General features: G+C 39.4%; 1 protein-coding gene and 1 long non-coding RNA gene across 3 annotated transcripts in view; both read right to left on the minus strand.

Annotated features, from left to right (window-relative positions):
- LOC306994601 overlaps window positions 1-18872 on the minus strand; it is a 19305-nt gene extending 433 nt beyond the window's left edge. The window contains exons 1-3 of one of the 2 annotated variants that reach the window (XR_013796706.1): window positions 18716-18872; window positions 15579-15642; window positions 2512-2811 (exon numbers count right to left, since the gene is read on the minus strand). This is a non-coding gene — a long non-coding RNA (uncharacterized lncRNA). Of the gene's footprint in view, window positions 1-2239; window positions 2812-15578; window positions 15643-18715 lie in introns of those variants that run through there. The other variant, XR_013796707.1, reaches the window with a different exon arrangement.
- A 19979-nt stretch (window positions 18873-38851) lies between these two features.
- On the minus strand, window positions 38852-228231 carry adgrl1a (adhesion G protein-coupled receptor L1a). Its single transcript, XM_079605207.1, has 25 exons — window positions 227686-228231; window positions 148642-148807; window positions 119079-119292; window positions 115987-116096; window positions 86126-86333; window positions 85545-85809; window positions 85045-85372; window positions 84168-84470; window positions 78178-78281; window positions 76378-76563; window positions 74226-74264; window positions 72580-72760; window positions 68949-69071; window positions 68076-68281; window positions 65679-65852; window positions 65220-65429; window positions 60895-61115; window positions 59636-59702; window positions 58928-59019; window positions 58673-58841; window positions 56807-56962; window positions 56620-56716; window positions 49383-49505; window positions 47035-47052; window positions 38852-46725 (listed from the first exon to the last, which is right to left on the minus strand). Exons 2-25 carry the CDS (start codon window positions 148709-148711, stop codon window positions 45830-45832), a joined length of 4560 nt encoding a protein of 1519 aa, XP_079461333.1. The 5' UTR covers window positions 148712-148807; window positions 227686-228231; the 3' UTR covers window positions 38852-45829.
- Between the last annotated feature and the right edge of the window lie 13468 nt (window positions 228232-241699).

Here is a 241699-nt window from a genome sequence, read left to right on the forward strand (position 1 = left end):
GCCTCGATTATAAAAACGTGCACAGATTTGATCTAGCGTACGCTAAAATCCACGACAACGTTATAGAAACGGTCTTTGAGAGTCGGAGAACTGCAGGTAGCCTATATGCAATTCGTGTCACTAGCCATTATCAAGTAAATGATTTTGGAAATCTCTTTTTTGAAGAGATGCGTACACAAGCGTTTTGTGTGTATGTTTATTCTCTAAATCACATGTACACACACTTGAGAAATGATCGTAAGATCAAATGTAGGAAGGTTTCTACACAACATTTGGTTACACTTTATTTTAAGGTGACGTACTTACTCCAATAAGTGGTGAGCAATAATTAACTATATACTCACTATACAGTTATTAGTAAGTACATGCAATAAAGTGTAACTACCCAGCAAACACAGAACGTTGGCACAACGTACCCAACCTTCTAACAACGTTTTAACAACATGGCCAAACGGTTGCTATAACTATGTGGTGAAGGTTGTTACAGCGTTGTCACAATGTTGACATTTAACCACAGTTCAGGGACACTGCTTAAGGTTGTGCATAGGGTGTCTGGACAACCACTGGACAACATATGTAGGCCTACTCATCACTGCCCTGAGGCGCGAAAATCAGCCTTTTAAATTTCAACCAACCGCTGGGCCGTCTCATACATCATCAAGCAAGGATACGTGAGAATTGCGTTTAATTTACCTCAGCTAAATAAGATACAGAATTATACAAACACAACCTACAACTTCCTTGTCTAATGTGGCATTTATACAACATCTTCTGGTCAGGTATGACAAATATTTAACTTTATGCCAAAAGTTATAAGCCAAAATTAAATAAAAATGACTTTAATGATGAGTAATTGATTCCAGCACTCCTTGAACAGGCAGCGACTTAAGCATGTACTTGTGCACGTTAATGTTTTTTCCTTCTTTTGGAAACGCACAGAGAATTTTTTTTTTGTAAGTGCTCGCACACCTGTTTATTTTTAAATTGATTTGTCGTCTCATTCGTTTCTTTGCTAGAGGTTCTCATGTTTGCTCATGCTAACGTTAGTCACTCCTGTAGTTTTTTTTTCTCTCACAAATGTATGACTTTTGGAAGTGAAATTTGATTACCATATGGAGTTTTAATAAAGTTGAATTAGCTAACCTTCTATGTCATTTTTACTCTTCAAAGCGTACACTTGCAGGTGTTGATTATAATTAATTTACTGTTAGGCCCGTAAATAATAATAAGGATAAACAATATTTAAATACAATTTAAATTACATATGACTAATTAAAAATGAACCACTAAACACAACATGCTAAATGGGGGATATCTATATCAGCATATTAAAATATGTCAGAATGTTGTCTCTCAGTTGCTGAATGTCGCGTAACAACGTTGCTACAGCCCTGTCGCGCATCTTACAATTCTACTTGTTACAATGTTGCAGGTCCCACTGTAAAAAGTGATCAGGTGACTTAACTCAAAAAAAGAGAGGAAACCCGTTGCCTTAAAATTAAAGCTGAAGTCGGCAAGATTTTTTTTATCATATTCACTGAATCCGACACTATGCTCCGACAGAACTAGATAAATCAGCTGGGTTTTAGAAAAAAACTCTGCGCTTCTACCTCCACCTAGAGCCTGTTATTTGTTTTGCAAAAATCCAACGCTCCTGGTTCTTCTGGTCCAATCAGCGCAGGGCTGTCTGGGATCTGACTGTCCCAGCTGCATTATCGGGATAATTTGGGTTTCGCGTATCTACCCCGAAGTGCTAAAATTCTGTATACAATTTTTTTAAGGCCAGACAAGTAGTTTGTTAAGGCTTGGTTTGTAGGGAATTACAAACCTGCGCACATATATTCAAATGCGGATAACTGTAATTCTTAATGCGCATTTCTCACAGGTTCGCATTTAAAGTCTGTAGAGAGAACGGTGTCGTCTTAGCGGTCTCTAATTTAATAACTAATGATCGTTGCGACGGAAGTGAATCAATCAAAACTAACTTTAGCTGGAAAACATCTTTATTCAAGAACCGCTATAAAGCCAAAACAATCTTTGTTACCTTAAATCATCTGTTTATCACTGTAAGGCAGCTTTGAAACAATCTACATTGTTAAAAGCGCTATATAAATGAAGATGACTTAGTAAAAACAGTAATATTGCAAAATATTATTACAATTTAAAATAACTGTTTTCTATTTGAATATATTATAAAATGTAATTTATTCCTTTGATCAAAGCTGAATCATAACTCCTGTCTTCCATGTCACATGATCCTTCAGAAATCATTATAATATGATGATTTGATGCTCTAAAAACATACAAATTTCACTTTTGCTAGTTTTAAAACTAGAAATATTCAAGCACATTCAAATCCCATGCTGATATTCACAATTTTGCTTAATTTTATATCGCCAGCAATATCATTGTGAATATATATTTAGAAAATTCTATACATCGCCCATGCATCCCTACTTGTTTCTTAGTGCCTTTTAAAATATTTTTTTACACACAATGAAGTAGACTCACATTTTAAAACCTGTGCACCCTGACTCAGAGAAATCGATCAGATTAGGGCTTGCAATTTTGGAAGATCTTGCCATTTTTTTTATCCATCCGTCCATGAGCGTGACAGACAAACGCAGTGGGGCAATACTGCCACCCGACAGTGCGGCCTGTAATTATACAGTTCTGTGGTTCACCAGGAAGGCAGAGGGATCATTTGGAATGCCAGGCTTGTTTTCCACAGGTGTGTGACGGGATCGGGACCAGGCCTGCCCGGACACGGCTGGAGATCTCGCTCCCCGCATGTGCTCACCTGCATACTTCCTGAAAAAAAAAAAAAAAGATTGCCTGAGAATTCCTCCCAGCCACAGCTATGAGAGGGATATGAGAACGGTTAGCTAAACAAAAGCTCTGTTTATACAGTGACGGGCAGTGATCCAGTGCAGATCAGCTGGGGAAAAAGCAAACTCCAGATAAACAAGGGGGCGTTGAAAGGGAGGGAGAGCTGTCAATCCTGGGGAGAAGAGGATGGTGCGATAAATCATTCCACTCGTTCACTGTCTCACTTTCTCTCTCGTTCTTACTGGATAGACTTTCAACATTACTGACATATACTGTCAACAAGTCAAAGTGAATTTTCACACACTGTTTTACAACAATATTGCCAGGATTTTAAAACATTTAACTGTAATTTATTACCAACTGTTCACGAAATATTCAGATTTTTTTGGTTGCACTTCATTTTAAGGTGTCCTTGCTTACAATGCTTCAAGTACTAAGTAATATTAATTAACAACATGTATTTACTATAGGGTTAGAGTTTGGTTTAAAGGGGTGGTTCATGATTTTGGACATTTTGGACCTCATTTTCAAGGTAGCCTGGTTGTTATTCATCAGTGGAGACAGTTTTCAAAAAAATTAATCCAGTCCTTCCAGTTGCATAGTTCGCCGGTGCTAGGCAGTGTTGGGGGAAAGTTACTTTTAAAAGTAATGCATAACAATATTGCGTTACTCCCTTAAAAAGTAACTAATTGCATTACTTAGTTACTTTTTTAGAAAAGTAATGCGTTACGTTACTTTTTTTTCCCACCTGGGCTGAGCTTGTTTTTTTATAACACAAAAGTTGTATTTTTGGACAAATGTAAAGACCCTTTCACACTAAAAGTGAAATAATAATCCTCAGGCTGATGGAAATGTGTACAGTAGAGGAAAGCAAACAAGCAAACCTATCCATCTATAGTCATTTTTGCTTATTTAACCGAATCATCGAAGGTCAGAAGCAAGTACATTGGTCAATAAAGTGAGATTAAATGCATACAAAATAATTTTTTATTTAACATATTTAGTTATTTGGAGGTTTGCATAGTACTCTGATTCTGCATTTCACTGATTTTATTCATTTTGAGGAATATTGAATTTGTTTTTTGTGCAAGTGAGATGAGTAAATGCTCACATTTAGTCTAGAACTACAATAAACATCATGTACACACACGCACTCACACACGCACGCACGCACGCACTCACACACACACACTTTGATTTGTCTCAACATGAGGACAGGAGAGCTGTTAGTCAATAAATGGGAAAACAAAGTAACTTGCGTTTCTTATTTGAAAAAGTAACTCAGATATTTTGTTGTAAATTTTAAAAGTAATGCGTTACTTGAAAAAGTAATCTGATTACGTAACTCAAGTTACTTGTAATGCATTTCCCCCAACACTGGTGCTAGGCTAGCGCGAGTCAACAGTATCTGCTAGCCTGCCATTAAAAACAGTTTTACCCACTCCACAGTACACCAAAATCAAATAAATTATAACGCCAGACTGTCGATGTAAGTGTCTATTGAGAGAATAATGTTAGAAATCAAACTACCCTTTCATCGCATTGCAATAGTTATACTTTGTTCCCTGTATTTATTAGCACAGTCTACAGCAGCGGCGGAGTGATATTAAGTTACCTAGGCAACCGAGAGAGCCGGTCCACATGACAATCACGCAAGTGTATTTACCTGCCGCTGACACTCATCAGAAGCAGAGTATATTTCACGAAGAAATCAACATAGGACTATGGCCACGTTTGAAAGCCATGCCAATGTTTCAGACTTTGGAGACGATGAAGACGAGGAATGTGTTTTATTCAACGAACTATACATGTATGAGCCGGAATACACAGAAGAAGAGCTAATCGAGATGGATGCTAAAAGGGCAGAAAGAGAAAGAATGTGTGTAGAGACAGCAGCCGCTGGAGATGCCGTAGAGAACCGGGACGTCCCGACTGTAGTGCGCTTCTGTTCTGTGTTTACTTTTCGGCGCAGTACTACTAACCGGAGCAAAGTAAAATTCCGCCGCTGCTGAGAAACTAGTTCCTGTAAATGTAATGAGATCATTGAGATGTAAGAGTACCGGTACTTTGATTTCTAACATTATTCTCTCAATAGACACTTACATCGACAGTCTGGCGTTATAATTTATTTGCTTTTGGTGTACTGTGGAGTGGGTAAAACTGTTTTTAATGGCAGGCTTGCAGATACCGTTGACTCGCGCTAGCCTAGCATCGGCGAACTATGCAACTGGAAGGACTGGATACATTTTTTTGAAAACGGTCTCAACTGATGAATAACAACCAGCCTAACTTGAAAATGAGGTCCGATGTCCAAAATCCTGAACCACCCCTTTAAAGTTGTAATTATGCATAATATTTACATATTTGGGTCTTTACAACGCTATCTCACAACTAATTCGTATAAATTCGTAAGAGTGAGTAAAAGGTGGCTTATTCGCACGATTTGTCTAAAACTCAGTGACGGTTAGGTTTAGGGGCGGGGTCAGGGTTAGGTAATTCGTACGAATTCATACGAATTTGGCAACTCGTAAAATATGTACGATTTGGCAAAAATCATAAGAATATGTACAAGTGAGGTCGTATGAATTTGTACAAATTAGACACCTCGTAAATTTCATACGAATTGTCGTGAGATCTGGTTTAGCATACTGGATATATACTATACACGGATGGATCGCTAACTGTCGCGATAATATAAAACTCTCCTGATATTAGAGTAAGAATTACAGAAGAATAAAATAAAGAATATGTTGTTACCTTTTGGAGCTTTGAAGGGTTCAGTTTGAGCAGATGTTTTATACCATCATCACTGTCCTCAGCAGAGCTCATTTCAGTACATTCAGCATCTGGCTCATATTCGCCATCTCAAACATATTCTCAAAACTATCATTTTCAACATCTTCAAAATCAATATTTTGACCACTGACAGCTTCTTCACCAGATCCACCAACAAGTGACACTAATATTTGATTGTGTTCAGTTCTTGCTCTGCTGTAAATCACTGAGCCATTTCAAGTTTTGCTGATGGTACTTCCTATTCTTTTGTTTTCTGCCTGCGGTGACTATGAGTGAAACGTCACTTCATCATTGTGTGTATCAGACATTGACACATTGAAACCTAACCATACCCGTATCCCACCTCAATAGCAGTTGTTTAACAATACAAACATGAACACAATAAGTATTTTGTTTACTGTACTATTACTTTTTTGATGTAAGTACATAGTTAAAGACACATAGTATAAAGTGTGACCAAAATATCAGTTTTGCTTTATCACAGTTTAATGAATATAACTTCACTACTTTTATTTGAGTGGATATTACCATTCCCAAATTCTACCAGGAAAACGGCAGCAATTTATTAAGAAATATATCATTGTTTCTTATGCTTTTCCTTTCTTCAAGCCAAATGTCTTATTAACAAAGTTTATAAACAAACTCGTGAAACAAAACATATATTGGGAAAGATCTAAATGTGGCCCACATGTAAGACAACTGTCAATCCTATTTGAGAATTGCCAACAAACATCTTAAATAATGTGTACGACATTTTGTTATGCATCCAAGATGTAGCACACAGACTACATTTTTGTTATTTTTTATTATTGGCTGTCACAAAAGCTGACAAAGCTCTGTCTCAGAGGAACACCGCAGAAATAAGATACGCTTCCTTTGAGTTCTGGGAGGACTGGATGTACTTCACATCACCATTAAATCACAAACACGCACACGAACACGCACACATGCACACACACACACACACACACACACACACACGCACACACGCACACACACACACACACACACACACACACACACACACACACTTTTTGTGTTCCTTCATGTCCATTAACTCGGGAACGACACGTATAAACAACTTGAGTATGAATCATTTGTGCACAAAAAGAGGGAATGAGCTGTTCAAACTTCCGTGCGAAAACACATCCATGTTTATCTTCTCCTCACAAGCATCTTATCGGTTTATCAACATCTTCAGGGAAGCTGCTAAGTCATTCTCTTGAGTTATTGGAGAATATCAAAGCTATGCTAAAATCACATGTTCCTTCCATCAAAATGGCAATATCCAGCCACGCAGACAGTATCATGTCCGCTCTTTCCTAAAGCTGATAGGCCCTTTGGGACGGAGGCCTAGAAAATATTAGATTTAGAAACATCAGTAAATGAGCAGATGGGGGGAGGAGAGATTGTGTTTAATCTAATTCTCTATTATAGAGTTTCACAGAGATCTCAGGTTGCTGTACGTGAGAGCCAGTGTGGGAGGCCTGACAGTTAAAGAGATACACTTCAAACTAAATCGAGGAACGAACTGATGTGACGTCATATTGAACAAAATCAGGAATCGAAATTGTTTGATTTCGAAAACGGCTTGCCAAAACGATCTTGTATAATAAAAAAGAGGGGCTAAAGGCCCGTTTACAAACCACAGTTTTCATTTTGGCCATTTATTTGCATGCCTTTTCGGGGCTTGAAAACTTTTGAAAATGGGTTTCAAAGTGCATGTTTAAAAAAAAACAACTATATTGTTATCTCCGTGGAAACTGCAAAAACGTGAATTTGCAAAACAGTGACGTCATGTGCATGTGTATTACTGTTTCAAGCACTGATCTATATAATGACTATATAGATCAGTGGCTTCAACAAGTCTAGGCGCGTAGTGTTTCTTTACAAAGTGATGTCACCAACTACTGCCCTGGAATGATACAACATTTTAGTCGTTTTCTCAGATCCACGCGAGCGTTTTGACACCGCTGTTGCATGTATGTGAAAAATGCAAAATTATTTTTTTTAGTACATTGTTGTCACGTACTGTAAGTGTACCCAAAAATCACTAAAGGGTGAATAAATAGTGACATTGTAATTTTTGCCTGAATTATTCCTCTAAAGAAAGTTTTGCAGTTACTTTACCTTGGCAGTCCCCATAATGTGTTTTTTTAAATAAAGCCACAATCATTTCAATGTGTGAAAGGATTCACTGTGTCTAAGTGAACGCTATGGTGTGTGCTTGTGTGTGTTTCTGAGACTGGCGTTCTTGTGTTGTTATTGGACTTTTGTTCTCTCGAGTCTGGTTAGTGCTGAAGTTCGCGTGTGGGTATCGTCTTTCACATGTTCCACCCCGACCCTAGAGACAAGGACGCTCTTCTACCAGAAGCCTTTTCCAACCACAGGCCCGGGAACAGAGAATAAAAGGAATTATGTTTCCCCGTCTTTAAATGCTGGGAGTCCTCTTTGATTCTGCCAAGATATTAGCCATTATACTTTAGTTACACTTTGTACTACTATTCAGTTTGCATCAGATTCTCATAAAAGCAAAGAACAAACTGGTATCCATCAGTCTCCCTGGAGTGGACAGCTGTGTGTGTGAAACGTTACCCTTCTGAAAAGAAGACCAGCATATGTTGGGTGTTGGATGCTGATCCCCACTATGAGATGGTGGTGTTTCCATTTAAATAGCTCAACGTGGAAATCAAAACCTGCTATCATTTACTTCAAATTTGAATGATTTTCCTTCTTCACAAAAGGAGAAATTCTGAAAAAAGTTCACGCTGCCTTTTCTGTAGAATGAAACTGTATAAAGATAGGACACTGACAAGCTCTGAAAAAGACAAACAATACAATTATATACAATGCATGAGCTAAATTCCATTTGTGTGAGGGACAGACTGAAAATTCTAGTTATAAAAAAATCTAGTTTGTGCTTAAAGGAATACTTCAAAATGAAAATTCTGTCATCATTTACTCGCCCTCAATTTGTTTCAAACCTGTATGAATTTCTTTCTTCTGATGAACAAAAAAGAAGATATTTTGAAGAATGTTGGTAACCAGACAGTTGATGGACCCCATTGACTTCCATAGTAGGAAAAAATACCATGGAAGTCAATGGGGTCCATCAACTGTCCGGTTACTGACATTCTTCAAAATATCTTCCTTTGTGTTCAGCAGAAGAAAGAAATTCATACAGGTTTGAAACTAATTGAGGGGGAGTAAATGATGACATAATTTTCATTTTGAAGTGATCTATTCCTTTAAAACAAGAAAAAAGGCCTATAGTGTAAGGAAAATGTACTTCATTCAGTATTCTCTAAAACAAGCCGTATAACGTTACATTATCCATCTTTTCAGGTACATCTATCCTGTTTAAAGAAATAATAAGAAAAGAATGTCAGTATAAATTGCACATGAGGACAAAATGAACTGTCATTGGTTGTTTTACCTGTGGGACATAGTCTCTTCCTGTTTAAAGCGGGCAGTTAGAAAGTACTGCAAAGAGGACCAGACTTTATGCTGACAGTCAGACTTTATTCTGTGCCAGCCTAAACACTGCTAGACGGAGACATCTGCTCTCTATTCTAGCAGTGTCATCCCGCAGTCATCCATCTTACACAGCAGCATTACTTTGTTCTTTGTTCACAACGGTGATTTTTTTGGAGGTATCAAACTATTGCACATTCATTTTTACTCCTGTAAATTATTAATACATTTCACAATTTATGCACTGTACGCTAATGAGTCCCACCGAGCAACAGTAGAAAAGAAGAGCACTGCCCCGTATGGAAGTACATTGAGCGGTATATCTAGTTCAGCCATGAAACTCTAGATGGCACAAGCTGATAAGTCCTTTACATGTAATTTTCAACAATCCCACCATTATCACAGATGCTGATTAGCTATTTCTGCAGCCAATGAGATTGCTTGCTCAACATTTAAATAGCCGGGTTCATTGTTTGCTGTAAGCTAGAGTTCCTCTGAACCCCTCCACCTCCCCCAGCTCCACCTGCCTAGATCTTCTACGGGATATATGTATGTCTATTCATGCAGCAGCATCATATCTTATGTGCTCACAGCAGTGTGTCTGTGTATCTAGCAATAGCAAGTACATACTTAGATTCAGTGTAACATGTCTTCTCTGTCATGCAGCTCTTTTTGTCTTTTCATTATTTTATTTTTTTTATAATTAAAGTGTATTTAACCTTATATTGGCATAGGCCCACCACAGCCATTGCATATTTAAAACAGTAATATCCTATACTAAACCTAAACTAATCTTGACAAACTATATATAATTTGAAAGCTTACAATCTCTAGTTTACATATTTGGAGACTGATTTCCAAAATAAATTACAGAGGAGCCGTAATTTATCAATTTGCAACAATAATATTTTCATACTTCTAAGGCGTGTTCAGACCTTTATTTTGAAATAGTGATGAACATGAAAAATCATGAAAGAATGGTAGAAACCTCAGTTTGTTTTCATGCCAAGAGTTCAAAAGATAGCACCCATTCAATTATTTTAGAAAAAAGCTCTGAAAATGGATTTCACTGGATTTCGCGGCAAATCCGACCCGGAGCCTACACATAGAAAAGGTAATAGCAAAACCCGGCAAGTGGATCATTTTATTGTGCGATTACAACCCCTTCACGCACAGGAAATAAAAAATGGATTCATTTTAGTAGAAAAACTACACATAGCACCTTTAACTCAAGATATATTGTTTCGAGGGTTATAATGTACATCATTTTGCTTCTTTTGTAAGGATGTTTAGATATCTTTACTGGAAATGATAAAAATACTGATGCAGGTGCAGTGGAGGCTGGTTTACACAGACCACAAACACGGGTAGATGTGTTTACTAACCTGTGTTCTGATGAGCATCAGGATGGGGTGTGTGTTTACGTTACAGCCTGCGTCACTGCAGTACTGTTGTGTTTATGGCGTCTCTCTCATAGTGTCTTTTTCCCCCTCTGTCTGGCTCAAGGACAGGAAGTGCATACCAGTGTCCAGTCATTCAATATCTATGGAAAATATATCTTATGGTCACATGATGCAACTCACACTTCCTGTTCACTGCATCTCACTTCCATCTGAATATTCACTCGCTCTCTCATCTCTTATAATACCGGAAGCATTGTTACTCTTTCAACACCTTTAAATTGCTTGCAGACACCTGTATGCTGTGTGACAGATGTTGTAATGCAATGTGCATCCCTCAACATCCGGAGCCTTCAGGGCTTTTTACCATTGGGCTGTTGCTTTCCCATGGGATACAGTCTTTCTCTATGGGGCGCATGAGGACATATTGGTTCCGTTGCTTCACAAATAAAAAAGAACACTGTAACAAAAGCATATTTTGTGTCACCGCAGACTCTCTAGTTTCATTTAAATTCTGCTTGTCAGAATTATCGACTGTATTTACTGTCGAATAAAAAAATACTGTATATACTGTAAAATAAAATAAGACTTCATGCCGGGGTCTTAATCACCCTGTCGGGTTTATTTTGCAGTAAACTGACTGGATGTACATTATCCTATGCTTAAAGGTTGGTAGGCAATTTCGGAGAAGCTAGCAATAGCAAGCTAGCTTTGAAAGCATAAAATCCCACCCTCCCTCCAGAACGTCTCCAAAGCCTCACCTCCTTCAAAACACATGAGCACACACAGTCACGAGAGACGACATTAGATTACCTCATGTCTCAAAGCGCATAACATTACAATAATAATGAACGTAAACAACTTGCAGAGTTCGGACTTGTACCACCTGACTGCTGCGTATTCATTTTGGCGTTGATAGTGTTGACACAGAAACGCGTAAATCCGAGTCTGAGGCCATGAACAGCTCCGGGTTGAACGTCACAGGCTGCCATCTTGTAATTACTGTTGAGATATGGCGGAAACACAGCATAAGCTTGTTGTTTTGGTTCAGGAGGAACTGTAAAAGGCGGCTGCTGTTTGTATACAACGCGCCGTGACTGTGTCTACAACTCCGCATAGCCTTACGGAAATACATTTCACAAGTTCACAGTTGCATATAATTAGAGGGAGTAAAGCTTTATGCATATTCGGCGTGCTGCCCGGGGGGAGGGGTCCGAGCTACGAATTTGGCCCGAACCCGACAAATAGTGCCGTTGCGATCCGGGCGACCCGAGTTCGAGTCCCGGTTCACAGACTCTTTTTAAGTCATTTATATTTGAGGTTTAAGTAATATTGCGGGGGGTGGTTATTGTGGGGGAGTTTTTAATCCCAGTCGGTGTACTGGGAGAATGGCAGCTCCAGGTGCGGAAAGTTTGGAGTTTCTCACGAGGCGTCATGGGGTAAAAAAATCGATGTTACTGTAAGTATAGAGGAGTGTAGTTTAGCGGTGAGTCCAGTAGTTGGTCATGAGAATGTTGTATCGGCGTCGCGAATGGTTGACCCCCATAGCCTAGTGGTCAGTGCACTGATATTAAGAGCTGATGATTGGTGAATCCAATGATGTCAATGTGATGTTGAAGATTTTAGATGATTTTAAAACTATCTCTTTTCGGCAAAGGTTAACTGGAAAAAAAGTGAAGCCATATTAGTTGGAAAATGGCCAAAAGGTGAACCAAGAGTTCCTGATGGCCTAAATTGGACAAGAGATGGTTTAAAATATCTAGGAGTCTTTTTAGGAAATGAAAATGCTGTAGAAATAATTTTGAAGGCATTGTTGAAAAGGTCAAAGGGCGACTGGATAAGTGGAGGTTTTTACTCCCTAAAATGTCCTATAAAGGAAGAATTTGCATCATAAATAATCTGGTTGCCTCTGCACTTTTGCACTGCCTAGCCTGCAGATGTACTGATGAAAATCCAGTCAATGTTAATAGATTTTTTTCTGGGACAGAATGCACTGGGTATCAAAAAGTGTTTAGTATTTATCAAAAGACGAATGAGGACAAGGGTTGATACACTTGCAGAGCAGAACGGCTGCATTTCGTCTGCAATATGTGCAAAGACGGTTAAAGTGCTCTTCAGAGTCGAGTTGGATGGGAGCTGCCTGTGCAATTCTTTGGAATATTGAAGGACTAGGATTGGACAAAACTTTATTCTGCTTTGACTTCTCAAAGATTAAAGCTATCTAATTCTCCATTTTTTTATCGTAACTTATTCAAAGTCTGGTCTCTATTTAAGAAAAATATGGAAAGCAATGTTGCTTCTCTGGACTTATCACCTGAGTTTTCTTTTGCCGTAGCCTACCAGAAAGGACTTTGTGCAATGCCAAGTTGACGGTAATTGATCATCTACATTAAATAGCGGGACCTGCTTTTAAAGAATGTGACCGCGATTGCTGAGGTTATATTTGATATCTTGAAAAAACTTTTTGATTCTTTTGATGTGGTTTTCTCAATGAAAGTGTTTATTTGTGGGTTTAAATATGTGAAAAAACTTTGTCATGTGTCAATTGTTGAATTTCTTGTTAGGTCAGGCAAAAATGGCGATTTATACCACAAGAAAAGAAAAAAAATTGTAAAATGTTTGCAACAGTTTGGCAGCAATTTTTGTAAAATTAGTAAAATCTAGGATTTTGATTGATTATCATTATTATAGATTAATGCATGATCTTTTATCATTTGAGGTAATATGGTGTTTAAATAAGGTCCTTTGTGAAATTGTTGAAGAAGAGTTGTTGTTTTCTTTTTTTAAAGATTATTTATTGGTTTTAAATTTATGGTGTTGTTGGGCAGTCTGTAGTCTCGCGTAGCCAGACCTTCAGACTGACGGCTGAAGGTCTGGAATTCATAGCAGCTTTCTTTGGCCAAGGCCCGCCCATAAGGCCGTTTGACCGACATGTCAAACAACCAATTACAGTTCGTTTCGTTCAGCGTCACGTTTCGGGGTGTGGAAATGTCCCCACAACAACAGACCGGCGTGCAACAAGTCTCCACTAAGTGCCTCAAACAAAACTCCTGGACATCTCTTAAAGAGTCTATGCCGTGAACCTCGCATACTTATGAGAATCCTACGTTTAGCTGATCTTGATAAATGCTCGTTGTCACTCATGTACACACAACAGTTTTTCTTCCGCAATCACACGTCTGCGCTTTGTTTCCCGGCGGACCGAAAATAAACGCGACACTCGCGCCCCCCGGAAATCCGATAAAATTCAACCAATCAGATGACGACTTCGACATTCCTGAAGTGTTTCCAGTTAAGTGTACCATATGCATCAGACGTTTAGCCAACGTTCCGTGGGCGTGACATCTGAGGCTGAGACTAGGCAGTCTGTAATATTGTTCTTTGTTATGTAAATTGTAATAAAATAGGTTTTGAAAATCAAAAAATCTCTCTCTCTCTCTCTCTCTCTCTACTCTATACTATCCTATCATAATAAAATCAAATAAAAAATTACATACTGTGATTTGAGACAAACTAATTCTAATTTTGGATAATATTTTGGACGCATACATGCGAATTGGGACGCAGCGACAGAGAGTGCGTGAGAGAATGAGAGCGAGAGGGCACGGCGTAGCCCAGATAGTGACACAAACTTGTGTCTGTGTTTTCTTGCTGGACCAGAGAAGATGCAGTGAATCTGTAAATGAAGCATGTTGCTCTTGGCACCCCCTGCTCTTTGAGCATGCGCATGTGTGTGTGTGTGTGTGTAGCAGTGAGAGAGAAAGACACAGGCTCCTTTCAGCAGAGGCCTCCGTTCCTGCTACCGAAGATCAGAGGAACTTCATCTGATGGGCTGACAGAGACGCTCACTCCACGCATCAGCTCCTAAAAACAACAATGTGCTATCAGCCCTCATATACACTCCAACATAAACACACCAACACACACACACGGTAGCCATATGTGCCATACACAAACACTCAGCTCAGCTCATTTGATAGAATCCCAGACAAGCAGAAATAGCTCTGTGTGATTTCACAACCCTCCTTATCACTGTCGTTCAGCATGTGGGCACTGTGTCTAGCTATGTGTGCTTTGACGCCAACATTCATCAATTACTCACAGACAATATCCATCCAAACGCTGCGCTGTGACGTTCTGATTGCACAGCGAGATCTGTTAGCACAAGTGCTAATAGATAAGTGAGCAGCTGGCGTGAAGTGTTGGATTGGCGCGTGGCACCGGTCACATCTTTCCCCGAGGCCTCGGCTGCTGTACTGACGTGACTGAGAAGTTTTCTTTCGTACACAACTTACTCTGTGATCACGGTTCATTTAAGGTGCTTTAAGTGATGTTATTAATGTTCCGAATGGCATCCCAGCTAACAGAGAATGTTCTCAGAACTTCTGACAAGGTTATGTCAAAGTTACTTACTAGTAACATTACTAAAATGTTCGTTTAAATTTATCAGGTCCTTCACAATTGTTTAGTACATCATTCACAAAAGGTTTTTAGTTGGACGTTCATCTAACATTTTTTAAACTAAGCAACTTGTTTCAGAATTTTCAGAGAACATTCAAAAGTAACGTTCCCATAATGTTTGCAAAGTGATAAAATGGAATGTTTCCTTAACTTAAGGAATAGTTCACTCACTAATGTAAATTTTGCCATTTACTCTCCCATTCAAAGGTTTGGGCCAGTAAGATTGTTTTCTTACAGTAAGAAAGTGAAAATTTCTATTTCAAATACATTTAATTATTTTGATTAAAGAATCCTGAATGAATATATATATATATATATATATATATAAGCATAATATATTTTTCAACATTGATAATAATCAGAAATGTTTCTTGAGCATCAAATCATCATATTAGAATGATTTCTGAAGGATCATGTGACTGAAGACTGGAGTAATTATGCTGAAAATTCAAGTTTAATCACAGGAATAAATTACATTTTACAATATTCACATAGAAAACAGCTATTTTACATTGTAATAATATTTCACAATATTACTGTATCACTGTATTTTAGATCAAATAAATGCAGCCTTGGTGAGCATAAGAGACTTATTTCATAAACATAAGAAAATCTTACCAGCCGCAAAACTTTCACATGGTTTACTTTCCCTCATGGCATGCCAAACCTGGACGACTTTCTTCTGTGTAACACAACAGGATTTTTTTAAAGGTCCTGGCAGCACTTTTCCATATAATGAAAGTGAAGGGTTACAGTTCCTTAAGGACGAGGCTATATAAAATGAAAAAAATCAGAGTCCTAATATTGTGTTTAGTGAAGTAAATAATGAAGTGGTAAACATTAAAAAAATCATGTGATCATGTGTAAACAAAAATGACTCAGATGATTTGTTAATTTAATCTTTTTACAGAATAACTTAAGTGACCATTATAAAGCAGGGCTTATGTTTGATCAACTTTACATGCCCACGATGTCTATCTATCACCACATTCTTCACAAAAAGCACAAACTGATGTGCAGTTCACTTACTGACTTACTGCGTTTTTTATAGAATGTGTTTATTGCCTATTTCACGGCAGTTTGGTACAGTATGTTAGTCGTCCAATCAGACACATAACTTTGTTTAATAAATGTGTATTATACCACAGAACACATATCCCAGAATGCAATGCACTTGACTTGACCTTACATTTCTGGTTTGAAGGATGAACCATAATATCAACTGCATGAATTTTCTTGAAAAACTTGAAAACGTGATGGCTTGTGGGGCTCGAGTCCCTGCCCTTTTTCAAAATGAATGAACATTGCCCCTCTCAAATAAATATGGTCCGTGTATCATTTCATTTCCTATTTGGAATGGAATAACGAGAAATGAAAAAACAGCTCCTTTATTCGTTTTTCCGTTTAGTTTAATAAGCGGAAAATTAGATTTCGGCTCGATTTCTCATTTTTTGTTTGTGGTTTACAAATCGGTTTATGGCATTGATATTTCGTTCGCACATGTGAGCGGCGCTGAAACGCCCCTTTCATCTGATTGGTCAAACCGCTTCGTCTTCAGTACAGCCAGAATAAGAGTCCGTACGGCACACTGACAAATACCACTTTAATAAGTTCTTGCACCACTCGCTGACATTTGATGCAGAAATATGTTGCTGGGAACACCATTAGTGCTGCTGCGAAGCTTCGCTTCTAATGTAGCCTACGATACTTGAGAGATCGCAAGCCAGGCTACTATGGACGATCTATTCGACGTCCAAACTAGGCGTCCACTATTTGCACGTCCAACCATGACCCAACTTGGGCGTCATTTTGACGTTCAACATTTGACCTTTGAACTGGGTAATTTTTTTGGACGTCATTTGGACATCTTTGACAGGTGCAAGAAATGTACATGATTAATATGTAATATTTTTTTAATTACAAATATCAACATTATTGGTATCAACATGATTTAATTTTCCCAAAACTTGTCTCAGCAGCAGGTGATAACTGGAGACGCAGTTTAATACAGCTGTCCTGTAGCTCAAACAGTAGAGCGTTCGCGCTTGCAACCACAAGATCATGGGTTTGATTCCCAGGGAAAGCAAGAACTGATAGGAATGTAAATGTGTAATGCAAAGTAAGTCACTTTGGATAAAAGTGTCTGCCGAATGCATAAATGTAAATACATGGTACAGAAAACATGTCCTCCACCCTTTTGAAACATGGGACTACAGTTATAGAAGTTGTATAAAAACGACGTCTAAAATTAGTCTAAATTTGATGTTGAAAAGACGTCCACAACCGACCACATTTGGATCATAAATAGCCCTTACACGGAGGTCCCACGGACGTCAACATTAGACGTGCGGTAGTCGTCGAAAAAAGACGTCGCCTGGCGTTACAAAACAACCCCTTCAGTGGACCGAAATTGGACGTCCATAAATGACATAGAAAAGTCGTCACTCCGATGTCAAATTGCACAGTGGCTAGTGTAAACGTATGTATCCCACAGTCTGCTCGGAACTGATGCTCTGGTTCTTTCAGTGAGTAGCCTACCTGGAAGGAAGAAATAAACCAAACAATTGTAAAAAATAATAATAATTCTTTAATAATCAAAGGTAGTGTGTCGATTGAAGTAAAAATCCACATATCACATATCCTATTTTAAAATATTACATCATTCATTTATGCCTGTTTGTCATACATGTGCACCGACCAATCGTCATCTGGACACAACATCAAATTTCATTGCACAATGTGAAGCGGAGCAGTCATTTTTCGGTCATTTTCATAAATCGTTTGAATTTTTTTTTACATGGACAGACAAATTTATGAAGGCAGCAATCTTAATCTGCGTTGTTGAAACAATGGATGTTAATTGACTAAAGCACTGCGCAAAACCAGTACCAAAAGTCGCATTAATGGTAAGTAGCCTTCACTTGTAAATTGTAAATGTATAATAATCCACCATTTACCATTTGATCAAACTATCATAGTTGGCCTGAAGCCCAGGTGCCGTGCACCTACAGGCCTATATTATGTTAATTGTAGGCGCACTTTATTATATTAACATTTTTGATAATTATGCAGCAATAGTAGGCTAGGCTATAGTACAGTATAGGGATCTCCCAGTCACGTGACCCCTAGCCGCGTGTCAGCCATTTTGACGGAATACATCCGTCAGCTACTCAGTGGCAATGGATCTATTATTAGGGGTGCGTAATATATATTATTATTATACGAATCATATAATTATTAGTATAATTATTTTATAATTAGCCTAAATATTGCAATACTTTGCGCTACAGTATTGATATATTTGTGTGCGCAAAATATCTAAATTTTGAACAGAATCTATTTTTTCCCCCCACCATTAGCGCAGCGGCCGTCAGCTAACTCTTCACGTCATGTCATCGCACTTATTAGCATCACAAAAAGATATATACAAGAGGAAGATAAAGGAATTAGGAATCATAGATCCATGAAGCACCACAAGTTCGTTACAGGCATTAAATGTGTAGAAAAACTTCCTGACATTGAGTTCGGAGACATTTACTACCTTACTCACTTCCCATTATGCTACACCGGAGCTTCATTAAAAGCATACAAAAGCATACCATCCGGATGGGTCAGTTTGATTTGGACGTCAGTGGGGAAGGATTTTTCAATCATCATCACCGCAAAGGTTGGTCAATGTATTTTTATCACCAAATTATAGTACCTGTAATAATTTTTAAACTGAGTTTACAGGGAAAAACACAAAACAAAATCACCTGTTTATTGCCGCCAACCACTTGTTTCTCCGTTTTGTTTCTTTTGGGATACGGTATAAAGATGAATTTTTATGATTAGCCTACGTATCTGATCGCATCCAACTGCACAGCATCGCTCGGGCATGATAGGAATATTTCGCGACGAGCTGTAGTATCACCGGCGGTTTAGCATTTTCTATTCCGTCAAGATGGCTGCTCAAATGGTGTGACGTCACGTGGGACGTCCCTATACTGGCAAAAAAAATTGGACACATTACTTTTTTTAAATGTTTTATGCGCATCAAGCCTGCATTTATTTAACCAAAAATACTGAAAAAAATTATTACAATTTAAAAATATATATATATCTTTTTTTAATATACTTGAACAATATTTTTTTTCTGTGATGCAAAACTGCATTTTCATTTTCATTTTCAGTGTCACATAATCCTTCAGAAAATCATTCTAATATGCTGCTTTATTATCAATGTTGGAAACAGTTGTGCCAATGTTTTTTTGGAACCTGTGATACTTTTTTCAGGATTCATTGATGAATAAAAAGTTAAAAAGAACAGCATTCAATTAAAATAGAAATTATTTTATAAGTCTTTACTATCGCTTTTTATCCATTTAGCACATCCTTGCTGAATAAAAGTATTAATTTCTTAAAAAATGAAAGAAAGAATTACTGTTTTTTTCCGGTATTTTAGATCAAATAAATGCAGCCTTGGTGAGCAGAAGAGACTTCTTTCAGAAACATTAAAAATAGTAATGTTTCCAAACTTTTGACCAGTATTACTATATATATATATATATATATATATATATATTAGCCCTTTTTTACTTTTGAGCCCCTGCCTCTGAGGAACTCTCTGCACGCCACTCTTGAAAAAATAAATTTTTAAACAAAACTTAAACTGGACATGACTCAACTATTACACATGGAATAAGGTCATATGACAACAATATGTTGCATAGGCCTAATATTGTTTCACACTTAAACCGATAGGCAGTATACATTAGTGTGCACTAAGCAGTACACTAGTAGGCCTATTCCATTCTGAACTAGTCATCAGCTCCATTTACATTAGAGGTTGTTTTCACCTCCTCCCTTCATACCCTCAATCTCACCTTTGTAGATTTCCAGATGGTCCCCTGTGGCCCTCTAGTGGCCCTCATATCAACTGCACATCCTGTCATAATCATTCACTCACTCGCTCACACACAGCAAGTTCTAAGAACCTGACAGTGCCCTTAGAAGTGGACTTTACAGGGTTTTTGACCACCTTGAGTGACTGTGAGAGTCCATATTGTAGGGAAAGAACATGCTCGGTTTGAAGGACACAGCATAAGAAAACATCAATAGTGTACATAAACATATTACTTCACAGGAGGAAGATAGACATTACCCATTAGTCACTGCACAGCACCCCAGTCAGAAAAACAAAGTATAGCTGAACTAAATGCAACTGAATTCAGATTCATGCAGTTTGTGAAGTTGGCAATGCCAGATGCGGGTGTTAGACAAATGCACACTGTAAATTACAGTTTATATTTGGTACATTGAAGGGCGTTGCAAATGTACTGAGCCCTTAAAGGAACATACTGATGGAAAAAAAATATGAGATGGGAGGAAAAATATATTTTGATGCTCTCGCGTTCTCTCGCAAAAGTTTTGCATTCCTACGATAATCTTTGCGAGCGAACGCAAAGTTTCTCGGGGGAACACAACACATTTGCAAGAGAAAGCACAAGCATTGACATCATTTTTCATACAAGTAATATTGTCAACTTCTACACATAAGCTGCTGTGTTCAAAATTAGTCTATTAATATAGTCCACTTGAAGGAGTGATTGAAAACGAGTGAGTGAATTCACACACTGAGGCCTGGTATTAAGATGCGATTTAGTCGATCGGATCACAAGTGGCTGATGCTAAATACGGGTGTAAACGGGGTCTAAAATGTTTCGAGCTTTTCCAAAGTTTGTCGAAAATGCATTTGACCGGATTGCTTTTGTAGTGCCGATGCTCATGTGTTCGAATGCGTTTGAACAGCCTCAAAGGACCGTCCACTCTTCTTCACCTACTGACCTAATGCGTAAACATTACGAGAAGCGCTCTAGCCAGACGGGATTTAAACTTTGTCGACTGGAGACCCAAGTTTGGTTTGAAGGCAAAAAAATGTACCAAGCACAATGTCCTCGCACCATTCCTGATTTCTAACACACACTCACAGCGTTCGGTGTGGTCTTGCGGTTGTCAAAGCAGAAACGAAAGCTGATGCTCTCCGTATGTTTTTCCGTCATCTCCGGGTGCGTTCATGTTAATTGCTTGAGCTTATTTGGTGCATTAGATCAAAAGATCTGAAAAAAATAAATAAAAAATTACCAACCCATAGACTCTCCCCCCCGATGAAATCAGGACAGAAATGGTTGAAAGTGGCCAAGAGAGACGGATCAAAACACCAAGTGTAAACGGAAATGAGTGTCTCTCGTCTACTTGTGATCTGATTGACCAAAACGCATCTTAAAGGATTAGTTCACTTGCAAAACATTTTTTGCTGATCATTCACTCACCCCGATGTCATCCAAGATGTCCATGTCTTTCTTTCTTCAGTCAAAAAGAAATTAAGGTTTTTGAAGAAAACATGTTTCTACACAGAATGGACTTCAATGGCAACCATCTATCCCAGTGTTCAAAAGAAGTTTCAAATGTCCATCTCAATGCAGCATAAAAGTCTCTACACGATCCCAGTCGAGAAATAAGGGTCTTATCTAGCAAAACAATCGGTCATTTATATACTTTTTAACCACAATTGTTCGTCTTGTGATGTGTGCTGGTCTGCGACGCGCCACGCATTACGTCATCATGTTGGAAAGGTTTTCAATAATTTGTGCTTGCGGTTTAATAATAATTTAAAACTTAGAAAACTAGCAGCTCCAGTAGTAATGCTGACGATGTCCTGAACTCTGTCATGGAAACTAGCATGTATAAAACTCAATTAAGCAATTAAATAATGCAGGAATTCATTCTGCGCGACTGTCAAAGTGCATTATGGGTATTCTCTAGCCGTTGAGCGTACATCGGTTGTACACTCGTTATTGGGGTGCTTTATGGGATTGAATGAGTGCACTCAATAACGTTCACCATGGTTTCGGACACCACTACAAATGGCTGCCCCCTCAAATAGTGCACAGTTTAACCTATAGGGGACGATTTCGGACGCAGCCATAGTGTGTAAGGAGCATTGAACACTATGAAGGGAGTCAGTGGATCAGAACGCTTCAGGCTCTCCACGGTCATTACTCACCGTGTCTCTTTGATTTGTTTGCCACTGAGACTCAAGATTTGTTTCGCCACTCTTGAGTATTATTTGTGTAATATATAGTATTATTCTTGAACTAAATGGCGCACAACACGTCAGGGTGAAAAATGCAGCTACACTCACTCAGAATGAACAGACGTGGTGAAGGTGCGAGCGCAACATTAGCACACGGAGCTTCCCAAGGACAAAGACTCACTCAATATCACACAACATTAGAAGCAACACGCTGGGATTTTAATGTCCCTTGTAGAAAGTCTATGAACAGGACTCGTGTCAATGTGAGCATGCAGAAAACATTAAAGGACACTAACATATTTGCAAAAGAAACTCGTCCTGCATCTAAAAAAGCACTATAAAATTATATAAACATTATATAAAAAAGCTTTCTCCTCCCTCCTAATTGAGTGACTAATATCAGTGAAATAGGTTTATATAACAGGCCCACATATTGTGAAAATGCAGTTAACCTCCTCGCTCCAGCTCTGGCACAGATCAGTTTTACATATTTCTCTATCCCATTAGTCTTTCTCAGTCTACAGCTTGACTCTTGCTGGACTGGTATAACAGATATCAAGAAACGGAGCCATGCATTAATATTTTCTCATTTCGAACATCTTGTATTAGTTTTACATGCACAGCATTTTGGCTTGTGGAAAAAAGTAAAACCTGCCATTCAAATTGAGCATGAGCTTGTACTTACAGTAAAATACCACTTATTTAGGACTTAAAATGTTTTTTTTTTTTTTTAATAACTCCCCCCAAAATATTTGTTTTCTATATCTGAACTGCTTAATTGAAACATGTTCCTTCAACGTGAAAAAAATATATAACTTTGTTTTAATACTAAAAGTCAGTTTGTAGCTACTCACATTTGGTGCTTTATTGAGTTTTCTTTCATGTGTTGACATATTTCCTATTTTAAAAATGGTAAATGGATTGCTGCTTTTATATAGCGCTTTAAGAGACCCATGGCCACAAAAGCGCTTTACATATTGCCTCACATTCACCCATTCATACACCGACGGCGGTGTCAGCCTAGCCTGGTAATACCAGACTCTGCTACTTTACTTTGCTTCGTAGACAGAGTCTGGAATGGCATAATAGAGAAGTGTTTTCTCTCTCGCTAGGGGACGCTTGTCTGAAGTTTAAAATCATTGGTTACCCGTAAGCAGTGGTGTAGTCTAGTTTTTTGTAGTGAGTATACTGTGACCCCCCCCCCCCCCCCCCGCCTAACCCGTCTCATACTAACCCGTCTCATCACCCCGTAAGCACCACCACACTCACTAATGCATACAGTATGCAACGACATGTAATTGAGAGCATTATGAGACAAAGTGTTATCAACATGTCAATTTATTATAAGCAACACAAGACTTTAACAGCCAATGACATTTACAGCTGAGGAGACTGGACTGATTTTCTACTGTTTAGTGTTACCATTTAACTCAGCCAGTTAAGAGCTACATTTAGCCTTAGATGTTATATGAATATGGTCCCTGAAGCACAGGTTTTATCAGCTGACAATAAAAAAATTAAAATAAAACATTATAGGCACAAATACAAATTTACTTTTAGAAATGGTGCTTTTGAAAGAAAATTGTGTTATTGTTTTTGGCAAGTTTACTGTTTAAATTAAAACATGTATGAAAACTTGTGTGATATTCCTTTTTAAAATAAGTTTTAATAGATTTCATCATTATTATTATTTTACAGTACATTTTACTGTGCAATTTCTTTCAAAATTTCTTTGAGTTTATACCGAACTTTTATTTTGACAGGTTGTCGTAAAAACATTACAGCTTCTGTGTGTGTATGATACGAATGAATGACGATAGTTTTATCAAATGAAATGGTGAAATTCTCATGAAGTGACTCTCATAGCAGCTCTGTGATGAAGTTCATGTGTCATGTGTAGCCTACATCATGTCCTCATAGCTACAGTGAAGCGCTGACACAAGCACGCGCTTGCTTCAGTGTGTGTGTGTGTGTGTGTAGTAGAGCACACATTGAGCGCTCATTCCCAGAGACGCGTTGAACAACTGCAGTCTCTTTGAGTTTTTAATATTCACGCGATTTGATCTGTGTCCATTGCAAACACAGACGCGGTGAATTTATGAATGAAAGTGTGAAAGTTCTGTCACAAAACGAAGTTGTTACGTATCCTCACGCTTTTTTTAGTGGGTATACGGAAATACTTGGCATTTCCTAGTGGGTATACGGCGTATACCTGCGTATCACGTAGACTACACCACTGCCCGTAAGCCAATCAGATAAGTTTAGTAAGGATGTATGTTATGCGCCTGTACAGCCAGTCTCTGTCTCGCGAGCGCGATCGCTCTAGATTCCGGAGATTTTAACTAATTCGCGGGCATCAGTGAGCCGCTTTGCCGCTATCAATATGCGGGAGACTCCCGGAACGTTATTTTTTGTTGCCCTAAAAGCACAGCGCGTGGTGGGAGCGGCGCCACTGGTTCTCCATGACAGAGCGAATTGCATCCCGTAGGTGTTTCTCAATGTCAAGGATACTTCCTTGGCAGGACGCGTCTTTCCAAGTCATTTCCTTCAGAGGCTAGGCGAGGATCCTCTTTAGGATTCGAGAGAACACGTAAATGGAACATTCTAGCAAGTGCACGTCATTGCGTCCGTTAGTGAAACCCCGCGAACTCTAACGCGAAGCGGAGGGGTCTTGAATAAACCTAAAAGGGTTGTATTCGCTGTAAAAACTGGCTCGCTATACATTATCCCGCTTATTACATGGCTGCCTACCTAACTAAATAAATCAATAATAATAAATCAATAATTTGAGACAAAATATTGATTTCAAAAGGAGTTTATTGATTTAAAAATGATTGTATTGCCTGAGTGAACAGAACTGCGTCCATATAGCAACATTCTAGCTGTTAAAACACATGCAATGGTAAAATATGTGAAATGCCGGTGACGGCAAACAAGCTAACAATTGTTAAAATGACAGGTTAGCCATAACGTAATTTGTATAATTTGTAATATCAATACGGTAGTAATTTGTACTGGCATTTAAACGTTAAACTTTACTTGTATGACGGTTATAACAAATGTATGGTAACGTAAATATAGCCTAACTTACTTGCATTTGAAAGCATATTGCCCCGTTATTGCTCCGACTCCGCTAACATCCGGCATTTTGTATTTTTTTTTAAACAAGATAGCAAAGCTGCGCGCATAGGATTGTGGGCGATTTGATAGCGCGAAGAGCACGAAGTCTACACATATGCACACTTTCCTGTGTATGGGATATTTTCCGAACGAAGGACTCCGCCCTTGGTTGAAATTCTGAGGATCCTCGGCATTGGAACAGTCCTTCGACGGATGTCGATGACGTAGCATCCTCGAAATTCCGGCTTCCGAGGATCCTTCCTTGACATTGAGAAACGGCTCGTGTCTCGTTTCGGTTTTCGATTTCTCTGACCTACAATGTAAAACTCGGCGCTTAGCGTCTACGTCACGGCTCTCAGCCCGCCCTCTGTTCGTTGATTGGTCCGGCCGTCCGAAGGCCGGTGGAAAACTGAAAGATAGGCCGCTATCTCAGACTGACTACAGGAGCGAAATGAAATTAGCGGAAGTAGGAAGTCTGACGTAGTCAGGCTAGTGTCAGCCATGCAAGGCGCCGATTGGTTTGGTTCACTTAGAATGTAGAATAAAAATGTCCTGATCATTTACTCACCCCCACGACATCCAAGATGTTCGTGTCTTTCTTTCTTCAGTCAAAAAGAAATTAAGGTTTTTGAGGAAAACATTCCAGGATTTTTCTCCGTATAGTGGACTTCAATGGGGTCCAATGGGTTGAAGGTCCAGATTGCAGTTTCAATGCAGCTTCAAAGGCACTACACGCAGTGCCGTCGCAGGTGGGGTGCGAGGCCCTGTGCGAACTTGAAATGCGAGGCCCTGCTCTTTGATGTGGAACAGTCACGCATAACTGTTCTAGTTCTATTGCACGCATAATCTCGCTCGACTCGCTGCAATACTTTTTTATCAAGTAGAATAATACAACATAATCATGAACATAGTCTGAGGCGCCGCAATAGGGCAGGCAAGACGGACTATTGCCTGGGGCCCCGCATTTTAAGGGGGCTACCGAGGGCTGATAATTTAAACAATCAGAAATGTTAATATAAAAAACGCAGCAACATCTCTGCATCCCCCTCAGTTGGGCCCCTCTCTCGCTACGCTCGTTATGCTTTTACCTTTTTCAAACTGGTGCAGCGCTTACTCGCTGTTGGTAGAAAATGCATGATTTTATTTGTTAAACATGAAAAGGAATTATCCGTCTAGCATGGCAGCTCGCTCTAACTTTAACCTAGATAGGCCTTAATGTTCGCTAGTATAGGTGCATATCCAAGCGATTGTGCGGAGACGTGGAGCGCGCACTGCGGCAGGCGTCGGCGCGAACACTTTCATTTTCCTATCAAGAGTGGAAACAACTTTAAATAGGCTACTCAATCTTTTCTGGTCATACAGAAAAGAATAATGCATCAGTCGCAAGTACTTTTATTTGTGTAAACTCTCAACAACAAGAAAACGTTGTGCTTTTGTAAAATAAAATAAAACAAACAGGGCCGAGCGCATCTCAAAAATGCGTAAAAACTGGAGCGCGTCTCAAAAATGAACTGAAACACAATGTATAGCCTCAAAAACATGATGAATATTTCTATATAATGCTTGAAATGTCCGCTTTTAAACGAAAAAATTCGAATCGAAAGCACATACCGGCTGATTAGGCTGTAATCCATAAGGTGCATTTCTCTCTAAAGGCATATCCACTTTACAGCGGAGATGTATATAGATATGTTTGCAGCCGACACTGATTTAAAAATATATATTTTTTATTAATAAACAATAAAAATGCCTCGTTATTTTTTCAGACATATTATCATTAGCCTGCTTTGGGGCAAGATTTATGAATGCGCTTGAGCGCGGAATAGGCTATTCCTCCATGCACTCAGTAGCCTATTTAAGCAGAAATTAATATGAACGTGAGATTTGTTGACTAATTGCTTAAATGAATGACTACTAGTCGACTATAAAAATCTTTATTCTATGGAAATTCTAATCAATGCATTTAGGCTAGTTGACATTTATTTAATTAGTATCCAGCTCTTTACGTTAAATTAGTTGAGTTAACAATTAGTTAATGAACTAATAAAATAATAAAACAAAGATTAAATTAAGATGCAAACTATATATTTCTATATAGCATTACATTGCGTGTTCCACCACAAAAGACAAAATTAAAAATAATAATAGTAATAATAAAAAACGCAAGATTGCGAGGCCCCCTAGTGGCGCGAGGCCCTGTGCGGTTGCACAGTTCGCACAGCCTATGCGACGGCTCTGACTACACGATCCCAGCCGAGGAATAAGGGTCTTATCTAGAGATTGGTCATTAAAAAAAAAAAATATATATATATATATATATATATACCTATATTTTTGACCACAAATGATTGTCTTGCACTAGCTGTGATGCGCTACACATTACATAATCATTTTGAACTACTCATTTAAATCGAATTGTTGTTATTTTTTAATCGACAAATGGGATTGTTGTTATTTTTTAATAGACAATACTGTTAACATATTAACAACTATTGTTAATAGACACTATATAGCAGGTCAAGCGGAATTAGGGGGTGGGGCATTCTCAGTCTAGATGGCATTTGATTGGACAAATATTTGTAGGATGAGTCATCATTTTCTTTCCTTTGTTTTTTTTTCAGAAGAGTTGTGTCAGTGTTTAGGAGTACAGTAGCATAAATAGTAGAGATGCATGCACCAATTAATCAGCTGGTAACCGGAATTGGCAGATTTTCATGTGATCGGCCATGACGGGCGACCGGCCGGTCAGTCTGACATATGCCGATTTTATGCCAGTCATATGAACTTGGGCGCCGCATGATTAACATCGCGCAACATCAGCATCACACGTGCACACGGAGCACATGTAGGAAACCTTGTGAATTATGGCCGTGTCACGCGGCGCGTGAGCAGAGCGTATTTTTTCCTGCCTGCATGTTAATCAATAAGTGTATTCAGACAGCGAGCAGGAGCAGCGCGTGAGCAGCATGACGCGGGGGTTTCGGCGCCGAGTCTATTTTTGCTGCGCTGCTGACGCTCAATTAAAGTGAAAGCACACGTTTGATGGACAAAAACAAATATGATTTCACACAAAAAGTACCCAATATGCACAGCATTTGTGTTTTAACAAGAACTGGAGTAGACTAGCCTATGTCAGAAAAGAAAATGAAGACTCAAAAATATTTATAGAAAATGTACCCATAAACTTGTTTTTATTATTCAGTTTGGGTAAAAGTATGGTGTTTTATATAAAAAATAAATAAATAAATAAATAAATATCTGTGTGTGCTGTAAAGTGGTTGGAAAAAATTATCGGAATCGGCTTAGAAAATTGTAATCGGTTCATCTCTAATAAATAGCATTAATGCTAAAACTCACTGACTAAAAGCCACAGAACTCTGTTTTGATTACATAGGGTCTTTGATTTTGAGGTCTGCACTTGTTCTGAGTTGTGGTGTGTTGCAGTGACAGATGTGAACACATGTGGGCAGCGTGGTGCAGACGCAGGGCTCTTGATGCTCCGTCATGTTCAGCACAAAGGCTTGTCCGCACAGCGTTCATTCACTGAAGTCTGCTGGATGAGATTGTCTGCCCGTAACCACTGCGTCAACACTGGTGCTCAGATCAAACGGACAGCAAGCGTGCATGTGTGCTGGGATGAATGAGTAATAATTGTGAGTTTAGTACAAATAATAATAGTTATTCGCTGTAAGTGTAGCCTATGTATTTATGTTTGTGCTGACAGACGCGGTAGTGGTCGCGATAGTACTAGTTAATGGATAAAGACCGAAAAAAAACAACAACAAAAAAACATAACTTTTGTTTAGAAATGAAGGCTAATAAGTGTTTGTTTAGTTTTCTTTGTGTGGCAAAAACATGTCTAAAAATATATACAGAATCCCAAATGTGACGTTCCCACAAGGATATCAGATAATGTGTTTGTGTGTTGCAGTAACATGAGAGAAGTGTGGGGTGAACGGCTGGTCAGAGCTGAACACTCATCTCTCAGTGGGAGTGCCATGATCAGGACAGCGAGGAGGAGAAACAAGACTGAACACAGACACATGTTCTGTACAAGTAAAAGCCCTTTAGAGCTATCTGTAACTCGATAGAAAAAAAAAATGACATTGAGGAGACCAGAATTAGTTCCCTCAAAAACTGCAAGGCTCAAAAGTCACATTTCATAGATGTTTCACTCTAAAAAAAAATGCTGTGTTGTTTCAACCCATGTTTGGGTCAAATATGGAGCCATTTTTTTTTATTATAAAAAAAAAAATAGAGTAATTCAAATACAATTTTGATCACACTTTAGATTAGGGTCCCATTCTCACCATTACCTAACTATTAACTACGACTTTTGCCTCAATAAACCCATCATTAATGCTTATTGATAGTTAGTAAGACCGTTGTTAAGTTTAGGTATTAGTTAAAGGAACACACAACCTTTTTTTTTTTTTTAAATAGAGGTTATTCACCGTCTCCCCTACATTTAGATAGGTGGGCAAACTTATTTTTGTCTCAGTGCATGCATTGTCTTAGTCTGGCAGCGCCGCCGCTAGCTTAGCTTAGCGTAATGAATGGAATCCTTTGTTGCCGGATAGCATATTGTGAGTAAAAGTGATAAAAAAATTAAAAAAACAATTACTTCTTGTGGCCTGCATATTCACAACGAGTCAATATCTGCATATAGGAAATCGCCTAGTTTCAATCTGCATTGCTATTTGTACTCGTTGTGAATACGAAGGCCACAAGAAGTAATTAGGTTGTTGTTTTTTTGGGAAAAAAATGTGTTTGCCCTCCTATCTAAATGTAGGGGAGACGGGAAATAATAAAAAACGGTGGCGTGTTCCTTTAAGGGATGTAGAATATGGTCATGCAGAATAAGGCATTAATATGTGCTTTATAAGTACTAATAAACAGCCAATATCCTAGTAATTTGCATGCTAATAAACAACTAGTGAGAATTAGACCCTAAACTAAAGTGTTATCCAATTTTTAAACCCATCGATTGGGTTTATCCATATTTGACCCAAACATGGGTTGAAACAGCCCAGCATTTTTTTGGGGTTGCTTGTATGTATTGTGGCAGTTTGAAAATAAAATTCAGTGATTGGCGCTGAAAGGTTAAAGCTCTATCCTAATAAAGTTTACCCTAAACCTAAATGATAGTGTTAACAAAAGTCATCGTTAGGTAAAAACAAATTTTTCGTTTAGATTCTACAAGTCTTCGAGCTCTTTTATCCGACTCGCGTTTCATGGGACTCATACCTGACAGTGCAATGCTGTACCAGGTGAGTTACTGAGCAAGTTTACCATGTCAGAAAAGCAGGTTTTACCATATTTATCCATGATAAATGATGTGATGTAATTTTACAAGATTTATTATCTATTGGCCAAAACAATGGTTTGATAGCTTTTCCATTTTTGCGTCTTTTTGACTCAAAGCCATTAACCTATATCAGTGTAAAAAAAAGAAAGAAAAAAAGATGATTTCTTAATTTTTAAGTACAATCACCTTGGATGTTTAAGTCATTTCTACTTTAATTACATTAAACTGACTTAAATATGAGTTGCATCTTGTGTAAACTTTATTCTCGAGCTGCTGTAAAGCCAAAACAATCTCTGTTACTTTAATTTCCTATTATCACTGTAACGCTGCTGAAACAATCTATATTGTTTGTAGCGCTATATAAATTAAGGTGACTTGACTTGACTTATTTTGATGAGTTAAAGCAATGTAAAAACAGACGTGGTCAACATATTGATCATATAATTTTTTTACAGTGTGTTTTCGAGCCGTATTTTTGGTCTGGTGTACCCCAGTATAACCAGTATTTTAATTCATATTATCCATTCAGTAAAGAGTTGCTTCCTCCACCCGGTGGTATGTTGGACCATTTCTCTCAGCAAAAACTGCTCAAATCAATTTTGAAGGTTGTCTTGACTGACCTGCTGAGTTTGGGTCATGCCACAACATTTCGGTCAGGTCAAGGGTGAGTGTTCTTGAAATGCTTAGACCAGTTGGCTGTATATTTACCGCAGTGTTTGGGGTGATGTTATTTTGAATGACTCACATTCGGCATATATATATTCTCCTGTGACGCTCTCAGGTGTAATCTCACAAATTTCACTGTTCCCTCAGCGGTTGCGAGGCGTTCTTGTGCAGATGATCTTCCTTTTCAACAGTGAACGGCTGAAAGCGGTGATTTTCTCCTGTGTCCTCTTTTACTTTTCATCTTGCATGCTTTTCTTATAGTGGATTTGTGAGATTCTGTGCCTGCAAACTGTTACAGCGGGTCTGAAAGTAACCTCTTGACACGTTCGCAGGAATAGTCAGGGCTAGAGATAATTGTATGTAAATGTATACCGGTGTTGGGGAAGATACTTTGAGACTGCAGTTTGTCAAGCTATAAGCTACAATCAATCAACTTTCTACAAGATACAATAGTCAATTACTTTGAAGCTATTTAAGGGTGTGATATATAAATAATCAGAGACTTCTGGGATAACTATGTGATGACTCATAACCAGTGAATCTGTTTTTAACCGGTTCATTGAAGTGAATTGCCTGTAGCAACTGGTTTGCTCAAATGAATAATAATGTGAACAGTACAATGTGACACAAAGCAGGGCTGTAGCATTTTGTTAAAGGTAATTTCCTTGGGCGCATTACAGGTGATGTACTGAGACCCTTCTGAAAAATAAGTGGTCTTGTTTGTATTAAATGTTCACTTGTAGTGTACGTCAAATCTTAAAAGTATAGGCTATATTTTAAATACTACTTGCAGATAACATTAAGGAATAAAAGGCCACTTAAAGTCCACTTGTAGTCAATAATTGTATCTCTTAAAACTCATCTTTGATCACCAAAATTTGTATATGTATATGTAATTCTTCACGCCTTAAAATAGATTGAATGTATCTCTACATCCTTGCCTCATTTAGTATATGTCATCTACATTTAGTGTACACGGTTCTATAAATATGCAAATTAGCTCCGCCTCCACTCACTCGCTCCAGCTCAGAGATCCACTGGTTGACGATCACACGTTGACCTGATTGGTTACAAGGTAGTTTGTGACGTCAGAAACGCCAGCGATTTCAAAACGCGTTTTAGAGATTGACTTTGGTTCACTGCAGTTTTGATGAGAAAATACTGCAATGTAATATAAGCAATGGTGTTTACTTGTGAAATTACGCATGGTTTCTCATAAATCATATTAAAAAAAAACTCATAGACATATAAACAACATTAAAAACTTGATTTTCAACACAGGGGGTCTTTAAGTGTAGAAAACTTAAAAAGAAAACATTTTCTCGACAATGTTTCTTAACACACTTAAGTGTACTTTGTAATGTCGAATTTTAAGCACATTTTAAATGATTATTTTTGAATAATCTTTTTTGCATCATTTAATAAAGTGCACTTTAATTGACGTGTTGACTAACATATTAAATCACATGTAAAGTTCTTGATATTCATAGTCTATTCATGTAAAGTACGTGTTATTCATAACTATTTCAATATTTTAGTTTATTTATCATAAATTCTTTTCAGTACATTCAGATAGTGCAGATATAGAATAGATACGTACATATAATTATGCACTTAAAGCCCTGTTTTCAGATTGTTTCTGATGAAATAGAACGGTTAAGTTTGAAATTTGGAATTTTCAGTTTCTGTGGTGGTAGCACCCCCAAACCCCCACCCCCCACATCCACAATGGCTGCATAGGTGCACTGGAATAATCCTTCCTAAAACGCATTAAACTTTGGTTTGCAAAGACGTGAAACTCATCGAGTGGTCAGGGGTGACCATTCACTGATATGCTCACACAAAAATCGCTGCAAAAGATGCTTTCCAACAGGTTTTTTCACAGAAACCGAAAATTCTCAAGCCAGCAGTGTCCAAATTTCAATCTTAACCGTTCTAGTTCATCAGAAACGATCTGAAAACAGGGCTTTAAGTGTAAAACACCGAACTTGTCCTTTAAGTTAATATGCAATTGAGTGTCTTACTCTTTTTAGGCCTATACTCTTTAAAAAAAAATACAATCAACTTAATGTTTAAGTAATTACATTTCAAATTACATTATACCGACTAAAAATGAGTGTTGAATCTTGTATAACATAAAAAAAGGTGCATAACCTATTTTGATGAGTTAAAGCAATGTAAAAACGTATGCTGTCAATTTATTGATCATTTAATTAATTAAATTTTAATTTTTTTACAAGGGGAATAACTGTGATACAAGTGCAAATACATTGAACACAACCTTATTTTAAAAAAGGCATGGTGTGTGGTAAATGTTGTCTATGCTGTCATATGACCGTACCAAGAATTTCAACGATTAATACCTTCTATAATGTATAAAAGCCTGTATTTAAATAATTTTGAAATGTTAAAGCCATTGCACCATGGGCATATACCAAAACTAATTTCCAGCCATCATTGTGGTTCAACACTAATGCACAAACCAAAAAATAATCTCGTATTACATGAATGTGTGTGTCAGTGGCACAGCAGAACTATTATCTGCTCTCCAAAATCTCTATTTTGCAAAAATAGCAGTACGATGCACCACGAGAATCAGATTAATACCTGCCATTCAGTCGCATTAATTTGCACACGCAGTTACCTCTTCTGAAATTACTTTCATGCCTGCAAAATCACTTTGTGGGCACAATTTAATCCATTTGCATTGACACTGCCCCATATCTTGCACGTGTATAGAGGTACGGCCCAAATTACATGTTCATTAGCTCCCAAAAAGCTGCCAATAAGCACTATTTTGCACATCTAATTACATTAAAACCTTTAGTACATCAAGCCTTCGTTTGTAACACAGAATGAAAAAAGCTCTTTCTGCTCAATGAAACGGAGACGACACAATGACCAGACTCAGCAGAGACCGGCCTCAGGGGAGAGCCATGCAAATATAATGACACAACCCCCAAATACTCAAAACACATCCTCAGATAAACTCCGACATACACGCTAAAACACAATGTGGAAAAACTTGAAAATCACTTTCTCCGCTGACAGATTCTTCCGCAGGCCTCTTAAATGGACATCCCTGCGTGCTGCTTTTTATCTGCAAATCGAGCCTCGCAGACAAAAGACGGCAGTGCCAAAGTGAAACCCATTAGTTTCATTAATTTACTGGGCTCCTCTCACCTCATGCCTCTGAGTCTTCATATCGTGCTATATATCAGGATCTGCACTTGCACAGCGAAGAGGAACATCCTCCATTCACTGATTTCAAAAATATCTCTTATTTATTCTCCAACGATCCACTCAACGCGTCAAGGCTTTCATGCACGACACCTTTTAAACCCTCACAAATGTTGGATCCTTCGTCCAGACAAGCCGCTCCACATGAATCTGACCGATTTGGTGCGTTTCCAAGGTGGGTAGGTGTGGTGGCCGCTTATAATGTACCCTGAGTGGGCGCTGGATGCATACAAAAGCACTTTTCTTTCGCTGTTTGCATGATTTTAGGGCAGAGAAGGGCTGTTTTCAGGGAAAGCACAAAAGAATTGCGATGCCTCATCTCCACAGTTCAGAGGAGCATGTACGAGTGAATAGAGGCTGCTTGGCTGGTTCATTCTCGTCTTCTGTAGGTACGCCAAGGAGGTTAAATGTAGCGATTCTGTGAAATAGGATGACCTGCTGGCATCCGTATGAACAAATCAACTACAGGCTTTAGCGCTTCAAGAGTTATATTCATTCCCAGAGTTACAACGAGGATGCAAAGTAAACACCTTCCCGCTGTGTCAGACAATAAAAGTTGTTTGTTAGTTTAAAATGTTGTACATAGAGGAAAAAGTAAAAAAAATGGGTGATAGCAATAACATGAGGTCTTTCTCTGAGGTAGCCTATTTATTCTGATGTAATAAAGTGGAGAGGATGTCCTCTTCAGGTCACAACTCAAATTCCCGTCCACGACTAACCGCTGATGAAAGAGTTCAGGAAAACCTGATATAGCAAACAACTGTTGTTCTGCTGCTGCCGAGCTGTAATGACCTCAAATAAAACTGATCATCAGTTATGCTTACAGGAGAATTTCTGCACCAGTCGCATCAACAAACATGTCCCTTTTAGACCCTGCTGGCAGATCCCATAACTGGTATAGTAAAAACTGTTTTTGTCCATTGACGACCATTTAAAAGTGCATTCTTACAAAATAGAAATACTATTTAATGATTCCCTATGCCTCTGTTTTCAAGGACTCTTATTTTGATATTCTTCTGTCTTGGTTTGCTTGTGTTTTAGTTCCTGCTTCCTCTGTTTCCGTTGCTGTTTTGTTAGTTGCCATAGTTATTCATTGTTTCATTGATTAGTGGCTCACCTGTTACTCATTATTATTACAAGTTTTCTTTAATTTAAAGGTGCTGTATGGAGTTTTTCTACTAAAATGAATCCATTTTGTATTGCCTGTGTGTGAAGGGGTTGTAATCTCACAATAAAATGATCCACTTGGCGGGTTTTTGCTATTACCTCTGAAAGCAAGTATTCCTATTTCTATGTGAAGTCTCCGGGTCGGATTTGTCGCGAAATCCAGTGACGTGAATGAGACCTGTATGCGCGCTCCCGAGCGTCTCGCCTCTCGCCTCGTCTACTGACTTTGCACTCAACAGCGACGACACTGCAACTTTATGACATGGAGTCTGCTAATACTAGGAAACGACCAGCTTAACGCAGACTCCAACACAAACTCCACATAATAATACAAAACAAGCACTCGCCTGTAAACGTATTGGTTGCAATCTGAAACACCTTTAATGTTTAAATATGCAAATTAGGCAATATCTAATTAAATATGCACTAATTTGCATATTTACACAAACGAAAAGTTTGTGTAAAAGTATTGGAAAATAGTGTCGTTTAAACGGCACCTAAATTATAGTGAATACTGGTTCACTTAAGTTAAAAGTTGAAGTATTTTTTTATATTCTGTAATTGTCATTAAATCATATATTTAAAACACTGCCTTTAGGTTGTTTCTACAGTAATTTGAAGATTCAACGTTTAAAATATATGTATGACTACAAATTTAGATGCAAATTAGTTTTGATTGGCAGACCTAAACAATAAACTTAAACAGTATTCACTCAGTACATGTTTCAAAGGATTACAAAAAAACAACACATTGAATTAAACGTGAAATTTTGAAAAAGAAAGACTGAAATAGTCATTTTGGTTACCCTTTTTAAGGTTTTACAGAGTAATTATATACATTTAAGTACGGAGTAATAACAATTATAGCTAGGATTAGGATAATTAACTAGGGTTAGGGTTAGGGTTTGGGGTTAACTGCATGTAATTAAGCACAATGTACTAATTACTCTAGTGACTACATGTAACAAGAACCCTGTAAAATAAAGCATTACTGTAATTTCTTGTAAACGTACTCCAATCTTTGTTTTATTTACAAGTTCGAAAAATCTTCTTTTTTTTAACCCAATGTGAAACGGACTTACATTAAACGGGGTTATTTTCATTTCTGCTATTTTTGACCTCACAGCTCAGGATAATATTCAGTGAAATGTTTACTGTGTGTGTTTTTGTGGAGCCATCATCCAACCAGTTTTGTCGTAATGTAATTATGCGGCTCTTCATGTACTTGACTCAAACAACCTGCATGGCTACTTGCATCATCTTTAACCCGTTTAATCCCACCGGTCACAATTGTGACCGCATATTTTTTCTTATTTCTGGAAGCTCTAAAAGTGTTGTTATTGGCTTTGGGCAAGAAATTCAACTTTTAAAAGAAAAAATAGATTGTTTTGATTAAAATTTATAAATGTCATGTGACTGGTGTGAAAGGTCACATGACTAGATCAGTTTATTTCCTGCTTGCACATCTAGAAGAAGATGTCTTCCTCACACTACTACAAAAAGTAGTATATAAAACACCTTAATTAACAGATAGAAATATCAAATTTTGTACATATATTCTTTAAAGGGTCTACTACTGATATATTTTGAGAATTATACTCCTGCATATATATTTTGCTCGTAAGACATGTAAATTTGTTAACGGTCACAATTGTGACCGGTAGTATAACACAGTGTTTCAGTTGAAAACACAGGTTTTGGCTGTTAATCCTAGTTATCAATTGTTTATTATTACACATTTTAAAACTATCAGATGTGTTGGACCTTCTAGACGTACGTGACCCCCCCAAGTGCTGTGTGCAGCAAACAGAGGCATTTAAAAGTGATTGATAGTGATGGATCAGATAGGGAGTACGGCCTATTTGCCAGGTAGATTATTGAATGGCGATGCAGAGGTGAAACATCTGGAGGATGAGGCAGATGTTCATGAGAACCAATTGGTGTGCGCCACACATCACCACAAACAACCCTTTCTACAACGTACAGCCCATCTTTAGTGCACTGAATGAGTGCACACACATCTCCCTGAAACTGGCCTATAGGCAGGGCCCAAGTGTAGTCTTTGGTCTACTCTAGCCCATAGAGGTCTAGCCGAACAAGCGGAAGTTCATCCAGGGTGTAACTTTGTCCATGACAACCTTTTCATCTCACTAAACCTCCATCATGAAATGACAAAGCGAGGTTATGGATGTCTTGGAATGTGTTGCGTAAATAGGCCTAATTGAAGAATTTGTATGAATTCTGACTATGTTGTTTCCCACCGGTCACTATTGTGACCAAGTATAAAACCTAATATTTCACTAACTTAACCAACATAAAATCAATAAGGGCATAAAGTTTGTGTGTTAGGGAGGTCTAAGGAGTAAAATGCATGTATTCAAATTGCAAGAAAAAATTTGGGATTAAACGGGTTAACCAAGGGCTGGCATTATGGAAAACCCAATTTCCATTTAATTTTACAATGAAAGGATTCAGTATAGTCATCCTCTAAATTTAGACATCTCTTAACGGGTGTATCACAGCTAATGAGCCACAAGCACACAAACATATGACCACATTTTCACACCTATACGCTAGTCATGGTGAAGTAATGAGGAAGTAAGACACTATTATTATACCTAAACACCAGGGGCCATAATTACAGAAACATTCTGACACCATGCTGATTTCAGTTAGAAACCTGTCAGATCTTAACTTGAGATATGAGGCTTCAATAATTTACCACCAGATGAAGAAGATACTACTATTCATATTAAAATCGAGAAATCCAGTGAACGTGAATGTGCTGTTTCCTGGTTATGGGGAAGCCACTTTGTCTCTGCAAAGCTTTCTGAAGGATCTCACTGTAAATACTGTAAAAATGACTGTACTGTACCGTATATGGTGACATTTTTTAAATGGTTGAACATCACCTTATATTACTGTAAAATACTGTCAAATTGATGTTTTGTGCACAAACCGGTGAAACACAGCAAAAAAAGCGGATTCCCAGAAGTCCCTACGTGACCAAGCGTCGACACTGCCTGTGTAATTTTAAAGGTCACAGAAGTTGGAAAAGAGTCACGTAAAATGTAATTACATTTATTTTTTTTGTGCAAGAAAACCTTGCCTGACATTATAAGTAGATCTCAGGGCAAAAAAAAAAAAAAAGATATTAAAAGAAAAGAAAAGAAAAAAAGGTTTTGAATATGGTCCCTTTAATTTGCACAACCATTTAGGTCGGCTGAGAAAGATAACACACCTGAATGTTAATTTGTCCAGTGGTTTTGTGCATTTTTGATTCACCACAGATATGAAATGACCAATGTTCGGTTTTAGTAGTTTTTTATTAATATGTGCTGATACAGGGTCGTACTGACCTGCAATAACGCAAACGCTTACATAAACCATCCCCTTTGGCCCAAACAGCTGTCAAAGCAATGACGGTGAGAAATAAAACACAGATCATTCTTCAGTAAAAACAGTAAATCACATTAACCCTCCTGTTACACGGGACCCAAGCATCATAACTTAATCAAAGAGTTGTTCAAATAAAACAACGAGTTCAGAACAGAAAAAAAAGAAGAAGAATCAAATGACAGGATCATTACCCTGGACTTTGATGACTCGTTCCCTCCCATGCTTAATTGTTTTATACAATGTCTAATACTGCCCGGTCACACAACAATGTACTAATATGATAGTCCAACTCAAGAAGGCCTAATACATTCTAGGGTGATTCTGTCCCCTGCCCTCTTTCTCAAAAACCACCCAACCCTGACAGGAAATGAACACAACGCTGAACAAAAAGACTTGGTGTTTCTCAAAGAAACTTGCTGTATGATAAGGCAGTGATTCTCCCAGAAGACCATTTCACACCCACCCATCTCCTGAGTGCTGGCCCAAACATATGCTATAAAAAGCTTCAGATCACCAAACTTAAATATGTAAAAATGCCCTTGCTTTAAGATTTCTATATCCTCTTAGAATTTCTGTACAGAGCACGAAAAACTACACAGCTCACGAGTTAGTGTTTTGTGAACACTGTTTTGGGAGTCAGTATTACCCAGAGCTCTGTGTTCTGGTGTCACCCTGCTTGACCGAGCCGTTGTTAAAAGACTGACAGACAGCCGGTTAACAGTTAACGGCATGAACCTCCCCAGTGAGCTCTTGTCACAGTCTCAAAACTACAGTACAGGTGCTGTTTCTAGCACAGACACACTTCAAGAGATCAATGACAGAATAATACTACATTATTAGTGTGTAGACGTCGGTTTAAAACTAGTGCTTGCCTGTTCTCTCCATGTTTGTGACAGTCACCCATTTTCCATCGACACAGTGCTGGTGCCAAAGCCCAGTCTTGCCCATAAAAAGGTGGTTCTGGGCTCCGCAACGGCCCCTTGAATTGCAAACCAAAAACCGTTAATGTCATTTTGTGTCGCACCTAACAGCCTATATAATAATTGTAATTTCCCTGTCAATCTGAAGTAAAATGATTTTCAGTAACGGATATTTTCAACTTTTTGTAAAATGCTGATACTCCTGCAACATATATTCTATATTATAGCAGTAGTTTGAATTATTTTAGCAGATGAAATATTTATTCTGATTATTTTAATATTTGTATCGTTAAACTTATTGCTGTCACCATCATTTTCAACAATAAGCACTCAAACCTGTGCGTTACACTGATTTTACCACGGTTAATGGAGTTTTAGGCACTCTGCCTCATGTGATGCACGGTTTCTCGTGGCGTATTGCTCTAATTAAAAATATTGTACATGTAAAGTGATGAATGAATTTTATTTTCTATAAATGTAATATTACTAATCACTGTTTAAAATATTTTAAATATTTAAAAGAACCTCCTTTACATCAAACATTCATTCAAAGTTATATGGTCTTTTATAATGCTCTCAAAAAGTTAACACAAAAACATTTATACATTGATCAAGGAATGTGTTTACCTGAAACGTTTAGTTGGATGTTCGTCTAACCTGTTTCAGAATATGTTCAGAGAATATTCAGAAGTAACGTTCCCATAATATTTGCTGAATGATACAATTAAATTTTCCCTTCAGGTTCGTATAACCAAAAAAAAAAAAAAAAAACATTAGGGAAGATTCCGAAATAACGTTTTTAAAATGGGAACATTAGCGAAACATTCTTAGAACATATTTTCGTTAGCTATGGGGCCGTGTGCAAAAAAGCTAGCGTCAAATCAAGCAGTGGCGAATTTGTATGAAATTTGGGGAAATGTTTCACCCTTGCGATTCCTATTGAAATGACTGGATTTCGCAAAGGTCATTATGACTGCACCTTAAAAGACAGAAAAGCATTGCTTGTTTGTAGATAGGCTACGTAGCAACATATCAGTTGGGTCATCTTTCAGTTCTCAAGTCATTGGAAGTGTGGGCCAGTTGTGAGAAAGGCATTCCTCAAACACAATCACCATTTGGTTCGAAATTAGAATCTGTTAGAATGGTCTCTCCATTGGTTGAAATGCGGCCACGATACAGGAAAGTGTTGATCGCTCAGTAACTGAGGGATCCCAATAAAACATGTCAGATAACTCCAGGGGTTCTCTTTGCCTGTCAGGCGTGGTGGGGCCGAGCAGGTGGGGTGCTTGCCCAGGGCTGATGCTTCATGTTGTTTTGACAGCAGGGAATGACTTGATCATCACTCTCTCTCTTTTTTATGATATCTATCCTACTATCTGGACATCAAGTCAACATGTGTCTCTAAAAGCGAAGGGGATGGCTCGTGATCGGAGATCATGACTCTGGCACTCTGGTGCCAGGCCTCAGCAGAGGATTGGGTTGACAGCGGGGTGAGAGACTGTCAGATCACAGGAGTGCGGGGGCGAGGGACAAGAGACGGGGGTCTGGAAAGAGGACCTTTCTATTTCCTCTCGGTCTCACAGGCCCGCGTGAAATCTGCGCTCAAGGTTTTTCAGCAGAAAATGCAAAGTTGGACACACTTAAATTCATTATTAAAAGACCATTGAGACTTTATGTGCAAGTAGTTTTTCTACTCCTAAACACTGCCCAATTTCACTTTTAGAAGATATACGCTAGTAAAATGTACTTTCTTTACTGGGAAAACAGGCCATAATATATTGATGACTCATCTTGCACTCATAGGCGTGTACATTTATTTTCCAATCAACTGCTCTAGAATCAGACTATCCCTCCCCCTGACTCCACCTGTCAGCAAATCATGGGTCATGAATGATGTAAACTAAAGGCTACTGGTTATATAAAAAAGGGACACACCCTTTGATATGTCCAGCCCAAACTTCCTGTTTCAAAAGGAAATTCATCAAAATAGGAAAGAAAACCATATTTTACAAGCCATTTCAGGAGTTCCTTTCCTATTTGGCAAATTTCATTATGGTTTCAGCCAATAATTGTATCGTTTTTAAACTCATTCCGCATAAAAACGGAGGGAAAAGCAGCAGATTCCGTCTTTGCCTACTCATCCAGCATCTACTCATGCACTCTTTGCCTCTCCGTGTGAATGTGAAGACATGAAAACGAGGCTGATATGGAGAGTGGATCAGGGTGATTCCTTTCATATCTAAAGAACAGCGAACACAAGTGCACTCAAAGAGCGAGAGGGGGGAAAGACAAAGGGAGAAACCCAAAGCGCAGGAACATGGTGGGTTGACTTCGCTAGATTACAGCTCTTAGTATTATTATGATAATCAGGGGTTGTATGGGGATTTTGGAGGTGGTAGCAGTCCCTCGGAGCAGGCTTTAGACTAGCAGTTTACTACAGCGCATAATCACTGTCATTATCACCATATTCAACACTGTACTATATTATCCCCTCAGTCCCATGTAAACAAAGCCTTTGACTAACATAACAAATCTTCCCACATTAATGCTCAGCTAGGAAAGCCATGTAAAAATAATTTGGTGAGCTAAGCGGGAAGGGAGAGAACGGTGTAGGCAGGAGGAATGCGGAAAAAGGGTCGATGGGAAATTAAAGCAAGCAAGGGCAGAAATCAGAGAGGTGCAGAAAACGTGACGCACATCGGATGTCTCCAGGGATGGAGGGGGAGAGGTAAACAGCCTCTCCCACGGGCCGGTGCAGCAGGGTAAGAGGGTAAAACAGCAGCGGTGTGGTGCCAGGTGGGAAGAGGGCCATGAGTCAGGAGCAGATCTCCTTAGAGAGCATCCTAAGCTCTAAGAGAGCCAGTTCACAATGGTGTATGACAATACATTCAAACGGTCAAACCTGCTGACCAGTTGAAGCTGGTCCTACTTATCAACATTGAACATTTTTGCAAGAAAAGCATGAAAAAAAAAAACTGTTCAGGTCATTGCTTTAAATAAAAGCTGATCATACATGCCTTGGGCTAAATATAGGACCGGGTGTACTAACCAATTTCTGGCCAGCACACCGGTGAACATACTGACCCTGTGTCAATCAGTACAAGTTACCATGCAATGGATTGCACACACGTCCCCTTAGAAGACTTACAGTAGTAAGAGATAGAGAAAGAGAGAGTGCAGATGGGACATACATTCAGGATGCACAATGTTCTCCACCTCTGAGTGTAGCAGACCTTCTTTAAACCAGCTGCACACTTATGTAGGTTTGACATCACCTCTTTCATTAAACATGGATACTCACCCCTGCTCTCTCTCTTTCTCCCCATGGCTATGTTTGTAATGGCATACTAGCTTACTACATACTGCATAGTATACACTGTGTTTCAAAACAATAGCAAGTGAAACAAAAGACAAATGTTCCACAATATAAATTTCAAACATGCACACCGTTGTCACATGACCTCACCATGTTGCATGTTGAATTCAGTGAGTGATGTCTAAATAGCATTGGGACAAAAATAAGTGATTTGGCAAATGAAATGTCTTTAGTTTTGGCAGTCCAATCAAATAATTATAAAAATGTGCAGACATTTTCAGCTCATCAATCACATAGGAAATGAAAGGTCAAGTAAATCTGCATATTTTGCACAGGATACACAGTATATACTGCAGCAGTAGTAAGAGTAGTATATTAGTATGCTCTTCAAAATATAGCACACTCTTGTTACCTTCACATATGCTCTGTACACAGAATGAAAACCACACTGAATAAATGAATATGTGCATAAATAACCAAAACAGACAAATAAATATTAATAAATAAAACATCAGACATGAAAGAGTTGAAGATTGAGCAGACTTCAGAGGGGTGGAGCACTCATGAATACCTCTCTTTTGTTCAATAGGCTATGCAGCTCATTTGCATATGGGGATTCTAATCCACAGAGGCCATCTCATTGGTCAGATGTTCCTTTTGCCCAACGAATGCCATTATGTTTTTGTTTTAAATCTCAGTGCACCTGACTGGCAAAATAACATTTAAAATACCTTTAACAAAGTCTTTTAGATGGAAGCTTATACTGAGCTTTTATATAGATATAGATTTACTCTGCTTCCTGTCCTTCTAATGCGGGTCCATGTTACCCAGTAAAAATAGCCTCTGAGACACACGCACGCACTCTGGTTCACAGGCATCCAAATGTTCACGTTCAGACATACACATACAAACTGTAAATCAACTGTCACACCAGGTTCAGAAACAACTGCTGATATTGGTATGTAAAAACAGTCAAATACAATCTAGGGTTTGCGACTGAAACTTTTCCGAATATGCCCCCCAATTTGTTTTTCTTCAGCTAAATATCTTATATTCTATTCAACTAGTCATCTGATATCTATTACATCCTCCCGATAAAATATAACCAGCAATACATTATGGCAGCTGTCAATCAACCCACAATCCACCAGTGCACCCCTGAGGCACAGTGTATTCCCCTTTCATTCATGTCAAGCACTTCCTGTCTGGGAATGTTGAAGGTCAAACATTACCAACAATGTAATGGGTTATATTACACAAAAATTGTGCCAGGATTTATCTCGTTTGTATGTAAAATCCTTCACTTTCTGTCTCTCTGTCTCTCTCTCGCTGTCTCTTGGCAGACAATTAGATTTTCTGGCACCACGGTGCTCCAGGGCAAGACCGAACGAGGGCCGGAGAGAAAGAGAGCGAAAGAAAGAGAGAGGGAGAGATCGGTGTAGTCTCCAGGTCACAAACTTCAAAACATCTTTATTTTCGACTCTTTTCAATTTTCCGTTGCAGTACAATAACTGTTTTTCATAGTATTTGATAATTTTTTGTTGCTTTTGTTCATCTATGTACAGGAGACGAGTAGAATAAGACTTGCTGTCGCTTTCGTGTGATTCATATGTACAGAGGTCGGACTTGAAGAATGGCTGGAGCAGTAGCAAAAAAATTCTTCTAGACACAATAACACAGGTGATACAGCACGTCCACCTACAACATCCATCTGTGATTCGGAGAGCAGCTTCAATCCTTAATCCGCCCCCATCTGTGGATCTGAGACGAAACCCTACAGAGTTTCATTCATGAGAGGTCCCATGTTCGAGAGGCTTCAAACGAACCAGCTGACGTTGGGTTGTGTCCTAAGGCCCCCCCACCCCCAAGTTCCCAGTCTCTGTGGTTGTTCTGTACAGAAGAGTCAGTTCAGAGAAAGAAATAAAGGCAACTCCACTGAGGCAGCTTCCTGCTACCTGTGTCTGAACAATAGTCCTTGTTTTCCTTTTTCATGAGCATATGTTCACACTCTTTATGTTCAGTAACAAGCACTTCTGTGAGTGTGTGTGTGTGTGTGTGTACGTATAGATTCCAGTTTGTGTCCTGGCTCAAAAACAGTTATTTTTGGCAACACCAAAGAGCTTTCAGAGAGATTTTTGTCACTTGCAGTATAATGGCATACCCCCATTTCCTCACGTAACAGCTCTCATCAAATAATGATGGAGAAAGACAGAGAAAGGAAAGGGAAGGTAAGGAGTTAGGCAAAAGTAACATTGTAAAGATGTGACATGAAATAAAAGACAGAAATAGAAGACCGGTGTGATTCTTGACGGTATTCTTGGAACAGAGAGAGCTGAAAGCGGTGACGTCCGTTGAGAGAAGGCAGATAGTAGGACTTGCTGTTTCTGTATGTGTGTGTGAGGAGGGAGGAGAAAATGATGCTGATGAGAGAGCAGAGTGGTTACACAGCACTTCAGAGAGCCTGCTGCCATGGAGACAAACCTCTCTGTCGCTCTCCCTGTTTAGGCTTTCCTTACCTCTTACTTCAAAACAAATAAAAGAGCTAAAAGGCAACCAGACATAAGGAGGGAGTCAGAGACAGGAGAGGAGTCCATCATCGGCATCTGCACTTTGCATCAGACCCTGTGGTGCTTTTACTCCTCCACCTCTTCCTTGTAGTCACAGGCTTGTGACCAGCTGCATCTGTCCATCTCCCTCGCTGTGGGGGGGCTCAGGGGAGGGGTGGGCTTCAGTGCTCGGTCTCCTAGGTGGAGCCTGGTAGAAGGTCTGCATGGGGGCTCCGCGGGAGCCTATGGCAGGCCGACCCGAGCTGTAGTAGAGCTCCTCCGGAGGCTGGGCTGAGCGTGGAACCACTTCTAGTGGCTCTGGGCTGCTGTCAGGGTAGGGTGAATCTCGTAGGTTGGTGATGCTGGTGTAGAGGGAGTCCCGCGCAGGCGAATCGGGAGCTCCATTGTGGCCGTGGTGTGCTGCACTTTGGCCGCTCTGACCGCTGTGGCCCAAACTCTCTGTCAGGTCGGCCGTGTAGCTTTCGGACTCTTCTGGGTCACTCTGGTAGAGCACGGACTGGGCGCGCTGAAGCAGCAAGGGCTCCTCCAGAGCCTTGTACAGCAGTTCCACGTCCTGCGGTGTGCGCTGACGTGCTTCTCTCGAACAAAAGTCTTCGTCTTCGTCTATGCCTATCACCGGGTCGGGCCCGCCTCCACCCCGTCCAATGCCCATGTGCCCATGTCCTCTGACCAGGCTGCCACACGTTCTGTCAACTCCCCCAACCCCTCCACCGCCTCGTAGATTATTATGCACGAGTTCAGATATGATCATCTTCTCGAATGCCGCAGCATCCGAGAGGTTTCTCCGTATGCCGCCGAGAGTTTCTGAACCGCGGGGGTTGAGAAGGGGAGGGGGGCTATCTCCGCCTCCGCCTCCCAGGAAGTCACAGCTTCCCCCGGGAGCACCCGGACCCCCGACGCTCCGCAAAGAATAGCTGTTGTTGAAGTTCCCGTTCAGAGGTAGAGTCTCCATGCCTCCATGATCTCGGTTCTTAGACAGCGTGCTCTCTGTTGAGGGAGCAAATGAGAGGAGGTAAGCAAATGAAAAAGAAGAGGGTAAAGTGAGCACTTCATTACCTATTTTAATCAAGACGGGGATTCAAAGCAACAGAATCCGGGATTAAATCAATAATGGGGAAAGCAACTTCCATCACAAGATTAATAGGCTTATGGACAGAGGCAAGTTATTACCAGGGACGTAAATTGTGTACATAGAAGCACGGGCTTCACTGCACACGTGAAGAGGTTATAATTCTGCAAAATTAGCCTATAAAACACTGAAAATAGCCAAAAGCATGAAAGTGAATAGAGTCTTACTTGGGTCACGAAAAGTTCCTGTGGATCCATGGTGAGGCCATGTGAGGGCAAAGTTAGACAAAAGAAAGACAACAAAAGTGATCAATTATATATTTCTACATTGAGTTTTACATGGAACTGCATTCTTTTTCTTGAAATCCCCACAAAATTAATGTCACACACCAGAACTCTATTGTTGAAATACTGTAACAGCCATGAGGCAACAATGGACATCTATATATATATATGAAAAAAAACACACACACAAAAAAACAGTGTTGGGGAAGCTACTTTGAAACTGCAGATTGCCATGCTACAGGCTAATCATAATTGGAAATATATAAAATAAAATGACTGTTTTCAAAATGTAGTTAGCAACAATATCAGCTACAAAAAATATCTAACTATAATGAAATTATTTAAAGGGGTAGTACACAAAATGACAATTTTGTCATTATATAATGTTTCAAACCTGTTACTTCCTCTGTGTTTTTTAGTGGAACAACAACAAATATTTTTTGAAGAGTGTTTTTTTTTTGTCAATACAGTGAAAGTTATAAGCAAAAAGTCACTTTGATTGTATGAACAAGACCAGAATGATTTAAAATTCGTAGAAAACGATGGCTTATTGTTTGGTTTTGGCATAATGATTATTCAGCGAGACGTTATTCACACTTCAACCTCATAAAGTCAAGACGATGTTTATTTCACGCACCCTTTCACACGCCAGAGATGTTGTGATATTCTTTTAACTCGTCGGCGTGTATTGAACGCAGGAGATGCGTGTGGCGGCACAGACCAAGGCGTGCGGGGGTTTAAATATTAATGCCCGGTATGATTTTAATCAACGCTCCTCTGTGCAGAGAGAGAGTAATTAGACATTCTAATGAGGCCCTCCTCCTACTTCCTCTCCATAAGCATTCTAAAAATGTCCTCTCAGCCAAGCCGAGCTGAGCGCCGCACCGTCAGCCTGACACATTACACAGAGAGGGAACGTTTAAAATATTCAACAGAGACGGCGTCTTAAATTTCATCCCACTGACATGGGAACCGCAGCTATCTTTCTCTCTCGCTGCCTCTCAATCGGCACATGGAGGCGAACGGCATGGCAAGAGAGCGAAGCCCGGGCATATGTGTGTGCGGCACATGGGCAGAGCCATGCCGATACTCTGTGGCGAATCTCCAGGGATCGCATTCCTCTCTCGCTCCGTTGTCAGTCACTCAACTTCAGCCCCAGCTTTAATCGATGCTCTGGTCTGTCTCTCCAGCAGGAGGGAATGAAACGCTGGCCAGATGGTCAGCCCCTGTCCACCCCTCTGAATCACACTGACAGACCGACAGGGTGTAAACTCACACGCAGAGGGAGCCGCACAGACGCATACACACACAGCATATGTGCACATGAATACCATCAGTGACACTCACACACACTGGGGCAGAAACTGCATATACAATAATAATAATAATAATACATCCCAGTGGATTTTTTAAAATTATTGTTCAGAGGACAGTCGTTCTAAGCTAAAGAAACTAAGTTAAGTTTCTTTTGCGTAATCAACTGATGTTTCTCTTGATATTTTCTAACAGAAATTTAAAAAATGAACACAAAATACTCTCTATTAAGTCTCATTGCTGTCTTGGAGGAACAATTGTGATTTTAAAGAGATCTCTTTGTGATTAAGCTTTCTAAAAGAGCTGAACTAAAATATTTCACATTCAATTATATACACAGACCGTTCAAACGTTTAGGGTCAGTAAAGCTTTTTAAAAATAAATAAATAAAATAAGTATACTTTGATTGAGAAAGTATGCATTACATTGATCAAGTGACAACAATACATACATTTATGTTACAAAAGATTCTCTTTTGATATGGGAAAAAATATAATCGATATAATGGATAATGGATTCCACAAAAATATTTAGCAGCACAACTGTTTTCAGCATTGATAAAAATAAGAAATATTTATTAGCATTTAGATTGATTTCTGAAGGATCATGTGACACTGAAGACTGGATACATAGTGCTGAAAATCCAGCTTTGCAAGACAGGAACAAATTCAATTTTAGAATTTATTAAAATAAAATAAAAAACTGTTATTTTAAATTGTAATAATATTTCACTATATATATTTGTTTTTCCTAAGAGGTTTCAGAAGAAACATCCAAGACAAGTCGATTCTCACAGCACTGTATATGGGCAACAAAGGAAACACCATTAAGTCTCTTAAGTTATAAAATAGCATCCTTCATAAATACAATCTGGGTGGCATTTTGGCACAGTTTGAGACAACTCTTCTGAAACAACTTAGATATTAAAGGGATGTTTTCTTTCCAGCAGGCACACACTGAAATCTACACACACTTACCGGTAGAGTTGAAGACTCCAGGCGAGGGCGGGGTAAACGTCTCAGCCAGAAGCGTGTTGTAGGGAGAGCTTCCTGTTCGGGTTTGCAGCACAGGGTTGGTCAGAAGATGGTTCCCCATTGTGCCTTAAAAGAAGAAAAGAAAGAAAAATCTTAACATAAATATATGTATTTTTTTATTCTGCCTGTCAAAATCCCACTTTACAGGTAAAAATCGAAAATGTTGAATATCGTGCAAAAGTTAATTTATTTCAGTAATTCAACTTTAAAGGTGAAACTAATATATTACATAGACTCATTACATACAAAGTGAGATATTTCAAGCCTTTATTTGTTATAATTTTGATGATTATGGCTTACAGCTATGAAAACCCCAAATTCAAAATTAGAATATTATGAAAAGGTTTTCATCGCCGTTTACGATATTCAAATTTTTCGAGTTTCACCTGTAAAGCCATTATATAAAGACACCATGAAATCAAAATGGACAATATTTTTTTTTTTACGTAATATTGCAGTATTTATTATAATTGATTCATCCAATCACCCAATCAATTCCCCATGGACAAAATCCACCTGTAGTAAGTCTTACCCATAGGAACCTACAAGCTTTGGAATTTGAAAATGTCTGTTTTTAAATGTTAAAAGTAATTTTAATCAATACAAATTACACGTTTTAACCACTTGATGGAATTGGGAGACGTTCCTTTAGGCATCATGCGCTGTGCGCATCAAAGCATTCTCAGGTAAATATGCAGCCATAATGCACGTGGCGATTTTAAATGAATATTTCATATCGATATACAATGATTTCATACTGTTAAAACTAATTGTGGTATTGATATCTTTGTAAGACCGCCAACTTTACTGCGCTCCGAGAGCCCTCTAGTGGTCGGGACCATTTCCATTGTGTTGTGGCTTGATTCCGTTGTGATGTGGCTTGATTTCGTTGTGATGTGGCTTGATTTCGTTGTGATGTGGCTTGATTTTGTGGTGCTGTGGCTTGATTCCGTTGGGATGTGGCTTGATTTCGTTGTGATGTGGCTTGATTTCGTTGTGATGTGGCTTGATTTTGTGGTGTTGTGGCTTGATTCCGTTGTGATGTGGCTTGATTTTGTGGTGCTGTGGCTTGATTCCGTTGTGATGTGGCTTGATTCCGTTGTGATGTGGCTTGATTCCGTTGTGATGTGGCTTGATTCCATTGTGATGTGGCTTGATTCCATTGGGATGTGGCTTGATTCCGTTGTGATGTGGCTTGATTTCGTTGTGATGTGGCTTGATTTCGTTGTGTTGTGGCTTGATTCCGTTGTTATGTGGCTTGATTTTGTGGTGCTGTGGCTTGATTCCGTTGGGATGTGGCTTGATTTTGTTGTGATGTGGCTTGATTTTGTGGTGCTGTGGCTTGATTCCGTTGTGATGTGGCTTGATTTCGTTGTAATGTGGCTTGATTTCGTTGTGCTGTGGCTTGATTCCGTTGTGATGTGGCTTGATTTTGTTGTGATGTGGCTTGATTTTGTGGTGCTGTGGCTTGATTTCGTTGTGATGTGGCTTGATTTCGTTGTGCTGTGGCTTGATTCCGTTGTGATGTGGCTTGATTTCGTTGTGATGTGGCTTGATTTCGTTGTGTTGTGGTTTGATTTCGTTGTGATGTGGCTTGATTCCGTTGTGATGTGGCTTGATTTCGTTGTGATGTGGCTTGATTTCGTTGTGATGTGGCTTGATTCCGTTGTGATGTGGCTTGATTTCGTTGTGTTGTGGCTTGATTTCGTTGTGATGTGGCTTGATTTCGTTGTGATGTGGCTTGATTCCGTTGTGATGTGGCTTGATTCCGTTGTGATGTGGCTTGATTCCGTTGGGATGTGGCTTGATTCCGTTGTGATGTGGCTTGATTCCGTTGTGTTGTGGCTTGATTTCGTTGTGATGTGGCTTGATTTCGTTGTGATGTGGCTTGATTTCGTTGTGATGTGGCTTGATTCCATTGGGATGTGGCTTGATTCCATTGTGTTGTGGCTTGATTCCGTTGTGTTGTGGCTTGATTTCGTTGTGATGTGGCTTGATTTCGTTGTGATGTGGCTTGATTTCGTTGTGATGTGGCTTGATTCCATTGTGATGTGGCTTGATTCCATTGGGATGTGGCTTGATTCCGTTGTGTTGTGGCTTGATTCCGTTTTGTTGTGGCTTGATTCCGTTGTGATGTGGCTTGATTCCGTTGTGATGTGGCTTGATTCCGTTGTGATGTGGCTTGATTCCGTTGTGATGTGGCTTGATTCCGTTGTGTTGTGGCTTGATTTCGGAGCATCCAGGAAGCAAGAACTATCAGTTTTAAGAGGGGTAATACGCAATATGAACAATATGGAATAGCTGTTTGCACTTCACATTAAGGTTAAGCAGAAGCCACTCTACAGTATGATTATTGTGTTTGACTGTTCATCATCATCATCAAAAAAAAAAAAAACCTTAATGTCGGTGTGTGATGTTGTAATGGCTGATTTGATGAAGTGTTTATTTGTAGTCAAGTCGAAAATGTATTTGAAGAGTAGTTGTGGAGCGTAATTCTATGCCTCACTGTCAGATGGAGTCATTGGGAGGGAAATGGTAATATTTGCCATTATGTAGTTTCACAGAGCAGTCACTGAAATGTGGGTTCATTTCCCAGTGAAATGTGAACGCTTGCAGTAGACAAATGTGACTCAGAGAAATGGAACATTCAGTATGGCCCATAATGCAGGCACAGAGCTCCAGCCCGGGGCTTTCAGACAGAAATGCCATGAAATTAAAAAGAGGCCAGTATGACATCGAGTGGACTGAGGCAAAGTGCAACCCTGCACTCTCGCGCTATCATCTATCAGAGAGGACCGCCTCAAGAATTAATTTTAGACGTGCGCTCGCTCGCGCTCGCCTTTCTCACACACATACAGTACTACGCGCATTTCTTACCTCTTGCAGGAATGTTCCAAGTTTAATAAAAGTAAAGCGGTGCCACCAGCATTTGTGGCATAACATTGATTATCGCAGAACATATTTTAGACTTATTCCTCAGAATAAAAACAACCACAAAAAACGTACATGCAGTAAACACACTGTTAATCATAGCCACAAGACTTAAACATGAGACTAGTGTGACCTATTCCATCTGTCATGACAATGTAATGCCGCTAAAGCTCACAAACCCATTTAAGCTGTGCAAATGATTCACTAAACGTGATTTGATTTGAAAACGTGTTAACTTCGTATAGTAGGCGATACCAGAAGGAGACTATCTGTCAGGGATTGTTTACATGACACAAACTTCTCTCCACCCGCCAAAATGATGTTGGTAACACATAACCAGATGTTCATCCACCTACAAAGTATAGCCCCACCTGAAAGAGTTTGATTTCCCTGCTGTTAAGACCGTGTTACTGCTGGTACCAACAGGTCCTCTGCCGCCACCAGCAGTCTCACGGATTTAGTCTACGTTATGCCACAAATCCTGTCAGTAAGCTTCACGTGAATTAAACCCGGAACATTCCTTTAATTCCTGTAAACATCTCACAGGAGTGTCTTGTGTAAAACGTGAGGAGGGAATCTAGGCCAGCGGGGGGGAGGTGGAGGTACGGCGGCGGCACAGAATAGACTTCACACAGCGGTGAAGTGGGAAATGAGAGCGATAGGAGATGAATCTGATAAAAACAGCGGCGTACACATGCACGCGCCCTTTCATTACCCTCCATCTCTACTTCTGACTGCCATTCACTCTTGTAACATCTAAAAACTTTTCTCCCGCGGCACAAAACCCTGCCGGTTTCCTCTCCCCAGAATCTATTCTTCTCTTCTTCTTTTTTTTTTGCCGCTATACGGTTTAGATCTGCCTTTCTGTCTCGTAAATTCTCTCTCTCTCTCTCTCTCTCTCTCGGCTTGATTAAAGTCCCCGGAAAGCAACAATCGGCACACTGCAGTGAGGACGCTACTGTCATTCTCCTCAATTAGAGTAATTACCCCCCGTTCATTCGCCGGCTAATCACTTCATTAAAAACAAAATGGATAGAATTAGCATAAAGAGTGGCGGTTGATTTAGCTGCAGCTTCTCTGTCTTCACCCCCCTCTCCTCCCACAAACACTGATCCCTGGGATGATCAGAATGGTGGTGACGCCACAATCCAGATCCGGTCCTGGAAATAAGTCTGCTTTTCACATTCTCTCTCCTTCTCTCTGTTCAGTATCGTTTAAGGCCCGGATATACTCACGGAGAAGCTCTTTTTAGCTCTTTGCTTTGGGGTAAAAAGAAGTTTGAAATGCACGAGTAGCGATATAATGTTAGCGAACATCCTCACTGAGAGTGACGTTCAGATGAATATATAATTATGTGCTGTGCACTTTCCTTTCAATAAAATAAACACACAACACAAATGACAGCGGTGAGAAAACAGCATCTGTTCATCAGGGGCGTCATTTGGGTTGTGGCATGGCTGCCATACGTTGGGTGCCTGGTCAGGTCAATGCAAAGTAATTTATTTTTATTGCAGGATTAGTGGAGTTATTCTTTGTGTAACATTTAATTTGTAATTGTTTAATAAAGGGAAAAAGCAAGTAAATTAAAGCGATCTGGTTGTTTTATTCATGCCACGTAAGTTTAACGGCGCTGCAAATGTGTCTAATTATAAATGTGCTTTTGCAGAGTTGATAATTGTAGCCAATCACAGCCATTTCTGTTGAAAAAAATTGACCAATCAGAGGCGTTTAAGTTACCAGTAGTAAGTATCCATAAAAATCTGTGGCAAAACGTGAGGAAATGCTAGATTTTTTATAGCTGGCAAAGTTAAAGTCTAATAAAATACACTGACACCTTATTTTTGTCCTTTCAAAAGTAGGCAAACTGAATGCCCTGCTACATATATTAGCCTACAGTAATCGTAAAACATATTAATGTACATGTATAATTATAATGTCATTATAAAATATATATTTGTTTATATACACACTATAAATGCATAAGCCTATATATGAAAATAATACATTTTCCGGTTAAAAAAAAAAACTTTGACATGTCTGTCACTGGATAATTAAGAGACAGTGTCTTCTCATAGGATATGAAAACTCAGTTTGATTAATAATTATGAGACACCGATGAGTCATCAAAGCACTACAACACGATGAAGGTATTAAACCCAGAAGACGAAAATAGAGGAAAAAAATACAACCATTTCCCCCCTACTATTAAATCTAACAGATGCTAATATTGTCTTCAATGGTGTTCAACACACATACCTCTGTTAAAATCTCCAAGAAAATTTGGTTCAGGGTTTCATGACCCTTATACGCGCACAAATCCTCTCGTTATAACAAATGGGAGGTTACCGTATTTTCCGGACTATAAATCACACTTTTTTTCATAGTGTGGCTGGTCCTGCGACTTATAGTCAGGTGCGACTTATATATCAAAATGAATTCAAACCTACTGAGATGAACCAAGAGAAAACTTTACCGTCTACAGCCGCGAGAGGGCGCTCTAGTTGGCGGAGTTGTTCAGAAGCGACACCGAGGATGAAGAATTCAATGGAATGAGATCGGGAGCTTGGTGAACTTTCTTACCGGTAACTTGTTGGACTCGCTGGCTAATGTTAATTTAGCCTATTCAGCCTCCCAGGTATATGTTCTTTATGCTATTGTGTAGCTGAATATGTTAATGTGTTATGTTAACATACCGGACACCTATTCAGCCTGTTGTTCAGTGTGCTATTGTGGAGCTGAATAACTTGTCTTTCCAGATTAAATGTCTGTTCTTGGTCTTGGATTTTGTGAAATAAATTTCGAAATAAATGCGACTTATAGTCCAGTGTGACTTATATATGTTTTTTTCCTCTTCGTGACGCATTTTTTGATTGATGCGACTACGGAGCGACTTATAGTCCGGAAAATACAGTAGCTGTAAAGTTTAGTCAGTTTCATTGATTTAAACAGGAGTTTTTTACACTCAGTGAGTTTGCACTGAACGGACTGACAGCTTCAGTGATTATAATGGAAGCACTATTTACTCGCTGTCTTTGTAACTTGACTCGTTTTCACGAGAATTTGTGACCTTGCCTACAACCTTATCATGTAAAGTGATACTAAATAGAAAAAAAATGACAAAAATAGATTATTAATTCTATTAATAGATGCTTTTATTTTTACAGATTGGGACAATCTTTGAAAGATTTGAAAGTTTTTGGTCATCACATTAAAAATAACATTTAAATTGTACAATATTCAAACTTTTGAGCTTTGAAGTGCAGGAAAAGGTTGTGTGAAGTACTTGAAAGTCTTTGAAAAGTATTTCATTCTTAACAAACTTTTTCGGAAAGTTGCTTTGGCAAGCTGTTTCGAACTCCCGAAACGAACTGAAACTAAACTGAAATAAAATAGACTAAAATTATGAAATATGAAAATGCAAGCTAATTCAAATAATTATTAAATACTATAATATTATATAAATAATTCTACAATAACGCTGGTCTATAAGGACATTCAGGTAATGAGAAAATAAAGATACCATTATTAATAAACACCATAACTAATTAATTAAAATATGGGAAAATCATCCAAATATTGGATCCCAACATTAGAAAAGAGCAGCTGAAGTAACTAAACATTCCAGTCTTTAATGTTTTGTGTAGCATGTTCCAGCACAGATTATTGGTAAATATGTCTCAATGTAATTGCAAAGCTGCTAATGGAAAAAAATGGCAGCATCAACGTTAACTGACCACAACAACAAAACCCACAGCCTGTGTTTGAGCATTTCATATGCAAAAATAGCCCATTTCATTCTAAGAGCCAAACAGAGGGATGAAAATGGTCATGAAAAACTAAATTCTGGGAGTTTTGCAGAATTGAAAACTTTACTAATATTATATGTGCATCTAATATACCAAGACGGTTCACTCGTATTACTATAAATGGGAACAAGTCCAACATGCAATATGGCGGAATGAGCCCCGCCTGCTAAATAAAAGAGCCAATCACATTTAAAGGACAGTTCATGTCAAAGTTTGTTGCTGATTTGAAATCTGTTATTTAAATGTGAGTTTGGCCAGCACTTTCTTTATATTTCCGTATTTCCCCATTCAGGTAGACAAGATTTGGTCTTGCATGCCTGAAATAGAGGCATTGCAAATATGACTTTCTGACTTTTCTCAGAAAAAATAGAACCCTTTTAAGCACAGACACATATGCAGAGAGGTGCATGCTGGGACGTTTTGAGGCTGAAAGAGTGTCTCACCACGATTGAGGGTAGGAGTGCTGTTGATGTCTCCGGCCATGAAGGATGACTCTGTCTGCTTTCGCACCGTGTCGTTCCACATACGTCGAATTCGGCTCTGAAACCGGTGAATGAGGTGATGGAATTGTTAAATGGAAGAGAACAGCAGTCTATAAATAGTCATGCTGTCAGTGTGCATGTGTGTCACCTGTCGGTGTATGGCTGCATGACGTGCCTGGCTGCCGGTGTAGTAGCGGTTGTTGGCACGCAGGGCAGAATTCTTCAGCGACCCGTGAGAGCTCGTAGTAGAGGTGCGACTGCAGCAGTACGAATGACGCAGGCACTTGCTGTACTCCTTATGAACCTGGAACACAGAGCATTGGCACTTACACACACTACACATGTTGACTGATGCAGTAATGCATCTAAATTATAGTACAGACATGTATTGTCTATTAAGGTGCGAACTGAAAGTAATGTTTTCAGGCACTTATTTTCATGTTAACATCAATTAAAAACAATTATTATAGTTTAAAATGATAGTAAATGCGATGTTTTTTCACAAGGATTTAACATGTTGTTCTAACACATTTACCATGTGTAAAGTATGTGTTCCACATGTGTTTTCGCGGATGTGAAATTAATTATTTTTTGACCAACTTAATTAAGAAATCTTTACGTCATTTAATAATTACTTCTGTTGTCTTTGAAATATGATTGAAGTGTACTACTGCCCAATACTGACAAACATTTATGGTGAACTAAAATAAACGTTAAGGTCATTTCTATTGAAACCTAGTATGTCATCATGTATTTAACTGTTTGTAATTCCACATTTGTAATGATGAAGTTTCAATTTATTACATTTAAAATATATGAACTATAAAATGCTGTATTAAATAACACACTACAGTTAAAATTACAATCAAATGCTTTTGCGCTTTAATATGTTAGTCAACACAACAAAATAAGTGAACTTTAAATCATGACAAAAGATTATTCAAACATTGTAAACTTTTAATGTGACATTATTGCAAAGAGCACTTTTTAAAAGTGTTAAAATAGTAATGAAAGTCCTCAAGCACACTTAAGCAGTCTTTTTAAAATATTAATATTATATTACCTGCAATTTTTTTTTAAATACAACTTTACGATTTGAAGTACACTACAAGGGCACATTTGCTACAATTAAGTGCACTGCTTTTTGTTGTCATTTTAGTAGTTCAAACATTTTTTTTTTTGTATATTGCGGTAATGCGACAGCATCGTTTTACAGTAACAATGTATTACACATAACAGTATATCTGACAAAAGTCTTGCCCTCCATTTTTTTTTCTCATTCGACAAGCTGTTTACTTGGATATACGTCAAACGGGACGGGAAGAAAACTTGGTTGCAATGTCTGTTTCATGCCGACTTAAAAAGAAGATTCAATGATTCAACTGAAACCTGAATTTACTGTCATCACTGCTAGACATCACTATTTTTGACTCTTTTCATTTGAAATTAAGGCATTTCCAGTATTACTTATTGTATATTATATACATTTATTTGTTTAATGCTGTTAGCCTAAACAATGCCCTAAACAATGCCCTTACTGTGTCATATAAAAATTGCTCTAACTGTAAAAATGTATGATATCATTAGATAGTTATATATTTAATAACATTACCTTTTATACATTTCAAGTGTAGTTCGCTACTTTTTGTTAATAGCTCAGATAGTCAAATGATACACTACTTTAAATGATACAGTAAGTAGCTTGGGAAACAAGAGTTTCGAAAATACTTCTCCCCAGGGCTCAACAAATTTGGCTGAACAATGGCAGATGGAGTGCTTGAAAACCAGTTTGAAAACAATAATCTAGCAAAAATTACCTTTAAATAAAGCTAATTATGATAATTATCTTTATAATAATGATAATTAGCATGATACAGATGAATCCTAGTCCGAAGCTTTCTCCTATTCCTAAAAGAAAACTTTTTTTTTCCATATTTAGCTAACTTCTGAGGAAATTTAGCAGCAAATGTGTCCCCAAAGTACTATCTAGGTATGAGACATTAACAAAACTGACCTTTTTCTGTAGAGCACAGTGGAAGATAAAGATGAACATGCCCTGGAAGGCATTGAAGGTGGTGAAAAGGTACGCCATGATAACAGTGTTCTCATTGATGAAGAGGAGGCCGAAGGCCCAGGTCAGGCCCAAGAGGAAGAGCAGTGCGATAGCCCCCAGAGCCCAGGACCTGAGTGAGAACATGCACACATTCACAAATACATAAACGTACAGCAAAAAAGGCGATTATGTATTTTTGCAGTGGAAGACGCTCACTTGATGTTGTCCAGGCGGCTGGAGTCTGGTTTGAGAGCGGACGAGTTACGGATCATCTTGTGAAGTGTTATCATGAGGAACACCAGGTTTAACTAAAGGCCAAAGATGAGACAAAAGGAAAAGGTGTTAGGAGTGTAACTTAATGATTTCATAAAGTCGAATTAAAACCTATTGGTTATTCAAAAAAGGACAAACCCTTTAGAAAACGTCTAAACAGGAAAGACAGTTTATACCCCTGGTGTCTTCTTAACAATAGAGCTCATTCATAAAACACAAGCAGAAGTTCGGTGTAAACTGCTCGTGAAACCACTCTAGCTTAAATTGCTGCAATTAAATGCACGATTTACATGAGAATGGTGATACGAACATTTACACAGAAATTCGCTCTGTTCGTGTTAGATTAGAGACCCAATGCAAGGTTGTTGTTTTTTACCCACAAACTAATAACAACAAAAACAGCGCTAGCGCATTAGTAAAATATATTGTAATTACGAAAATGTCAGCAAGTTCCCGTATCTAAACCTAATCTAAACTCCACACTCATATAAAGCATATTACAGCCAAAACATAGTCGTCAGCAGCAACAGATCCATAGGTGAACAAAAGTGCTTTGTTTGATATGACTAGCGCAGCACTTTTCAGAGGGAAAAAAGAACAAACTCTGTGAGCAAAGCAGAGAGTGCGCTGAATGTTTGGAGAGAACAATACCATGATAATGAAGGACACAGGGCCGATAAAACTCCAGATGAAGTAGTTATCCACCCTCAACCAGCACCTACACACAAAACACACACAATAACTTTATAGGTAACATTTCACTGTTCAAAGAACGAACACTTCATTACAGGCAAAATCGCATATACACTTTAGAATTGAGCTGATTATTGATCATCGAATGCACTGAAACAATGCTATCTTATATCTTAAAATTGTATTACTATCAACATCATGATAAAAAATTTTGGGCATAAAAACAAGCTAATAAAAGAGCAATAAAAGTCTAGTTGAAGGTTAAGCTCAGTTTTTAATCATTAGCACACTGAGTCAGCGTCTCATTTTCTGCACTGTAGTCAACATTCAAAAGTCTGCAGCTGTGCTATTTTTCCTCACTCGCACACACATAAACACAGACCAACACACACTCCCATGCACACAAACACGCAGAGTGACACACACTCGCACATGCGGTAATCAGTTAAGTTAAAGGGGTGCTGTAAGCCGGTTTCCATGCCGGAGAGGCCGGTTCGAATCCTGCTCTGAACGGGTCAAGTATTATTAGTTACATTTGGTGCCGTGACCCGGGTTGGTTTATGGGGGGTGAGTGTAATGGAGTCAAGCTAGTAAGAGCTGTGCATGTAAACCTCACTCCCCTGGCCTCAAGAGGCACTCTAAAGGGTCTTTAGTATACTTGTAAGCATGCCCACCTCCCCTGACGCACACAAAAAATTAAAGCTAAAAAAAAAAAAGTTTAATGTTTTAATTATTTCAAAAGTTTTCCAGGCCTGTGTATTATTATTTTAAAGCCCCCTAATATTTCCAGGTTTTCTAGACTGTTATCAAATTGGTTAATGTTCAGATTGCAAAAAGAAAAAGTGGGATGCTCCCTTGAAACGTGTTCTTTTAGAGTATTTTATCAGAACAAGATCTGCCAGATTTATGTGTGCTATTTCAAAACAAATAAAAGTGCTTGCAACACCTTTAACTGGCTTCATTTATAATTCACATGATGACCTTGGTTAAGCCAGGATCACATGACAGCAATCAATCTACTGAACTCCAAACTACATAATACCAGTATACGTTTCCTAGTGAAAGATGATTCTGCAATTGGAATTTAAACTCCCAGAGAGACGTTTTGCTGGAATCCATTTAAATGAAACAAATGGTTTAAAGAGGGGTTGTGCCCCCTGCTTAAAAACCCAACGGCCCTTGTATGGCCGAGTGCAAATAGACTGCTTCACACGTACGCTTTTTTAGTCCCGTAGCTGCGATAGTCAATGGCTGCCGAGATGCCCACCACCAGGGCGGGAAAGCAATAGCCGCACAGGTAGTAGTATTTCTTCCGAGAGTACTCGCTCTCGAAGACCTCCACCAGCATCAGATACAGCTGGATTCCCTCCAGACACATCCAGGAGAACGCAGCCAAGAAGAAGAAATGCAGCAGGCCCGCAAAAATGGGGCATGCAATCTGCGTTCGGACAAAGAGAAGGAAGAGAGGGTTAGCTGGAAACATATCTGAAGTACATTTGATCATACTCACTTAGTGACTATGAAAGGGACAGTTCACCCAAAAATGAAAATCATTTTCTCACCCTTCATGTTGTTCCAAACATGTGTGACTTTGTTTCATTTCAGGAATACAAAAGATGATATTTTGAAGAATGAACCAAACAGTTTGCGGTTCCTATTGACTTTCACTGTATGGGGAAAAACACAATGGAAGCGGGAACTGAAACAACAACATTCTTCAAAATCATCCTTTGTGTTTCACAGAAGAAAGAAAGTCAAACAGGTTTTGGAATAACAGTAAGGGTGAGAAAATGATGACAGAATGTTCATTTCTGGGTGAACTATCTTTTGAAATCTGGTGCACATTGGGTTACACTTCATTTTGATGGTCCAACTACATGCCAACTAACTCTCATTCGAGTATTAGTAGACTGTAGTAGACTGTTAGGTTAGGGTTCGGGTTAGTGGAATAAGTTGACATGTAGATGCGAAGTTACTTATAGTCAGTAGAATGTCTGTTGGTGGACCATCAAAATAAAGTGTTAGCAGATATTAAGCAGACAGTCTATTAATAGGCTACTCTAATGACTGCTAGTTGACATGTAGTTGCAAAGTTACCTATTTTAATAAGTAAAATGTCTAAAGTGGACCATCGAAATAAAGTATTACCCCACATTGCACTTTGTTTTGGTCCAGAACCACCTACAAGTACATTTATACGACAACCATGTACTAAAAACAGAAAAAAAATTCCTTTACGTTGTCAAAACGATCCCCGTTCACACGGATAAGTGAAAATGATTAAAAACGCTGTATTATGCTGCCCGGCCAGTAGGTGGCGATGTCACATTGTAAAGAAACACTACGCGCCTTTAGACTGAACACATGATAAACATGCACATGATGTCACCGTTTTCACAAATTTGCGTTTTTGTAGTTTACACTGAGACAATAACTGTAGTTGTAAAAAAATATATTTTAAAACCCATTTTTAAAAGTCTGCCTTTCAGGCCTCCAAGATGCCATTGACGTGTAAATGAACGCACAGCCAATATGCATAAAAGGTTGTGTGTTTTTAGTTGAAAACGGTGTCGTGTAAATGGCCCCTTACACAGGAGGAGACCCTCTGACTGACATGGAAATTACAGTTTACTCTTACATGACATTTTGGATAGAAAACTTCAAAAACATAAATTCCACCCTCTCCTTTTCTGGATGATAATTATATGTGTAAATGTTTCATTGTGCGGGGCTGCAGAGGGAAGGAAAAGAAAATGTAGCCGTCGTCGCATTAAAAGGACTCCAGGCAGAAGCATCTGCCAATCGATTGGCTGAACGAAATGCGCCGACGGTAAACAGTGATCCCACTATTGCAAGCGCACTCACCTGAAAACATCCACCTTCCAGCAAATCACTTAGTGCAAACGTCTCATAACTATATTAATATTCATGACTCAAATTGTGCTTGGCACAGTTTGTGCGCTGAGCCTGACAAGAAGCACATTTCTGAGGAGAGAAGACGTGAACAACAGAAGATAAATAATCTTCGGCCAAAACAATTATAATTATATATACGTATAGTTATCGCAACAATGTTTTAGCCCTGATGTTTAAACTTTTATGACTTGTATGTATTGTAGAGTGACTGATGTGTCTGAAAAGTTTGGTTATTAAACTTTCAAATAATCTTAGTGTATCCATGGAAACTAGGTATTTAAACAACCATACTTGCAAAGAGAGGCTGATGAGATTCATAATGCACCCCACACACTTTATGTATTGTTCGCACGCCCCTGCAAAGCAGAAGATACCGATTTGCTCATGGATTTATCATTTACTTAAGTGTTTCAAACTAGACTCTTATCTTCCATAAAAGAAAAAAAAAAATCAATGCTTTAAAGCCTGCAAACATTATCCAGTTCTTCTTCTGAACAGCTCATTGAAGCAGCCTTGGTATCTTGTCAATGATTTTGATTCCCATCATACTGATGCAACCTGAACTCTTAAAACCACCACTGCTTTCAACAGGAATATTTTGGTGTCAATACACTGATGTCAAGGGCATCACAATTTGTATGATCATGAAACTAATGTCACAATATCCTAATTATTTTGCAGGCTAAAATGTATCCATGCTAATTTTCATTTCTGAAGAGAGCTATATTGATTATGCAATTAATCAGCTTCTCTTGAATCTGAAAACACAGAAGGGCTGATACTTAAGAGCTGATACTTGCAAGCACGTATAATTTTCGATCTGAACTCAGAAACATAATTTTTTTTTCACAGTAGTTAATGTTTTAATCGGTTGTTCTGCTCTGCTGAAGTGTTTTTTCACTAGGATTTAGATTTTTGGTTGGCTGACTAAAACATAAGCCTCATCAACATCAACTATCATCAGATATACTTCCAGTGGTCAATGTTAAACTCTGTTCCATGCTCAAAGAATCACAATGCGTACTGTTTTAATTGGCCAACCAAAAAAAGAAGACATGCCACTTCGATAGAGCAGGAGTACAGAATACGCCAGAAAACAGTAACCTTAAAACCAACCTAATTGGCCCCAAAGAATCAAATACAGGGGCAGCTGGTTAAAGGCACAGAAAATGCATAATCAACATATAATACAGCTTTCTTCCAAAAATCTGGAGCATGTAAGCAGTGGAAGCAGAGTTGCATAATATTGCCTGGAGGCCTTTTTTTTTTTTTTTGCTTTTGAAAGTCAGAGTGAAAGTGTTTTCTCTAGCTCCAAGACTGCTCCATCATGTGCATAACACAAGCTAACACGCTAATATTTGTGCTTCTAAAATCTATTGTTAAATATACACACCAGCTCAAAAGTCTGGGTTGGTACATTTTTTTGTGTCTTTGAAAGGAGTCTCTAGAATGCAGTTCATCAAGGCTGCATTTAATTGATAAAAAAATACAGTAAAAACAAACTATTTTCAATCTTAATTTATTTTAAAGTGGCCCTATTATGCTTTTTTCGGATTTACCTTTCATGAAGTGTGTAATATAGCTGTAAGTGAATGTAAAAGGTCTGCAAAGTTTCAAAGATTGTAGTGTACGATAAAATGAATGATTGTCTCTCAATTCAAAGAATGGATTCTGAACTGTCTGAAACAAATCAGTATGGTCTTCATTGGCCGCCTGCGAACAATGTCTATTTTGACCCGCCATCAAACACTGTAGTTGTAGCTGAGGCCTGGAAGAGTTTGGTTCGAGAAGACGCTGTTTTCTGCTTTGCGAAAGCAAATACATATTGCATTCCCTTACAAAGGATCAATGCCATCGTTACTGTTCATATCACGGTGTACGTAGTGCTGAGGAAGCATCCGGAGCTGAAATTCATATATGGTGATGGGTGTTTCGTATCTGTAACCAATCACAACAGACTGGGTCATCTGACCAATCAGAGGAGAGTAGACCAATCACAACAGACTGGGTCATCTGACCAATCAGAGCAGATACACCAATCACAACAGACTGAGCCGTTTAACCAATCAGGGCAGAGTAGACCAATCACAACAGACTGGGTCATCTGACCAATCAGAGCAGAGTACACCAATCACAACTGACTAAGCCGTCTAACCAATCAGGGCAGAGTAGACCAATCACAACAGACTGGGCTGTCTGACCAATCGGAGCAGAGTAGGCTCTCAGAAGGAGGGTTTAGAGATATTTATTTATCAAAGGATTCCAGGGTTTCAGACACAAAAAGAGGTTATGCTGCAAGTTTTCAACAGTAGTGTATTGGTATATATGGGAGTGAGCAAGAACACCAGTCCCAGTAAAGTACATCAGATTGTGATAGTCTGCTACATCCTTAACAACCGAGCACTCAGAGCAAGCACTCATCTGCAAGATGGGGAATTGTGGCATGCAAATGAATGCAAATTACCTGCACTTAATGCAAGTTCGCATTTAAGGGCTTTAGTTAATCAAATGCTAAAACAATGCAGACAGCACGTACTATCAGTGGGTGCACATAAATGTCACAATCAACGTGTGAAATTCATTCTCAGTGCGCTCTCCCCTTTATATAGATCATTGGACTGCTCACGTGATACTGCGTCTTGTCGATGCCAATGAGGAAGAGGAGCTCAGCGATGAAGAGGTTGATGCAGAGGTTCTTGTGGATGGTGTTGCGGTCGGTCTGCAGGCCTCGCAGGAAGCAGAAGGTGGAGATGCAGATGGCGAGGCACACCAGCGAAATGACGATCCCCACCCACGTGATCACAAAGAGGATCAACTCGTGCATCCTTCCTGGATACTGAGAGAGCGAGAGATGGATAAGGGAAATTGTATAAACGGATAGGCTGCCTGAGGGAGAGTGACTTATGAGAATCCAGTAAATGTCAAGCTGAAACTGCGGTGTGTGTATTTGTGTAATTTGTGTGTGTGTGAGTGTCTTACAGACAGCATGGAAGCGAAAAAGTTGTTTATGTGTATGAGAGCTTTATTCAGATTTGTTTATCAGCCAGTGATAAATGTAAGGGAATATGTGTGTGCGTGCGCTTACGTCAGGTTCGTGGTGTACCATCAGCACAGCGAAGTTGGTTAGGTGACTACAAGAGCAGGTTGTGTGTGTGCTGTTGCTGTCCATCAGCCTGCAGCCCTGAGATGACCACTGGCCCGTCATCGAACGCTCCGAGTAGTTCCAGAACGAACAGTTTGGGGTTAAATGATTCTCCAGCTGCAAAGATGTGGCGACGGGAGAAAACAACAGAGAGACGGGAACATACTCAATATCAGTGGCTTTCACAAAATAATGTTTTCTTGGCATGATATGGGCTTGAGGAATGGGCCCTACATGGGTCTGTCCATGAGGTTCCATGTCAGACCTTTCTGAGTTAGCTAAAGAAGGGCCGACATGGAATGCATGGGCAATCCTATTTACGGCCCATACTGGGGGTAATTCAGATAGAGCCGACATGGAACCTATGGACAAACCTATTTAGGGCCCTTACTGGGGCTAATTCAGTTAGGGCCGACATGGAACGCAGGGACAATCCTATTTAGGGCCCACACTGTGCTACTTCATCATGAAACCCATGGAAAAACCCATTTAAGGCCCTCACTGAGGCTAATTCAAAAGAGCCATTACGACACTCATACTAGGGGTTCATTCAGATAGGTACCAACAGTAGCGGTTTTTGTAACGGGCTAACCGGGCGGTGGCCCGGGGCGGCATTTTTTGATGTCACATGGGGGGCGGCACGAGCTGTTAGAAAAAAATTTAAAACTCTGCGCCGCGAAGCGGTTTTCTATTATCTATCATTTCAATTATTGGCAAATTGGCACCCCTGCTTGCTGAGAAGGTGCCGTGCACATAAGCTATGTCAAGGGGGTTTATAACACGTCGCTCGCGAGCTACCAGTAGTGGGGTAGCTCGCCAATAAAGTTTGCTTTATGTTCACATATCGCGTCTTTTGCACGCTCGAGTTCGTTATTTCAAATGTAGGCGCACGGGAGTGTGCGCTTACAACTGAAGCGACACACTCATTTTTTCCAGGGGCAGCCAGATGAAAAAAATCTAAACTTTTCAGTGTGGGGGTGCATTTCATCTCTAGTTATGATCAACTGCTCTAGTTATGATCAACGCTCGAATGGGGGTCTCGCCCAGGGTGTAATTCAATGTAGAACCGCCACTGGGTACCAACATGAAACCCATGGACAAACCCATTTGGAGCCTATACGGGGGGCTAATTCAGATAGGGCCAAAATGAAATGCATGGACAAACACATATAGGGCCCTTACTGGGGCTAACTAGATAAAACTAACATGAAACCCATGGACAAATCCATTTGGGGCCCATAATGGGGGTTAATTCAGATAGGGCCAACATGGAACATATGTACAAATCAATCTAGGTCCCTAACTGGGGACAATTCAGATAGGGCTGACATCAAACTCATGGACAAACCCATTTAGGGCCCTTACTAGGGTTAATTCAGATAGGGCCGACATGAAATCCATGGACAAAACCATTCAGGGCCCATACTGGGGCTAATTCACATTGGGCTGACATGGAACACATGAAGAATTAGAGGACATGTCCCCATTTAGAGGACATATCGTGGCTACATTGGGGGCCATGCAATGTTGGCTGGGATAGGAGTCATGTGCAAACCCATCATGGTCAGGAACCATATTTCTAGCTCTTACAAACTTATTTTCACTGTATTGTCTGAAATAGCAGTTTCTCCACTGCAAAGGCAGCACAGTTAGACTGAATTATAAACAATAAATCTCTCATCGATTCTCGAGTAGTGAAACACGCTACAGAACTGGAATTATGTTTGTATTCATCTGTTCAACATGTTCAGAAGAATTCATGTTTAAGGGGCACGAACAATTCACTGCTGCGTTCATTTTCTCACAAGTGTGTGTTGTTCTGTCACAGCAAATGTTCATTATAGACACATGTACCAGTCACAATGCATTGAGGCTACAGGATGGTGGCTTCAGCTTACAAGTGTTGACAAAATGCCCGTACATTATTATGCAAATCACACATGTGTTAAATGAAGGAGCTATTTGTTGTGTTGTTAGTTACATACTTAAAATAACAGTTTCTTTACAATTTGAGAAAAGTATTCACATATCATGCTTTTTTTTTTTTAAATAATCCTCTTATGCTCACCAAGGCTGCACATATTTGATAATAAATACTGTACAAAAACTGATGCCAAACTTCTGAATGGTAGTGTACATGTAGTACTATGTTATGGTTTGAGGACAGGTGGCTTTAGGGGTAGTGATAATCAAATAATAATCATTGAGTTGAATGCAAATTTTGTTTACAAATTGATTTACACAGAAACTCGTTCTGCTGAGACCCCATGTGTGAGAGTAGCTAATGCAAGATGGCTTGATAGTGTATTGCTTGTGTGTGTCTATGAGAGTTTAATGTACCTGTAAATGTCTAAGTGTGAACACCACAGGCTCGGTCAGAAACACTCGACTGGACTCCTTATTGATTGACGCTGCGATGACGTGTGAATTGACCGCCAAGCCCCGCCCACCAGGCCCCGCCTCCATCTCCATCTTCACGGTGGCGTTTTCCGTGGACAGGAACGGGCCCAGGTTCTTATACAGCACGAAAACCACTTTTACCTGGCCTGTATGGAGAAACACAGCACAAGAAAGAGAGTGGCAGGAGGATATGAATAACAACTAAGAGGAAAAAGGGAGCGGTGGAGCGAGATGAGTGAAGGTTAAAATGATTTTGACTGGGAGGGGGTGAGTGAGTGATCAGGGGATAAAGGAATTTTAATATGGAGGGCAACGTAACATTCATCTCTTCAGCGCTCACTCACTCCGTTTCTTCCGTATGAATATTTCATGTGCGTTTGTTTCAATCATACTAATCTCGCTCCCCCCGCCCGACCTGCCTTCGAGAAGCAGCGAGCGAAGGCGTACCTTCAAAAAGAGGCAAAACGCAGGAGTGGCGGAAAAAGCGAAGAGTAGGAGAGATGATGGCGGGATAAGATGGTTAAGAGATGGAGGGGACAAGAAGGAGAGAAGCAGGAGAAAAGAGAGCTGAGATTGCTCCGTCAGCCTGAAAATGATAGTAATCTAGTCGCCTCTCGGGCTGTTCGATTAAGAGTGCCGTTAAGAAACCATCAGGGAAGAAATAGTCTCAGCGCTTTTGTTAATCTGATTAGGTTTATTATTATCAACTAATAACGGCGTAAACCAAAGTGGAAGTTTGGCTAAGCTTCAGTGAAACTGCACGGGGAAGAGTGATGGAAGAGGGGCAGAAGGAGAGATGCAGCTGTGACTGACCGTTGCGGCTGTACTGTTTGAAGGTGGAAGCCGAGAGCTGGATGCTGCCATCACTGGGACCGTTCTGAGGGAACGACAAATCCTGAGAATCCGTCTCTGTGTTCAACACACGCACCTCTAAATCTAAAGACACACAAAAACACACATTTTGAGTGTTTGAACTGTAATGAAACAGTAATGAGAAAAAATAAATAAATTAAAGGGGTGGTATAATGCCCTTTTCACAAGATGTAAAATAAGTCTTTGATGTCCCCAGAGTGTTTATATGAAGTTTTAGCTCAAAATACCTCACAGATATTTTTAAATAGCATGTTAAAATCGTCACTTTTTGAGGGTGAGCAAAAACGCACCGTTTTGTGTCTGTCCTTTTAAAGGGGCTATGTGGAGTTTTCAGCGGCATCTAGCGGTGATGTTTCAGATTGCAACCAATACGTTTACAAGCGAGTGCTCGTGCGCGTGCTTTTTTAAAAATGTTTATTATTATGTGGAGTCTGTGTTGTGCTAGTCGTTTCTTAGTATTAGCAGACTCCATGTCATAAAGTTGCAGTGTCGTCGCTGTTGAGTGCAAAGTCAGTAGACGAGGCGAGACGCTCGGGAGCGCGCATGCAGGTCTCAGTCACGTCACTGGATTTTGCGGCAAATCCGACCCGGAGACTTCACATAGAAATAGGAATACTTGCTTTCTGAGGTAATAGCAAAACCCGCCAAGTGGATCATTTTATTGTGAGATTACAACCCTTTCACACACAGGCAATAAAAATGGATTCATTTTAGTAGAAAAACTACACATAGCCCCTTTAAATGCAAATGAGCTGCTGCTCTCGTCATAGAGGGCAGAGCTACAAGAGTTCGTGTCCTTTTACCTCACACAGACATGCACTGAAAATTTCAAAAACTTTTAGCCTTTTATGTTCAAACCGGAGTCAGACAATGATGGAGAGACTCAAAGAAGAAGTGACAACATGTAGAAGCAACAGGACATTCTGAATGGTTAGCTGATGAATTTATGTAGCTTATGTGTAGTTATCTTCTAGTCACTGATTAGCATATTCTGTTTTGATAATCTATAAATCGTGTACCAGGGGCGGGGTTTATGTAAATTTTAGGGTTGGTGATGTCACTAACCCGGGAGGAATGTCAAGTCCCTACCAGCGGTTTGTTGTAGTCCTTAACACTAGAACTACCAAGGCAGTCATTTTGACTGTTTTAAAATTTTGCAATGTAATAACTTTGTTGAAATAAAACCCATGTAACTAATAGGACCCTGACTTTTCCTAAATGAGTCTATATTTTATTCTATCATTGTTATTTTATAAAAATTACAAGACACAAAAGAGTTTTGAGTATTTCTACCTTGAATGGCCATAACAGTCAACTGTAGTCCATACCAGCCGTTTGTTGTAGTCCTTAAAAAGCAATTTCTTTAAAAGCAAATATCTTCCTTTGCTTTGAACTTTGAGCGTTGTACCTTTGCAGATGTTGTTTATGCTCAAACAGCAACATTACACACTAACTAAAGTTAGAAAAGTGAAATCGTACTCAACCACCCCTTTAAAGGTTACAATAAAGCTACTCATTTGGAAAAGTTAAAGCATGTTGAAAGAGTAGCTAACTACACTGAAGCTATTTTTATATCATATACACTACTGTTCAAAAGTCTGGGGTCAGTAAGTTTTTTTTTTTTTTAAAGAAATGAATACTTTTGTTGGTGAAAATATTTCAATAGGATGAAATACGTAAACACAAATAAGTTAGCAAACAGGCCTAAATCTGTAACCAGTCCTTCTCAATCCGCGCCGAGGCGGCCAACAAAGACCCTTACACGTCACCTACATTCTTTAGAGTATTAGTAGACTGTCTGCTTAATATCTGCTAACACTTTATTTTGACGGTCCTCCAACAGATATTCAGACAGTCCTACTGATCGGATAGCTATATGATTTGTTAAAATGGTTCCATTTACACTTGGCTGCATAAATGTGTCAATTCACTATATGCAAATCCAACGGAGTTCACGTCAACGGAAGTAACAGATATGAGCTGCATTTTTTTATCATCAGCTAATTTTAAGATCAAAGACCGCAATAGGAGAGAGAGAGCGGCATCAGCACTGGTATGATCATTTAGTCTCACTACTTTTAATGAAGACGATTGTGTTTTGAGCGTCTGCGATTTACACTCAGTTTCATTGGTGGCAGTTTGCGCATTGGCTGAAGAGATACTCAGCTACTCATCTGTGGCTATGCGTGTTGCAGTAGCAGTCATATCTGGTTATAATAACATGTCATGTAGTCTAACACGCTCTCACACATTTATTTTTTATGATTTTGGGAGGAATAAAATTTACATTTACACGCATTTACACTTGTCCAGTCCTGGAATGCGTCTCAAACCACCTCCTGAAGTGGTTTAAGCGATTTAAATAAAGATGTAAATGCATTTACACCTGGTCTTTTCTCGATCGGATAGATATCTGATCAGAGTTAAATAAATACATGAAGTGACCAAGTGTAAACAGGCCCAAAGAATCATGAAAGAAAGAAACTGATCTCGGTTTCCACAAAAATATTGAGCAACACAGCTGTTTTCAACATTGATAATAATAAGAAATGGGTAACACTTTACAATAAGGTTCATTAGTTAATGTATTAACTAACATGAACTAACCATGAGCAATACATTTGTTACTGTATTTGTTAATCTTTGTTAACGTTAGTTAATAGAAATACAGCTGTTCATTGTTAGTTCATGTTAGTTCACATGCATGAACTAATGTGCACAAGATTGTCATAAAGTATTAGTAAATGTTGAATTTAACATTAACAAAGATTACTAAATGCTGTAGACGTGCAATTCATTATTAGTTCATGTTAACTAATGTAGTTAACTAATGTTAACTAACGAACCTTATTGTAAAGTGTTACCAAGAAATGTTTCTTGAACATCATATTAGAATGATTTCTGAAGGATCACGTGACACTGAAGACTGGAGTAATGCTGCTGAAAATTCAGCTTTGATCACAGGAATACATTACATTTTAAAATGCATTAACATATAATATAATATATTTACTTAACTTATAATAATATTTCAGTTTTAAAAGATTTTTTTTATCAAAAATGTGGCCTTGGTGAGCATAAGAGACTTCTTTCAAAAACTTAAAAAATCGTACCAACCCCAAACTTTTGAATTGTGGTGTATATTTGTATAAAAAAAAATACTAAATACATACTAAATACAAAATCAAAACTAAACGGCAGTGAAAAAGTTCATTAATAGCAGTAAAAAAAAAAAAAAAAAAATGTGTGCAGGGAACTGAGTAATGACTGCTGAATTAATATTTTAAACATATCAATTAAATAAACTATTATAATGAATTAATCCCCTAAAACGAATCCGACTTCTCAATGGCACCTGAGGGTGAGACAACATTCTAGGACCGTGTGTTTGCTTGACTGAACAGCTGCAAACAGAGATGTAACATTAAGTTGCGCTACACTGCTACTAAGTCACTCGGGAACTAATAGCTTGTTACCAGGGAAAAAAAACACAATCTTGAAACACAAAATTGTCATGTTTTTGAAAGAGCCATCAATACTTTAATTTAGTTACACCGCGACAGAAACTCACCGACATTGGCAGCATGGTCTGAGAAGTGATTATTGTACATGTTATTGGCCAACAGGAAGGCGCCTTTCTCCATGACGTCCAGTAGCATGGTGGCGGTGTGCGCCTGCTCCGTACTGTTCATGTCCTGCCATGACTCTAAAGCCTCGGCACGCAGGAGATTATCCACAGTCTGCACAACCGCCTGCGCACACATACACAAACAAACATACAGTTACACTTCATTATGATTACATTTGACATCAAAGATCATAAAATATGACTCTCTGGGAATCTTACGTAACGGCTGGAATTTATTTCTACTAAGGAGCAACATCTTATAGGCCATTATAAATGACATGAGTGCTAAAAGAAAGCCTTGGGCAAGACATACAGTATTATCATTGCTAGAAGTCTCTCTCTCTCTCTCTCTCTCTCTCTCTCTCTCTCTCTCTCTCTCTCTCTCTCTCTCTCTCTCTCTCTCTCTCTCTCTCTCTCTCTCTCACACGAACGCACGCATGCACACACACACACACAGTGTATAACATTAATCTGAGGTAGGCATATGCAATAAAAAATATGGATGGCACTTTCTATGAAGCCTGTATATGTTATGCATTATGAATGCAGTCATAATGCCACATTGTAATGCATTATATCTTTTCATTAAAAGTAACCGCCAATATAATAGATTATAAAAATTCCTGGTACCATGTTAAAAGACCCCATGAAATCAAAGCAAGCATTTTGCTCTAAATATTATATATATATATATATATATATATATATATATATATATATATATATATATATATATATATATATATATATATATATAAAATACACTGCCATTGAAAAGTTGGATTTAAAAAAATATGTTTTTGAAAGTCTCTTATGCTCACCAAATCGTCATTTTAAAAAGTTTTTTTTTTTAAATGTATGTAATATTTAAAATGTATTCCTGTGATCAAAGCTGAATTTTCAGCATCATTACTTCAGTCTTAAGTTTCACACGATCCATCAGAAATCATTGTAATATGATGATTTGATGCTATTATAATACATTTTCTTATTATTATTAATGTTGAAAACAGTTGTGCTGCTCAATATTTTAGTGAAAAGAGTAAAAAACATTTCAGGATTCTCTGATGGATAAAAAGCACAGCATTTATTCGAAATAGAAAGCTTTTTAAACATTATAAATCTTTACTTTCACATTAGATCAATGTAACACATCCTTGCGGAATTAAACGAATTCCTTGAAAAATCGAAACAAATAAAATCTTACTGATCCCAAACTTTTGAAAAGAGATGCATTTAAAATGTACATCTTATTAAAAGGAAACTGAGCCCGAAAATAAATAAATAAATGTTGCATCACATGTGTTACGGTTTCTTTAAAGTATTTTAGTACAGCGTCCCTTCAGGATCACATCTGAACAGCCCAAATGTGCAATGAAAGCCCAGACACGTAAGGATTTTTTGTATGAATGTATATGAATATCTTTGAAAAGCATTTCATATACAAACTTCCTAGAAAGTGTTGTAATAAAACGCTCACAGTCAGGCGCGGGATAGCAGTCGAGCATCAGTATATGTGTGCAGTGTAACGGAGGATAAGACGAGATACGAGAGGTGAAGTGTCTCATACAGATAGCGCTGCACAATACCTGAACATAAGCCCGGCAGGTCCTCTCTCGCTTCTGCCACTGCAAGACACAACAAGACAGCTTCAGTTACACACATGCGTTCATGTAGAAGAGTTATGTTCGTCATCTGTCAATTTATAATGCAACAAACAAACACAATCAATATAATAATAGTTTGCATCTATGATTATTAATTTGTACTTTAAAAAAGATAATTGTAAACAAATACTGTATGGGCCAGGGCCAGTTATATTTTTTAATACAACTCCGATTGTATTCGTCTGAAAGAAGAAAGTCATATACACATGACTTGAGGGTGAGTAAATCATGGGCTAATTTTCATTTGTGGGTGAACTATTTATTCACACCCTTTAACAGTAGTGAATAACACATTCCTACACTGTAAAACCCAATAAGTTAACTCAACTCAAACCGATTGAGGAAACTGATTGCCGCAAACCATTTAAGTTTAAAAATAAATACATATGAGTATTGTGAACTTATATATATAGAGTCATATGCACTCATAATTTAGTGTTGGTTTAGTCAATAATTTTGAGTATATGTGCCAAACACATATGGAAAACCGTGGAGGACACAGACTGAGTGCTCCGGGAAAGGTATATGATCCAAGATGTCCGAGCACTAGAGAATGCTTTATATTTATAAGCGCTTCAAACTAAAGTATACGAGTTTACCGTGTTTTGCTCTGTCGCTCTTGCGTGTGCTGTTTAAAGCCTCCGACACGTGTTTAACACAGCACATAGCTTACATTTTATGGTTATGTCCTTATCTGTAAATGTCAGAAAGTCCTGCGAGTATTTCCATTTAGCATATTCTGACAAAAAGTATTGTTAAACTTCACTGAACGAGCGAAGGTGGGCGCATGCGCGTCAAACAGAGAGCGCAATAATTCTGACTAAAATATACATTTTGCTAGAAATTAAGTGTAGGTTTAAAAATATACATGTAAGACAAGTAATCATATTTATGACAGCAGTAACAGTAAAGGCACTATTGTTGGTATAGCACATTCATGTAATATAATAACTATTTTCAGATGAGTGAAAAAATGTGTGTTTCTCATACCTCGTATAAGTTAACATTCTGTGCTTTTGTTTTTGTTATCATTTTTAATGTAGTCGTTTTGATTTCTGCTTTAAAGGGGTGGTATAATGCCCTTTTAACAAGATGTAAAATAAATCTCTGATGTCCCCAGAGTGTGTATGTGAAGTTCTAGCTCAAAATACCCCACAGATATTTTTATATAGCATATTAAAATTGTCACTTTTTGAGATTGAGCAAAAACGCACCGTTTTGTATCTGTCCCTTTAAATGCAAATGAGTTGCTGCTAGTGGCACAGGGGGCGGAGCTTCAAGAGTGAAACTTCGAAAACTTTCAGCCTTTTATGTTCAAACCGAAGTCAGACAATAATGGAGAGACTCAAAGAAGAAGCTTCTACAACATGTAGAAGCAACAGGACATTCTGAATGGTTAACTGATGAATTTATGTAGCTTATGTGTAGTTATCTTCTAGTCATTGATTAGCATATTCTGCCATAATAATCTATAAATCGTGTTCCCGGGGGCGGGGTTTATGTCAATTATGTAAAAGCAATTTCTTTAAAAGCAAATATCTCCCTTTGCTTTGAACTTTGAGCGTTGTAACTTTGCAGATGTTGTTTATGCTCAAACAGCAACATTACACACTAACTAAAGTTAGAAAAGTGAAATCATAATCAACCACCCCTTTAACATAGTAAGCAATCAGTTGTTTTTAGGTTTAGAATGTAATGTTTTATAGGCTTATATTACAAGTTGTTTGGAGGACAGCATTGGGCAGGATGTTGAATAACATTGATTTAAGATTTTACATCTAATGAATCGATTAATCGCAAAAATAATCGACAGATTAATCGACAATCAAAATAATCGTTAGTTGCAGCCATGATAATAACTTTTTTTAAATGTTTTTTTTTTTTTTTTCAATTGAAAATGTGCTACTAAAGCAATAAAAAGGGGGAAAGAAGTGCGGCAGAAATAGGTGCGCACCGTGTGATTCATGTCAAGGCTATGAGTTGGGAGGGTACACCGATGTGGCAGCAAACAGAACATGAAGGGTTTGTTTAAAGGGCAAATGTGTGTGAGAGCGTGCGTGCGTGTATTTGTCACCTTATTATAGTTCCTGGCTGCCGATTCCTTATTCCCGGGTCTGAGTGCTTGCAGCTGTGCGTCTAATATATCCAATAGCTGCTCGATGAGTCTGACAGAGGAACTGACATCACCGGCGTGAATGCGGCCCTGCGTGTGGTTCACCAGCTCAGCAGCGATGTTTGCAGCATTCTCTCCGCTTTTTATCTACACAGTGAACACACACACACAGTCTGGTCTCTAAAGCTCAAACCCCTGCTGTGCGCTGTGGGGGTGTGAGCTGGGGGTTTCTGGGTTTATTCTGCTGAACGCACAGACAAAAGACAGCAAATCTTTAATGACTCTAAATCAAGCCATTACAAATAAAACAAAAAGGGGGAAAAAACGAAAGCGTGAAACGTGATAAAATTACTCACTTGATTTGAAAGCAGAAACATATGTCTGCAATTGCCCTGAAGCAAATGTGTCACTTAACATTTAGTAAAAGAAAACTAACATACACCATTGTGTTTTTGAAGGTACTTGAAGGTACATCAAAGTGCACTACTGTATTACCATTAAAAAAAACACACGCTGTTAGCATAGTACTGTGCACAGAAAAAAAGAATCACCTTAATTTAATGTGAATGTTTTAATTAATTGTGAATCTTTGAAGAATGCAATTTATTTACTAAAGCCTTTTGCAGTTGACAGTCCTTAATCATATTCTGTAAACAAAGAGTTCAGTAATTTACAATAGTGACAACACCATTATAAAATCTGCATTATGTGTTTGCTAATAAGTGCAGGACAATAATAGATCTGAAATTGCTACTTTAATAACGCAAAAAAACGGGTTAAATTGTCGCCATCCACGCTTATAGTCTGATATGTCAAAATGTTTGTCTCCATGTTTCATCACTGTATTCTGTACACACACAACACTATACTGTACATTTGGGAAAAAAATATGTATTTTAGTGTTTTAGTAATTATCTATATACTATTACATTTTGAATAAGATTTGTATTTAATATATTAATTATATTTTACATTTTTGTTGATTTTTTAAGCACTTTTGTCAATGTTGTTAGTTTCTTTTTATATTCATATTTAAATTGTATTAATTTTTATAATTTCTTTTTTAGTTTATATTTATTTCCAGTTAGTCATTTTAGTGTATAAACTTCCATTTATTTCATTTAGCATGGTATAATGCTATGCTAATTATGTTACACGCACATGTTACATGGCAACATTTCTAACATTTCTAATCTGATCTGAGACTGTGTTGTGAATCTGTCACAGTGTTATTGAGTCTGCTATTGAAGTACAGTAGACCATTAGACCTGAGAACAAAGCTGCAGTAAAGAGCAAACCATCCGTTAAATAGCTGGAGCTAATATCATATGCAGTCTTAAAGTGACAGAAGTCCATTTAATTTTACGGATCAAAGAAAGAGTGACTAATAAACAAAATTACATCCGTTTTTGGTGCAGTAATTTTTTACTAATATGTAGAAGTAGACAATGGGGAAAAAATGGCAAAAAAAAAGAAGTTATATGATGCCTTTAAAATAAAAACGGCAAGTTTTGTAATATGTGAAAAGCAGAACAAACAGTCCTTGATGTGTAAGTGCAGTGTGACTTTCACCTGAGATGCTTTTAAACTCTCTTTTAGAACTAGATAGAATAGAGAGATTTTGTTCCAAATCATGTCAAAAGAATGACCCTGTGTGTGGTAATGTGAGCTGGGGCCGGAATGATAATAGCTGAGGTAGCGGACAGAGCAGAACAGGGAATGGGGGTGTCGGAGCAAGCTTTAACTTTTTTGTGGTCTCACCTTCTGGGCCACCTGGTTGACCCACGGCGAGGTGCAGTTACTTAGATCAGGGCCGCGAGGGTTCCACAGCACAGGAGAGGATAGACACTGGAAAGAGGCAATGCCTGAAAACACAAAACCAGATGTTAGGAGGGAGTCTTTTTATTATAGGTTGTGCTGCGTCTGTTTAGATTAGAGAATTAAAGTGTATGCGCGTTGTTCACACGCTACATAATGGCCAAGCATGCGCCCTTAAAATAGCATATGACTAACGCGTATAGTTGTTTTTGGCGGCCTGTTTTAATTTTAGTTTTAGTCTAGTCTTTGTGTCAAGCTGTCATTTTAGTTGTTATTAGTTTTAGTCACATTCATACTCTTTTTAGTCTAGTCTAGTTTTAGTCGACGAAAAGTCTGAGCATTTTAGTCTAGTTTTAGTCGACGAAAACTAATGACATTTAGTCTAATTTTAGTCAATGAAAATAGTATTTTAGTCTCTTTTTAGTAATGCAATGCAGTTCTATTTTACCCAGTCAATATAGTGTAAGTAGACTAGCCTTCGTAGTAATGTAGACGAAACAAATTTTGTTTTAGCCAAACTCATTTCAAACAATGTTATCTTATTATATTGTTACCTTATAGACTAGACACGGAAAACGCTCTGATTTGAATTTACAACATAGGCCCTATTTATTTTACAAAGAATATAGCCTGTCCCTTGCACTAACTCACCGCCGCGGCATCTTCTAAATGAGGGGTCGGGAACCTTTTTTTGACCAAAGAGCCATTTTTTTTTTTTTTTTTTTTTTTTTTTTGGTTAATGCACTTTCCAAAAGAGCCACAGTAAAAAAGAGAATAATATTATTATTAAAGACGTGCTTTTTCTCATTAAAATTAAACAGTAGGCTAATAATTAGGTCCATAGACAACTAAAAACAAACAAATATTCAGCAAACAATAAATAAGTTGCAAAATAGAATTAATTGGGCATGGCTTTCACTGTGAGGTTGAGTTACCAACTGATGACTTTTGAGCATAATTCCTCTTCGAGAGAGAGAGAGAGAGAGAGAGAGAGAGAGAGAGAGAGAGAGAGAGAGAGAGAGAGAGAGAGAATGCACATGCAGTAGCTACTTACATGATACTCGACTTGGCATTTTTTAAAATATATTTCTGTGTTTATTTGGCCGTTTAGGCGCGCAACCGAAGACAGGCTACTATGCGTGTGTGCGTGTTGCGCTTGAAGCGCGCGCAGCTTCCTATCAGTAGAATTCAGTTCTCTTTCGCGACTTATCGGGCTTTTAATATTTATTTTCAATATAAAAAGCACATCCTGCTATTTTCTTTCTCATTCATTCATGTTTTGTTATTAATAACATTCAACAGTATGTATCGTAAACTGAGCTGCGACACGTTATAGGACATAATTGTCTCTGCGGCAAAAGTGAAAGTAGCTATTACCAGCGGTTGAAATGTTTCGAAGTGTCTCTTTCGCCGCTGTTCTAAAAGTTTTTTTTTTTTTTTGCCATTACCTTAAGCAAGCTGCAGCTGCTCGAATCCCAGTGCAAGGAGACTAACATTTGTCTCGTTTTGGTCAATGAAAATGAGGAGACATTTTAGCATAGTTTTTATTTTGTAAACCACTTTTAGTCTCGTTTTTATTCGTCAACAATATTGCATTATACATTTTTATAGTCATCGTCACATGACCAGCATTTACGTCTCGTCTCGTTTTCGTCACGTGATAAAGGTTTGTTGACGACGATATTTAGTCATAATTTTCGTTGACGAAAGCAACACTACTAACGCGCAACGTCTTTAGACTGGGTTTTTCCTGGTCAGTGGCAGAATTGTTTTTTGAAACTGCAAAATATCACCAGGGAACGTTTGCGCCAGAACACGCCTCCTCTTTTCGCTGAACCGCCCCCGCGAACGCAAGTTCATTCACTAATTTACCGACGTGCGTCTGTGGAGGGAAAAGTCCGCTGTGCGCGGGTGCAAAATAGGAATGATACATGCGTCGGTGTACAAAGTCAATTGCGCTGGGTGCAAGATAGGGCCCTATATGTATACAAATATATAAGGCCCTATTTTAACGATCCAAGCGCATGGTCTAAAGCGCATGGCGCAAGCGCATTTAGGCCGTGTCCGAATCAACTTTTGCTAGTTTAACGACGGGAAAAATGGTCGGCGCATGGTCTAAAAGGGTCATCCCTATTCTCTTAATGAGTAATGGGTGTGTTTTGGGCGTAAAGTGAAATAAACCAATCAGAGACTCACCTCCCAGTCCCTTTAAAAGCCAGTTGCGCTCGCCTCATGGCGGACTCGCTATTTACATGGTGAAATTAGCAGGCGGAAAGACTGAACGCTTCTCTATCGAGGAAACGGATCTGCTCGTGTGTGAGGTAAAAGTGGACCATCTATGGGACAAGCCGGATTCCACCATATCTTTATGTACACAATATTAATCTTTTACATTGTAATCCGTTTATTTTTTATATTTGGCATGTTTGTGTGCTGCTGTGTGTGTAATAAGCAGAGTGTACTGTACGTGTTTTGTGGACTCGCCTATAGGCACATATTACTAACGTGCCCTTTAAATAACAAAGAAAATAATGCCTCAAAAAAGCAACGCGCCAACAATGCGCCTGAACACACCGTGTTTTCGTGGCGCAGGACGTGTAAAAAATAACTGCGCCAGGCTGAAACTAGCAAAAAACACTTGCGTCGCGCCTGGCACCGCATTGCGCCAGGTGTATGATGTGGCCCATACGATATATATAATATAAATCTTTAGTTACCTCGGAAAGTAAGAAAGAGCGAGAGTGCTACTCAGAGCTTCACTGTGAAACCTTGCACGAAAAAAACACTTTTTTTTCCTGTGGAAATGAGCTTGCTGACACATGAACGCCATCGCAAACTCTTGCACACACTTGTGTAAGATCACACACACCAAGCACAGCCATCCCATCAGCACCTCTGAATGCTGAGAAAACACCTTGAGGGAGACACCTTCTACCACTCCTCATTTTCAGTTAAGTTGGGCTGTTTAGTTAGCCGAGTTCACAGAGAGGACAACATGCTGCGATCAAACAAACGGCAGGCCTTTACAGCAACCACAACACAAAAAAAGCTCAAAAGAAGAGAGGGAGGAAGAGAAAAGAGAGAGAGGAAAAGCTATGGAGGAGTGAAGCAGCACTACAGCAGCCACAGCAAGATCAGAGACACCGGGAGTTTTCCTTCCCCCTCTCTCTCTCTCTCTCTCTCTCACTCTCAGCTGCTGTCTGCTTTTCTCTCCTCTCCACTCCTTCATCCACTATAGATTGGCTTTGAAGGATCTGCCAGGATTCACCAATTAAAGCCGCTGCTAATTTAACTTGTCTGTCATTTCAGTGATGGGGAAAAAAAGGTGACAGAAGAAAGACAGCATTCTGTCTGTGGTTAGGAGAGAGAGAGATGCTAACAGAGGAAGGAGACGCTTTTCTCCCATGACAAGAAAGAGGCATTTGATGAAGCGGTTGTATGGAGAAGGAGGAGGAGGGGGGGATAGGGTTGTGTTGTCGTCTGTACTCTGTCTAGCGGCTCATTTTTTAATTCGGCAGTTTCGCAGGGACAACCCTTGCTGAGTTTGAAGATCACTCTTTCATTTGCAAGGGACTGCCTTTTATCTATGACTCCCAAGAGGACCTGCCAGCTGGAGAGAGTATTGAGATGAGGAGGAAAAGGAAGCAGGCTCTCCATACAAAGAAATGGGCGTGTACACATGGATGTGTACATAAACTGTGACATATACAATAGGCCAGTAGACCAAACAAAATAAACACTTCTCTGAAAAGCTGTCTCCACAAACATTGCGTGACCTTTATGTCATAAACATCATGCGCCCTTCCTTCCTGTAAAGCTGTGATTCTTGCTGACATTACATCATGTTGTAATCAAGTGCAACACGCTAAAACATCAAACAGCACTGAGACATTCTGCTGTATTGTTTTTACCCTGGTAGATATCCGTGCAACTATCAGTGGGTGTGACCATTTTTTTATAGAATTTCCAGCAAAAATTACTATATTGTTATATATACGTTTATAATGATGTAAAATAACTCATACCTTGAGGATTTTAGTCGAAACTCATCCCTTGTGTCAAGCAATACATCTTATTTCTTCTATGGCAATATGAGTCTATGTTATTATCAGTTGAAATGAAGTGACAAAGTCACAACTGGCAAGAACAAGGACTCAGATTGCCATTGAAGAGATAAGTGATGTCGCATTGGATTGTCCCACCCACAGCAACAAGTATTTGGTCAAAAAACCTGCTCCACTTAGCTGTTTATCTATAGATGTATATTATATATGTTCTGATGGGCAGTGATTTTGGGTTACACTTGATGGTCAGCTTTAGACATTATACTAACTGTAAGTAACTTGCCAACTACAAGTCAACTCACTCTCATTAGAGTATTAGTAGATTGTAGACTGTTTGGTTGGGGTTAGGTTTCAGGTAAGTAGAATAAGTTAACATGTAGCTGAAAAGTTACTTATAGTTCGTAGAATGTCTATTGAGGATCGTCAAAATAAAGTGTTAGCAGATATTAAAGGAGAACTCCGGTCAATTTTAACATTGAGCTCAATTTTTGGTAAATTTGGAGTGCTGTCAATACAGAGAAAAACGACAAAAATCGGTGTTGCCTACACTGTGTTATCCTCTTTTTAAAATGTACACCCTATTGACTTGAATGGGGCAAGTTTTAAACCTGCTTGTATCCTCTTAACATCCTTGATGGGTCATTACAAGTGCCCAGCCATGTTGAGTGATTCCTTGAACACGGTGAATCTGACTGCATTAGATGTGAAAGATATTAATAAAAATTATGTTAATTCAACAAGCACACATACCTGTATTTACTTCCTGTTTTTGGTCGAAGTCCACAGTAGTCGACTGTCGAGTTCACGCAGTTATCATAGGTAACTAAAATCATTTTTTTTACAAATATCCATCAGGGCTGATATTCTCAAAACACCACACGGCACCGTCTTCGGCTGACAGCTGACAGTCTGAGTCTCCACTGTTGCTTAGTTACCTATGATCACGCGCGTGAACTCGTCAATCGACTACTGTGGACTTCGACCGAAAACAGGAAGTAAATACAGGTATGTGCGCTTGTTGAATTAATCAATTCACTCAACATGGCTGGGCACTTGTAATTACACATCAAGGATGTTAAGAGGATAAAAGCAGGTTTAAAACTTGCCCCATTCAAGTCAATAGGGTGCAAATTTTAAAAAGAGGATAACACGGTGTAGGCATTCACCGATTTTTGTCGTTGTTCTCTGTATTGACAGCACTCCAAATTTACTACAAATTGAGCTCAATGTTAAAATAGACCGAGTTCTCCTTTAAGCAGGCAGTCTACTAATACTCTAATGAGAGTTAGGTGACATGTAGTTGCAAAGAAACTTGTAGATAGTAGAATGTGTAAAGTGGACCATCCAAATAATGTTACCTGATTTTGTGGCTACATCCAGCATTTTCGCAGACAATTTTCAATCATGCAAAACTACAGTAGTCACATGACACCTGGTTAGGACACCCCAACACATTCCACCACGAGACACTTTCACACATGAAGCCTGGTAAACTTCATCATCACATCAGCATTAAAATGCAAATAAACTTGATGTCATTTACCCGGGTAGAACATAATTAGAGAATTGTAATTTTGATGTGCTATTTGTGTCCGGTATTGACAGGATTAACAACCGGAGCATCATAACCTTGTACATGCTCAAATTATTTACTTTATGGCTTTGTTCACGCTCACCATTGAAACAACTCCACCACTTATGTAAATACTTCTCATTCTAAGAAATCCCTAGACTTGTATTTCCCAAAATGTCCTGTTCACATATGCCGTCTAACTGAAAAAGCCATTCATTTTATGGAAAGGGCTGCATTTGTGAAAGCATCGACACTTATAATCTCTCAATAAACAGTCACTATCATCTATTACTCACCCAGTGATCCTTTAGGGCACGGTCTGTCTACGGTCTCCCCCCTCTGGGTGGCGGGCCACTGCACCCCTCGGGATACTCTGGCTTCGCATACTTGGAGCTCAGGGCCCTGGGGTGGGACGCGCAAGGGTCTGCGTGTCACCGGTACAGTGGCGGTAATAGGTCGCAGATCTGGCGCCTTGTTGATGGCCCCTATCGGGTGAGCGGTGGGGGGAAGAGGCCGTATGGTTGAGGGGATGGAGCTGGAAGTTACGGGTCTTGCTGCGGTGGTGGTGCTGCTGCTCATCTGGGTGGTGACGAGAGGACCTGAGAGCAAGAGAGAACGACAGACAGGAATGCAAAGAAAATGTAAACTTAGGCAACAAGAGAGTAAAAGGCAGAGAAGCAGATTGCGAACACCTACAGAGTCAGCGAGAATGTCGGCAGATGTTTGATGAAGATGAAAAAAGAAGACAAAATAGACGAAAAGAAATCCTAAACGTTTGATGTGTCTTGCAAAAGGAATATGAGAAAGGTGGTAAGAATATAACTAAAGCAGCAGGAGCATTTGCTAGTCTTTAATGCATGACTATATGTTCACACAGTCCCCCTGAGAGCTGGATAGCGTGAAATACAGGAGGAGAACGAGTGATAGAGGGAGAGAGATAGAGAAAGAAAGACAGACAGACAGAGAATGTTCATGGCAAGAAGATGAGAATGAATAATTGATTAGAAATCTTTTTCTGATCTGACAAAACGCTAATGACCACAGCTAATTAAACCATAAAGACAATGTATTGAAGACACAGAGGGGAACACTAACAGAACGTTGACACTTAACAGATCAAACTGTCTGTTAGCCTCTGCCTCCCGCTGATCTCGCTCTTTCTCTGTCACTTACCAGCAGTGGGATCCGGTGGCCCGAACTCTAGGGGGTAGCGCACAACATTGTAGTTATTCCAGACGTAAAGTTGATTGTCTCTTGGGTTGTAGTCCACAGAGGACACATACTGGTAGGGGTTGGGGAAGGGAATGTGGACGGACTCTTCCCGGGCTCGATTGGTGTTGTACGCGTACAGCACCAGATCTCCACCCGCTTCACTGTCATCATCCTGATAAACAGAGCGCACGGCATACAAAACACCACACGCCATGAAGGCATTGGATGCCAGTCGCTTATCGAAGCTGGTATCCCAGGTTCCTTCGAAGCGTAGGGTGTAAGGGTTAACCTAAAAGACAGTGAAAAGGAAAGGATTCAGATTTTAATTGTGTTTGTTGGATACAACAAAACAATTTGATTACTCCGCAGTTCTGTAAAATGGAAGATGGCTACAATGTAACTGAAATTTTGATCTCAGCTGAAATCCAATATCTTAAATTGGACTGTTCAGTGACACTGACCTGACTGACCACCAATCGTCCATTGTTGGCCTCGGTAGCGTAGATGACCCATAGACCGTTTTCATCCACTGCTAGGTCAATATCAGACTTGCCCCCCCAGCGGTACGGTGAGGTGTCATGATAGTTGGCATTATTGACTATGGCTTCTCCACTCTTGATACGTGTGCGCAAGTCGTATTTCACAATATTGCGTGTACGTTCCTTATTGTAAAAAACAGCACCATCATACACGACAAAGCCTGTTCCATCCACACGATTTGGCAGCCTGTGGGAGAAGAGTGCGTTATTTGAGACGACTTGCCATACATGAAAAACTCTGTAACTTCTGACATGTTTTATACACATGATCTGAAAGCAGGAGTTTACATTCTTATATACTTGTCAAGGAATATGCTAAACTGAAATGTAATCAATATATAATGTAAAATCAAGAAGAAACTCAAGAACCCTTCTAAAGAACCCAAGAACTCTAAACAACAAAAGCATTTTGCTGAACGTAAGGTTTAAAACAAATCATTATTTTGTAGACTGTACACAGGGATGGTTAATGGTTGTAGACCCAAGCTGTTGTCCTCACTCACTTGTAGGTGGTTGTGGCTCGATTCTGCTTGAAGTCTTCCCATGAAGCATACTCGTACAACATGTCTGTGCGGTACGGAGTCCAGGGCATGACGTAAAGACGGTCACCAGACTGCAGGGGATCCTTACACCATGCCCCCGACTGATGCTCCGCCTCCTGCAGCACACTTGCTGCCTGCACCCTTAATAGAGTCCCAGGACATACAAAGACTGGAGATGTGGAATAGAGAGAGAGAGAGGGCAGAAGTGAGAGAGAAAGGGAGAGAAAGAGAGGGAGAGATGAAATAACAAGGAGGGGACAGCAAGAATTCACAGAATGATGGTGTGATAGGATTAAAAAGAGGAGAAATTTGATGGGAAGACAAATGGAGAAATGGAGGATAAAGGAAGAAGGGGAGTTGGTGTGAGGCCATGAGGGACGATAATATGAGAGAGAATGAGGCAGCAAGAAAGATGAAGAGAGAAATGGGAGAGAGGACATGAGATAAATGACCATTCTTCTAATGAAAGAGTGTTAATGTTCATTAGTCAAGTATCTGCACACTGGACTAAAGGCTGGTGAGGGGAGATGACACAATCCTGGCTGCTTGTGCTCATATATTGCTGGGAATCATTTTTTTAAACCCTGCCCCACTTCATCTTCCCTGTTGGAAAATCACCAGCTTGTGATGGTAACTGATTTTACATTGTTTCAAGATTGACCAATCATTTGTGGTCATTAATCGGTCTAAATTGGAATAGACGGTTTGTTAGCTGGACGTCTGACTGGTGTACCTGGTTTCAAGCCTCTAGACCATCTTTGTCAAACTGGTCAGAGCTGGTAAACCACATAGGAATTGCAGTAAGTCTGTTGGCCTGTTCCACCAGGAGGGAAACCAGGTTCTGATGCTAACTGATTTCAAATCGGTCAATGGTCATTAGCTGGTCCAAGCTGGTCTAGATTGTTTAGCGCAGTGTTTTCCAACCATAATCCTGGATTATCCAGAACAGTACACATTTTGGATGTCACCTTTATCTAACACCATTTCAGTTCTACCAGAAAGACTAGGGATAATTAATACTGTGACAATGAACATTTATTTAAGAGCTCAGCAAACAATCAAGTTCTTTGGCGTAGGCCCCGTCCGTAGCTCGCATTCTGAGGGGGGGGTGGGGGTGGGGGGGGGGTGTTAAGGTCCCGACTTGGTGGTGGTTGGGGAGGACGGAGGTGGTTGAAGCGACAGCATCTGCGAACTCAGACAAGTGTAAGTACCACACTTTTATGCGGGCTATTAGGATATGATTGTATAGATGAGAAGGTAATAAGTGACGTGAACGATTGAGTCTTCCTGGCAGAACTTGCGCTAGGCTTCATGTCTTGGAGTCACTACCAATAACTGAGTTGAATCAGGTGTTTTGGACTAGAGAGTCAACATGTGCAGTGTTTAGGGGTAGCCCATGACCAGACTTGGAAAACAGTGATTCATCAGATGCACCATCACCGAATGGACCTGGTTTAAACTCGGTAGACCATCTTGAACAAGGAAGTTAGACCTAATAGATCACTTAATCCAGCAACAAATCAGTCTGTCCACCTTCAACTGGTATGTCACTAAATTTCCAGCAGGGTTTTCTTACATCAATAGCCCAATTGGTTGCCCAATCGCAGTCTCCCTTTAAATATAATATATATGTGAACACATGGGCTGTTGGGTAATATTGCACTGGGAAGTCCACACCAGTGCAAGGAGGCTCTGCAAAAATAAGCACTGAGGGTACCTAGCAGTCTTAAAGGGACCACGCATTGTGACCCTTTTGAAACCTAAAATGACCAATGGAATACTCTATTATCTATAGAAAACTAATGTAACCCACATTAAGGCTTACATTTGAGACTGAGCCTCTGTATAAAGTTGGTATTTGCTCTGACACAAAGGACTGCTGTAATGTCAAAATATATATTTTTTGTATTTAATGTTGAATAAGGACAAATGTTGGGATGCCAGTCATGTACAAAAACAACTGCAGTGCTCAACTTTTATGTGCTCGGAGTACTTGATCAAGACACACACACGCATACACACACCAATCTGTATCCATGTATCTCTGTACTCTGAACAAGGTTGTTCACCTGGGATTGGTGTGAATTAGCTGGCTGACGCAGTTTCTCACTCTCAGACTGAGAGGGCATTGGACCTGAGAGAATATATCTACTGCTTGGGGGTGTGGGGAAAGGGAGCTGGGGGTGTCTATGGAAAAAGAAAGCAGACATCATCAGTACTGTGATGTCACAAGGGAGAGCTGTGAGCATGTATGGATGGTGAGGACATCTCAAGGGGGAGGAGGGAGGGGGGATAAGCTAGTGGGGTTTTCCTGCCATAGGCTATGTGTGTCCCAGACAGCCAGTACTTACTGTTGCTACACAATCACACACATATACACCAATAATGAGAAACTGAAAGACAAACTGAAAGGATTTTTGTAATTAGTAAATTATATACATGAACACAGAAACAGACATTCATGCACACCACATTACAGATAATTGTTATAATTTGGACAGTAGCTATAGAAATACATCCAGGTTAAGATTTATATTTTTTTAACCTATCAAGTGCAGTCTTCATCCTGAAGGAGCAGTAAAAAATCCCATAACCATAATGTAGAAGAAATAAGCACTAGCTCTTCTTAGCAATGCCCTGCTAAGAAAATGAGTATAGCTTCACCATGTTGGTGCTAATCTCACCAAGCTTCATAACTAACTTGACCAGTATTACTGTCTTGCTCAGTCAGATTAACCAGAAAAATCATGTTGTACGAATAGTTTCACCACCTGGTAAACTGCATGGCTATGGTCCAAGCTAGTCAAGGTAGTTTAGATTGGGTTTCTCAACCCTGTTCCTGAAGTCACATCAACAGTACACATTTTGTCACATTAGCCAAAGGCCCTGTTTACACGAGAACGCTCGCGGGTGAAAACGTAAAAATATTTTATCAGATGTGCCTTTCGTTTCCAGTCTAAAGGGTAAAAACGCAAAAGTCTACTAGGGAGAGAAGTAGAAGGAAGGTTGTACGCAGGCGCGCGGACTTGGTGTTGTTGTGTGGACTGCCACATAGCCGCCTGGAGTGCATACTACATCAAATTTCACACACTTTTGCATCACCATATGCACGCAGATTTCCCCCCCATAAAAAAAAAGTGATAACGCAACGGCACTTTTGCGTTTTCTCTTCAGATCGTTTCCGTGTAAACATAGCCCATGTCTAATCTGACCCATCCATTTCAGGTCTTGGAGTTTATAAGAAGCTGATGAGTTGAATCAGGTGTGGTTAATTAGGAAGAGTTCGAAAACATGTGCTGTTGGTGTGCCTCCAGGAACAGGGTTGGGGAACACTGGTTTAGATAGTCAGAGAACCTGCTTTTGCTCTGGTAGACCATCTTGGTCAAGATGATAAACAGCCTTTAACCTTAAAGTGCTAAAGTTGGATTTTGTAGCATGATAGTTGGTTTCATAGACTGATCACCGTAAGATGGTATGACCTTTTTTTCTAGCAGGGTTTTCCTAAGTTAATGTCTGAAGATGGCATTAACTTGAACAAAAAATTCTGTCAAACTGGGCAAATATTAGAATGCAAGCCGTGTACGAAAGACACTTGCAACTTTCACACGTGCTGGTGATCACAGCAGCCTAGCTTACACAATCTTGGTCAATCAAGTTTACCAGAAAGATCATAATCCATTATCCTGCTTCACCAACAGTTCTTGGTTATCTGTTCAACTTATCCTCACAATATGCCAGACCTAACCAGCATAAAGCAGCTTGTGTTAAGCAGCAAAATTCCACTTTTTCTCTACAGGACCAATACAGTGAAATTTAAACCACCTCTGTCTGAAAATTTCTCGTCAAAATACAAAGACAATCCTATTACATACACCAGTATTTAGACTACTTATACCAAAATGCCAATTTAAAAGAATAACCATGAAGAGGAGCAAACAAATCAGAATCTCTGAACTAAAGCATATTAATAGACTCATCTAAGAGCAGGGAGGCAGTGCCTTCCTGAGAGGAGCGGCAACACACTATATTGACCTGTTCTATATGGGTGACCCATAAAACAAAGAACGAGTACCCTCAGTTTCAACGGAAATTGGGACAAATGCAACATCAGACACACACAAGCACACACTTTCCCCAAACAGTCATTGAACAGAACAGGCTAAGAATGGTCGTTCCTATATAGACAGTGAGTCAGAGTTTATGGAGGAAGTAATATTTGAGCATGGCACATCGGGTTGAAAACTCCACACCGTGTCACAGGGTTAAAGCTTTCTTTATGCAGTATTAATGCCAGGGGCTGTAATCTAGGTTACACAGAGAAAAGCTCCCGGAGGCCTGTCCAAGTGTCTGCTCAACTACATGGAGGGCGATACAAGCAACTCACCCACACACACACACACACACACCCTGCAACGACTACAGCTGCTGTGCTGTCAACGTTCAAGCGATTGCTATCCACAAACAGCTCAGCATGCTCTAATTTAAGATAAAGGCTTTGGCACTCTCTTTCTAGATGCCTTTCTAGACTAGAGCTTCTTTATTTCCTTTATTAGGGATGTAACAAAGGGCTTATTATGGTGAATATGATAATTACAGAGGCTCGAGATAGGAACGAGTGTGTATGTGTGGGACTTTTCAGTCCACAGAAACACACACACTCCCACACACAGTGTGACCTGAGAGAATTCATTAAACCCGACCTGTGCTCTCTGGCAGCTCAGTTCCCTACTGTATACAGAGCTCTGGCTCGCTCTCTCTCTTAAACAAGAATTTTAACACAATCCTATACCAAACTATTGGAAAAATGACCAACATACAGTGTGCAATTATCCTTGTCAATCTACACTAGGCTGAGGTCACTTTACTCCGCTCTCACCTCGATGTCTTGTGGTGTTCACTGCAAAACCAATGTCCTGGTAAGTCACACTTACCTAGGACTGAAACCAATTCCCTACTGTTTAAACCCTGAGTAAGAAGAGAATTAGCACCTCCATCTCTATAAAACACTAAAAGACCCAAGCTGGCTGGGCTTCTGTGTGCTCTCGTTCATAGTGCTAGAGTTTTTTTTAGATTTTTACCTATAGACAGAACTATTATAACAATTATAGTTGTTTTCATAGTCACCTTTACTGTTCCCTTTATCCACCCTTAGGACAGAAAGAAATATCACAATTTTCATCTAAATTTTGTCTCCTAGTCCAGTGGTTCTCAACTGGTTTGACCATGGGACCCTCATTTTCCCATGGTCATTAAAGGATTAGTTCACTTTCAAAAATGTTTTGCTGATAATTTACTCACCCCGATGTCATCCAAGATGTCCATGTCTTTCTTTCTTCAGTCGAAAAGAAATTTAGTTTTTTAAGGAAAACATTCCAGGATTTTTCTACACAGAATGGACTTAAATGAAAAAGCCTGGAATGTTTTCCTCAAAAACCTTAATTTCTTTTCGACTGAAGAAAGAAAGACATGGATATCTTGGATGACATCAGGGTGAGTAAATTATCAGCAAATTTCTTTTTTGAAAGTGAACTAATCCTTTAAGCCAGGGATAGGCAACTCCAGTCCTGGAGGGCCACTGTCCTGCAGAGTTTAGCTCCAACCCTAATGAAACACACCTGAACTAGGCAATCAATGTTTTCAGGATTACTAGAATAGATACAGGCAGGTGAGTTGTTATCAGGGCTGAAGCTAAACTCTGCAGGACAGTGGCCCTCCAGGACCGGAGTTGCCTATCCCTGATTTAAGCCGTGACACAATTTTTTAAATTTATCTAATTCCTACTTCCTAAAGCGTGCCACTTTACTTAACATACACTTAAACAGTAAGAATAAGACTAACACGGATGAATAAACAGTATAAGGTAAGGCTATTAAGTAGGCCAAACAGTCCCAAACTTTGTTAATACCATAAAGTTAGTAAATTGGTATGAGCCACTAAAGTCATTTAAAAACATACAAAATAATACAAAGTGAAAATAAAGTGGTATTTTGGGAAAGCGAATAAAATGAACATCATACCCACATGCAAATCCTTCCTAGCTTACACAAGAAGTACCAGTTACATTGAAGCTACAATAAGTAATTTTTTTCGCCACTAGGGGTCGCTAACCTCTTATAACAACAAAGTTGTAAATTGATGACGTAGTGAATAAGCGGAATTATGGAACTTGTCGTCATGCCGATGGATCTAATAATGTTTATGGTAAATAATGTTTATGGATAAGTGACTACATTCATGTTTTTTAACATGACTGTGGTATGAAGCAGGTCGCGATTGCTAATTAGAGACAGATATCAGCGTCACACGCAAGTCCCGCGGATATAAAGGAATGAGGACATTTCGTTCTACCGAATTACCAGCAAAAGCTGAAATACTACTAATATGTGTCAGGTTATGTAACAAAAATAAAATAAAATTGTGAGGTAACGCAGCGCTGTTTCACTTGGTCTACACCGATACCACTTTTTTTCAGACCAAGTACAAGTACAAGTACTTACATTACTTGCTTAGTAAGTACATTAAGCACATTAAGTACTTACTTGCCGATACCAAGTACCGATATGATTACTTAATAATACCATACAGTTCTTCTTACAATGTTTTATTTTCATCAGATGATTTTTACTTTCTGACTGTAACAAAGTAATTACAACTTGTATAATCAAATTGCTTGTGTTAAAGGAGCTATTTCTCACCCCTCCTCTTGAAACTGTAGTCAGTTTGCTCTACTTTTATCATCATCGCTTATCTTAAAATATTTCCAAATGGCTGACATTACTCCTCCGACTATCTGCTCAACTGACGAGACGTTAGGCTAATGTCTCATTGCCATAAGGGGCCGTTCACATATCGCATTTTTTGCACGTGCAAATTCGCTATTTCAAATGTAGGCGTGCAGCAGCGCGCTCATAATAGAAGCAAAACGGTCGCGCTGAGCATGCGGTGCGGCGCGCTTGTTTTTCCAGGCCTATGTTCATGGTTGCATAGCAACGACAGACGCCACGAGAGCATAAGCCCTTGTGGAAAGAAGGAAAAAGCGCTGCGGCCACGCTTCCCACGCGTTTTAGAAGCGATATGGGAACGGCCCCTTAAAGCGGTATCGGGTGCGGTTGTATAGGGGTAGTATTATGAGTATGTGAGCACAGTATCGGACCGACACCAGAGTAATGTCGGTATCGGTGCATCCCTAAGACTACACTATTACACTAAACTGCATTGAGATTGTTGAAAGTTATAATGTTATTCTATGTGTTAGTTTGTTGGCTGTAAGAGACTAGCAGTAAGCTAGATCAACATTAGAATAACATACTGATCATATTCTAACATTTTATCATGTTGAGCTTTATAACATGGATTCGTTTTATGTCTAAAAAAAGTACATGCAAGAGCTAGAGTACATGAGTACATCTAAGAGAGTACATGCTTGACTCTGTCAAGTCGAAGTTTGTCGCGGACGTGGAGCTCTCGGCATCTCGAAAACGCCACACCGATATTGATCCTCGTTTTATTTCTCCTTTTGTCCCAAAGTCTTTTGCTTGGCATGGTCCATAATGTTTGAACGAAACAACAACAGCGTGCCGCTAGACGTTACGCTGTTGTCCACGTCTGTCTTGCTATGGCAGTACAAGCGTAAACCAGGGATAACGCGGATATTGACAATTGTCATTGACATGAGGCACGTGACGGGCACTATATACAATTTTAAATTGCGAATTTCTTTGAATTTACAAATTCTTGGAAACATTTAAGATAATGTAAGTACACAAGTAACACTGTGCAAATGTTTTTGGGATATTTTGATACAAAATTCATACATTTTGTACCTTTAATAATTGGTACTTTTTGGTAATTTCATGACTTACTAATTGACAACGTAAGTATGTTGTTGCATGCTTGTATTTTCTTTTGCTCTTTATACGTATATGTGGTGAAGTGATATACAGCGAGCGCAATTGAAGAGTGCACTACAAGCACAGTTAAACATCTGACAGGACAGGAAAGTACATTTTTAATGAAATGCGACTTTAGTTTAGTAACAAGTTACGAAAATGACATTAGAATAATGACACTGACAAATAGCCTGAAAACATCTAATCTGACTGCAGATGCTGAATCAGGACAACATGTTTTTTCTCAGGAACTCTTTCCTTAAAATGCATCTGACAGAAAAGTCAACCGAAAAAAAAAAACATTTAAAGGCACAGTTCAGTTACTCCAAAAAAGAAAAAGAAGAGTCAACAGCTGCCACGCATGTCTTTCAAAATAAAAGTCTCAATTCAGAACAAACATTTAGAATTACATTGTATTGCTGTTGTTGTTTCTTTGACTGCACACTTTCCACGATCCACTCAAAACGTCTTGCGACCCACCAGTTTAGAAACACAGTCCTAGAAAGTATATAGATGAAATGGAGACATCTGTTTAGGGATTGGACTTTTTCACTTGGACAAAAGACCTCAGAAATCGCACGTGTCCATAGCTTATACAGTTCAGACATCTCAATAATGTCTCAAACTGTGCTCAGATACCAAAATAAAATATGAATTTAAACATTTCTGATCCAATATCTGAATATTTATCCACATTCATTTAAATTATTTTATACTGATACTGTTAATGAGCAATTGTCTCATTTATGTCTGTTATTCTAAGAAACCTTGGAAATGAAATTGATACATAACTGAAAACTTAATCATAAAGTGAAAATTATATTAGTTCCAGGAGATATTTTGAAAAATACCAAACAGTTTTGGCGACCATTGATTTCCAATTTATGTTACACAGAAGAACGTCGTACAGTTTTGGAATGTCATGAGGGTGCGTTTGGGTGAACTATCCCTAACAAGTCCCTCAGAAACATGACCTCTCATAAGTAAAACTTTCTTATGTCAGCAAAATCTGATATAGCAATCAGATATGAACTCAATATCAACTCATCAAATGTTTCTCAACACCTCCTCTTAGACATGTTAATACAAATCAAAGAACACAATTAAAGTCTCCCGAGGCATGAAAGAGCATCCTTTGAGCAGTACAATTTTCCTCTGGTAAGACAGCAAAGTCTGCGATCAAGACTCAGATATGTGATCTCAATAATTCTTCTAAGACTAAAATATCTGAGCTTTCCACATTAGATCTAAATAGATCTGAACTCTTACTGTGCGTCAATAATTTCCTCAAATGTTCTTTCTTAATTTAAGAGAAACACCTGAGGCAAAGTTGATACTTTATTGACGCATTACTTAAAAGTCACCTCAGCACTCTGATACATTAATTATTTAACTTGCTTAGGCCTATTCATAATATTTATAGACAATATTTGAGTCTAAAAAAAATGAGAGTGAAAATCATCTCCAAGGCACAATCTAAAAAAAAAAAGTACAATACTACATCCACTACTGCGTGTAGTCAGGTGTGTGCGTGTGTGTGAGATTCAGGCCTTCCCGCAGTGGCGTCTAACTGTCTGGCCTCACTGCTGAGAACATGCTGCTTAATTGAATCCTACACCTGTTACTGGCAGGTACAAAAGTGCTGCCAACAGGGGGCAGAGCTCTGTGTGGCACTGGGCATCCCCTTCAAATCTGAATGGGTTGCTGTGCGCTTATTTTCTACGTCAGCAGTGATGCGTTAAGAATGTGGATGAGCATCAGTGTGTGTTTTTAAGAGAGAGAGACAGATGTAGACAGAGAGGTAGGTGTAAAACTGCCGTTTTGTGCATCTGAATGTGAGCGAGAAAGAGAGAAAGACAGTTAAAGGTTGTAAGAAGTGTTGCTGTGTGCTTGGAAGCAGAGAGAGGGATGGAAAAAGGCGAAGGGTCAAAGGTTATTCCTGTGAAATGAGAATTAGGATTGAGTTAATTCGGTAAAGGCTAGAAGGGCTCCCAGATTGTGTCCTGGACAGCAAGAGGTTAGCAGCAAGACAGAAAACATGTGCTACGTTTATTCCACGTACATGTACACGCAAACACAGATAGAGGCCAAAACATACACACACCTCAATAACATCCACATCCTTCAAAAACACGCACGCACACACACACAGGCTTACTGTATAAAGCCCATCTATATGTCAGTTTTAATTAAATTTGAATGCCTGTACAATCGTCAACACAATGCCAGGACACAAATGTCGGTATACTAAGCTAATTATATTTTCTACCGGCTAACCCTCTATAAATCTCTAAACGAACCCTCACAGAAAACTGAAAAATTTACAAATGTTTGTAGAATTACGGGGACAGTTGGGATGTCCTTGTTATGTAGGGTTTGCGTTCTGTCCCCGGAGTCTGTTCTCACAGCAGCGCTGTCAGTCCAGAACAGTCTATCTGTATCTGAATTACATCACATTACACACTCATTGAAATTCGTGACCACCTGCGTACGCTTTGGCTCTTTAGCTTTAACAATGCACATGCACAAGTGCACACAGACGATCTCCTATCTCCCTTACTACCCAGCCGAGTGGCTGCCCAGCTTGTGAGACAATGTGTGTGCGTGGATTATACTTGATATGTTGGCAGGTATTAAAGGGATAGTTCACCCAAAAATCTAAATTCTGAGATCATTTACGTTGAAACCAGTGGTTATCCTAGACTAAAAGTTAAACTCTTAAAACTCATTTTCGGTTACTGAAATAAATAAATTAGTGCCGGGCAACGATTAATCGCAATTAATCGCATCCAAAATAAAAGTTTGTGTTTACATGATATATCTGTGTGTACTGTGTATTTTGTATATATAAATATACACGTGCATGTATATATTTAATACAAATGTGTTATTTACATATAAAATATATATTTGAATAAATAATATAAATTATGTATAAACATATATACAGTATATACATGCAAACCTTTCTTAAATATATACATGCATATGTGTGTATTTATATATACAAAATAATTATCCACAGTACACACACATATATCACGTAAACACAAACTTTTATTTTGGATGCGATGAATCGCAATTAAACGTTGCTCAGCACAAAAATAAATAAATGCAAAACCGGGAACAAAAAAGAAGATGTTTAGCAGAATGTCCAGGCTGCTTTTTCCATACAATTAAAGTGAATGAGGTCCAATGGAAAGCCGTGGTCACCTTTGAGTTTCTTATGGAGAAGAGAAGCTTGGAGATTCTGCAAGATAACTTCTTTTTATTTTTACCTGAACTATCCCTTAAACACTAGCCAAGAGGAGAGAAAAAAGTGTGTGTGTGTGTGTGTGTGTGTGTGTGCGCGCGTGTGTGTGTGTGTGTGTGTGTGTGTGTGTGTGTGTGTGTGTGTGTGTGTGTGTCTCAAACAAAGACAAACCCTGAGCACAACAGCATCGAGGCACTTCCCATGACTCCATAATCAGACAATTAATCGATCCTTAAACCAACGAGTGTTAATAAACAAAGACGGGGCGGGTGGGTGGTCAAGACAATGTTGTTAATGAAAATAATTGTTAACTGTTAATGAAATAGATAGAGGATAGAGAAAATAATTAGCAGCAGAGCGAGAGGACAGATAAAGCGGCGGAAGAAGGGATAGAGGGGGGGCCGGCTGTCCGCTGTGGCATGATTGCAGGTAAGAACAATCTGAAATGTAGGGCAGAACTCTCACAACAACACTCGCCAACAGCACCATGGGGAGGAAACAAAATGGAGGGCCGACATCGAAGATGTGTAAACTGATGTCAGCGTCAGCGGATTGAAAGATTCACACTGAGGTGCAGGTCTCAGAACAAGTTTAGTACTCATTCCCACAAAAACAGAGACAGAACAGGGTGCACAAACACTCACACATGTGTTTATGAATGGTGCAGCCAGGAGAATTCACATGTAAAGGGCCAAAAAAAATATGGGCAGGAAGTAACAGATTTGCTCAGTCCAAACCCTAGGTGAGCTACCTATCTAGACAACATTTGTACGCATACGTTTTGTGACACTTCTATCATTTTGGCTGTGTAAATTGCAGATGTAAATACCAGAATCCATTGCAATGAGCTTTAGGAAAATTCCAAAGAAATGTCAATTGGGTCCTCCTGATAACCCTGTCAGGGTTTATTTTGTGATAACGACTGGCGAACTGTGTGTTATTCAGCGTATTACACTTAACAAATACATCAATAAATGGACTTGAATATTGACTGCAAAGTGCTACGAGAGACAAAACTTGCACAGCTATGTAGGAAATCAGTTGCGTAAGTCAATTATTCAGATTAGCATAATTGCATAAAAATAGTTAACCACAGAATATCACAATGAGTAACCCAGAGAACTGAGTAATAAATACAGTTAAAGAACTGAAAAGTATTTAAAAGACTGTATTTTATGTTCACTGGAGTATTCAGTCATTAGCTTAGCATAAATGCTAACGGTAAACTTTGTAGGTCTGTGAAAGTCTCAAGTGATATTTGCATAAATATGTGTGAGGGAGTGTTAATGTGCAACCACACTGGACTTCATGTTAATTTCCATTCATATCCATGCATATGTGGGTGAGTTGGAATGTAAACTAAAGTTCAAGTTTAGTGAACTCTGATCAGCTAATTCGTATAACAGAAACGCATTTAACCAACAGAGGTTCCAAAGTCATAAATTGACCTCTTGGCTCAAAACACAGAATACAAACTTAAAATTTTTATGGTAATGTGAACGTGGAAAAGATTTTTTACATTTTGAATTTAATATTGTTTGCGATTTATAAATGAATAAAGAATCCCTGGAGCATGGCATTACACCCTGTTGGCCGCATTCATTGAGGAGTCCAAAATAATTTAGCATACTTAAAAAGCTTTTAGCCTATGTTTGTTAGCGGACTCAAATGTTCAAAAGTTTGGGGTGGGTAGGATTTTTTTAAAGGGTTAGCGTATGCGTATGCATATGGTGACGCAAAAGTGTGTGAAATTTGATGTAGTATGCACTCCAGGCGGCTAGGTGGCAATGTGAAGCACTGCCACACAACAACACCAAGTCCGCGCGCCTGCGTACAACCTTCCTTCTACTTCTCTCCCTAGTAGACTTTTGCGTTTTTACCCTTTAGACTGGAACGCGACAGTGGGGCATTTTTAAGATTTCCACTCTGGAGGGTGGTTTCACTTTTTTGCGTTTTTAAGCCCCCAAAACGCCGTCGCCGTGTAAACGAAAGGCACATCTGATAAAATATTTTTACGTTTTCACCCGTGAGCGTTCTCGTGTAAACAGGGCCTAAATTAGGGGATCATTTTTTTATTTTTGGGTGAACTAACCCTTTACAGTACCTATGAGGGCAATGTCTGTCCTGGAGTGCCGATGTCCTGCAGAGACTAGCTCCAACTCACCTGCCTGTAACCTTAGCAGAGATGGTCTTATTATTGTAAGATAGTGGCTTTACCATTGGAGAAAGCGTAACGGCTACCTTGCATCACATGTGCCTTGATAACCAATCACATTACGGCCTCGACGTCATTGAATTTCGTTCGGAGTTGTACGACAGTCAATCACTGTTTGCGGAAACCATAGAAATGAATGAAAAGTGCCGTAAACTGAATCATACCTGTCGCACAATTGTCTTTGACTTCTCTTATAAAACAGACTTTATTTAAGACCAAACATGTTGAAGATTAGCTGACGGGCTGTCGATTCCAAATGATAAGCCATTTTCCCACAAAAGCAATTTATTCAGGCTCTCCTACATTGACATTCATTAAAAAAAAAAAAAGGCTCTTGTCTCATTCCTTCCCGCGACGTTAACAGGGGTTACACTTTTTTTTTTGGCTAAGGTTGCAGGCTTGCCTTCATGTGGCTTTGGCCTTAATAATCCTAGAGACGTTGATTAGCTTGTTTAGGTGTTTTTGATTAGGGTTGGAGCAAAACTCTGCAGGACAGCAGCACTCCAGGACCGACGTTTCCCATCCTAGATATATACCCACCTAATACCACCTGCAATTGACTTACAATAGCAAGCAGCAAATCAAGTTCAAGACTGTGATGTACTACTACAGTTGCTGCCTATGTGGAGACCTTAGCAGTTACAAGACACCTCACTAGGGTTTGGAACAAATCGTTCAAATCGTATAGCCAGCTGTAGATGATATGGGGCTGAATTATGCCTGGTTCAAGCTCGGTTCAAGTCTTGTAAAAGTTTGAAACTGAGTCCTCAGGAGACTGGCAAGAGGATCAAGTACAGCAGCCCTGAATCTCCGTGATTGGCTGGCTGAACTGAATCAGGCTGTGAGGTGATTGGCACCACAGAGAGATGACGCGTGAGTGGAACCAGCTCTGCCTAACAAAGCAGCCATCTTACAGAGACGCCAACTGTCGCCATACCCTCCCCTTTGGACACGTACGGACACACCACGGGGAGGGAGCGACTGCTACAGACGCCACTGAGCAGCGTCCAAGAGCAGACAACAAAACAGAAGGGATTAAAAAGAAGAATGACGCCACTGGCAGACAACAAATTAGAGAGGAGGGAGTGTCTGAGGTAGGCTCAGAAAACCTGTGGCTGCTTGTGATGAACACATGAGAATTTGGAAGGATATCAACCGAGAGGAGAGGAACCAGAATACAGATGAAAAAAGAGAGAGAACGTGACATGGCGAAAAAGAGAAAGCTTGTAAAGAGAGACATTGAAGCACCTGGAAATGGGAGAGAGAATTTGGCAGGGGGTCGGGCAGTTACCAGCTCTACAAATCGTTACTCTAATCCAAAATAGCACAGACAAAACATAGGGGTTATCCTGAAGGAAGGAAGGAAGACATAAAAAAAAACAAAAAAAGGGTCTGGAAGAAAAAAAACAAAAAGGTCTCAAACTGTATGGAGGAGTCGCTTTGGATCTGGAAGGACAGATACAAAATTAATCGCAAACAATAGAGGAATGAATAAATGATGGTGCATGAGAGAGGGTGGAATTGCACAGATGGGTGCGCGTGTCGGCTGAGGATATGGGTTTAGTGGGAGAAATGACTTCCTGTCCAACAGAAAAGTAGAACGGAGAAACGCTCGACGTAAAGTGGCTTGTGCGAGTGCGCGCGAGAGAGAAAGAATAGAGCGCGTGCACGCGTACATGTGCCGCATTTAGGAGAGCGTGTTTCCCTTGGGGTAGAAGTGATCAGATTAAAGGATGGTTATTAATTTCTCAAATAGACTTAATTGGAACTTTTAGCAGGACAGCTGGTGGAGTTCTGCTGCTTTTCCTCAAGTGAGAGTTGCGTGCGTGCGCGTTCGATATGCATGCATGAGGTCTTCTGTGCACAGGGATTAGTGCGTGTATGCAGGACCGTACATATGATGGCGCGTGTCTGTGTTATCTGAAACAAGAACCAAATCTGGAAGGAGGTTCGGTTATAAGCCAGAGAAAAGAAAGAGAGAAAACAATAGAGAGAGAGAAAGAGAGAAGGAGGGATATAAACATCAAACATGAGCACTACACAAGGTGCTGGGTTAGGAGAAGGGGATGAGGGAAGGAAAGGAAACGGAAGAGGAAGGGGAGGAGGAGGAGGAGGAGGGCGGGCGGAGCGAGCTGTGGTTTTTATGTTCATTGTGGTCTTTACCTTTTTGGTCCACTTCTATTCAAGCATCGGAAAAAAGAGAGAGAAGACAGGGAGAGCAAAAGAAAGAGCGAAAGAGAGAGAGAGAGTGAAGATAATGAAAGAAAAACAGGTGCAGGAAAAAAGAGAAAATTGAGATTAAATAAAAGGCTATCCTTTCTCAAATCATGGCATTCTGTCAGTGTGATGTAGTCTCTTTACAGAGAGGATGACTCGAGTGAGTAATGAGAGGGGAGAATGGCCTCAACTGCTTTCACAAAGTTTTGTGAAACCCCTTACATTCTTCCTGTCACATGACACACGTACACTTCCCCCAGTCACACGGACCCCGCCCCCCCTTCGCTTCCCCTCCATTGCCCCCTCTCCCCTCCATCCGTCTGTCTTTCCTCTATCCGCACTTCTGCATCTTTGGGCTGCTGTGAGAGAGAACATGAGGTATGTTCGAAATGGCATAGTACTCATACTAGCTTTGCAGTATGCAGTATGTACACTGTGCGGAGTATGCACATTTACGCTTGAAGTACCTAGATTTTGCCAAAGTGTGTGCAACAGAGCACATTGTGTGCTATAATGTATTCCATAATGCAAAGAACTGGACTTCCATTTTTAGGCCCAAAAAGTGCAATGCACAAGTATGTGAATGCTTGCAACTGCTTCCTGTACGCATATTATATTTAATTTGTCACACATTGCAAAATAATTTATTTATAATGCAACAAAAGTTCTTAACACTGCCACAAGTTTGTGTTATAATGAGCATTTGTAGGTCAAACATGTACAATGAACTAGTATGTGAATGCAAATGCTTCTAGTATGCAAGTTCTATTTCATTTGTCACACATTGCGAAATGTCTCAAGCTATAATTCATAATGCAACGCAAGTTCTTAGCACTGCTACAAGGTTGTGTTATAGCGGAATTTGTTTAAGCCCAAAATGGTGTGATAGCGATTGACAATTGATGTTAGTAGATGCGGTCTTCAGCATCCTTGTTATTGCGCCCACCTTCAACGCTGGAGACCCTGGTTTGAATCCCACTCGGAGCGGGTCGAGTAGGACTGGTTATATTTGGTGCTGTGACCCTGATGGGAGTAAGGTTTAGGTGGGAAGGAGTGTAACAGACATAGGTCATTAAGAGCTGTGCATGTAAACCTCACCCCTTGGCCTCAAGAGGCATGCTAGCGACTGACGCTAAAGGCTGCGTCCTTGTTAGCATGCCCGCCTCCAACGCTGCAGACCCCACTTCGAATCCAGTTCGAATCCCACTCATAGAGTGGGTTGAGTAGGACTGGTTATATTTGGTGCCGTGACCCGGATGGGAGTGAGAGTTTAGATGGTAGTTAAAGGCGCGTTAGCGACTGACGCTAGAGGCTACGCAGTTAGCACTCCCACCACCAACGCTGGGGACTCCGTTTCGAATCCCACTCGGAGCGGGTCAAGTAGGTTCGGTTACACAAACACTTCTAGTGCATAAAATCTATTTCATTTGTAATGCATTGCGAAATGTGTCAGGCTGCAATTCAAAAAGCATAAAGTTGGTGTTAGAGAACATTGGCGTAAACTTGTGTAGTAGCGGTCTTCATTTAAAAAGAAAAACAATCTTCTAATTTTTGATCAGACTGTCATATAATATTTTATTTTATTAATGAATTATTTTCAAACTGAATTCATTGTATGCCACTCATAACATAATCGTGACAATGATTTAGTGTGCTAAGGTTTGAAATGATCATCGTTGCATACTGCAAGCTGTGTGCATACTATATTTGTATATAGGCCTATGTAGTATATACTGTGCAGTAAGATGTATGCTAGTATGCCATTTTGAACATATTTCAAAGTGCACTGGAGTCTTCTGCAGCTGTAAGGAGGAAAAAAAGAGTTTAAAACAGACACAGATTGATGCAGTGATGAAGAAGAGAGAAAGAGAGAGAAGGAAAATGGTGGAAAAGGAATGGGTGATTTCTCTCTGAACCTAAAGGGGCTAGTCCTGGCTCAGCTGGGATCCGGTGAGCGAGCTATTCTTTCTCTCTCATAGAGCTTGACCACTTATCGCTTCTACTCACTAAATCCATCAAGATCTAGCTGCCAATCACTGATTACGGTCCATGGGACCATGCGGCTTGGCAGAGCTACATTTCTGAGAACCAGAAACAGGCTGGGAGGAGGAGAGAGGCCATTATTGTACGGAAGAAGTTGGAGAGAGAAAAAAAATAGAGAAAGACAGAGGGAAGCAGAACAGAGGAACATTTTGTTTCCACTGCGTGCTGGTAAAAAAAGAACAAAACAATAAATACAGGTCAAACAAGTTTGAGGTGGTCAGTCTGGTTTTTGGAAAATGGTAGATGGCTTGTTGCTGGTAAGAGGTCATCTAAGCTAAGGTTGATCTTAGCCAAGTCTCACAAAGCAGGACTTTTGACTATCAGCGTAAATGCTGATTATGACCCACTTAAGGCACAGTCACTGAAAGTTTACAAGCAAAACGTTTACAAGCAAATCTGTGTGACCAACTTGAACCCTCTGCGAAGTCTATGTCACCCTCACGCGAAATACAGATTACATGGATTCCTATTGAAATGACTGGATTTCGCTCACGGCACATAAAGTGATCATTTAACATGCCAAATAGGGCGGGGTTTATCTGAAATAGTCGGCAGTACCGTAGACCGTAGAACGAATTTAGTTCAACAGTATTAATCCTACACTCGTGTATCCAGACTTTTAGCCCTGTTACTGTGCGTTCACACCGCCGGCGGCGAGAGCGTCAAAGTGGCCGGAAGCCATTCATTTTCAATGAGAGCCGGCGGAGAGCTCCGGCGAGGGAGGCGCGGCGCGTCTTGGACGGCGAGAGCGGCGAGAATAGTTGAAATCAAGTCAACTTTATGGTAATAAGCTATGACGCGGTTCGGCGGCAACCAGCGGCAACCGATCGGCATGTAGAAGTCCTCCGCCTGAGAGGATACCAGAGAACACAATCCTGTAAACTTTGGTTCCGACCAGGGCCGTAGCTAGAGGATCCGGGGCCCCCTGAAAAAATATTGATGTGGGCCCCCCACCACCCTCCACCAATATATTTTCTGCATGCATACTCATATATTGTTGGTGTACTGTACAATATGCATGGAGGCCCATGTAACTAGGGTTTTCTTACAAAATAACAAAGCAGATAACAAATAAATGTAAATCAAGATTTTAATGAACATCAGCAAAAGCAAAATAAACAAATATAACATTAAATATAAAAAGAAAATAGGCCTAAATAGATAAATGAAATTTCTTTCAAAAATTAACATTGAAATAACTAATAAAATTATACAAGTATTTAGTATATGTATATCGGTTTGTTTGATCTTTAACCTTTGATGACCTTACACGTCACTTCACTAGGATAAACCAAAATCCCATTGTCTGACCTTTTTGTTGGCAAAGTCACTGATTATGTCCTTATTTATCTTACCCCATTGGCAGATTATTTGACATGTTTTAAGCAAAAACTCACTTAAATTTGATTTATTTCAACAGGAAACAAGACTTAATATTTTATTGCATTTCACTTATCTAGTAAATGCATCTTGATTTAAGAATTTTGAGATATTTGGACTGGAAACAAGACAAAAATACTGAGTAAGAAAGGCATTTTTTTGCAGTTTGAGTATCTTAAAATTCTATAAAATTACAACTAATAAAAATTAACAAAAAGCTTGAAGTGGAGTGAAGTGAGGTGTAAAGTCATCAAAGGTTAGGCCTATAAATCAAAAAAATTTAAATAATAAGAAAACCAATTTTTAAAAAAGGAATGGTAAAATAATGTTTTATGGGTTGTAACACAGTCTCATCTCAAAACGTCACATACTGACGTGGTTTGACCATACGACAACATACGACGAAAAGGGTACCCCTATAACGTCAATATGAGACGGTTCAGGTTATGGTTAGGTTTAGGTATGGGTTAGGGTACCGTTAGGGGGCGCTGCTGGTGCGCTTATGTCTCCGTCTCATATTGACGTTATGGAGTACCCTTTTCGTCGTATGTTGCCGTATGGTCAAACCACGTAAGTAACAGTCTTAAGAATGTAGTCAAAGTTTTAAAAAAGATTTATCTTATTATGTATTTTAATAGAGATAATATGGAACTGGTAAAATAATATTTAAATAAAGCTCATACATTTATTCATTCAAGTGCAGTTGTATTCGTGTTTCTTGATGTAAGTTAATAAACACATCACCAGCCAGCAGGTCATATTATGCATAATGCAATGCGTCGTGTCTCGTGTCAAGTTATTTACAATAGTGAAAAGGACAGGGATTTTAATCGCGTAACGTTAATCATTCAGTCGGTTGTAGTGCCGCTCGCGCCCGTTAATGAAAAGTGAAAGAAGACGGTAGTTTTCTGATTCTCAGCGAAATAACAATACAATACACTAACCTGCGTTAAAGAAGGTTTTAATTGACTGGGATCCAACAACTCTCCTGGCCTCCCTCTCCTTCTTTTCGTGGCGTTTCTGATAACCAGATTTGTATTTTCTTTTCCCCGACATTTTTCCAGTGAGTCAGTTCCACCAGATTAACGTCTTCAGGCAATGCCGCCTCAACTCTGATTGGTTCTCTTCACGAGCTGGGGCGGGGTATTTATTAATAACTAATAAATAGATCGGACTAAACCATTTTTAGGGAGGTAAGAGAAGCAGCTATTTGGAAAAAATATTTAACCAAGTTGCATGTTTTTTTGTGGTTTTCATTTTAAATCTCAGGCATACAACTAATAAATATTATAATTATTCATGCAATAGTGTCCCTATAGTATAACTGCTGGATTTTGTGGGGCCCCCTGGGCAGCGGGGGCCCCTATAATTGTCACCACCTTTCACCCCACCAGCGACGGCCCTGGTTCCGACCACATTAGTTCCTAAGCAAAATGGAGGAAAAGTTAATTATTTCTGTTTCGGATTTCCCGTTATTGTACGACTTGTCCCTGTTTACATACAGGGACATTAATAAAAAGAACGACACATGGAAAAAGGTGTCTGAAATTGTTGGTGTTTTGTTACTTTCACATTTAAAAGATTTCATTAGGTTAACTTATACCGTACGTGTGGCCAGTCTGCACAAAATAGGATACTGATTTATGTTCAGTTCTTGTTTGCTTTGCGGCTCCTTTAAATAAAGTAATAAAAAAAAATCACGCATTCTAAAATCTACGTCAGAGCGTCCCCGAATCTCACGGCGTCGGTGGCAGGGCGGCGAGAGCGAATTTTGGCGCTCTCGCCGGCGGCGGTGTGAACGCACAGTTAGCTTGCATCTAATCAACCATCTACTCCAGTTTAGATCACCTATTGACCATCAATGACCAATTACAAAGTACATTAAACCATCTGATGCTGGTTTTAGCTGAAATATCCAGCAGCACTTGTGTTTGCACAGAATACAGAATTACTACTTTTTCTCTCTTTCTGGGCGGAGTGTGTTTGTATGTGTGAAGCGAACAGCATTGGTATGTATGACAGAGAGACAGCCAGCGTGTGACAGTGAGTGACAGCTTGTCTGTCTCGCTGATCTGGATGTGCTAGCAGTGTTAGCCTGTACCCGTGGCTGACACACATAAGCGCTGAGGCAACCGCTAACGTGTAGCCGGCAACACGCAAGAAACGTGTGAAGCTCAGCTTCTCCCCCCCCCCCCCCCAGAGACCCATTGTGTCTCCTAAAAGACAAACTGGAGTATCTGAAGAGGGGGATCTCAGGGGAGAGAGGGATGGAGCGATCAGTGAAGAAAAGAAATGGGAAGAGACTCTCTTTTCTGAGCCTGTGAGGGTTTAAGGTTCTGAAGTTGAGGTCTTTGAAGTGATCTCACACATACAGACACAGTTACACTGTCTGTATAAAAGGCAGCGGCCAGTCGTCACTGTCTAACTCACTCACACCATTTGAGAAATGAAGAGAAGGGGGACTAAGAATGGGAATCAAAAGGAATTAAAGTTACTTAGAGACTCCATTTAACGATTCCTGTTCCATAATGATTCGATTAGCAGTTATTTTAGTACTTTTGGTACAAAACATCAACCCTGCTGAGAATAAAAAGCTTAAGATGGTTTAAGAGGTGATCTTTTTTTTTCTTTTTTCTTTTTTTCGCTGTCAGACTGGGAGACCAGCTGGCCGTCCTACTAAACACCAGATTGGCCAGGCTAGTAGACCATTTTAAACCAGCTAAGACCATCAAACCAACTACTTTTCAAAAGATTGGGGTCTGTAAGATTTTTTTTTTAAAGAAATTAATTAGTATTTTCTTTTATTCAGAAATGACACATTTAATAGATCAAAAGTGAAAGTAAAGAAATTTATAATGTTACAAAAAAATATACTATGCTATTAAGAATCCTGAAAAAAAATGATCACATTTTCCACCAAAAATATATGAAGCAGCACAATGTTTTCAACATTGAAGATAATAATGTTTCTAAAGCATCACATCAACTTATTATAATTATTTCTGAAGGATCATGTGACACTGCAAATGATGCTGAAAATTCAGCTTTGAGTAAAAAAACAAAAACAAAAAAAACATCCAACCCAAAACTAACGGTAGGAAAATCTGGTTTTAAATGGAAACTTTTATCTACATGTTGTCGTATGGTATGAGCAACCACTCAATAACAACACTACATAGTACACATAATACAAAGTCACTTCTCAGTTCGTTTTGAATGAGTCATTTTGACCGATTCATTACATTTATAGGCCACAAAATCAGAACTGTATCATTTATTATATTGTGACACATCAGTCACGTAAAATATACTGACAGTGTATTGTACAGTAGCATAGTGTTGAGTCTGCTCCAGCAGAACAAAACAGATCAAACCAAGTGTCATGAAATGGCCTCATCATTTGTTGCTAGTATTTTTTATGTAAAACTGAAGCAGAAATTTCCTCACGCTAAAGGTGATATATTATCAAAATGCAAAGCGCTTCATTTTATAAAAAATAGCCGACGGAGACGTCCCTCGGTGTGTGTGATTTCATCCCGTTTAACAGGGTGATGCAATCGGACAAGAACATTATGCACTGGTCTTTGCATGAAGGAACAAGTGCTCTCTCTTCTCTGTACAGAAGCCTCAACAATGCTGATTCATACCAGACTTCATTGAGGGGCTCTGGAATATTTGAGTCATACTAAAAAAAATTCCCCTTGATCCAGAGAGAAAGAGAGTGAGAAAGACAGAAGTACAAAGACAGAACGATAGATAGAACGGTAAATAGAATGATAGAACGGTAGATGGAACAATAGCATGATAGATAGATAGATAGATAGATAGATAGATAGATAGATAGATAGATAGATAGATAGATAGATAGATAGATAGATAGATAGATAGATAGATAGATAGATAGATAGATAGATAGATAGATAGATAGATAAAGATAAAAATAGGAAAATATGGATGGATGGATGGATGGATGGATGGATGGATGGATGGATGGTTAGAAATAGTAAATAGAACAGATGATAGATAGATAGATAGATAGATAGATAGATAGATAGATAGATAGATAGATATATAGATAGATAGGACAAGATAGATAGATAGATAGATAGATAGATAGATAGATAGATAGATAGATAGATAGATAGATAGATAGGACAAGATAGATAGGTAGATAGATAGATAGATAGATAGATAGATAGATAGATAGATAGATAGATAGATAGATAGATAGATAGATTTCCTCATAAGGCTATGATGAAAATGCAGGAAGAAGGATAAAAGGAAAGTGTTACTTGATTAATTCATGTCTCCTCTTCCACCTGTAAAGAAAAAGACACGCACATCCACACGTTCACACAAACATAAACACTCGCGCATTAGAAACATGTCAAGCGCTCATGCATGCGGATTCACTGTGATCGTTTCAGTGGCTTCCTGCTTCTGGCTGTCATTGTGAACAAGTACGGTGGCCCTTGAGCCCCCTCAGCCCAGCGGTCTCCGCAATGATATCAATTACTCATGTGATAATGAGGGGAGCTAATGAACACACACCTGAGGAGCACAGCTAGAAGATGATGCGTGCTTCGCATAGCCACCAGAGCGTGTCTCCGCGCTAATATTTTTTCTTTGGCATCAAGAGGTGGAGTTGGAGACACACCCGGCGGCAAACTGTTTGCGCATGTCACTCCACGAACATTCATGAGATTCACGAATAATGTAGGCATAATACATATTAATAACTCCCAGCTGCAGCGGTTTCAAAGCTCTCCGTCTCTCTCTCTCTCACAAAGACCAAATTACACCAAAACACCTAGCGCTCAAATATACTGTATACTCCCACTCTTTAACACTTTCTGAAGAGTTTGGGCTGGAATACCACTACAATATTTTCTCTCACATTTACATCCTTAAAAAAAAATACAAATAAAACAACAACTCTTCTAAGGATTTATGAGGCCAAAATAAAACAAGCAAATGCAGTCAGGATGTGCACTGAATATAAACAACTGCATTTGCTTTTCTTAGGTTCTGGTGAAGGAATGCAATCATATAGCGGCATGGCATGCTGCTGGCTATGTGTATAACATTATGTGCAGTACAATGTGTGGAAGCATTCACGGTCATAATGTTTGAATGCCATTGTATTACATATAAAACCAAATGGCATGCATTTCCTAGTCTGAAAAATATATATTTCCTTGTGGATATCAAACATTAGTTGATTATGTTTATAGTTGAACCTTTTGAGTAAATGTTAAAAAATTATGGTAATTATGTTGAGTCTCCCTGTGGTGAAAATCAAGTTTTTAATGCTTTTTTTATATGTCTATGTATTGTTTTTAATATACTTTAAGACAAACCATGTACATATTCATAAGTGAACACCATTGCTGAGTATTTTCTCCTTAAAACTGCTGTTTGAAATCGCTGGTGTTTCTGACGTCACAAACTACATCGTAACCAATCAGATCAACATGTGATCGTCAACGAGTGGATCTCTGAGCTGGTGTGGAGTGAGTGGAGGCGGGGATCATTTGCATATTAATAGAAGCTTGTATCCTTAATGAGGCAAGGGTGTGGAGTTACATTCAAGATATTTTAAGGCATAAATAATTTATTTCAAGAACAAAAACTTTTAAATACGCTTAAAATTTTGGTGATCAAATATGAGTTTTAAGGGATAAAATTATTGACTACAGGGTTTAAGTATTTTTGAGTTTCACACACACACACACACACACACACACACACACACACACACACACACACACACACACACACACACACACACACACACACACACACACACACACACACAATCAAATAGAACACTGGAATCATATAAAACTATTAAATTACACACTATAATTGTTCATTATATTTATAAACTTACAGTCATACAAATACATAATGCTATGTTTTTGTAGTTATTTCAACAAAATGCAGGTTAATTATTATAATTCAACTATAATAAAAGTAATAATAACAATGAGTTTGATCTAAAAAAAAAAAAAATCAAAGATATTATAAATGGTTTACTTTCTTAGCATAGAGAGTTGACAAGCCACCCACTCCACTTTTTTTTGGCAAGAAGAGCAACGTCAAAAGAAATGATTAATGTCGGTTTGCAAGGACGTGAACAGCAGAGAGTAATTGTCATCTTGTAATTGCGGTCATTCTGGCATGACGTGACCACGGAGTTACTCTTAAAGTACCGATCGATGAACTGGACAGAGTGATAAGCTGAGCGTGTGCTGCCTATTGTGAAGACTAACTAAAGACGCCGTGCCTTTAAATGCATCTAATTGCCTTTTCTTGACCTGGCTAAGTTTATCAGATAAGCTAGCGCGAGTATCAAGTGCGTGCGGTCTTGTTATATAATGCAAAACGACACCGGACACCGAGGAAAAGGTGCCAACCGGCTCAACTAAAAGATTTCTGCCGCAAGAGCGAATGAGGACGTATTACAGAGGTCGTCGATGCATTAATGCTTCTTGGCCGACGTGGCCTCAGGCTGTGTGGAGTTGGAGCGAGTCTCCGCTGACTGAGTCGGGCGCTGCTGCTTGTCTTTATGGGGCGCTGCCCGTTTGTCATTTCCTCTGAGACATTGAGCTCTGTGGATATGAGGGCTGGAAAGTTTGACTCCTGCTGGCACTCAGCAGCCGACTTTGACATGCTGGCTACAGTCGCGGTCGTGTGTGAGCATTTGTGTGTGTGTGCGTGAGTGTAAGACAGTTTGGCTGAATCTGTCGCCGTTCTGTCTCGGGTGGCTGTTATAATGGGAGCTGCGTCACTCGCACACAAACTGTCTGTCAGAAGCGCGGCAAGCCAAGCTGCGTCCTTAAACGCACTAGCCCTTATTCATTCTTCCTTACATATTAAATAAACAAACAAATGGACATGTGTCAGTGATAAACACGCCAATAACGGCGCGGAACGTGTTCTCCAGCAGCCGTGAAAGATGGGGCATTATCAGAGCAATTAGCCGCAGTAAATTCAATTAATCTCGACAAATCTCCACAGAGGCCCGCGCGATGCCACCATCCCCCGGTAATTAAAAATGGCCGAATTGGTTCGGCGTTCGAGGGGCGTGAAGTCTGGATATAATTGAGGCGAGTTTCTATTTATTCCATCACGCTAGCCAACAACATGTGGAGCCGGAGAGGAGCGGAGGAAAGGAGCGGAGCCCACGTGCCCACGGCCTCTCGGGGGAGACGAGACTGACGGCGGATTCCGATAATTGGCTGTTCTTTGTCACTTCAGACAGCGAGAACTTTTCATCATGGTGGAATCAGGTCCCAATTTCCCTCACCTTTCTATTCCTCAAACACCACAAACAAAGTTTTTTTTAAAAATAGGAGATAAAATGCAAGTCAGCAGCTAGTTAATCACGCATCCTCTCACCTCTGCGCACGGCGCTATTTCAAACCAACATCCTAGAGATGGCAACTAAGGAGGAAGCAACAACAAAAAAAAAAAAGAAAAAAAAAAAAGAGAGGAAAATAACTGTGACAGGCTAAATGGAGCAGTGAGCAGAGTGGTGAGGCGTGCTAGTGTTTCAGCTGTTGACTCAACTGCATGCGGCTCGCCAACATATGTCATGCTAACGCACCGACTAGCCTGCCTTACACACTTACTCCATCAGAAACAATGAAATGCCTATTGGAAAGAATCTAAAGAGAAAACTTTTTGTAATAAAACTATAAAACAGACATTCACCAAAACAATAACATCCCATATTTAGCCTAATATATACGCGTAGCGTCAGTTCTGGCAGGTCACGTTAGTCCAGCTCGCATCAGCTGACTCTCAGGTGATCCACGTCTACCAATAGGAATACGACGTCTATCACTGTATACATATATAAGCTCCTTCAGTATTATCAGCAGCTATCGCGTTTCAAAGGGAGCGAATTACCCTCCTCCCTCCCCAGCTCCTCCTCTCGTCAGTCAGGATTTGGCATTCTGATTCCCTAAATTCCCTAAAGATGAAAATTCTCTAATTATGTTATCCATTCAAATTAATGAATGATATCTGCAATACACTCATGTTGGTTCTGTACTGTTTACCCTAAGGGGGGTTATTGCTGCTCTTATCTATGCTAGACTGCATGGATGCGCCGGGAGATCTTGCCCGGAACGGAACCATACCGCCAATCCAAACTGTATGTTAATTGTCAATCGTATTTGACGATAGTGGTCCTGACAGAACTGAAATAGACCAATTTCTATTTCTATATCAAAACAACCAAAACATAAAAGATTCATTTTCTTATCATACGCGGAGGGTGAACCAACACCATGAGGATATGCGTCCCCTTTAAAAACATTTGCTAAACGCATGATTTGGCACGGCTTAAAACGTGCAGAGCGCTCATTTTGTTAACATTAAAAAGCGGTTATACGACTTCATTGCGATCTCACGCTCCGTTATAATCAGTGAAGCTGATGCACAATGAATGTCTAATTTACATAACCGCTTGTTATAACGAGAGGATTTGCGCGCGGGTAGAACTCAGGATCCACTCGCCGCTCAAAACAACGGATTTCGCCAATATTATTTTATTACGGAGAAAACTGATCCCAGATCAGCATTTATGGACAACCTTTCCCTCTAAAAGCAATCAGAAGCATATGGAAGCTTGTTTCCACCACAAAAAAATTAATTAAATTCAAAACATTTTCTCACAATTGCGAGTTTATCTCACAATTCTGACTTTATAACACGTAATTGCGACTGTATATCACGCAATTCTGACTTTATAACTTGCAATTGTGAGTTTGTATAACGCAATTCTGAGAAAAATTAGCTTTTTTTGTGAGCTAAATGCTGCTGAAGAGGTTTCGATATGGAATATGTGAATGGCCAAATCCCCCCCAAAACAGTTTTTTTTTGCACTCAATAGTAAGTTTGCTGAATGATAAAGGGGGCATGTTGTTTTTGTCTTTTGGCGACATGCCTGAAACAGACTCAGGAAATACATATATTTATTTTTTGTCCTATTCCTTTCATGCTCTTGGGGTTATAGATTTGATTAGGGCTAGTGATGTGTAATTATTTTGAGAGAGATTGAGATTGACAGAGATTATGCATAATTTACTGTTATTACAATATCAAGTACATGTAACAATGTCACCTTAAAACAAAGTGTTAATACTGTTAAAATATGAAATAACAAAGAAAGACATTGAGTTTTTGAGAGAGAGGGAGAGACTAGCCGCTGCCTGAGTCTTGCTAAGCACCCGAAAGAGGAAAGCGAGGAAGAGTATTTGCACTCTGTGTTTTGATGTGTTTGTGTAGAAGCGGATTGAGGATTACGGTCGCTGGGCGAAGGTGGTCAAAGAGTGTGGGCTGAAGAGTCCCGTTCATTCTGTACAAGTGTGTGTGTGAGAGAGAGAGAGAGAGTTTGAGAGCTTTAAAAGATAAATGCTCAACTCTTCTGGGCGCCTCCCGAAACCTGCAAAAGAAAGAGAAAGAGAGAAAAAGGGGAAGTGATGGTGGAGATCGAATAAAAGCATGTCAAAGAAAAAAAACAAAGAGATGAAGGCTAAAGAGAGAGTGTGTGTGTGTACGAGACAAAAAAAAAAAAAAAGAGAAGGCAGCAGGTGAATCCAAAGAGAAACGAAGAACAAACGCAAAAAAAATAAGCGAGTGAAACAAAGGACTGGACGAGAAAATAAAAATGTCAGAAGAGTGATTACGAATGAGAGGAGCACACGAAGAAAGCAGAACGCTGAAAGAGAGAAAAAAGAGAAAGGAGGATTAGTGAGCAGAGTGAACTAGCGGGTTGTAGTCCATCCTCTTTATTTCCTGTGGGAAGAGAAGAGAAACTGACCCCGGGATTATAGATTAGAGTTAATAACCCCCTTCCCGCTCACAGTAAAACCCATTAACTCCCCCCCCCCCCAAACCAAACTACACACCTAAAGCCCCACAGACCCACCCTCCGCTGAATCACGGCCCCGTCTGGACCACCTGCACACGTAAAGTCAGCGATCATGGGTGGGGGGAGGAGGGGGGTATCGTCTGACGGGAGATTTTCACATGAGTCCAGCTCCGGAAACGCGTTCAAGTCGGCGTTCGCTCGCTCGCTCAAAATTTCACACTTGCCTCTCATTCGCGAGTGAGGCAGCGCCACAGAAAGCCGAACGTTGCCATGGGAATATTAGCATGTGTGCGACTTTTGGGTCGTGCTGTCTGAAATAAATTTGAGGTTTGTGTTAACATTCCCATTGTGCGACGCTCACACACCTCTCTCTCGCAGCCTCGCCGCGGCCCAATTTTCATTTTGATTGTCTGTCAGAGGGGAGGTAAAGGTGTTTAATGCCAGATAAAGCACCCTCTGGGTCATTTTGTTACTGTGTGAGGCTGTGCACGAGTGTGTTGGTGTGCTTATGATCGCCAATAAAGGCTGAGTCTGCACAGCGCTGGGGATATCGAATGCTTATCTGCCCCGGTTTGTGTGTTTGTTTGTGTACGGAGCACCTCCCCAATGTGAAAATCTCCACCAGCCTCTGCAACGTCGCACTGCCGATGGAAAAAAAAAAGCGGTTTAAAGTGTGAGAGAGAGAGTGTGTGCGTGCGAGTGTAAGAAAGAGAGAGAGAACGGAGAGGATGTGTGTGTGTGCGTGAAGGAGAGAACGCACTCGTGAGTGTGAGTGTGTGTGTGCGTGACTGAGCATGAGTGAGTGAGTGTGTGTGTGGATGGCAGTAGCTGGTTGAGGGGGCGGGGTTTAGGTGGGGTGGGGTTGGGGAGGTGAAGGGGCGGGACAGGAGAGGCGAGGGGGTGGGGCTGTTGGGATGGAGTGTCTGCATGGTTACTCACTGTATGGCACACATTCATACTGGATCTCCAGGTACTTGTAGGTTCCTGGACAGGGGTCAGGGAAAACATCAGACCCAGCCACCACCACACACTGAGTCCGATTATTACACCTGAGACGACCAGAGAGAGAGAGAGAAAGAAGCAAAGTCAAGGATCATTCCTTCAGTCACCACTATACACACAAACACACACATACTATTGAACTGTTTTGCCTTTTCGTTTATATACACTGCTGTTCAAAGGTTTGAAAGTCTCTTCTTCTCACTCATCAGGATCATGTGACACTGAAGACTGGAGTAATGATGCTGAAAATTAAAATATATTCAAATGGAAAACAGGTTTTTAAAACCTGTTTTTTGTTGTTATTGTAAAAATAATCAAATATATGCAGCCTTGGTGAGCATAATAGACTCTTTAAAAAACATTAAAAATCGTACCGATCCGATCCCAAACTTTTCAACGGTAGTGTATAGGATATGTATACATATAGTGTATATATATAGTGTATATATATATATCCTATACACTACCTTGATTTCATAATTTCTAAAGCATCATGTGACACTGAAGACTGGAGTAATGATGCTGAAAATTCAGCTTTGCATGCATCACAGGAATAAATGACATTTTAATATATATAAAATTGTAAATAGTCAATATAAATTTTATTGTTTTCCCACAATATTAACGTCTTGACTGCATTTTCATTCATCAAACAAATGCAGTCTTTGTGAGCAGTAGAGACCTTAAAATATCATACCATAAAAAAGAAAGAAATCCTAACAAACCCATACATTGTAACAGTAGTGCACAAATAATGATAGTAAACAAAGAACTCTAAAAAAAAGAAAAAAATTATATATATATATATATATATATATATTATATAACATAATATTCACTTTAATAAATTTGAAATAAGTAACCTAAAAATGTAACAATTAGATGTAAAAAAATCTAAATATCAAATAAATCTGTAAAAAAACACAGATTTATACTTTATATACTGTAACAACAGCAGGGTTTGAGATCAATGATTTAAGGTTTACAGGACACTGTTAAAAAAAAACAGAAACCGTACAAGTAAACTAAAATATCCTAATTTACATGAAGTGCAATGACTTTTACAGAAATTAAACGTACGTTAAACATTATTTTACAGGTATTTCCTGAATTATTACGATCAAACACAGTAAAAATATCTTGACGGATCATTAACATTGATAAGTCAGAGATGCGCACATAATCCATCTTCAAGAGACCTAATAACTGTAAGTTTGCAGAGGTTTGTAGAATTAAATCTTTATTCTAGGACATATATATATCGATGTATATATGTCCGAAGTCTCTTTCGCAAGTCTGATGGCTTGGAGAAGTAATATCACACCTCTCCTCAACAAGATGCATGATTTAAGGTGTCATCCGTGTTAGTAGGTGAGACATAGGCTACATGTTAAAATGTAATACTTAAGATTATGGGTTTGCTCAAATGTCTAGTTCTAAGTATGAGGAAATCATTTCTCACTATAGGTGTGATCATGTGACAGTCCAAGCGATGCGGAGGCAACAGACTATTCCTCCCGCTCAAACCAACTTAGAGCTATATTGCCTCGGACTAAAGCACATAAATGTTTGAATGCAGGGGTTGTTATCGGTATGAAATGCAAACAAAGATCTAGCACGGTACAGATTTATTCTCCCTCAAACAGATGCAGAGACACTTCTCTTTTCAAATCCCTCTCTCTATATCCCCTCATCATCTCTCTACTAGTGCAGCATCATTCCCAGTCCAATCCCTCTCTCAATCTACTCATCCCTCCCACATGCCCTCTCTCTCTCTCTCTCTCTCTCTCTCTCTCTCTCTCTCTCTCTCTCTCTCTCTCTCTCTCTCTCTCTCTCTCTCTCTCTCTCTCTCTCTCTCTCCATTACAAGGCTGATGGATAGCTAGAATAGGGAATCATTGATCTCGTCTCCGAGGAAGCAAATGCTGAGCACAGACAGGGACTGGAACTGCAGGCGACACACACACACACACACGCGCGCGCGCACACACGCACAACGGTTATGCTTCACATTATTCAAACACACACGCTAAACAGTCACTTAACCACTCAACCATATCAATACACTCTGGAATACACAGTGCACGCAAACAAAACAGTGACATGAACAGTCAGAGTAATTTGTAACATTTATACAACCCTCTCTCTCCCATGCAGTGTTAATCTCGTCAACAAAGTTACCCACAAAAATACCACAACGAAGACGAGACCAAAAGGATGCATCACGATGATAATGAAATGATTTTAATTACAACACACTGTTGATGATGATAATCTACAGTACCGACTGGGATCGGTAGGATTTTTTTAAACGTGTCTTATGTTCAAGTTTGCATTTATTTGATCTAAAATAGAGGATTACAGTAATATTGTGAAATATTATTACAATTTAAAATATTATTACAATTTTCCAGTATAATACTTTAAAAATGCAATATATTCCTGTGATCAACGCTTAATTTTCAGCATCATTACTCCAGTCTTCAGTGTCACGTGATCCTTCAGAAATCCTTCTAATATGATGATTTGATGCTCAAGAAACAAATATTGAAAACAGTTGTGCTGCTTAATTTTTATTTTGGTGGAAATTGTGACAAATTTATTGCAGGTTTCTTTCTATTTCAAAAGAAGAGTGTTTATTTTAAACATAAACCTTTTGCAACATAATTAATTACTTTACTTTCACTTTTGATCAATTATCCTTGCTGAATAAACTGTATTCACAGGCAGATGCAAAATGTTTGGGGAAATACATTTTTATCAGTTTAATGCATCATTGCAGAACAAAAGTATTATTATTATTTACATATATTTATTTACATATTTGAATGGTAGTTTAATATAACATAAAAAAAAAAATCTCCAGTTTTACACATTTTTGTCATTTTGTACATTATAATCAGCTGATATGTGATCTTTGTCAGCTGTCATTTATTCACAGGTAAATTATAAAAATGAATTATAACTTTTCATCAAAAGACAAAAGCTATGACAAAAATAGACACAGTAAAAATGAACCCCGCTCCATACCTTAGTGACATGATCTTGAAGGCGTCTGGCAGGTAACACTGTACATTCTCCATCTGAAAGGGGTCGGCGTCACAGATCTTGTCGTCCGTGCGACCGTAGTTGGCGGTCTCGATCATGATGACATCACTGCCGGGGCAGCGGAGCTCGATGGGGTAACCCTCGCATGCCAACTCCCTCCGCATCAGACCAAATGGCATTGCAGAGCGACTTAACGCTACATGAAGAGAGAGAAACGCACGTTTAGTATGAACTGTTCAAGTCGACACTTATCACTGTTCCCAACCCATTTTACTTCTGTAATTTGCCACATTTCAGAGTGAAGTTTTAGAGTGGGACATGATGTTATTCATTTGAATTGATCGAATCGTGAAAAGTGGACGTTACATAGGTGGATAGACAGGATGGGTTTACAAAGTAAGAGGGAATTCTATTTTAGAGGCAGAGCAAGACATTTCTACAAAATATTATGAATAACATGATTCTTGTCATATAGACCAGAAACAGGTTCAAAAATAAACAGGGTCAACTATGACTTCATGCTGATTTTAAAATACGCCTAACACTTGCATGGATTATTATTGTACTTAGCAGATCGTTACCTGTTAATTAGGCATTTAATTATGGCATTACAGCATGGAACTGTTTATTACAGCAAACCTTTATGACCCCCCCCCCCCTCCCCACACACACACACAAATCTAAAAAAGAGAAAATAGATAATACAAAATGTAAGAGAAGTAATCAGAGGAACGGACGAGGGTTTTTCACAGCCAGTGATCATATTTCCAGCCTTCGTAGTCCTAAGGAGCAAACTATTTACCCTCTCGCTCAAGTAAACTGTGAGAGTTACGTACACACTCTGTTAACATCCTCCCACTCCTTCACACAGCTCTCCGCCGGGTGCCATCCGCCACCCTAATGCAAGGCTCGAGAATAGAAAAGCAGCTCCCATGTGTCCTAATCGCTTCGGGAGCCAATAACCAAACACCTGAGCAGAACCAAGAGGAGAGAAGCGACCCCAGACGCACCACCGACCCTTTCTTCCCACACATGGCATCTGCCATTTACACTCAATTTAAGAGAGCGAGAGAGAGACGTTAAGAGGGCTGTAGGTGCTGTAGGGTTAATCATTGTGCCTGGCTGAGAGGGGCCGAGAGTGGCCCAGAGTGCGATACTTTAACTGAACAAGAGCTTTCAAAGAGTTTGAAGATCCAGCCATGTAAAATGGCCGCCGGCCGCCTCCACTCACAGAAGGACAAAAACCAGGCAAATGGAGCTCTCCATGGTGCTGACAAATAGAGAGGGGGGACCTGTGGAGCTGTCCATTGTGCTGAATGATGAGGGGGTGGATCTGACCCACAGAGTGCCATGCACAGGAAAAAACTAATCAATGAAGCACTCAGTACTCCTGAAATTCATTCCTTCAGCTCTTGCAGCTTCAAAGACTTAGCAATCAAATAGTGGGAACATTTTCACGAAAAAGCAGACAACTCGAAAACCTGCTTAGTCAATGCATGCTCTTGTAAGTAACAGTGATCTGCAGGCTCTGTTGTACGGACAAACAGAACAAGTACATCCATTCAGCTTCGGACATAAAATTGCCTTTTCTTTGCGCAAGAGACGGAGGACCAAAACGTAAAGTTCTCTTGGTTTTGAGCCACCCCTTTTCACCCCAAGGTCAATGTGAAAGTCAGATGTTACATACTGTAGAGCTGCACAGTTTCCAAAGAGTGCTCTGTTTTCTGCAAATGTCAACCATTCATCCCAGATGCGTGTGACTCTCTAAGCTGTTTTCCCACTCAATGTCCTGTAATCCTTGTCCTGTTCTCTTATACTCCCTGAGCACTTACGTACGTGGACATGCGTAACTGCATCATAGATCACACAGCCATGTAGCCGTCAGACAGGCTCGCCACAGCAAGTCAGCGCTGGGATGGATGGCGTAATCTTGCCATAGAATGTGTAGGTTTGAGGGTTCAGACCAGTTCAGACGATTGGGAGATTTGCTGTAGGTAAACATACTTCATAGAAGGCTGTTCTGGTGTACATTCACTCCCTTGTGCCCACATGAGACACACACATATATGAAGAAGCAAAGTGGGATTAGAGTGTGCCAGCATGCAGTCTTGTTTCCGCAGCTTTCCCATGGAGCAAACACATAGCTCTATACTGCTGGTCACTGATTAAACCATTACTCTGGGCTCGGCACTGCCTCGCCACAGGAGGCCAATCACACAGCCAACCAATCACCCACCCACCCACATGTTCATACAGTTTCAGCAGGCCGGTCAGTCTCACACTGCACGTTGCCATCCCGCAAGCAAGGCCAAATGCGTCAGCCCAATAATTTCTCCTTTCTATCTGCCCGTATCTCCAACTCTAACCAGCCAGTTATCTCCCAAACTCGACTACGGCCACTGGATTAATAGGCTCATTCCCTCATTTATGAGTGTCTTCTGCTCCCACAGACATTATCTCTGATCGGAAGGGGAAATTGGACTGAGGGGAATAATCTTCATAATCCGAATTAAAACGAAAGTCTAGAGCTAAAGGATGGAACCCATTTAAAAGATAGGATAGTTATATTTTCATTTTGTCTTTTTGATATAAGCAGGTCTAAAGACGATTAGGGAAATGACCTTGGGTAAGTAAATATCTGAAAGAGAATTATCTGGGAAATCTTTATTCAGGGTCAGTTTTTGGGATGTGTAATTGGAATGTGTTTGGGTCGAGATGTGGCCTGCCATGTAGTGCATATGCTCTAGCATGCTGATTATGTGTGGGTAACTGAATGGGTAACTTCCAAATAATAACCCCAAGTAGGGGAATTTGAGATGCGTAGTTTATCTAGAGTGAGGGCTGGTATTCTCAAACCGGTATTAGGGCTTGCACAATTACATCATTTAGTCGACCAGTGATGCAGAAACAGTTGACTAGTAAATGACTCAATGTTTACCTATGTAAACGTCACATTGTCTGTGTGTGTCCCGCACAACTGAAATTATGTGGGGGAGAAATCAAAGGTTGTGTAACCCCTCAGATCCTACTTGCCCCGCTCTGTGTGGGCCTCGAACCCGGGTCTCTGGTATGGGAGGCAGGTGCTCTAACAAGGAGGCTAAAGACTGCAGCCTCTAGCGTCAGTCGCTAGAGCGCCTCTTGAGGTCAGGGGAGTGAGGTTTACTTGCTCTCTTCTCACTAGCTGGCCTCCGTTACACTTGCAATGTCTTGATAAATGGCATATGATGCAAAAACAATGGCATATGTGCAAAAATGGCATATGTGCAAAAACAATCTAGTGCATGGGTCCTCAACTCTGGTCCTCGAGGTCCACTTTCCTGCAGAGTTTACCTCCAATCTAGATTAAACCTAGCCTGGTTCTACCAGACTCTCGTACATTTCATTTGTACAGAGAGTCTGGCCTCTCTCCATTGACAAGCGTTAACTTCCTTGAAGGCGGGTACTCTGTTAAAGTTGAAAACTATTGGATCTGCCCGGAGCCACTCTGGATCTGCCATAACCATTCGTTAACGTTTGGTCGTGACGTATGACGTAGCGCACAACCCCAACGTCATCGTTCTCTGCCACTCCCTCTGTTCGCTGATTGGACCGGTAAAAAATTTACCAGAGAAAACCCAAGAATATACCACAATCCCAGAAGTAGTACTGAAGGAAAATGAATATTGAGCGCAAGTACGTAGGAGGGCGGAGCAAGATTAAACCCACCTCTGCAAATGTCTAGTAATCCTGAAGACCTTGAAGATCTAGTTCAGTTGTGTTTGATTAGGGTTGGAGCAAACTCTGCAGGAAACTGGACCTTGAGGGCCAGAGTTGAGAAACACTGATCTAGTGCATCATCAATGAGGATCTCAATTACTGCGACAGTTATTTTCTCCCAATACTAATCACAGTTCATCGTATAAGTTCGCCTTGCAGTTTGCTTACAGCATGCTTTGTGAATGCAAATTGCTCACTGTGTTTTCACATTCTCATAATTCCAAATATATTTGGTCGTGCCAGAATGGCATTCAAAACAAATGAGAAGCAAATAAATCGAGACACAGTTTGTGGACAGAGGAATTTTCCTCCTGCTGTCATCAGTGCCACTGAACAAGCACATGAGATGTGCGACTGGACTACACAAACATCGGATAGTCCTAGAACTAATTGACTGCTCAGTACAATCCTTGTAATGGAGCAGATAGTCATAGTCTGATATGTGGTTCTATCAATGAGTGTACAATATATGTAGCTGTAACAGATGAATAACGGGTCCTTTGCCTCTAAAGCCCTGCAACTATCTTAACCGACTGTAACAGTCTCTGTACAAACTGGACTGTCATTCAGTCTCTTTCTTCGGGAATGTTTGTACTTGCAGAATTATTCTTTTTTGACTGTGACTCTTTTATTGAACCGTTAAACTTGTAGACTGGTAATGAATGGTAGAATCGGGTGGGGAAGGATAAAGGGAATGAGGCTAGCAGGAATCGAACTGGCATTGCCTCCATGAGCACCCTTCCTCATCAATAATGAAGAGTAACTGCAAGTAGCAATACTTAACCACATTTTTAACCGCAGTTTCCAAAATACTGTCGCTTTAGCACGTAGCCATTAACAGGCTATTTCCAGAATAGCGGCGCAGCATGGCACAACGCTGCATCACAGGTTTTTAAAGTCAAATTATTTAGCATGGGCAGCTTTATAACTCAGCGAACTAAGGTAAATCAAACACCTCTCTCTCTCTCTCTCTCTCTCTCTCTCTCTCTCTCTCTCTCTCTCTCTCTCTCTCTGGTTAAGTAACTGGGCATTGCCAAATTATTTTATTTTTTTTGTATGTAAATGTAATGTTTTTGTGATTTTTTTTTATTTTAAATTTGCCTTGAAACCACCCTTGTGAAAAGTAGTACATTTAAGCATACTTTGTAATTGCGGAAATAATATACTGTAAAAAAAATATATATACTTAAATGTGAAATAAATGTAATGTTTGCAGATGCTTAAAAGTGCTTTTTTTGACCCACTTATGTAGGACTTTTTTAAGTTATTCCATTATTGCAATAAAAAAACATTTAATTTGAGATAATTAAAAAGTGCACTTAAAAAGTACTTACTTTTTAAAAACACTTAAGTGGCCTTTAATTAATATTATATTATTTGCAAGTTTTACAGTTTTTTATAAACTGTAGCTTCGTGTAATCTACAGACTTTAAGACGCGTAACTTGTATGACAGGCTATGGTTAAAGCACCTTCCTCAACATTGCCTGTAAGCCACTGCCTCTGGCTTTATAAATATAATACACTGCATGAAATGGAAACATCGTTTCAATATCACTATCTTTCATTCAAAAAGCATCTATGCTTTTACATCACCGCATGTAACCTCCTTTTCCCCTATCAACAGGTCTTTCCGCTCCATATTCATATATTTCCCCCTTGAATGATTTTTCCAGCACATTTCTTTTCCTCTTTTTCCCTCCCACCGTCCTAAGTGAAGTGAAAGAAAGAGTGGCGAGAAATGAAGACGTGTCACTGCGGGGCAGCTGGTGTGAAGAAACTAGGGCTGGTGCTGCCATAATAGGAGCTGTATACTAATTCAGAACAGTGGAGACGAGTGATTGGATTTGACTCATTATCCAAATGCAGTAATTAAAGCCTCGGGGAGGTTTAGAGAGCAGAGATGAGAGGCTGTGCCCTCAGTCTTGAACACACACACTGACCGACACAGACAGACAAGGACACGGACAGAGTTAGACAGGACAGGCAAGACGCAAATTGAGTGAGACAGTTGAAAAGAAGGGTGCAATGAACTCAGCAGGGAAAAATAAATGGAGACCCTCGTATCTAGTGTTGTAGATGGTCAAATATCCCATTGATTGGCTCATTAAAGGTCCACAGGGTTCCAACACTATTCCAAGAGCTTCACAATTACTCAAGAGCCAATAGAAATGAGGAGAAAAAGAGATGTATATTGGATCACATCTGTATCTAGAGAATGCTTTCAAAGCACATTACAGTGAGTACATTTACATGCACACCACTGATAACTACCAAATATCAGTTCATTGAAATAACCCGATTTACTTGCAAATCAATAACCTAGCAAAACAAGTAATGTGTTTACAAGACTAAAAAAATAAAATAAAAAAAGGTTATTCCATGGTGGTTAAGTCAAAATGCACGCATCCATGTATTTCACTCAGAGTATTCTAGATTTATTATGTGAGTTCGGATGTAAAAAAAAAAAACATGTTAAAAACCCCAGAGTATTTCAAAATGTCAGTTGGAAACTTGCACAGACTCATTCTCCTCTCATATTTGAAATTTCTACAACTGTACAACTTGTCCTTGGGCTGCAAGAGATGAGAACACATTTTTTTATATTTCTTGGGTCAAGAAAAAGTCTGAGCTTGTGACACATTTCTCTTCCCCTACCGCAAAACACTCGCTGTGGCTGGATGTGCTTAAATCTGCCGTATAAGGACGCTTTCCTGTCACATATGCGCACGTTAAGATGTTTAAATGCAGTGCGAAATTGGGGCAATTGGCAAAAATCTAGCTCAGTCGATCGATTTATTATACATTCACGACCTCTCTCCCTTGGCCTCATGGGATAGTAAAGTGTCCATACTATATATTATGCATATTCAGATCCTAAAAAGTCTGTACGATATAATCTCCTGTTTTTTATTATCATTATAAAAGCTAATAAAAAATATATTTAAATTAATAAATATATTAATATTTAATAAAACATTTTTTTTTACATATATAAAAAATTCATAGAAGAATGAGAAAGAGATACAATACAATTGTCTTCTAATGATGTGCGATACATTAGCGCTCAGATCATTCATTTGTCACGTGTCACACGAGAACCTCTATGCTTTTCTCTACGACAAGGAACGATTGCCACTAAATAATTCATCTGCCGCCGGTGAACTCCAAAAGCTGTAAATCAATCAAGTCAATCAATTGAATTGAGCTTAAAATACCTGATTATCAGAGCTGCCTATCAATAAATGAAGCAATGATTGATTAAGCAATTAGGAGCTCTAACAGTGAAGCAGGTTGTGAGGGATAAAGATACTGCAGGGTTGAGTGTGGATGCCATCAGCTTCTTCTACTCCCTCTTTCAGTGCATCTCCAGGCGCCACTTAATCACTCAGATGCTCATTAGCACCGAGCTCAAGCTTTGGAAACGGCACCATTAGAGCCGGCATGGCTGCCACGCCAGCACTACTACAGTGATGTGAAGAGTTCAGAGAGTGGACCAGTGCCCACATGTCAGCAAGTTTGGCCTCTCTAAAATTAGTTGTATATGACCAAACAATTCTAATTAGTGCAGTTCTTGCAAGTCTGTTTAAATGGCCAAATACTTTTCTTTTCTTTTCTTTTTTTTTGTATACAACATTACTTCCAGTTGAGCATTCAGTAACTATCTATTCCAAGGCTGTAGCGATTACTGTAACTAAAGCAACTAGTAAAACATTAATATTAGGGTTGTCAATTACAAATTGCTTACATGATATGCTGATTAATAATTCAACAATTAATCATACATCAATATACCGGTAATTGCTCCATACTCTCTAAAAAATGCTGGGTTAATTGTTTCAACCCAATTTTGGGTCAAATATGGACAAACCCAGCCGTTGGGTTACATTTTTAAAATACATTTTTAACCCAACGTTTGGGTTTGTCCATATTTGACCCAAAATTGGGCTGAAACAACCCAGCATTTTTTAGAGTGTAGGATTATAATTGAAGACTTTATACTGTGCAGTTGAATATCAGTGAGCATAAGCCTATCAGTGATCTACAGCAATACATTTAATCGAGTTTGTCAATCTAAATCGAGTTTGACTCATTTAATTGATTTTGACTCTCGAACTCAATGCATAATCACACATCATGTCTTTATCATTTATTAAGTAATAACTTTTCTTCACATGTTTTTAACATGCATTGCGCTGCCATGGATTTGATAGCATTTCTGCACAGTTTATTTTGACAGGTGTTTATACAACAATTTAACCCTTTCACATGTAAGTTTGAAATTATTATTTTTAAGGCAACTCTTATTTAAGAATGTATTACCTTAATATTTCCACAGTGACAGATCAAGCTTGTCAAATGTCACTTCACAGCCACAATAGCGTTGGTTCCAGAAGTATTTTTTCCCATTAATTTATCCCATAGGGATTTAAAATAGTCTTCTTAAAGAGTTATAAGCCACGAACCTACGTGAATCACAACACTACAAACTTTGATTTGAAGCAAAAAATAACAACGTTTTTGAAAATCTGATAAAAATACAAGGTACAAGATGAATGGAAATTCCATCATCATTTACTCACCCTCAAGTTGTTTCAAACCTGTATGAATTTCTTTCTTCTGCTGAACACAAAATAAGATATTTTGAAGAATATGAGTAATAAAACAGCTGATGGATTTTAAGTGAACTACACTACTCCTTTAATGGCTTTAGTGAGGGAAATAACTACAATCCCATCACCAATCATCCACATATTTGTTGATCCTGGAACAACATTCACAATTAACCAATCAGACTTGAGGGACAAGTTTACAACCAGGGATAGGTGTTTATAGATGTTATTCACCTATCATTTCCCTCTGCTTTTACGGAGAAGTTATGGGTACGATTAGGTTTACAGGTAGGGACAGGGTTAGGACAAATTTTTCGGACAGGAATGTTGTTCCAGAATCAATAAAATATGTTGATCCAGGACCATGTCTTCGCAAAATCACTGTGATCTTCGTGGTAAATACTGAGCGTTAAGCACATTCATCTCTTGCTCAGTGCCAGTCAAAGCAGATTTTAAAGGGGTGGTAAAATGCCCTTTTCACAAGATGTAAAATAAGTCTTTGATGAAGTATGTGTGTGAAGTTTTAGCTCAAAATACCCCACAGATATTTTTATATATGATGTTAAAATTGTCCCTTTTTGAGGGTGGGCAAAAACACCCCGTTTTTGTGTCTGTTCCTTTAAATGCAAACGAGCTTATAGTCATTGATTAGCATATTCGTCATGATAATAATGTATAAATCGTGTGGGCCGGGGGCGGGGTTTATGTACATTTTAGGGTTGGTGATGTCACTAACCCGGGAGGAATGTCGTGTCCCTACCAGCCGTTTGTTGTAGTCCTTAAAAAGCTATTTCTGTAAAAGCAAATATCTTCCTTTTCTTTGAACTTTGAGTGTCGTAACTTTGCAGATTTTGTTTATGCTCAAACAGCAACATTACACACTAACTAAAGTTTAAAAAAGTGAAATCATAATCAACCACCCCTTTAATTTAGCAGTTAATCACGTGACAAGACTAAAGGGTGACAATATTTGTGTTAAGAGTCGGAGCTAGAAAGCAACCACCAGGCTGAAGGTCACTTTGTGTCTCTCCTCCCCAATCGACGCCTGTTTCTCTCTCTCTCTACAGTCCGTCCCCAGCTCTCCGGCTATCACAACCACCCGCACCGAACCCAATTACAGCTCAGCACTGCATCCCACGTCTCACTCACACACCCATGTGTCCACATCACACCACACGCCTCTCCCGGCGCGACACATCACACCCCACACTCAGCGTCTCTGCACACTCCATCAGCCTCGCGGACAGGGCGAGAGAGGACGGCGACTGGAACAGCTAGCATTAAGAGTAGGACTCGGTCAGAGCGAGAGACTAATGAGAAGGGGACGACCACGCAGGGCGTCATGCGTTTCCCGTTGAGGACAGGACGTGACTCGCGCAGCATGACTGACGCAACACGCATTGCTGAACTAACCTTGTGTTAAAATACATTTACCCCGAACAATGTCTCACCTTGAGCTTAAAGACTTCCTAAGACCAGTGCCTCAGTGTTTTTTTTCCACCCCCATATTGAGAAATATAGCCAGTGAGAGAGAGAAAGAGTCATTCAGGGCACGCTACAGTGTTGTGATTTCATTTGCGTAGAGGTAATAAAACTACTTCATAGGGCAAAGGATAAAACCAACGGCGTAATGCCACCAGAGACTTTGGTTAGTCCGGCCTGTCATAAGCTAATGGCAGCCGCATTATAAACGGATATAAATGGAAACTCAATACTGCCTTCCCTAATCAAAAAGCGGAGAGGGAGGGAGCAAGTAGGCCAAGAGGGGAGAGTGGAGTGCGTAAGTCAAGGAGAAATAAAGTTGGATTCATCAAATCCCCGTCTTTAAATAGAGTTGTTTCTCAACTCTCTTACCCTGAAAGTAGAAGTAGCTACAGCAATGCCACGATGCCTATTCAACACTTGCATTTTCATCTGTAGATGCTACTGATGTTGAGTGAAATCTGTTAATAATTTGTAAAACATTCTCTGTCGGTTGTCTGAATGACGTTCAGCAGTTTTTTAAAAAACATTCATGATATAAATCTGCTCTTTTAAGGGATATAAGATTGATTTTGAGCAATGGCTTTTAGAAATGTCTATGTTCTTTCTCCCATTTTAGGGGGAATAATCAAAATCTTCACTTTGCTGCGTAAAAAAATTGTAGCCTGCCATGGAAAACCAATCTGAGGTCTCTGGCAAACGTTTGCGTAAACCAAATGAATGCAGAATCAGTAAGCGGTATTCAATTTATCAGTGGGGATATTCAATTTAATGAATCAATAGTAATATTGATTAGCATTACCAAACATGGACGTTTTATTATTATTTTAATTTAATACTGTGAAGCTGCTTTGATACAATCTGTATTGTGAAAAGCGCTATATAAATATTCTTGACTTGACTTAAGCAGTAATTTGAATGTGGCTAGCACCCAGACGTGATAACTACTAGATGAAAGTTATGTTACTTTCACAAATCTCTGTAAATTGGGAAGCACCATTCCCATTTGAAAACATTGGATTTGCAGGGTTCTTTGATGCTGTGTCGGATATTTGCATCAGATATTTGTACACAAATATGAAATTTAACATAGCACGAAGTATTTTTGTACTAAGTATAGTGGTGGTCTAAAGTTTTATACTGAATCGCTGTGGAGTTTTTCTAGTACCAATGCCATTGTAAATATATCCTATGCACTTTAAAAAAAAAAAATCAGTGGCATATGTCAGCCATGAGATCGACCCTGCCTTATATAAAACATATTTTCTAGGCCACTGATATAACTCCAGTCTTCATCTTATGAGAGTGTATATAATTTTAAATGTCTCTATCAAATGTATTATTTATTTATCTAACCTTTTACTTACTGCACCTATCAAGTGTAAAAAAGAAAATGCATCAGAAATATGCACTCTTGCACAAACAATCTAGGCGATGCATGTGTGTTCAAAAAACATCTCTTGTTTACTCCTGTCCCAAATAGCTTTTATGTCCCCTCATTTGGTCACATTTTTTCTCTTTTTATATGCTTTCTGCCCCATCAGTCTCTCTGTCTGCCTTTGGCTACTACTAATAATTATTAGATGGTGGTAGAGAATTATGGGATGAAATTAGTATCTAAATGATTAACTCATGCAAGCACAATTATCAATGAACTTGATACATGTTGCAAATATGTTTTATCCATGTCTTTCAACTTGCGTGTGCAAAATTAAAAATTGAATGAATGTGTAACAATTTGTACAAATGCAGACATTTTTGTGAATACAAATGTTTTCTTTTGTATTAGTGTATCATAATTTGCGCATGCAAAAAAGAAGATGTGCATGTGTGGATCAGATGACACGCGTGCATTCATTGACGTCTTTTCTGAGTCGATCTCATTTGATTTATTTGGATTTTGAGACTTTCTTTTCGCTGTTTTTAAGCATTTCACAACACACACACAAACAACTACACATGAATAGGCTTGGTGCTAATTATTAATGTGTGCACAACTACCCTTCTATTTGACAAATTCAAAAACGTGCGTCGCTACATTTAAACTAATACAATACAACTTGTGTGTGCAAAATCCAGAATCACAAGAATGTGCAGCATTTTGTACAAATAGAGACATAGTTGTTAATACAAAACCTCAATTTTGTATTAATGTAGGTCAGAATGTGTGCATGCAACAAGTATAATGTGCATTTGTGGATGAGGTGACACGCGTGCATTCATTGACTCGTTTCTGAGTCGATCCTGTTTGATTCATTTGGATTTTGAGACTTTCATTTCGCTGGTTTCGCCTGGCACGATCCACACACAGCTGTCTGAGAAAACCTGCTACCACTAGATGGCAGTATTCTGCTAAAACCGACAACGGCAGTGTAATCACGCGTTCTTCCCCATTTAAGACGCTTAATGGATTTGAGTGATATTGAAGTGATATTTAGTAGGCCTACCTTATTAATAAAGCATAGCCTACTTTATAGAGGCAAACAGATTAAATCAGATTATGAACAACCCATATTGCTAACGTGCAATAGCGCGTTGCATGTTCAATAAGGTGTGAGTTATAATTTCAGCGTCTTGCATTGATGTTAAGCTTTTTCGTAATAATCGGCTCTATGGGAGGAAAACTATATAGCCTACAGACAAGAGCACATATGAACGCGACGCGCAATGTTTCACGTTTATGGCATTTTCCTTCCTGAGCCTGTTAAAAAGAACGTGAAATTTCGCAGTCGAGTTCATATTATAGGCTTATTTTGATCTGACTACACATTGTATACAAGTTTTGGAATTTGAAAATGTCTGTTTTTAAATGTTAAAAGACGATTTTCGCAGGACATTTGTTTTCCCTTGACCCTTTCCACTGTTATATAGTCTTACTATAGCACGATGAGTTTTAATAATATGCAACCATTGTATATCGACATGAAATATTCATTGAAAATCACCTAGGCCCTGCGTGTGTATCGCTGCATACATGAGAATGCTTTGACGCGCTACCACAGCTCATGATGCACAAGGGAGCGTCTGCCAATTACACTAACTGCGTTAAAACGTATCATTTGTTTTCATTAAAATTACTTTTAATATTTAAAATCACATTTTCAAATTCCAAAGCTCGTAGAAGGTTCCTGTAAGACTGACTTACAAGTAAAATTTGTACAATACTTCCCTTCATGTATGTAGCCTGTATTCTGAGGAAAAATACTGTAATTCACCAAAAGGGTTTTTTCATGTTCAAAATGGTTGTAGTATGGTCCTAGTCACTAGACTGGCTTACTACAGGTGAAATGGTCCCAATACCACCCTTAATGTATTTACAGTAAACAATTTTTTTTAAATAAAAAATTACTGTAATTCACCAAAAGGGTTTTTGGTGACTTACTACAGGTGAATAATGCAAAATCTCACCTGACGATCACTAGGAACGTACTAAAACTTTGGAACATGAATAGAAAAACAATTTACAGTAATAAAAAATAAAAAAAACAATGTACACTGTTCAATCGAGATATTGGCTGGACATACAGTAGGCTAAGTCAGTCTGCCCACTAGGCATTTACTATAACACTGGAAGTATCGTTCATTTGAATGAATGATTGGACGTTTATATTTTTTTGACTGTGAGTGGAATTTGCTGATGGTCCCTTTAGAAAATGCAGCGAATATCAAACCTAAAACCTACTTCACTGCGCTCTCGGACCGGTTGCTCTCCCATACACATGCAAAGTTAAACGCAACTGCAGAATTTCATGTTAAGCTTTTTCAATTTTAACAGGCTCAGGAAGGAAAATGCCATAAACGTGAAACATTGCGCGTCGCGTTCATATGTGCTCTTGTCTGTAGGCTATATAGCCTAGTTTTCCTCCCATAGAGCCGATTATTACGAAAAAGCTTAACATCAATGCAAGACGCTGAAATTATAACTCACACTTTATTGAACATGCAACGCGCTATTGCACGTTAGCAATATGGGTTGTTCATAATCTGATTTAATCTGTTTGCCTCTATAAAGTAGGCTATGCTTTATTAATAAGGTAGGCCTATATTGTGTACTAAATATCACTTCAATATCACTCAAATCCATTAAGCGTCTTAAATGGGGAAGAACGCGTGATTACACTGCCGTTGTCGGTTTTAGCAGAATACTGCCATCTAGTGGTAGCAGGTTTTCTCAGACAGCTGTGTGTGGATCGTGCCAGGCAAAACCGGCGAAATGAAAGTCTCAAAATCCAAATGAATCAAACAGGATCGACTCAGAAACGAGTCAATGAATGCACGCGTGTCACCTCATCCACAAATGCACATTATACTTGTTGCATGCACACATTCTGACCTACATTAATACAAAATTGAGGTTTTGTATTAACAACTATGTCTCTATTTGTACAAAATGCTGCACATTCTTGTGATTCTGGATTTTGCACACACAAGTTGTATTGTATTAGTTTAAATGTAGCGACGCACGTTTGTGAATTTGTCAAATAGAAGGGTAGTTGTGCACACATTAATAATTAGCACCAGGCCTATTCATGTGTAGTTGTTTGTGTGTGTGTTGTGAAATGCTTAAAAACAGCGAAAAGAAAGTCTCAAAATCCAAATGAATCAAATGAGATCGACTCAGAAAAGACGTCAATGAATGCACGCGTGTCATCTGATCCACACATGCACATCTTCTTTTTTGCATGCGCAAATTATGATACACTAATACAAAAGAAAACATTTGTATTCACAAAAATGTCTGCATTTGTACAAATTGTTACACATTCATTCAATTTTTAATTTTGCACACGCAAGTTGAAAGACATGGATAAAACATATTTGCAACATGTATCAAGTTCATTGATAATTGTGCTTGCATGAGTTAATCATTTAGATACTAATTTCATCCCATAGAGAATAGGCGCACACGCGGACGCACGCGCACACACACACACACGCACACACACACACACACACACACTCGCTCGCTTGCTCGCTCACTCACTCACTCACTCACTCACTCACTCACTCACTCACTCACTCACTCACTCACTCACTCACTCACACTCAATGACACAAGCACACATCTAAATGCAACATCAGTACAGAACAAAGTGATGACACAATCACACACCGGTGTGAAAACCAGACGTCTCCATAATGCCCATTCCACAGCACACACACACACACACACACAAAATGAATAAAAGAAAATGTTCCAGACCAGACCAGACAGCAGATAATGCAGGGCTTCAGACACGGCCTCTGTCTCTCATCAGTGGAGACACACTCACACACACACACACACCACACACACACACACACACACACACACACACACACACACACACACACACACACACACACACACACACACACACACACAGGAGAGAGAAGCATCTTCAAAGGCCCATTTGAAAGAACACACCGCCGCCACTCTCGCTCCCTCCCCTTCCTCACACACTCCCAATATATATTCAAAGGCCATCCATTAACCTTTCACTCGCACAGACCTGTCTGTGATCTACTGCTCTCAGCTCACACTTTGAAGAACATGGCACCACCAACAGCCATGGGAGAGGAGAGAAGAGGAGAGGAGAGGAGAGGAGAGGAGAGGAGAGGAGAGGAGAGGAGAGGAGAGAGAGGAGAGGAGAGAGAGGAGAGGAGAATGGAGAGGAGAATGGAGAGGAGAGTGGAGAGGAGAATGGAGAGGAGAAAAAGAGAGGAGGAGGAGGAGGAGAGGAGAAAAAGAGAGGAGAGTGGAGAGGAGAATGGAGAGGAGAATGGAGAGGAGAATGGAGAGGAGAGTGGAGAGGAGAATGGAGAGGAGAGGAGAGGAGAGGAGAGGAGAGGAGAGGAGAGGAGAGGAGAGGAGAGGAGAGGAGAGGAGAGGAGAGGAGAGGAGAGGAGAATGGAGAGGAGAGTGGAGAGGAGAATGGAGAGGAGAAAAAGAGAGGAGAATGGAGAGGAGAGGAGAAACGAGAGGAGAATGGAGAGGAGAGGAGAGGAGAGGAGAGGAGAGGAGAGGAGAGGAGAGGAGAGGAGAGGAGAGAGAGGAGAGGAGAGGAGAGGAGAGGAGAGGAGAGAGAGGAGAGGAGAATGGAGAGGAGAATGGAGAGGAGAATGGAGAGGAGAGTGGAGAGGAGAATGGAGAGGAGAAAAAGAGAGGAGGAGGAGGAGGAGAGGAGAAAAAGAGAGGAGAGTGGAGAGGAGAATGGAGAGGAGAATGGAGAGGAGAATGGAGAGGAGAGTGGAGAGGAGAATGGAGAGGAGAGGAGAGGAGAGGAGAGGAGAGGAGAGGAGAGGAGAGGAGAGGAGAGGAGAGGAGAGGAGAGGAGAGGAGAGGAGAATGGAGAGGAGAGTGGAGAGGAGAATGGAGAGGAGAAAAAGAGAGGAGAATGGAGAGGAGAGGAGAAACGAGAGGAGAATGGAGAGGAGAGGAGAGGAGAGGAGAGGAGAGGAGAGGAGAGGAGAGGAGAGGATAATGGAGAATGGAGAGGAGAAAAAGAGAGGAGGATGAGGAGGAGAGGAGAAAAAGAGAGGAGAATGGAGAGGAGAAACGAGAGGAGAATGGAGAGGAGAAAAAGAGAGGAGAATGGAGAGGAGAAAAAGAGAGGAGGAGAGGAGAATGGAGAGGAGAGGAGAAACGAGAGGAGAGGAGAATGGAGAGGACAATTGAGAGGAGAGGAGAAACGAGAGGAGGAGAATGGAGAGGAGAAAAAGAGAGGAGGAGGAGGAGAGGAAAATGGAGAGGAGAAATGAGAGGAGAATGGAGAGGAGAGGAGAACGGAGAGGAGAACGGAGAGGAGAATGGAGAGGAGAAAAAGAGAGGAGGAGGAGGAGGAGGAGAGGAGAATGGAGAGGAGAAAAAGAGAGGAGGAGGAGGAGGAGGAGAGGAGAATGGAGAGGAGAAAAAGAGAGGAGGAGAGGAGAATGGAGAGGAGAGGAGAAACGAGAGGAGGAGAATGGAGAGGAGAAAAAGAGAGGAGGAGGAGGAGGAGAGGAAAATGGAGAGGAGAAATGAGAGAAATGAGAGAATGGAGAGGAGAGGAGAATGGAAAGGAGAGGAGAACGGAGAGGAGAACGGAGAGGAGAAACGAGAGGAGAATGGAGAGGAGAAAAAGAGAGGAGGAGGAGGAGGAGGAGAGGAGAATGGAGAGGAGAGGAGAATGCAGAGGAGAATGCAGAGGAGAAACGAGAGGAGAGGAGAATGGAGAGGAGAATGCAGAGGAGAAACGAGAGGAGAGGAGAATGGAGAGGAGAATGCAGAGGAGAAACGAGAGGAGAGGAGAGGAGAATGGAGAGGAGAGGAGAATGGAGAGGAGAAACGAGAGGAGAGGAGAATGCAGAGGAGAAACGAGAGGAGAGGAGAGGAGAATGGAGAGGAGAGGAGAATGGAGAGGAGAAACGAGAGGAGAGGAGAATGCAGAGGAGAAACGAGAGGAGAGGAGAGTAGAATGGAGAGGAGAAACGAGAGGAGAGGAGAATGCAGAGGAGAAACGAGAGGAAAGGAGAATGGAGAGGAGAAACGAGAGGAGAGGAGAATGGAGAGGAGAGGAGAAACGAGAGGAGAGGAGAATGCAGAGGAGAAACGAGAGGAGAGGAGAGGAGAATGGAGAGGAGAAACGAGAGGAGAGGAGAATGCAGAGGAGAAACGAGAGGAAAGGAGAATGGAGAGGAGAAACGAGAGGAGAGGAGAATGGAGAGGAGAGGAGAAACGAGAGGAGAGGAGAATGCAGAGGAGAAACGAGAGGAAAGGAGAATGGAGAGGAGAAACGAGAGGAGAGGAGAATGGAGAGGAGAGGAGAAACGAGAGGAGAGGAGAATGCAGAGGAGAAACGAGAGGAGAGGAGAATGGAGAGGAGAGGAGAAACGAGAGGAGAATGGAGAGGAGAATGCAGAGGAGAAACGAGAGGAGAATGGAGAGGAGAGGAGAAACGAGAGGAGAATGGAGAGGAGAATGCAGAGGAGAAACAAGAGGAGAATGGAGAGGAGAATGGAGAGGAGAAACGAGAGGAGAATGGAGAGGAGAATGGAGAGGAGAATACAAAAAGACACAAAACGAGGAGAGGAAAAACGAGACATTAGATGAGGTATGATGATGTACAAAGGGAACGAGGAAACATGACAAGAAAAGGACAGACAACACTAGGAGGGATGAGGGAAAAACAACAAATACAACAAAATGCAAATGTGATGAAATGGAAGGCATTAGAAAACAAGAGGAAGAGAAAGGAAGAGTGGTGCATATACTGTAGCTATATTCTAAAGACAGAGCCAAGAGTGGTGTGGATCAACAGCAGCACAGCACATTAAAAGTTAAAATCACAGATTTAAAAATAAATAAATAAATAAATAAATAAATAATATAACACTTTGAGCAAACAGTTAGACTCCCCTTCAAACTGCATCTCGGCTCTGATTAAGCGGCAGAGCTCTGGCTTTATTTATGCATTAAAATCAGCCAATACATGCATGAATTCAACCCTGACTGCTTCAAAAGCCCATGAATGCTGCATCCATGCAGCCCAAACAAATTCCTCTCTCATTAAACATTCAGGCTGGAAAGAGCTCGGAGAAAAATAAGGCAAAACAGCTGGTCCTCTAGAGCTGAATGAGAACTCAAGAAGAGGAGGAAAAAGAGAAAGAGAGAGAGAAAAAAAAGTGTGCATGTGCGCACTACAGGACCGCAGGTCTTTCCACAAGAGCAACCATGAAGTGAGGATTTAAGCGTGTGTAAGATGAGGACAGATTGTAGCAGTCAGACACACACACAGAGAGAGAGAGAGAGAGAGAGAGAGAGAGAGAGAGAGAGAGAGAGAGAGAGAGAGAGAGATCCCAACAACACACACACACACTAAATGAAACAGCTATGTCAAGACTTCATCATGCACCCATGAGTGGTCAATACACCAGCCCATTACAGAGCACTAATGCTGTTTCACAGCCTATCTGCACATTTACAAGCAGCACAGGAAGGGGCTACTTTGGCTTGCTGTTTACAAGAGGTGTGTGTCTGTGTGTCTTTGAGAGTCTACAGGCTGATTCCGAGACATGCTCCAGACGAGACATTAATGCAACTCTCGACTACAAAGTGCTGTTCTGCCGTGTGACGGTGTTGAACAGCATTAACTGAGCCGAGAGGTTATTTAACGTTGGAGTGTGTAAAGTCATCAAATGGAATTGCAGAAATAATGGCTGTTTCCAAAAGGTTTTCCCCAACACTTCCATGTCTTCCAATGTTGTATTATACCTGAATAAAGCTATCCGTTAGCACTCCCATTCATCTCAACAGCAGTTGTTCGGGTGCCAGAGGACCATATGATTTGAAATCTGCCATGTTTGCTCATGGGTGTTCAGTTCTGCAGATAGGCTTTTTTTTCTTCAGTCAATTACAAGCCATAAAAGCAATGTGACTAACACTGTGTTCCAGACAAAGGTGGGAATACTTGAAATTTCCCTCATCTGAAGTCAAAGGGTTTCAGTCATGCTACTCTCCAGAAATCTAGGCGTTCTTTCACCTCCAATAAGCAAAACACTCTTGTGGCATTTCGTAACTTTTTTTACGCAAACTCGTATACTTTTTTTTCTCATTCGATGCTTCTAGGGGTGGACCTTCATGTTTAATTTAGTTCTTTATTTTGTTGGTTCCTTTTGAACATTCTGTTGACTATACTAATTTTGCAACTACATGTCAACTAACTCTCATTAGAGTGTTAGTAGACTGTCTGGTTAATATCTATAAACTCAATATTGTGATACTCCTCCAAAAGACATTCTACTGACTATTGGCCCTATTTTAACTATCTGAAACGCAAGTATCAAACGCGAAACGCAAGTAGCTTTGTGGGCGGATCACTGTTGCTATTATACCGGCGGGATAATTTACTCTTGCGCCAAACGCAAATCTAAAATGGGTTGGTCTGAAGTAGCTTCATTATTTTTAGGTGTGGTTTGGGCGAAACGTGAAATAAACCAATCAGAGTGTCCTCTCACATTCCCTTTAAGAGCAGGCGCCCTTGTTCCATGGCGGATTGCTATTATAACGGTGGATTTGCCAGGTGCATGCAACTTACATGATGGTAAAGGTGATTTCACAGTCTTCAGAATGTTGTTTATATTCTATATATCCTTATATACCTATGTGTCTTGCCACTATTGATCAAGCAGGTTTGATCTGTCATTACTACAATAGCCTGAATAATTTGGGTAAATGTATAATATAGGGCCCTATTTTAACGATCTGAAACGCAAGTTTCAAAGCGCAAAGCGCAAGTAACTTTGTGGGCGGATCCCGGCGTTGTTGCTATTTTCCCGGCGGGATAAATGACTCTTGCGCCTGGCGCAAATCTAAAAGGGGTTGGTCTGAAGTAGCTACATTATCCATAGGTGTGGTTTGGGCGTAACGTGAAATAAACCAATCAGAGCGTCCTCTCACATTCCCTTTAAGAGCCGGCGCGCTTGTTCCATGGCGGATTGCTATTATAACGGCGGATTTGCCAGCGCACGCCAGGAGCGGTTCACAGCCGAGGAGACCGACGTTCTCGTCAGGGCCGTAAAACACAGAGAAGTGACATTGGGGATGATGGGAGAAACCCACCCAAATTAGCTTCGGTTAAACAGGCGTAAAATTTGGGTAAATGTGTAGCCTAATCTAGATTTTTTTTTTTTAATCTAGATAGATCTTTTTCACATATTCACGGGCACAACAAAAATTTCCCTCGTGTGTTAATATTTTTCCTTGTAATAATGTATGATTTGCAAAAATGAAAACGGCTGCGTCTGTTTATAATTATTAGAGAATCAAAGTGTATGCGCGTTAACACACTACATTATGGCCAAGCACGCGCCCTTAAAATACCATATCACTAACGCGCAACGCGCCACTGTCTTTAGACTGTTTTTTTCCTGGTCAGTGGCGTAATTGTTTTCTAAAACTGGAAAATAGCACCTGGGGAGTTTTGCGCCGGAACACGCCTCTTCTTTGCGCTGAACCGCCCCCGCGAGCGCAAGTTCATTTCCTAATTTACCGACGTGCGTCTGTGGAGGGAAAAGTCGGCTGTGCGCGGGTGCAAATTTAGAAATGATACATGCGTCGGTGTTCAAAGTCAATTGCGCTGGGTGCAAGATAGGGCCCATAGAATATGAACTGATGCGTCTATGTAGATGAGAGAAGCAAAGTGTATGCGCGTTGTGCACACGCTACATTATGGCCAAGCATGCGCCCTTAAAATAGCATCTGAATAGCCACTGTTTTTAGACTAGGTTTTTCCTGGTTTGTGGCGGAACTGTTTTTTGAAACAGCAAAATAGGGAACGTTTGCGCCAGAACACGTCTCCTCTTTTCGCTGAACTGCCCCCGGGAGCGCAAGTTCATTTCCTAATTTTCTGACGTGCGTCTGTGGAGGGGAAAAGTCCGCTGTGCGTCGGGGAATGCATAATAGGAATGATACATAAGTCAGCATACAAATTCAATTGCGCTGGGTGCAAGATAGGGCCCTATAAGTGACTTTACAACTACAGTAAATGACAACTTATTCTAACCCTACCATTCAACGAATAACTACTATTACTCTAATGAGAGTTAGTAGACATGTAGGTGCAACATTACTTATAGTCAACAGAATGTGTTAAAGGGACCATCAAAACAAAGTGAAACCCTTTTTTTAAATGTATATTTTCATACGAATCCAATCGTACCAATTCACATCTAACTGCCAATTCGTAAAATAGTTGTTGAGATCATGCTGAAATAACTTAATTAACATAATATTCTACTTTTAAGAGCCCTGTCAATTTTTTTTTTTTTTTACATTATAACACTATAATAATACTGGTAAAACATCTAATATAATTATAATTCGATATTTGTGATTTATATATATTTTTAGAGTACACTAAATACATGTCTTTGATAGTTAAACCTTGAAAGTCTGGGTTTTGAGAGGCAGATAAATCCTAAACTCACTGTATTGGTTGAACCAGAAGTTGATTTGTCGTCTCTCTCAAGGGTGATCTTTGAAAAATGCTACGGTGTTTCAGGAAGTAAAGCTGTTTTTTTATATAGTTTTCTCTGCACAATAAACTGCAATTTTTGCATTTTAGAATCAAACATGACACAGCAGCTTTAAAAAGTACAAATCTGAGTAATAATTCTTTTGGACTGTGGTTTTAAAGAACCAAGTCTAATTTATGTTTCTTGAGTGGATGGTGGAAAAGCCACGGGTGTTGATACTTGAACACTACTGCCAAATCCATGGGAGTCAGTTTGGTTTGAAATGTGCTGCGGACAGAGACGCATTCGGAAGTGCATTTTCAGAAGTGCTGGGTACAATGACGCATTCATTTCCTCTTTCGCGCAGGTCATGTTCTGAAAGACGATGTCCTGTAGCTTACTAATGCAAGCTCTCTAAGCTATATGCTCTCCACAGAACATAAAATATTCATTTTATTTTATTTTTCGTGTTCGAATTTATGAGGAAAAAACAATGTTACGGACGTGACAGTTCTTGGACTGCTTTAAAACTTTCACAGAGACCTCAAACAGAAAGCACAAAGCGTTTCTTTAATGTGAATTTAGTTTAGTATTATTTGTATCTTAATTTTAATCAATGTTTCATCAACCAGCCCGGTCTCACCCCAAAACGTCATATACTGACGGGTCTTGACCATACGTCAACATACGACGAAAAGGGTACCCCTATAACGTCAATATGAGACGCAGACATAAGCGCACCAGCAGCGCCTCCTAGCGGTACCCTAACGCATACCTAAACCCAACCATACCCGAATCGTCACATATGGACGTTAAAGGGTACCCTTTTCGTCATATGTTGCCGTATGGTCAAGACCCGTCAGTATGTGACGTTTTGGGGTGAGACTGTGTTACATCAACCAATTGCCTGGATTTAATAAATAATAACTAGGCCTAAAGCAGATAATAGATATCACAACGACACGGGCGCCGGCGCATGAACTGGAGCTCGTCTCATAAATGAACCGAAAGAAACTCAGCATAGCCTACTTGCCTCACAGACCTGAGGAATATATATATTATCTACAGAACGTTTGATATCATACTTTTAAACAGAACAATTCAAAACGAAAGAGAAATATGTAATCCGTATGAAATATGCATTTCTCTCTGCCGCGTTCACTAGCCTACTGCGAAGATCGCGAGCCAGCATCGTCAGCTTCATCTTTGCAGCCGACACAGAAAACACTTGTTTATTAATAAACAATTAAAATGTCTCCTTGCTATATTTGACATGGGATATTCATAATCATTACTTTTGCCTGTTCTTTGTGACAGCTTTTAGGTGCTTTATCAGCAGCGCCACCCTTACATGTTACATGAACGGGTCACCATTGCATCAGCAGCGAAAAAATTTAAAAAAAAAAAAAAAAAATCCCCCCAAAAATCGTGATACGAAGCAAATCGTGGGTCAAAAATCATGATATGAACCGAATCGTGGGTTTGGTGTATCGTTACAGCCCTACTAGCAACCCTAAAAAAGTTAATGGGTACAAAATGACTCATGACGAATCCGTCCCCACCGAAATCGAGGCCTATGGCCAAATCAATAAATCCATTGTGACATTTATTATAGGCAAAAGATACTAGGCAAATGTTTCTGTCAGGACTTTAGTGGTTACAGGCCCGTCACCATTTCTGTGGATTTGGCTATTCACTTATTCCATAAAACATCTTCGGCAGCATTTAGCTCACATGAACACTAATCTCTACAACAGTAACTTTATATAACATTAAGAAATATGAATCAGGAATGAAGCGGAGTGATTGTAAGGCTGAGCAAGGCTTACCTTCTCCTGGCCACGGACTCAAGACTATTCTCTCACTCAAACCACTGCCTGCTGCTTCTGATTGCTTTTAGAGAGAAAATCTCGCCCATAACTACTGGTCTAAGATCACTTTTCAACGTAATAACAGCATATTTGGCAAACGATTCAGTGTGTATCTCTGTTTGTGCTCTGAAGAACGACAAGGCTTTCTGTTTGCAAAGTATTTTAGCAGAGTTGAGCAATAAAGCCAATCACCTATCAGTTGGTTTTTTTGAACGCAATGACCAATCAGACGCGTTAAAGTTACTTAGCACTGAACCAAAACTCTGCCATCTTGAGCGATGAGTGGATTCTGAGTTCTGCACGCTAGCAAATCCTCATTATAACAAACACTGTGTAAATAAGAGATTCATTGCGCAGTCAGCTTCGTTTATTTGAACAGAACTTCTTAAGATCGCGATGAACTAAGATGAGTGAGCTTTTAAGTGATTGTAAAGGGTGAGCTGCTTTCATGCTTTCTGCCATGCCAAATTAAAAGTCGTTTGTGAATGTAGACGCTTTATTAACAAATTTAGGTGTGAAGTTGGAGCTGTGACAAGTAACTTGAAACTATTTAAAGGAAATCTATTTAAATGTATTTTTAAATGGGAAGTGCATCTCCTCAGACTTACCCTGGAGTTGGTTCAACCTCCACCTATGATCAGAAAATTAATATTTAACGCATTATTATACCAAACGGAACTTGAATCATAATTAGGCTATATTTATAGGCTAAATCACTCAGAGACGCGCCGCTTTCAAATCTTTTAATGGTGAGTGAGTACACTTAAAGTATTTGTTGCAAATCAATATGCTACAGATGTACATATTTTTATTGCTATTTGGTATGTATAGTTTTTATTATTGTGCTTATTGTATAAGCTTTTGTGCCTTGTGTTTACGAAGTATATGGGCATAATGCAAAAGGGTTTTTGGTGGAGTTTGTAGGATGGACAATCTTGTGTTTTGGTGTTAATTTAGAACTAGGTCCTTTTTAGTAATAATAAATACGGGATGTTACTGTTTTGGTGAAAGTCTGTTTCTCAGATCATAAAAATGTGTGCACCATATGAAAACAAAATACTCCCCCATTCTATATGTTCTGGTGACGGCTAGCATGGTCAGCATGCACATATTCTCTGACACACTGAGCCGTGGTGCTCATGCAGGCACACGAGTAATACCAATGTTTCAATATCAAATTAATAACCGAAGCATTTGAAGTTTAACACTAGAACGGCCATGACGGTCATTTTGACCGTTTTGAATTTTATATCTACAATAACTTTGTTGAAAATATAAATAAAATCCTGCTGGTACCTGACTTTTCCTAAAAGTGTCTGTATTTTCATTTAAAAAATTTTTTCATATAAATTACACACAAGGCAAAAAAACAAATTAACATATTTTCCTATTTCGGCCATAGACGGTCATTTTGACCGCACTGAATTTCGCGGTATTCTTTTGTTGCATTTTGCATTTTGCAGTCTTTGCATATATGCTAATTTCTACAAACAAAAAGTATATTAGATTAAATTTGTTGATTAGAAATAGGCTAATAATACCTGACTACGTTATCTATTTACGTAGATATTCTCTATTATATACACGAGTTGTTAGACTATTTTCTCTGTTATTATATTAAAATAAAATGTTTTATAATTAAATAAGATACTTTTAGTTGTTATTATCTTGTTCTGAGTTATGTTGAATGGATATGGAAATATAGCATATCTGTTGTGAATGTGCGATAATTACGGTATAGGCTACTAATGATATTATTATTTATAAATGTATAATTAAACTTGTTTTGTACAGTTTGGTGTTGTTTTGTTTTTAAAAGATTTCCTAATACAATAAATGCATTAATCTCTCAATTGAGTATTTATCATTAAAGATATAGAGTTTGGAATCTAGCAGTCAAAATGACCGCTTGTGGCAGTTCTAGTAGTTATGGAATTCTGGCACTTCTAGTGTTAACGCTACATTTGTTTTTTTGTTTTTGAACATCCGTTTTCACTCAGAAACAGATTTCAGAAGTAAAATGGGCTGCAAACAGCACTTTGTGTTGACTTTAAACTGATTTCCCCGTTCGAAAGTACAACGAAAATCCGTCCTCTCAGCGGACCAATCAAAGGGTCCGACAATCACCGGCAGTGCTGCTTACCCTACGACATTTCAGAGCGGCGTGAAACCATCCACGCAACGGTGAGCGACGTTCGACATTAATTTGTGTCACTCAACATCTCAAGGTCTCACTCAATCGAAAAGCCATCAATGAAGTCATTGAGGAAGAATATTTGACAAATGAGTGAGCATTAGAGTGAAGAGTGACAATACTAGGCTACAGTCTGTGATTCAAGAGTGTGAGATCAAGGGGTGAGCGTCAGACTGAGAAGTGATTTTATGCGAGATGTGAGAGTGTCATATGAAGGCGTCAGAGTATTAGATTGAGTAAAAGTATGAGACACGCTGGAGAATGTTTGAGTGAGCTGTTAGTGTACCTGACGGTGTTAGACCAAAGGAAGAAATTAGACTGTGAAAATGTGGACTAGAAGTATTAAGGGGATCAGAATGTGGGATATTTTTCTGAGGAAGTGTGTCTGTCCATATATAAATCCAAACACACACACACGTAGTCCCACAAGCATGCCTTTGAGCAATTTATGATTATTAGTTTTGACATTTAAACACTGGAAGCTGGAGGGGAAAAAAATCTAAACATAAAAATCATGTAAATATTGCATGCATTTGAGGCTATACTGAGAATAATATATAATACTTTTTTTTTTTGCTTAGCATTTCAAATCTAATTTGTCACATTTCCCTATTGACTAGACCCTGAAACTGTCATATAAAGTGACAGATCATATATTCTGTAAACAATTGAGGGGACAAACAAACAAACAAAACAAAAAGGAGAAAAATAATCTAATAAGAAAACACTAATTTCCAGTCTACTAACTCAAGTTTTGATTATGTGCATTAATTAGAGTGTGTGTTGATTTCTTTTAATAAGAGACATGCTCTTGTTAACACCCATTTTAATTACCCATTTTAACCAAATAAATACAATTATTTAAGTAAACAGTAATTTAAAAATAACTATATACCGTATATGTATTTGTCAACTACATATACGGTAGGGTCAGAAAGTCTAAGGCTTGTTTTTTTTTATCACAAATTATAATGCCATCATAACAATTTGACAAATTAACATGAAATTCATAATATATTAGTTTTGTTTCCTTTTTTTCTTTACTGTAAGCAGAACTTGAGCTGCATGAACTTTTAAGAAGTATCTTTTTTAAAAAAAGTGTTCAGTGGAAGATGTGTTTAACATACAGAAAATGTTGACTGTAAATCTCAGGAGGTCAAATAAAATTTTATATGCTCCGAATTAAAATAAGTACTTGTACCAATAAGACAAAACCAAATGTTGTGCATTTTTATTGATTTCTAAATCTATATCATTCAACACTTTGTAAGATTTTGTACATTTTATTTTAATTTTATTATTATTATATAAGTATTTTAAAGAAATCTCTTGTGCTCACCAAGACAGTAAAACAGCAACATTGTGAAAATATTATTACAATTTAAAATATATAATACAAGTTGGCTTATTCACGTGATGTCAAAGCTGAATTTTAAGCATCATTACTCCAGTCTTCAGTGTCACATGATCCTTCAGAAATCATTCTAAATGATTTGATGCTCAAGAAACATTTCGTATTATTATCCATGTTGAAAATAGTCTGTTAATAGTGCTGCTTAATATTTGTGCAGAAACTGTGATACATTTATTTCAGATTCTTTGAGGAAAAGAAAGTTCAATTCACCATTTATTTCAAATGGGAACCTGTTGTAACATTATAAATGTATATATGTATAGCCTCTCTCTCTCTCTCTCTCTCTCTCTCTCTCTCTCTCTCTCTCTCTCTCTCTCTCTCTCTCTCTCTTTGTGTGTGTGGGGGGGAGTATAAAGTGTGTGGGGAGTATAAAATCGTTACAACTAGCCTCAGTCTCTTTTATAAACACAGTATATGTGTTTATAATTCCATATTCCACACACACACACACACACACACACACACACACACACACACACACACACACACACACACACACACACACAGGCGAGAACAGCAGAAATGAGAAACAGAATTATGTGCTCTGTGTGAGTATGTGTTATTTGTGGCACGCTTTAATGGCAACACAAGGCGATCAATGAGCCCATAGAGGAACGAAGGCTTCCTTATTTCTCCAAATTGCCTGCGCTAGCAGCACAACCTTGATAACACTCAATTGATTATTAATGCATTATTAATCCAGAGCCAGGTCACAGAGACAGCTGGAGGCACTCATGCACACACACACACACACACACACACACACACACACGTACAACACATTGATGAAGCGGATCCGTGCTCGGGGCCAAAACGTGTCCAATGGAACACTGAGTACATCACATCAATTCACAGCAGCAGAACCAGGCAAATTAAACACAGGAAATACAGCGGCCACTAAATACACCTGGACAAGCAAACGCTGCACGCTTCCCTGCTCTCTAGGCCTGGCACGGGCCCCGCAGAGCGGCAGATGGTGCGGTGGTGTCGGAGTGGAAGGGCACTAGCTGGACAGACCCCTGCTACATCCCCCGTCCACAGACCTCAGGCCCATCGCGTCCACACCAGCTTTACTGCCACATGGGTCCCTCCATCCACCACACATACGGTTAACTCACACGCATACACACTGGCCCATTTATAGAGGCAGATGAGACCAGTATATGCCAGAATAACTTCAAATGGCACTTCTAACTTAAAGGTATCCATCTGTAGTCAATAAATGTACTGTGTAATAAATGGTTAATTGGTAAAAGAAAATTGGTAAAAGATAGGAGTTTTTTTTGTGTGTTTTTTATTAGTGCGAAAGTGGAGGTCCGCACTAAAGAAAAATCCTCAAGATGAGTATTGACTGAATTCATCTGGATATATATACAGTGCATGTCATTTTTTCACAATCTCTCAATGCTGTAAACATACCCGTAAGCTAGTTAATTCAGCATTACATTAAAGTTTAAATTTATTAAACGAAGTCCAAATTCAATTGCTTTTTTTTTTTAGATACAGGTGAAACTCGAAAAATTAGAATATCACTCAAAAGTTCATTTATTTCAGTAATTCAACTTAAAAGGTGATACTAATATATTATATAGACTCATTACATGCAAAGTGAGATATTTCAAGCCTTTATTTGTTATAAATTACTTTGTTAATAAATTAAGTTGAATTACTGAAATAAATGAACTTTTGCACAATATTAAATTTTTTCGAGTTTCACGTGTAATAATCAAAACTGAGCGGCAGAATTTGAGAGCTCAGACTTATTAAATGTAACAAAGCACAAGGCTTATTGGGGTTATTAAAAGGTATGCTACAAATAATGTTAAGTGAAGTGCTTGTTTTGCATCAGCAGAAAATAGCAAAGACTAAAAGGTTTATTTTTGGAATTTAAGATTCAATATCGGTTCATGAAATGCACTTCAAAATGGAGGCAGGCATTCCTCTGAGGGGAAGTGCTTAGGGAAGTTTGCGAGTTAAACGCAGCCGATTTTTTTAAAGAATCTTTACCTCAATAGTAACATATCTGTCTTAATGGCATAGACAATAATAGGCTTCTCGACCTCCCCCTTGAGAACAGAGTTTACCTCAATTGTAACAGAAAATGTATGCATTATACTTGTGTACTTGTCTGGTTTTATGTAAATGCACCATGTCTGAAACTACATTAAAAATTCCACCGAAAACAACAACAAATTCAGCGGCTCGTTGTGCAATGATCTGAAGAGAAGTAAGTAGAGTACCAACCCTGTGCAGAGGGGCTGATGTTGCTCAGGGCGATGGTGCACGTGAAGAGGATCCAGAGAGAGAGAGCCATGCTGTGGACGGAGCGAAGGGTGGTGGGGGGAGTGCGGTCAGCGGGCGCTTGAATGTGGGGCACTCCTTCCCTCACGCCCTCTCGCTGATGGAGAACCTGGTGAGAAGAGAACCAGAGAGACAAATGAGAAAGAGAGATCAATACTAATAGCAGGACCTAAATTCTTACTGTCGGCCTTTCCCCTCTGTGGCTCAATAAAAAGAAAGAAAAAAACAGTAGTGGCCTGTAATTCTGTTCATTCTGTCAAAGCGAGATGCCTACTGTTGCTCCGACCGGATCCACGTTTTCTGGCTCTGCACGGCCCATTTCATGTCGCACTTATTCAACATAATTGAGTGGAGCACACTCGGCGGCGGTCAGGTGGAGTTAGACGTGCTAGAGCTGAAGGGCGGCCATTTTGTTCTGTGCTAAGATGTCAAAATGTCTTTCCTTGTGTCGTTGTTTTGCCAATAATTCATAAGTAACCAGGTAAGCAAAAACAAAGCATGTTGTTTGAATATGAATTCGTAAGAATTGTCCAGACTGAGGCTAGAAAAATGCAAACAATACAATACTAGCTCGATTTCACGTGTTGTTACATTCTCAAATGTGTCCAAATGCAGTTCATTAACAGGTGTTAGATTACCCGTCCGCGTCTATATCAATTGACTCTTTTAGGTCGACGTTTGTAATGGTGGAGCAGTCGTTTGAAAAGAATCTGGGTAAAACGGTAGGTTTTTCTGTAATTCTGTCCATTCTGTCAAGACGAGATGCCCACTATTGCTCCGACACACATAGGCCTACATGTTTTCTGTTTTTATATCACACTCTTAGTCAAAATAACTGAGAGGAGCTCTAGGTGCAAACTTGGCGGCAGTCAGGTGGAGTTAGATGACTAGTGGAATGGCGGCCATTTTGTTCTTGAACTAACATGGCAACAGCTTGTTCCTTGTCCAACACAACTATCATGTGTTGCTGTTTGCCAATAATTTAGTAGTAACAAACAAACCAAAACATATGCTGCTTTATGAACTCAAATTATTTTTTTTCAAACTGAAGCCAGAAACATGCAAAAGATAAGCAATCCTGATTTTTTAAGATTTTCCAAATGCAATCCATTACCAGCTATTAGTGTAATCTGCCCCCGCCTACGGTCAATTTACTCTTTTAGGCTGACTATTGTAATGCTGTCAACATCTCTTCCCTGGTGTTGTTGTTCCCCAATAATTCAGTAGTAAACAAATAAACAAAAGCGAAACATATGATGTGAATTCGAATGAATTGTTTGGACTGAGGCCCAAAACATACTCTATGCGATTACATGAAAACGAACTCTTCCAACTACTATAACATACTATTTTGAGTTTCTGTTTATGAAACCATTCTTCTTCAAGGTAACTTGCTTTTTTAAGTTAAACCAACATTTTATTTTACAGTGTAGGAAAGATCAATTTTACATGTTGCTACATTCAAAAATGTGTCAAAAGCCAGTTTTCTCATTCAATTAAACTGTAAATATAGTTATTCTGTTGAAGCCAGATGCCCACTGTTGCTCCGACCTGATCCGTGTTTTCTGGCTCCACACAGCCTATTTCACATCACACTTAGTCAAAATAATTGAGAGGAGCTCTCGGCGCACACTTGACATCGGTCAGGTACAGTTAGACGGCTAGAGCTGAATGGCGGCCATTTTGTTCTGCACTAACACGGCAACAGCTGTTCCCTGGCAAACACTTCAGTTCCAGTCATTCCAGAGCTTGATTGGACGTGACGTGCTACATATGCATGGATGTGAACGTACGGCCCTCCGCAGGACATGCACCATGCAAACACCAAGAGTGGCAGTTTTCGAGTCAGTACTGCCAGAGGGCTCACACATCTCATTTGCCTAATGAAATAAATCACAGTCTGGAAGTTTCTTTCATTTGTTCTTGGAGGCTGCTCTTCCTTCAGGGCTGAAAGGAAAAAAACGACAGAAATGCATTGAATTATTAGAGCTAATGCTGCCCCTGCTGTGCGTTCAGAAAGAACAGACAGACCGTACTGCGTGTTTATTGGGAGGAGAACCTGTGTGTGTGTGCCTGTGTGTCTCTTCAAGGGGATTTGCTTTGATCCTCATAACCCTCTGCCCACTCTTTTCATTGATCTTCCCTGGTAATAGACGTGAAAAAAAGATTGCCAATAATGAAAAAATTGAAGAATAAAATAAAAACAGGGATGTCTCCACACACACACACACGCACGCGCACGCACACACACACCAAATGATTTTAATACTTAGCTAATGATATTTAGAATCTCCATAACCCTACATAAACCTTTAAATGTAACTCTCACAGAAAACTTTCTGAGCTTTCCTCCTCATGTGGGAAAGTGTTTGGCCAATTTTGTAGGCCAAACCACTACACAAAGACACTAATGTAACAGACTGTTCAGACACAATCACTGTTTATGGCAAACCGAGGTCGAGTCAAGCTTGCAACCTATTTAACTTTCATAATTGGACAAACTTCCAAGTAAAACAGAATATTCAGTGGGAAATAATGTAACGCAGCACTTGATTTTGGATAATTGAAAATGGATACATAATACATTTTTGTTAATTACTTTCCTGCACGGCCTTGGTTACATCAGAAAAGAAAAGAAATGTAGAGGCAGACAAAAGTTTGTTCTGATGAATCATGCATAAGGGATATTTGATTTTCGAATGACTTTGAGAAGTCTCTTCTGCTCACCAAGGCTACATTTATTTGATTAAAAAATAGAGTAAAAACTGTAATATTGTGAAATATAATTACAATTTAAAGGAGACATATCATAAAAATCTTGTTCCTGTGTTTAAGTGCTATAACCGTGCATCTACCAACCCAGCCTCAGAGGAGTCAAGAGAGCAGTGGATGAATTTTATTTCCAACAGAAATCCCCCAGAAACAGATTAATCAATATAACTCCACAACAACTACATAAATATATCCACTAACCATTCAGAAATGTACATGTGCGTCTAAAAGTAGCAACCTCTTCCTAGTAGCAAGTCTCTCTGTAAGGCTGCACTCCGCTACTGGTTATTTCTGAGATTTTGAATGAGAGAGATTATTCACATGTTTTGTTATTGTATCATGTAAAAGGATCGGGCATCTCCTGAACGGGGGCGGGGAGCAGCAGCTCATTTGCATTTAAAGGGACACACACAAAAGAGGCAAATTTGACAAGCTATAATAAATGATCTGGGAGGTATTTCGAACTGAAATTTCACAGACACATTCTGGGGACACCATATATTCATATTGCATCTTGTGAATAGGGGCATAATATGTCACCTTTAAAATAACAGTTTTCTGTATTAATGTTCAAATGTAATTTATTCCTGGGATCAAAGCTGCATTTTCAGCATCATTACTCCAGTCTTCAGTGTCACATGATCCTTCAGAAATCATTCTAATATGATGATTTGATACTCAAGAAACATTTTGGATTATTATCAATGTTGAAAACAGTTGTGCTCCTTAATGTTTTAATTCATGATTCTTTGATGAATATATAGTTCAAAAGAACAGCATTTATTTAAAACATATTTTGTAAAATTGTAAGTGTTTTTAATTGATGTTTCATCAATTAAAAAAAAAAAAAACGTACTGATCCCAACCTTTTGAACAGCAACGTAGATCTATGTAAACCATGATTTGCTGATTGCTAAAGCTATTCAAGCAGGTGGTGTTAGGGTGCGGGGATTTTTCATTCTAGAGCTTTTAATTGGACAATTGTTATTTTATTTTTTACAAATGCCCCCGAGTACAAGACAAATCATCAAAATGACTTCAGGGGTTCTTTAAAGATCATCCATTTTGATTTCACGTTCTTGCAGTCCCCGTCGGAAGTCAAGTTTGGCAGCCCTTCGCGCATCCTTTGATCCCTCCCAGCTCCCATCCATTCCGTTCTCTCTTCCTACTCTCTCCTTCGTTTATTCCAGCCATCACTCCATCCTCCCTCTCTCCTCCCCATGACCTTCTCTGATATTTACCCTCCTCTCCTGTGGCACAGCAAAAACCCACAGCCACTGGCACGAGAGAAGAGAGAGTGACCAATAAAATCGTCCATAACAAAAAAAACAGCCCGCTCACGTGCTGGCAGGTCAAAGCATCAAAGTCCGGGAGGTAAAAAAGGGAAAACAAACATGGAAGTATGCACAAAGCCCTTCTTCCTGTTGTCTGCATGTTACTAATGGTCAAAAAATGCTCCCCTCCTGGGAGGCTCCGCCGTCTCTATTTTTTCCCCTCGCTTTTGTAGCTGTTAATAAGAAAAAATTTGTCTTTCAACCTCTCTCTTTTGATCTCGCCTCTGTCTGCACTCGGTACAATGGCTCTCCCGCGGTCCCAGCTGATAAAGGACGGATGTGAGAGAGAGAGAAAGAGAGAGGTACAGAGCAAAAGAAAGAGGTACAGCAGGCGGTCTTGGGAGGCTGTGCTGGTTGAGAGGGGAGCAGTGCAGCGTGGGTATTCACTATGAGCTTGCCTTAGGGCAGTGACTGACCTTTTGCTCTGATCTGATCCACCATTATCATCAGTGTTGCTGTTCCAGTGAAGAGGATGGCGATATTTCTCCCAGTACAGAGAGATAGGAGGATAGGCTCTTGCTCAAATCCAGAGGATCCCATAGGAAAGAAAAATGACTTATGTAATCTCTTTAAAGTCTCAATGGTTTCTCCTAGACGTTAAAAGGAGAACAAATTAAGGTTTCTTCTTAAAGTTGCGATAAAACGGAAGTAGCGACATCTTTTCTTGCGTATTGACATTCATCCAAGCAACACTAATTATTGCAAAAATGTAGGGCGGGGACTTGTTTCAATCCGGTTGTTGATTGGACGGAGGCAGATTTGATTGTGAGTTGATTGAAAGAAAGGGGCGGGGTTTAAACAGAACGAATGATTGGAGAAGTCCGGTAGATGTAACTAGAGAGAAGTTTCAATGGACGAATTCTTTTTTATTTTATTTTATAAACCTCACCTTTGATCACCAAAATGACATATTTGAAAGTGTTTTCCTTGAATCTTTTTTCGTGTCTTAAAATAGCTTGAACGTAACTCTACGCCCTTGCCTCATTTAGTATGCGGTTATATGAATATGCAAATTAGCCCCGCCTCCACTCACTCACACCACCTCAGAGATCCACTCGTTGACGATCACACGTTAACCTGATTGGTTACAAAATAGTTTGTGACGTCAGAAACACCAGCGATTTCAAACTGCGTTTTCGAGACTGTCTTCGGACATATAAACAACATATAACATATAAACAACATTAAAAACTTGATTTGCACCATAGGGGGCCTTTAAATGGAATGTGCATGATGACTTGTTCAGAATATATCAATAACATACATTTAGAAAATAGATCATTTTACAATTCCGGCTTCCCTGATTCACCTTCTCTGAAGACTCAAAACGTTTCTTCTAGTGATCTTAACAACTATTTACAATAAAACTCACTAAAAATTTCATTCTCTTGTCCTAATTTTGTTTAAATTTATTGCAAAAAAAAAAACATTCAAAATGCAACTCACACACACAATGACTTAATGTATTAAGAATCATAATAGCGGACACATTAAAAACCTTTTTTAAAATAATGATTAAGATGTGTAAAAGAGAGTTCATAACTCTTTATGTTCTTCAAGATTCCCGAGCCACAAAAGAACGACCTCTTCACTGTAATATGGATAAAGGAACAAAGAGACTAAGAGAGGAAGATGTATGAATGATGTGCATTTGAACATCTATTTATCTGGAGACAGCCTTGATCCAAGGCAAATAATAACCTAATTATCCAGTTACATTAGATCATTACTATAATCACCACGATCATTATTATCTATTTGCTTAGCAGACTCACTCATCTAGCACGACGTGCCATCTATTTTACACATGCCGCAGGTTGCTCAGAACCACTCACTGCTTCGTTCGATAATGTATGTTCATTTATTTTGTGGCAAGAAGCAATTGCCCACTACACAGCAAGCTCGTGTCTGACAAAAATAAAGCAGGAAATGATGGCGGATAAGATCAGTGCAAAAACAGTGCCTATTTGTATCGCATTTTTAAACCATATGGTGAAATACAACATGGAATATTAACAATTAAGGGAATTGTATGGCTTAATGATGTTTTTACATTAGTCTGAAGGAAAATATGAGACAAATTTGCTAAGCACTTGCATCATTGAAACTATACATCTATACTATCCATCTTTTTTTCCCATGCAGATCCTGTGAATGTGCGACTCTTCATTAGCAGCTATAGGTAAGCAACTAGGAGAATAACAAAGTATTGTAACTATTTAAATAACATGATAACAAATACCGCTTTGCAACATCATAATAGCATAACGGACTGTTTTTGTACAGCTAAAAAAATTGGAAGTGGAAGTCACACATAAAACAAGCTCTTACGTTAACAAAAAGCTGGATATTTCAGCGCAAAAACCTGTGACAGGCACATGTAAATTAGGTCATTGATATTATTTTCAGCGTAAACATTCATCCTCAGTAACCACACACACACACAAAAAGCACTGTTACCCCATTAGCATAACTCATGTAGCGCAGTGCTAACGTAAACAGTGTGCGTGAATAAACATCACTATCAGCTTTAGCAATTAAGTGAATTTCCTTCATCTGTTTTTCTTTATTGTTTGCTTTTGAGTAACGTTGTGGTTCCTTGTTTGCGGTTATCAGCGGCTACATTAATGCCACGTAAACTTAGCTACTGCTTATCTCGTAAATGGCGGTCTGGCATTTTGTGGTTATTCGGCTTTCAGGCAAGCACAATGCAAGGCTAATGACAGCAGCTTCATCTCTTAGAAAGCAGAGAGAGCCGGATCGTTCACTCGGACCGGTCAGGAACGCTAGATTAAATTCCTACAATTAGCCGTCCGAGCCGTTATAGCGCATGGCTGGGAACCGAGCTTCCAGAGACGTAATTCATTTATCAGCCTCTTGACCCCTTTAAAGTAATCACCCCTTAAAATGGAGATAATCGGCAGATTCTTCCTTTTTACAATCCGGAGACATGCCGTGAAATACCATTGTCTCCAGCACACCGCCGTCACCGCAAGTCTCCATATCGTTCTATGCCCTTTACCATCAAACTCCTGTTTTACCAGACCAAATTATGACAGTCACCGGTAAATTCAATTTAATGAGATGCAAATTTGGTAAAAGGACAATTTGGGCCGCTCAGGTTGATGTCGTTATGCATGTCAGAAATCCCTCATTAGCAGACGCCTATGAATCGGATTACTGAATAATGAGGGTGTGTTAGCCTCAATCTTTCCACCGAATTTGACAGAGGGCTTTATCTGTGTCCAATGTATTCATCCTGTCTAATGCGCAAGGTGATTCAGTTAAAGCTCAGCAGACTGGTATGGTGGACTGGTGCGTAGCCCCGAATTAGCTCCTGATCTCCATAATTGATCTATAAATCTACTCTGACACCGTGGTTCGTCGTACTGCCATTTACATCAAGAGTAATAAAGCGTGGTGCATCTTACAGACGCCGCCCTATGAATGTGTCCTAACACGGCAGGCTCACATGCTCCCTTAATAGTAATAACACTCCCCTGTTTGTTACACTGAGCCTGACACAAAGCTTCTGGAGACGTATTACTCTAATTCTCCCATAAGCGAGCATCGCGGTCCCATGCTCTGTTTTGGAGGTGCAATTTACATTGGCACTCCAGCCGACAGTGTCTCATTTGTCACTAAGCTTGCCTTCATGGAGTGGGGCTCAATAATTCCTCGGCATAATCCACAATAAATTGCACTTCTAAAAGCCTCAGACCCTTCCCTGGGGAACGGCAAAGGTTTAACGCAGGGGTCGGCAACCTTTGGTGCACGTGCCAATGGAGGATAATGGTGGACGGTGGGATAATCATTGGTACGCGAGCTGAAAGAGAGCGAGAGAGATTAATATTACATGTTGTTATTGTGCGTTTTGATGTGCGAGTCAATCGCATCTCTTAACTGTTGCACACCGCCTGTTTATTTAGTTATGAGGCATATGGTTACTCATGCAACCGATGGCAAAACAGATCAGAACAATAACACGACTCTTTGGAAGTTGATAACTGATATATTAGCCAATAAATCTAAGCCTTGATATATGATTTGTGAGCCTTATTACAAAAACTTCAGATTGAATCAAACATGCAGCGAATACAGAGAAAGCTAAGAAACAGCAAAGGAAACATGATTTATTTTCCCAAAAATTATTTATAGCCTGCTTCGAACCCTTAATTTTGAATATTATCTTACATTTCTAAAGCCAACTTACTTTGTAAATATTTAAAACATCTATTGAGAATGCATAAACAATGCAAACAATTAATTGACAACATTACTTACATAAAGAAAGGCTATACTATAATTGGAACAACCTGTGTATAGGAAAATCTTGCGATTGCCAAGAAGAAGAAAAATTGCAATTCATGTAAAAAATATTTTCATCAAGTAACATTTGAGATCACATATCATGTGGAAATATTGAACATTCACAATACATTGATGATGATTTTGTTATGACATAAAATTAAGCAGCACTGTAGACTCCTTTCTAATTTGTTTTTATATAATTTATAATTATGATGACATGCAGTAAATGTCGTAATGTTATGTGATTGTTATTCAACTTGTTCTTACCAGCCTCATTATTCTTAACAGGACTTTTCCGAAATTTGCTGTCATGAATTATATGAATAATAAGAGATGCAACCAACAGCTTAATGTAAGTCACCGGATTCCCATTCACTAGAAGAACTGAGTAAACTTTAATTTCCACAACATAAGACAATAAATATGTCCTGTTCAGAAAGTGGAACATCATCTAAAATGTTACTGTTTGCATTTAGCCTGATAGTCTATGTATGCTACAATCCATGTTTATATTTTTCAAGAAAAATGGAAAATGTACATAATTTATAAAGAGTTACACAAAAACACTGTTATTTCTTGAAGACTACATTGTCAGAATTAAAAGAAACACTAGTTTGCCTGAAGCCAATCCACAAATTAATAAAAAAAATCCAACATTTACATTATTTACCATAGCTAAAGTCTATTTCCTTTTCCCTTATGAGGTACTTAATGTGCAAAACAATGTGCCGAAAAAGAACTGCTCCGTTTTGCCAGATTTAATTAAACAAGGAAAATGTTATTTGAAATGCAGTTCCCAAATAACACTTTTCGTTGGATATTCAACATGAAATAATTATAATCTGTTTAAATTAGAAACACAGACTCTGAATCAACATCGTAAATGATTAAGGTCTAAAATGTATATCTTAAATCTAAATTGAAAATGTAAAAACATTATACATTTTTATTATTTATTATTTTCTCTTGCATTTATTATTAGTGTCTTTGAGCCAAAAGCAGTCATAATTGAATTTTTGTGAGCATTTTCCACTTAGACTGTCAGCTCAAGTTTTGAAACAGAATAAGAGCCGCTGACAAGTAAATGTGGGCGATTCAGTTTTTAGTTTCTTACATCAGAAATCCACTGATTTCAGAACGAGCCACTTCTGCAGTTTGGCGTTAATAAATGAAACCAATAGACTAGGGAGACAGTTTTGAGTTTTGAAAGTTACAACAATCTTTTACAAGATCAAGGAAAGTGTTGAAAAAACGTATGTCTTATGATATGACTGCTTTAAAAATCTTTCATGCACAGAGGACACACAATGGGTTGTGTGAAGTTACAGTGTTACAAACTTTTTCACAAAAACACACTGTTTTGGAGAACATGTTTCAATGCGTCCCACATGCAGATCTGTCAGCGAAATAAACCAGCCAGAAGGTTTATTATTAGACGGCTCTTACTGCCCTGTCATGTGCATTTAAGATTAATAGTTGCTAACAGTTAGAGGTAAGAGCTACAGTAGCTTTAAAGTTAAGTTTAAAAACTTAAAATTTAGCATCTTTAACATCTCAAAAATATTTTTATTTTGCGACTTTTAGTTCATTTTAGTAAGCGTTGAGTTCATGTAGTTCTAAAAAAACAAACTAGCTTAGCAAATACATTCGAAATTTAAACTCTTCAAGGACAATGTACAAACAAATACTGATGACTCACATTGCAATGACAGGATTATCCCGATGTTTGGCCAATAAAATACTCTCTAGAATGAGCATATCTACTCCAACTACTACCAACCGCCTCTAGGGTTGCCACCTTCACTGTGGCAAAATAAGGGACACCCATTCACACCCCCCCCCCCCCCCCCCTTCAATTTTTTTCAATTTCGTTCAATTTCAAACATCTGTTTTTTAATATAAATTTACAAATTTAAAGTTTGCCACTTTGTCACTGTTTATGTGTGTTTTGCGTTGTTTCTGATTTTGAGGATGAATTTTGTCAATCTTTTAAACTTGATGTAATTTGATTCTAATCATAATGTAACAGATTTTTGTCAGTACAAAAAATGCTAAAGTTTGTAATTTCATAATATGTAGATATGAATCCAACTAAAAACTTGTGAAAATATGTATTTTAGTCAAATAGCAAATGGTGTAGCTCTGCAGCCATCTACTAAAGTGATCCTTTCTTTACTTTTAAAACGGCATTTTCCAAAAGATGGGCAAAAATCTTACACTAAACCATGTCAAATTATCCATATCCATGAACGTTAGAAATGTGGGTATTTTATAAAGTGAATTTTACTTAAAAAAAAAAAACTCCAGTTTTTGTATAAAAAATATTTATTTATTAATAAAGCCTAAATGAAAAAAAATATAATAATAAAAAATCCTCCTAAAACTATAAATCCTAAAAAAAAACTTATGTTGTTTTAAAATGACATGTTGTTGAAACAACACAAGTGTGACTTTTCCCCCCACAGAAAAAACAGATATTATTCAGATATTTTTTTTTTTTTTTTTGTAGATCTAGAAAGTGTTGTCAACCGTGCAAAGTCTCACGCCATTTGGACAAAGATAATTTTGTATTTATTTCAGCAAACGTCATTTGGGGTCAAAGACCCGAACAGCGCACAAGCAAGGGGTTAAAACGTGCAGGTTTACAGCGCATGTTCACGAGACTCAGTCGCTATAGAAACAAAGACGCTAAAATGCAATCACGCAATGAGCTTCTCTACTACAAATTGATTTCTTTATATTTGCTATTAGTATTATCCATACTGCAAAATCCTTATGGTTTTATTCAACTATATGTCGGCCTAATGTAAAATACGGGACAAATCGCGTCCCTTATTGATTTGATAAGGGACGCATCATCTTACTTGTAAATACGGGATGATTCCGTATTTTAAGGGACGGGTGGCAACCCTCTAGCATTAGCAAGTAGCAATAGCAGAGGCCTTCAATGCTGTTTCTCTAGGAAATACATCAACACAGGGAAGAAATCTGCACTCAGTCTGGAAACAACAATAGTTATTTCCAGCATGCTTCATTTTACATTCAGCCCTTTCTTTTTCTTTGATACTCGTATCATCTCAGACGACAGAAAAACTTGAATCCACAACACCAACACAACATCACACATCCAGCTCGAGCAAACCGCACATCATGCATTCTTCCACACAGCTAAGTTAACAAATCTGAATCTTCACACAAACACAATTACAAATCATTTGTGCCTAACAAACATTTTCCAATGCCTCACTCGCTATGCTAACCACGCTAACCGTGCAGCTCGTACTGACACAAGCGTACGCTGGCCAGCTAAGATGAGCACTGCTTTATTCTCAGTGCCCATAATTCTACCGCATCCTTCATTTCGGTGTGCTGACTGTGTTAAGCACTGTGTGCGGCTACAGTAGCGCCGCTAGTTTTTTGCCATCATAATGACACTATTGTGCGAACGGTGGGCAAATGGAACATGAGAGTGGCTGTAATGGGGCATGTATCAGGCAGAATGCGTTTGATTACTGGCTCTGAGAGAGAGGTGCAGCCGAGAGCGAACACGAGCTCATCTCAAACCGCGCACAAGAGAAAGAAGCAGAAGAAAGACATTAGAAAGAGCAGGGAGAAGGAACAAGGATAAAAAAAAAAAAAAAAAGAACAGAGTGCAGTCGCACTTTAGATTATGGTACATATTCACTATTAACTATGTGTTTTTCCTCAAAAAAAAAACTCATAAAAAGCTTCTTATTGATACTTGTAAGTAAGGTAGTAGTTGTTGTGGTGGTTATGTTTAGGTATGGGGATCTATTGTTATGGGATCGAGAATATGGTCATTCAGAATAGAAATTGATAAAAAAAGGTTGATATGCTAGGAAAAAGCAACTAGTAGTTAATAGTGAATATATGCACCTAATCTAAACTAATCTAATCTAATATGTGCACTACCCCAGAGTGCTTAAAGAGAAAGCAAATGAGAGTCTGAGGAGAATCAAGACGAATGAGTGAATCTCACAAAACCAGGTTAATGCCTCTGTGTTATTTCAGGTACACTGCAGTACCATGGATATACCAGTATGTTATCATGGTAAAAGCGATCATAATTGTCCCATGGTACCATCCAGATAATTTTTTGTAACGGACATCCTGTAGAAAAGAGATCAGTAAAAAATGTATTGGGTGAATTTCACAAAATCTGTCACGAATATGTTCAAAATATATTGCCCCGAATTCAAGAGGTAGAAATTACAGGGAAGTCATTTTCATGACAAATAAGCATATTTCCTCAAGGCAACTGTCACTGCAAAATCTCATTTTCATTAATGTAATGTGAACAATACACTGATATGAACTGTATATCATAATAATAATAATAAATCTGTAGAAAAAATGAACTGGTCATTTAATCCGTTCAATTTACAGACATTTCTTTTTACGTTAAAACACAGTACAATGCAATGCATAAATCAAAATACAGGTAAACCGCCTGTGAAATATCAATAGAGAACATTCCTTCATATTAACATTGTAGATTGGGACCTATTTGTATGCATTATTCTTAGACCGTATACATATTTAAATTGTACATAATTTATGCGGTAGGGAAATAATTACAATTTTTAATTTAAATGTGAATACTGTATTTTATATTTAAACCAATATTAGTGTATTTAAAAAATAAAAAAACGCTTACTTTCTGTAATGTAACTACATTACTCAGTTAACTCTTTCCCCGCCACTGAAAGAATTTTCCAGCTATCCATGTTTTCACTATTATATAGTAGAGGGCGCTATTACACATTTTCAGAAAGAGAACAGAATCTCAAAACACATAGGAAGAAGAAGCAGAAACAGTGATCCAAACATTGCTCATGCACATGTGCAATAACACTATCATCAACATTAAACAGCATACATTTAAAACTGCCTAATGTTATCGAATTAAATGTTGACCCTGGAAGAGGACTGTACCCAATTAAGGTGTATTGCATGGTCAAATATTCATACAACAAAATAATGGGGGCGATACAAGTTTTGTGAAAATTATCAAAAATGCTACCTCTGGTAACTTTAAAACACACATACACACTGGCAGGGAAAGAGTTAATTTGACATTTTTTATGATAATTAAACATTTTCCTGCACAGTTCTCATTGAACGGCGAAAATCTGGACTTGAACATGTTTTCACTTGTTTATGAAGGTCAGTCGCGGTCTCCTATATCCTCTGTGGTCACCACTGGCTCTCTCTCGCTCACATAAGTCATAAACACACTCGTTCACCTGTGCTCGCGTTGAGGGAGCAGGTCTGACATTCAGCATCACTGCGTTAATTATAAAGTCTTTCCAATGAGAATGTTCCCATAGCGTCCTTCACTCACTACTGCATCTCAATTTTCTCACCAGGCTCAAGCATATACGAAGTCACACGGGGAGTCTACATGCTAGCAGGAAATTGCATGTGATTTGAAGAGAGCCCAATTTATGGAGGGATGTGTAATAATTTATCGTATGAGGGAAGCAAGCTTGTCACTGCTTATTTCAGTGATGCAACAGGCCACGACACCAGCCGTCACTGCCGGCCCGAAGAGCAAGAGCGCTAGTCACCTTACCTCACCCCGCTGTCTCGTCTCGCTAACACGTGGCTCTGTTTGCGTTCGTCACCTCCCTCCCTTTCGAAATTCATCTTAGATTCCACATTATTAGAACATAACTGCATATTATGCATAGCACGATATTACCACATCACATGCCTCTTTAATCGGAGAACACACTCTTGGAAAAGGTTATGAGCACATTAAAATGAGATAAAAAAAAAAAAAAAACTAATTACTACTCTGACGGTTATGAACATGCAGCGTGATGGCATCAGTTATTAACTAATACGTGTGTGAAACAATATGACAGAACAAAGGTAACTCTATGAGGAACAAAAAGAGCAATTACACCCGAAAAGAATAAATGTCTCAGTGTTTTCTCCTAGAACGAGTTTAGAAATGGAGAGCAAAATGGTAATGAGCAATCATAGCAACACAGGAAAGAAAAATCATGATGGATGTGTCTTTAACAAAGCAACTGTTTCTCCTAGACAGCATGGCGAGCAAATGGAGATGAGCGATCATTAACGTACAATAGAAAAAGGAGGAAAAAAAATAAATGAGATCTCTTTAATATCTCAATTACTTCTTCTAGACAGCAGTGAGAGCACACAAAGACATATCACAGTTGAGATCTCTTTAAAATCTCTATTTCGTCTCCAAGACAGCAATGAGGTAACATTGAGAGCGATTCAAGATTTGTTTTCTTCTGTTGAGTAAAGTATCTATATAGAACCCAAAGGGTCCTTAACTCAGTTTTAAATTAGGTACAACTAAATATATAACATTATTTCATGATGGGAACCCCTAAAAGACACTGTATAGTGGCGTTCACACCGGAGAAACGTTTCCATAGTTCACCGCAAGAACTGGGAACGATTTTAGTTCTAGGAACACCTTTTGTGGCGTGTTCCTATGTTAGCTCCTACTTCGGAGTAGGGTTTAACCCAGCACAATTGGAACTACCAGCGATGTAAGTGTCCGCTGATTGGCCGAACACATGCTATACAAAACACCGGCACCCGCCATTTTTAAAAAGCTGTGTAAACACACAGTTTACATATACTTACTCCACTGAAGCTTTATATAGATGGGCCGACACCAAAGTCCAGGCACTTCTCAACCTTCTCAAGCCACGGAGGATATCCAATGTGATTTTCAAGGTACTAAGCATATTTCTGCTCAGCTAGCGGTGAAGCAGTGACACAACAAAATGAATAAACTGAAGCAGGACTACAAAAAATAAAAGATCACAGCAACCAGAGTGGCAGGATGTTATTGACGGCTTACGTGGTGGTGCAAATGCAACAAGGAAAACGGCCCTGCGAGAACTTTCAGATCTTGAGGGGCCGCACTAGTGGTTAGTTCCTATAACTGAGAATTTAAACATTATTCCTCTACCTCTTCCAAACTGAATTTTACAGCTATTATCCTCTTACCCAGGGCCGTAACCACAATTGTCCCCCGCAATATTTCATATTTCTTAATGCTGCTCTCTATTACACACCACACTGTTTGTTGTTAGGATGGCAGACAGTATAAAAAGTACAATTTTAGGCTGGTTTGTCTCAGCGGCCTAACAGGCTCATCAATGTCAAAATGATGGCCAATCAGATCAAAGAAGGCGGGGCTTAATGTTCACTGAAGATGAGTGTGAATTCCAACGTGCCACTTTTAGTTTTTACAGTGAAAGATTATTTTAAATATTTTTTAAATAAAATATTATTTGTAAAGAGTTTAAATGGATTACTGCACAACTACTATAATTAGACAATGTATTCCATTAAATCCCTTTTAATACGTGAATTGTTTAATTTATTTAAAACAAATAAATTAAACAATTCATTTGTTTATGAATTGTAAACAAATGAATGTTTACAATTCATTTTTGTAAAATGAACCCCCCCCCCCCCCCCTCTCTTTCTCAAAAAATCTAAAACAAACATCAGGTCCCCCAAATGTTCAAGACATGGGTTGATATTCGAAAGAAACTACTAAGATCCTCATTAAGTCTCCTGAGCTATGAAAGAGCAACTTCTGAATAATAACATTTTGCTCTGAATGCATTCGATAACTTGAGTGCTAAAGCATGTAACCATCATGCTTACATAACAGCTTTTAAAACAATTTTTCCCTGAGCTACATCCTTTTCTTGTGATGTTTCTTTGTGAATATCTTATCTGTTATCTGGTTAATCTGGGCTTCCTAGAGTTAGCCTTTAGAAAATGTCTCCATTTGCAGGAAATTCTTCACAGCTCAGAAGAAAGTTCACCTCTCAACTGTCACCGTCTCAACCTTACCTGTCATACAGCGACCACAAACTTTTTTATCCCGATAACCTGGTCTGTTTGTGTCTGCCCTTTTCAGTGGCTAGCCTGTGGTCACTGACCCTGCGCTCGGATCTGTCTCTATTCTGCAGCTCTGACATCCCGAGTTGTCTATTAGCTCTAGGTCTTTTCTCTTTAGACTCTTATAACATACTAATTTATTTGCATTGCAGTTATTAGCTCAGTGCTCCACACAATGACTTTCATTGCAATGCTATTTTTTTAATTTTTTTTGCCTTTTATTCTCAGCACCACTGAATGATGGGATTATTTTAAGGATATGTGTGCATTTTTTCTTCTTCATAATATCAATTGCAATATGTCAATTTGTATGTCAATGTTGTATGTACAGTACCCTTCAGGACATTTTTTTTGCGAAAGATTGAAATCTCCGATGGGTTTAATTTAAAGGGGTCATGACATTAAAAATCAATTTTGCCTTGATCTTTTGACATACAGTATAAGAGGTCTTTGTACCATTCAATCATCCTGCAAGTTTCATAGCTTAAAACGACCTCCTCATTATAAACAAAGCTTTTTTATTAAGCTCCAAAAACACCTTGCTTGGTGTGGCGAGCAGGACGAGGTCGAGGGCCGTGGGAGGACGGCGCGAGGCCGGTGCCGTGAATACTAATGAGCCACGCACCGGTCTCCTATCTCTCACGGAGGAGCGGAAGCATAAAAGGAGGAGCGACGACAGTGAAGAGCGAGAGAGGCCAGGCCTGGACTATTTTATTTGATGTTTTGTTTTATTATCTGCGGCAGTCGACCGTGAGGGACTGCCATATTTACTTTCGTTTTTGTATTTGTTTATTTATTTATTATTAAAATTGTTGAATGCTCGCCGGTTCCCGCCTCCTTCTTCCCACAACATCTATCTAACCTCGTTACATTTGGATATTATGGGATTTGTGATATCAGACTAGCAAATACATTTGCACATGACCGCCTCCAGAGCAAGACATCGACACAGTTAGTTATACATCATCGCTGCATAGGCCCCGCCGACTGGCGTTCAGTCGCTTAACAGCTGACACTTGACTAAACTGGATATGAGCGTCACGTTAAAAGCAAATAAAACCCATTATAATCGCCGTTGCTGTCTACACTGGATACAGTATACAGATGTGCGTTCAGTTTCTGATCTATTCCTCACACTTGAGTCTGCCGACAACAGGACAAATGGAAGAGTTAAAGTATGTTCGCTTTGTCCAGTTTAAACTGTTTAAACTCATCCAGTTTAAACTGGTGTCTTGTTAGTGTCTTCAGAAGGATCCCAGTGTCAGGAACAAGCAGATGGTTAATTTGAATGGCGCCCTGGATCGCGTCGGAGGATTATATGTTTGTTCGGAGCATTTTGGTTTGTAAACGAGGCACAGTGTAATAAAGAGTTTGCAAAGAAACTTTTATTGAGAGATGAAGCAGCCGACTGTATTGGATCTGGAAGCAGCAGCATCACAAACCGTAAGTAAATTATTTTATAATGCATTGTCTGCAAATTTCGGTTTTATAGAGGTAATGTTTTCAAATGACTTGCAATAGCGAGTGGGCGTTGATATTGTTTCCTATGCAATGATGTTAGCCAATCATAACAGATTAAAAAGGAATAATTTCAGACAGAGTCAGAATGAAGTTTGAAAGTATTGGCCGACGCTGGTCATGTGTGTGATGTGTCTGATGCTGGCCAATAGTGAGCCTACGTTCTGAAGTACAACCCAGAAGCGCTGCGCTGTTACACTACGTGAACTCACTCAGAGACCCGCACAAACGAAAATGAATAGTTTAATTAAGTCCTTTTTTTACGCACAAAGTTTTCTCATTGCTTGATAAACTTATGGTTGAGCCACTGTAGTCACTTAACTATTTTAAACATCGTCTTTCTTTACTAACTTTCTGGGCCGGCAAGTTTCAGTTACAATAGAAGCCTATGGAGGAGTGAGACAACTCTCAGATTTAATCAAAAATAGAGTTTGTGTTCCGAAGATGAACTAAAGTCTTACGGGGAACAACATGAGGGTGAGGAATTACTGACAGAATTTACATTTTTGGGTGAACTAACCCTTTAAATAAAAGTTGAGTTGATGTACTAAAATGACTAAAACTGAAATAAAAATTAAGCTAAATAGAAATATAAAATTGAAAAAAGCATATAAATATAAAAATAAAAGCTGATTCAAAATAATAAATGTTATAATACTACATAAATATACTTCATTGAATGGAAAATGTGACACATTCAGCAACTTTTTTTTCTTCCAAAAACACATCTGAGAAGAAAGAATTTTAAGGAAGAGTCTTCATTTCATCTCTCCTGCCTGTAGTGATTTTTTCTTTCCTGGATCCGTTGTCCTGGGCCCCGTGATGAGGGCCCCGCTAAGGTCCTCTATGGCATATAGCCTGCTCATTGGTCCATGGGAAAAAAGAGGCCCACCTATAAACTTTTTGTCTCAGCCCGCATGAATTGTAGTGACTGGCCCTGCTGGTTTCTCCACTGGAGGCCTGTGAGTAAATTTACTGCTCATTGAGTCGGTAAACTGTCTCTCTCTCCCGCTTTGTCATTGTCATTCTCTCTCTGTCTCACTTCCTTTGCCTGACACTCACTTAATTCAAATTAGAGATGTGTTTGTAAACATCTATGCTAGAGCACATCGCGGCAGCATCTTAATTCACCACGTATAAGTAAGCTGTGCAATAGTCACACTGACATTAATCTTATGCGCCAGTAACAATGGATGGTGAGGACATAATAATGAAATGAATCGCGGGGTCTCTGTTTGTGTGGTACCTGCACTTTAACGCGAGACACGGGATGGCTCAGACTGGCAGACTGCCACGTCGCGTGCCCTGACCGAGCCAGACCTTGACAGATTCATCTTCATTACGCGCACATCAAGACAGCGTTCGCTTGTGTACAATTACCTGCCCGTGAACGCGTGTGTTTGTTTGTGTGTGTAGTGAAGATGTAATGCATATGAGACTAATGGGCATTTTGATAGGCAGGTTACTGATGCCACATAAACATAAATCACATGCAGGTACTTCAAAGAAAGCATACAATCTAAGAGATCCATATTAAAAATTTTTAACAAATGTCCCTCGTCTGATTATGCATAATGCATCAGCGCATAATATTCAAAAGGACGAAGACTTTTTATAACCTTTCACTGAATGACTGAACATGACTTTTCTTAAAGGTAGGCTATGCAATTTCGGAGAGCAAGCAAGCTAGCTTTGAAAGCATAAGATCCCACCCTCCGTTCAGAGCGTTTCTAAAGCCATGCCTCCTTCAAAACACATGACGTCACGAGAGACGCCGTTAAATTACCTCGTCTCAAACACATCACAAAGCAATAATAATGAACGCAAACAACTTACAGAGCTCGGACTTGTAGCACCTGACTGCTGCAGATTAATTTCGATGTATGGAAATTAGGGGTGTGACGAGATCTCGTGCCATGAGATCTCGCGAGACTAAAATGTGACGAAATTTCTCGTCGAGTGAAAAGCTGTCTCGCGATATCGCCATGATTAGCATAGAATATGCCACCGCTACATTCACATTACATTACGTTGTACAACGCGGCACCGGCCGCCTCCACTGTCGTTTTGCTATTGTAAACGTCTACTCTGCTCATCCAGCACGAGTTGCAGTCGCACACAGACTGTGACAGTGCAGCAGGAATCAGTTCACTGATCGCGTTACGATGGCGGAGGATTTGTTGCGCAACAGAGAGTCGATCTGAGATGTCTTAGGGCGGTTCACACAGAACGTGTTTTTCCATTCCAGTGCGGTACTTTTCCATTGTTTTTCTATGTAAACGCGCTAGACGGATGTGTAATCTTGCGCTCGCGTATTGCATCTTTTGCAGCGTCTCGCGCATGACACAGCATTCTAAAAACGCGGCGCTCAAGTTAAAATCAGTTCCCCCATTTTACTGCCAGCGTATCGCATTTTTACAAAGCAAAAACGCATTATGTGTGAATGGCCCCTTATCTTGTAGGACGCGCGTTCAGCACCGCCAATACGGAGTGAAAATGAAAGTAAAACACGATGCGTGCAAATTAGACTGCATACAATAGCCTGTCTCCCAATATCAAACCTATCTCTGGACGTTGTAGTTGTGGCTCTGGTCTCTGTTTGCACTTTGAATACAGAGAGAGTTGGCCTACTTTGATTATGGTTGCACTTGCACTTAATTATCGTTTGCACTAATAAGACTAAGAAAAACTGTTGTTTTATACTGTTTTTATTTCTATTTTCAATTTGTGGAAAGTTGTTTAATTTGGAGGTCACACACAGCCTCAATCAGAAGTTCTGGAAGCTCATAATGTACAGTAAGGTCTGAAGAGACCCGTGTGAAATCATACTTGAGAGAAGCCAGTCAGTTGAGTTTGTGGTAAAACCTTTACATTGCTTCTATATTGTTGAATTTCAATGTATTTGATAATTCATACTCATAAAGTAGAACTGAAATGACATTCATTATTTAGTTAAAACATTTCAATATCCACCTGCAGACTTTTTCCAGTCATGAATTTTGTCATTGAGGATTTCTATCAAATATTGTGCAAAAATCTCGTCTCGTCTCGTTCTTGTGAACCCAATCTCGTGTCTCGTCTTGTCTCGTGAGATAAGGGGCTCGTCACACCCCTAATGGAAATACATACTGACGGGCAGGTAGGATCAAAGACCTATCATTGCATTCGGTCCGAAAATGTTTTGGTCCTAAGACTTCCACAGAAGATATATGGACATTTTGTTTAATATTTAGACTACTTATATTATTGATTGCTATCAGGATGTGGTGAGAGTTTAAACCAGAAAAAAAACAAAAAAGTGATTAAGAAAAAAATTGCCTACCCTACCTTTAATCATGTGTGAACAAGGAAAAACAATGTCAACCAAAATATCGTAGCATTCCAATAATCCCAAGTGATAAAATCAAGTCCTGGCCTTATTTCTTTTTTTTTTTTACCTCCTGAATATTTGGCTTCACATGGAAAAGATAATTTTACACTTAAATTCCATTGTGTTTTCGATTTCAAGTCTATATTCTTTTAACCTTGTCACATGTTTTAATTACCTTGAATGTTTTTATAGTGTGTAATACAAACAAGAATGCATAATCTTTTAAATGAATAACAGTGCTAAATGGGTCTGTCAGAGCAACCTCAAAATGAATATCCATTTTGCGTACAGCATTATAATGTGATGTCTGGATTCATTTACAATAATTAATTTTAGTTTGTGTACACAGACTAGCATTCACAGGTTTGGGGTCAGTAATGATTCATTTGAAATTAATATTGACATAAAATTGATCAAAGACAATTAAAATGTTACAAAAGATATCAAGTTAATGCTGTTCTTTTGAACTTTTTCATCAAAAATGGTTTCCACAAATATCATATGAGAATGATTTCTGAAGGATCATGTGACACTGAAGACTGGAGTAATGATGCTGAAAATTCAGGAATAAATTACATTTTAAAATATATTCAAATAGAAAACAGCTATTTTAAATTGTTATATAAAAATACTTCACACTATTAGATATTACTGTATTTCTTTTAATCAAATAAATGCAGCTTTGATGAGCATAAGAGACTCTTTCAAAAACATTATCTTCTTTTAAACTTTTCAATGTTATGGTAATTCTGTGATCCTTTGGATGTCTGTGACATAAAATGAATCACGTGCTTGAATATGAATGACAGCCTTTCACGCATCTCTTCGTCCGAATGCGAAACTCGATCTGAATATAGCAGCTTGAATGAGAGTGATGATGTAACTCTGGTTAGATATTCATAAACCAAAGCGGTTAAGGAATAGTTCACTTCAATATGACAACTGTGTCATCAGTGCAATCAGTTTAAAACTTTCAAACCCAACGTGAGAGTCGTTTTCAGTTGAACCACCAGACGATCACATCTTCTGCTGGGATTACGTCTTATCTCACCGAAGGCACCAGTAACTGGTGACCCCTTAAAAACAAATAGATGCATGACTTCTCCACTAAATTGGCCTGCCAGGCTGCGACCCGCGTCTGATTTGCTCCACAAAGCGAAAGCCAAGACGACCGAACACAACATTATAGACCTACGCGGACACGTCAACCTACGAGCATGTGCGCGAATGTGATGTATCGAGTTTGATGGCGGTGACCCCATTCTGCCGTCTACGGTTACCCAGCGACGAGATGGGCCAAGTCTCGAAGGGTCTCCAAATCTCAAGGCTTGAACTCCCACACGCCTGTTACTCACCCAGCCTCTCACACACTCACACAGAAAACATCCCCGAGCTCATCGGCCAATGATCAGTCGAGCTTACATGGAAGAAGAAGGGCAGTGATGTCACAACAGGCACAATCTCCATTCAGCATCTCCCTTCCAACTGCAAGCGGACAGTTTCGCAGACACGCTGACTCGCTATTTTTACCTCTGAAAGAAGATGAAAGATTAGAATATTACAGAGCGGAGCATCATTATGTCAATGACAATATGCACCATATTGTTACAGAGATACAAATCCATATCTCTGATCCAAGGCACATAAGATGGATTAAAACAAAGCCGGTCGGAAAAGGACAGCGTGAGATCCATCTCTTTATGTGTTTTAAAGGGATAGTTCCCCCAAAAAAATTACAATTCTGTCATTGTTTACTCACCTTCATGTTGTTTCAAACCCGTGAGACTTTGGATAAGTCTTGTGAAGAGATATGTGATGAATAGTTTTAAATTAAGCTTTTGTTTACATCTAAACAAGGATCAACACACACACACATAGAGCACATCAAATATGTGAAAAGCACGTGTGAACAGATGATATTTGTCATATTTGCTGAGCTCTATGTGTTTATATCTGTATTAAAGCCTAAATTAAATCTGGTCATCATCAAATCGATTGTATCTCTTCAGACTCACTCGATTCATATGAATTCATTTTAACATGCCTTCCTGACTTATTTCGATCTTGTAAGTTTTGGTTACCTTTAAATGTAGGGACAGAAACCTCTCAGGATTCATTGAAAATATCTTCATTTGTGTTTCGAAGATGAACCAAAGTCTTACATGTTTGGAACAACATGAGGATAGTCTCTCGTAGACAGACCTTCAGATCGACGGCAGATTCCATCGCAGCTTTCATTGGCCAAGGGCATGTAAAGCGACCAATCACAGCTGCTTTTGTTCCATGTCATGTTTAGGGGCATGGAAATGTAACGTCAATGTCTCTAAAATAACGGACCGGTGTGTAAAACTCTCGGACGTATTTTAAAGAGTCTATGCCGCGAACTTTATACTTCAGAAAATCCAGCGTTTAGTTAATCCTGATAAGCGCTCATGGTCACAGTTGTAAACAGAATGGCTTGCTTCTTCAATAAGGAGGTTTGGAGTAGAGGTCTTCACGGGTCCAAAAATTGGTATCCGAACCAAAAGAGACTCATATATCCAGAACTAACGAGGACCAGTAGGGCAAAATTTTGTGAAAGCTGGCCGCTGACATTGGCATTACTTATTTGCTATAATCTTTGTGCTCTCTGAGCCGAGTCTGACAATTTTTTTTAGATATAACAAGATGGTTCATTTATAATATTATTATAAAAATAGGAGAAAGAAAGAGCAACGTGTGGAATGGTGGAATAAGTCCTGCCTTCTAAATAAAAGAGCCAATAGTCAATTGGTAAAGTCATTAGGGGCTTTCACACCTGAGGAACCTTTTCATAGATCCTAGAAGTACCCGGATATTGGGACTAGGAACTATTTTAGTTCTAGGAATTACTTATGGGGGGACTAAATTAGCATCTACTTCAGAGAAGGGTCTAACCCAGCACAATAGGAACTACCAGTGACGTTAGTGTACGCTGATTCGCCGAACACGCGCGAAACACTGGCAGCCGCCATTTAAAAAAAAAAAAGCAGTGTAAACACACAGATTATAGCCAATTTGTTTACTCCACAAACTAACTCTACGAACATGGAAAACAGAGATAGATGGACTTCTCAACCTTTATGTTAAGGAGAAAATTACTGTCTACTTTATGTAACAGCTCTATAACGTAGAAATAAGATATTAGATAGGACTGTTAGACAGATCGTAAACTAATGAACATGGAGAATGCGAGCACTGTGTGCTCAGGCTGTGGCGTTCTCAGCGCCGTCAAAATAATGGTCCGCCGCGCCGTCAAAATAAAAGTCACAACAACAAGAGCGGCTTACGTAACTTAAAAGAGTTCCTACTGGCAGTGTGAATGCAACCAGGAAAATTTTCCTAAGGGAACCATTAGTTCTCGGGGAACCACCCTGGTGGCTAGTTCCTAGAACTAAGTTCCTAAAACTACCTGGTGCGAAAGCCCCTATTAAGTCAAAACACACACACAGCGCTGACTGACTATGATCACGGCCGGGTGTTCTCTGATCGACTCGGGTATTACACACAATGTTAAACAGACCCGGGACCTGAAGTAATAGATTGGGACCCGTGCGTTTCCCGGGTCCACCGCGAAGACCTCAAGTTTGGCATCACAGCATCTTTGTTTCCAGGCGGACCTTTAAAGAACGCGGTTCACAGCCGAGGAGACCGACGTTCTCGTCAGGGCCGTAAAACACAGAGAAGTGACATTGGGGATGATGGGAGAAACCCACCCAAATTAGCTTCGGTTAAACAGGCGTATAATAATTTGGGTAAATGTGTAATCTAGATTTATGCCTATTTTTTTTTTTCACATCTTCACGGACACAACATTGATTTCCCTCGTGTGTTAATATTTTTCCTTGTCAAGTCAAGTCAAGTCATCTTTATTTATATAGCGCTTTTTACAATACAGATTGTATCAAAGCAACTTCACAGTGATAACATGAAAATAATACAAAAAATAATTTCATCATCGTCCACCTTTAAGGCAGATCTATAATAATGTAATAATGTATGATTTGCAAAAATGAAAACTGCTGCATCTGTTTAGATTAGAGAATCAAAGTGTATGCGCGTTGTTCACACGCTACATAATAGCCAAGCACGCGCCCTTAAAATAGCATATGACTAACGCGCAACGCGCCACTGTCTTTAGACTGGGTTTGTCCTGGTCAGTGGCGGAATTGTTTTCTAAAACTGCAAAACAGCACCAGGGAACTTTTGCGCCGAAACACACTTCCTCTTTTCGCTGAACCGCCCCCGGGAGCACAAGTTCATTCCCTAATTTACCGACGTGTGTCTGTGGAGGGAAAAGTCGGCTGTGCGCGGGTGAAAAATAGGAATGATACATGCGTCGGTGTACAAAGTCAATTGCGCTGGGTCCAAGATAGGGCCCATAGTGTCTAAAGTATCTAAAGTGTTTCCAGTAAGGTGTGCCATATGCATCAGACGTTCAGCCAGCGGTCCGAAGCCGTGACGTCTGAGGCTGAGACTAACATGAGGATGATTAAATAATGAAAGTCTTCTCATTTTAAGCGAACTATTGCTTTAAGCTCGAACCTGAAGGATGAACATTAGCCGCCTCATAACACTACAGCAGCGCACAACTCACAGACACACGCAATTACTTTACAACCATACCGCCCCAGAGCACAGACAGGATATTTTTCCACACCACACATTACTCTTTCTGAGCTAACACACTCTCCCACAAACACTTGCTCCCCGGAGGAGGATGTCATAACGATGCGGGTCCTTAAAAAGTAGCCGCCACGCGCACGCGCATGTGTGTGTGTGTGTGTGCGTGTGAAAAAGCCCCTGGCTCAAACCTGCAGTCATACCTTAGCAGGTGCTTCTTTCCACTCGCTGCATCTGTTAATTAGGAACAGTCTGCTAGAAGACTCGGGCTTAGCGTGGCCGCTGCCTTGTGACTGGTCATTAGAGCATAGAGTGAATCCAGAGGGTCTGTTAGGCTACTTACAATAGGACAACACACACACACAGTTACACTCCGCTCACTCTGTCTATTTCTCATTTTCTTTCTATCTTCCCCCGTCTCCGTCTCCCACCCCCCCGGGGGAATGAGCGCATCGCTTCATCCACGCGATCTTTTTTGGCCAGCAGTCTTCGTGTTTCAGGTGACCTTTTTCTTGTGGTCTTTCAGAGCGGGCAGTCTGACGCGACTGCTCTGTCGCCTTTGTCACCAACTGAAAGAACAGGAAAAGGATGGAAGCAGATAGAGAAATAATCTGTGCTTATTCCTCCTGAGGGCCGAGAGCATTGTGTGCGGCCCACCCTGTACATGCTTCCTATGGCTGCTGGTATAATGGTATATTAGCACTTTGAGAGACTAGAAATGAATTAACAGGTAGAGGCTAGAACATTTATATTGGATATACATCCACTGGGCGAGAACGATCGGGTACAGCTAGTGTGATATTGCTTTTACACAAAAAGACGGTCATATCGAGTAACTTGCATTTTAGACACAATGTTGCCTGTCACTTTGTCTGTGTTTGCTCTGCCTACAACAACTGAACTGATATGAACGGTTTCATATCTGAGCGACTCACAGAACTGGTGATTTGTTCCTGAATGAATCAGAGGTTTGAACAATTCAGTGGAGTGAATGAATAAACTCTCACTCATAAAGACAGTAATTTATCACGTCCTATCAGCACTCCTGGAACACTGCTCGACCAATCAGATTTGAAGTAAATGCTGCACATGCATTGCATTCAAAAGTATTTCTTTTTATTTTAATATTTTAAAGAAATTAATACTTGTATTCAGCAAGTGCGCATTAAATTAAATTAAAAATCATTCATAATGTCTTTTTCAATGAAATGACATTACTTCTATTTTTTTTCCCATGGAAATGCATCACAGTTTTCAAACATGAAGCAGCACAGCGGTTTTCAACATTGATAATAATAATAAATGTTTCTTGAGCATCAAATCATCATGTGATTTCTGAAGGATCATGTGACACTGAAGACTGGAGTAATGATGCTGACAATTCAGCTTTACATCACATGAATACATTACATTTGAACATATGTGACCTTGGACCACAAAACCATTCGTACTGTATGTGTTAAATTGAGATTACATCATCGGAACGCTGAATAAATAGGCTTTCCATTGATGTATGGTTTTGTAGGATAGGATAATATTTGGCCGAGATACAACTATTTGAAGATTCTCGCCATTAAACTTGTCCATTTCTGTTGGCGATAGTGCTGCATTCACTCACAAAAATACAATTTTGATATATTTAAGGTAGGAAATGTACAAAATATCTTCACGGATGATGATCTTTGATTAATATCCTAATGTTTTGTTGGCTATTGCCACAAATATACCCGTGCAACTTATGATTGGTTTTGTGGTCCGGGGTTACATATATTCAAAAAGAAAACTAAATTGTAATTGCAAAATTAAATTAAGTTGTAATAATATTTCACAATATTACAATATTGTATTTTTGATCAAACACAGCCTTGATGAGCATAAAATAGACTGACCTCAACATTTTGAACAGTAGTATTTTGACTTTAAGCAACTGAATTTGTATTGAAACCATGCAAGTAATTAATTTGATATAACAAGTCAAAACAAATTAGATGAAGCACTTTAAAGTATTTTTAAGTACTGTATCTTGTGAGTGTCCAATAAAGTGGGTGATTATTTAACTCTCATCTAAACAGTCTTCGTTATGTTTTGTCACAAACTTGCTAAATTAACATATGTTTTCATTGCAAATGTGAAACGCTTAATATGTCTGTACCAAACTATATGTTTAAATATACTGTAAATGCTTCACATTTTATTAAACAAACACTTAATTTATTTATTAATCAGCCTAATTAATGAAATGCCATGGACAACAGTTTTATTAGTTGACATTTCTCAACTATTTCGAAATATATTTTTGTATTGTGTTCCTTTACACATCACATCATATGTCCCCGTTTCGTATGTGCTTTTTTCACCTTTATTATTACTGATATGCAATAATTATAAAAACTGATATTTCTTATTATCAATGTTGAAAACATTTTCTGCTTCATATTTGAGCATATCTATGATACGTCTTTTTTCCTAATTCTTTGATGACTACAATGTTCAATAGAACAGCATTTGTTTGAAATAGAAATCCTTTGTAACATAATAAGTGTTCGCTGTCACTTTTAATCAATGTAATGTCCTTGCTGAATAAAAGCATTCATTTCTTTTGAATGATAGTGTATATACAGCACACATAAGCATTGAGATCAAATTATTCATACTGTGATATAACGCCCACCCATACTGCATCCCGACAGCCTCATCTAATCCTTCCTCCTCCTATCCTCACTCAACCTCTTCACTCCTTCGTTTATATAAATAATAAAAGCTGCGCGGTCAAAGCTGGAAGGAATATATCGCCGGCAAACACGAGTGGAGCTCACATGTGGGTGTGAGTGCGGCAAAGCCAATCAGGGCGGAGCAAGGGACAACTGCGATGATCAAAAGACCAGCCCGCTCTGATCTCTGTTAAAAGTGGGATGAATAATTTAGACGACATGCTTTGAAAGCTAAAATGTGCCCTGGCCACGCCTCCTTTTGGCTGAGGGTTGAGGCCCGGGAACTGAGGATGTCTATTCGAGAAGTCTATTAAAAACGAGGGCGGCGTGGCTAAGATGCAGTTGTGAGTAAACAAAATGCAAATCAATATGTTAAATGGACGAATTTGACTGCAAATGTTTTATGAGTTGTGTTTATGTACTAATTAACACAACGGTCATTCATCCCATGCTAATGTACGTGATTCGCCGACTTTTAAAGTTGAAAGGGATTTGCTCCGGGCTTGATGCAGCGTTCAGCAATCTGGAACTGCAGAAAGTTGCAGCTGGTTGTGTGGGAGAGGATTCGACTGGCGCCGAGAGCATGGGACTAATGCAATATTCTCCTTTATTTAATATCGTTGCCTCATACACAGCAGCCAGACTCTGTCAAAAGCTGGAGGGGTTTAACCTAGAATACATTTCTATTGCATCTCTTTAAACTCTCTTTTTCGCCTGTCTCAAGATGCTTTCGTTGTTTCCCGCTCTCTTTAGCGTTCACCTCTCTGAACTGGTATTCCTTATTTTTCCACAAACCGAGGATGGATCGATTGATCCGCCTTCACCCTGACATTGAAGCTATCCCGTGAAACCTGTTCTGCATGCATGTGTGCGCGCATGTAGGTGAAGAGCGTGCAAGCATACGCGTCAGCCTCGAGTGTGTGCAGAAAGGGGAAGTCTTTGCTTTCGGGGCTGTATTTGGCAGCGCTCCGTCCTAGAGTCTGCCAGCTCTAGTCTATCACCTCGGGGCCCAGGAGTCACAGCAGTGAGAAAACAGATTGATTTCTCCCCTCCTACGTACAAACAATTAACTACAAGCCGCTCAATTAGAAACACGCTGTAGACGCCTTCAGACACGTCTTTTCCTTTGACCTGCGCTCTTTACCTCTCTCGATGAATTCTTCTATCGTTCCCGATCTGACTCGGCCTCCTTGGTAGTCTTTAAGAGATTCCAGACAACTTGGTTCGTCTGCAAACAGCACACCTCATCTCAGAAGTCATTAAATGTGCATCACTCCGGTATTGAGGCAATATGGGTCAACGGACATTTAACGGTGGTGCAGATTCAACTGTGAAAACACTGTCTTTAAAGCAATGTGTGATAAGATCTCTACAAAGATCAATGGTAGGGTTGTGCGCCATTCAGAAGTCAATTGAGAATGCCTTTAAATTCATGAATTTGAAGAAAACAGGGTGCAGAACTGCAATTCAAAATCGATTATAAGGAAGCAGAATTAAACTGGCCATCTGGCCAGGGTGTTTTGCACCTGTGGGCTGCTGGGATAAGCTCCAGCAACCCCGTGATCCTAAAGAAGACAAGCCGCTGGATGGATGGATGGATGGATGGATGGATGGATGGATGGATGGATGGATGGATGGATGGATGGATGGATGGATGGATGGATGGATGGATGGATGGATGGATGGATGGGTGGATGGATGTATGGATGGGTGGATGGATGGATGGATGGATGGATTGATGGATGGATGGATTAGTGGATGGATGCATGATGGATGGATTAGTGGATGGATAACTGGGTGGGTGGGTGGGTGGATGGATGGATGGATGGATTAGTGGATGGATAAGTGGGTGGATGAATGGATGGATGGATGGATGGATGGATGGATGGATGGATGGATGTATAAGTGGGTGGATGAATGGATAGATGGATGCATGATGGATGGATTAGTGGATGTTTAAGTGGCTGGATAAATGGATGCATAAAGGATGGATGCATGAAGGATGGATGGATAAGTGGGTGGATGAATGGATGGGCGATGGATGGATGCATGATGGATGTATTAGGGGATGGATGGATGAATAAGTGGGTGGGTGGATGGATGAATAAGTGGATGAATAAGTGGGTGGGTGGATGGATGGATGTATAAGTGGGTGGATGAATGGATAGATGGATGGATGCATGATGGATGGATTATTGGATGGATAAGTGGGTGGATGGATGGATGTTTAAGTGGGTGGATTAATGGATGCATGATGGATGGATTAGGGGATGGATAGATGGATAAGTGGGTGGATGGATTGATTAGTGGATGGATGAATAAGTGGATGAATAAGTGGGTGGGTGGATGCATGGACGGATGAATGGATGATAGATGGAGAAGTGGATGGATGGATGGGATAATTGTGTGGATGGATTCAAATTAATTGAAATTGGAATAAATTAATAGTATTCATGTACTCATAAGAACTATATTAATCTAAATTCATACAAAAACAAAGAACAATAATTATATGAAATCCGAAGATATAAATGTAAATCTGAAAGTATTTCTATAAGACTTCCTGTTTAGCCCTTCATATATGTTATATTATATATAATTGAATTTATTTTTATTGCAAATTGAGCAAATCAACTTTAGTACTTGTTTTGAGAATAAAATCAAGCACATCTACTTGGGTATTACAGATACCATGCAGGCTAAGGGAGAGCTCGGTTTGAGCCAACAAAAGCACCTCATCTGACCGTCGTTAAATGCATATCACAACAAAACTAAGGTTAAAACCGGTCAATGAACAATTGACAGAGGGTCAGTATTTACCTGGGTAAACATCTGTAAAGCAAAGTTGGGTTAGATATTTGCTAAAGATCAACGGTACAATCGCTGGGACTCAATGCGCCACTAAAGCGATAAGAATTCTATTAAAAAAGGGCCAGAATCCATAAAAAACAAATACAAGCTATATTCGTTTGGGGAAAGATTCAATAGCACCTACTTCCACATTGAGTTTTTCCCCCAACTGTAGCTTATCTACATTACCCGTTCACACCAAACACGCTTTTCAGCGGTGGCAGTCAGAGGCGCGTACCTGAGGGATAAATATTATGGTGTGACATTAATCATAAGGATTTGGTGCCCTCTCTCAGACATACTCTCGATGTGTAGACCGCTGTAACCAATCCGATTCCACTCCACTCAAAGCTCAAATGAGATTTGCTTTCTTCTCTCCAGACATCAGCGCATAAGCTATGACGACTAGAATCGAGACGTCTGAAATCCCAGACATAACCGCCGTAAGCACATCCATAAAGCTACACTAGAATACAACAGTGCAAGAAATACAACTCGCAAATCCCAAATCGAATAGCTTTTGTTTGCTCTTAACACCCATGTTGTTTTTAGGCGATTTATGGAAAGACCAATTCAGGACTCAAGGCAGGTTCTCCAGAAAGACGTGCGCCGCGATGCATGAAGGGCACACATCTCTACTCTTCCACCTTGGGGACCCAGAGCTGTGTAAAAACACATGCTGATCAGCCGGCGAGACACAAAACAAGGTTCCTGTCCCTCTGTCAAGTCTCTGACACACTCTATCTGAGCTTAGGTCGGAGACATGGTACTTCCCTCTGCCTGGATTTCAACAAGCACGGAAAAAAACATTCACATTCAATATGTCACCATCTGGCAATGCTCGGGTTTGTGTTGTTTTGTCAGTCATAAAAATGCAGCAAAGCCTTAACATATTCAGGTCACTCTACAAAACAGGTGCCATTTTTGTCCTTTATATACACAAAAGGGCTTTACAACAAAAAGCTGATGTCAACTTCCACTCTATGATTTTTTATCTTCAGTGTTTTTAACTTCTCCTGGCTGAATGCACACTTAAGCCACGTTTCCACCGCAGGAACTTTCCCCAGGAACTACGAACTGTGGGCTAGCACTCGGTGTGTTTACAGTACACCGCAGGAACCAGGGTCTAAATGAAGTTCCGGGTAAATATTTCCCCCCTTCCGAAAGTCCCTGGTGGCGAGGTAGTACTTTTTCAAAGTTCAGGAACTTTCGGGGGTGGGACTTGTACGCTGAACATGCTGATTGGTTGTGTTCACGCCGCATTTTGATTGGATGGCTCCACGCAGCATTTTATTTTAACCGCCATTTTTAAAAATCTATTGCGGTTCGTGGCTTCATGTAGTAAGAGTTGTCTGTCTGCAAATATGGCATTTCATAATAAAAAAACGACCCCTGGACCAACGACGAGATTCAGGCTTTATTAAGCGTATTAGTGGAAGAGGAAATTTTCTGCGCGTTCGTCCCAGCCATCTCATATTTTATATCTAGCATTACGATCTTTCTGAACACACTTTAGTATCAGTGCCCATCTCTTTTCTGCCGTTTTGTTAATTACCTCGTTAGTAAACCAATACATCACAAAAAACTGCAGCACAGTTTGAATCTCCTCTATACTTATTATAAATGTGGCGCTCAAAACTCATTACTTATGTTTTATGCAGAAAGCAACCGGTCTGGGGAAAAAAAAAGTTCCTGGGAAAAAAGTGGAAACGTGGCTTTACATGTGGCAAATGTTTTGATGAAAACAAAAATATATGCAAATAAAAGATCAGATATGGGGGGAGGGGGGGTCTAAGCAATTGAATGTATATAACTATATTACTTTTTAAGGACTACAACAAACGGCTGGTAGGGACTACAAGCTTCACGGCTTAATGACATCACAAACCCTTAAATTTACATAAACCCTGCCCCAGGGAACGCGATTTATAGATTATCATGACAGAATATGCTAATCAATGACTTGTTGAAGATAGTTAACTCCACATCAGCTACATAAATTCATCAATTAACCATTCAGAAATGATGTCTACATGTTGTCACTCCTTGAGTCTCTCCATCTTTGTCCGACTCCGGTTTGAACATAAAAGGCTTGTTTTTGAAATGTTCCGTGTGTATCTGTGTGAGGTAAACAGCTCCGCCCTCTGTGTGTGCCGGGACGCGGAGCAGCAGCTCATTTGCATTTAAAGGGACAGACACAAAAACGGTGCATTTTTGCTCACCCTCAAAAAGTGACAATTTTAACATGCTGTACAAAATATATGTCGGTTATTTTGAGCTAAAACTTTACATACACACTCTGGGGACATCAGAGACTTATTTTACATCTTGTGAAAATGGCATTATAGGACCCTTTACAAAAACTTTTATAAAGACATGATCATCTTTTTCTCTATGCTTGTCAGTAGAGGGTGATCTTAAAATTTCAACCGTCCGTTACCATCATGTTCTTTAGTAAACAGCCGGAAACTGAAACGTGTATAATAGAAATTCACCTTATCAATCGGAAAAGACACCCGGTAGAACGACCCGGCAGGCCTATGTAGTAAAGGTTTAAAACACAAACAATGCAAAAAAATTATAATCCTCTTGCTCTCATACAGAAGCCTTGAAATGCCACAATCGAGGATCATTTTTGAACAGTGACTCTCGTGCACACATTTACAGCTCTGCACAATTCCAGCTATTACAATACGCATTGTTTTCACGATTGAATGAAGAATAAATTAGACGAATGAACAGATGGGTGGGTAAAATGGTGGGTGGGATTTGAACAATGCCTTTTGCAGAATGCTGGGAGGGAGACATTTGAATCTCAGCCTTTACTGCAGCGAGCAGGCCTTGACCTTTTGTGTTGGAAATGTGTCTTATTCATACTGTTGTGCTGCGCGTTTGGTTTGTTCAACAAGAGTCCCACTGCTCTCCGACTGCCACTGAAGCTCTTCAGGGACTCGCACACAAACACACACAGACGAGGTAACTTCCTTTATTACTGCTATGTCATGCACAGAAGATGAACCACAGGATCACAGACACATGCTCACAAACACAAACACCCACTGGGTGCACAGAGGCACAAACACATGTGTGTGGCGCCAGGGAGGCAAGGTCACGGCACAAGGCTGTTTCTCTTGCGCTGTGGGCAGAATGCCGGTCACGCGCAGCACCAGTCACAGGAAAGACTAATCACTGATGAGTTCTTCCATTTATCAGTTGCTTCTCTGAGCAGAAAGGTGAGAAAATGGAGACGTAAAGCTAAATCATACTGATCAGGACAACTTACACCAGTGCGAATTTACTCTCTAATGCTGGTTTGTTTTCTCCTCGAAAAAGACAATCTCACATACATGAGCTTTACACAACATCTCAATATTGGCCTCAAACTGTGCTCAGATTTGTTAAAATGCCGAAGTTTGCAATCCAAAGTCAGAAATTTAATTATGTTAATAATGTCTCTTTCTTATACTACAGTATCTATATATCTATATATATATAGATATATAGTATAAAAAACACTCAAAAAAATGCTGGGTTGTTTCAACCCAATTTTGGGTAAAATATGGACAAACCCAGCCGTTGGGTTGAATTTTTAAATTATATTTTTAACCCAACGTTTGGGTTTGTCCATATTTTACCCAAAATTGGGTTGAAACAACCCAGCATTTTTTAGATTGTATATATACATACATACGGTAGTAAAACAATATTATTTATTTTATTATATATGAATTACTTCTCCCAAAAATGAAAATTCTGTCATAATTTCTCCTCATGTCCCTCAACCCATAACACACATCTTCAAAACACAAATTAAAATGAATTCTAAGAGGTTTCTGTCCATGAAACCTAAACTTAGAAGATCCAAAAAGGAAATAACGGCATCGTAAAAGTAATCAATATGAATCGAGAGATCTAATCCAGGTCTTGTGAAGAGCTACGAATGCTTTATATGATGAACAGATTTAATTTGGCTTTTCTTCACATATAAAAAAATATCAGTTTTTGATCTTCTACGTTTTGGTAACCTCTCATGTGTGTTTCGAAGAGTAACCAAAGTCTTATAGGTTTGGAACATTTATCACCCTGAGTATCTCTTTTTGAGAAATCTTCAGAGAAACACTGAGACCAGGTAGATACGTTTATTATGAAATAAAACCGCAATCGAATGTTCATGCGAGCGTAAAACAGGCCTTTAGGAAATCTAACCTGGCTGACTTCTCACAGTCTGCTCTGCGTTTCGCATTGTGCAAGCACGCATGCATAAAAGTACAGCTGGAGGGTGAACACAGCTGCGGAAAATCTTCGCCGTCGAACATGCAGGTTGTGCGTTTTTTTTTTTTCTCCTCAGGCCTAGTCAGACTCGCCTCTCTCCAATGCACACGTTCAACCGCCTGCCACCGCACTAGATGACTCAGCCAGGCGTTGAAAATCCAGTCTATCTTCATAGTGGCGAAGGACCGGCTTAAAACTTTTCTATTCTTCTTCGTTCTCCAGACAAAAAAAATGAGCCAGCCTCCTGTGCTGTATCTGAACGGCCCACAAACCGCAGGTGGTGTAGGAGCTTGGTGGATTTTCATTACCGCCTGCCTCCCTGCAGGCCTGAGCGCTGTGACTCAGCCAGATCAGAAGGGTTACGGGGCAGCAGTTTGGAGACTCGGAGAGTCTGCCTAAGACTGTTTTAGATTACAGTGGCATTTGCTGGAGAGAACTCGCTGAAATATTAATCAGGTCAGAGTTAACAGAGCTGTCAATCTCTGCGCCGCACTGAATTTTAATTCTATTACTGGTTTTTGTTGACCTTTGTTGCGTTTTGCATGTGTTGCAAGTTAACGACGCCGTCTGCACGCACATGGAAGGATGCCAAGATTGAATTATACAGCTGTCACTGTGTTGTGTGCAGAAATGTGATTCAAAACACCCAATTTTACTGAGCCACTATACTATGGCAAATTCTGCTGGAGGACTGGCGTACTGAATTGGCATTGAGATTCTAGCCATTGCAAGGTCTACGTGAGTCAGAACATTTGGCCCTTCCCAGCAGCCTTTGCCCAAGGAACCCTCGGACGCTCTGACATCACAGTGAGGGCTCTGATTGGTCACCAGATGGCTGTCCCGATTGGAGTCCGTCCCAGACACTGATGGTGAATCACTGTGTCACTGACATTCTGAAGGCAGGATCCAAACCCCACCACCCCATCACTTTAAACACACATACACATTTAATTTGTGTGTATCACACACAGCTGCACTGCTACGTTTCATTTTGTCATACCGCTTTTAAAGCGCAACACGTAGAGGTCACACTTCGCCCTGAAAATGCAAACAACAAATCTGAGAAATTACATTGTGCATAAATAAAATGAAGTCCATTTTTTTCCGGACCATAACGATTTTGGTTACAATAAGGTTTCACTACATTAGTAAACATGATTTTACAATAAATCTACAGGGTTTAATCAGTTTAGTTGAGTTTAAAAAATATTTATTTTAAATTAGTGTTTGTTAACATTTGTTACATTGCACTGTGAAGTTGAACAAACAAAGAACAATTGTATTTTTCTAAAATCGACAGATTATGAAATGGTAAAAAAAAAAGTTATAGTTCACGTTAGTTAATGCATTCTTTACCTACAGTAATGTTAACAAATGAGACATTATTGTAAAGTGTTACCAAGAATTTGTTTTGTAGTGACATTAACGCATAATTCTCCTTATTGTCATATTACATTACTGTTATACAAAATTTTGTGTGTGTGTGTGTGTGTGTGTGTGTGTGTGTGTGTGTGTGTGTGTGTGTAGGCTATATGCGTTATGCGTTAATGTCCTACAAAAAAACAACACTTTACAATAATGTCTCATTTGTTAACATTAGTTAATGCACTAGACCCACGGCAGACTCTTGGACCTACAAATATATGATTAATTCCTAACCAGATTCCGCTCAGAGGCTTCATCTTTTCCTGTCCAGCTTTCAGCAGCTCCATGCTAAGCTCTGTTAGGTGTCTTCTCCCTCCATAATCAGACTAAATTCTGCAGTCTTCCTGTAAGGCAGCCAAGAGGGGCTTAGCAGTCTGGATGATACGCCAAGCCCAGGCTGGAAAAGGGGGAGAGAGGGGAAGGAAAGGAGCCAGAGGGAGCAGGAGGGCTCTTCAGACTGTCTAAATGATTGCATGTGTTTCAGTTGTGTATCTCTTTTGATGCGTTTTTTTTGCTGTTGTCATAGCACAGGAGCCAATGAGGAGCTCTTAAGTGCCTGCATTCTTTTTAAATAAACCCCAAATGGAGCTTTGGCCGTACTTGAACCTGAAGAGGCACTTTCCCTCTTATTCCTGAGAGGGACATGAAACAAGAGCACACCTCTACAGCTTACCACACTCCCTTTCTCGTTCTGCCCAATGTTTGGACTGTCTGTACTTTCTACAAACGTATCTGCCTCGTTCCCAATGGGCTGGAAGTAGTACGCATGGTTCTCGTTCCTCTACGGTTGCCGGACAGTACACAAAGTCCGAATTTTCTCTGCATCCATACCTTATCTCACTTCCCAACTCAATATGCCATTCTCAATATGTTTTCGTTTGAAACCCCATTCTGACTGTATACCTTCACCTAGCTCTTTAAAGCTGCATCCACAAAACTCGGCACAGATCTTCAGGCTGTTCTGACTGTGTCCTTTCAATCTGATCTGACCTACACTCTACAGTCTGACCTATGCAGACAATCAAAAAAATCGATCCACTTCCAAAATCTTTTTGCAATTGCCTCCAAAAGAATTCACACTACACCCACTAAACTTTACTTTTTTTCACAGTCTGGCCTATACTTTTTACTATAGTTAACAATCCCCAAAATCACATACATCCAGACTTGCATTGGCTGAATGTTCTCAGTTTGCACTTTCACACAGCAATCCCAGTAAATTACCGTAAAATTACCAGATTGACTTTATCAGTAAATACATTGATCAAATACCTGTAAATTCCATGATGTCAGTCATCGGAAATGATCTTTAAATTTAAAATATGCCATCGTCTTCATCCGCCCGCATGAGGAGGAGCGCTTTAGTTTCACTATCTGTTCAAATTTGACACCACCTTTTTTAAACGTCTGAGTGAAGGTGGTAATCACACAGAACGCATTTTTGCTCTTAAAAACACAAGATGCACATAACAGTATTGAACTGCAGAGCCGCAGCGCTGATGAATGGAAAAGAAGGCAAGGTCTCGAGCGCAACACTGAAAAATCTGTCCACACAAATATGCCGATCTAGTGCATGTTTACGCTGAAAACTGAGTACAATTCTGCGGTGCTTACTGTAAACAACGCGAAGTAATCGTGTAATCTCCATAACCACTTTATAATTGGCCCAAAGCACTTACATCAGCGAGTTCAAAACTTCATGTGCTCATACCAGTAATCTTCTTTGTTCACTCACAGCATCATACCAGCAATTTACTGGAAATGTTACAACTTCTCATACTGGTAAATTGCTAGAACCAAATTGCTGTTTTTTTTTTATTTATTTTTTAAAGGTCCTGTTTTTACATGATCACTTAATGGTAATTTACCAGTAAAGACTGTATGTGTGAAAGGGACTAGTGTCTCGAAATACTTGTGATTTCTAACATCAACTGTCAAACAGATCGAAACACATGCAAGGCTTTTGATCTGCTTCAAAACACCTTAGCACTATACTACAAACTCAGGGCACCCAAATAAATGCCTAGCTTTGATCTCTATTGACTCAGAACACAACAGTCTAGCACTGCCCTAGGAACCACCCAGAACTGCTTAGAAATCTGCAGTATTTGACTTTAAGCTGTGTTAAATCTATTTAAACCAATCAAAGCTGATGTGGCCTTTAAATGTATTTTCACATGAGATTTATCTTTAAGCTTATTCGTTCTGCATCTCTGTCTGTTAGGTCTACATAACCTATACAATTCAAGACTTTTTTTTAAAACTTTGTTTCCAACATTCAAAGCTCATCATTATGAACATGTCCGTTCTATTGTATCTCATCTGTGGTGTTCGCAAAGCAAAGTTGGTTCTGTATGATGTCATGATTAGCAGACCCTGTCTTTCTTTTGGAGGAGTGACTCAGACTCTGTTGTGAGCAACAAGCGGGCGGACAGAGTTGGCAACATGCAGACCCCGCGCACCTGTGCACCTCTGACCAGATCACTATTTAGCCGGGCCAGAATAAAGCCCTGCAGGTGAAGAGGGAGGGGAGGAGAGTGTTTTTGGAGTGGAGGTTTTGGAATCTTTTCCTCATGTGCCGTGTGCCAGTGTTGGAGGTCGAACGGTGCTCATGTCCTCTCGTTGGCACTGATTTGCCAAGGGGCTCGAACCTAGCAGAGCTCTCTCCCTCGCTTCCCTGTGTGAAGTGCGGTAGACGGGATCAAAGATGGCCAGACAGACACACAGCCTCTCTCTCTCTCTCTCTGATGGAGCGGTCATTTCTCAGCACCTGCTCCTCCCCAGCATCCTCTGCCACCATGACAACCAGCCGCACAATCGGCACAATCTGCTCGCCGCCTGTGACGCCACGTCTCCATGGCAACGGCACTCCGCTCTTCCCGATGGCTCTCCTGAAAAAAAAAAAAAAAAAAAAAAAAAAAACGAAGCTCCAAATGTGGCTCAAACATCCCGACAGATCTTCGCAATTTTCGATAAGAGAGCAAAGAGACTGGCACTTGATGTTCAATCAAGGCGAAGCCATTCAGAAGGCACTCCAGACAGATGGAGGTTACAGCCTTCCCAGAGCCCTGTCTGGAACATTCCGGATCTGCGGATAGGCTCCTCTGCCTCGGTATTGTTTGCAGTGACATGACGTTTCAAATGTGGGCCAGAAGAAGCGGCGCTCGATACTCGCATTTCGAGCTTGTTATACATCAATGCGGATTTAATTCATTAATCCATCCTCTCATTGACTGTGGGGTGGGTTTGGCTAATTATGCACAAAAGACACATCTATCAGAGTCTCCTTTGTTTGTCAGAGCACTTCATCCCGCAGGGAGGCCAATAACAGAAATCTCAGACATGCATGTCTCCCAGGAGAGCAGCGTGTCCCGCTGAGGCGACTCCTTGGTGACGGACTAGCCTGTTAATCAATAAAGGAGGGTCTCGATCGCTAACAGATGAATCAATTAATCACCCCGGCCGTATCTCGCCTGCAACGGGAGAGTGAAGTTAATCATTTTAAGAACACATGACCCGAGGCTAACGAATAACAAAAAGAACATACAGTACTATGCTTTTAAGTACCGGAGTACTGGCCAGATAAACACACAATAGGCCGGTTTGTGTGCGTCTGGGTTTGTAAAGAGAGATCTCGCCCGCCGCATGGGGTGTATGTGGGTGAGGGATACACACTGAGATGAGAGATAGAGGGAGGGCAGCGAGATGAGCTCAGCTCCCCGAGGCGCTCCTCCACCGCTGGAGAGGCAGGCCGTCCACTCTGGCTTTGAGGAGGCAGATCTACAAAAGCCCCGACGCTCAGAGGGATGCTCACAGAGCCAGGGCTGGTCAGAATCCCGGGGCGCCGGCGCCGTGCGGAGAAGCCCTTCCCGCAGAGGAAAAGAAACGGGTGCCGGGAGAGGAAGAAGAGGGAACCGCTTTAATGGAGGCATTAGGAAAACTGGAATTTATATATATATATATATATATATATTATTATTATTTTTGACAGTTGAAGAAGGGAGTCCGAACGGTTGAGACGGAAGGTAACTATTGGATAGGAGAAAAATAGTCTCAGATGGCTCAGAAGTTGCTCTTTATTGCTACAGTGAATGAATGCAGATCTTTGTTGTGTCTCATTTAAAGGGATAGTTCACCCAAAAATGAAAACTGTGTCATTTAGTCACCCTGACGTTGTTCCAAACCTGTATGAAGTTCTTTCTTGTGTGGAATATAAAGTAAGATATTTTGAGGAATGTCTGTATCCAAAGAGTGTTTGGGCCCCTTTGACTTACATAGTACCCCCATCCCCCCCCCCCCCCCCCCCCCCCCAGATCTCAGTTACGTTTAAGCATCAACTTTGTATCAGATGTTTCTCCACAGATTCCTTTGCAGAAATAAACCAGACAAATTCAATTGCAAGTCTCTGAAAGCTCGTTCTTCGAGAGACTCGGAGATCAGAGAGTAGTGATGTCTCAAATATTTCTCTTTACGGTCCTTAGAAAAAATAAAACAGATAGAATTGAGACACATTAATGGAACAAGTTGCTCTTTCATAGTGCAGGAGACTTAATAGAAATCTCAATTATGTTTTATTGAAGTACAATGACTCAGATACTTATCCACAAATACCTTAGGCCGATTAAAAATAGACTCAAATGAGGCAATTGCTGGCAAACAATTGTAGAAACCAATTCAATTATCATAGCCCTGGCAATAGGTCTTAAAATAACATGTTTAGAATTGTTTGTGTTCATACCGAGATCTCTCTTTGGCATCTTGGAAAATCTGACCACAGCTTGAGACATTGAGATTTCATCTGAAACTCATCAGAAACCTGAAAAATCGGAGAAATTGGAGACTTTTTATATTTGTTTATATATTATAAAAAGTTTATATTTGCTTTAATCTCCTAGCTGTCTACGAGAAACAACTGAGATTTTAAAGTGATCACGTTTCTAATTTTTCATATCCATGGGAATGTGACTGTTGAAAGAGGAAGGATGGAACAGAAAGGATGTGAGAAGGAGAGGTTACAGTTAGGGAGGGGAGAGCACAGGTTGGTCTTTAATTAAAATGTTTTTCAATTAATTTTACAATTAAGAGCTGCTCGTTCGCTTTGGCACACTAAAGAGATGACATTGTTTACGCGGTCATTAAAACAACGATGACAGATTGTCAGTCCTATGGGACTATCGCAGAGGGTGACATCACCTGACCTTACACATCACATCTCACATGCTTATGGTCCACATAGCTGCAGGAATCATGCCTGGATACTTTTCAGCTTTTTGATATTTTGATTTTATAAAGCTTGGAAATGGCTTATAGATTCACTGAATGCAAAGACGAATAAAAGAGTAAAAGTAAAAGACAATATTCAAGGCATGCAATTCACTAAAGTCACTAAACAAAGAACATAATGCTATGTAATAGTATGCCTTGCAACCCAATATTATATTATATACAACACATATTTGTGCTAAATCGTTTTAAAACATGAAAAATGTCACAATTCAGCTATGAATGAGAGTTGAAAGTTGTTATAAACTCAAACTAAAACAATTAAAAATAGTTTTGTTAATTGAAATAAGCTGAAATGAAAATAAATTATGAAAAAGAAAAAATATCTAAGAACTAACATTTCTAAATTTCTAAAACTAAAATGGGAAAAAATAAATAAATATATATACCGGTATATATTTTTAAATTAAGAAAAATGACAAAAGTACATAACAAAAAATATAAAAACATATAAAAGCTAATTAAAACTATTAAAACATTATTAATCACATATAAATCATACTAAAATAGCATTGGTTTGAGTTTTGAATGAGTTTTGAATCAACAGTTTGAACCGATTCACATAAAAACAAACAAACCAAAGAAATTCTACTTTTTTTTTCTACTGACATTAAAACGAGAGACAATTATAAAGTCCGTTTTTAACAATTTCATACTCAATGAAGGATCATGAAACTAATCTAAAGACAGAGTTAGGAAACCAAATAAAAAGCTCAATAAATTCCTTGCAATATTCACAATGTTGCACAATTTGATCTCCCCAGCAAATTTGTGAATATTAACTATATCTCTGAGCCCAAGCAATGATTTTGCACAGCGCACAAGACATACAGATCTTTCATTCACACGAATATCGATGGTGATGTCGGTTGTCTCTTGTAGGAGAACATGCCCTTTACACAGGAAATTGCACTTTAACATGTACACACACACTTAACGAACAACACATACAATCCGTTGGTGCCTGACTGATACACTGTTGTCATGGCAACCCCATTAAGTAAGGACACTGCAACAACAGTGAAATCAGCCCCCCCTCCCCAATAACCTTCCTTTTAATGCGAACATATGAAACCTTTTCTTTTTCCCCCTTGATTCTTCTCTCCCGCTCTTTTCACACTGTCACTTTGCAACAAGTGAACTCTACTCTTCCATTAACACTCTATATGATCATTCATTCACCACCCCCTCCGTACATACTGTACGTCTGAAACCGCATCGTTTATCTTACCATCTTAGCCGCCCGCTGACCTTGACTGTAACGGTTTTTGTCTCTCCCCACCCACGTGTCCCACAATTGCTCCATGTTTCCACCCATTCCGTGTGGAGCATGTTGCCCCTCTCTAATTAAAGAGGAGATTTGCAGGGTGAGCGAATGTGAGGGCAGACGGAGAGGAGAGCTTTAATAAGCCCCGTGGAGAAACTCTGGGGGACGAGCCGCCAGTCACCGCCCACCCCCGAGTGCACACGCGAATAAACACACAAACTCCCGCGGGACTGACACACCTGTGCTCTTCAGCAACCCCATTATAGCAGTTTTCCAATACACCGAACACACGGACAAATAGACAAGTTCGTCAAAGACAGAGGTCTCACACAGGCGTCACACCAAGCTTGAAGGACCTATTTTACCGATCTAAGCGTATGGTCTAAAACGCAGTGCGCAAGTGCACTTAGGCCGTGTCCGAATCCACTTTTGCTAGTTTAACGATGGGAAAAATGGTCGGCGCGCCCGGCGCATGGTCTAAACGGGTTGTCCCTATTCTCTTAATGAGTAATGGGTGTGTTTTGGGTGTAATGTGCAATAAACCAATCAGAGACTCACCTCCCATTACCTTTAAAAATGATAACTGCGTCGGGCTGAAACTAGCAAAATACACTTGCGTCGTGCCTGGCGCTGCATTGCATGTATGATAGGGCCCTAAATGTTGAGCTCAATTGACAGTATTTGCGATAAAAACACTGTTTCTGTAGATAGTGGAGCATGGCGCTAGCAACGGCAATGTCATGAGTTCGATTCCCAGATAAATCAATAACTAATGAGGTAACACTTGTGGTAGAAATTCCCATGACTTAAGTTAAACCAAGTGTCCCCGACACCTGCAATATTATCCTCAGGTGACTCACACTCGCATCGCCTAAATATAGCTGATCTGACCGCATAAGAATTATAGCTACCTGACCGCATCGCTAACCCCGTATGCCTAAGAGCCTCACTCTGAGTCTGAGTAACCAGACAGAATCCAGACAATGCTAATATGCTTTAATCACTGCCAGAGGATCTCGGACTAATCACAGGGAGAATCCCACCGGCAAAAACAATACAACAGTTCTTATAGAATAGCAGTATGGCTGAGGTGACTTGATTCATTACATCATTTTTCATATGTATAATTCAGCAAACCCTTCTGTTACTAGGTAAAAGCAAATCTGGATTTCTTGATTACTTCCCCTTGTCACTCAAAGTCATGAGTTTATATATTTAGACAACTGTCTAGTTTCATTTCCCCATTTTTGTTATATTCAGACATGATTCAGACAAACTTTGACCAAGTGCTGGGGACATTTAGTTTGCAAAAGGATATCAATGTTAATCCTGCAAGGAAAATAACTTTCAGTAGTTAACAATAATTATAAAGCATTTATTAGTCTTAGTTAGTGTTATTTCAACATTTATTAATTAATACATGTTTTACTCTTTCCCTGGCAATGACAAAGTTTCCGTCATGACCCGACACTTCACCGCCATTGGCAAAATTGCACAAATTTCCCGGCTATCAATCTTTTCACTGTTATGAGATAGGGGGCGCTATTACACATCTTCTGAGATAATACAGATTCTCCTGATCCAAAAACAAGCAAACTAGAAGCAGAAAGAAGTGATAGAAGCATTTCTTACGCACATGTAAGCTATCACAATCATCAAACATTAAACTGTTGTATAAAACACATAATAACAATGTTAATAAATTAAACCGTATAGTAAAATGTTAACAGTGATGGAATTATGTAACTTAGGCCCTGTTTACACGATGGGAAAACGCAGATATTTCTCTGCGTTTTGGCCTGTCATTTACACGAAAACGCCGTTTTTATCCCAGAAAACGATTATTTCTAAAAACTCCGGCCAAAGTGGAGATTTCTGAAAACGCCGGTTATATGCGGTTATATGTTGTCGTGTCAACTGGGAGAAACGGGGTTTTAGATTCTCTCTTGTCGATTCTGAGGATTCTGATTGGCTTGCATGGCTTTATCCTTCTCCCTACACTGCCGCCCATAGGTTTAGCATAGTTATAAAGGCGCTCGACGGCGTATTTATGCGGGTTGTGTGCACGATGTTATTATTGAAAACGGAGGGGGAGAAATATTCGTTTCTCTAAATACCCGGCTATGTGTAAATGTGGCCTATATGCATACATACATTTTACATCACCACAAAAAATTTTTGTTGATTACCACAAATTTGAATGGAACAAATTTTAACAATGGAAGTGAATAGAGTTAATTTGTAAAGGATTTACAGTAAAATAATACATCTGAGGCTTATTATTTCATAAAAGCACTTACAAACATTTTTTTTCTGTTTAAATTTGTACATAATTTGAGCTTGTCGTTTTATGGTCATTTTAGGTATTGCCATGAATTTATGTAACTGGATATGACTACACAGAAAAGGTTAGTAAGCATTTATAGGCTGTTGAAATCTTGAGGCTATAGGCTACTTTTAAAACTGCGAGTATTTTATTATTATGAATATTGGGCCCATACACTGTAACCCATATTTTTGCTTTGTCTAAAGAAAATGAAGGACGAGTCAAAATTAAATTTTGTGGGAATCAACATAATGCTGCGCAAGTTCTGTCACTAGAGCTTAACTTGCACTGTGCCTGGAATATTTTTGTAAAATGTCGTTGTCCAAGATGGCCATTTATTTTACATTCACACCATGTCTAAGCTAAATCACCCCCATTATAATGAGGAAAACCACAGGCTTCAGTTGATTTCACTGGTTTCAATTTGACATGCTATACAGCTACTTCAGTGTATTTCCAACATATGTCTGACTAGTATTATAGTCAAATATTATATTGCTTTTTTGATGCATTTAAATAGCTTTGTTGTTACATCAAAGCAAGTCTCTCTCTGATGTTTCTAGTATTTGACCTGCAAATCAACATTATGTGTGAATTTTTCTTCCTCTAAAATAGCCCATGCCAACATGAATGGATTATCATTGAAAATAAAGTAGGATGCAACGTTTCCCCCACATTTTTACTGAAGTAGATTACAACTGAAGGGTACTGTAAAGTTTGATGGTTTCATTGCAGATCAACATCTACTGTACAATATATAGAGCAGCTAATGACCAGCATGAACCACCAAGAAAATATTGTAAAACCAGCCACCATAATCTGGATTTAGCTAGACCTTCCAGCAGGGATTAAGAAACAGTCAGTTGTGAAAGCAGTAGTTCTGCTGTGGAGCAGCGTCTGCATTCATGACACAGAGTGTTGTGGTGGTCCTGTGGGGACGTGGGTTTGAATCTTGTTTCCTGTCAACCTTCGCTATCCTTTGAAACAAAGGCATTAAAAGACTCAAAATAAGTTAAGGCGAGACACTACAGGTGAATAGGGTAAAAATAAATTTAAATAATAGATATCACCATGAAACTTCCTCAGTTGATTACTTACACAAGTATATAAAACAAAATGTATTACAAGTTTTAGAAATGTGTATGTTTAATTAAGCAAATGAGGCATCATCTCATTAAATATGCGCAATGTTGCATATATTTTCGGTAGATAGATCTGAACATAGGATAAAGCCAGCTGCAATTTTTTTTTTTTTTTTTTTTACACACAAGATTAAAAAATACTTTCAGAGGGATTTCAGGATATATGCTTTCATTACCTAGGAAATCAAAATATACTGTTCATAGCCTTAAAAAAATCAATTTTCGCCATATTTATTTTGATTAAAATGTCATATAAATCAGGCCAGGAATGATTTATTAACAAATCCCTCTGAACATATTTTCAGAATACTGCTAAGTGTATAACTGGAAAATTTGGTGTACATATGTGCTACATAGGCTGAGATGTTTAAACTGGAGAATGACAAAAAACTCATTTTGAGAAAAAGGCATTTAAAGATTTGTAATTTAAAAGTTCATACTTTTTTTGTGGAAACAACTATTTACAGACACAATATCTCATCAAATCATTAGCAACAACAATACAAACCACCTAAATCACATTAAAATGTATAACACAGCATTTATGGCCTTCCAACACACATCTGAATGTCAGAGCACGTCATGTGATGCATCTGAACGAATCAGCCAATGAGATTTCGCTTTTAGAGTTAAATGCCCATTTTACTTTCACGATTGGTTGCTGATAAAAAAGTAAATGACCATATTTGGATCCGACGGCATTGTACAGGAGAGAGAGAGCTTCCCAGCGCTGTGAGTGATTAAAGGAAGAAGACAGATCGCGGAGCAGCGCGATGATTTAGAACGCCAACTTTTGTTGAATTTGGAGAAATCTACAGACGCAAATAGACAAAGTGTAGTACAATAAAGACCTACATGTGTATTTTGGACTTTTTTTCACCACATGTCTGAAAGAAGACATGTTATTGAAGACAAATGGCCCAAAATCTCAAAATTGACCAGTGAAAAAAAAAACTATGTTTTTGCCTGGTGTGTTACCTTTGTGTAAAAAAAACACACACACACACTGTCAAACAGTTTTCCCCAACTCTCTTCTGGTCTTCCATTAATCCAGAAAATCAGAAAGTCACGCCCCAAAATGCAACTGGTTAGTGACATCACGTCTCTGTTCACAAATACTCTTATTTTGATATTAATTTTGTTCTGTTGATCGTCTTTTCTTGTTCCCTGTGTTTTGTTCCGGTTTCATTGATTGTCTTGGTTTTAGTATGTCCTGATGTTTCAATAGTTTCTGATTGAGTTCATCTGTCTTATTTAGTGGTATTGTTATCTTAGAGAGCAGGGTGGTTGATGGGCGATATATCAGTCAAGTCTTGTTTAGTTCCTCATTTAGTATATTTATTAGTGTCAGTGCTGAAGTGTCAGCAGAGGTTGTCAACTAGACTCTCGCCTGTGAAGGACGACTGATCCTCAACAAACTCGTCTCCATACGCACATAATGACACTGATCTTCAGCCAGATGGAACTGGATAATATTCTGAATGTTCCAATACAATCTTGACTTCTGACCTGTAATGCTGCCTAAATCATACACTGATCGTTCGTTGGCCAAAGGAGAACTGCCCCCCAATGTATGTTGTGGGAAAAGCAAATATGGTAAAACTACAGCAGTATTTCTCTTCTTAACCATTTAAAGTGAACGGCCTGCCCAAACTGAAAACTTCAAAATTATATATTGTAAATGGGACTTGAGAGGCCGTTCACATCCAATTTCCGAGTAGGCAACTCATATCTACGGTAATTCTGATAGCATGTGAGAGCAGCATAAGCCAATGTTGCTGTGTCGGTCTAGTTGGATACTAAAATAGCACAGTAATCTTTTATAGTGCCACAGTTTACTTCGGGAGTATCAGCAAATGGCTCACTTATCCACATTATTTTCCAGTGCCAAAGTAAGCTAAATCTTGAATGTGCCTAGCTTCAGATTCATTAGCTGCTATAGGTAAGTACCTAGAAGAATAACAAAGTGCAGTAAACGGTAAAATTATTTGCGCAACAAACAGGTTTATGATTGCTATAATAAATGAATATGATAACAAATACCACTTTCCAATCTGTGTTGGAACGCAATACAGAGTAAGATTAGTTACGAAATCAGATTGCTTTTTTCAAGTAATGAGTAACACATTACTTTCAAATTTACAACAAAATATCTGAGTTACTTTTTCAAATTTCCCCATGTATTGAATGACAGCTCTCCTGTTCCCATTTTGAGAGAAATCAGAGATGTGGTGTGCGACGTGTGAAACATAAAGGATACTGTAGTTTTAGACTAAATGAGAGCATGGATCTAATCATCTCACTTGCACAAAAACAGATTCAGTATTCCTCAGAATGAATAAAAACAGCGAAAGGAAAACTCTGGATATTACGGAAACCTGCAATAATTAATTAAATGTTAAATTACACAAATATACTTTATGTATTTAATCTCACTTTATTAATCAATGTATTTGCAGAGAGAGAGCTGGGACACACTCACACTCACTCCTACTCTTAATTTGACATATCCAATCCACCTAACCTGCATGTCTTTGGACAGTGTGGGGGAAACAAGAGCATCCCGAAGGAAGCCCATGCTGACACGGGGGGGGGGGGGAACATGCTAAAAAAAACTGGCTCAACGGGGCTCAATTTGTGAGTTTATATCTCATAATTCTAACTTTATAACATGCAATTGCGACTTTATATCACGCAATTCTGACTTTATAACCTGCAATTGAGACTTTATATCACGCAATTCTGAGATAAAAAGATGTAAACTCGCAATTGTGAGAAAAAAAGTCAGAATTGTGAGATTGCAATTAAGTCGCAAAAGTCGCAATTACCTTTTTTATTTTTCATTCTGTGACGGAAACAAGCTTCCATAGGAAATGGCCTTTACATTTGGCAAAAGTAGAACTTAAAACAAGCATGCCCAGCCCAGGTGAGAAAAAGCAATGCAAAAGTAACATACTGCATTACTTCTCACAAAAAATAACAAAGTGACGCCTAGAGGAAATAACGCAATACCGTAATGCATTACTTTTTAAAAGTAACTTTCCCCAACACTGTTTCCAACATCAGCAAATAACAGCAAAACGGATTGTTTTACAAAGCTAAAATAACTATAGAAGTGGCTGACAAAGGAATGGCTGCGCCTTCTGTTACATTAATAATAAGGTAGTTATTTGTCTCTGCATATTATTGGAAATGAATAAACAAGTACAAAAATACACATCACCTTTGAACAAAGCAATGAATAGTTAGCATGCTGTCAGAACAGTGGGCGAAACGCTGTTTGAAGACAAAGTCATTTACTCTAGCTGTTTATTTTGACGAGACCCGCGCACCACTGTAGCACCTGGCTTTCTCTCGCTGCTCACTCCTGCTCGGGCCTGCATGCTAACGGTAAGCCTGGCCCTCTGAGATAACACACTGAAGAGGGAAGGGTGGGGAGAGGGACGTGGGAGAGAAATTGAGGCCCTGGGCTAATATACGGCCTACATGTGGAGAAAGGAGTGACAGAAAAGGAACCAAGGGAGAGGAAGAGAGAAAATAGAATTGGGGGATAGACAGAGGAAGTGGGGGTAAAAAAACAGAGGGGAGGAAGAGGAGGAGAGGGCATTGGAGAGAGACCCTGGCATCTGCTCTCTTTCCGTTATGGATATGAATGCAGCCGGTGGCATACAGACACAGAGATGCATATTAGAGCTGCTCTGCCTTCGAGCCAATTCTCATTTCCCACTCAGGGCTTTGGTGCATTATTTGTGTGTGTGTGTTGCTGTGTGTTTACACTCACATGAAAGAGGGTATTTTTTGCCTGCCAGAGGTTGCGTGAGCACCACAACGTCAAGCAGGTTAGCATGTGTACAAGCTAGCGCACTCTCATTTCCTGTCTCTGATTTCAGTGTGTGCATCAGCGTGTCCCTATTAGAGCACCGAAAGAACAAGACTCAATGAGACAACAGAGAGAGGGGACTGAGAGTGAGAGTTTATATTTAGCCGGGTGAGGGACCGTCTGGAGGCTTTTCTCGGCTTCAGTGAGGAATTGAGCAACTCACATGTACAGACAGGGTGCATTGTGGACATTTTGACTGTGCAAGTGCTTGATAAATTAACCTGCCGCTCGGTTTTAATGGTTTTTAACAAGGTTACACTCCATCTACCATGTTCATGTGCAAGCTATTCCCGCTGGTTTGCAAGAGTTGCGTAAAACAAGCATCATATATTTTGTTGCTATATATTTGATTTTTTTTTAAAATGCATCTCATATCCTAACCAGACACGACCCCGCAACATGTGATAAAATAATTATTTTTCACATTAATGCTTTTGTCCTACAGCAACAGCGATATGTGACATACTTATTGTGTTTTGTATAGTATTAAAATGGTTTAATTTTGGTTATATATCACCGTGTTTTTTTTAATAGCCAAAATGAAAGGGACAATGGATAATAATTTACCTCAGATCTTGAAAAAAAAACAATGGAAACAAGAACGTTCAAACTGTGAACAAACAAGTGTATTCCATCTGTCACTGAGTATGTATTTGGTTTATTTGTTTATTATTCGATTACGTACATTTATATTTTTAACTGCGAAACCGAAAAAGAAACAACCCACCCACATGCTCTTCTGATTGGCTGTGGTTCGTGATTGATTTGTCACATCTTGTATCTGAGAAAAAAGAAAAAAAAGTGCTTAAATGTTTGCCACTGGAATGTTGCGCGTCTTTACAGTACAGTATAAAATAAAACCTTTAAAACCCTTAAAAAATATATTCTAGTGTTGTAGTACTTGACACTAGTACTAGTACTTGTTGTAGTACTTGGTTGGTCTTGGTCTTGATACCATTTTTTGAAGTACCAATTCAGATGCAACTTGTGTTGCCACCTCTGCAGTGCAAAGATACATTTTGTTGTTAGTGATTTCATTCGATTAGTGTTTTGTTATTCTAATTGTACTGATTAAATACATTACATTTCAGGCAGTAAATGTGGATCTTTTAGATGAATTTAAGGAGTGCTGGTCTGGTCTTGGACTTGGTCTCGGTTTACACTAGGTCTTGGCTATGACACTACTTGAATGTTTGTAGTATGAATGAAATCCAGACATACAACATTTGTCAAGTTGCTTTTGATATGTGACCTACAGCCTCAGTTGTGTCGCTTCAATGCCATTCACAGCTCTCCCGTGGCCTCTTGGGATAGTAAAGTGTCCATCAAATTCTCACTTTAAAATCTCACCAGAAGTCAGTCATCCGTGTACTTTTCACCTAATGTTTTATAAATACACAATTACTACGAATTCGAAAGTACAACTAATTTCACGTACCCCTTTCCCTTACTACACTGTAAAACAATTATATGATCAATAAGTAATGATAATATGTTTTTACATTGCTTTAACTCATCAAAATAAGCTAAGCCATTTTTAAGCATTTACAAGTTATACAAGATTCAGTGCCATGCAATTTAGGTTGAAATTACTTAAAATTTTAAGTGCAATCAACTTGGATGTTTAAGGCAGCAGTTAAAACTAGGCATATTCAGGTTACATTCATGTTTTGAAAATGCAAGAGCACATACTACACGTCATTTTAATGATTGGTTTATGAACATAACTGTTATACGAACATATTTGCTGGTGTTTTTCCGGTGTCACATGCAATGGGTATTAACATTTTAATTTGAAAATAGTTCCTCACTAACTCCCTCTAAATCTTACTTGTTGGTCTATGTGCATCACATGTGCTGTTTTTCCAGGGTCACACGCATTGAGCGTAATACGAGTTCAAAATATGTTGCTGCCCTGAACAAAATGGAGGAAAGCCAGAGAAAAAAAAAGGGCCTATGTGTTTGGAGATATGAATATTTGAGAGAGGCATGTGGTGGGCGGTGGCAGGATGTGATGAAACACAAGCGAGCGAGATGGAGGGGCAGGAGAGGGTTGTGGCGGATCGTCCCGAGGCGGCCGTGCGAATGGATGAAGGGTGGGCGGGGTCACGTGTGGGTGGAGAGGCGGGACTCTCCTGCAGCGGAGACAGATGCCACGCTGGTTCGACTTCATTTCCCACCGCCAAACACCACAGAAGCATGCCAACCTCGAGAGCGTGAGCCTGTGAACATCACAACCTGTCAACCTCCATCAGACAAGATGTGCTGTCACACTTTCCTGATGAGTCCCACCCAGCCTCCTCTGCTTTCTTTCACTGTTTTAGCTTCTTCTGAAACCTCTGCAGCAGGGCTCAGTCCCCACTGCAGCAAAAAGAGAGAGAAAAAAAAAAAAAAGTCATGTGAGAAGGAGAGCGAGAGCGAGACGTGCGAGATGAAGAAAGAGCAGCGTGACATTTGGCTCAGTGTTGCATTATTGGCTGTGGCTGATGTGATCAGAAGAGATTACAGAAATACAATACTCACACAAATCACCTCTCCGCCTCTTCGTCTTACAGCTGTCTCTCTCTCAGCCTCACGTGTGGGACACCCTGGCGTTATCAGCACCGCCGGGACACCGAGAGACTTTAGTGTCTACTTTCTCTCCGTGAATCATCTCCATTCTAGTCATTCATCTCCTGGTGTCATGTAACCAGACTTCTGCGTGAAGTCCGGTCCACTTTCCGACTTATTCTGCACAAGATCTGCCCACTTCCTAACATCCTTTGTTATGATGCTCAGATTGCATAATGATGTAAGAGACAGTAAGATGACTGAATGATCAATTGCCCTTTCAGGCCTCTGCCACACTGCAAAAATCACTGAATATTCATTATTTTTTTGCACATCTATTTTTATGCCATGCAAACTAAAAAGTTTGGTTTTCTGTGATGCATGCTAAATTGTTGATGCAAATTCTGCTGATTTGTCACCAAGATAATGTTATCCAGCTGGCTCAGGTTTTGTTGAATTAGTCACATCAGTAAAAAAATGAGTGGGAAAACTACAAATTAATCAGTATTGTTTTGTAATAATGTTTCAAGCATACGGGCGTTGAATTAGTAGTTCTTTTTTATGTTAATTAAAGAAAACTTGACATTTATTGATATATGATATTTTTATTACACACACACACACACACACACACACACACACACACACACACACACACACACACACACATTTTTATTTTATAAATATAATTTATAAAATTGTACATATATATATATATACTTTTTTTAATAAATATAATTTATAAAATTGTACACACACACACACATATATATATATATATTTTAAATAAATATTATACATTTTTATCATTCAAATACTTTGATTTTAATTGTTTAGCAAATGCATAATAATAATAATAAACTGGCCAGACTGACCAGCAAAACAAGTCCTTATTGTTGAGCTCTAGACACAGTCATATACTTTATACATTTTAATTGCACTTAATGCATTAAAATCTGAGAGGACCAATAGCATATTTAGCTGAATATTTTCATATTTTACTTAACTCCGATCACTACTTCTGTCATCAGAAGTAATAAACACAGACAATCTCAGAAAACAGAAGCTGAATTTACATCTCGGCTAATCTAGTTTACCTGCTACTAAAGTCCCCGATATGCTCACGGCGAAGTTCTTCTTCGTTCTTCACCAAAGGGTAAAAAGACATTTGAAATACGTGGCCTTTAGTGTCTCAAGTCAACATATTTTAAGGATTTGATGTATCCACCATGACAAACTTTGGCAAATCCAGAAACAATGTCTTTCTCAACAGCCCTCATTTGACCTCACTTATACGGAACACAGTAAATTTCGTCTCTGAGTAAATTAATTATAAGAATGGATTTTACGAAATATTTAATTCTGCTAATGTTTCATGAATGAAGTCTAGTACAAAACATTGTAAGCTTAATCTCCAGGCGGACCCATGAAAGCTGAACAGCACTAGTCAAATACAACCAACAGGTGATTTCTTGCATCTCTTGCCATTTCAGTGTGCAATATGTCGAACAATCCCAATCTCCCGCACCTGTATCCTGTCCGGCACTTCAGTATTTCCTGCTTGTCCTGAACTACTCCCGACACCCCCGCCAGCATCAAAACCCAGGCTTCACACCCCCTGTTGGAGGACTAAGAGTCCTCCCTCCCTCTGCCCTGCCACCACTACCTATTGACTAATAATTACCATAATTAATTTGGCTGGTTATAAAACAAAAAAGCGAGAGCAAGAGAACAAGAGAGAGAGAGACAGAGAGAAAGAGAGAGAGAGGGGAATTTTAAAAGCTGAATGCGTTCCAATTTGGCACTGTAATGTATTCATTATTAATGAACGCTCTTATTTCCTGGTCTCTGTTGCACTCGGTCTGTCTGCGGAGGAAGGGAGGGAAGGTGGGCTTCACTGGCTGCCAAGGCCAGTACCACATGCACCGCCTCGTCCCTTGCACATTAATTCACTTATTGATCACATTTGGGGAAGAAAGTGAAGAAAAAGAGCAGGGTAAATGGGGCCCATCGCAGTCACAATGCAGATGGATTGTGACCGCGACAGCTGGACGTGCGCAACGGCCGTTCACGCAGCTTTGAGCGTGTCCGGTTCATTTGGACCCGCGCTAACACACACACATGTGCTCCGAGAGGATCCATACAGCTCAAGCCATCACTGAAAAGCAGCCCCGCACCACATTCGTTTCATCCGCAACCCAGCAGGACCCAGGAGCTGGATCCATATGCATCGATTCACACTTCGACAGCAGTTATTCACTTATCTGTTTACTCATTCATTCACTTATCCATTTCATCTGACTGCCAGGCCAGCAGTCCAGCTCAAAGTTTGCCCATCGATCCCTTCTAGATGGTTGCTTTGGACATCCTTGATACGAGTGGGTGCGGACAAACTTCTCCGCAGTTAGGACTGTCGGTTTTATTTCCGTTTCAGTGAACGTAAGCCTAGGGGTGGGAGATATTCCGGTTCAAATGAAATTTGTCAAGCGGTATGCATTTTTCATAGATTCATTGTTTTTGTTTTTCTGTGGACATGCCAATGTTTTTTTCTGCTTCGCTGCTGTTGCTTTAGTTTACTATCTAAATTGAAAGTAGTTAAAAAGGACTATGTACCAAGGCTATTTTCGTAAATTAAAACATGGATAATGTTCATAACATGTCTCTGTTCCATGATGAAACAGAGCTCCAGATGAGGTCCAGCGTGACGGGGGTGTAATGTTCACCCAGTCCAGAAATCACAGAGGAAGCCATGCTGGTGGAGAGCTGTAGATACTGATCCACAAACAGGAGGGGGTCTATTGTATTCAAACTAGGGGGATGGGGGGATGGATACAATGGATTTGTGGTGCAATGTTCTGTCCCTATGAGTAAATAATAGGTTTCGTAATTAATAAGCTCTCATCCTGTACGGGAAAATCACTTTTTTCCATTCCACTGCGCTACTTTATTTTTCAAAGCATGACCGTTGCACTCGAGTCTCGCGTCTTTTGCAGCGGCTCGCGCATGACACACAAAGTTCTAAAAACGCCTCACTCAAATTAAAATAAGTTAAACTTTTAAAAGACGCGTCTCGAGACCTTGCGCTTTTTCATTCCATTCCATCGCCTGCTTCTTTTTCCACTTTTTATCAAAGAAAAACCGTTTTCTGTGTGAGCCAGACATAAGAAGCAGAAATGGCCAAATACGTATTTCCATCATGTCTAGACCTTATGCAAATATAGCTGTACCTTAATTACAAGTAAGATAACCATCTAATGTGAAACTAAACAAATAGCATGTCTAGCCCAGAAATAACATTAGTCAGGGTAAGAAGTAAACTAAATGTCTGGTCTGAATAGAACACATGAATATGAGTATTACTATATGATTTTAAAAGATGCAATAGACAAAAAGCATAAATGGGTCAATAAGAATAATGTTTGAAAGGATTAATCATAGAAATAACCATAAAATAACAGTCATACGCATATTTTTTTCTTTTTCTTACCACGTTTAACAAGATTTCATTTTAATATGAATGAGTATGAATGAATATTTTTAAGCTACATTTGTTTGGTTCTTTTTTTCATCCTAAAACAATTTTTTTTTTTTATTAAGAGGTTTGCACAAGAGATAACTAAACTGAAAACATTAAACTTTGCTGAAATTGAATGTCTATAACTGGAAATGTTCTCTAAACATTCAACTCTGCTAAACTATAATCACTAAAACTGAAACTAAATATATAAAAGACATTTTGAAATATTTTGAAATTTGTTTATAAAATAAATACTAAACTAAAACTAACAAAACCATTAATGAAACTAACTAAAACTAAACTGTATAGGAAATTTGAAAATAAAAACTAAAGTTAAAAATGCACAACTATTATAACCTTGCCATGTACCGCAAAATAATAGAAAGATAACAAGTAAAAAACGATCACACCTTGAGAATAACTTGAGAATTATTGGGTATTAGCTGGATTAGCTGTGTGTTTATATTGATTAACTATATAACATTTATATAATTGTTTTCATCATGCCATGGAAGGCTATGCGAAACAAACTGATCGATGAAACTGGGCAAACTGTGATGAAGAAGCTTCAGAAAGACACACAACACTCATCCTGCTCAACAACAAAAAAGCAATAGAGCAATGACAAAAAGAAAAGAAAACGTCTGCAATTACTCTTTAATTATCAAAAGATCATTATTTTATCAGACATTTTTTAAATTCTATAATTGTGTTATAATATTTGTTTCGCCTTATATCGCATACGCCTACCCATGGCCTGCCATCAATAAAAAGTAAAATAAAACTACTGTGCAATTGAGTTAGGCGGAAGCCTTTTACATTGAGTTTTTTTTTCATACAATGACAGCCAAGTTCTAAGATGCGACATGAAGTTTAAAAGTAGTTTAACTTCGAAAAAACGTCTCATGAGCCCAGTGTTCGGCTCTATTCTGCTGCGCTCCATCAAGCTGCGTTTAAATGCAATGCGTGATTCATTGTTGTGGAGCTCTGAGTTTGGCAGGCTGCTGCTTAATAGAATTACCTGAAAAAAATATCACAAAAAAAAAAAAGACCAATCAGATTGCAGCGAATTCACGTCGACACAATGCGAGCCGGGCAAATAGAGCAGGGGACAAATGAAGGAGCTACACACCTGCATCACATTACAGGAGCCCTGCCAAATAAACAGCCGTGTGTGAAGAACAATGGGAAACAAAAAAACAATCAGAATTAGGGTCCCTGTAGAAATTACTAATCAGACACACTCACACACCAGCGCTACTGCGCACACACATACGCATGCAAACGCAGACACACATGCGCAAGCTGCGGCGTATAAAGCGTCATGGTGTCTGGGTGGCAGACAGGCTTTGGAGACAGCAACGGTGAAAATTAAATTCCATTTAAGCCTAATCCCATTTACAAACTCTGCAGAATCCCACTGCTATTGTGACAGTCGGGCAAATCTGTCTCAATTGTTACATTGCGGGAATCAATGGAGAAACTGGATAGCATGTAAATAATGGAGCACGGAGCCTGGGAGGGCAGAAGGAGCCGTAGGGTCAGACGAGAATGCTTTAGCAAGAGCGGTGGAGAGGATAAATGAGACCAGACGGAGACAAGAAGGGTTGGGAATCAGTTTCATTTTAATAAAAATACTGGAACCAAATTAGTTATGACGTTCAGTTCTGTTAATGGCTCTTGAGCACCTGTATTCTCCTTATGAAAATAGATGCTTGTATGAAAAAATAAACACCAGTATGCACCAATAATGAAGAAACTAACGATTCTTATGAGGCGATTTTTTTACAATAAAAAAAATAAAAAAATGTCAAACCGACTCACAAATGAGTCTCGAACTCAGTGGTCTAAACCAATTGAGCAAACTATTTAAAATAACACATTTGAAGCAGAAATTTTGTTGTATTAAATGGTCATAAAATGTTCAATAATTCAATAATCGAGCCTATATTGGACAAGTAGTTTGGAAAGCGGATGGATGGAATGGTTAAGGATCTACAATTAAGTAGATCTAAAAACTCCTTATGATTCCCAACCGTAGAGAAAGGATGAGGGGAAAGCCAGAAATCTCTCCTGATCATGTGGGAACCAGAGTTAATACCTGACCGTCATGTCAAAACAGAGGTGAAGTGGTGATGGAGGTAGTTTTTCGGTGTGACGCAAGCACCAGGACAGGCTACGGAAGGTTGTCCAAGTCACCCGTACTCAGTGAGTGTCGGAAGGCGAGGCAGGCGTTCGTTGCCCCATGAGGGCTGAGCAGTGGGGAACAGAATAAATTGTCTTCCCCCTCCATAGTAACAGCTCCTCTCTAATAGAGGACTGGCAGAGACTGAGCCGTTTCCCCAGTGAGAATAAATACTGTCATCTGTTACAAAATGGTTCCCATTTGCGACACCGCAAGTATTCTCCTCAAAATATTATCATTAAGATTATCACTTAATGGAGTTTAATTTGAACCTTCGTTTCAACCAATACTTGCACTGTAACACTTTTTACCTCATTTTATCTCCAGGCACTTGGTTCTTGGTTGTTTCAAAAGGGGTGAATCTTAAGAAACCTTTGTCATGAATGTCATATTTCACCCCAAAATCAAAAGAAAATTAATTTTCTATGATTACAATTAAGCTTATTTTAGGATCATAAGATGTTTTGCATTGTTACATTGTCTATGAGAATTAAAGGGGTACTTAGCTGGAAAAATGGGCTTTCAATAAAACTTCATCGCGATTAATCGAATCCAAAATAAAAGTTTGTGTTTAACATAATAAACGTGTGTGTACTGTGTATAATTATTATATATATATATATATATATATATATATATATATATATATATATATATATATATATATATATATATATATATATATATAAAAATACACACACATGCTTGTATAAGACACATTTGCATGTATATACTGTAGATAGATATTTTTTATAAATAACACATTTTTCTTAAATGTATACATGAACGTGAGTGTATATATACAAAATAATTATACACAGTACACACACATATATTATGTAAACACAAACTGTTATTTTGGATTCGATTAATCGCGATTAATCGTTTACAGCCCTACTATACAGTAGATTTTTTTTTTGCTACCTGACTAGAGTAAACAAAATTTGCCAAATAGGGAAGAACACATCAACACCCATAATACACAGAGCATATTGCCATCCAAGGCAACACTCCCACCAGTCTGCTATGGATACGGTTATGGATAGTAAAATACAGCCTTGCTTTAGTAGAAAATACTTATTAGCAAACTTTTAGTCACAGCGGTGTCGACCTGTATTGTTCCCAGGTGCAAGAATTCAAAGAGTAAACGTTTAGTGGGAGTGAGTTGCTATCGGTTTCCAGTGAAGGATTCAGCGCATTGTAGGTTAAAACTGGACATTTTCAAACTGGATGACAACAAACACTGTTTTAGACCAAACAGAGAGGAGAAAGATTAAAGAAACTGCTGTTCTGTCAGTTCCGCCAAAACCCCAAAGCAAAACGCCATCATGAGTACAGGTAAGAAATCTGTTGCCATAGTGTTCCATTTTTACTATTAAGCTGTTTAAAGAGTAGAAAACGTACGATACCGTTTAAAGTGATAAACCAACTCTTACAATAAATGTTCTTTTAATATAATAACCCTCTGTCGATCCGACTGATACAAAAATGCAGAAGGATTATCTGTAGTTTTCACAAAAGCCCTGGAGCTGTCAAACCATAATTTTGCTGGCAACTAAACATGCATTTCTCATATCCACTCAGTCCAGGTGACACAGAGAATAAGAAAACAGCCTTCATCTACATATACTGTACTACAAACACTGTAACAATACAAAACGTGTTAAAAATAGGCGAAGTTACACATTAACTCCATGAGCCCCCAAATGCTCATTACTGGTGGGTAACAAGAAACCTAATTTAAAAATCCTACTGATTAATTTGTGTTGTCTGAGGTGTCCGCAGGACCACCATAGTACAATATCACAGGCAAATGACACTCTCTCACAACTCAAGTCTCAAATACTCAAACCATTCAAACATCTGCCAACTCATTACATTGACATGTAATTATTTCATTGCATGGAAACCTACATTATTTACATAAAATAGTACCATTTTTTTTATGTTTGTTTAAAAATGTTTTCTGCTTAGTTGGCATGCAGAAAACATTTAAGTAATATCTACTTTTTTTCTCTATTTATTTGCATGTGTGGCCTTGAGGTAATATAAGATAAACTAACAGAAGTCAGATTATGATCCTTTTTATGATATATAATTAAGAAACAGTCTGAAATGTTTAGAGTTATTGCTTAAGATACATTAAGGGGGAGTATGTAAAGAATCCTATAAACACCTACACAATACTAAAACAGTTTTTTAATCAAATCAGATCAAACTGAATCTGAATCTGAACCCCAATAAATCTGGAATCAAATGAACTCACTTTCAAACTTAAAGGGGTCATGACATGAGAAACCAAATTTGCCTTGATCTTTTGGTATATAAGAGGTCTTTGTACCATTAAAACGTCCTGCAAGTTTCATAGCTTAAGACGTCCTCCCCATTATAAACAAATCATTTATTTAATCAAGCTCTAAATACAGCTCGTACTGGATCCATGGTAAGAAGTGACGTCACGGTACGAAGTGACGTACCAGCGTTTGCATATAGACCACCTCCAGCACAAGACAACTACGCTTTAAGCGCAAGACAACTACGCTCATTTCGTATCGTTGTCGCGCCGCGCGCCTCACAAGTGTTCAGTCGACGGACAGCGAGTGGGTCTGTGTACAGGGAAAGTACGATGCCGCAGATGTGCTGTTCCTGGCTGTGGACAAACAACATCTTTGAATACGCTGCAGAAAGATCCAGTCGTCAGGGAAAAATGGATGCACTTTATTTTTTGCAGACGTCTCAGTCACGGCAGTGTTAGTTTAAGCGTTTGTTCTATACATTTTAAGGATGACTGTTTTGAGCTTTGCCAGAAAACTGTTGCTCAAAGATAAGTCCGTGCCGACTATTCTGGGCTCAACATCGACGACGCAAACTGTAAGTAATGTATTTAAAACTTTAAACTACTTTTTAAATACGCTGAAAGATCCAGTCGTCAGGGAAAAATGGATGCACTTTATTTTTTGCGGACGTCCCAGTCACGGCAGTGTTCTATACATTTAAGGATGACTGTTTTGAGGAAAAAATCCCAATATGATGCTTGGCTTTGCCAGAAAACTGTTGCTCAAAGATAAGTCCGTGCCGACTATTCTGGGCTCAATAACGACGACGCAAACTTACTTTTTACCATGGCTAATATAAACACATTTGTATAAGAGAATCTTGCAAATATGTCGCCTTTCTAGTAGGCCTACATGTGATAGAAAATTAAAAATGTTGCCTTTATCAATGCTGCATCTTCAAAGATGGCCTGTCTGTGCATGCATTTTTGTCCGTGGTACACCCTATCATTTCATTGGAATTAGTTCAATAATGTTAAACTGTTAGCAAATTAAGCTGTAGGATAATTATGCAACAATAATCCGTTTTCAAGTGTCTCGGGTTAATTTTTTTTTATTAATTCAAAATAGTTTCACTTTCCATGTGGACACGGGCTGATCCAGTCTTCGTTGTTGTGGTGATGGTTAATTTTCCTCTGATTCCGGCTCAATTCAAACATAATAAGGTTTTATCATTGCAAGAGCCATCGCTTCGCATGCATCACCCGCTATTAAACAGTTACGCCGAATCCGCAAACGTTCTGGCTGGGGGCGTTAATAATTGATGCATAGGCACTGACGTTAGCCAATCATAACAGTGGGCGTTAACACTGAACTCTTAAAGGGGAAACACCCCCAAAACAGACTGTTTGAATCAGAGGATGAGAAACAGGGTGGGAAAAGGTCATAAATCACTACATTTTTTAAGTTTTTTGTAAAAAAAACTATAGTAATACTATAATTGCACCTAAGGGAACATAATAATAAAATAAAAAAAAACCATGTCATGACCCCTTTAACATTCACAAGTACTGTTATAAAAAAACAAAACATACTCTAATTTACTAATCATACTGTAATTTTTTTTTTTTTTTTTTTTACTGTAATGTTTAATTAAAATGACTCTATTACAGTAATTGGAATCTAATGTGGATCACGATTCAGAATAATGTAAAATGTCTAGACGTGATAATTTCAGAGAGAAAAAAATGGTGTGGTCGTAAAATTAGGCCTTATTCTTTAATGCGTTGTATTTAAAGCAGTCAAAGTCTAATTGAATTTAGCTACGCTTTCGATGTTTACATCATAAAGCGCCCTCAAAATCAGAAGGGGTTGAAAAGGACAAAAAAGACATTCTGAAAAACATCCCACCCTTTTGGTCTCCTGATTTCCATTCCCTTCACATCTTACTTCGAATTCATGTCTCATTTCACATGCGCTTCACGTTCGGCCTCACACTCAAATTCACCCAATTTTGCATTCGGCGGTCGTCGCCGGGTCATTGTGGTTAGGGCTGACACTCCCTGTCAACACTCCCATCACTAACCTCCATTACTCGCTCACTTGCTCTCCCTTTGCTTCCCTGCTCGCTCGCTCATTTCTCTCCCTCTGTCCTTCCCTCGTTCGCTTGTACTCTTTAAAATGGGCATTCTCTGTCCCGCCATCTCGTTAATCGACACAATCATTCACCTTACTGCCTCGCCACTGCACCGTAACTCCACACCGGCGCTCCGCATGTGTGCGGCTCACTCCGGCCCAATGAAAGATTTACGAGGACCTTTACGTGTTAATCAGGTTGTCATTCATTCAGCCAAAATCAGAGGCCAGATAAATAAAGGCTAAAAGCTTGCTGGCTGGTTTGGTGTGTGTGTCCGTTGGGTGACACAGTAGTGGGTTCTAAGCAAACAGAGATCGATTGCGGCACCTCCGGGGTCCCCTGCAACTTGGAAGTGAGAGAAAGCTTATCGCTCAATATCATTCTGGAGACAGCTTCCTCTTGCCTTTAACCCTCGCACAGCTCTTTCCTGTCCACCGCTGCTACGCTTCCTGCATTCGACATGAATGTCCAATACCGACTGGCTCATCATTCCCTTTGGCCTCACCTGCACTCCGACGACTGACCTGCTCTAAAAAAATCCATCCGCTCTGGAAGAGCTAGAGAAATATATCCGTTAGCATTCTCATTCATCTCAAAGGCAGTTGCTCAGCTCAGGGATTTTTTTTTCAACTGGGGTCCGGGGACCCCCAGAGGAGCTGTAAAGGTGCATTCACATGTTGATGGAAGTCCATTGTCAATAGTCAATGTTGTAGCAATGTATGAAGCACAGAAGTCACTTTCAAACAAAGCAACTTCTGTTTGTCAACGCTCCAGTTTAATGTGACCAACTTGAACCTGATGTACAAATATTTCGCCCTTATGCAAAATTCTCGATTGTGTGGATGCCTATTAAAAAGTCTTGATTTGCCAAACTACGGAAAATATGACCGCACCCTATGGGGAATCATCTGAGAGAAAAAAGATTAAATAAAAATTTACTTTGTACAAATACTTATTTCGTCAGGATATAGCTACTTTTGGATGGAGAAAATGAGTTTTCCCCCACAGATGGTGTAGCTCTACCAGCAGGGGTTAACTGGATCATAGATTTAAGGCCGGTAAGTGCCTGATTGTGGATTATAAACCGACAGAATTTACCACCCAGAGGTCCATGCTTTTGCCCTTACCCGAAGACAACGACTCAAGGTCCATCAAATGCATCCAAAACCTCCACCTCCAAGTCTCCCAACTTTTCCTCTCCCTCTCATATCCACATCTTGCCTCTTTCCGCTGTCTGTTATCTCTCTGGGCTGCGGTCGACTACAAAGGCCCACCTTTCCATCGCCACTCCTTCCCCTGCCTTTGATTTTCTGTCCATCAAGGGGGCGTGGATTAGTGCTCTCTTGTTTATCTGCTCGTCTGTTTTATCTATCTATCAGCAAGCCCTCCGCTGGGCGGCCGTGGCCTCCGCTACGCATTAATCCCGTATCAGCCCGGCGCCCATCCATCAGCCTGCTGTCTATCACGTCAGATCCATCATCCGCCCATCTGTCTCCCGCTGCCCACGTGAACCGCCGGATGAAGAGATAGAGCGAGAAAAGTGCGGGACGGAGATGAAACGGATGAGAATAGAGGATGCGAAGGGGGGTGGAGATGGGTTCTGCTACACCAGCGGGCCTTCTTCCACCCTCCCCCATCCGCCCAAGCACGTACAGCGAGCTTTGCATGTCCCGACATGCTTATTACCTCCTCGGTTTGTTCCCCTGTAATTTGTTTGTTTGTTTGTTTTTCCTTTCCCTTGCTTGTTAATTCTAGCCAATGGGAAAGGCGCCAGTGGAGGGAAAAGCTCAGGATGGGTCATAAATCCCATCAAGCCCCGGTGCAGCTGGAATCTGCCTCCACTTCCCCCTCCTCCACCCCCCTTTCCCCGCCAGCGAGGGATTCGGCACAAAAGCTTACTACCCTGAAAAAGGCTCAATATCTGGGTGCACGAGGGTCAGGTTGATTGCTATTTATACACAAGGACGTTTAAGTGCAGAGGAAGAGGAATCTAAGAACACATGCTGGGTGGGTCTATGCACCACCGCATCGATGCACAGGTGCAAAGACGGGCACCGGCACGCTCATGCGCACGCCCGAAAGGAAAAGGTGACTGTGAGAGGATTGCGATAGGAGTGTGAGAATGAATCGGGAGTGAGGCGATAGACTCCCATGCCTCTGACCTTGTCGGACATCCCCAGGGACCTGACGGGCACCTTTAACCAAGGGCCTCGGCTCTGTAAAACGACTGAACAAGAAAGAAAGAAAACGAGCACCTCCAAACAAATGTGTCTCTTCCACAAATGAATGAGAGCAGACAGCTGTCAGGAGCAATCCATATCCATCCTCAGTTAAGCAAAGCTAATTAGTTCCACAACTGGGTTTCCAGTCCCACTCAGAGACGCGGCAGTCTGACAGAGCTCCCTATACGGGACATGGGATCAGTGCCTCATGTCAGCCCGTTTCACGGCAAAATTTGTGCACGCGAGCGGCTGCGTGTGAGAGAATGTGCCTTGTGTGTGTGTTTGCAATTTAGTGGAGGGTGATTTAGGGGTGTGCGATATTACGATTTTTGATTGTGGATGACTTAAATGTCTCCACGATCTGCTTTTGAAGAAATATCGTAGTATCGTGTTACAGTGCATCAGTTGCAGTTCTGTCGCCTGTCTCAACATACTGTACAACAGTCGTTAATGAGGTTCATTAACATCAAAAGTTCATTATTTGCATGCACTTTAAAGCCTTGCCGGTTAAACATTTCATTCGCATGCTGATGCGCTGTTCTAACGTGCGCTTTTCTGAGCGCGTACACTCGAAGCGACGGAACTAACAGCCTGTCAAACAGCGGCTGGTTACTGGACTAAGTTGTCTCATTGCGCTAATACTGTCAAATACACACAAGGTTTACATAAACATAGTTGGTTATGTCTAAATTGAAAGCAAACATTTGAGAGAAAATGTGGTGTGTCTGTCATATGCGTGTATATTAGATGCGTCGTGTGCCGGTCTTAAAGCGACAGTAGCCTACAGTAAACATGCTGTCGCTTGTCCTTAAAGGGATAGTTCACCAAAAAACTAAAAACTAAAAAAAATCTGTCATTATTTACTCACTCTAATGTTGTTCCAAACATGTATTAATTTTTTTCTTGTGCTGAACACAGAAGAACATATTTTGAAGAATGTGGATAACCAAACAGTTGCTGGTCCCCATTGACTTCCACAGGAGAAAAAAACTATAGGCCTACACAGGGGACCAGCAACTGTTTGGTTACCCACATTCTTCAAAATAACTTTTCAAACAGAAGAAATAAACTTTTAAAACAACTTGAGAGAGTAAATGATGACAATTTTCATTTTGGGGGGAACTATCCCTTTAATGTTAATAAAACAACAAAACACAAAGAGAAAATCACTCACTGACTGAGAAGTTAAAAGGAAGCTTTAATGAGAATCAATGTATAATTTACAGTGATGTCTATGTAGTGATTTAATTTCATATTTGTTCATTTCATTATTTTCTTCAATGCTACTGCTAAATACACCTGCTGTATCTGAAAAAAATAAAGCACTGTTTATTTCATTTGTATATTAAGTTAAGTAATGTGTATCTGTGTTCTTATTTTTTAATAAAAAAGAAAAGTTTTTATCTTCGCCACTTTGGCCTAAATGTCTGCCAGTCTTTTTTATTTTATATTTTGGGCTCTGTTTTTAAAATAGGGATATTAGTTTGGTTGTATTGCTCAGTCACTTGCAAAATAGTAAAACCAACTTTTATAAAGAATCGTTATAAAAAATCGTGAATCGTGATTTTCCTGAAAAAATCGTGATACGATATTTGTGCCATATCGCCCACCCCTAGAGTTGGTTGCCTCTAAAATTGAAAAGATTACAGTGTTTAACAGTTGCAATCACCAATCAAGGCTGGCACAAACACACACCCACACACTCATTTACATGCGCACACCCACCTACACACGAGCACGCAACATCACGCTCGAAGAATCAATCCCTTTTTCAGACAAATAACAGAAAAAGAGTGTGGATACCCCGATCGATATTGTACCTTCAAAGCATTAGAGTTCATCACCGTGTCGAGCTCTGCATACCCGCGCGACCCTCTGTTTAAGCTGAAACTACATTAATTCAGGCGATCAATATAAGCAATCTTTGGGAGAAATCAAGCCACTGTGAAAACAAGAATCCATGGCAAAAGAAGGATGACTCATTTAAAAAAATAAAATGAAATTCAGAGGTACTTAAATGCCAAGTGTTTTTATTTGCACCTGCTTACCAACCCGAGACCATGACCGGGCAGAAAGAATGGTTAAGGCATTGTAAGGCCACTGAAATTTGGCAAGTGGAAATGCTTGTTAGTTTTATTATTTATTCATTCGCATCCAATCAGAATGTAGCTTCGGCTTTAAAGGTCCTCTGTAACAAATGTTATTCGTTGCTGCAAGTGCCTTTTTTTATTTCAGTCCCCCATCAACTCACCGCCACCAGTTTGATGATTTCTTTTTTAATATAAATTATTTTACTAAACATATTTTAATACCTATTGTATAAATATATTTGAATACTTAAACATACAGTATGTCAATTATATACAATATACTATTGTGAAAAATTATTAAACCTTAAAGTATCACATTTTTTATTGTAATATATTTTATGAATGCTGATTTGGAGCTCAAGAAACGTTTATTACTATTATGTTGAAATGTGAAATGTTGAAACTATGTTGAAAACAGTTGTGCTGGTTAATTATTATTAATAATTATTATTTCAGGATTACTTGATCAATAGAAAGTTCAAAAGAACAGCATTTGTTTAAAATAGAAATATTATATATATATATATATATATATATATATATATATATATATATATATATATATATATATATATATATATATATATATATTGTTATTATTAATGGCTATAATAATTATTTACTATTATTATTTATTAAATAGTATTAATATTGTAAATATTAATTATTACTATTATTATTAATACATAGTTAATACTGTAAATATTTATTGTTATAATTTATTAATTACTTTATAATTATTAATTTATTAATTATTATCAATAGAAAGTAACAAAAAAACAGCATTTGTTTCAAATAGAAACATGTCTTCACTGTCACTTCAATTGAATGTGTCCTTGCTTAATAAAATATTTTCTTATCATTTATTTGTCATTTAAAATGGTATAAGTACTAATTATAATTGAAAAAGTATTAAAATAACAGCATATATACACATCCTTTAACTAGGAGACAACATTCATACAGTACACCCAATAAAGAGCCTACCTGTGGCTCAAGTCTCATCTCTGCCAGGTCGTTAAACACAGTGGTTTGCACTGGTTATAATGAGGTCAACAGCGTCTTTAATGTCTGATCGAATATCAGCCAGGAGTTGGAGTGCTGATACAGTGTTGACATCAGATTGCGACAGCATGTAAACTGCATGGATATTAGTCCTGTGGTGGGCATTGTAATGGTCGTGTGAATTCTGCATAGGTCAGCAGGTGCATTGCTGAGGGCCAGCGCTGCGCATTGATTGGACAGCGCGCTCATTATGGGATGTGCTGTCGTCAAGACATGCTTGGTTTGAGAATGTTTGGTGCTATTGTATGAGGAAGAGCATTGCCAGGGAATCTGTAGGAATGGCGGTTCTCTCTACGCATGACATAGACGACATTCAGGATTGAAAATGGGAACATATTGGCAGAAAAAAAAAAAGGAATGATCTAGTTAGGGTAAAAAAACAACAAAAACAGTGTGTATTAATACACCACCCTTGTTTGTTCCAAATCTGCTTGTGTTAAAACTAATGCCAGCGTCATAGATTGCAACTCGCAGTGAACCACATAATATGCTGCCATTAGCTGCCCAGCTGTTTCAACCATTGCGTGTGCATTTCCCACTGTCGCTCGGCTGTGCGCTGAGCATTTTTTGCTCCATTTATGATGAATATACAGTGCTAGACAGATGCGACAGAAGTGCAGGCACATTTGTTTTGCTGTAAAGTGATGTGCGCTAGTGGGGATGTTACACAGTTCTCAATCATATTCGCTTCAGCTTAGATGCTCTTAGCAGTCCCTTTTACCAGCACGGAAATACTGTACACTACTGGAACTAACTGATGGAAATGTCACGTACTGTATAATCTATTAGAGGAGAGGAAATCTGCATCATTTGTAATTCAACAATTGCAGCTGTAGGTCTAGCTTTGTTTCTAGGCAACTATTGTATAGCAAATATGACATAGAAATAGTAACGGTATAGTGATTACTTGTTATGGTCTTCTCTCAAAATAACACTATTAAACTGGGTATTACAGTCTTTTTGTATAAGATGGCTGTAGTTTGTAGGGCAAGCAACACAAAATGGTACAAAAAGTGCGTTACAAGATGCATAAATGGAAAAATTATGTATAATTACCAACAAACGTTAAGTATCTACAGCTTATACCATACTTTAAATGACATACTTTAAATTGAGATCCTTTTCCATTTGAAGAAAGCAAGTGAATGGTTATTTTCTTGCCCAACACCGTTTTCCATACAGTATATTATGTTTATATTCTCAGTTATTCTGTTTACATCACTGACAAGCCAAACCTCCTTATTTTCCCTGGATGCAACTCTGCGACTCTAGTACGCTCAAGACTATTGAAGTCTGATTCTGCCTTCGCTGTTCAAATAAAAAATGTTCAATAAAGACTTTGAACCTTCTTTGTGCCGTCAGACTGTGAGTTATGACTGATGGCCCAAGGGGGCTGTTCACTCAGGACACGCTCTTACGTTCCATATGTGCTATTTTTTTAATTGTTCGTGTTTGTAAACAAGCACCAGATGGATATCTCACTGTAGTTTCAGCATCTTGGAACATTAATGTTGTTTTTAAGACACTACTGTATGTCAAGATGAATCTGGAGGCGGGAAAATGTCGTTTCAATGTTCAATGTTCAAATGTTCAATTTAAATGAGTTTCATTTCTTAAGCTACATAATATAATTCAACCTGTGAATGCAAAACCCAGTCATTTTTGTTATTATATGTGAGGAATACTTGACGACAGGCCATTGAATTATTAGAAAATAATGCATACCAGAGGTGGTAATATGGCCATGATGTGATGCTTTCAGTACATACACTCTAAAAAATGCTGGGTTATGCCAGCCATTGGGTTAAATTTGTATAATGCATTTTTAATCCAACGTTTGGATTTGTACATATTTGACCCAAAATTGGGTTAAAACAACCCAGCATTTTTTAGAGTCTACTATTTCTTAAAATTGTAATTGTAATTATACAATTTTATCCTATTGTTTACTATATTTATTTGCTATATAGTTGTAATTCTGGTTCTTTTACTGTTGCAGTCTGAAATAACTGAAATCATTTGGCGAACTGTAATGCGGTCAAGACCTTCCAGGAACTACTTTAGCCGTGCGTTTCCCTAAAAATAATTGCACAATTTAGAACATTCATCAACCAATCAGATTTAAGCATTCAACAGACCCGTTGTATAATAAAGCAATAAGCCCCTTGAAGCCGTGTTTTACAGTGGATTTAGAACAGCTAAGGGGCGTTGTTAGTCACGACGCGGAGTGCCTGAAACCCCCTTAGCTAAATCCACTGTAAAACACGGCTTCAAGGGGCTTATTGCTTTTATAAAACGGTTTCTCCATAGAAATATTCATTTTAATATTTATTTTATTCATAAAATAAACACCAGCAACAAAAAATATAACGTTTTGTAACATGTATTCCTCCGCCAAGCAATGTAGTTCCAAAGAGGTTGCTAAGCAACACATGCAGCAACAAAGAATCACAAACGGCAGTTGCGCAGTAACACTAATGTAATGCGGTCACAGGTGTGTGTTTGTCGAGTAATTTACAACGGCTTCGAACGCGGCTCAACCAATCAGAATCAAGGACTGGAACTATCCGTTTTATAAATGTAGTTATACACTGCCAACTGATTGATTATTTTTACCACATTTTATAATACTAGTGAATTCATCCAAACTGAATCAACAACAAACTGGGAATAGGAATTATGCAGTGATCTGAAATGTATTTTCTTAATTTTTCATCTTCACAAGGTGCATATCCAGACAGCAACATTGTGTCGGCCTAGATCTGGTATGCGTTGAATACATGTGCCAGATGTGGCCCGGATCTGGGCCGACACGAGGTTGCTGTCTGGGTTCTGGGATGTATCGGAGTATGCTGGACATTTTTTTTTTTTTTTCAAATCATCCATTAAAAGTCAATTTAAAAAATAATTGAACACATATTGAATTGAGATTGAATGTCATTTTAAAATTGAATTTACGAAACTAATTTCAAGACTAAAGGTTTATAATTTATAATACATGTTTATAATTATGAGAAGCGTAAACTAAGTCAGGTGTGTTGACTGGTTGTACATTTATGATCTCAGCAACAGAGTATGCAGGTATTATGATTTGTTTGTGAGGCTGTATATGTGTTGGCCAATTAGATATTGATGTAGTGAGGAGCCGAGCTGGTATCGTACCGAAGCCAAATGTTGGTATCGAGCCAAATACCCTAATGAGTCCATCTTACAAGTGTGTGTCCGTGAAAGACAAAGATCCCTTTTTGCTCTTTCTCTCCCTCTTTTGAGTGTGAATTATTCTTCCTCTGCTCTTTTTTTCTTCCTGCTGTGTTTTGACAGTGCCTCCTGTTTTCTTTTTCTTTTTTTTCCACACTGCCCTTCCACTTCTCTTTCCAAGGGCTCCCTCCTGCCCCCCTCCTTCCCTCTCTCTGCAAACAGGCAAACAAACAGCTGCCTTTAGTCCCTGGCTGGTTAGCTGTGGTGCCTCCTCCCTCGGCTCAGAATAGTCCCTGACAAACACACACGCACATAAACACACACACACACACACAGACACGCGTATACATATCTGAACTCTGCTGGGAGAATGCTAACAAATGACCAGTCATGACATAACACCACATTTATCATGCATATTGATCCGCATTGATCAGGTCTATCACATGGCTATGAGCTGAACTCGATTAGTGACATATGCAATATGTGCTTGAGTGTGACCGATATATTGTCACGTTTTTTTAAATAACCGTTTTGAGTTTTGCTATACTACTAATCTATTTTATCCTAGTTTTAATTTAACTAAAACTAAATAATAATAATAACAACAACAATAATAATAATAATAAAATGTTTAAATAATAAACGACAATATTAATCATTATTATTATTATGACTTTTTCAAGGTTTTTCAAATCGGCAAAAAATCTGTTTTCAAAAAGGAAAATATCACCTTAAAAACCAACACATTTCACCAGTAAATTTACTCCCATTTATTTGCACACTTGTGGATGTAGCTTCATTTTTGTTAAGTGTGCCAAAATGTAAATATAGTTTAGGCCTAATAACATCTGGCAAAGGGACTACCAAAAAAAATTGCTGCGATTATTTAGCACAACTTAAAATCCAACATTGTTTCAACTTTAAAAAGTATGTGTTCAAGCTTGACTTAAAATATTAAGTTTAGTTAACTTAAGTTTAGTTTGGTTAAGTTGGATATTTAAGTTATCTCAACAAATTTTAACTAATCGCAGCCACATTTTTTACAGTATAGCCTTCGGGCTAATTTTGGTACATTTACATTTGTGAATGTTGATTAATGTACACTGTACCTTTTCTAAATAAATTAATTAATTAAATTAAATTGCAATACAAACAATAATAATAAAATGTTTGAATTATTACAATGATTTGTATTATAAAAAAAAAATATATATATATATATACACACACACACAGACACATTTATATTATTTATTCATTAAATAGTATTAAAATTGTAAATATCAATTACTATTTTATTAATAAATATAGTAATACTGTAAATGTTTTATTATTATTTATTCATTATTTAAAAATGTATTATTAATAATAATATATTAGTATGAAGTCATATTATTTAAATAACACTAATATTATTTATTTTATTTTTATTTCATTGTATTTTACTACAACCCTATCCAAAGATACCTGTGAACCTCCAGCTGAGGACCCCTACAGTCTCAGGACTGTTTAAATAACAAAACTTATCCAAGATTTGGCTGACATCTGCAGACTTTTTTTTGTTTTTTGTTTTTTTAACCAGCTTTTCCCACAAATACAGCATGATAGAAACACACACAGCAAAAACGTTCAGCAGGAGTATGGCTATTAAGTCTATCTCTTATACTTCTCGTTCTATTATTATTATTATTAACGTCTGCAAGCTATTATATTCAACATTCTCTTCCGTTCCCCCCGTCACCTGCGCGACTCAGTTCAGCTCGACTTCCCTTCTCCGGCTCACGCGGGGAGCTGACTGACAGGATGTGAACGGAATGATGCATGACTGACATTTCGTATCCCGTCGAGCGAGTTCTTCCATTTCGTTTTTCAAATGAACGTTTTCAAGGAATTTCACTCAAACCAAATCACTGTGGAATTCCACATACAAATTTGTATTAGGGATGGCACAGAAGTGGTTTAGCGCACAGTTCTTCTGTACAGCTCACGACGTACACATCGTACACACTGCAGGTTCATAACTTCCCACACAAAATGCTAAATTATGAGCTATAGTTGATTATTCAGCCGGCGGCAGATGGCAACACCCTTTTATGTGATGATCAGTGAAACGATTCTGGCTTTCCCTTTAGCTGTTAAATCGGCATCAAACGGCATCCTAGTTTGGGGGGGAAGAAACCACAGCAGGAGAAGCCTTGTGTCTTGTTAAATATGTTGGATAACCAGAGCTGTTTTAGACGGCAAAAAGGCGCTTTTAATTGGGGAACGTGTTGGCCTGGATGGATTGTGATATTAAGCAATCACACAGTGGTATTGTGTTGGCGACAGAAGTGGGTGTGAAGCCGTTTTGCAAAGCTTTCGCTGGAAGGGCCTCTTTTGACAGCAATACCCCTAGTAAATTGCCCCCGCGTCTCAACGCTCCATTGATTGGCTCTATTTTAGCCTTTCACAGCTGTAAACCGACGCAACCCCCCCCCCCCACGCCGAGTCGATAGACATGATCCAAAGACAGCAGCCAAACAATCCGCTATCTGTCCAGACGGACCCATTCGGCTAATTTAACATGCACTCAATTTATGAAAAAGAGCGTTCATTGATTTTTCCATTCATATGCACTTGTTGATCAAGACATTCCATTGTGCTCCATGATCACTCCGACGGCGCCCGATCAGTGCCGTACGGAGGTGCGAAAAGGGAACGCGGCGCACACTCCTCCTCCTCCTCTCCTGGTTCCAGATGTAGCTGGGTTTTTTCCGCACAAAAGCCTTGATGCCTGGCGCCTGCAGTTACAGGCTTGCTGCATTCATCCACACATTCAGAACAGCACTTCACGACACAAAGGCCGCGACTCAGATGCAGTCTCGAAAAGGGACGCCCAGTTCCTGCAGCTTTTGTGCCTTTTCACAACAACTAGGACAGTTGCGACAGCATCCACACAAACTCTTTTCCACATTTCGCTCTGTCTCCCCCGTTGGGTTTGCGAAAATCCCCATTCATACAGCAATGAGCGTTCTTATAATGCAATGACTGTCAACGCATAATGAACTAACAGAAGAAAGACCAAGTCTGTTGCAACTAATCAGACAAATGCAAGCTTTTTTCTTTTTTTTTTGCACCAAAACTATTTACACTGATTTTGCAACTCTATTAAATAGTTTGACTACCCTTAATGAATTGTTTTTACTTCAAACAACTACAAAAATCGCCAGAGACTAAAAAAAAAGAAACAAACAAATCAATGGATCATTGCAATGTGATTGTTTGTACAAAAATGCATTGTTTCGCTTAAAACTATGATCTTAAATAGGCTTTTACTCCATCGATTCTTTGAAAAAAACAGGTTACACTTAATTATCAAGGTGCTCTTTTTACAGTGTAATTTTGTGACATTGTTTCATTGTAATTACACAAATAAGTAATAATAATTATCAACATGTAGTTACTCACTATAGAGTTACTGTTAGAGTTTGGTTTAGGGTTAGTTGCATGCAATTATGCATAATTTACTGGTATTACTAGTAAGTTCATGTATTACAAGGACACTAAAATACAGAAGACAGATAGATAGATAGATAGATAGATAGATAGATGATAGATAGATAGATAGATAGATAGATAGATAGATAGATAGATAGATAGATAGATAGATAGATAGATAGATAGATAGATAGATAGAGTTAGGAACATGGTTTGTTACTTGTAAATATGCATAACTTAAAATTATTTCTATAGTACGTACATGTACTGTGCAGAGCCTTAAAATAAAATGTTATATATACAGTATAATGTGTAATGCCTTAAAGGGTTATTTCACCCAAAAATGAAAAGTATCCCATAATTTATTCACCCTCAAGCCATCTGACTTTATTCTTTCAGCCAAATACAATCACAGTTACTGTATATTAAAAATGATCCTAGCTCTTCCAAGCTTTATAATGGGAGTGAATGGTGCCTCAGATTTTGAACCCCCAAAAAGCGCATCCATCCATCATAAAAGTTATCCATGTGATCATCATATTCATAAAGGCCTTCTGAAGCGAAGCGGTTGGTTTTTATAAGAACAATATCCATATGTATAACTTTAAAACCTTTTTCTTTTTTACCTGAGTTGTAATACTATAATCATATAATCAAAACTATAATCATAGCCTGATGATGATGATATATTCATGTTTGCTTTAGCTACTTTTCAAAACAATACCCAGAATGCTGCAGTGTCAACATGGACCTCAGAGGACACTCCCTCTGAATGGGAAGCTACAAGCAGCACAAATCTTACAGTATGGATGATTGACAGCATAACAATACCCTAACCCTGTGGGTTCCCGGAGAGCAAGAGATACAGAGAAACAGACAGAGAGAAAGGAGGAGAACAGAAGAAGACAGGGGTCTGAATCTGTTATAAAAAGAAAGAAAAAACACAGTACCAGAAAAAAGCAAGGGCCTTGTGCACTCATGAGACGCCGGTGCACTGAACAAGAGAAAATGAAAATTATATGTCCTCTCAGCAGCTGGCCTGGACCATCTGCACACACCTTTGCTTAATGCAGCTAAGTGCACTTGAAGAGAATAGAAAACCGAGAGACGGTACGATTCAAAGGAGCGTTAAATGCCGTGAACAAGCTCTCTACGTAACGCTCAAACCAGAAGGTCAAGCCAGGACATTGTGCAAGTCCCAGGTTCTCCCCATTTTTGTGCGTTTAAACATAAAACAAAGACAACGGAGGGGATGTCAAACTGTTGGATGTTAGGGTCGGGTGCTATAGTGAAAAGCACATAGAAAAAGCTTCGCCACTGAATAAACGTCAACCAAACCTGCTGTCGCCCCAAACATTTGAAAATATTGTGAGACAAACCTTACAAAAAAGCAACAACTACATCTTTTTAAACGACTTTCACTCAGAAACTACACACAATAACTACAAAACAATTAACACTGATTTAAACGTGTGAAATATTGTAAAATCTTTTTTTTTTTTTTTTCTGGAGTAAAGCGTACTCCAGTAATCTTAACTTTAATCACACACAAAAATGATTTTACCCAAAAATCATTTCTTAACAGTAGGCTACTTCACATGAGAGACTAATTCATTAAAAATAAATAAATCTCACACTTTTCGGCAAATACATTTACATGACTTTTCTATTCACTGGATATTTAGTATTAGCACTATATTTTAGTGCTAAGCGCAACTAATGCACATCCAGGACAAACATTTACATGGTTCCTTCCAATGAGCAAATTGTCCTTTAAACAATTGACTTTGTACTTCCCTCGCTGTTCTCTTCTTTTACATTGTGGGGGATCGAAAAAAAGATCATTGTTGGAAGCTTGACCATCACAGCCGTTGTTTCAAGGCACGGTAGAATGGGCTAACAAATCATGCATCTGACAATAATGTTGCTATGACTGAATCCCTATGTGGATCCATATGTCAAATCCAGACCATTGCCGTGAAAGCTCTGCCAAAATAAAGATGACACAGATGCGGCCAATCTATCAAATCCTTTTCATCGTACACAGGAAATGCTGAGAGCTGGCCACTTTTTGGCAAAAGCAAAGGAGAAGCGACTCAAATACATTCCTCCGACGATTACTGCCACAATATAAAAATGAGAGCTATCATTAATATTGTGCTAATGCTTTGACTATAATTCATCTGCTCGGAGCTTAGAATAATTGTTCTGACACTCGGACAGAGGCGCATAAATCCTTCGCTCTGTTCTGACTGAGAGAGTGTTTGGCAGTGAACCAGTCCTCCTAGAGAACTGGCATTTTTATACCTAAACCAACATTAAAAGGCTTCTGAGGCGTGACGTTTAAAATGGAACCTGCTGCTTTGAGGAGATTCAACTTTGGTCCACTCGTGTCCATTTACCTAAATGTCACCCAGCATCAGGAATGAGGAATGAGCTTTTCTGCATCTAGACTACCATTTAACATTACGTGTCCAGAGATGCTTGTGATTCACCTTAATGTGAGTAAATGTAGTGACATTAATGCTCACATTCTGGCTCACGTAGGCCTGCACATTCAAGACACGCAAAGGTCGAGAACTGGATGATTTTCTATGTAACATTAGAGTGCTCTAATTCGAGGTTTCATGCAGGCCTATAACATATAATGAGACATTAATGGTAAAATGTGCGTTTTTAAGACAGATATGTGATATTATGATATGTGATAGATGTATCAGAAGCCATGCTCTTTCTGAATCTGACTGCAGACTGGCATGATATCTCATTACATCCATTCAAAATGCTCAAATGCAACTTGTATTATTATTATATGTTGGTGAATGGTGCAGGATCACTCTAAAGTGCCTGTCCAATGTGTCCGATTAAAAACAACATAAAACACAAACACGTCTCAAAATGTTATAATTTAGCCTATTTGTAGCAACTTCGCAAAGTGTTTGTTCGGTAATAGCTCATTTGGCAAACACTACATTCTATGAATAAACTGTAAAGGTGGTTATATATTTGAACCAAAGTGTCAAATTTGACAATTTGTTGGATATGAATGACACGCGCATATGTCATTACGCGCGAGCTTTTATTTGTGTCTGACGCATCATGAGTGCGCGTGTCCACATAAGCATAAAATATCAATAAAACAGCAATAAATAAACCTCGTTAAATGCCAGAGGCGGCAATAGATGCCCGTGCTCGATCCTCCTGCAGCATATCCAAAATCATAAACCTCGGGTTCGTACCTTTCTGCGTTTCCTCCTGTTCTTCAGTGAATCTCATTCATTCTTCAGCCCCTTCGGTCGTTTATCTGTCGTTGTCTCCTTCTTCGTGCGGATGCATGCAGATTAAAAGCGAATAGCCCGAATGGAGCAGTCCAGAGAATCAACGGAGGGAGAAAATTCGTGATAAAGACGTACAAAACGACGCAAAGCAATCCGACATGTTAAGTCAAATAGGCTCAAACGACCGGACTCACGTCAGAATCATAACAAAACAACAGCGCGCGGTGTTTGATACACGGCTCACTGATGATAAGTCCACATGAGACGCGAATGAGCGAAGAAAATATCGTCCGCAGTCCCGTTTTCAGTAGTGAACATACAGTGAAACGTCTCCCCAAATCCAAGAAGTTAAACAAGGACACGCAGAAATGTCAGGAGTGGACGGAGGGAAGCCAGTGAGTGTTCATACCGGAGTCCTCGTCGTATTTAACACACACATTAGAGCAGAAATGAAAGGTTGTGGTGTCGACCCATGTGTCCTCCCGCCTCGAAACCAGCAGTCGCTCTGACTCCCTCCGTCTGAAGACACGCAATGTCGATGTATCTCTCTCACGGCGCACTGACTTCTTATCCGACTCCCATCTAAATTAATAAACCATATCCAGGTTTATTAATTTGCACCGTGCGTGACCGTACGCGAAATGACAATGTATTATTGATCAGTCTCGATGACTGATTCATTGACTGATTCAACCTCGGATCTGCTAAATAATTAAAGACTTGCTTATTTGCAGCTCGTTTTTAAAGGCTGCTATTTAAACTAATACTGTAGCTGTTGTGCATATGAAGGAACCCTGACTGAAGTCCGCTGTCCATCATGCTCGGGTGATATTGTGCAATTATTCAGATGGCTTGCGGTGTGGGACGCCTCTCAGTTGAGCTTTCACTGTTTAGGAGTGTATTAAAAGGGGGCGTGGTATATGCGGGGGGCGGGGTTATGGCCTTTCGAGCTTATATTAAAGGGGCGTTGCTTGTGCCGGGGGAGTGGTTTATGACTGTGATAATTGTTATCCAAACAGACTGACTAATATCTAACAAAAAAATATATATTTCCATGTTTTCCTGCACCTTTTCTTTGCGGCCTGGCTTATAAGTATAGATTATATTATAAATATAAAAATCACAGCGCAATAATTACCCTTCTACACATTGATATTGATGTATTGTAATTAATTATACGTGTAACACTGACACTGTAAAGTGCTACATTATCTTTATAAAATCCTTTTTAATTTAGAGTCACTGGTCTAATCAGTATTGAGAGATGTACAGTAATGTGATCAATAAAGACTTGTGATTAAATCTAGTTTAATAATTAATCCACACGCACAGACACACACATACTGTATGAGTTAGGCTATATAGGCTACATTCCAATTACAGTTGGCCTATGCCAGTGTCCTCTGTGACGGCACATTTCGTTAAGATTCAGTGTTGACCTTAAGGGATTTGGTTAGTGCTCTATTTGAAGGGCAGTCATGATCACATTAACTGTCAAATCAAGGGAAGCTGGCTCAAAGTCAACAGGATAGCCTACATTTTCCTTTCATTACCAAATGACTTTTTTTTTTTCAATACTTCTGGCCAGACCAAAAGACCCTTTTTCCTGCAAGAGAGCAACAATATGTGCTCCGATTTTTGATTTTATTTTAGTGTCTTCTCTGCTTTCTATAACACTTGTTGCCCCAATTTCCAACTCACACACACGCATGTATTTTGAGTCTATGTATTGAGTTAACCCTTACACGCATACCTCGGGGTTTTAGTGACCCGGGACATCATTCACTAACCTTATTCTCCTCATTCATTGTTTTAATCAACCTTCTTGGTATTCCTCAATCAATTCATTAATAAACAATATAAAAAAAATTAAATTAAAAAAAGATAAACGAATGCATGATTTCCCATACTTTTTTTTGCAAATATTGTATAGGGTCGCTAACGGCCCAAGGAGTGTAACAGTGTAAGTATATATTTTTCTGCACAATTTTTTTTAAATCTTTGATAACTGAATAAGTGCAATTCACCTTTATTGCACAAGGTGTCACTGTCTGATACACAATGATGAAGCGAATTGTCACTCATAGTCACCGCAGGCAGAAAACAAAAGAACAGGAAATATCATCAGCAAAACTTGAAATGGCTCAGTGATTTACAGCAGAGCAAGACCTGAACACAATTAAACTTGATTTGGTGAAGAAGCTGTCAGCGATCAAAATATTGGCTGAAAATGATAGTTTTGAGAATATGTTTGAGATGGCGAATATGAGCCAGATGCTGAATGTACTGGGAAATGAGCTCTGATGAGGACAGTGATGATGGTATAAAACATCTGCTCGAACTGAACCCTTCAAAGCTTCAAAAGGTAACAAAATATTCTTTATTTTATTCTTCTGTAATTCATACTCTAATATCAGGAGAGTTTTGTATTATCGCGACAGTTAGCGATCCATCCGTGTTAGATATAGATCCGGGTCGCTAAAGACCCGAATATGTAATAATGATTGGCGAAGCATTCATGAATTTAAGGGTTAATTTCATACAAACAAAAATTACAATCTTCAGATTATCATCACTGCAAATAATCACGGCTGTGTGGATATTAAGATGCACAATTGCTGAGATTGATATTGCTTTAAAAAACAATTCAATAAACAAGTTTATATTGAGTAGCTTGTTCATTTTAAAATGAAAAGTATGTCATCATTTTACTCACCCTCAACGTGCTTCAAATTTCTTTCTTCTGCTGAACACAAAAGAAGATATTGTGAAGAATGTCAGTAACCAAACAGTTGATGACAATGACCCCATTGACTTCCATAGTATTTGTTTTTTCCTACTATGGAAGTCAATGGGGTCCATCAACTGTCTGGTTACTGACATTCTTCACAATATCTTCTTTTGTGTTCAGCAGAAGAAAGAAATTCACACAGTTTTGGAACCACTTGAGGGTGAGTAAATGATGACAGAGACAGATGATGACAGACCCACCAACAAATATGTTTACAAACAAAGTCAGAATCAGCCATCATGTCTCCAGACAACACACAGTAGTGGCGTTCCTGAATGAATCAGTGTGTTTGAAAAAAATCAAAAAGTCAGTTATAAACGCATCATGCATCACAATTTGCATGCAATTGACTCTCATTGTTAAGTTTAAAGCCATACATAGTTTTATTTGATTTGTTATTTACTCATTTTTAAAAAAAATAACACCTTGAATTCATGTTTTTTTTTTTATTCAGATTCAAGCACATACATTGGATTGATTTTAATAACTTTATTGCACTTGAAGTGTGCGTCTAGCACTAGGAAAACAAGCACTGTGTGTGTGTGTGTGTGTGTGTGTGTGTGTGTGTGCTCAGGGAATCCCCAGGGAATATACTGTATCTAGTACTATCCTATCGTGATATTGTTTAGATATTAAGATTATATATATATATATATATATATATATATATATATACCCAGCAACTCCAGTGTGAAATGCTGACTTGGCTGACATTTTAAACTGATCGCTCAGCTGTATCTTCCAGTCATGTTTATGCTTTTGTGACCTCACTCCGAGGTGTTCCTAAAGAGTGGCCTGTGTTGGAAAACCGTTTACAAACCATTGGACGTGAAGTAAATTTACTCTAATCGGACAAATCACAGCATTTCACGTATTTTAACCAATCACAGCCTTAACAGATTTTATCTGTGAAAAGTGATGCTTCAGACTGTTGCCCAATAACAACCTAAATAGGTACGTTTAGTGGATGAAAACATAAACTATAAATCTGAAACGGGGTAAAATGCTGGCTGATCGTAGTTCGGTAAGCTCTCTCTCCCTCCACAAAAACGCATAAACAACATCCTCGACATATTATACAAAGTGTGAGCCACTTGTTTGTGCAAAAATTGCCGCCACAATTCTAGCATGTTGTCATATGGTTGCTTAAGTGTTTTGGGAGTTTGTTAGGTGATTGCTGTTTTTGTTGTTGTTGTTGTTGTTGTTGATTTGTGTCTGTTTTAGTCTGATTGCTTTTTTTAAAAAGTAATCGAAGATCTCTGCTCAATTTGGATGCATGATATATGAATTTATTTATTTATTTATAAAAGGGACAGTGTACATTAATCAATATTCACAAATGTAGATTTACCCAAATTAGCCCGAAGGCTAGTTTTCATTGGTAGTTTTCATATCAATACCATATTGATTATCGGCTGATATTAATAATACAAGTTATATTTTATATGTATATTTCAACCACGACAACTCTCTGAATAGTTTAGCATGTTATTGAATATGGCAATGTATTTGGTCATGGCGGACTAGATCTATATGCTGCTGCAGAGTATGGGCTTGCTACTGCTAATAGATACACATAAACGCTGCTTTTGAGCACGTAAGATATGATGCTGCTGCATGAATAGACAAACATAAATCCTGTAGCAGATTTAGGCAGGTGGAGCTGGGGGAGGTGGAGGGGTTCAGAGGAACTCTGAGTTTTGTAATTGTACATGCTCATTTCCCCTAGCTTTGCCATCGTCTAACACTCACACTCTGTGATAAAACTAAAACTCTTAAATCTGAAAATGAATTTCCATTCTTCATACTGTTGTAACGCCTAAATTTTAGTGTATTTAAACTGCTTTTTACTGTTTAAATAGTGTTCAATTCAGCAGTATATTGGACGTGTATCAGTTATCAGAAATGAACAGAATTATCCGCTTGTAGGTATTGGAATATCATTGTATCTGCATTCAAGGCATCGTTCATAACCATAGAAAGATGAGTTTAGCACTCAGACTCAATTCAAAAGCTTCCTACTTTGCAAGTGGTGCTTGCTTTTCCAATTCCCCCAAAACCAAATGACATATTCACAAAACACATGCTTTTCTCTTTACTCAGCAAACTACAAGCACAATCTCAAGCTACAAAGGTCACTGAAATACACGAAAAGATTCCAAGCTTCAACCTTGCTTTTTGTGTGAGTGTTTCATAGTAAGAGAACACCATGATAACAGCCAATCTAAAAGGAGAGCTCTCCACATGTCATGTTTTTCTGCGCTTTAATGCAAAGATTTCATTAGATTCGGTATATTGATTTAGACGAGCTACATCCTGCTCACGGTGAGAGCTCATTTCAGGGAGAAACGTGACGGCTGGATAAGAGGGAGACCCAAGAAAAGAAACAATCGAGGGCTTTCTTAAGCACTACCACTAACCCTAACCTCATCTTCCATCAGCGATCATCAATGCCCTTCATCTTACAGGTGGATCTTCATATATAGTAGCACCTCAAAACCTAGCACCCTCTCTCTCTCTCTCTCTCTCTCTCTCTCTCTCTCTCTCGATCCGTTTCTCTTTCTCTTTTGCAATATGAAATAGTCCATTATCTGCTCTCAGGGCTAATTGGTGTATTAACGCCACGCTGTGGGTGACAGAGGGAGCAAGGGAGACGCTGGATGAATATGGATGAGAGAGTCAGAGCGTTCGTGTGCACACGAGAGAAAGACTGGGGGAGGGAGTTGTGCAGAAAGAGTGAAAATGGGAGGCCAAGGTAAATCTTTTCAGCAACACAAGTGGTTGAGAGGTGGATGGCGAAATGAGTGGTGGTGGGGAGGAGAAAAAAAAAACCGTCCAGTAATGGCAGCTTTTTTTTTTTTTTCAGGCAGCCTTCTCTCTATCCTTCTCTATTCCTCTCTCACCGACGTTGCCCATCAGCCCAATTATCCACTTTGCGTGGCGCCAGTGCCAGCATATGGAAATGCAAATTGCACAGAGAAATGTTTTCCTTTTTTCAAAAGGAGTAGAAGGTAAGTAGCTCTCGAGGACGGAGGGAGACAGAGGAAGTCAATGCGTTGGTGGGAAGTACAGATCTGGATGCTGTGCGTCACCCTCCACATCTATTCCCAAGCGTTCGAGTTGCTTAAATATAAACGATCGCTTCCTTGCACGTGGATGCACTCCTCCCAGCGCGATCCGCACTTTTTTTCCTCTGCATCTTCTTCATATCCCTGCATCTCTCCCGTGCAAAAGCCCTCAGGCTGCCAAGTTAGCATGCCGCTTCTAGCACTTTAGGTTTACCGATCAAAGGTCCATTTCTGTTCCCCTGTGCACGACATTGAGTCATGTGGCGTATGATTATTCCGATAAGCAGCTGATATCCTCCAGGGTGCGAAGGATCAAATCAGAGGCTTTGTTGTGTTCATTATGCACACTCTCTCCAGTCACCTCTCCTCATGGCTCCTCCGGAGAGCGCCACGAAGACGGCTCCTCGAATCCACCGCATGCTCAATTATTTTCAATTATACCCATTGGCCTCCCTTGTATCTTTTCCCGTAACTTAATTGTGATCTGAAATGACTTGTTGATTGACAGCAGAAGGCAATTGGAGGCGGGAGAGATGGCGGCCCCTCTGGTAATTATCACAGATTGGTGTCAAGCACACATATTCCACAACTCCCTCTCCATCCGACAACAGCCTTCTGCGTCAGTGCAATCACTCAGATGGGACCGAGGATGTCACAGATGGCGATATTGTAGTCATTTTTAAGACAGGAAAAACGCACGGATGGTGTGTTAACTGCAGCAGTTTCGTTGTAATGCAAGATATAGCATGGGCTGGTAGGGGTTTTCCCTGTAGTTTGACGCTGAACTGTCTTTGAAGCCTAGATGACCTTAGTTGTTATGAGTCTTTGTGAATTACATAAACAGCAGTAAAGAGGAGCTCCATAAAGACATTTTAATCCAGGGTCATCAGGGGGCCTCGTTTCAAAGGTGATGTACTACGCTTACTCATCTTTCTCGGCTCCATCTACTAGAGATTAGCAACCAGAACCATGTCTTGGTCATTTAGATATCTTATATCTCTATAAAGACAAAGTGGTCTATTTAAGTTTTTGAGCTATACTGGCAGCTCTGCAAGGTACTCATTTTCAGGACCACGGATAGCTCAACAGACATAGTAAGTGAATTCAGCACCATGGACAGCACGCACTGACCGTGCATTCAACACAAGTCACATTTACACTATGATTTTTTTTTACGCAGTGCAAAAACACTTAAATGCCATACTTCATCTTATCTGTTTATTTTCGCTATAGTATCAGTGCATAAACAGCTTCACATTAGTTACTGTAAACCCTTAAACACAGTGCCCCTAGCCAAACGTGATAGCACACACCACGTGATTAAATATATGTTGTCTATGTTAATAAGACCTAGCCGTAACAGCAATACGTGACATACTGTACAAACGGTGTCTCCAATGACAATGATAATCTCAGGTGCCCATTATGTGCATTGCACTGTTTAATCTTAAAAGGGTTAATTTTAGTATGGATATCACTGTGCATGACTTTAATAGTCAAAATGACAGCGACAATGGGTTATTCACCCCAGATCTTCAAACTCAAGAATGTTCAAAGTGTCAACTCTGTGTGAACAAACAAGTGTATTCCAGGACAAAGATTGTAATGTTAAAATGGTTTAATTTCTATTCATTTTGCACCATGGCAATACAATAATGCTACAAACGAAGACCCAGAAACAGTAAAATGTTTATAGTTTCAAATACAAAATCCTGATTGGATAAGCTACATTTAAAACTGCCCAATCATAACTAATATGCAAATGAGTCCCTGCCTCCACTCACTCACACCAGCTCGGTCTACCTGATCAACACGTGGTAAACGCTACACAGTGGCGAGTAGAAATATTGGTTTAATTCAGCCATATATGTTTGAAACAGAAACTGATTCCGAAGAAGAAGAGGAAGACCGAATTATGCAGGCTCGTCTACAAGCCGACGTAGCAGAATGGTAATGCATTTTAATGTATCCCTCTCTACAACATCCAACCATGTTCCTGTTCGCCATCTCAGAATCAGACAGTTGCCTTCTAACAATCGGTATCCTTAGAAATGCTCACAGAAAGATCATAGAAACATCATAAGAGGTCAGTGGAGAAAAGCCCCGCCCCACATGTTGACTGGATTGGCTAAATGTTTGTGACGTAGAGAACAGGGGAAAAAAACATAGAAAACGCACAATTTCAAACTGCGTTTTTGAAACTGTCTTTGGTTCACTGCAGTTTTAAGGAGAAAATACTCAATTTGCACATGAAACATCACATAGACATTGCGTGTTTTTGGTTTCCGCGTTGTTTGCAGTTTAGTGTTACCGCGCCTTTACAATCCGCCGTTTCAGAGCCGCGGATAGCACCCCGGAATGCTCTCGACCATGATGTAACCGTTTGCTCTTTTCCTCATGCACACCGTGATCTCATAAGTGAGTGAGCGCTGGAATGTAAGTGTCCAATATTAGCAGATTAGGCAAAGAATATTGAGCAAACAAAGACCCGACGGAGACAGCGATGTGGGTGGTCTCGGCGGGCTAAAGAAGCAGGAAAGCGTGTAAAATATAATATAAAGGAGGGAAGTTATGAAGGAGAGAGAACTCACAGTCCGGCTGGCTCCATGTCTCCACTAACACACATCCAATTATAAAGTCTAGCAGCAGCTTAACTGGCTGCCACGAGCTGGTGAGGAGCCAGTGTTGTATGCAATCATCAGTCCATAGGGTCACTCTGATTCGCCTGACAACACCCACACCCTGCCACTGAGCTGCCTAAATGAGCAGCGGCAACAGAAAGCCCCTCTAATGTCATTAAGGGCCTAATGAGTTTTAATTGGGAGGAGATCTTAACTTGGAGCCCTAATTGCATCTGATTAAAGACAATATTAGTTTTACTGCTGGTAAATTGGTCGGGGATGAGAACCGAGACGGTTTTATTGGGATCAATGTGGTCCTACTGGAAATATTGTTGAAAGACATGAATTGAAGCAGACATCCAGGCAGGAGAGTGAGAAATTAAGACGGCATGAATAAGTTTGGAATCTCTCACCAATTCTTCACATTGATGTGGAAAAAAAATGACAACACTTTACAATAAGCTTTTATTGGTTAACATTAGTTAGCATGGACTAAAAGTAAACAATGCCTCAACAGCATATATTAATCTTAATCAATGGTAACAAACATTTATGAATACATTCTTAAAATCTAAAGTTGTATTTTGTCAATTGTTTTTTAATGAAACGGAAGTTGCGAAAGTCTTTTATATCCTATTGTGATGTATATCTACATAAAATGTGGGGTGGGACATTGGGATTTTGTTCATGGGGAATTGATTGGATTGTTGTGGTTTGCTATTGGTCGATCTTATGTGAGTGACAGGTTGATCCCGCCCTAAAAAAAAACATATCATCATAGAAGAGAAGAGATTTGGTTGCAAGAGGGAGGGGAAGTTGCATAGTCAATTACGGATAAATAATTTATAATAAATACTGCAATATTCCATAAAAAAAACAAGAATTGTCCATTTTGATTTCATTAGTGAATTTACTGCACTGTGAGCTAACATGAACAAACAATGCACAATTAGATTTTTACTAACTGACATTAACAAAGATTAACAAATGCTTCAAAAAAATATATTGTTCATTGTTAGTTCATGTTAGTTACCTAATGTTAACAAATGAGACCTTATTGCAAAAGTATTACAGAGAAAATAATATTTCTCCGTTCATTTGCCTCTTTCCTGTCTCATCGAGCCGTTTAGCTCACTAATTTTTCACATATTTGTCTTTCCATGCATGCTGTCAAGACAGCAATGCTTTGCATTTCCACAGTACAATTGTTTCGACTGAATGGGGTCAACCGGTAAGACCTCCCTTTTAAAAAGAGACAAGTTTCAGATACAACTCTGTTTCGTTCTGGTGAATCGCATCAATGAATTGCTTTAAGTGACTGAATAAAAAAAACAAAACACAGCAGACCTAAGTGATGGCCTTAAATGCATGCCCACTCTAATATCCATTCAGCCCAACAATGGTCTACTTCGCCTCATCATGTCAAACACTCGAGCTATTAACTCTGCCTGCTAGAGAAGCGACCTGTGGATTGGATGGAGTATGATGGGGATAATCACAGGCCGGATTTAGCGCTGTCTCTCAAACATTTGTCCGCTGCCGGGGTCAAGTACAACAAAGCTGATTCCAATCTGCTCCGTACCCGAACAACGCATCCAGACTTCATAACTCACCTTGTGACAGCTGCGCTTGAGATTAGCCAACACTTAGGCACACGAGAACTGACAGATCCTCATAATCCCCGCGTCTTCCGTGTGCTGAGTGCATTTGTGGTGAATTGCTGTGGATCAGTGATAATTGGAAGCTAGGCATCGGAGACCGAGGTAAATTACGCCGACACCAGACGACGTTTCCTCTGATTTTAGAAATGATGCACTTTCTTAATTGCCATCCTCACCTGACCAATTGGAAGATTTCTTTTATTTTTCCAAACAACCACTTCTGGCCGGAAAATGAGGGTCTAAATGAGCTCAGTGTGTCCCCTGAAGCCTTCGGAAGCACCTTGCTACATGTTTCGCTAATACACCAATTAGTCATGAGCTACAATTAGTGAAGAAGTGAGACCCCCCAAAGCACATGTCCATAAGCGGTGAACGATTTAATCTCGCAGCTCTATACGGCCATCTTCGCTTCTTCACTCGTCTTCCACTGCGCGCTCGCTCCCACCTGCGTGGCGCATATTAGGGGAGCGCAGAAGAATCGTGCTAGCGCGTGGAAGAATGTGTCTACGTTTGCAGGTCGGGGTCTGTATTTAAGTGGGTTGGGACAGGCTGATCGGGCTAGATGAGTAGGGTGTATCGAGAGACATGAAAAGTCAGGGAAGCAGAAATGGGTTTTAGAGTTACAAGCTAAAACACACTCAAAGTGCAAATGTAGCGTGACGGCCGTATCTGATTTCCCAACAACTGCTTCACTTCTTTTGCTACTAAAGGAAAACCAGTGAACCTTATAAACGGGGGTCCGGCGTCACTTTAAATGAACTGTGTGTCGCTCACAATAAAAATCTGTCGGTTTGTCAAAAAAAAAATTTGGGGGGGGGCAATGTTCTTGCCATCCAATCTGTGCAAAAGTGGCTTTTAGTACCTAGTAGTGTGGTGGCACGTTTATATTTATTTTTTATTTAATTTTTTTCTTACTTTTCTTTCATTTATTTTTGTACTTGTGTTTTTGGTGTGTGGTTGTTTTAAATTGTTGTTTAATCTATTGTAAAGCACTTTGGTTCACCTATTGGTCGATGTAAGGTGCTATAAAAAATAAAGTACATTTACATTTACCAGAACTCACTGTGTTGTGTGAATAATTGTGTGTGTAAGAGCAGTTTTGTGAATATTCAAGGCTATTACATCAGCAAGTGGTTCTCAGTTTTTCTCAGGCAAAACACACACAAAAAACATACAATTCACTGCAGTTTCCAAATGAAATGAACACCAGAGGCAATAAAACACCAACAACTATTCCTTTTCAAACTAATTATAATTTCCGTGCGATTCTTTGCACAATACTATGATTATGTGATGAAAACATCAAAATGTCTTAGTTAACAAATCATGCAGTATAGTAAAAGTGTTTTGAGCTCACTATACTGCATGATTTGTAATCTTATACATTTTTAATGATTTTAATGCTTTTCTGATGTAGTAAACTTGTTTGGTAGCTCAATTTGTACAACATTGCACTTGTGATGTGGAGAGATAAAAGAAGAATTGTAGAAGCAAGCTAAAATGGCATGGTTGATTCAGCAGATGCATTTTTGGCCCTGTTTACAGCTTATATTAAGATGAGTTTTAGTCAATCGGATCGACGAGTAGATGAGGGAAGCACATTCCCGTTTACACCTGCTGTTTTGATAAGTCTCTTTTGCCCATTTTCAAACACTCCTGTCCTGATTTCTTCGATGGGAGGGTCTATGGTAAATCAATGGGCTTTTTCAATCCAATATTAATTGTAACTGTATATCAATCCAATATTAATTGGCTAATATTTGTCCATTTTGATATTGTAAGCATTAATGCAGAAACATCACTGGGTGAACAGGTAAGAAGTGGTACTTCCTCTTGTGATCAGCTCTGTCTACTCCCAATATGGTCCATTTCTATATATTTAGTGTATTTTGAGTCAATATTGAAATAGGCGTCCATTTTAATTATGCACTTTTTCTAATGTGGAAATATAGATAATTTGTTTAATTGTATAGTGTATCATGTTATTTTGTGGCCACCCTGCTCTCTAGATATTGGCATCGGCATCAGCTATACATAAACATACACTGTGATATCAGTTCTTGTTAGACACCGATTTTTAAATTGATATCACATATTTAAAAGGTGTTTGGAGGATGAACTGGACATGATGTATCTAGATTGCTGTACTGTATGTGTCCTCAAGACTGCTCATATTTGTTTTGATATATAACCAGCAGCCATATCACCCTGTAGCCCAAGACTGGTTGCGCACTGAAGCTAAGCGAGGCTGAGCCTGGTTAGTACCTGGATGGAGACTCCTGAGAAAACCAGGTTGCTGCTGGAAGAGGTGTTAGTGAGGCCAGCAGGGGGCGCTCACCCTGTGGTCTGTGTTGGTCCTAACGCCCCAGTATAGTGACGGGGAAACTATACTGCCAAAAGTGCCGTCCTTCGGATGAGACGTAAAACCGAGGTCCTGACTCTCTGTGGTCATTAAAAATCCCATGGCACTTCTCGTAAAGAGTAGGGGTGTAACCCCGGTGTCCTGGCCACATTCCACCGGCATTGGCCCCAGCCAATCATGGCCTCCTAATAATCCCCATCAATTGAATTGGCTCTATCACTCTCTCTCCTCTCTCCACTATAGCTGGTGTGTGGTGAGCGCACTGGCGCCGTTGAACTGTGGCTGCCGTCGCATAATCCCAGTGGTTGCTGCACACTGGTGGTGGTTGAGGAGAGACCCCGACATCATTGTAAAGCACTTTGGGTGTACAGAAGTACATATGAAAGTGCTATATAAATGACTCATTCTATTCTATTCTATTCTATATACATTTAAATTGCTATTTAGTAATTAAGTGACCCTTTAAGTCATGTAAAGGCCAATTCACACCGTACCGACAGATGCCAACCAACGCGGATAATCACCAGATTACAGTACGTCAATTCTCAGACTTTCCATGACCCAACGACAAAGACTTTATACAAAAGATGACACAGTCATATTACTATGAATAGGAGAAAGTGCGAGGCACAATATAATAAGTCGCGCCTTCTAAATTAAAGAGCCAATCGCCGACTGGTAAAGTCATTGCGTCACTGCAGCTGCCGTAGAAGCTCCATTTGCAATAGAAACAGTCAGTGTTCTGAGACGTGCACATGTGCATTGGCTGGTCCAGCCTGAAAAATGCTTTTTTTTTGTCATGATTTGAGCATTTAGAGAATAAAAATGTACGAGACGGTTGTTGTCAGATTTCATTGGTGATTTCACACATGAATTGTATTCGTGATGTTTCCCCATTCAAATAGATAGGAGCTGCACTTGCATGACCTAAATAGCTGCCCGAGTGGCGTTTCAAAGATGGCCGCCGACTGAAATGACTTGCCTTTAAAGGATTAGTTCACTTTAAAAAAAAAAGTTTGCTGATAATTTACTCACACCGATGTCATCCAAGATGTCAATGTCTTTCTTTCTTCAGTCGAAAAGAAATTAAGGTTTTTGATGAAAACATTTCTCCATATAATGTACTTCACTGGCGACCAAACGGTTCAAGGTCCAAATGACAGTGTCAGTGCCGCTTCAACGGGCTTTAAACGACACCAGACGATGAATAAGGGTCTTATCTAGCGAAACGCTCGCTCATTTAAAAAATAAATAAAAAAGTTTAAGTTTTATAAGCACAAACCCTCGCCTTGCTCTGTTCTGTGATGCGCGTTCGTGACGTCACGTAATACGCAATTACGTTGAAAAGGTCACACTTCACCGAGTCAGTGTTTACAAATGTGCGGAAGGAGGACCATATACACATATTCAAATGTCTTTGTGTCAGTTTATCGTTTAAAATGCCCATTGCGTGTGCGTATCCTGGGTGTTGT

Source organism: Phoxinus phoxinus (assembly GCF_949152265.1).
Source record: "Phoxinus phoxinus genome assembly, chromosome: 1".
Lineage (NCBI taxonomy): Eukaryota > Metazoa > Chordata > Actinopteri > Cypriniformes > Leuciscidae > Phoxinus > Phoxinus phoxinus.

Excerpts from the sequence above, each read along its gene's own strand:
- adgrl1a (XM_079605207.1), bottom strand. The coding sequence starts at position 148,711 with ATGGCTCTCTCTCTCTGGATCCTCTTCACGTGCACCATCGCCCTGAGC. Across the intron at positions 65,430-65,678 it reads TGGTACACCACGAACCTGAC|TATCCAGGAAGGATGCACGA; the intron begins GTAAGCGCACGC and ends TCGCTCTCTCAG. Across the intron at positions 56,963-58,672 it reads ACTGTGCTCTACAGAAAAAG|GTTCATAAGGAGTACAGCAA; the intron begins GTCAGTTTTGTT and ends TCTGTGTTCCAG.